The sequence below is a fragment of the Sus scrofa genome, chromosome 2, assembly GCF_000003025.6.
Source record: "Sus scrofa isolate TJ Tabasco breed Duroc chromosome 2, Sscrofa11.1, whole genome shotgun sequence".
Taxonomy (NCBI): Eukaryota; Metazoa; Chordata; class Mammalia; order Artiodactyla; family Suidae; genus Sus; species Sus scrofa.
This window is the reverse complement of record NC_010444.4, coordinates 150925512-151204306: the sequence shown is the minus strand read 5'-3', so window position 1 is coordinate 151204306 and position 278795 is coordinate 150925512. Positions and strand designations below refer to the sequence as shown.

The following is a 278795-nucleotide window of genomic DNA, read 5'->3' as shown; positions in this document are numbered from 1 at the left end:
GTGTGGGGACACGGGGTGAAGAGAGGGCGGAGGTGGGGGCAGTCCCAGGCTTGATCCCAGCCGGGGGAGGGGGAGGGCTGGACATCAAAAGGTGGGCAGGCCAGTGTCCCGCCCCGAAGGCCAGGTGGCCTTTGTCAGGACAGGCAGACGCAGTCAGGACAGTGGGGTATCCTGCTCCCTTTCCGGCCGACAGGAGTCACTAGCGAGCCAAGGCCCGGCCTGTTACATGACAAAGGCGGTCCGGCCGCCCCTCATCAAAGCTGAGCCTTTGTCCTGCCCCCTCTGCTGCCTTTGAAGGCGGTGGATGCAGAGGGGCCTGCCTGGGGGCCGGAGGTTCACAGGCTCAGGAGCCAAACAGTAGCCACCTTCCCACCGCAGCTCCCCTCCCCTCCCCCAGGGTCAAGAGTTCAGGGCGGGTCCCGGGTGAGGTAGGAACCGGCCACCATCGCCCGTCTGACCAGAGGGCTCTTCCACCCCGAGGATGTGACCCACCAACCTCTTCCCACACGGATGGGACTGAGACCGGGAAGGCCGGTGGCCCGGGGCGTCCACACCCATCAGTGCGTGACCCTTCCGGGGTGGGGGCGGCAGGTCTGCTCGGAGCCGGGACTGGGTGCACCAAACAGACGGCCCCCAGGGCCAGTGTTGCTAAAAGTTGGGCTGGGAACCTGCACGCAGGTCCCGGCCTGGCCCGGCCATCCCAGCATGTCTTCCCTCACTTCCGGGGCCTCGGTTTCCCTGTTTACACAGAAGGCCAGTTGTGCTCGCCAAAGCGGGTCGGCTTCAGGAGGGGGAAGCTGAAGGAACAGCTCCCAGGGAGACAGTGGGGGCAGGGGGCACACCCTGGAAGCCCAGCAGGGCCTGGGCAGAAGTCAGATGGGGTGGCCGAGGCCTCGCCCTAGCACCTGCCGGCTCCAGAGGGAGGCGCGGGGCGAGAGAAGGGTCCTTACCGCTGCCACCGCCGCTTCCAGCCGCCACACTGCGTCGCATCCACTCGTAGGGCGTCCGCCTCTGCGCTCCGGGCGACGGCGGTGCGCCGGGGCCGCCCAGGGGCTGCGCCAGGAGGCCTGGGCCGGGCCCCGGGGGCGCGGGCACCGCGCTCAAGTCCGGAGGGGGCCCGAATGCCAGCGGGGCCGGGCTGGCGGCGGGGGCTGCGGGGCCCGGGCCGTAGGCGGCGGCCCAGTCGTCCTTGGGCGCGGAGAAGGGCGTGCTCCAGGCCGCAGGGGGCCCGGGGCCCGGGTCCACGTGCAAGTAGCCGGTGAAGTCGGGGTACTGAGGGGGCCCCGGGGGCGGGGGGCCGTAGGCTGGCGGGCCCAGGCCGAGACCGGCGGGCCTGGTGGGGCCGGGGTACCCGGGGGCATCCTTGTCCAGCACATAGCCCACGTACATGGTGGCCGCGGGGGCCCCCGCGCATGCTGGGCCCTGGGGCCGCCCGGCCGCCCCGATGAGCAGCTGCTCACCTGAAGTCCCGGCCCTGCCGCCGCCCGCCCCACCCAGGCCTTTTATAGCTCCGGGCTGCCCAGGGCCCCGGCCGAGGCGGGTTTGCATTTCAAAGCGGGGGGAGCCTCTAGGCCGCGAATCAAAGGGGGAAGCCCGTCAGGGGCGGGGGTTCAAAAGGAGACAAATTGCCGCCCCAAGCGGGAGGTGGACCGGCGGGCGGGAAGCGGCGGGGCGCAGAGGGTGCCTCTCGGGCCAGCGTCAGGCCTCGCTGGCTGGAGGAGCCTGGTGCGAGGCCCGGCCCAGGGACCCAAAGCCCTCGGCCTTCCCTGCGGCCGCTCGGCCGGCCCTGCAACCCCCTTTACAGGTGAGAAAAGGTGTCACACAGCCGCAGGGACCAGGGGCCAGCTGGAGGTGAAGGGGAGGAAAGGCTGCTTCAAACAGGGTTCCATCTGTAGGTGGCGGGTCCTTAATCTTTGGGGGGAGGAGGGGTCACGACCCCTCGGGGTCTCCCAGGAAAGCTGTGGGTGTTCCCCCCCCCCCCCCGGGAAATGCACATATGCACATACAGGCGTCTGCAAACAGTTGGGGAGTCCACCTGAGCCAGCCTCTGGGGAGAGTCCTTCCAGCGGAGGGCTAGGGTCATTCTTTCAGAGAACGAACGTCTGGGAACTTTGCTCGGTTTTCCTGACACCGCCCCCCCCCCACCCCCACCCCCACCCCTCAACCCTCGCCTTTTTATTTTTTTTAATGATTTTAATATTTTCCATTATTAGCCTTTTTTTGTTTTAAATGAGAAGTTTCCAAGAGACGCAAAAGCAGAACTGCCGTGTTCACCACTGCATGCTCAGCCGCATCCATCCCTGTGCGGTTTGGCCATGCTCCTATAACTGCCTCCCTCCCTTCTCTTGCGAAAACGTTTTAAAGCAAATCTCAAACTTCGTGTCTTTTACGCACTTCAGCACGTGCCTCTCGAAAACCCATGCACGTTTTCTTACCTGATATGCCGTTGTCCTACACAATTAACACAAATTCCCAGGTGTGATCAAACGCCCAGTTCATATTCAAAGTGCTTCGGTTGATTCAAAATGTCTTTTTCATTGTGGCTTTATCCCAAAGCCCTGACCCATTTATTATAGCTAGGGCCCGCTTGGATTTTTTTAAAAGTTTTTTCATATGATGTGGAGCTTTTATTTTTAATTTTCTTTTTAAGGTCACCCCCCACGGCCTATGGAATTTCCCAGGCTAGGGGGCGAATCGGAGCTACAGCTGCCGGCCTGCACCTTGCAGCAAGGCTGGATTCTTATCTCATAGAGCGAGGCCAGGGATCGAACCTGCATCCTCACTGACACTATGTCAGGCTCTTAACGCGCTGAGCCACAGTGGGAACTCCCTTCTTGGGTTTTCATGTGTCCTGCTGCATCTCCCCCACTCCGCCCAGTTAAAGACTGCCAGGCAATCCACAGCTACCCAGGAAGGATTGGTTGGTAACCGGTTGAGGGGCTGTCAGTGAGCTGGCAGTGGGCGCACAGTTGAGGGGTTTGGGGAATGAGTCCCAAAGCACAGGGCTCTGGCTCAGGAGGCCTCGTGGAAATGGGTTCCCTTCCCATGGCAGGTCCAGCACCAAGGAGCTGCACAGAAGCCCCGTGTGGGGTCTGATCCTCCACCTTTCCTGGGGGCCTCTAAATGTGCAGGGCCGTGTGGCCCCCAGAAGGGGGACAGCCTCAGGGTAGGTAGCCAGGGTAGGTCAGCATCACCTGGGCTAGACAGCCGTGGCGGGGTCGGGACACAGCGTACGGGGCACCCCTTTTGCAACAACGATCACTTTCAAGATGGCCAAGCCGAGCATCCAACCCCACCCGAGGCCGTTCCCAGCGCCGGCAGTGCCCCACTCATGAGGCTGGTCTCGGTCAGAATCTCGTCCTTCTGGGGCCCAGATGGATGCTGCAACCGAGTAGGTCAGTGAGCCCGGGGGGCCCCGCCCTGCTTGCCGGAATTCTTTGCATGGTACAGGTGAGAGCACGGAGAGGAAGGGGTGTGGCCAGTGTATATGCAGCAAAGTGAATGCCCTTCGTGGGAGACAGGGCTGCCTGGGCTGAGACCCACACGGGGGAAAACGTCACTGCCTCAGCAGGGCGGGGCAGGGCCGGGCCGGGCAGGGCGGGGCAGGGCAAAGTGGATGTGCGGGCGTGCGGGGTGCGGGCTCCACTCAGGACCCGGTCTCTCGAGGGTCCGCAGAGAAGGAAGGAGAGACCCCGGCGGACTGGGCTTTCCTCTGTGTCACTAGCACTGCTCAGCCCGGAGGAGGCAAGCCCTGGAGCGGGGCGCGAAGGCCTGTGTGTGGGGAGGGGACAGGGGGACCCGAGGCCGGAGAGGGCCGGCCGCAGGCGTGGACGTGGATGGCAACCCACCGTAGCCAGGTGCTCTCTAAGGGGCCGTGTCATGAACGGGCTGTCGCGAAAGACGGAGCTCAGCGTCACAGGGGGCCTGCAAGTGACTGCGGGAGGTCCCCGCTCAGGGCTGCTGCCAAAAGGATCCCTGTCCCAGGGGCAGGGGGAGCGGGTGTCTTCTGACCCCGAGAAGGTGCCACGGCAGAGCGCAGTGGAAGGTTTGACGTTTGGGACGAGGTGGGGGGACTCGTGGGCCCCTGTGTCCTAACCCCCCCCCCCCTTTGCGCCGACCCTGCGTCAGCTGCGGGCTGCGGCGCTGCTCTCGGGCTGCTTGCAGAGCGGGACAGGGACAGAGGGAGTCATCACGAACGGGGTAAAATCACATCTCCCCACGGCCCGGCCGGAGTCCAGAGAGCTTTCCCCAAGGGAGGAGCCCGGAAGACTTGCAAGAGGAAATGACATTTGAGTCACAGCCCTGGGGAGCAGGGAAGGGCACTGGGGGCAGAGGGACAGGGTGAACGGAGGGGCCACGTGGTCTCCCAGGACCAAGAGACCAGTTTGGAGCTCGGTGACAGGGTGGGGACCCAAGCTGGGGCAGGAGGTGGGCGTGGAGGGAGAGCAAGGCCCGATGGGACAGACCTGGTGGGGGCTGGGAGGTTTTATCAAGGGTTTTGCTGGTGGGGAGACTGAGCCACAGGAGAGGCAGGGAGCCAAGGGCTTCAGGGAGCCCCAGGGCTGCAGGGAAGCTGGGCAGGGGTCCAGGAGGCCTGAAGCCTGGGTTCCGGACTTGGGTGGTAGCTGAGAGATGGGGGACCTTCTGGACAAGGCGAGGACAAGTGCCCTGCCCGGGGCAGAGCAGAGCACAGAGGCCTGAGGCCTGGGGAGTCCACTGCAGCTGCTCCGCGGTCCCCTCAGTGCCGTACTGTCCCAGGGTGGAGACAAAAGGTGACTGCCACCCCATAGCCGCCTCCTGGGGCAGCTCTACCCACCCCTGCCCTGGGCTTGCTCCGTCCTGAGCCCCGGGGACCGGGAAAGTTAGGACACTTGGCTCCATTGCTGGCTAAGGAGGTGCGGCGGGGTCTCGATGCCTGGCCAAGGGCACGTGAGTGCAGGGCTGGGCACAGAAGCTGGGTCCCCTGACCCCACTGGCCTTCCTTGCTGCCCAGCTGGGGTGCTCGAGGAGTCCTCGGCCAGCCCCGCTGAGCCGCCAAAGAGCCCACGGGCAGGAGAGCATCACAGCTTCTGGAGCACCTGACCATGAAAGCCCTTAGAGCCTATCCACCCGGTCATTTTACAGACGGGGAAACTGAGGCCCAGGAGCTTCAACAAAGTAGGGATGCTGGCTTGTCCGAGTCCCGTGGCAGGTCGGCGCGGTGCTAGAACCAGACGCAGGTCTCCAGGCGCCTGGCCTTGGGTCCTTCCACTGCACCTCGCAGCGGCTGCAGGCTTTGCTCTTTTGCCAGGGCTGGGATTGCGGTAACGATGACAGCACCACTGCTGCTGAGCAGTTACGAGGGGCCAGGCATCAGCCTGATGTAAAAACGGTAACAGGAGGTCCCGTCATGGTGCAGTGGTTAACGAATCCAACTAGGAAGCATGATGTTGCGGGTTCGATCCCTGTCCTTGCTCAGTGGGTGAAGGATCTGGTGTTGCCATGAGCTGTGGTGTAGGTTGCAGACGCAGCTCGGTTCCGGCGTTGCTGTGGTTCTGGCGTGGGCTGGCGGCTACAGTTCTGATTAGACCCCTAGCCTGGGAACCTCCATATGCCGTAGGAGTGGCGCTGGAAAAGGCAACAAGACAAAAAAAAAAAAGACCCAAAATAAAATAAAAACGTGTGTTAACCTCCTTGCATCCTCACACAGCTGGGCGAGGTGGGGTCACTGTGGCACTGCTACCCCGTTTTGCAGATGAAGCAGCTAGAGCTCAGACAAGTGAGGTCACCTGCCTGCGGCCACACAGCAGGTCTGCGGCCTGCCTGGAGGTTTTTCTTTCCCATCCGGCTGAGCCTCCTGGGAGGACAGTGCACGCCCCTCCCCCCAACCCCAGGGTTTTGCTTAAACAAACACCTGTTCCTCTTCCTCCTCTGGCTTCCTCCTGCAGGGGAGTGTCCCCTGTCCCCTCACCCCTAGGCGGACCCCTCTGTCAGAGGCCTGAGCTGCCCTTGCCGTGTTCCCTCCAGCTGTGCCCCCCAGGACACTGTAGCCGCGTCTGAAATTGCCGCCGTCCCCCCCCTTGGTCTCTGCGTCATGTGATCTTGAGCCCTGGCCTCCCTGGGCCTCAGGCACCCTGTGTGCCCACTGGCGACTGCTGCCTCTGACAGCTGTCCAGCTGTGGCGCCGGGACCACGTGTGGGTGACAGGCCCCGCCACTGAGCGGGTCGCAGCCCCTCCTGTCTGCGAGCAGCCGCGTCTTGGCGCCCTCCTTCCCGCTGGCTCGGGGCGGGGGTGGCCTCGTTCCCCGGCAAGTCCTCACTCTGGGCCGCTCTCCCACACCCGCCAGGGCCGTCCGGTCCGGGGCGGAGCGCAGGGAGGGCGGCCTCATAAAGATCTTGGTGATAACTTGGTTTTTAAGTCAAGTTTATGGCCCTGAAAGAGAAGAGGTTCTGGGCTGAGCTTTCTGTTGGAAATGATTTGCTTAAGAGACGGGCTGGGCCCCAGGGCCAGCCCCAGGCTTACCAGACTGCCCCCCAGGCCTTGGCAGCCCTGGACTCGCTGTGTGACCTTGGCCAGGACCTCGCCCTTGCTGAGCGGGCCTGAGCTGGAAGCAGAACGGTAACCCCTGCCCACCTGCAGGGGGCAGATGTGAGGTTCAGGGGTGTGTGTGCTCCTCCGGGCCCTTCCCCCTCGCCTCCTCCCCCTCCCCGCGCCCCCATCACCGCCGGGCCTCCTCCAGCCCCGCCAGCGGCTGGGGGCGCCACCTGCCGGCGTCCTGAGGTACTACTAGTGCGCTCTCGGCCTTGGCTCAGTCCTGTGCTGACTCTCCTCTCAGTGGAGAAGCGGAGGCGGGGAGGGGGGCGGCCAGCCGCTTAGGGAGCAGAGGGGACGCTAGAGCCAGAGGCCCGGGGGCAGGACGTCCTCCTCTGCCGGAGTGCTGTGTCTGGCCCATCGCTCAGAGGAGGTGCACAGAGCGCCAGGGAGGGGAAGGAAGGTCTTGCTGTGAGTCACTGGTCCAGCACGACTGGGGCCCAGAAGTTTCCACCCCAGGGCAGCGCGTCCCTGCGCCTTTCAGATGGGGGGAGTCAGGGCGAGGCTGCGTAGCCCACAGGCAACCACGAGAGCCTCCGCACTGGTCCTGCGCCCCGGGCTCTGCCCCTGCCCCCGCGAGCCCACCTCCCAGAGGGCACCCCCGTGACAGCGTCACTCCCCCAACCCTCAAGACAAAAGCCAGACTCCTGCTGGGCCTCCGAGGCCTCTCTAGCCTGTTCCTCAGCTGTTCTTTTCTTCCTGTTCAAACATGTCAAATTATTTCTGGCCTCCAAGCTTTTGCACATGCTGTTCCTTCTGCCCAGAACACTGTTCCTGTCCCTGCAGTGTATGTGGCCTCGTAACCTCAGATCTCAGCTGAAATGTTTCTTCCTCAGGGAAGCCTTAATCTCCCTAAATGAGAACCGCCTCCCACCCTCCTGTTATTCTCCGTCTCTTTCATGACCTTGGCCACAATTTTCGTATTATTCATTTGCGGTTTCCTTGGTGTTTGCTTATGGGCTCTATGAGGACAGGGCACATAGTAGGTGCTCAGGTAACTGCTGTCCCATAAATAAGCGGTGGGAGAAACAGAAGGGCCTGGATGCAGGCCCCCTTCCAGACCCGCTGTGTGTCCTCAAAAGGGTTCTGGCCATCTCTGGGACCCCGTTTATCCAGAGACGGGGAGATGCGTGGCTGCTGAGGGCCCTGCGGTTCTGAGGGGCCTTCAGCCACCTGCATCAGAAGGACACAGCTTTGTTCGCTGGGGCCCTGAGACCAAGGCCAGCCAGCTGCAGGCTGGGGTGAGGCTGAGGTGGGCAGGTCTTGAAGCCCTTGTCTTTGGGGCCCCTGTCAGGCCTTGGTGGTGACAGTCCGGCCCAGCAAGAGCAGTCTTAGGAATCCAGGGTGGGCCATGGCCTGAAGCCCCTCTGGTGCCTCTGCCCCCCTGGCAGTCCCTGCACGGGCTGCCGATCCGGGGGGAAGGCGTGCTTTCCAGCGGGCGCCCTTCCGCTCCCCTACTCACAGGAACCAGGACCTACCTGCTCAGGTGTGCCTGTGGAGAGACGCCGAGCTGGGGGCCAGGATTCCTGCTCCCAGGCCCTGTCTGCCTCTGCTGACCCCAGCCCCGTCCCCGCGGCCCTTGTGTCTGTCTCACTGCTAGGACGCACTGCTAGGACTCCCCAGGCCCACCATGCAAGAGGACCGTGCCGACGCCTGGGACATGTGTGCCGTGTCCCCACCCCAGCCCCAGGAGCGTGGGAGAGCCAGAGGTGGTGGCCGCGGGCCCGCCCTGGCGAGCACTGAGCCGGCCTGCTGGGAATTCTCCCACTCGGGGGCCTTTCCGGGCCCCCCCGCCCCTGCCCCGTGGAGGGAGAGCTTGGGCTTCCGGCTCTAAAGAGTGTGGGTGGGGGGCTGAGCAGGGGGGGGTCTGTTCAGCCCAGTCCTCCTTCGGAGGAGCACGTGGGCCCCGAGGGTCTAGGCCAGAGCTGGGGTGGCCCTCCCGGTCTCTCCATCTCTGTGCCTCGGGCATCCTGCTGGATGCTGAGCCGCTGCTCCCGCGTCCCTGCAGCCCTGGCAGGGGGACTCCAGGGACAGCAGCGCCCAGCCACACCTGACACGCAGGCGGCTTTGTGGAACTTTGCCCCTTGCACAAAGCGCCTTCTGAGCATCCCGACGGCCCCGCCACACCTGTGAGGCGAGCACGCACTCCCCACTTCCCACTCAGAGCACCGAGGCTCTCTGAGGTCACACATACAAGTGGCCAGGGTCACGCAGCTACGGCGTGGCGGGGCTCTGGGTAGGAACTGCCCGGATCAGAGCTCAGACATTTAATCCCGATTCTGCCACCATGCAGTGGGGAGGGGACGTGCTGGACCCCAGGACCCCCAGCTCCCCTCTCCCTCTGCCCCGGTCCCAGTCCAGCTCAGGCAGGACTCCCCGCACGCCACCCTCTCAGCCCGGCCTCCCCAAGACACCTGTGTGCAGCTGGACCAGGCATCTGGGCAGGTGCTGACCGCCCAGCCCGACGGCCCCACGCTGGCCACTGGCCACTCCTTCAGAGCTCCCAGGGCAAAGGGGGGCCCTGAGAAGGGAGAGCCAGCACAGGGGACACGGGGCTGGGCTGCAGCCGGAGGGAGGGAGACGCACCCGTCTGGGAACGCCTCAGACCCGCCCTAGGTAGCCCTTGCCGTTTCTTACAAGTGACGACAGTCTTCAGAGCCATTCCTTGAATCATGTCCATTTTCCAGAGGAGGAAACTAAGGCTCAGAAGCTTAAGCAATTTGCCCCAGATCATAGAGCTTGGAACTGGAGAAACGGGGATTCGAACCCAGCTCTCTCACTCCCTCTGGAGAGCCTGCCCTGTCCGTCATGACCCTTCTTCCGTGGCTGTCCAGCCCTCAGCGAGTGCCCTGAGGTGTTCCAGGTGGTTCCGAATCCCCCAGCCCCATCTCGGCTATGAGGAGGCATAGCAGCCCTGGTGCCTGCCAAGGGTTAACGGTGGTAGGGGCTAAGTGATTCCAGATGGGCCAGCCGGACGGCCGGGCTGGCCGGAAACCAGCGGCCGCCAGCTTCCCCGGGGAACCACCAGCAGCCGCCCCCTCCCCTCTGTGCTGCATCTCTGGCCCCCAGCTGTCCCCTTGCCCTGGGGCCCACTGGCCTCCTCCCCCAGCTAGAGTCCAACGCTAAGAAACTTGCGGGTGGAGCGCCCCCACCCCCGCCCCTGCCCGCTGAGACCACCCAGGGGACCTGGGCTCAGGGAAGGCGAGGTGCCCACGCAGAGCCGTGCAGGCTGCAGCCAGGCCTGAGACCCCAATACCCAAGCGCTCTCGGGTGGAAATGCCTCCCATTCTCGCTGGACCCTGTGGCCCTTGGCGTCCTCCACATCCCCCAGGACCACGTTGCCAGCGACCTAGGCCAGGCCCCTTCTCTGGGGAGGCCCTGTGGCCCCCACCCCGCGGCCTGGAGCCAGACTGAGCCCGTCTCCCCAGTGTGGCCCAGCCCAGATGCTTTGCTGGGCGACCCCCACGGGCCACAGCCAGGAATGGCCGCAGGAGAGGTTACGGTGAAACCCTACCTCAGGTACCCCTTCCCCCCAGAACAGGACCCTGGGAGCCCCGGGAGCGGGGGGGAGACAGAGGGCGGCAGGGAAGGAGCCCTGGGCAGAGTCAGGCTCTACCTGGGTGCCCGGACGCCTCTCTTCCCTCCCTGGGGCTCCGTTTCCCCGTGTGCACAGTAGTGGGGTGGGGGGGTGACTTCACTCGACTCTCTAAGCCTATTTATTTATTTATTTACTTTGTCTTAGGGCCCCACCTGCAGCATATGGAGGTTCCCGGGCTAGGGATCGAATCAGAGCTGTAGCTGCGGCCTACACCACAGCCACAGCAACGCGGGATCCGAGCCGTGTCTGCACCTACACCGCCGCTCACGGCAACGGTGGATCCTTAACCCACTGAGCAAGGCCAGGGATCGAACCCACATCCTCATGGGTACTAGTCGGATTCGTTTCCACTGAGGCCGCGACAGGAACTCCTCTCTAAGCTGTTCGCAAATGATGTCCTTAGGCCAGGAGTCTGTGCCTAGAGACGTGTTCTGACCTGAGACGCGAGAGTTCAAGGAGTGAGGGTGAGAGGCCCGGGGTTCCTGGAGGCACCCTGGCGGATCTCGGCGTGGAGGAGCAGAGGGGCCGGGAGCACGGAAAGGGCAGGTAGCCGGACGCGGAAATGCGCGAGAGGGACCCAGGAAGAAGGTGGGTGGGGGCGCCTGGTGACACTGCAGAGGGCCAGCTGTCGGCCTCAGATGGCCTGTTTCTGCTCCATCACGTCGCGCGTGAGACCCGGCTCGGCTCCGCCGTAGCTGTGACTTTGGGACACTCACTTGCGGGCTATAGTTCCTGGTCTAGACCATGAGGGATCAACCCTTTCTGGTACTCCAGGGTTTGGGGATGATGGAGGAAGGTGCCTGGAATCGGAAGCCTGCTGGGTGTCCTTAGGCGGGTCGCTCTCCCTCTCTGCTGTTCACGCCTGGGTCTCGACTTCTTCCTCTGAGGAGGGACCGGTGGCCTCAGAAGGGCTTTCTGCCTCGTCTATGTCCCCCTTTCCTGCGAAGCCCATTCCAATTCCCTCCGGCCTCGGCGAGCGCCCTCTCTCGTGCACTCTCCACTCTCAGCCCCCCGCCCTAACGAGGATGGCCGCCCACCCCTGCGCGGGGCTGAAGCACAGGAAGTGCACCCAGGTGAACCGATGGGGACTGAGTCAACCGGGTAGGTTATCGGGGCTCCCTTTGCAGACGGGAGAGCCCAGCACAGAGCAGGGACCCGCCCCCAGGCGCCACGGCGAAGGGAGGCTGCCACCGAGACAGGCAGCAGGCGAGTGGGGCCAGCCACTCTTTAATAAAAGTGACTCAGCCGCTGGCTGGCGTGGGCTGCGGAATTTCTAAACATCCCCTCACATCCTGAGCGAGCAGGCTACGGGAGGGAGCAGCAGAGGGAAAGAGGAAGAAAAACAAGAAACTTGGGGGAGAAGAGAGGGGGCTGAAAATTGAAAACAGACGCACGCGTCCACCCTCCCCGCTCCGGCCCCCTTCTCCCAGCTGAGCCAATCAGAGGCCGCCCTGCAGCCTTTCCCCCAAGGTGGGGGGGCAGCCAAGCCCACAGTGGTGTGAGCTCCCGGGGCAGCCAGCAGCCCGCAGTCCCTGCCCACCCCGTCTGGGACCCAGGACCGTTTTGTGAGCCACTTGGAGCCCGAGAGGAGGAGGGACTAGGAGGAGGGAGCCGGGCCCCCCTGACCAGCGCCACCAGGCAGCAGCCAGACCAGGGCGGCCCTTCCTGGCAGCCCGGCTGCTCCAGAAGGATGCTTTCGGAGTGAGGCCACTCCTCACCCCTGCAGCCCCCGACTCCCTCGGTTCTCCCGGGGCTCCGGGAGCCTGCAGCCGTCCTCACGGCCTCCCTGCCCGCTGCTGCCCCATTTCGGGTCCAGCAACGTCTTTCTGGTAACAGCAGAGAGTAGGCGGTGTGGAGGTCTTCCTGGAGGGGGCGGCAGCCAGAGCCCAGGACCCTGCCCACACCACAGGAGGCATCAGCAGCAAGGTAAGTGCCGGAAAGAGGAGAGAAGCCCAGCCCCTGGTCCTGTCCCCTTGTCCCAGACTGCGCCTTGTTGGGTAGGTCAAAAAATGGAAAATATTTTTAACAAAACCAGATGGGAGGTGGCCAGGAGGCTGTGAACGACCTCAGGGCCGGAGGAGCGAGCTCCCTCCTGCTCCGGCTGCTTCTGGGGTGGACGCCTCCTGCCCCAAGCAAACCCCAGAGGTTGCTGGGTGCTAAGTGGGGCAGGGGCGCCTCCAAAGCATAGAACCGCCTGCGGGAGGGGCAGGGAGAGCGGGAAGGACGTGAGAGAGGAATTGGGAGATGGCTGGCAGGGTGCGTGGACCAGGGACCTCAGACTCGCAGCCTCTGTCCCCAGGCCCAAGCCTTGTCCCTGAGAGTCTGTCTGGCTTTAGGCCAGTCAGCCGCCAGGCAACGTCTCAGGATTTAAATGGATTTGCAAATTTTCCAGATTCCTAAAGTGTCCTTCCAAACCCCCAGCGGCTGGGAAAGTGCGAAGGCGATGGGGCCACGGCAGGCCCGTCCTGGCGGTCACGTCCCGCAGCCCAGACTGGGCGTCTGGAATCCGACCGTCGGATCTGGGGGTTCCTCTCTGGAAAAGGGGGATCGGCTGTGGGGCGCTTTCCTCCAGTCCCAGGCAGCTGCTCAGGCCTCCTGGTGGTCTCCCTCCTTCTCCGCTCCCCCCAAGCCCGAATCTGATCTCTGGTTCCTTTTCTGTGCCTGTAGAAAGCCCCGGCTCCTGACAGCGGCTGCCACCACGGCCACTTGCTGTTCGCGTGGTGTGTACACGCGCGGTCCCGTGTAACGCGCACCAGCAACTCCAGAGGCAGGGTCCGGTTTTGTACCCAGTTTACGTGGGAGGAGACTGAGGCTCAGAGCAGCCACAAAGTGGTGCGGCGTGGCTGGTGGGCGGCGGAGCTGGGGAGTCAGGACGCGTCCTGCCCCACCCTCCAGGCTCGGGCTTGGTGTTCCTGCCAGTCGGATCCCAGGATCCCAGGAGGGATTTTCGCGACCCTGCCTGTGGACAGGCCCTTCGTCACCACGGCCCTTCTCCTCCAGGGACCTCCCCCCTCTGCCTCCTCCAGGCAGCCTTTCTGGGTTTACATTCTTCCAAGGCTTGCCATGCCCTTCTGTGCAGCCTTGCTGTCGCGTCTGTTGACATGGCAGGCGCCAGGCTTCCCCGTCTCGGGTTCTGGTCCCCGTGTCCCTAGGAGGGCAGTGGGGCTGGGAAAGGGTGGCCATGAGGGGAGGGACTCGCTGGAGACCGCGTGCCCCCACCCTCCTTCCGCTGCCTGCCCGGAACCTCGCGGGGATCCTTCGGATGCTTCTCTATGTCCAGGAGGGAGTCCCCTGCCTCTGCGACCGCCCTTCTAGTGACACCTCACGTCCAGCGGTCGTCCCCTGCCCTGAGCAGCAGGGCCCTGAGGCTGCGGCCCCTGGGGACCTGCTGGTTCCCGTTGTCACCTCCTCCCCTGTGCCGGGCACAGACCCTGGGCCCTCGCAGGCCTTTGGCGTCTGTGTTGTCGTGAGCCCTGCCTTGAGCACGAGGCCAGTGAGTCAGAGCAGCGCTGCGACTTTCCCAGGGTCGCACAGCCGGCAGAGGTGGCATTTAGGCCGAGGTCTGCCGGGGACCAAGGCCGTAACCCCCTGCTCCCACGGAACCCGGCCGGGCCGAGCCCTCATCCCCCCACAAGGCCTGTTCCTTCTTCCCCAGAAGGGGCAGCTTCAGGCCTGTCCTGCTTCCGGGTCCACCGGGGCCTGGTGTGTGGCGAGGGAGGAGGGCCCCGTTCAGGCCCCGTCCCGTCCCCTCCTCCGACCGCGAGCCCCTCCCTCGCCTGCCTGCGGGAAGAGGAGCTGGGGCTCTAATTGCCCACAGATGTGGGGCAGCGGGAAGCACGGAGGACTCAGAGTCAGGAGACCCGGCCCGGGCCTGGCTCCACTCCCACCCCCACCCCCAAGGGGCCAACCTCAGGCCCCCACGGCTCTTTCTTGCTGCGTCCGCATCTGGAAGGCAGCGGGCATGGTGGGGAGACCACACCAGGCTCAGGCCTCGGAGGACCGGGCACAGTCAGCAGCCCCTGTGCCCCAGCTGCTGTGCGACCCTGGGCCGGTGCTCTGCCGCTCTGGGCGCTGGGCCCTCCCCCGTGAGCCGCCGGATGGGAGCGCACGTAGATGAGGCCTTTCGCTCTGTCCCTGCACCTGACGGGGTCAGGCCTGATGCCCGGGGCTGGAGGAGGGCGGCTGCGCCCTCCCCGCCTCCTGCATGGACCACCTGGCTGGGAAACTGCTCTGTGGCTCGCGAAGGGCTCTGCTTGTGGAGGGGAAGGGCCGTGGCTGCCACAAGCGTGCTGAAGGCTCGCCTCCATCCTGCTGGCACAGGCTGGCCCTGAGACCAGCTGCCTTTCAGGCTGAAGGAGGGGAGTCGGGGCGCTCTGTGCGGGATGGGCTACCAAGCATTGTGGTGTGTAGGGGGGAGGATTGGGGGGCCTGGCATTCCTGCACGTAGCCCTCAGCCCACTCTGGCACACAGATCAGGGCCCTGCGGGTGGCAGACCTCGGAAAGGGGCACATCCTCCCCCCTGTCTTCCACAGCCTCCCCCACCCCCGCCACGCACGGGGATCCCCGGCGTCGGGGCTTCAGCCTCTCTGAGCAGGTCCCCCTGGGTTTGGGTCTGTCACCGCCAAGTCCGCGGCCGTGTCGCTCAGCGCTGACAACAGGCCGGGCCTTCACAAGCACTTGATCAATATTTGCCAAACTAATTTAATCACGGCGACAATCTCGAGGCTCAGACGGCAACTCTCCGTTTTACAGAAGCAGCAGCGCCCAGAGGTTACGATGTGGCGTCAGCTGCCCCGAGTCCCGCAGCGAGGAAGTACTGGGCCCCGGACTTAGCCCCGGGGTTTCTGATGCCAGAACCCACGATGGGGTGGGGGTGCCCCTCGGCGCTCCAGGGACGGTCGTCCGAGCCTCTGTGGCTGTGCGGGAGTCCGTCCCTCTCTGGGCCTCAGTTTCCCGTCAGTGAAACACGGAGTTTGAACCCGATGCTCCCTGAGCCCCGTCCAGCCCCAGAGCAGCTCCAGGCCTCCAGCCACGCGGCCGCTGCGCGAGCCCTGCGGTGTACGCAGGGATCACGCGTAGTTAACTCCACAATGAAAGGGTGTTTTCTTACCCTTTCTCTACATGTTGCAGAAAGTGGTCAGGATGCATGACCGCTAATGGGCACCAGCGACCCATAACGAGGAGGAGGAAGCTTCTGCCCGTCGGAGCGGCCACTGACGCGCTCCGTTTCCCGGGAGGCTGGAGGATGTATTTCCCCAGCGCCCAGAAGCCCATTTTCCTGGGATGCTGATGGAGAAGGAGCGGAGGGTTGCCTGTGAGCGGGGGGGGGGGAGGGGGGGGTGTGTGGATGCCCTGACCCTTTGCTGATTTTTTGAAACCTCAGACACTTCGAGGGATGTCTCTGGAGTGTGGAATTCACACACTTCCTGCTTCCAGTGCCGAAGCCCACCCCACCTCCAGCCCCTCCTCCCCGAGACGTTAGGCCCTGAACCTTCCAGAAAAAGACCTTCCCGTCCTCCGGCCGTGAACCCAGGCCCCGCCATTCTCGGATGCTCGCTGGGCGCCCTGCCCCCAGCCTCGTGCCAGAAGCTGGAAATCAAAGTGTGTTGTCTGCCCTGCCCGCACTTGGGCTCAGGGCTATTTCACGCCTCAGGTGCCCGAACCCCTTCGTTTGCCAGAGGCACCAGCTTCTCCGCCCTGGGATGGAAAGGGCGATGTCCCTTGGGAGGTGGGAGCAGCTGCCCAGGGGCTTAGACAGCTTCTGAAGGTCGGAGATGAAAAGGATTTGGGTGCCACTGGGTTCAGCTTCCTTCTTGACGGGCAGGAGGCCGAGGTGCCAAGCAGGGCTGTGCCCTGGGTCATCCAGATCCTTGCCAGCAGCACAGAGCCGGGGACCTGGGCCGAAGGCCCGGGCCTTCCTCTTGCAGACGCTGGACGCGCACCACCCACCTCTGTGGTCCAGCGCCCAGGCTCCCGCTCCCCTGGGGGGAGCCGCAGGGCAGTTAGGGCTGAAGAGGAGCAGGCCATGCAGAGCAGGGCTGGAAACCCCCTGGGTGGTCTCGCGGGGACTTTGGTCCCCTCGCTGCTCCATCCCGGCCGTAATTTCCTTACACGTAAAGTGAGGGGCAAGGGGACAGTTCAGCGACCCCAGAGGTTCCATCCAGCTCTGCCTTAGCCCCCGAGAGGCCTGCCAGGCTCTTTCACATCTCGTTGCTGCCCTGGTTACCTTCTGCCCCGGGAAGCGGAGCCATGAGGGACACGACACCCCGCTTCCAGCTTCTCCACGCCTGAGGCCGAGGCTGAGTGGGCATGGTGGTGGTGGTGGGGTGTTCCAGGGTCAGCCCCAGAGGGCAGGGTCAGATTGACAAACCTGTCCCTTAGGCCCTGGCCACCCCTCGCCCAGGGCATTGAGCATGATGGTGATCATGGAGGCTGGATGGGACTGGACAGACAGACGGATGGATGGATAGATGGAGAGATGGATGGACGGACAGACAGACGGATAGATGGATAGATGGAGAGATGGATGGATGGACAGACAGACGGATGAATGGATAGATGGGAGAGATGGATGGATCGGACAGACAGACGGATGGATGGATAGATGGAGAGATGGATGGACGGACAGACAGACGGATGGATGGATAGATGGAGAGATGGATGGATGGACAGACAGACGGATGAATGGATAGATGGAGAGATGGATGGACGGACAGACAGACGGATGGATGGATAGATGGAGAGATGGATGGACGGACAGACAGATGGATGGATGGATAGATGGAGAGATGGATGGATGGACAGACAGACGGATGGATGGATAGATGGAGAGATGGATGGTGGACAGACAGACGGATGGATGGATAGATGGAGAGATGGATGGACGGACAGACAGACGGATGGATGGATAGATGGAGAGATGGATGGGTGGACAGACAGACGGATGGATGGATAGATGGAGAGATGGATGGACGGACAGACAGACGGATGGATGGATAGATAGAGAGATGGATGGACGGACAGACAGACGGATGGATGGATAGATGGAGAGATGGATGGGTGGACAGACAGACAGATGCGTGGCCTCCCCGTTGGTCCAGGGAGCAGGGGGATCCTCATGGGCATCCTGCGCGTTCAGTCACAGGGCGCTCCATGCTCAGGACGTTGTCTTGAAACGCTTAATGGTTTTGTTGTGTTGTTTGTTTGTTTCGTTTTAGGGCTGCTCCTAGGCAAGTTCCTGGGCTAGGGCGCTTACTGGTTTTTTTACCAAGGGTTCCTACGTCTGTATTTTGCACTCGGCCCCACAAATTTCATAGCTGGTCCTGCCACCGGGTTTGAGATGGCTTCATCCCCAGCACTGGTCGCATTGCCTCCGGCGTCCCGATTCTAATCCACACCCTCCCACATGCTTAGGGTCCTTCTAAGTATGCAGCCCTCCGACTGTGCAGGCCAGCCTTCTCCTGTCACTCTCCTTTGTGGCGCCCCCCACCCCATAAGTGCTTGGAGTTGCAGCATTATCACTGCCCAGCCAGCAGCTGGCCCCGCACTGCTAACACCCTGACAAGCTGGCTTCCTACTTTTTCCCCACCTTTTCCCAAGGTGTCCTCTGCCCTCCTTCTCTGCCCATCACCTGCCTTTTGCGAGAGAGCCCCAACCTCTAGCCTCAGCCATCTCTCCCTGCCCTTTCACCCAGATGCCTCGAGGTCTCGCACCCCCTGAACGGCTCATTCAGAGCTTCTGTGAATAGCCTTCCCTGGCATGGTCCGCCAGAGAACTCAACTCAAGGCCACTCCTCCCCACTGAAATAGTCCCACAACCCTGAGAGTCACCATTTACGGGACGCCTCCTCTGTGCCAGCCGGGGCCCTTCGTCATCAGCTCTAACTCACAGCAATGGAGACGGATGTCTCTTTTCCAGGAACCGGGGACTCAGGAACGTTAACCCCAGAGAGGTCGCAGTGACGAGGCAGCAGATCTGGGACTTATACCTGGATTAAGTGGCTTCCGGTTGGGACTGCCACCCTGGCCTGGCTGGGTCCCCAGGGGCTTTGGCTGTGCCGTGAAGCTTCAGGCACAGCCTGCTGGCATCGGGCACCAGCCTGTCCCCAGGAGACGGGTCACCATCACCTACCTCTCTCAGTTCCCCAGCCCTGTGAGTCCTGGGTTATTGGGGGGCGACTGAGGATCAGAAGAGCTGGCCCTCCACGGCCACTTGATTGCTCGTGCTGTGTAAGCATCTGTGGGGCGCGGCCTGAAAGCCAAATCCCAGTTGAGGAGCCGGAAGACATTCCCAAACCGTTAGCTGGGTCTCCTCATCTGCGAAACGTCAAACCAAGGGCTAAGCGAAGGCGCAGGATGGAGCTGGGGGCAGATGGCGAGTTACTGGACTTGGGTCCCGGTCCTGGGTTGGCCTTTGAGTCCTCGAGGATATGCCAGGAGGCCCCCCCGCCTGGGCTGAGCCGCTGGCAGTTAGCGACAAGAGCGGCCACCCTCCCTGGCGTCCCCGTCACCTCGCTGCTCGCAGCCCTGTGCCGACAGCCCGGCCGAGCGGGGCCTTGAGGCCAAGGAGAATGAGTGACTTGCTCTCCCGCGGGTGAAGGAAGAAGGGTCCCGTGGCCCCTGACTTTGGGAGGCGCTGCGCCAGGCCTGTGTCTTACTTGCATTACCTTGTTCGAAGGCCTTGGCGAGGAGCCCCGACGGGAGGCTGAGGGACAGTAGGTGGCGAGTCGAGGGACAGTAGGTGGCGAGTCGGGGGTGAGGGCAGAGATGCCGAGGAAGCAAGGAGGGAACGAAACGCGGGCTTTCCTCCCCTCGGGCTCTGCCGCCCAGGCAGGCTCTGAGGGGAATCTCAATGCTGCCTAATTGGCACCAGTTAATGGCAGGTTCTCGTTAACTGGCTGCCCTGCCCCACGCGGCTCCGGGCGGCCGGGGGCGGCCGCGTGCTGGTGGGTCAGTCCGCGCGGCCGCGGCCTGCCTGCCCCCTGCCCACTTGGCTCTGAGAATCCCTCTCTGTGCGGCCCCCGCCCCGGCCCAGGGCTGATCCGGGCTGGCAGCGGCCAGGGGAACAGAAGGTTTGCTTGTTTGCGCCTGCCGCACCCCCTCCCCAGCCTGAGCCTGGGACCCCTCTCGGGGGCTCCTCTGGCTGCCAGGGCCTGGTGCTCTCCGTTGCCATGGCACCGGCCAGAGACGAGGCTCTGGGGGGCGGCCGGGGCGGGGGTTGCAGGGAGGGCGGCGAGGAATGGGGGAGACCCGGAGCTCTGCAGCTGCAGAGGCCCCCCAGGCCCTCTGTGAACGGTGGAGGGGCCGCTGGGGCCCCAGCGGGGCCAGGCTTGGGCCGAGAACGCAGCAGGCTGTGGTAGGGCTGGCCGCCGCTGTCTGCTTCCTTTGGGTCAGACCCCTGCTGGGCTAGAGACTTGCTTGGGTGCCACCCTGACAGACCCAGGCTGTCCCCAGCCTGGATGCTGACTGTCAGAGTCCCCAGTGACGCTGCAGGAAGGTTCTGATTCTACCCCTCGGTGGACACGCGCATTCCCGGCTGAGCTGGGATAGATCTCTTGCTGGCCCTGAGAGCCTGGATTTCATGTGGACCCGGTTCCGGTGAACAGACCCATCTCTGGGCAGAAGTGAGGCAGTCTAGAATAGCGGTCAAAAAAATACAGGTTTGCGGAGTTCCCGTTGTGGCTCAGTGGTTAACGAATCTGACTAGAAACCATGAGGTTGCAGGTTCGATCCCTGGCCTTGCTCAGTGGGTTAAGGATCCGGCCTTTCCGTGAGCTGTGGTGTAGGTCACAGACGCGGCTTGGATCCCGCTTTGCTGTGGCTCCGGCGTAGGCCGTTGCCTACAGTTCCGATTAGACCCCTAGCCTGGGAACCTCCATATGCTGTGGGAATGGCCCTGGAAAAGACACACACGCCAAAAAATACAGGTTTGGGAGTTTCCTGGTGGCTCTCTGGGTTCAGGATCCGGCGTTGTCACTGCTGTGTGCAGGTTGATCCCTGGCCCCCAAACTTGTGCATGCTGTGGGCCTGGCCCCAAAAGAGTAAAAATAAAAAATAAAAGAATTCAGGTTTGGGGTCAGAGGGGCCTGAGTTTGCATCTCAGCTTATCACTGGCTTACTACTTGTTGGCTGTGTGACCTTGGGCAAGCTGCCACACCTCTCTGAGACTTGGTTTCCTCCTCTGTGAAATGGGAAAAGCGATTGTCCCTGCCTCATGGGATTGTGAGGCTAAGCATCTCAGGCAGCGGAGTGCCCAGCTCTGGGTCAGTGAGGGGTGTGTTTCCAGGTTGTGAAGCATCAGAAAAATGAATGGGAAGAAAGATGCCCTGGGGTGAGAGGGGGCACGCTGGCCTTGGTGTGTGGAAGCAGGACCAACGGGTAGAGGGCACAGGGAGACAGACTGTGTGATGGGCCAACAGCCTGACCTCTGAGGATCCTGAACTGTCCTGGAATGGAGTGGGGAGTTCCCTGGTGGTTCAGTGGGTTAAGGATCCAGCACTGCCATTGCTGCCGTGGCTCGGTTCACTCACTACTATGGTGCGGGTTCGATCCCTGGCTCAGGAACTCGTACGCGCCGTGGGTACCCCCTCTCCACCCCATGAATGGAATGGGCCCCAGGTGACGTAGTGGATCCCTATCTTGGGAGCTGAGCTCCTGAAGGCTGGACAACTGCTTTGTTGGCGGGGGGGGGGCACCTACAGCCCCCCCCAGCCCCAAGGCTGTAGGGCTCCGTGAAAGGCGGCGTCCGTCTCCTGCCTTGTCCGGCCCATTCTCGCCTCGCCCAGCTGAGGAGAGTGTCGGAGGGGTCAGAAGACAGACGGTGGAGGAACGAGCCTGGTGACAGGTGCTAAGCTCGAACCGTGTGCCAGCCACGCGTTGTCATCCCTGCCCTGCCGCAGGGGGCTGTTGTGTGGCTGTTGAGCCCGTGCTCCGGGCCCGGTTGGCCCAGGATCAAGCCCCGCAGCTCCTCCATGGTGAGCTCCGTGACCTTGGGCAAGGGCTGTGACCCCTCTGCCTGGCTCTCATCTGGAAAAGGCAGAAGCAGTGCTGACGGCATGGCTTGTTCGGAGATCATTCACACGGAGGCGCTGGGAGAGCGACTCTCACTGCCACTTCCAAGGCTTCTCAGACCTGGTTCCCTTTCGAAGGGGCTGTTCGAGGCCCAGCGGGATCCAGAGCCTCCAGGCCAGGGACCCACTGGGCCAGGCCATAGGGCCTGGGGGTGGCCGTGGGGCGAGCAGGGAGGCCAGCGAGGCGCCTGCGGAGGCGGAAGCGCTTTTGCCGCAGGCGGGTGGGCAGGGATCTGCTCCCGGCCTCCCTCCCCCGTGACCTCCTTCTCCTCCTCGCGGTTCCCAGCCTGTGCGGGGACCGGGCCCCCTCCCCTGGGCCCCCAGTGGCCGTGAGGCACACACTGAGCTCTTTCCCACGGACTGTTCCAAGGCGCTGGGCCTGCTCCCCCAACCCCGAGCGCTCGCGGGCGGCGGGGGCGGGGTGGCGGCAGGACGCGGGGCTCCGGGGGGATGGGGCCGGTCTTTATCGGCCTGGCTCTGGTCCAGACAGATGTTTCGTTTTATTTTGAACTCCCAGAAAGTAGGTCGTTTCTTTCCATTGTGTCCCCGGGGAGGCCTCCTGGGGAGACGAGTGACAAGAGGGTGGGGGCCTCAGTCGGGCCCCGGGGAGCTGGGCGGGCAGCAACCCCCTCTGTCCATCCATCCGTCCTTCCTTGGAGCAGCCGCCTGGCGGCCAGGCCAGGGCGTGAAGGTTCTGGAAGGCTGGGCTAAGAAGCCGCCTGCTCCTCGGCAGCTGGAGGGCCATGAGGTGCCAGGGAAGGACCCAGCGGGCATTTCAGCAAGTTCTTCTGGTTATTCAGGGTGTGAGAACACAGGAGGGCACAGGCTGATGGTGGGATGGGAGGGGAGCCAGAGGCCCCCGGTGTGTGCTGGGGGGGCAGGGCGGGGACCAGAGCGGCAGCCCGGGGAGCTGGCCCTGTCCCCCCTCACTGGGACCCACTGGGCGCCATGCCGGGGCCCCCCATAGCTGATTCTGCCACTGTGTGTGCGGGGGGGACCATGGAGGTTCCTGGCAAACAGTGGGCCCTCTGGGGCTTGGAGCAGCAGAGGCCGGCCTGGGCGATGGAGCTGCGGCGCTGTGCGACTCGGCCCAGGTTCCTCACCCTCTCTGGTCTCCACATGATTCTGTGTGGAGATTCAGTGTGTCGGGCAAAGGGCTGGACCTTCAGCAGCAGAGGGCATGGGGTGGAGGGGGGCAGGCACCCTGAGCCTCAGCCCCTTCCCAGCTTTACACACACACACACACACACACACACACACACACACACACACACGCGCGCGCGCGCACACGCGCCTATGACTCTCTCCCAACCCACGGGATGCTGCCCCCCTGCCTGGCTCCCGCTGGGGCTCCCCGACTGGTGCTGCCAGGTGGCATATACATCTAAGCCCACGTGGGCCAAGGCCACAGCGGCCACCCCGGGCCAGGTCCAGCCCGTGCCATCCCCGTCACGCTCTCCCGGCGGCTGGCGGAAGGACTCAGTCCCCGGCTCCAGATCCTCGTCCCCATGCGCCCCCAAGCCTGGAGCTGGCTGCCTTCTTCCAGCTGAGTCACGACATCTCGCTCGGGCCCCTGCCCAGCACCCCACCCCCACCCCAGCATTCCAGCTCAGCACAGCTGCTTCCCGAGCAGCGTCCAAGAGCCACCCCATGCCGGCCCTGGAAGGGTTCCCAGGACGGCCCTGGCCCCTGCGGGTACAGAGGGGCACACTGAGGCTCGGAGAGGGGCAGGGCACGTGAGTGGGTGGTGGAGTTGAGCCTGAACTCACAGCCCTTCCTCTCAGTCAGGGATCCGCCCCCGAGGTTTGCCTGCAGGGCTGGGAAGCGGCCATGGTGTGGAGGAGACAGGACTAGGCCATCGGGCAGGAAACTGGAGTCCGTGACCCCCTTCCGCCAGCCACTTAACAAGTGAGCTCCTCCGAGGCCGTTTCCAGCCCCGGCCTGGCTGGACGGTGCAGGGAGGGCGACTTTGGCATCAAGATCTAGGTGTGGCAAGGCCAGGACTATCCTGGGGGAGGGAGGGGCAGCAGCTGCAGCGAACCCTGGGCCCTTGAGCCGCCAGCCTCGCATCCAAGCTGGGCCTGGAGGCAGGGGCTGCCCGGTCAGCTGTGCTTCGGAGCCCGGCCGGCGCCCGGAGCCTGGCTTGCTGAGGTCAGAACACTGGGCCCTGGCCTGGTCCTTCACTGAGCCTCGGTCTCCCCAGCCTCACAGCGCAGCACAGGAAGGCGGCTGGCTCAGATGGACGGTCCCCGAGGGCCTCAGAGCTCTGACATTCCAAGACTCTCACCCCGCGACCCCTCGGCCAGGCCTCCTCCTCCCTCTGGCATCTTGTTAATTCAGAGCATCCCTGGCCTGAGACCGCCTGCCGGCCCCAAGCCCTGCCCTCCAGAGCAGGGCTTCCTCCTGCCCCATCTCGGTGCTGTTTCTGCCCAGCCTACTCCCCGCCTCCTGTCTGAGTGTCCCTCCAGCCGCTCAGGTACCAACAGCCCCTGCCAGCCCTAAACCAGCTCAGTGCCTACTCTCAGTCTTTCTCTGCCACCTCCTTCTCATATCAGAAAATGGCACCTAGGGAGTTTCTGTCGTGGCGCAGCGGAAACGAATCTGACTGGCATCCATGAGGACACAGGTTTGATCCCTGGCCTCGCTCAGTGGGTTAAGGATCTGGCGTTGCCATGAGCTGTGGTGTAGGTCGCAGACATGGCTGGGATCCTGCGTTGCTATGGCTGTGGTATAGGCTGAGAACTGCAGCTCCGATTAGACCCCTAGCCTGGGAACCTTCACGTGCTGCAGGTGCGGCCCTAAAAAGACAAAAGACTGAAAAAAAAAAAAAAAAAAGAAAAAGAAAAAAAGGAAAAAGGTACTTTGCGCCCCCCCCACCCCCCACACACACCCCTGCCCCTCAGACCCCAGCCAGAATAGGAGCGGGGCTTCTGTAGGGTACCTGTCCCCCAGCCCCCACATCTAGTCACCAAGCCCTGTCCTGGCTGGATCAACTGGTCCCGTCTGTTTCCATCAGCGGCCACTGGCCTCTGCCCAAACCAGGTAAACAGAAGAGCAGCTGACCTCGGCTCGGTCTCTGCTCTGTGTCCGAGGCAAGGTCTTTAGGCACCGCTGCCTCAGTCCCCGTCTAAAATGGGGCCCAGCGTGTCTGAGCAACAACTGAATCAATCCATGCCAAGTGCTCAGAAGAGCCCCCGGTGCGATAGGCACGCGGCGCACACTGGCTTGAGGCTTGCGAGTGGGTGTGTGTTCCGGTGAGTTTGGGGTGCAGGGCGTGCTGCTCTGTGCATGTCGTATGTGCCCGGCTTTGTGCTGGGTACGCGCGCCCACACGGGAGGGCACAGAGGTGGCGGGCAGGCATGTGTCCTGTGGGCGTGCCCGTGCCTGGGGCCGGCGTGAGGGCCAGGCACACCGGGGCCATGGCACACGGGCGTGTGAGAGCAGCGTGTGAGCGAGTGCGGAGGCAGGAGCCTGTGCTGCGTGTGCACGTGCTCGCCGTGTGCAAGCCTCCCCCGCTGGCAGCCATGCAGGCCCCCTCCCCCCGCCTGTGTCGTGGGAGTCTCGGGACCCCGGGGGAGGGAAGCTGCTGTCAGCGGATGTGGCCGAGCTGGATGGGATTTATTTAGATTAAGGCTGGTGGGAAAGGAGCCGGGGTTTCTACGCGGGGAGCGGAGGCCGGGCTCCGAGAGTGACTCAAGCGCGCTTTCTGCCTGGACTCGGGGTCCCTGGCTCTGCTCCCTCAGGGTCGTCTCCTGCACCGGGGCGCCCTCTGACTCAGCGCGAGGAGCTGGGCCGTTTCCCCTTCTTTGGGCCTCTGTCCCCCAGACCTGACCGAAGCGGGAGGAGTCATGAGAACTGGCCCCCCTCCTCTCCCATGGGTCCCCTCACTCTCCTCTCCGAGGGCCCCCCAAGCAGGAGAGCGCGTCGGGAGGCAGGTGCCTCGGCCCTGACCGTGACGTCACCTGGTCCCGGGTGGCTCCTCCCGAGCGCAGCCCCGCCCCTGCAGAACAGGGGTGTCAGAGGCCAGCCCGCCACCCCACAGTAGCCACCTGGGCCCTGCTGGCCCTGGCTGGAAACAAAGCGGCCTCTGGGAAGCACAGGCGTCCACCAGGCATTGGGTGGACAATGGTGTGCCAGCGAGTCAGCCGGGGCAGCCCAGGAGGCCGTGGCCTTAGGCCCCACTCTGGGTCTTCCCAGTCCATGGGTCTGCTGTCCACGCCACGCTTCCTCCTGCCACCTCCTGAGTGTCCACATCGCTGGCTGATGTGTTGGGAAGTCGCCCGAAGGGCAAAGAACAGAGAGGGAGACAGTCTGTTTGAAGCACACACAGCAAATCCACGACCGTGGGCAAAGGATCAACCCACAGAGCAGGTTGTTAGAGCTTCTCACTCTGCTCCGGCCGTGGGAGCACAGCCCTCCTCTCGAGGCCCCAGACTCCCCCAGCGGGAACTGTGGTGACCAGAACCTTCCCGGCAGCTTTAGAATGGAGATGGCCCTTTGACACGAACCCCCGACCTCTCCCTGTATGGCCCAGAGAGGGCTGGACCCTCAGTCGGTCTCACGGTGCCTCTGAAGGCCCTTGCGATGGGAGGCGAAATGCTTCGATCATCCAGAGAGGAGCCGGTCCGAGATCCCTGGTGACAGCTCCTCTCCCTGAGCTGGCTCCCCTCTCCCCGACAGCCTCTCCTCGCCCCACAGCCTGAGTCTGCATTTTTGCTGTGTGACTGGGCCGTAACTCTGTCCGTCTCTGGGCCTCTGCTGCCTGTTCAAGAAGACCCCTCCCAGCTCTAAGCTTCAGGGACTCTAGGCCCCCTGAGCCCAGGACCTAGCAGGGGGAGTGCAGGGTGGGGGGCAGGAGGGGTTGCTTACCCCAGGGGCCCAGCCCACAGCCTGCCAGAGCCAAACCAGCCGACCAAATTCCTCCTTTAGAATAATAAACAGTGTGGCCGACCAGGAGGCTGAAATGGGTCCTCCCCCAGCCTCTGCTGCTAATGATTTTCTTTGGCTAAGATCTCTGGCAGGAAGGGGGATCCAGAGGGCACCCACCAAGGGGCAGACAGGTCTTTGCAGGGGCTGCCGGCTCTGCTGAGCGCTGCTCCGTCCTGCTGGAGGAGGCCTGACCCCCAGCAGAGGGCTGGGCAGCGGACACAGGCCAGGGGCTGCTGCAGAGGGGGCTGGAGAGGGGAGGGGACCCTCGGGCACGCTGGCCTGAAGGGGCGGGGTGGAGGCGGGGAGCAGATTTGCTCCGAGAGCCTGGGATGCAGCCCTGAAAGCGGTACCCTCACTGTCACCCCCATTCTGAGAGCTGGAGACAGAGGCACAGGAGGTGGCCCTGCTGGGACTCAAACCCAGAGGCCAGCCCTGGATTGGGAACTGACGGCTGAGATGGGAGTGGAGCAGGGCCAGGCTGGGCGTGACCTCAGGAGCCCGCCGGGCTGGGCAGCCCTCAGGGAAGGCAGCAGCCCCACCTCGCCGGGTCCCCTTGTCACCTTGCCACGTGGTCTCGCCCTCCCCACCTCTGACCTGCGTCCTACTGACACTGCCGTCGTGCAAGCCTGGCTGTTGGCAGCTGCTTGGGACCCTCGGAGGCGCCGATGGGATGGGAGGGAGGACCCACGTGGCTGGACCTGTTTCCCTCCGGGCCCTGCTCCCGTCTCTTTCTGCCTCCATCTCTGGGCTTTTCCTTTCTCTCGGAGTCCGAGTCTTTGCCCCTCTGGCTGCCCCATTCGAGTCTCTCTGTCTCCCTCCAGGACAAGCGCTGCTGTGTGGCCCTGGGCAAACCTCTTTCCCTCTCGGAGCCTCAGTCTCCCCATCCAACCACGGGAAGTGGAGGAGGGGCCCTTCTAGGGGCAAGGCCTCCCCTCTCCCCCGGCTCCCTGTGCCGCTGGAGGCTGAGTACAGGGGCCAGGTCTGCCCCCCCCACATTCCACAGCCCTGACGCCCCCGCTTCCCTTCCCACAGCCGCCTCCACTTCCTGCTGTGCCTGCGGAGCTGTGGGAGTTCTCTGGGTTCGGGCTCCCCTCCCCTCCCCTCCCCTCCCCCAGGCCTTTCATCACACTTTCCCAAATATTTGTCCTGGCGGATAAGAGCCTGGTATTGGAACTGTCCCTCGAAGGACAGGCTGTTAGAGCTGGCAGGCCCCTGGACACCATCCCACCCAAGACCCCATCCTCACGACACAGAGACTCAGGCCCACAGCGAAGCGGGGGCTCAGCCAAGTCATCAGACAGGTAGAAGCAGAGCCAGAGCAGGGCCCTGGCGCCCCGAGAGTGCGGCCCCCTGGGCTCATCGTGGGATGGGGGTGACCTTCGTCTTCAGCCCGGTGCATCCAGAGGCTGCGAGACTCAGGCCAGGGCTCACTCGCAGGACCCAGGTACAGGCCCGGCGCCACGTCTGGCCCTCTGGACCCTGACTCTGTTTCCCTCTGCAGGACACCATGCAGCTTCCGAGGGCCGTGCCAGCTTCTGTCCTCATAGGTAGGTAGACTGGGGGCAGATGGAGGGCCCCGGGGACCCGCTAAGTGGGACCCTGGAGCTGAAGGGGTGGCACATGCCAGCACCCGGACCTGGGCACGCAGGGTGCTACTCTGCCCTGAGCCTCCGTTTCCCACCTCTCCAGGGGGTCTTGGCAGAGGCCTCCTTCCCCTGCCCACCCTCAGCTCAGAAACCCCAGAGCCCTCCTGTTTACTGGGCACCCTTGGTGCCACCCTCGGCTCAGCCCTCTTCACCCCTGCCCCTCCCCAGTCCCTCGCAGTCAGCCTGGTCTCCCCTCCCCTGTCAGCACTTGCTGCTATCTGTCTGGTTCCCGTGTGGGACTTCCACCCCGGCCTGGACCCCTCACTGGCTGTGAGGTCCCGGTCCTGGTGGGCACCCCCGGGCCGTCACTGCTACCAGGCTCTCGGGGACCAGCTAGAGGCCCCCAAGGCTGCCTGACTGGCTGCTGAGCATCTCCCATCGAGGCTTGCTCCTTATTTTCACCTCCAGTGTCCCCTGCCTGCTGAGGCAGGGGGCGTGGCTTACAGAATCCTTGGCGGGGGGGCAGCACGGGGCAGGGAAACCACTCAATACCCCCAACCCCAGCCCCTTCAGCCTCCCGGGGCCCCAACACCCTCCCTGCCCAGGTCTGCCCCTCTGAACCTCCCTGGCCACCACCTCCCCAAGCAGGGCATCTCTGGTTTCTGGACACAGCCTGGGTAGCGGGGCAGCTGCAGGCAAGAGGCTCAGAAAGTGACCTGGGAAGTCGTGCAGGAACTGGAGGCCTGGCAATTGCTTCCCGAGGATTTCCTGATGCCTTTGCGAGAACGTGCTGCAGCCTGAACGCTGCACTGCACAAGGGCTCGCGGCTGAGGGCCGAAAGGCACTGGGACCAGGATGCCAGAGGGCGTCCCTGGGTCTCCGAGCCCTGGGCTCAGGCTGTGTCCCCTACTGATCAGGGTGAGCGGTGGCGGCGGTGCTGGCGCTCTCGTGCCCTGACGCTGGCCACTCCTCTCCCAAAGGCCAGGTGCTGCTGCTGCCTCCGCTGCTGCTGCTGGGACCGCAGGCCTCCTGGGGCCTGGTCATTACGCCCCCGGGGCCAGAGCTGGTCCTCAATCTCTCCAGCACCTTTGTGCTCACCTGCTCGGGGCCAGCGCCGGTGGTGTGGGAACGCATGTCCCAGAAGCCCCCGCAGGAAATGACCGGAACCCAGGACGGCACGTTCTCCAGCGTGCTGACACTGGCCAATGTCACTGGGCTGGACACCGGAGAATACTTTTGTACCTACAAAGGCTCCCCCGGGCTGGAGGCCAGCGAGCGGAAACGGCTGTACATCTTCGTGCCAGGTGAGGGCCCCGGCCTGTGCGCTCACACCGCGCGCCTCTTCTCAACGGCGGCGTCTGGGGGATGCGCGGGAAGCGCTTTACTGACGCCGTGAAACGGCCCCTCTATAAATGCAGGCGGGTCTTGGAATCCAGCCTGGCTCAGTGCAGCCGCGTGTTCACTCCCACCCCTGGTCTGGGTGCCCCCCGCCAGCCTACCCCATCCTGGAGCCCAAGAACCCTGTGCTCTCAGCTGGCTCCGTATGCGCCCTTTTGGCCTCCCCAGCCCCTCTCCCCATTCGCCAGTCTCCAGGTACCAGCTGCCCTTCAGCTCGCGACTTACCTTCTTTCCCACGCTGGTGCTGTCCCTAGCAAACGCTAAAGCCAGAGGGACATCTGAGAGCATCCTTATTCTGTAGTAGGAAGGCGAGGGCCAGAGAGGGAAAGAGCCCTGCTCCAGGTCACACAGCAAGTCAGGGCATAGCCAGAAACCCGGCTCCCCTGACCCACCCTCCTGGCCCCACCTTGGCAGATCCTGCCGTGGGCTTTCTCCCTGTTGACCCCGAGGAACTGTTCATCTTTCTCACGGAAATAACGGAGACCACAATTCCATGCCGAGTGACGGACCCGAGACTGGTGGTGACGCTGCACGAGAAGAAGGTGGACGTCCCGCTGCCCATCTCCTATGACCACCAGCGTGGCTTCTCTGGGACCTTTGAGGACAAGACCTACGTCTGCAAAACCACCATCGGGGACAGGGAAGTGGATTCCGACGCCTACTATGTCTACAGCCTCCAGGGTGAGCCCCTTCCTGGCCTGCTGCTCCGCACAGGCAAGTGTGACCCTCGCGGAGACACAGAGCTCTCCAGGGTGCAGTGTCATAGTCCATTTGCCGCTGGATTCTCGCTGCAGCCTTGGCGGGCAGGTATGGCTCCCATTTTACAGGCGAGAAAACGGAGGCTCGGAAAGAGGATGGCGTGTGTCCAAGGTCACGGGAAGCGTTCCCGGTGGAGCTGGGCCCTGTCCCGTGGTGGGCAAGGCACAGGCTTCAGAGCCCGTGGGATCTGAATTCCAGCTCTGCTCCTTCCCATCGGAGTGACTTTGCACAAGACACATAATCTCCCTGAGTCTGCTTCTTCCCTGTAAAATGGGTGTCGCTGCTGCCTGCTTACCTGGGGGGATGATCGTGAAGAGGAAATAAAGAGGCAGAGGGAGACCCTGGGCACGCTCGATAAACGTCTTCCATACTCAGATGCCCCGAGAATACTTGGCTTTCCAAACGGTTATCCCTCCCAGAGTGTCAGCCTCGAGAGGGCAGGGGCTGTGTCTCCGGTGCCTCCTGCTCAAGCCCCGTCTCCTCCCCAGTGTCGTCCATCAACGTCTCGGTGGGCGCCGTGCAGACCGTGGTCCGCCAGGGCGAGAACATCACTGTCATGTGCATCGTGACGGGCAACGAGGTGGTCAACTTCGAGTGGACGTACCCACGCCTGGAGGTACCGCCGGGCCGGGCTGGCGGCGGGCGGCGCAGGGGGGGACGTGGCAACGTGGAGCCTGGCTTCTCAGGCCTTTCCCGACTGGGGCTTTACCCCCCCACCTGTCCCTGCAGACTGGGCGGCTGGTGGAGCCAGTGACGGACTTCCTCTTTGAGATGCCCCACATCCGTTCTATCCTGCACATCCCCAGTGCCGAGCTGGGGGACTCGGGGACCTACATCTGCAACGTATCGGAGAGTGTGAGCGACCATCGAGACGAAAAGGCCATCAATGTCACAGTCGTCGGTGCGTGCCTTGGGCTCGGCCCAGCCCTCACTCTGACCTGGACGCAGACCCAGTCACAACCCTCCGGTTCTGCTAGCGGTGTTCCAGTCCCAGGCTAGCCTCCGTGCCAGCCAAATTCCCATTTCCAGGAGAAACCCAAGCCCAGGCGCAGTACCGGCCCTCGATCCAGTCCTAATCCCAGCCTGGACGTCCCGCATGGCCCGAACGCCAGCCCCAACCCCGTTTCTAATCTCAGCTGCGGTCCCAGGCCAGGCAGCCCTGCCCCACATCCAGCCAGGCCATAACCCACCTCAGGCACCATCCTGGGACAAACACACCTAATGAGCACTGCACCTCCAGCCCCGGTCTCGAACCCAGCCCCTCACGCCACTATCAGCCCCCAGTTTGTCTCCTGCTCCAGCCGGTCCCAGGCGCATCCCGAGCCCCAGCTCAGGTGAACCCACGCGGACTTCGAAGCCCGACGCCCCCACCCCAAGGCTGGGCTCCTTTGCAGCGAGTCCCCGCCTCCAGAAGCCCCGCCCCCCGGAGGTGCCTCCCGATTGGCGGTCGCGCGGCCCCGCCCCTGACGGCCGCCCCTTGCAGAGAGCGGCTACGTGCGGCTGATTGGAGAGCTGGACGCCGTGCAATTTGCGGAGCTGCACCGCAGCCGGACGCTGCAGGTGGTGTTCGAGGCCTACCCGCCACCCACTGTCATATGGTTCAAGGACAACCGGACCCTGGGTGACTCCGGCGCGGGCGAGATCGCGCTGTCCACGCGCAATGTGTCTGAGACCCGGTGAGCAGCCGCCCCACGTTCTAGTTGAAGGTTAGCGGCCGCCAGGCAGCCCACAGCCTACGGCTACTCGACAAACCTAGGCCTATCTTTCCTGAGAGCCTCCTATGTGCCGGGCGCCCTACTAGATGCCCACGCCGGGCGCTGGGGATGCTGCAGAGAGCACAGGCAGTTCCACCCTTCCTGGAGTTTCCTGTCGAGCGGGGAAAACGGGCTCTGGTCAAATGATCAGGCAGATGTTTGGTAGCCCTCGTGAGGGGTGGTGCCAACAGGAAGCAGCCATGGAGGAAAAGGCGGGATGACTGGGGAAGAGGGTGCCAGGCAGGTCACTGCCATCTGTGCCCGAATGGTCACCCTGAGGCTGGAGACCAGCTGGCACGAGGTGCTGTCCGCTAGGATAAAGCAGGGTCAGGCCTTCAGAAAGGGACGAGACGTGGAGGTCGATGGATATGGCGCCTCCTGTCCCCCCCATCCCCCCAAGCCTCTCTCCTGGCTCCCCGGAGCTGCCTCTGGGTGGGGGTTCACACTCCTACTGTCTGTGGCACTGCTCCTGACCCCCTCTGAGCCTGGCTGTCCCCTTCTCTCCCTGGGCCCTGGTTTTCCGGTCTCTGCAAGAAAGGCGGGGGCTGCCTGGGTTCTCCCAGCTCTGACGGCGGGGTCTCCTGGCCTGTCCTCCCCAGGTATGTGTCAGAACTGACACTGGTGCGGGTGAAGGTGGCCGAGGCTGGCCGCTACACCATGCGCGCCTTCCACGAGGACGCCGAGGCCCAGATCTCCTTCCAGCTGCAGGTCAATGGTGAGCAGCCCCCATGCAGCTCCCTTCCCTGCCCCTCCCACCGCCATTCTCTCTCCCTTCCTTCCCTGCCCACCCACCCAGAGGAGGCACAGAGAGGGTGTCCAGGATGCGGGAGGCGGGGTTTCGGCCAGGCTCTGACACCGACCTCTGCTCTGTGCCCATGCCCTCTCTTCCCCAGCTTTACGGGAGGCCATCGGGCTAGACGGGCGTTTCCAAAACCTTAGGCATTCACGTCCCAGTGCCGTGGTTTCTCCTTCTCATAAACCAGACTCTCCTACTCACTAGATAGTTATTGAGCAACTAAAAATGCCCGTCCATTCAACGTTCTTTTTCGTCTCTTTTTTAGGGCCGCACCTGTGGCATATGGCTGTTCCCAGGCAAGGGGTTGAATCAAAGCCGTAGCCGCTGGCCCACGCCACAGGCACAGCAACATGGGATCCGAGCCACGGCTGCAACCTACACCACTGCTCACAGCGACGCCGGATCCTTAACCCACAGAGCGAGGCCAGGGATTGAACCTGCATCCTCATGGATGCTAGTCAGGTTCATTAACCACTGAGCCACGATGGGAACTCCCATTCAAGGTTCTCGAGGCCACTGTGCATCTTGAATCCCTGTAGGGGGAAGATAAACATCCAGCAGGAGGGGGATAAAGCAGCAGACCCCCTACGAGGTTAGAAGGTCGCAAGTGCTGTGAACTGGGGAAAAAAAAGGCCGGGTAAAGCTGGGCATGAGGACCTGAAGTGGGCGAGGGCCTCAGCCAAGTGGCTGTTTGGGAAAAGGGTGCAAAGGCAGGAGGGCTGCAGAGAGGCCCGTGTGGCCAGACGGGGCGCGGGAGCCTGGTCAGAGGGGAGGTCAGAGCTGAGCCGGGGCAGGTGGCGGGGAGGGCAGATCGCACAGGCCCTCCTGGGCCCGGGCTGGACTTGGGCTTCCACTGCGACTGACATGGAGAGGCCTTATGGGGTCTTGAGCAGAGACGTGACACAAGAGATAATGACTCCATGTTTTGTGCATTGACTTTCTAAAAATAAATGCATTTTGAGTGAAAACTGAACCTCTCCATCCTAGATGGAAAATGGGCCTCACATGTCATAAATATGAAGCAGCCACTACGGTAAACTCTGAGAAAATAAAACAAGGGTAGGAAATTCCAGTTCCATGCTCGTGCCTGCCCAGGCCTCTGATCCTGAGGCTTGCTCTCTTTGTTGAAAGGGAAGATTAGCACATCTCAGAGAGGCGTTAGAGACGGACCGGCACCCCACCGAGGCCCTCCCTTTGAAGTACCCAGAAGGGGGATCTGCCAGTTTTGGGCGGGGATTCCTGGTATTTCCCGTCACCTGCACCCTGCGGCTGCTCCCCCCAGTGAGCCCCTCCGCGGGCCTGTCTTGCTGACTCTGTTCTGACCTCCCCATGCAGTGCCCGTCCGTGTGCTGGAGCTGAGCGAGAGCCACCCCGCCAGTGGCGAGCAGACAGTCCGCTGTCGTGGCCGAGGCATGCCCCAGCCACACCTCACCTGGTCCACCTGCAGCGACCTCAAAAGGTGAGCGGGCCCGGGCCTCCATCTTCCAGGGTACCCACGGCTGGCGGCACGGAGGCCGTGATGTCATGTGGTCCAGCGCCTTCCTCGGAGAACACAGTTCCGGGCTCCACGGAGACGCCCTGCATGGCCTGGAGTGCTGTTTTTCCTTACTTTGACCCTGGGGGATGAAATGAAGCCGGGGTTTTGCCATCCAAGTTTCTCAATTCTGGGGCGGGAGCGCCCCTGCTGGTCGGTGGCGGGATCACAGGAGGAACTGGCTTAGGACGAGGCCTTGCGAATAGAACTGGCCTGGCCCAGCCTCCTCCCACCACCACCCCGGGGCGCTCCCTGCTTTGGGCTTGGGTGTTCCTGTCTGCAGAGGGAAGGAAGGGCCTAGCAGCTGACCCCGCTGGCTCTCCGGCAGGTGTCCGCGCGAGCTGCCACCCACGCCGCTGGGGAACAGCTCTGAGGAGGAGAGCCAGCTGGAGACCAACGTGACCTACTGGCCGCAGGAGCAGGAGTTCGAGGTGGTGAGCACACTGCGCCTGCGCCGCGTGGATCAGCCACTCTCCGTGCGCTGCACGCTGCACAACCTGCTGGGCCACGACGCGCAGGAGGTCACCGTGGTGCCGCATTGTGAGTCTGCCTCCTCCATGGCCCTGGCGCCCCTCACCCTGCCTCTAGCTGGCCAGTGTGCCCACAGCGGCCGAGCCAGCACAACCGTAGCCCGCGGGAGCATCGCGGGACGGGGCGCCCCGCGCACTCACACAGCAGTGCAGGAGCGGCATGTGTGTACATCCACAAGCGTGTGCAAATGACCCGGGACTTTCTTCTTACCTGTCGTGTGCACACGCTGTCCGTGTGTGGTACGCTGTGTCCGTGAGCCGCCTGATCATTGGGCACGGGTGCAAACCCTCTGTCTATAGATTTGCAAAACAGGGGGGAAGAAGGCCCGGTCCCCACGTACCTGCGTGAAACTAGAGCGTGTCTGTAGGCGTGTACACGAGCATGTTTATGTGTGTAAACGCACCAAGTGTGTGTTTGTAAACCACCTCCAGGGCCACGCCCAGTCCCCGGGCAGGTGTATAAACCCATGGGTGTGTGTCTGTGGGCGTGCAGGTGTGCAAACAGTGCATCGTGCACACTGGCAGAGAGCATCCCGAAAGCCTGGGGAGACAGAACGCCGCTCCGAAACAGCACACACCCCAGTCCCCGCCCTCGGGTGCCTGCTGAGCCCACGCGCAGGCTCACGTCCATGCGTGATTCTTGTCCGTATCAACAGCCCTGCGTTGCGTGGGCTGCCTGGCGGTCCCACACATGCACGGGCTTCATGTAGTCACCTGTTGCCCCGTTCAGTAAATGGTCGCAGAGTCCCAGCTTCTCACTGGAGAAGCCCAGCCCTGCCCGTCCCCTAGTGCCCGCAGTCCGGGGAGGAGGCAGACAGGGAACTGGGCAACCTCCCTGTGGGGGTGGGCACCCGGGGGGAAGCCTAGAGGGAGGAGGGGTTCCAGCCCCGGCTGTGGGATCTGGGAACGCATCCTGGTGAGAGGAAGCTTTAGGTCAGCGTGAGATCACCAGGAGTTAGCCCGGTGGGGGCGGGGGCGGGGGCTCTGCTCGGAGGGAACAGCCGGTGCGCAAGCCCAGAGGCAGCGTGCGTTCAGAGACGTGCAAGCCATTCAGCCTGGCTGGAGAACAGAGTGTGGGTGTATTTCGGGGCTTGGGCAAGAGGCAGACGGGAGGGGCTGTAGGAGAGGCGGGAGCCAGGGCAAGGGGAGCCATGAGGGTTGCTCGAGGTGTTTTGGACATTTTTATGCCTGCACGCAGGTCCGTGGGCTTGTGCAGGCAGGCGTGCCTCTAAACAGACCTGCCTCCCCCGCTCTCCGGTGGGATGCCTGGGGGCTAAAATGCCTTATCTCACCCGTGCGCCCACATGTGTACCTGAAAGCGGGCACCTGCCGACCAGCTTCGAGCTGGAAGAAGTAAAGCTTTGGTGCACCACCTGAGGGGGAGCCATGCACCAGCGCCCGGGGAACTGCCGTGGCTGAAGGCTCCCCTTTTTACTCGGAGATGGCTCCCTAGGAGATGTGGGCTTCCTTCCCAGGACATGTGACCTGGTGGGAGAGGGAGGAGAGGAGCGAGGCTGGTCTGAGTCCCTGAGGAGGAGGGAGGGGCTCTCTAGGGAGCAGAGGAGGGCAGCTGGGGGACAGGGAGGAGGGATGAGTTTCCGGGGCACTACGTGGGTGGCTGGAGGGGCAGGGCAGGGGCCATGAGAGTCTGGCCGGGGTGGATGCGGCGGATTGGGAAGGAGGGGGTCGCTGGGCGGCAGAGAGGCTGAGGCCTTGGGGGGACAGGAGACTCAGGCTTGAGCGGGCCCTTTGTGGCTACCCGAGTTCCCGGGGTGGGGGGGGGTGCTTTACAACTGCCATCACCACCACACCCCCGATGGACATGCGGGGTGAAGTGGGGGAGGAAAGAGGCCGCCTTCTGCAGTTGGGAAGCATCAGCCCGAGCGCTCAGCTCTCGGGCCCGTGGGCCCCTCGGTCGGGCTCTGTCCTGGCTGCGACAGCGCTGATGAGGACATGGATTCAGGGGAGACGTGCGCCCAGCCCAGCTGTCAGGCGCTCACATCCAGCTCGCAGCCACGGCAGGGAGGCCGCACGGACCCTGGCAAAGGGCTGAAGGATGGGAGGCCGGGAGCGATGCGGGGTAGTCAGGGCACCGTCTGGGGTGTTTACGGGAGCGCCTGAGGGTCTGACCTCTCAGGCCGAGGCGGCTGGGGCTGCTTCCCTTCCGGCGGGCCGGGCGGGGAGGGCTCTGTGGTGCCAGAGATGGACTGGGGCGGGGGGAGCGGCAGGGGCCCGTTTGCCGCTCAGCAGCTCTCGCGCCCGCCCCAGCCCTGCCCTTCCAGGTGGTGGTGGTCTCCGCGGTCCTGGCGCTGGTGGTCCTCACCGTCATCTCCCTCATTATCCTCGTCATGCTCTGGCAGAAGGTAAGCGCCCTGCCTCCTGGGGGCGGCCTGCCACGCCGCCGTCTTCACGCGGACGCCCTCTGCCACCCTCGAGGGCGGTAGGTCTGGCCGTGAGTGCGGAGCTCAGGTGGAAGGATACAAAGTGAGGCCGGGGTCCGAGCTGCCTCCGGCCCCAGCACCCCGGGCCCCGCGAGCCGGGTCCCGGCCGTCCCGGGGCCTCCTGTCTCTGCCGTCATCCCAGCCCCCACCCCGGGCCCCGCCAGGCGTCGCCCCCACCCATCCCAGCCGCAGGGCCTGGGACCTTCCCGGTGGGCCGCCTGGCCTCTCCAGCTCGCAGCCCTAAAACCACCCAGGATTCCACGGACGGGAATTCTAATCCCGTTCGTCAGCAGTGCTGAGAGTCAGCTCTGAGAGTTTATCCTTCCATGACCCCAGTGTCCTGCAGTTCCTGGGTTCGGGCTGCAGCTCGGCCACAGTTCTGTGCGTCTAAGACTGCAGCCCTGTGATTCCAGCATCCCGTGGTTTCAACATTCCGAGGTTCCGTCTTTCCGAGACTCCCGCTTGGGGCCGGGCCGGCCGCCCCCGGCAGAGCGTCCCCTCCCTCGAGTCACCTTCCAGGGCTGCCTGCTCCTCTGCTCTCGTCTGAGGAGCGGTGGCGGTTCTGGGAGAAGCCAGTGAGGAGGCTCTGATGCGCCTGCCCTCCGCTGTCGGCTGCTCCTCAGCCGCCTCCCCCGGGCGCCCTCCCCCTGGAGCCCAGGGAAGCCCGGATGACTTGCTGTGTGACCCCGGCTACGCCCCAACCCTTCTGGGCTTCAGGGTCTCTCGCCCCATCTGTTTCCTAAGGCGCTGGGCCTCGTGGGCCTCAAGGCCCGGCCCCCCTCCGATGACCCACGCCTGGTCTCGTCCTGCAGAAGCCGCGCTACGAGATCCGGTGGAAAGTGATCGAATCCGTGAGCTCTGACGGCCACGAGTACATTTACGTGGACCCCATGCAGCTGCCGTACGACTCCACCTGGGAGCTGCCACGGGACCAGCTCGTGCTTGGTCAGTCCAGGACCTCGAGCGGCCGTCTGGGCACTTGGGGCGGGGGGCGGGCACTATCTGAGGTCCAGGCCCAGCCTGGGCACGACTGGCTTGGAGACCTCAGGCTGGTGGCTCTGGCATCTCTGGCCTCAGGGCCCCTCTGGCGGGGTCAAGAAGATCCCCAAGGGCCACCAGCCCCGAGGTCCTACGGCCTGTGAGGAGTGAGATGGGACCCCTTGGTGGGGGGGGGAGTATTGGTTGAGGGCGGGCTGAGTGCCAGGCTGGTGCGTCGTCCAGCCAGAGAGGCTGAGGGGGTTCAGAAGAGCCGTGTTCCCTTTGGGAGGGAGCACGGCTTCCAGAGGCTAAAGATGGGCAGGAAAGCAGGCAGGACCAAGGTGAGACCAGGCAGGACAGAGATGAGACCAGGCAGGGGCGAGGTGAGACCAGGCAGGGGCAAGGTGAGACCAGGCAGGGCCGAGGTGAGACCAGGCAGGGGCGAGGTGAGACCAGGCAGGGCCGAGGTGAGACCAGGCAGGGGCGAGGTGAGACCAGGCAGGGCCGAGGTGAGACCAGGCAGGACGGAGATGAGACCAGGCAGGACGGAGATGAGACCAGGCAGGACGGAGGTGAGACCAGGCGGGGCTGTGGCGCACTGTGATTTTAGCAGGGGCATGGGAGAAGCAGCTTGGGCACAGGGTGGGTGGCTGACCTCTGGGGGCGTGGGCATGCACCTCCTTGTGGGTCCGGCGCTGAGAAATGGTCTTTTCCCAGGACGCACCCTGGGCTCTGGGGCCTTTGGTCAGGTGGTGGAGGCCACAGCTCACGGCCTGAGCCATTCTCAGGCTACCATGAAAGTGGCCGTCAAGATGCTGAAATGTGAGTCCTGGGAGCCCTGCCCCCCTGCCCCCAGCAGGCCTCATTCTGATTCTCCGGGCGGGAGAAGGGCAGTCCCGCCTCAGCTGGCAGCACTGGGGATTCTGCTTTGGGAAATTTCTCCTCCTCTGGGGGCCTCCTCCCCTCCCCCCATCCCCCCCCCCTCTTCTGGGCGGGGATCTTGCCTCCGTGGCTGCCTGGGTCTGTATGTGGGTCAGCGCAGACCAGGGCAGAAGGGCCAGAGGCCTTGGTGGGGCCTCCACGGGCCTCGGCGACGGCCCCGGCCTGAGGCCCCCCCTCTGTCCCGCAGCCACAGCGCGCAGCAGTGAGAAGCAAGCCCTCATGTCGGAGCTGAAGATCATGAGTCATCTCGGGCCTCATCTGAACGTGGTCAACCTGCTGGGGGCCTGCACTAAAGGAGGTACCCGCCCCAGGGGATTCTGGGAGAGTGCCAGGGGCCAAAGGCCCCCCCCCCCGTCCCTGGACCCCAGGACACTCCAGCCAGAGGGCGTGCCCATCCTGTCCAGTGCCGTCGCCGCACGGAGCCTGACGGTCACAGAGTCGCGTCACCTTCCCGGCCAGAGCGCTCCTCCGGTCCCCGGCCCGAATGGTTTCTAAATCACGGAGGCCTCTGACGTGGAAACATTTCGTAATGATGTTAAAGCCTGAGATAAGGACCAGCTCATGCGACCCTGAAATGAGCGGCAGCCCCACCCCGGAGACCCCCCCAGCATGCTCCCTGGGGGCTGCTTTCATGCAGCTCGTGGAATGAGGTCTCTCCAGCGGCATGGGCAAGTTCCTGGGCCAGGGATTGAACCTGCGCCACAGAAGAGACCCGAGCCGCTGCAGCAGCAATGCTGGCTCCTTCACCCGCTGCACAGCCAGGGAACGCCCCCTGCCAGATGTTTTTATTTGAAGCTCTGATTACAAGTTAGGCCACACACACAAAAAAAAGTTATCACCATTTGCAGCTGCTTACTGCAAGATCTGGGATTTTCCTCAGTATTGCGAAACCAGAGCAGAATACAGAAGTACGCTGTGTACGTGGGCCAGTTTATGTCTGCAATAATCACACATTTCAAAATTTTTGATTCCACTAGTATCTTCAAGCTGCCACCGATGGCCTCTAAGTCCATGTGTGGTGCTTGAATTTAAACAGTGACCTGTCAATGAACAGTTGGCTTTGTTGCCTTTATGTCCTGGGCTCCTGAGTCCACGTTGTCGAAAACAGCTAACCCTGAGCTGAGCTGACAAGGCCTCATCTCCTGAAACTTCCGTGCCCCTCTTGGAGGGTGCACCTATTAAGTGGGGCGAGGAAGCCTCAGGGAGACTGGGCACCTTTGTTCCTGGTCAGGAAGAGAACCCAGCTTTGCCTGGAGCCTGCCGCACCTGCAGTCCCGCCTGCAGCCTGCCGCTGGCCTGATGGCTGTGATGGGAAACCGGAGGGCTCCGGGGCCTGTCCCTGGGCCTGTCCCTGAGCCCGTCCCTCCGCAGGTCCCATCTACATCATCACCGAGTACTGCCGCTACGGCGACCTGGTGGACTTCCTGCACCGCAACAAGCACACCTTCCTGCAGCGCTGCTCCGACAAGCGCCGGCCACCCAGCGCCGAGCTCTACAGCAACGCCCTGCCCGTCGGGCTCCCGCTGCCCAGGTACCGAGGGGGCGGCCCGGCCCGGGCGGGAGGCAGAGGCCGGGGTGGGCAGAGTCACTCCTGCAGCCGGGTTTCCCTGGGTCGCCAGCCGGCTGGGGACCTGGCCCTTGTGCACCCCGAGGAGGGGGATGGTGGCACCGGCTGCCACCTGCTGACTGTGCCAGGCCTGGTGCTGCTCCTCGACCCCTGACCCTGCCCGAGCACCCGGGGCCCCGTCCCAGGCTGACACCGGCTCCTGCACTGTCCTCCCTTGTGCAGCCTCCCCACCCGCTCCGCACACCAGCCTCTCCAGGGCCTCAGGGCACCTCACCCGATCTTCTTCTTTTCCAAAAATAACAGTTCTTCCTTCTCGTGCTCATGACAAAGGCCACACATGTTCATTCCAGAGCCGAGAGGAACTTGAGGCAGCCGCGAAGGACGCAGAGACACTGGCTTGTGTCCTCCCCCGTTTTGACTGCTTTCCTCCCAGTCCTTCCTCCCCGAAGGGACCCGTGTAGGGAGCCCTGCCACGCTCTGGGGAGCTGACCTGCGGGCAGAGGCGCGAAGGCGGTCCGTGCCCACGCGCAGGGCATCCTGGCTGGGTGGGGCTGGAGTGGCCCCGAAAAGCACCTGGGCACAGGTGGTCCTTGAGCCCTGTCCGGGGTGCCGTGCCTGCCCTGGGCACAAGTGCTCTGCGGACTCGCCCTGGGTCCTGTGTCATCTTGGCAGCCTCCATGCCCAGCTCAGGGTGGGTCTGAGGTTGTCTGGAAGGGCTTGTCACATGGGCATCCCCTTGCGACACACGGGTGTGGGGGCTCCGTACGTGAAGGAGGGAGAGGCCGAGCCGAGCAGCAGGAGCGGCAGGAGTGGGAGAGCCCGCGCCTCTCCTGCTGTGACGCCCCTCTGCCCCCAGCCACGTGGCCCTGCCCGGGGAGAGCGATGGCGGCTACATGGACATGAGCAAGGACGAGTCGGTGGACTACGTGCCCATGCTGGACATGCGGGGGGACGTCAAGTACGCCGACATCCAGCCCTCCGGCTACATGGCTCCTTATGATAACTGCGTCCCCTCGGGTGGGTGTCACGGGCTCCTCACGCCTGTGCAGGCTGCCCCCTTTCCGCAGCCTTTCCTCTGCCCAGCTGGGCAACAACAACCCGCCAGGGAGGCGGTCCGGTGCCCGTTTAATAGAGGCGGAAGCAGAGGCCATCCGCCTGCCCAAAGCCGCTGTGTGATGGAGCCCCCGTGTGAACCCCCGCTTCTGGGCCCGGCGTGGTGCGCCCGGGCTGCAGGGCGGGGAGATGGCACGGTGAGAAGCGCGCCTGGCCTTCCGGGGAGACGTGGTCTGCTCAGAGCTGGCCCCGGGCCGGTCCAGGGCCCCGAGAGCAGAGGTGGCCCGGAGCGAATTGCAGAGGCTCTTCTAGGCCGTGAGGGCTCTGAGGTGGTAGGAGGGCTGAAGTCAGACGTTGGGAAGTTGTTAGACAGTTGAAAATCCTGGACATTCAGCCTCCACGGGCCAGAGACCAGGGTCCCGCGGGCCACGGGGAGACACAGCCGATGGCCGGCGACCTGTCGGGTGACCTTCTGCTCTTGCCTGTAGCTCCTGAGAGGACCTGCCGGCCGACTCTGATCAACGAGTCCCCGGTGCTGAGCTACACGGATCTCGTGGGCTTCAGCTACCAGGTGGCCAATGGCATGGAGTTCCTGGCCTCCAAGAACGTACGTTCGGTCACCGCGAGCGGCGTGGGGTCCTGGGGGGTTCGCGCAGCCGGCCAGGGTCTCCCAAGTGCACAGCCCCGTGGGGCGGCCCTCGGGGGGTGAGGTCAACCCGTTGCCTCGCACCACGTGGCCGCTCCCACCTGAGCCACCTGTGTCCTGCCCGAAGCCCCGAAGCCCTGGACGCGTCTTTGCCCCCCACGGACCCCGAGGCTCAGCCCCGTCTCCCTCCTCCCCAGTGCGTCCACCGAGACCTGGCGGCCAGGAACGTGCTCATCTGCGAGGGCAAGCTGGTCAAGATCTGCGACTTCGGCCTGGCCCGTGACATCATGCGGGACTCCAACTACATCTCCAAAGGCAGCGTGAGTCCGCGCGGTCCGTGTGGCTGCGGCTCGTGGGCCCGCAGGGCAGGGCTCCTGGTGGCCCGACCGGGTAGGCAGGGACAGTCGGCCCGCCCAGCGCTGTGTGCAGGGACGGCGACGGGCGTCCCCAGCTGTGCTCGGAGTGGGGTGGGTGGGGCAGAGGTGCCAGGGCCGTGGTGGGGCGGCTGGGATTTGCCGGTTGCGGCCTCGGCCAAGGGCCCCGTCGTAAGGGGTCCTGGGAAGGTTGCAGGGAGCAGGCCAGACGCGCTGCCCCAGCAGCGGAGGTGAGCAGAGGGAGCGCAGGCAACAGGCCAGAACAGATGAGTAAGGCAGGCTGCGTGTGCTTCAAACGTGCCTTCTGTTCATGTCCCCACCTGCCACGAGCTGGGGTCACGCTGGGCCCCGGAGGCACGGGCCGAGAGCTGGGAGCCCCAGGCACCCCCGCCTCACTCAGCCCAGGGTCTCTACTGGGTGGGGAAGGGTCCCGTTCTGCGAGCAGCCTCAGGCCCTGGGCACTTCCCCGCAGACAGGGGCTGCTCTGGCCCCAACATGTGGGGAACAAGCTCCGCCCCCTGCGCCCCGGGCCAGCACTGGGTGGGCGTGGGACCCGGGTACCAGCTGGGAGGGCCCTCAGGGACTGGGAAGTGAGAGAGCGCTGAGGGTGGGGACTGCCAGGCCGCCCCCGCCCCCGGCCCCCCCTCCCCTCCCGGCCCCCAGCGCCCCCCCCTGCACTCAGTGTCCCCCCCCCACAGACCTTCCTGCCTCTGAAGTGGATGGCCCCCGAGAGCATCTTCAACAGCCTCTACACCACCCTGAGCGACGTGTGGTCCTTCGGGATCCTGCTCTGGGAGATCTTCACCCTGGGTGCGCGTCCTGCCGTCCCCCCCTGGCCGCGCACTCCTCCGTCCTGGTCGGGCTGGGGGCCGGGCTCGGGGACGGGCTGGGGGCCGGGCTGGGGGCCGGGCTCGGGGCCCTGGGTCAGGCCCCAGCTCTGCCTCTTTCTGTCGCTGTGTGACCCTCACAAGCGTCCTGCCTCCTCTGGGCTCTTTGCCACCCCGTCCGAGTCTCGGCGGGTTTGGACAGTGACGTCCTCTGGGTCCCTGATTCTGGGGAGGGAGGCAGGCTCTGTCCAGAGCCTGTGGGGGGGCCCACATCTCCCAATGCCAAGGCCACTGCACCTGCACCCACGCCGGGCTGGCGTACCCTTCCCTGTCTCGTAGAAGAGGGTTCCTGCCACTTTTCCGACCCCCGGGCCTGTGTCTCCTGTCTCTGCTCCCCGACAGGTGGCACCCCGTACCCAGAGCTGCCCATGAACGAGCAGTTCTACAACGCCATCAAGCGGGGCTACCGCATGGCACAGCCTGCCCACGCCTCGGATGAGATGTAAGTGGCGCCTCTGGGAAGCCGTTCTGATGCCAGCAGTAGACGGACAGCCGCCTCTGCCAGCTGAAGCTGGGCACTCACGTCTAGGTTCAGCGATCTAGAAAACCCTCGGTCTAGCCAGCCCCAGGTGTGCCCATGACGGCATCCACAATCTCTGTCCCCCCGGGACCCTGCCGTCCTCCGTGCTGGCCTCACTTTCAGGCTGGCACCCTCCACACGATCCCATCCCAGCCGCTTTCACCGTAGTTCCCACGAGAGGCCCCAAGCTGGCTGCCGGGGCTCAAGTGGAATCACACGGGCCCTCCTGGGTCACGGCTCACCAAGGCGTGGTCAGGCCCGGGGAGCCACTGACCGGGGCGGGGGTGGTGGGAGGCTGCCCGAGGGAGCCCCTCGCCCTCCTCCCGTCCTCACCTAGTCCCGGGAGCCCCGACGCTGACCGCTGTGCCCCCTCCCCAGCTATGAGATCATGCAGAAGTGCTGGGAAGAGAAGTTTGAGATTCGGCCCCCCTTCTCCCAGCTGGTGCTGCTTCTCGAGAGACTCCTGGGCGAGGGTTACAAAAAGGTGGGTCGAGGCGGGGTGCGGGTGGGGCATGGAGCCTTCCGGTCCAGAAGCAGACCCGGGCCAGGCCCTGCAAGACGTGCTCGTGTCTGGGGGACCGTCCTTTACCTCTCTGGGCCTCGGCCTCCCTGGCGGTGCTGATGATGGGTGGGCTGGAGCCGGAAGCTTACTTGAGCAGCACAGAGACTTTTGAAGTAAAAGCCTACGTGGAAGCTGATGGGAGGTGGAGGCAGAGCCTTCAGCCCCTTCAGCCGGCCTCCTCCTCTTGCCTTGGCACCCCGCCCAAATCCTGGCTCCTCCACCAGTTCGAGCAGCCCCAGGCTGCATGAGCACTAAGGCCTGGACTGCTTGGACCCCGCCGCAGGCTCATCCAACGCAGTCAGAGTCAGCGGGGCCTTAAAACCCTCCCTGCCCGACTGCGAAGCTAGTGTGAGGAGATGCAGGTGCCCTCAGGCCCAGACCCAGCCCTCACCCTCAGTCCCGGCTTAGCCCACTCCCAGCCGCGTCGGTTATGGCTCTGGGACCAGTGGGAGGGAGGGGGGGTGTCCCCGTTCCGCGGCCCCAGCAGGGGAGGACGCGGCAGGCCGAGGGCCCGCACCTGTCTGCTGTGACGGGGGGCGGGAGAGCGGGTGGGCGGCGCTAGGGTTTTGGGTGCTGGTCTGAGAGCTGCCCCTTCCCCGGTGGCCTGGAGCTCCCCGGCCTTGCAAGAGGCCAGGGACGAGGGCACCTCAGCCCCGTGGCTTAGGGCCGTCCTTCCTCTCGGAGCACCGGGCGCCTTATTACACGAGAGGGGCGGGTTGGGTCAGGGTCTGAGTGCGCGACGACCCCTAACGGCACTTCTGGTCTGATCCCCGGGAGCAGAAGTACCAGCAGGTGGATGAGGAGTTTCTGAGGAGCGACCACCCAGCTGTGCTCCGGTCCCAAGCCCGCCTGCCCGGCTTCCCTGGGCTGCGATCCCCCCTGGACAGCAGCCCCGTCCTCTATACGGCCGTGCAGCCCAACGAGGGTGACAACGACTACATCATCCCCCTGCCCGACCCCAAGCCCGAGGTGGCCGACGAGGGCCCGCTGGAGGGCGCCCCCAGCCTGGCCAGGTAGAGCTCCCACCTGCCGCCCGAGGCAGTGCTGTGTGTCTGTGTGCGGGTGTCCTCGCGCTGCGAGGCGGGTCTTGAAGTGAGTTGCCTGGAGTGAGAACCTGTTCCTGCCGGTGGATGGAGGAGGCAGCTGAGCTCCCTTGACCTTTGAGGACCTTAGGTGGGCTGGGCAGGCTGGTGAGAGCCTCAACAGGCTGGGACTTCCCGTAAAGGAGCCCCTGGGGGCCCTCTGCCCTGTCCCCTCCAGGCCCTGCCCAGCCCTGCTCTCCCCTTCGTCACAGCCCTGACGCTCCTCTGGGGGCATCGCCAGCCGGGCCTGTGGTCTGTCCTTCAGGACCACACCCTAAGGACCGAGGCAGCCTGGCACAGGGAGGCCGAGGGCCTGCAGGAGTTTAGGCCAGAATTCAGACTTGGTGGGGGTGGGGATTGGCGCTCTTTCGCCTTGGGACGTGGCGAAGTTACAGTGCGGGGGGCTTTGGAGGAAGGCCAGCTGTCACTTGGATCTGATGTTCCCCGTGTGGCCAGACCCACACCCCAAACCAGATCCTCCCTGTGGTGAAGCGACAGGGGTTCCAGGCTGGCTTCAGGCTCCAGCTCTGCCGCTCAGCGCCGTGGGACCCAGCCAGGCGCTCTGTCTCTGAGCACATCTCTCCACCTGCGCCGGGAGCGCACGCAAGACCTAGAAGGCCCCCGAACCCTCTAGGAGAAGCGAATATTCAGGGCTCCGAGTAGCCAGGGTCCTGCGCTCAGCCCAGAGTCCCAGCGGCCTTGGGGCTGTGAAAGCTGCCGCTGTCCTGCACCCCCAGCCACGCGGCTTCTCCTTTCTGAGCCTCAGTCTCATGTGTAGAGTGAAGAGGGTTAGGGATGCTTCTGGTCGGGGGTTGCTGTGGGGATTAAATGAGGCCACGGTACCTCCGGGCGCACAGGGCTGGAGACACCGACGGGCGAGCCATGAGCTCTGGGGCCCCTGGCTGTGCCCTGGGGTGCCCGCTCCTGTGCTCTCCCAGCAGTGCCCGGCTGGGACTGGCCTCAGGGTGCCTGCCTTGCAGAGCGTTCAGGAGGCCTCAGGGAGCACAGGTGTGCGAGGTGTGCGGCGCGAGGGGGGCACAGGCCGAAAGCTCGGCGTCGGTGCTCTTCTCACTCCACTGGGCCTCGCGCACGGGCAGCTGCTCACTTCCTCGCTGGCCTCCCCTCTAGCTCCACCCTGAATGAAGTCAACACCGCCTCCACCATCTCCTGTGACAGCCCCCTGGAGCCCCAAGAGGAGCCAGAGCCAGAGCCGCAGCTTGAACCCCGGGGGGAGCTGGAGCCAGAACCAGAGCGGCCGCTGGAGGCAGGCTGCCCCGGGCCCCGGGCCGAGGCGGAGGACAGCTTCCTCTAGGGGCCGGTCCCCCGCCCTGTCCAAAGCCCCCCTCTGCCACCCAGCACCCCATGCCTCCCGGCCTGGCCTGCCCCCCCACCAGCTGTCCCCTCCTGAAAGCTTTTGCTTGTCGCACCCCAACCCCGGGGCTGGCTTAGGAGGCAGCAGAGCAGGAGGGGCCGTGGCCAGTCCTCTGCCTCTGGGGAGCCCGTGTGACTCTGAGCCAGGACGCTCCCGGGGGACTCGGTGTTCTCATCTGTAAGATGGGAGAGGTGGCCGGGCAAGCACGGTGCAACCCTCGCTCCCCGGCTGCCAGGTGCGGAGGCTGGGCTCCCCGGGGAGACGCTCGGTTCATGAGGTGAGCTGCCAGCTGCCCCCAAGCCTCGCACTTTTATCTGCCAGGAGCCGGGCGGGGACCCCGGCCTCTCTGGGGCCTGGCCTTGGACAGCGTTGCCTTAGGCAGAAGCCACCTCCCTCAGTGCTTTCCGGGCCCGAGCTGGACTGGGGCCTTCCGTGCTTGCTTAACCCCCGGGCTCGAGCCGAGTACAGGACCCTGCCCCGGGCGCTCGAGGGGCGCCTCCCCTCAGACGGTGCCTGTGTCCGCGTCTGCCAGGCCCCTGAGCCCAGGGGTCTTGGTCCTCGTCACTGCCAGTCTTCCTCCCCCCTCCCGGAGTCTCCAGGGCCACACGGGCACGCGTCTGTGATGGGGTCTGCAAGAGACACCCACACGCGTGGGCTGGTACGTGGGCCAGTGTGGACCGGGCCCGCCTGCCGCCTTGGAGGAAGCCCTGCCCTCTCTGGGCCTGTTTTCTCCGTTGAAGAATGAACTGGTTGGACTTACTGACGTCTGGGGCCCTGCCAGCACGAACATTCGAGAACATTCCAGGGCTTGTACACTTGCCCAGGTGAAGCAAGACCAAACACCCCAAACCTGTCTCCCAGGGGTCAGCCGGGGTCTGGGGAGACTCCAGACCCCACATCACACTCCGAGCATTCAGGAACTGTGACCCTTCTCCAGGCCCCTGGCAAGTCCCAAAAGGCCAGCTGCTCGGGCCTTGACTCTGTGACAGCCGGCGTCCTGGAACGCCTCCGGCAGCTGCCCCAGGAACACGGGGAGACCACGGGGGCCCTCGCAGCGCCCACATGGCCTCTGGAGCTCTGCCGGGCAAGGAGGCAGAGTCAGCAAATCAGACCGTCGGGCACTGCCCACCAGCCCAGCACCTGCCGTCCAGGTCTGTGCCCTGGACCTAAAGGACCGAGAAAGGGCAAGAAGCCTTGGATGGGGGACCTGAGAAAGGGGCGCGAGAGGTGGGGTTGCCTTCCCACCCGCCAGCTGCCCCATCCTGAGGCCGGAAGCATGGGAGGGGCTTTGTCTGCCCAGGGGGAGTGGGCGCTGTGGCCAAGGCCGGGGGCAGGGGAGGGCCGGATGCGGGTGAGGGGAGGCCAGCGCCTCTGGACACCAGCCCCCTGTGCTGGTTGTCAGCCCTGAAGCCTGGTCCGGGAGAGGGTGTGGGCTCTCACTACGGTACCAAAGACGTAATCACCTAGGTTTACAAGTATTCTTAGGACTCACATAACTCACATTTATACAACAGAAGTGCTATTTTGTACGCCATCAAATTTGCCTCTCTGTGTACTTTTTTTTAAGAGAAAGATTTTAATATTAAACTGGTGCTTCTCACTCACAGACTTTGTGGTCTCTCTCGGGTTTGGCTCCCCGGGCCCGGGTTTGGGTCCTCCGCGCCCAGCGGGATCCCCGCTCTGGCCCCTTTGGCTCACATCTCTTTGCATCTGCAACGTGGAACTTTTCCCCCCGCCCCATGCTGCTCGCTGGGTGGCCGGGACCCCGGGCTCTAGGTTTCCAGGTCGTGGAAGCAGGAGGTCCTCCCGGCTCCGCGCTGCCTGGTGCTGGGCTGGGAGCCGGAACACCACCCGCTACCCCCACCCCCCATGTGCTTCGGCTTCGGCTATTAAGCCGGGCCCGCCCCCGCCCTCCCTCCGCTTGGCCCGTGGGCCCAGATTGCGGCCGGTGCGGCTCATGAGAGGCACCTGCTAGAGGCCCAATCACAGGCCTGGGTGAGTAGGGGTCTGGTGAGAGTCGGAGCAGGGCCGACGGACGGAGCGCCCAGGGGGCCAGAGAGCAGGAAGGACGAAGAGAGGCAGCGAAGGAGAGCGAGGAAGAGGCGGATGTGGGGTGAGTGTGGCCGGGGCAGGGCCGGGCAGCAGATAGCCAGGCTGGGAGAGGGGTGCCCACGGCCCCCACGCTGCAGCGGCTCAGGCGTGCAGGGCCGGTGCGAGCCAGGCCTCTCCGGGGTTGCGGGCCGGCTCGGTACAGGCCGCAGTTCCCACTGTCCAGCCCAGGCCTGGGAGACCAGGCGGCAGTGCAGGGCCGGGGCAAGAGAGCTGCCAGGGGCAGAGGGCAGAGGGCACGGGCCCTCGACCCAGCCCGGGGCTCCCCAGCCCTCCCGCCCGGGCCCTTGGCTTTCAGCCCAAGCTCTCGCAGACCTGACTGCGTGACCTTGGCCGTCCCTTGCTCTCTCTGAGCTGAGGAAGGGGCACCTCATCTGGGAGCCCCAGGCCTCCCTGGACGGCCTCCAGAGCTCTGAGGCCAGGGCCGCGTGCGGACAGGAAGGGAGCCGGAGGGGCTGTGACTCATGGGCCAGCCGCCAACGCAGGGGCTGCTGAGCCCCCTGGAGCCCCACCCGTGGCAGGGCCCGGCCTCACAAAGCCCACCGTCCTGGGGGTCCTGGCCTTGGGCCGTGACCCCTCCTGTCGCGGCTAGGGCAGGTGTGAGCAAGCCGTCCCGGAGCCGCCGGTGGGGAAATGAAGGAACCACATTCCGAGGGGAGCTGACCCTGCCCGGGGAGGTCAGCGGGCGGCCCCCTCCCTCATCTCAGCCTTGGGGGCGCCAGACGGCCTCAGGCCTCTGTCTCCCCGGGGGGAAACGGGGCCGCGATGCCACAGAGAGAAGAGGGGACTAAGGCGCTGGCGGCCCGTCTCAGCATTGACTCTGTGCCGGGCTCTCGGGTGGCCCGTCTCCCACTCAGCCCACCCTTCCTCTGGCCCAGGAACTGCTACTGCCCCGCAGGACAGAGGGGATGCCAGCTAAAGGGGTGGAAGCAACCTGCCCGGGGTCCTCTGGGCACAGGGTGGGATAGGCCCCTGGGTCGGGCCGAGGGGAGGGGAAGCTGGGCAGGGCCTGGTCTCTGCCGCCTCCTGCCCCCACCCCACCCCCACCCCCGACCTGGGGGGAGCTCCCGTCGTGGCTCAGCCGTCACCACCCGACTGGCATTCATGAGGACGTGGGTTTGAACTCTGGCTTTGCTCAGTGGGTTGAGGATCTGGCGTCGCCATGAGCTGTGGTGTAGATTGCAGATGCGGCGCGGACCCTGCCTTGCTACGGTGTAGACCAGCAGCTGCAGCTCTGATTCAACCCCTAGCCTCCACGTGCCGCAGGTGCGGCCCTAAAAAGACAAAGAGCACGAGGAGTGTTGGAGCCACAGCTGAGGCTGGGGAGTCCGCGGGTCACCTCCCACCCCACCCCCGGGCGGCCACGGGACGGGTGAGCTGGAATTTTCCTCCGAGACGATGAGCCACTCGACCACACAATTGTTCCGCCGCCCTCTTCACCGCCAGGGTCCTTGTTCCTGGAAAAAGAGGGAAAGACTGAAGCTTTGCTCTGGGGGCGGGGCCTGCCCCCTCAATGCTCTTTCTCCAACTGGGGCCCCGGTCTCCACAAAGCCTCCTTTATTTCAGCTGCTCATTCAGCTTCACAGCAGCTGAGATGACTTTATAGAGCGGCTGTATGAGGTACCCCTGCGTCCAAAAGCACCCATCACCAAACACCCGAGAGAGAGAGGCCGTTTCTCGGCGTCATTGGCAGTTTTGATGCTGATACCATTTTAAACGTCTTTACTCGGCAAGTGCGTGTGGAGGAATTTATCTTCTGGTAATTCTGCCTCTCGCAGTGGACAGCTTAGTTGTCGTCTAGGTTTTTCTCCCCAGACACATCCTCGCTAATGTTTGCATTTCGCATCTCTGCCTGTCTCTGTGGATGTACAGCTGTAATTCCAAAGAAAACTAGCAGCACCATATTGCAGGCTCCGTCCTGGACACACTCAGAGGTCCGTGTCACATACAGATAGTAATTAATTAATTAATTCTTTTTGAGAGCTGCACCTAATTTTTTTTTTTTTTTTTTGGTCTTTTTGCCATTTCTTGGGCCTCTCCCTTGGCATATGGAGGTTCCCAGGCTAGGGGTCGAATCAGAGCTGTAGCCGCCGGCCTACGCCACAGCCACAGCAACACGGGATCCGAGCCGCGTCTGAGACCTACACCACAACTCACGGCAACGCCGGATCATTAACCCACTGAGCAAGGGCAGGGTCAAACCCGCAACCTCATGGTTCCTAGTCGGATTCATTAACCACTGCGCCATGACGGGAACTCCAAGAGCTGCACTTAATTTAAAGCTTACCGTGTGCCTGCAATTACTTAACCACTTCCTTACTGACAGACATTTAGTGCGGCAGAGTTAGAAGTTACACTGGAATGAGCATGGTTCAAAGGGCATATTTGGTTTTTTTATTGTCATTTACAGAGTTGAGCCCGTTTCTGCTGCACAGCTTAGTGACCCAGCCAGACTTAAGTAGACATTCTTTTTCTCCCCTTGTCTTCCATCATATGCTCTGTCCCAAGAGATGGGATAGCGTTCCCCGTGCTGTACAGCAGGACCCGCTGCTTATCGAAGAGGGTATTTCTCTCGGCACGTGTGTGTCTATTTTCCGTGGTAAAGAGTAAAAAGAAATCGAACATTTAAAATGTTTCCGGAGTCCAAAGGTTCCCCTAAAAAGACCCCAAATCACAGTGCTTCTGGGAAGCTACCAAAAGCAAACGTCCAAATGATGAAGCCACAACGTAATTCTTGCCGGGCGCTCTCTCTGGCCGCCTGGAGGAAATCTGGAGCCCCTTCTGTTTGTTGAGAAAGGCCACAAACAGGCGACAGAGGCACCGGGCAGGGTCTTTCAGATGGGCCTAAAAGAAGGACTCAGAAGTCCCAGAGCTCCCGCTGCGGCTCAGTGATAATGAACCCAACTAGTGTCCATGAGGACGCGGGTTCGATCCCTGGCCTCGCTCAGGGGGTTGAGGACCCGGCGTTGCCATGAGCTGTGGTGCAGGTCACAGGCGTGGCTCGGACCCTGCGTTCTGTGAGGTGGAGGCCGGCAGCTGCGGTTCCGATTCAACCCTTAGCCTGGGAATTTCCAAATGCCGTGGGTGCGGCCCTAAGAAGACAAAAAAGAAGAAGAAGAAGAAGAAGAAGTCTGGCCGAGGCAGGAGCTTCCTCGAGGTGCAGCTCAGCGCCGGCGCAGGCTGGCCCCCGCCCCCCGCAGTCAGAGGAGGCAGCACACGTCTAGAAAAGCCAGTGTCCCCTTGAGACCCTGGTTCTGTCCAGGTCCCTCCCCATTGAGAGCGGGTCCCTGTCAAGGGCTGCGTGGCGTTCACATAAGCCTAGGAGACGAGCCGAGGAGGACCCTGGTGGCGGGTGGCTCTGGGGCCCCCAGCGTGGGCTCCTCCTGGAGCAGCTGCTGCTGCTGCTCTGGGCCGTGACAGGCTCCTGCGGGCAGGATGCCATCCACTGGGGGCGCCTCGGGGTCTGATGAAGGGGCCCCGACCTGGGGCAGGGGGTGGCCCTTCTCAGGACCCAGCAGGGGCTCGGGGACGTCACAGATGCCAGACTGTCTCTCTGCGGTCCCCTCCCCCTGCTCAGTCCCTGCCTCCGCGCTGGTCCCCCTTCGGGCTGCGCACCCGCCCTCCCAGGGGTGCCCTGGGCACCAGCACCCCTGCCCTTGGGCTCTCTCCTCCCAGCAGCCGTGGGCGGTTCCTGCCTCTCTCTGGTCGGGGTGCGTGGGTCTTCGCCACTGGGAACCAGAAAGTCAGAGACACAGGGAAGTAACAAAGCTTCTGGAAAATCACAGAGCTCTCAGCGTCCTTGTTCCCCTTCTGAAGCGACAAGACAGCAGCTTCCATGCCTGAAAGCGTCTCCTCTTGGTCACTGACCCTCCTGAAGCCAGCTGTGATCCTGGCTGGCCTGGCTCAGACGCCTTCCGTGGCTCCCGTGGCCTGGCCCCACCTGGCTCCGCGCTCCCTGCCTCCCCCTCGGCAGCCCCTGGGGCCGCGAGCCGTCCAAGCTCCGGCAGTGAACAGGGGTCCCCTGGCCCACATCCCGCCCGCGCTTGTCCTCGCCTGTCTCTTTGACAGGAGCTCTTTGAAGGGTGCGAGGTGGCACCGTGTGGTTTCGATGCGACCTCCTCTGTCACGGGCGACACCGGGCGACGCCGGGCACGTCTCCACAGGCCTGTTGGCCGTCGGCAGCTCTTTGCAGAAGCGTCGATTCCGGTCCCCGTCCCTGTTGTGATGGATGTTTGGTTGTTGCTGTTGAGCTTACATTCTGGATATTAACCCCTGAAAAGTGTATCATTTGCAAATATTTTCTCCCAGTTCCTAGGTTTGCCTTTTCACTTTGTTAGCTGTTTGCTCCGCCGCGTGAAAACCCTGCCACGTCCGCTGTTTGGCGCTGTCCTTACCACTGAGGACGCCTAACCCCCATGACCCAAAGGCAAAGTCTTGCCCTAACGTCCAGCCCAATGCAATGCCACTTCCTCCAAGAAGCCCTCCTGATACTCAGGTGACAGGGGTTTCTTTTCCCAGTCCTCTGCCTGGACCTCTGACGGGGGCCCCGAGGCTGTGCGCTTCAAAGGGGAGGGCCCGTGCCTGCCATGCTCCGCACTGTCCCCAGGGCCATGCCCAGAGAAAAGGCTCGATAAACATTAGCCGAACGCCCTTCGTCTGCATTGCTGTCGACCCGGGATTGGCCAGCATCCCTCCCCTGTTGTATAGATGAAAAAAACTGAGAGGCCAGGGACCTGGCTGTGCCCACACCTCTTGGAGAGGGGAGTGTGATTCCCAGCCTGGCTCTGGCTGGCTCCAAACACCAGCCAGTGTCCTCTGCCCTGGACTTTGCTGAGAGCTGCAGCCATCGCCGAAGGCAGGGGGTTAACCACACGGGCTCTGGGCCTGAGTGACTGAGTTCAGGTTCGAATCTAGCTCTGCCGCTTATTCCTGCGTGACCCTGGGCAGAGCACGTGGCGTCTGGGCCACCCTTCCTCACGCGAAACGTGGAATAATTCCCGCTCCCCGAGGCTGGTGAGGATCAAGTGGGGTGACGTGTACAGGGGTTTAGCCTAGAGACGGGCGGAAAGAAAGGGCCCAACGGACAGGGGGCCTCAGGAGAGCCCTTCTGATGCCACCGCTTCACTGCGCTGTTCCGGGCAGCCCTTGGGTCTCGGGGGTCCTCGGGTGATGAGACGTCATACGTCACATAGAGCGATGTCAGGTTTGCCACCCGCGTTATAGCGCCACCGCTTAGGACAGGGAGGGCCCCGCAGGCAGGGAACTGTCCTGCACCTTCTCCTTCCTGGGCCCGGAACAGGCTGGCACGTGGCGTGCGCACCAAGCGGATGCCTTCTGCGTGCCGAGGGCTCCCTCATGCTCTGATCATTGTTGATGCGTTTACTCATTTATAATCACTCACCCGGCACCACCTGAGCTCCCACGTCTGCCAAGCATGGACCAAGGGCAGAGCGTGTACAGACGTGACGGGGAGCGAGGCAGGCGGCTGGTGCTGGGGCGGGGGGATGTGATGTCCATACCCTCCCTGACTGAGGCCACCCCAGCCCTGAGAGGGGCTGTGACCTCGGGGACAAGGCGGACGGAGCCCGGGGTGGCCGCTGTCCACAGAGGCAGGAGCACATGCAGCAAGAGCGTGGTAGGTCCTGGAGCAGAGCGCTCTGGCTTCAGGACCGTGAAGGCAGGCAGAGAGCAAGGGGGAGCCAAGGTCACTTGTGGGCAGGTCGCCAGGGCTCCTTTAAGCCCCACTAGAGTGTGGGCTCTTTCTGCTCTGCGGAGCTGGAACAAATACCCCACAGTTACCTAAACGGGTCCCTAGAGGTTACCTAAGCCGCAACGCCAGAGGAAGATGCAGCCTGGGCTCCAATCAGAACGGGTACCCAGGGTCCTGACGCTGGGTCCCTGGCTCAGGCCCCTCCACACCCTGGTGGGGACACTGCCTGGACCCCAGGGCATGGGCTGGGGCTGGGGTTGCGTGGTCAGGAGAGCAGGGCTATGCTGTCCCCAGTATGGGGTCCAGAGATGCCGGGACCCAGAGCCAGGCAGGGAGACGAGCACAGGCGGGGGCGTGGGTACAGGAGCGTGATGGGCCAGACGGTGGCTTCAGGATTTCCTCATGTTTGGGCTGATGGCAAACCCTTCTCAGAGCCCCTCTCCCCGAGACGGAGTGATGACAGCCTAGGCTCCCTGGTCGGCCCCCTTCCGGCAGCCTCACGGCAGCCTCGTCAGACAGCGGTCAGCCCTGGGGTCTCAGCCGTGGGAGGCCAATGCCCTTGCTGCCAAGGAAGACCAGGTCGCCTAGTGCATCGTGGGGGTCCCTGGCAAGGGCTCCCCCACCAGCCTGTCACCTGCTGCCTCTGGGACCTGGGGCAAGGGCCTCAGCTCTCTGAGCTTTGGTTTCCTCATCTGCAAAATGGGGATCGGGGACAGAAGCCGCCTCCTGGGGAGAGGGTTAGATGGCATAAACATGCCCAGAGCCTGGCGTGGCGCCCGGTACGTGAGCATCACGTAGAAAACGTTAAGCCTCAAACGCCACATTCCGGGGGTGGGGGCAGGTCCTTTGCTGCCGGCGGAGCTTTGGGACCAGCTGTCTTTACTGACTCCTTCGTCTCGATCTGAAGTCGGTGGATCAGAACCGCCAGGTACGGCACAGGCTCAGGAGCAGAAGCAGCCTCGTCCGCTGCGTGATTTGGGGAAACTGACTTAAGGTCTCTGATCCTTGGGATCAGCCACACCTGCCTCCAGTGCTGAGGATCCAGTGAGAAAACTGCAAAGAGGGCTTGGCTGCTGCCTGACCCAGGGCGAGCGCCCCGCACACCTCCACAGCCTGAGGAGGGAGCAAAAGAGCTGCGAGGACGGTGAGTCCGGAAGCCTGGGACGCGGCGGGACCTCGGCTGGCCTGGCAGGGACCTGAAGACAGGGACGACTCCTCCAAGCCCAGCTCTAAAGCCACGGCCTTGGAAGCCCTCAAAGTCTCTCCATCCTGCCCCCTCATGGCATCTGAGGGTGCCCCCTCACACTGCTGATCCCGCACACTGTGGACAAGCCCAGCAGGCCAAGGGACCAGACGTGTTGGGAACCAGGTCCCAGGAGCCCCGCGAAGGGAGTGGGCATTGACCAGCAGCTGTGCTGCCTCTGGTGGCCACGGGGGCTGCTTCCAGCTGGCTGGAGGCTTGTTGGGACACAGGGAATGGGGCTGCCTGGGGATCTTGCAGGTGGCACCAGCCGGGCGTGACAGGTGGATGCCCTGGGGGCAGATCTGGTCCCTGGTGGGGGAGCAGGGGCGACAGACAGCTTTCCAGCAAGAGGCATGCAGGCCACCTGCCAGGAGTGCTGTGAGGGTGGGGGGTGGCAGTGGCTAATGGACGCAGGCAGCGGGGAGGGGTGCCCTGGCCCCAGCCCACGAGAATCCCAATTCCGGCTCCAAGCCCCCAGAGGAGCTGTGTGACCCGAGATAAGTCACTCACCCTCCCCGCCCTTCCTTTTTCTTATCTCTGCAGTGGAGATAATTTGCCTTTCACTAAGTCCCTGGGGCCCAGCGTGTCTGGGAAAACAGAAATGAAAATGCCTCGTAAACAATAAACGGCTCTGCCTTCCCAAACAAGACACGAAACAAGCCAGAAATGAAAAGACAACAAATTCCACGACATACAAGGTAAAAGTTCTGCGTAGATAAAGATGCCAAGAAAGAAAAGTCGAAAGAGAAGCGGTGGACAGGTGGGGGATTTTCAAGATACACGCTAACAGCGTTAATCCGACAAAATGCAGAACAGAAATAGCACCAACGGATCAATAAAAGGCAAGAAATACATGGAAAATGGGCCAAGGATCTCTGCAGAAGAAATCCAAATGGCCAGCAGACAACGGGAAAAAAGTGTTCATGTCACCGTCAACCTGGGAGATGCATATTAACATCTCAGTGAAATAACTTTTTTTTCTGCCAGATGGGGAAGATTTTAAAATATTTAACAGCCAATGTCAAAAAATAATAACAGCAGCATCAGCAAAAAGCGCACCGCTGGGTTTCCTCTGCCCTGGCGCTGGGAGCGCGCCTCTGCACAGCGCCTTTGGGAAGCAATTCAGCGCAGTTACGTGCAGTCCCTTCTGCCTGCCTCGGGCAGCGCTCCCTCCTCCAGGAACGCGTCCCGCGCAAACGATGGCCACATGCGCGAGGAGGCGAGGATTCCTGCGCGAGGAGGTTCAGAGCTGACACATCGTGTGACTAAGCATCCTTTCGGGTGGAAAAAAATTGTGATGCATTCATATCACGAATCCATTGTAGCAATTTTTTAAAACGAGGAGGTAGGTGTTCTTGGCCGTGGCCAGACTTGTGAGACGAGTGGTTAAGTGATAAAGCCCAAGCCCTCAGGGCGATAAATGGCACAGGATACCTCTTTAAAGCACGCATCACGGCCGGATGGCCGCAGTCGTGGGCGAGCTGCAGGGACAGCGGTCGGGAAGGGCGTCCCAGTACAGGATTCAGACCAGGGGCTGCGGCCGGGCGCAGGGTTTGGGGGGACTTCTATCTGGGGGAATGATCCCTCTTTTATGTACGTGTCTTACAGCCAGCACTGTGGGCGCCAACAGGACGTGGGGACGGTGCTGGAGAGAGAGCCCCGGCCCCACCACCCGCCTGGGTCCTGTGACCGCTGGTGGCCTTTGCCACGCATTGCTTTCCAGATGCCCTTTCATTTTTTCCTTGCCTCTGCCTGGCAAACCCAAGCCCCGTACTTGCCCCAGCTCAATATGTTATTTAGCCTTTGTTTTGTTTTGTTTTTACACGTAGCAAACAAAACTCCCGCAAAACCACAGCAATAATAAACAATTATTTCTCTCTCTTCTGCACCTAGGGTGGCTGGTCTGGACTCAGGGTTCATTCGCGTCCCCAGGGCCCCTGGGGACTCTGCTGCAGGCCGGGCTTAGCAGAGGAAGCTGTGCTGGTGCAGCTCTGCTTCCCCGTTTTCTCATCCTCCGCTCAGCACCGACAGGCCAGCTCAGTGATGCTGGAAGCATCCCCTGTGTCTTTCAGGGATTCGTACGTTTTACCTGACTCCTTTGAGTTAAGCGCCTGGAACTGTTCTTCCTTTATCTCCTTTGAGAGTCCGCAGGGTTCGTGGTGATACGCACGCTTTCGTTCCTGGTGTGTGTGATTTGTGTCTTTTCTTCCCCTTGGATATTTTATTGATTTTCTTGCCCGCTGAAACAGCATTTGACTTAATTGATTTTTTGCTCTAACATTTTCTGGATTTCATTCATTTTTGCTGTTATCTTTATTTTCCTTGGAGTCACTCTGGGTTTAATTTCATTTTTTTCTAGTTCCTTAAGGTCGAAATTCAGATCATTGATTACTTTTTTTTTTTTTTTTTTTGGTCTTTTTGCCATTTCTTGGGCCGCTCCCGCGGCATATGGAGGTTCCCTGGCTAGGGGCTGAATCGGAGCTGTAGCCACAGCAACGCGGGATCTGAGCCGCGTCTGCGACCTACACCACAGCTCACGGCAACGCCGGATCGTTAACCCACTGAGCAAGGGCAGGGACCGAACCTGCAACGTCATGGTTCCTCGTCGGATTTGTTAACCACTGCGCCACGACGGGAATTCCTGATTACTTTTTTAATTCAAGTAAAAATATTTTGCAATTTCCCTTGTGGGTTTTTTTTGTTTTGTTTTTTGTTTTTTTTTTTTTGACTCATGGGTTGTTTACAAGTTTGTGGCTCAATGTTCAAATATATGGATTTCCCAGTGACCTTTCTGATAATGATTTCAAGTTTAATTCTGTTCTGACATAAGAAATACTTTGGATAATTCAATTATTTAAACTTTTTGTGTGTCCCTGAGAAGCACGTGTATTCTGCTATTGTTTTTGGGGGTTTGTTTATTTGTTTTATCTTTTTAGGGCCACACCCACAGCCTATGGAAGTTCCCAGGCTAGGGGTGGAATCGGAGCTGCAGCTGCCGGCCTAGACCACAGCTCACGGCAATGCCAGCTCCTTAACCCGCTGAGCAAGGCAGGGTCTGAACCCCCATCCTCGCGGATGCTCGTCAGCTTCTTAACCCGCTGAGCCACAGCAGGCGCTCTGAATGCTGCTACTGTTAAGCGGAGTCTTTCCAAATACCAGTTGGGTCCAGCTGGATCACAGTCTTCTCAGGTCTTCGCTGGCCTTGCGGCCTCTCTCTCTGCTGGTACTGTCTCCTCCCGAGAGAGAGGTGTCCCTGGAGACTGACGGTGTCTCCTCTTTCTGCCCCGGCGGCTCTGGGTCGTGGGTGTGGAGGCTCTGTCCTGAGGGCGTACGCACTTCACACCCTGTCTCCTTGGATAAGTGACTTCTTTGTCCTCACACAGCATCTTCCGCATCCTGGAAACAGCCCTTGTCCGACGTCTACTTTGATGTCAATGTGGCAGCAGCCTTTTCTCTTGGATTTTGTTTACACAGAGTATCTTTTTCCTTCCTTTGACTTTTCGCCTGCCTATGTCTTTATATTAAAGTGGGTTTCTTTTGTGAATTATTAAAATATCGCTCATCTGTCACTGTTGTGTTAGTTTCAGGTGTACAGCAGAGTGATTCCGTTTTACATATGCTTTTTCTTTTTGCTTTTTTTTTCCTTTTGCTTTTCGGCATGCCCAGCAGCAGGCAGAAGTTCCCGGGCCAGGTTTCGAACCTGAGCCAGCACAGTGACACCTACAAATCCTTAACCGCTAGGTCGCTAGGGACGCCGCACACATGTTCTTTTATTACATCGTTCCCTGTGCTCTACCACAGAGCCTTGCCGGTTATACAATATGCATATTGCGTATCCGTTAACCCCAAGCTCTTGACCTAGCCTTCCCTGGCTTCCTTCTTTAGGAACCTTCAGTTTGTCTTCTATGTCTGTGAGTCTATTTCTCTTTTGTAAATAAGTTCGTCCGTATTGTTTTTTTAAGATTCTACATTAAGTGATCTCATGTGATACTTGTCCTTCTCTGATTTATTTCACTTAGTATGATAATCTCTCGGTCCATCCATGGTGCTGCAAATGGCAGCATTTCATTCTTTTTCACGGCTGAGTAATACTCCATTGTATGTGTGTACTACATCTTCTGTATCCTTTCATCTGTCAGTGGACACTGGGTCGTTTCCATGACTTGGCGATTGTGAACAGTGCGTGAAGGGGGCATGCATCTTTTCAAATTTAGAGTTTTCATCTTTTCCAGATATATGCCCGGAGTGGGACTGCTGGATTATATCGTAGGTCTATTTTTAGTTTTTAAAGGAACTGTCCATACTGTCCTCTACAGTGGCTGCACCAATTTACATCTAAGATTGGTTTTTATAGAAAGCAACCATTCAGTTTTTCTCTTATCCAGCATGACAATCTCTTTTCACTGGTACAGAGCTGACCCTTGCACGGCATGGGGGTTCCTCCACAGGTAACGTACACTCAGGCCTCTATATCCGAGGTTCCTCCTTATCCATGGATTTGACCAAGGCCAGGCCCTCAAGTCTGTCTGCTCGGCAACCTCATGATAAAGCTCTTTCTTTTCTCAAAAGCCACTGCTATAGTCCTGGCTTCTGTGCATGTTGGGCAGGGAGCCCTTGCTCGGTAACAAACTTGGGGAGCTGCTGCTGTGGCACAGTGGGTTAGGAATCTAACTGTAGCAGCTCAGATTGCTGCAGAAGTGCAAGTCTGATCCTCAGCCCGGTGCAGTGGGTTAAAGGATCTGGCGTTGCTGCAGCTGCAGCTCGGATTCAATCCCTGGCCGGGAAACTTCCATGTATTGTGTGTGAGGCCGTAAAAATAAATACATAAAATAAAAAGCAACCGTTTTGGTGACCACGGAGGGACTGAGGTCTTGGGACAGCCTGCTCGGGGCAGTGCAGCCCCTGGTGGCATGTGTGTCCCCACTGCAGACCCTAAGGGCCGCCTCAGCCTAATCCATCTCCAGGGTCAGCCGTGGGATTCCTGCCTCCCCTCTGTGTGCTCCAGGCTCCTTCCACTTCGGCGAGAAGCAGCAGCTCCTCCATCACATGGGTGGTCTTTGGGGCGAGGAAGCGTGTTCAAGTCCGCCTGTGCCTGCTCGCCGGCCTCTGCCCGGGACTGCGGGTCGCCGTCCCCCCGAGGGGAGACGCTGTGAAAGGTGGAAACCTAAGCATCAGATCAGCGGCCAGACCCCGCGTTGGCGTCCCGGGTCTTTGGATCTGTCGTTTGTCTGTGTCTGACTGCTTGTCGGTTGCGACTGGCTCAAGGGCTTGGTTCGCGGATGACTGCAGCAAAACTTTACGAAGGCTGCTATTAATGAGGATTCTCTGAGTCAGCAGATAGAAGACACGGCTCCCGGCCTGGAAAGCCTGCCTTACAGAGGCGTCGGGAGCTTCCACCTGCTCCCAATGAAATGGCCGGGCGGTCCTGATACAGGTGTGTGTTCTTAAAACCAGCCTGATGGCCTCGTGGGGGTGAGACGGTAAAGGAGAGATGAGGGAGCAGAAAGCAGGAAGGGTCTCGACTTGTACCCTCTCCTGTACGAGCCCAACTAGCAGGGGGCTAGCGTGGAACTGCTTTTAAGTCCGTGTGCGTGAAAAGGAAACTTCCCGCGGAGGAACAAGCCTCGGTGGCGGTGCCAACGCGTTAGGTCTCGGGCGGAGTGTCTTCTACGTGGAAGTTTCCCGGACGCCGAGATGAGCTGGTCTTTGGTGTCTGCTGGGGCGGCAGGAAGTTTTGGTCACCTACCGGGGCGATGAAACCCTAGCACGCTCGGGAAGGAAGTGAGGGCCTGGGCAGCTCAGCCTGCGTGCGCCTGAACCCCCAGCTCGGCCTCCTCCTCTGATCTCCTCAGGGTGATAGAGTCACCCCCTCCTTCTCTTCGGGGGAGTTTGACCCTCGCAGGCCGCTCTGCATAGACGAGCCTGCCCTCGACACCGGGAACCATCAGGAGCCTCTGGCCAAACTGGCTCGGGTCTCGGAAGCCCTGGCACGGATTCCCTGGTAGCCGGGCGGCACGCTTGCCTCGTAGGAGCCAGCTCTTGGCAACCGTCTCGGGTGGAGAGTTTGCAGGATTCCCGCAGGCACCGCCGCGTCCGCCCGTCTCCCAGGCCCCATCCATCCATCTCCTCCGCGGCTCCTGGGGATTCTTACGGCCAAGAAGCGGAGCGCCGCTGTTCGGCTTGCTTTTTCCTCCAGAAAGGGAACTGGGAGATGGCCTCGCTCGCGTCTCTTGCGTCTGAAGTGCCTCTCTTTGACGGCGGTGAGGGAAGGCCATTTTCTAGACGTTTGCAACCCATAGACCGTTCTCGGCTCTTGAATTGGAAACCTGGGTAGGATCAAGCCTTTGACTTGGGGTCATTGCTCCCCCGACCTTTCTCTCCGCACATCCCTTCCCGGGGGGCCGGCTAACCACTCCGACCCAGCTCTGAGAGGGAGAGGAGGTGAGGGGCTGGGGCGCCCAGGTGCTGCTTGCAAAGGGACGACGTGGGCTCGGAGCCGCACACCGGCAAGGCCTGTGATGTTCCTTCAGTCCCGTGAGCACGAGGGTTTTCCAGGTGCAGCCAGCACGGCGGCATCCGCAGTCTCATCTCGGATGAGACGGCCGGCTGACCTACAGCGCGGTTCCTAACGGCTCGGGAGCAGACGCAGGCACGCGGTAAAGGTAACTGTTCGAGGCTTTTCTGGGTTTGGGGGCCAAGAAGTCCACTCTCTTGAGCTCTGTGGCGCGGGAAGCCTGGCCAGCCAACAGCCAAGCCCAGGTTCAGGGTCAGCCTGCCTCACCTCCGAGGCCGGACGCCCACGTGGGGAACGCCCGGCTGACCTGCCGTCGGCTCTGCCCTGCCCTGTGGTCATCAACCCTTCGCAGATCCAGAGAGAGCAGGTGCCACGTTTGACCTTGACTGCCTTTTCTCAGGTTACGGCGCGAAATAAGAATTTGCAGCTGATATGTAAATGCAGCCTCAGAGGACAGCCCTCGGGGAAAGCCTGTCTTGCCTGAGTCACAGCCCCACGACCTTGACTTAGGGCTTTCGGCTCCTCCTTGGGGCCTGAGCGCTTCCCTGCCCTCAGTTTGGTCCAGGGCTGCTCTGCCCCCAGGCAGGCCGATGTCCACTGAGACAGGTTCCCGCAGGTCTGGATGTGACCAAGCGCAACCCGGGGCTCCGTGTGTGTGCCCGGCCCCCTTTCTGTCTCTGAGCTGTATACCTGGAAAAGCCGTGTTTAATAGACCTGTTTGTATCTCCGAAGACGCCCAAATGTCCAAGTCCCTTGGAGGACAAGCTTTACAGACCTCAACGACTTTCTCACCAGAAAAAAAATAGACGTTAAAGTCGTGCCGGTTCGAGCCCGCGCCCCAAGCTGTGCTCTTACAACGGGGATCTGAGCCCCGGCCGGATGTCCCGCAAGAAACGCCTTGAAAGGTAGGAGAGGATGTCAGGCCGACGGGAAGCGTCAAGAGGGCGGACCCAGCGGCAGTGAGATTCTGCCCCGGTGCCGAGACTCCCCGTGGAAAGGACCACCTTTCCTCTGGAGGCTCGGAGGCTCGTGAAGGAAGCAGGCGAGCCTCGTTAACCGCCTGTCCTGAGGCCAATTAATCCCACCCTGCGGGCGGGGCTCGGCGGGCGGGGCGTTTGGCTGCAGTTACTCCGACTTTGTCAGTCCCCACACACCCCTCCCGTTCTGCCGGCGCAAAAAGCCAGAGAGTATCCTTTTGTGCAGACTTTAAGAGCCACCAGCTAAACTGTAGAGGCGGAACTTCTGGTGGTGGCTTGCCACGTTACCTGCAGGATTTTTATTACAGTTGTGGACTTGAAAGATGCCTTTTCCAGCGTACCCCTGAGTTCTGAGTCCCAGGAACTGTATGCCTTTGCGTGGAACCCTCTAGAGACTAGAATAAAACAACCCCGCTGGAGCGTCTGCACGCAGGATTGACGAATGCGGCCCCATCTTCAGAGATGTCTCACCCGAGGGCTGATCTCCAGCTGAATGAAGGGGTCTCCCCGTGATAGACTATTTGCTGGTGAAACTAAGGAAGTTTCAGATGAAGTGAAATCCTCCCTTGAAACTCTCTGGCCGACTGAGGCTATACAGTCTCCAAGGGCGAGCGCAGATGTCTCACCCCACTGCAGCATACCTAGGGTTTGAGTTATCAAAAAAGCAAAGAAATTTCCTGCCGGACCTTTAGCTACGGCCACGGGACCCACCTCACACGGCAATGTGGGGGTTCTTAGGAGTCCCGAGGCTTTGTCACATCTGGATCCCCAACTCGGCCCTCGTGGCCAGCTCCTGTGCGAGGTTCCCGCAGGAAGTGGCAGTGAGCCACTAGGCTGGACGGCAGAAGGCCCTAGGGAGCCCCATACCCTGCAGATAATTGGAGTCTGTTATTCCAGCAGACTTGACCTGACCGAGGAGCCTTTAGAACATCCGAATACAGAAACGGTCATGGACCAGGGACCCCCCCGCCCCCAAGGCTGCGCATGCAACAGGAACCACCCCCTCCGAAGCCCTGGAAGCCGAAGGCCGCCTCCAGGTGTGTCTGCCCAGGAGGCAGAGCTCAGCCCTCATTCGAGCCCCGCGCTTGGGAGCGAAGAAAAAGCTCGCGGTTTCTAGTGCCTCTGTGTGCTTCCTCCGAGACACATGCTCCTGGGGCCGCGTGGAACCAGAGGTCTCCACCGACATCAGGAAGGAAAGACACGAAACACGCAGAACAGATACAGGCCTCATCAGACAGTTCTTCGGCCGGAAGTAGCCAAAGCACCTTGCCTGGGCCCCTGCAAGGCCGCTAGCTGTCTGGCTAAAGCAAATAGTTGGGCTGATCAGGCCACAGAGCAGGTGGCCCAAAGCAAAAGGCCCAAGCACTCATTCCGAGTGTAGACCTGTCCCCTTGGAAGCCTCACTCTTGAGAAAGGGGGTCTAGAGAGCAGACGGGTGGGGCGCTCATGCGGACTCTCGGGACTCAGAGGTCGGTCAGTGCCGACCAGCGCGGGCTGGCTTCCAGCTGAGCCTTCAGCGGAAGGCGTGTTGCTCATCTACGTCGAGGGACTCAAGCTACCAGTGACTCCAAGACTTCACGATCCACGGATGCCAAGGACCATCCAAAGCGTCAGATAAAATGGCCTGTCTGTGCCAGAAATAAGCCCTGAGCCTTGCCTTGTAATTAAACACCAGAAAACAGGCACAGTCTGCGTGTTCCTGCGTCTGCGACAAGTACAATGCCTCCAGCTGATGAGTCTTTCCCACCGGTGACCCCTGCTCTGCATACGCGCGAGGGACTGGCTTCAGGCAAGACTTGGAAACACCAGTACCCTGAGAATCAGCTGCAACCTACGTGGGACGGACCCTGCGCAGTTCTTCTGGTTACACATTCTTACTTCCTATATTTAAAAAGGCTTTCCCCGGAGTTCCTGTTGTGGTACAGTAGAAACAAATCCAACTAGGAACCATGAGGTTGCGGGTTCAATCCCTGGCCTTGCTCAGTGGGTTAAAGATCCCGCATTGCCTTGAGCTGTGGGGTAGGTCGCAGATGCAGCTCAGATCTGGCATGGCCGTGGCTGTGGCGGGGGCCGGCCCTGTAGCTCTGATTCGAGCCCTAGCCTGGGAAACTCCACATGCCACGGGTGCAGCCCTAAAAAGCAAAATAAGTAAACAAATAAAAAGGCTTTCCCCTACTCCTTGATGACTGCCCAAGACGAAGACGAGACTCCAACAATTTCAAATTTATTCTTCTCATGAAAAAATCCATCCCCAGTTTCCCACTGTGGCTCAGCAATAATGACCTGACTCATATCCATGAGGACCCAGGTTCGATCCCTGGCCTCACTCAGTGGTGGGTTAAGGATCCTGCGTTGATGTGGTGTGGCGTAGGTCAGCAGCTACAGCTCCGATTCCACCTGGGAACTTCCATATGCCGTGGGTTCAGCTCCCAAAAGACCAAAAAAAAAAAGAAAGAAAGAAAAAATCCACCCTCCTAATCAGAAAGCAGCTAGACTAGTTGTTCCCCTGTTTCTCTCAAGATTGAGGAATGTGCAAACTGGGGGAACTGAAGTAGCATCAGCTAATTTGGTTTTGTCTCCTTAAATATGCTGTTGATTTTAACCAAATCGAGTTATTTTATGGAAACAGCAATGCACATGGGCAAGACGGAACCCACACTTCCAGGGTAACCCTGGAACTGAAAATACTTTGTCTGCAGAACTCAAAGAATAGAGATGTGGCCATCAGAGCCGTTTACCAAGTGTGGCTCCTTCACCCGGGAAAACCTGGCTTCCAGCAGCCTGAGCAGCTTATACGGACTGAAGACTAGCCAGCCAGCTTCCAAGTTAGAAATTTCCCTCACACTTTAATTTCTGCTCCAAACCCTGGATCGAACAGAGAGATTTGAGGCTGGCCTCCTTCTCCCCGTCAGTGGACTTAGCAATAAAGCTTGCTTTTCTTGGAAGCCAGTGCCATGGCCAGGGCTGCTCTGCCTGTCTGGCCATGAGCGCGTCTTTGGGGTAACACCTGCGAGTGGAATTGCTGGGCCTCACGGGAGTGCTTTACCTCTTTGTGGAACTCGCCCGCTGAGAGCACAGCAGCCGCACTGCGTCTGCATCCTCCCCGGCGACGTACCAATCTTTCCGCATCCTCGTCAGCACTTGCTGTTGTCTGGGGTTGTAAAAATCACGGCCAGACTCGCTGGCGTGAAGCAGTGTCTTGCAGTTTTGACTGGCACTGGCCTCATGCCTAGAGACGTGGGGCATCTTTTCTTGCGCTCGTTGGTCATTCGTGCGTCGTCTTTGGAAAATAGCTACTCAACCTTTTGCTCATTTTATTGTTTCAAATTTTGTGGGGTAGAGTTGATTTTCAGCGTCGTACTAGCTTCAGGTTTACGGCAAAGTGAGTCCGTTCCCCATACATCCCTTCCTCCTCCCCTTCAGGTGATGAGCCAACTTGCGTCAAACTCCCTTGCTCTGCAGTAGGTCCTTGTTAGTGACCTATTTTATATGCGGGTCTCATCTGTGCAATTCCTCTCTCCCCCTACGGTTTCCCCTTTGGTAACCCCACGTTTGGTTTTGAAATCTCTAGTTTGCTTCTGTCTTATAAATAAGTTCTTTTGTGTCATTTTTCTTCGATTCCACCTATAAGGGACATTGTATGATATTCATCTTTCTCTGTCTGACGTCACTTAATGTGATAATCCCTAGGTCTAGCCATGTTGCTGCAAATGGACTTATTTCATTCTTTTTCGTGGCTGAGTAATAGTCCGTTGTGTATATGGACCACATCTTCTTGATCCACTCCTCTGCTGATGGACATTGAGGTTGCTGCCATGTCTTGGCTATTGTGAATAGTGCTGCAGTGAACCGGGGGGGGGGGGGGCGGGGCTGTGTCTTGTCAGATTATGGTTTTCTCTGGATAGATGCCCAAGAAGTGGGTTTGCTGGATCATATGGTAGCTCTATATCTAGTTTAAGGAAAATCCCTACTGTTTTCCATAGTGGTTGCACCAGTTTATATTTCCACCAACAGTGTAGGAGGGTTCCCTTTTCTCCACAGCCTCTCCAGCATTTACTGTTGACATTTTTTTTTTTTTAAGCGCCACACCCACAGCATTGGAGGTTCCCAGGCTAGGGTTCCAATTGGGGCTACAGCTGCCGGCCTACACCACAGCCACAGCAACGCAGGATCTGAGCCACATCTGCAAACCACACCACAGCTCACGGCAACACCGGATCCTTAACCCCCTGAGCGAGGCCGTGGATCAAACCCGAAACCTCGTGGTTCCTCGTCAGATTCGTTTCCGATGTGCCACGACGGGAACTCTCTGTTGCTGACTTTTTCTTGATGGCCACTCCGACAGGTGTGAGGTGATAGCTCACTGTAGTTGTGGTTTGCATTTCTCTAATGATGAGCAGTGTTGAGCATCTTTTCATGTACTTTTTGGCCACCTGCCTTCTTTGGAGAAAGGTCAGTTTAGATCTGCCCATATTTTGATTGGATGTTTTTCGACATAAAGCTTTGTGAGATGTTTGTACGTTTTAGAGATTAATCTCTTGTCAATTGCTTCACTTGCAAAGACTTGTTTCCCGCTCTTTTTTTTTTTTTTTCTTTTTTTTGAGTGGTTCCATTTGCTGTGCAGGAGATTTGACGTTTAATTGGGTCCCGCTTGTTTGGTTTTGCTTTTCTTTTCATCCCTCTGGGAGGTGAATCAAAGACCTTGCTACAGTCGACGTCGGAGGGCTCCACCTGTTTCCTCGAGGAGTTTTAGACTCTACCTGACCTTATGTTTAGGTCTTTAATCCACTTTGAGTTTACTTTCGTAGTTCATTTTCTCACGGCTGGCTGTCCTGTTTGCCCAGCACCGCTTATTGAAGGGACTGTCTCTTCTCCATGGTATAGTCGTGCCTCCTTTGTCGCCGTTGAGTTGACCGCGGGTGCGCGGTTTCCTCACTTTTCAGGTGAGCTGTTCTCTTGGCTGAATGGAAGGAGGTGTGTCTAGATTGTATTTAGCGCTGGTCTGTGTGGCTGGCAGATATTTTCTGCAATTCCGTCCGTGTGTTGCCTTTTTGGTCCCTTTTTCCATAGTATTTTTGCACCAAAATGTCTAATTTTGATGAAGTCCAGTTTCTCTTTTTTTTTAATTTTTTTTTTTTTAACTTTGGTTGTTTGTCATTTTGGTGACATAGCCGTGAAACCACTTGCAGGTTCAGGTCATGAGGGTTTTATCGTTTTAGCCTTTATATGTAGGTCTTTGATCCATTTTGAGTTAATTTTTATATGTGGTATGAAATCAGGCTCCAACTCCTTTCCTTTGTAAGAGGATACCAGTTCTTTTAATATTTTTAGTGAAAAAACTGTGTGTGTGTGTGTTTCCCATTGTTGAAAATCATTTGAAGTATTGATATGCAGGTAGGTAGATGTGAAGGTTTATTTCTGAACTCTCAAGTTTATTAATCTCTGTATCTATTCTTGTGCCAGTACCACACTGTTTAGATTCTGTAGCTTTGCTGTAAGTTGTGAAATTGGCGTGTGACTCCACTTTGTTTTTTTAAGATTCATGGGGCTAATTTAGCATCTCTTGAAGTTCCATATGAATTTGAGAATTAACTTTCCCATTTCTGCAATAAAAGCCATTGGGATTTTTTTTCTTTTGTTTCTTTCCATTTTTCTAATGGCTAAACCTGCAGCATTTGGAAGTTCCCAGGTCTGGAGTCCAATTGGAGCTGCAGCTGGGGCCAACACCACAGCCACAGCAGCGCTGGATCAAAGCCGTATAGACAAAAAATGCCACAGCTTGTGGCAACAGTGGGTCCTTAACCCACTGAGCGAGGTCAGGGATCGAACCCGAACCCCCATGGAGACGTGGGGTCCTTAACCCACTGAGTCATTACAGGAACTCCTGGGAGTTTTTCTTAATTAAAATACAGTTTATTTACATTGTTGCGTCATTATCCGCTGTATAGTCAAGAGACTCGGTTATAAATACACATTCTTTTTTTGTATTTTTCCCATCACGGTCTGTTCCAGGAGATGGGATATGGTTCCCTGTGCTGCACTGCAGGATCTTGGCATTTACCCGATTTGCATGTAAGAGTTTGCACCTGCTAACGCTAAACCCCCGGTCCCGCCCACTCCCTTTTCTGCCCCTTGGGCAACCACCAGTCTGTTCTCTGCATTTGTGAGTCTGTTTCTATTTCATAGATAAGCTTGCTTGTGCCCTATTTTAGATTCCACGTATAAGTGATATCATAGGATATTTTTCTTTCTCTTTCTGACTCAGTTCGCTTAGTATGGTCAACTTTAGCTGCATCCAAGTTTCTGCCAATGGCGTTATTTCATTCTCCTTTACGGCTGAATAGTATTCCATTGCATATGTGTACCGTGTCTTAATCCATTCATCTGTCAGTGGACATCGAGTTTGTTGCCACGTCCTGGCTCTTGTGAATCGTGCTGCAGTGAACATACTGGTGCATGTGTCTTTTTGAATTACAGTTTCGTCTGGATATACGCCCAGGGGTGGGATTGCTCGATCATGTGATGGTTCTGTTTTTGGTTTTCTAAGGAACCTCCACACCGTTTTCCGTTGCGGTTGTACCAGTTTACATTCTCACCAGCAGTGTAGGAGGGTCCCCTTTCTCCGCACCCCTGCCAGCATTTGTTATTTGTAGACTTTTTAGTGATGGCCATTCTGATTGCTACCTCATTGTAGTTTTGATAATTTGCGTTTCTCTCGTAATTAATGATGTTGAGCATCTTTTCATGTGCCTCTGGCCATCCGTATGTTTTCTTGGGAGAAATGTCTGTTTCAGTCTTCTGCCCATTGCTCGACTGGTTTATTTGGTTTTTGTTGTTGACTTGTATGACTTGTTTGTATATTTGGAGACTAAGCCCTTGTCGGTTGCCTCATTTACAAATATTTTCTCCCATTCTCTAGGTTGTCTTTTCAATTTTTTATGGTCTACTTTGCTGTGCAAAAGTTTGTAAGCTTGCTTAGGTCCCATTGGTTTATTTTTGTTTTTATTTCTATTGCCTTGAGAGACTGACCCGAGAAAACATTTGCACACTTGATGTCAGAGAATGTTCTGCCTGTGTTCTCTTCCAGGAGTTGGATGGTGTCTAGTCTTCTGTTTAAGTCTTTCAGCCGTTTTGGGGGTATTTTTGTGCCGGGTGTGAGGGCGTGTTCCACTGTCATTCATTTCCATGCAGCTGTCCAGGCTTCCCAGCAATGCTTGCTGAAGAGACTCTGTTTTTGCCCATTTTATATTCTTGCCTCCTGTGTTGAAGATTAATTGACAGTGTGTGTATGTGTTTATTGCTGGGCTCTCTATTCTGCTCCACTGATCGGCGTGTCTGTCTGTGTACCCATACCACACTGTTCTGATGACGGGGGCTCTGCAGTATTGTCAGAAGCCTCGGAGAGTTCTGCCTCCTGCTTTTTCCCGTCTCGGGGTTGCTTTGGCAATTCTGGGTCTTCTATGGTTCCACAGAAATTTTCGGATTATGTGTTCTGGTTCTGTGAAAAATGTCATGGGTAATTTGCTTTAATGCTGCAGTTTGCTTCGGGTAGTGTGGCCCTTTTAACAACATTCTTACAAACCAAGAGCATGAGATACCTTTCCGTTTCTTTGCATCGTCTTTAATTTCCCTTATTAATGTTTTCTAGTTCTCAACATAAGTGTCTTTCACCAGCTTGGGTTTATTCCCAGCTATTTTTTAAGTGATTTTGAAAGGCGTGTTTTCTTTACGTTCCCTTGGGATAGTTCGTTGGTAGTGTACAGAGATGCAGCTGACTCCTGAGTGTTAAGCTTGTACCTGCTACCTTGCTGAATTCATTCATCAGTTTGAGTAGTTTTATGTGGAGTTGTCGGGATTTTCTATATATATACGTCATGTCATCTGCATAAAGTGGCGGTTTTACCTCTTCTCTTCAAACTGGGATGCCTTTTATTTCTTTTGTTTGTCCGATTGCTGTGGCCAGGACTTCCAGCACTATGCTGAATAGCAGTGGTGAGAGTGGGCATCCTTGTCTTGTTCCAGATTTTGGTGGGAAGGCTCTCAGCTCTTCTCCATTGAGTACTATATTGGCTGCCAGATAGATTATGTTGAGATATGTTCCCTCTGTAGCCACTTTGGTAAGAATTTCTTTCATAAACGGAGGCTAAATTTTATCAAATGCTTTTTTCTGCATCGGTTGAGCCAGTTGTGTGGTTTTTGACTTTTCTTTGGTTCATCTGGTGTGTTGCTTTGATTTTTGCCTGTTGAACCATCCTTGTGAACTTGGGATAAATCCCACGTGGTTGTGGTGTGCGATGTTTTTTATGCGTGGCTGGATTCGGTTTGCTAAAATTGTGTGGAGAATTTTTGAATCTGTACGTGCACTGAAGACACTGAACACCACTAGAATTTTGAGGAACTGTATGGAATCTGTGGATGCTTCTGGGGACTCCTGCCGTCCTAGCAATTACGTCTTCCCATCTGTGGCACAAACGTCTTTTTATTTGGTCTTCTTGATTGCTTTCAGCAGTGTGTTGTGCTTTTCAGTGTTTATATTTTGCATCTCTTTGGTTAGATTTGTTCCCAAGTATTTTATTCATTTGGATGCTGTTGCAAAGAAAATTATTTTTTAACTTTCCCTTTGGGGCTGTTCACTGATAGGGCGTAGAAATAGACTTGAGTTTTGCGTGTTGTTTGTTTGTATGGGTTTTTTGTTTTTTGTCTTTTGAGGGCCACACCCATGGCATATGGGGGTTCCCAGGCTAGGGGTCCAATTGGAGCTACAGCCGCCAGCTTACACCCCAGCCACAGCGACTCGGGATCTGAGCCATGTCTGCGACCTACACCGCAGCTCACGGCAACTCTGGATCCTTCACCCACTGAGCGAGGCCGGGGGTCGAACCTTCGTCTTCATAGATACTCGTCAGATTCGTTGCCACTGAGCCATGATGGGAACTCCTTTTTGTTTGTTTGTTGGAGTTTCGTGTGTTGATTGTGTATCCTGCAACTTTGCTAAGTACAATAATCTGTTCATTAGCTCAAGTAGATCTGGGGAGGTTTCTGCAGATTCTTTAGGGTTTCTCCGTGTGTAGGATTATGTCATCCGAGAATAGACACCGTTTCCCAGCCTCCTCGCTTTGGATGCCTTTGCTCCTTGGGGTTTTGCTCTGACGAGAGCCTCCAGTGTAACGTTGACTAGAAGCAGTGGGAGGCGACCTCCTTGCCTCGTCCCTGATCTCAGGTGCCAGGGAGGTGGGCCTTCAGTCTTTCCTCACCGACCGAGCTGTACGTTTTTCACGGGGCCCTTACTCACGTGGAGGATGGTCTTTTGATTCCTAGTTTTGGGGTGTTTTATCCTGAAAGCGTGTTAATTTTGTCGAAGGCTTTTTTTCCTGCGTCAGTCGGGATATAACCATGAGAGGGTCTGATGTGTCGCTGTGCCGGAGTAGATCGATTTCAAGTGTTGCACCCGGTTGCCTTTCTGGGACAAATCCCGCTTGCTCGTGGTGTGCAATCCCTTTAAAATGCTCTCCGAGTTGGTTTGCTGGTACTGGGTTGCGTCCGTTTGCACCTGTATTGTACGGAATGTTGGCCTGTCGTGTTCTTTGCTTGGGATGCCCTTGTCTGTTTTTGGTACCAAGAAAATCCTGGCCTCGGAGAATGAGCTGAGAAGTTTTTGGGTTTGTTTGATTGTTTGTTCGTTTTTGAGTTTGAAAAGGATTGGGGCTAATTCTGTAACTGTCTGGTAGAGCTCAGCAGTGGCGCCATCTGGTCCTGTGCTTTTCTCTGTTGGGAGGTTTTTTCCATTATTGATTCAATCTCTTTGCTAGTTGTAGGTCTAATCGGAGGTTTCATTTCTTCTGGGGTCATTTTGGACTGGTGTTCATGATCAGTAAGTTTCAAAATACTTTTCTTTGTCTTTTTAGGGCAACACCCACAACACATGGAGGTTCCCCAGTGAGGGGTCCGATCGGAGCCGTAGCCCCCGGCCTGCAGCACAGCCACGGCCACGCGGGATCCGGGCCGCGTCTGCGACCCACACCCCAGCTCACGGCCACACCCGATTCCTCACCCACAGAGCGAGGCCGGGGATCAAGCCTGCGTCCTTGCGGGTGCTAGTCGGGTCTGTTAACCACTGAGTCACTACGGGAACTCCCAAAATACTTTTCTAAAAAACAAACGGACCTATAAAAGTTATATATCTAAGTAGATGGAAAGAATGATCATTTTTCTGTATTAATGTTATATTGGGATTTTTTGGTTTTTTAGTTTTAGGAAGTAACTTTTTCATCATAAATTATGAGAGATAAGAAAAATACTTAGAGAATCTACTAAAAGAGGTAAAAGCAATTGCTTTCAGGAAAGGAAGGGGCAAAGGAATATTTTCCTAGGAAACAGAGCAATACAATTCTACTCTTTGTAAAAATAAATAATAAATTTAATCCACACACAGGCAGTCCTCAAAGCAGGCTGCCTGGATCCAAATCCCACCTCTACTGTTTGTGGGCAGGTTTACACTGTTGGATCTCTCTGAACCTCAGTTTTCTCATCTGCAAAATGGGAATGACAACAGTACCGACCCTACGAAAGCTTCATGGGACCAAAGAGACTGAATGTAAAGGGTTTGGCTGGTGAGTGGTCTATTTCTTTCTTGCTTTTCTTTTCTTTTCTTTTCTTTTCTTTTTTTTTGCTTTTTAGGACCGCACCTGTGGCATATGGAAGTTCCCAGGCTAGGGGTCGAATCGGAGCGACAGCTGCCGGCCTGCACCACAGCCACAGCAACGCGGGATCCGAGCTGCATCTGTCATCCACACCACAGCTCACAGCAATGCCAGATTCCTCACCCACTGAGTGAGGCCAGGGATCGAACCTGAGACCTCACGGTTCCTGGTCAGATCCGTTTCTGCTGCGCCACAACGGGAGCTCCAGGTGAGAGTTCTGTAAATAGGAGATTTTTGACGCCATAACCAGGCTCGTCCAGACCAACCTAACTTCCCCTTCAGCTCAGTGAGAACCACCTGGACAGTCTGGAGACGACCCCCGGCCCCGCATTTGTGCACCTGGCTGCTGTCGGGTTTTGGGTGTGTCTCCCCTGCCAGCGCCCCGTGGAGGTGGCTTCAGAGGCCCCAGACTTAGCCAGCCCTGCCCCAGACACCAGCTCCTCCCCTTGGGGGGGCGGTCATGGCTTTGTTTTTTTTCCTAAGGCCAATATTTCCAAACTCTGTGGTTGCCTTGCCTCGCTGAAAGGGGAAGAGGGGGTCAGCCCGAGGAGGAGGAAGAAGAGCAGAGCAAGACAGACAGCCGGAGCCGGGAGAGGCGCGCGTCCACTCGTCCTGGGCCCTGCGGAGCTCGTGTCCCGGGCCCCGGGTCCCTGGCCACCCCAAGCCCTGCATCAGCCTGCCGCCTGCCCGCTGGGACCATGGGCCTGGGCACGCTGCTGCTCCTGCTGGCAGTCACAGCCTGGCCTGGTGAGAGTAGAACTGGGGACTTGGGCAACGGCGGGGGCGGGGGGTGTGACAGGGAGGGCCCCCGGGAGGACCCCGTCCACCCGTGCCCCTCACCGGGCCGCCCGCCTGTGCGTGTGTTCCCAGTCCTGGGCTGCAGGCTGCGGCGTCTGCTCTGGAGAAGGCCCGGGAGCGGGAGCTGCGATGGTGTGGAAGCAGCCCGGCCGGGGCTGCAGGTCCTTCCCGCCCCGCTGTTGGCCTCCCAGTGTCCTGAATCCATCCCTGATGTCTCAGGGCTCCAGGTCCACCGTTCGTAGGCGGCGGTGAGGGACGGGACAGATCGCTGCCCACACCTCACTGGGCGCGCGGACTCCCTGGGGTCTTGTCGCAGTGCAGATTCTGGCTCTGTGGGTCCGGGGTGCCCTGAGATTCTGCATTACTAACAAGCGCCTGGGCGGTGCCAGGGTGCTTGTCCTGACCCACCCTGCGCAGGGCGGCCCCAGAGGGCCCCTGCTGGCCTTGCCAGCCCGGGACCCATGAGGCGGGACCTGATGGTGAGAGGCCTGACAAGGCAGCGGTCATTCCTTGGCTCAGAAGCAGGGGCAAGAGGTTAGCCTCTGGCCGGGGCTCAGGAGAGGCAAACTGGGGAGGAGAGAGTTTGGGGTGAGGGCTTGTCAGGGGAGGACAGGGAGGGTCACCCGGGCCAGAGGCTCCCAAACACAGGCTGCTGGGCCTGGGGACGGGGAGCTGGGTGCAGACCCCACGGGAAGTCGGGCCCTCTGGCCGCAGCGAGGGAGCATCTGCCCCCAGGAGGGCGCCTGGCTGGCGGGGAGGCTCGTATCTACACGTGTTCCACTTTATTGCTTCCTGCAAGGACTTAAGGCTGGGGGTGGGGCCGGGTGGGGGGCCGCCTCAGCTCCGACCCCCCTCCCCCCTACAGTCCCGGGGCTGCAGGACTCTGGCGGGTAGGTGTCTGCGGTCCCCGATGAGCACCCGGCTCGCCCAAGGTGCTTCTCTGGCCCAAACCAACCCAACCCACTGGGCTTGTGCATCGGTTCTTTTTAATTGAGGCGTCATTTCGTGCAGTAGGAAGCAGATTCCCAAGTGTGCATTTCACCATGTTTGACACACGCACGTGCCTGTGTCGCCACCGTCTCAAGTGAGCTGGAGACTGTTGCCCCGACTCGACGAAGGTCCGTGGGTTGGCTTTGCTTTGTGGTCCTGTGCTCAGCCCCAACCTGCCTGTGGGCCCCTTCGGGAGGAGGGGCTCCTTGGCGTCTCCCCAGAGGAGGGTGTGGGCGGCAGGCTGGAAACCAACGCTTTCAGCCGGTAGACAGGGGCTGGGTGACTGGGGGCGCACTGTGGGGAGGTTGGGGCGCAGGGTCAGAGTCCCTAGAGACCAGGCCGGTCTCGCTAAGACCCTGTGCCAAGGAGGGGCCTGTGCCCCAGACTATGGCGTACGGTGTTGGGGGGCAGAGAAGGGGAGGTTGGGGTGTCCCTCACCCTGGCAGCTGCCAAGGGAGGGCCTCCCAGGCAGGTGGGCGGTTTGGGGAGGCGAGGTGGTGGGGGAAGGGCCTGGGGAGGGCAGGCCGAGCAGGCTTTTCCTTCCCGCCAGCCAAGCTGGCAGCGGGGCGCTGGGGCTGAGGTTAAGGGTGTCAGCCCTGCCCTGCGTGGATACTCGAGACAGAGCAGATGCCTCCCTCTGACCACACTTCCCGAGGCCGAGCCTGATCTCGAGGCCCGGGAGGGAGGGACGAGGCGCCCACGAGGCTGGGCAAAGGCAGAGGCGGAACAGGGAGTCTCAGGATGCTCCGGGCATGGACTGTGACCTTGAAGGGTTAGACCTTGAGCTCTGAGCGTGAGGACCAGAGTGGGGGGAGGATGGAAGGGGAGCCGGTGAAGCAGTAGCTCCGAGCCCAAGGCTGCGCGTCACTTCACTGAACCCCCCGTCCCGCCAGCCTCCCCGAGGGTAGTTCCATGAGCCTCAGAGGGTGGAAGCGTGGCCTGAGGCCAGAGGGGAAGCAGGCTTCCCAGTGCTCGGCGGAGGACCACGTCTCAGACCCAGGCTGGGGAGACGCCGCAGCCAAGCTCTTCCCTGCAACACCAGCCCTGATCGCAGGGGGCGGGCGGCTGCTGTGGGAACATTGGGGGACAGGGTCAGAGCCCCTAGGGACCAGGAGAGCCTCACTAAGATCCTGGGCCGAGGAGGGGACCTCTTCCCGGCACCATGCCCTGTGACCGGGCTGCCACGGTAATAGGGAGCAGCCTCTCCCTGGGACTTGCCACCTGCCCTCCGGAGGTGATGCTGGCCCTTGTCCGTGGTGGGCAGGCAGGTGCCGGCCTTGGCGGTCCTCACCCGCCCACAGCATCCTCGGGCTCAGGCAGACAGGCTGCCTCTCTGATGGATACGAAATCGGCACTTGAATTAAGCCACCCTGAAATCATGAGGCAGAGGAGGGTCTGTGATTCTGGGGTGCAGGGTGAGTTGTGAGGGGAGTAGGATGGAGAGACCCATTTAGGGAGCTTTCGTGCAGGGTGACGGAGAGGCCCTGCGGTCACCCCACGTCTCAGGGCTGCGTGTCTGCGACCCCGTCACTGGGACAGAGGGGTTAGACTCCCCAGGGGCTCTTCGTGGGTCGGGGCAGAGCCAGGTCCCCACCCCAGGACGTGCCATTGCCCAGCACATGGCACCCCCTCCCCGGGGGCAGGGGTCTCTGCTCTGGAGGGGACAGTGGCCAGGAAGCAGAAGTGGGAGCATGCCTGGGAGAAGGGCTGTGGGCTGAGCGGAAGCAGGGGCCAGGCTGGGTGCCAGCAACGTGTTTCCGCCTGTGCCAGCGGAGGGTGCCTGGCAGCCCCCCCAAGGCCTTGAATCAGCTCTCACTTCCCTCCCCGGCCCCTATTTTAGGCCCCGGAAAAATGCTGACACTGCAGAGGCAACGGGCCTTCTTCCCGGAGGGCTCGAGATGAGTTTCAAGTTCTCTTTTCTCCTTCAAGAAACTTTTCCTTAAAAGAGCTTGTCTCCCCAGTAAACACCGCGGGGCTGGGGGCCGGGGTGGCTGCGGGGGCCCGACGAGGTCAGAAACAGCACGGCTCAGATCTACGCCCTTGCTGACAGGTGTTCTAAAGGCTTTCCGTGCATCTAACCCTCCCGACCTCCCAATGAATAGGTGCAGTGAGGTCCCCGTTTTGGAAGGGGTACGACCGAGGCCCGGGCTCTGAACCCCCCTTCCGCCGCAGGCCTCACGTCCAGCGACGGGCGCGGGCACCGCGGGACCCTCCCCGCCTTTGCTCTAACGCTGGGCTAAGGCCTTAGCCGCGTTTCCCCACATGGTCCCCGGGGAACATGGCCGTGAACGCTCCATCCCTTTGTCTCTCCCTCTGCTTGTTCGAAGCCCCTGCTTTGAGCCCGGCCCTGGGCTTGGCAGCAGGAGGGCAGCGCGCCCTGAACACCGACCGTGCCCAGGAGTCGTCCTGGGGAGGCTGGTGGCAGGGGCAGCCCCTGCGGGACCGTGGCTGGGCGGGGGCCGAGCAAGCGCTCAGAGAAGGGCTGCTGGGGACACCAGAGACACGGGGCCGTCACGGCAGGCTTGGGTGGGGGCTGAGCAAGGGACCCGAGAGGGGCTGGGACTTGCTCAAGGTGATCCTGCCCGTCCTGGCAGACCCCCAGAACCAGCAGCACCCACCTCAGGGGCAGGGCGGGCCCGGGGGACCCCTCGGGCCTCACGTGTGTTTGCCGCCCCCTGCCACCAGGTCAGGGGGTCCCGGTGATTGAGCCCAGCGGCCCTGAGCTGGTGGTGGAGCCGGGCGCAGCTGTGACCTTGCGATGCGTGAGCAATGTCAGCGTGGAGTGGGACGGCCCCATCTCCCGCTCCTGGACCTTGGACCCCGACGCCCCCAGCAGCGCCCTGACCACAAACAACGCCACCTTCCAAAACACGGGCACGTACCGCTGCACCGAGCTCGGAGACCCGCTGGGGGGCAGCGCCACCATCCACCTGTACGTCAAAGGTGAGGAGCCGCCTGGGATGGGCAGGAGGCCTGGGCCTCGACCCCGCCGCTCTGATAAACCAGCTCTACACGTGCTGAGCGCCTGCTGCAAGCCAGGACCGGTGGCAGTGCTTCTCATTTAGTGTCATCCCCACTGAGACCCTGCGAAGTGGTTCTGGGATTCTGCCCATTTGCCAGAGGCTCAGGCGGGTGGAGCCATTTGCCCGAGGTCACACAGCGTGGGGGGGGGGGGCTGGGCCTGGCTCATCAGCGGAGCTTCCCTGGTGTCCTGTGACCTCAGGCAGGCCATCAGCCTCTCTGAGCCTCCCTGCGGCCAATGTCCAGGGACCCCTGGGCCTGGGGGAGGGGATGTGTGTGTATGCTGGGGGGGCTGAAACCCTGTGTGTCCCCTTGTTCCCCAGACCATCGTCGGCCCTGGAGGGTCCTGGCCCCGGAAGTGACGGTGCTGGAGGGCCAGGATGCGAGGCTGCCCTGCCTGCTCACCGACCCGGCCCTGGCAGGGGGCGTCTCGCTGGCACTGCTGCGCAGACTGTCTGTCTTGCCCGGCCGGGCTGTCTTGCGCCAAACCAACTACTCCTTCTCGCCCTGGCATGGCTTCACTATCCACAAGGCCAAGTTCATCGAGGGCCAGGACTACGCGTGCACCGTCCTGGTAGACGGCAGGGTGGTGTGGAACAGCGTCCGGCTCAACGTGCAGAAAGGTGTGTGGGCCGGGGGACGGGGAGGGCCAGGGTCCCCTCATCACCCGCTCCCTCCCTGCCCCACAGTCAGCAGGGGACCCTTGCTGGGGTGAGGTGGCGAGGTGCTGGGTGCAGGGACGGAGCCGCGTACCAGCCCACAGCGCAGGGCAGGGTGGTCTCGGTGGGAGAGGCCGAGAAAGTCCTTGAGCAGGGGGCGGAGTCGAGAGGGAGGAGCCCTGCGGGGAGGGTGACGCGTTTTGGGGCTGAAATGAGAAACAGGCAAAGAGGAAACTGCAGGTCGCCCGCGGTGGGAACAGGCTCCCCAGGTTCCAGGAACAGAGGGAGGCCCGAAGCGCTCCCGCACCCGCCTCGTGGGTTTCTGGCTTGGCACCAGCTGCGGTGCCGGGCGCTGGGGAGCAGAGAGCCCGGTGATGGGGCGTGGCGGCAGGCGCCTGGGACACCTCCCTGGGGACAGTGCTGGTGACGTCTCTCTTGTGTTCCCCCGTCCCTGCCCAAGGCGATTCTGGTTTCTGGAAGGGCCGAGTGAGCCCGCGGGAACCCAGGCGCAGGACCTGGGCCTGAGACTGGGGTCCAGGGTATGTGATGAGGCCACAGTCAGAGCAGCCCTGTGCTCTGAGGCCACGAAACCTGTCCCGGAGGCCCAAGGCCCCCACCCAAGTGCAGAGAGGCCCCGAATGCCTTTGGTGTGCACTGGCAGAGAGAGCCCGGGCCCCAGCGCTGCCAGGAGCCTCTCAGGGGCCATGCATGAGGCCACGAGGGCCCCGCCCCGGGGAGATCAGGTGATTTTTCAACAACAGCAGCCTCGGATGTTCATTCAGTGCCTACCACGTGTGGGGCACCGGGCTAGCTGCCAGGGGTGTTACCTTCCTGGATTTGCCCTTGATGAGGGTTCCAGATGGGACAAAAGGCAAGTCAGCAGCCGTAGTGCTGAACAAGAAGCCCAGCTGGAGGCACTGGGGTCGGACGAGGCCGGCTCAGCTAAATCGGTCGCAGGAGGCCTCTCTGAGGGGGATTGGAGCCGTAGGTCTGAGAGGCGGGGGCCAGCGCCCCTCACTGTGGGAGAAGCCTCCCCAGGGCACGGTCTGGGGTGGTGGCGGGGAAGGCTGTGCCCTGGCAGCACGGTGAGCGGACGGGGACAGGTGGGCAGGCACAGGGACAGACCTGGGAGGTGGGGCTGGAGCTTCTATTCTGAGAGTGATGGGAAAGCCGCTCCAGGTTGGCACGAGAGAGGCACTGTCCTGATTTCATCGTGAAGAGCTCGCCTGGGCCGGGGGCAGCAGGAGCCCGAGCCGAGACGGAGGGTGCGGCTGGGAGGGCGGCGGGTGGGCCCAGCTCTGTCTGGGAGGCAGGAGGTGTGGGGAGATGGAGGCGTCGGGGCTGCCACCCAGGATGTGGGGCGGGACCCCGGCCGGTGGTGGGCGCAGAATGATGGCTCCGGCCTGGGCGTTCACGGGTTCCCCCCGCCCCGCCCCCAGTCATCCCAGGCCCCCCGACCTTGACGCTGAAGCCCACAGAGCTGGTGCGCATTCGGGGAGAGGCCGCCCAGATCGTGTGCTCGGCCACCGACGTGGATGTCCACTTCGAGGTCTTCCTCCACCGCGGAGACACCAAGGTCGGTGCCCGCGGGCGGGCCCCGCAGCCGCAGCCCCCAGCCCCGCCTCCGACCCACCCACCGCTCTCAGGGCCCAGGGCGGGACCTCCCCCAGGCCGGAGGGCACTTGCCCAAGATCCGCTGCGGGTCAGGGGCTGACGCAGAAGCAGCAGGCAGGGTCGCGCTGCTGCGTCTTGGGGTGGGGGGTTCTCTACTCCCTGCGCCCCTGCCGGCGGACAAGAGCCACCTGTCCGCTCACTTCTGATGTAGCAAGAGGTTCCTAGGCCACCTTGGATGCCTGGGACTGAGGGCGGGTGGGGCCGGACTCTCAGCAGGAAATGGACTCAGGCCGCTCCCAAGGCCGTCCTCCCCCAGCCGCGGCATCGCCGTGCCGTCCGCACACGCAGCGCGTCTCACTTTGTCTACACCACAACCCTGGGAGCGCAGGGCCAGTGTCGGTCCCACTGTGCAGATAGAGAAACGGAGGCCCAGAGTTCCAGGAAAGAGTCGAGGAAAAGGCCAGTGGTGACTTTTAAAGGGTCCCCCAGCTTCCGGGGGCTCAACCCCTCAGAGTGCGGTGTCCCTTCCTTCTGGCTGCAGCTGGCCATCTCTCAACAATCCGACTTCCACGACAACCGTTACCAAAAAGTCCTGACCCTCGACCTCGATCCCGTGGGCTTCCAAGACGCCGGCAACTACACCTGCATGGCCACCAATGCCCGGGGCACGCACGCCACCTCCATGGTCTTCCGGGTGGTAGGTGAGCATCGGGTGGTGGGGGGATGGGCGGGGCCCGGGCGGGGGGAGGGGGCTGATGCAGAGAAGGAGACGCTGGTGACCAGCTCGCGGGAAAGCCTGGCTAGGGGCGTCTCTCCACGGCCCTCCCAGAACCCCCTCCCACCCAGGAGCAACCCCAGGGCGTGGCTGCCTCGGCTTCCAGCATCACTCCGTTCTGCTTGGGGGCCGGGGTCCAGTGGCTCCCCCCGGGCTTCACCGTCGACCCATTCAGTCGTCCCTCCAAGCCTGGGACGCTCGTGTCCCTGGGACACATGAACAGACGGCCGTCACCCGTTGTGGTCGGGGATGTGTGGGATGTCCTGGGAACACCAGGGGGACCCCAACCCAAGAGCCTTGGACAACGCGCCCTCTAAGCTGGGACCAGAATGGAGGCGGGTCGGCCCGGCAGACGGATGGGAAAGGAAGGGAACAGCTCTTTTGGCAGAGGGAACAGCATGAGCAAGGCTCGAAGGCAGAGAAAGCGAGAGCGTTTGGGACAGCAGCAGGGACCCGCCGGCGCGGGAGGGCCGCCGCACAAGGCGGAGCTGAAGGCGGCGTCCGCACGGCCAGGCCATGGGTAGTGGCCTCGTATCTGCTGAGAGGGTGTGGAAGGGCTTCAAGAGCGCGGTGCGATGAGCGTGTGCAGAGGGGCCACGCGCGCTGGTCGGGAGCCCGCACTCCCGGGCCGCACTCCCCCTGGCTCTGCCAGTGGCGTAGGAGACGGCGTCACCTCTGCCTCACCTGCAAAGTGGGGAGGTGGCCAGAGCTGTCTCATAGGCCTGTGGTGACAGCTGTGAAGCTCTCGGTGTGGACGTGGATTTAGACAGGGTTAAGGGTGTAGACATGGACCGGACATAGATGTAGGCGTGTAATTTGAAGTACTCAGCATGGGACCTGGCACGGAGTAAGTGCTCAGTGTGCCTGGGGAGATGTGATCTGAGGGGCTCAGCCCGACGTCGTGTGGACAGGATGGGAGACCAGGGGCTGGAGACCCATCAGGGCGGTGAGCGCAGGGGTCCAGGCCAGCGATGGCTAAGGGCGCCAGACTGCGGTGAGGCCCAGGAGCGTGTCAGACGAACGACCTGTGTGGGGTACTGGACAAGGCCTGGTGGCCGCTGGGAGGAAGCGACGAAGGGGAAGGAGCCAAGACCACGTCTGGGTCTTGGGCTGGAGTGACAGGGAGGGCGGCGGGAGCGTGGCTGAGCATCCGGAGCAGAGGGGCGTCTCTTGGTGGGGGGCGGGGGGACTGGCCCTGAGTCACTTGAGTCCAGCCGCACCTCGTGTGTTAGATGTTATTGGGGGGGGGGGGGACGACAGCGCGGGAGCTCTGCCTGGGGCCCCGTCCTGTGCCGAGAGCGTCCAGGGCTGTTGGAGGAGAGGATGTTGAAAAGCTCCCGGTTCTGGGTCTAAGCCTGGGTTTTCTGGTGCAGGCACACAGCAGCCACTCAGTAGAGGTTTGCCTTCCTCCACTCTTCCGGCCGGGTGCTTCTCAGTGTAAGGACACAGCTACAAAAGTCCTGCCCACATGGAGGTGATACTCTAGCTGGGAGAAAACAAAAAGCAAAACCAGTGGTGTAAAAAAATCAATTTTATAGGGTTTTCAGTTTAAAATGGGCTGATCCGCAAGGAAAATCTTGCCGGGAAGCTGGCATTTGGACAAAGACGGGAAGTGGACGGAGGAGGAGGTGCAAGCGCATCTCCGAGAAGAGCGTGCTGGGCAGAGGCAAGCAGCCTTCTCGAGGATGCTCGGCGGGGTCGGCCAGCGTGGCCTGGCCGGGGTGGAACCGGAGAGGAGGGTGGTAGCAGGGAGGCTGGAGGAGAAGGAGCGGGTCCCTGTAGCCAAGGCGAGGACTCGGGCAAAGGAGTGATGTGACCCGCCTCGGACGGAACAAAGCACGACCCAGCTCTCTGGTGCTCTGCGGAGGGAGACACAGGTAGAAGCGGAGAGGTGAGAGGCGACTGCTCGTCGGAGCTAGAGGTGACGGTGGCTTCATTAGGGTGGTCACGGTGGCGGGGATGCTGGGAGTTTGGATGGATGGTTGGCAAGAGAGGTGGCTGGCTAAGGGAGAAAGAGGCGAGAAGGAAAGAAGCTCGCCCTAAAAGCTCACAGACTCGGAAAACAGCTACCTAGAGGGAGAAGCAGGTGCACAAGGGGGAGCCTGAGCAGCGTGTCCCGTAAAAGGGCCGCAGAGGGCACGGAGCAAAGTGACATCCGTCAGAGAAGGACCCACGGCATCACTGAGACGTAGGATTGAAAAAAATAAAGCCAGTGACTAGAACAGAAAGAGACTCCCAGGGAGCAAGCCAGCGGTTACCAGTGGGGAGAGGAGAGCGGGGCGGGGGCGGGGGGGGCATTGGAGGTACAGAGACTATAGTGGGAAACCAGCCGCAAGCACGTATCATACACTGCGGGGAATAGAGACGAGCTTACAGTCGCGCCGACGGAGCAGAACGCTGGGCGGTGAGACACGGCGCAGCACGCCCGAGACGCAGATGACACTACACCAGCTCTATGTCAATTTTTTAAAAAAGAGCTAAAAAAAAAAAAAGGGAGGGCATTTCTGTTGTGACTCAGTGGGCTCAGAATCCAACTAGTACCCGTGAGGATGCGGCTTCCGGCCCCGGCCTCGCTCAGTGGGCTAAGGGCCCAGCGTTGCCGGGAGCAGCAGCGCAGGTCGCAGACGTGGCTCGGATCCCGCGTGGCTGTGGCTGGGGTGTAGATCCTGTTTGACCCCTGGCCTGGGAACTTCCACAGGCTGTGGGTGTGGGCTTAAAAAGACAAAAAAAAAAAAAAAAAAAAAAAAGAAAGAAAGAAAGGAAAGGAAGGTTGAGGAGGGAGAGCCCCCCGCAGCCTGGAGTGATGGGTGAGGTCTCCCCGACCGGGTCGAGGCTCGAAGCGGGACAAGAGGAAGGAGGCGGGCTTCCTGGTGGAGGAGGAGACCTGAGCGCAGCTGCCAAGTTTGGAGCCACTGTGCTGTGTTCAGGGGACATTAGGAGACAGATGGCGGGGAACGGGGTGAGTGTGTGTAGGCATGCGTGGGGTGTGTCTGGGGCGGGTTTGTGTGTGTCTGGTGGGGGGGTGTAGGAAGAGGGAGGTGGCTCCATGGGGGCACGGAGACCTGGCGGAGACGAGTGTTGCGTGCAAGCTGAGCCGCGGAGGGGAAGGGGCCTTTCTGAGCGGGCTCGTCGCAGGGTAGGAGAGTGAATTCTAGATCTCAGAGGGTTGAGCCCTGAGCATCTGGTCCAGGGAGTTGCGCAAACCCTTGTGCTTTCAAGGCCACTCCGTGCCCCCCCGGAAGCCCCTGCGTGCAGGGGGGTTGGGGGTTCTGCTCCTTTGCCTGTGATTCACCCAGAGCAGCTCCATCTGAATTCATGCAGCCTCCCGTCGGGAGACACCACCCAGGACTCCCTCAGGTGCAGGGAACAGAAAGCCACGCAGGCCGACCTGATTGGGAGAGGCTCTTATCGGCCTCAGGGCCGTGGGCGTGAGCTCGCGGCGTCACCGGCCTAGGCGCTCAGCCGTGGCCGAGAATCCACTGCTTCCGAGGCTCGAGGCTCAGCTCTGCGCTGGGCCCGTGCGAGGCGCGAGGCTTGGAAGCTGCGGCAGGAGGGCGTCTCCTTTCCCGGAGGCCCGGCGGGAATCCAGAAGCCAGTGCCCCTCGTTCGGCGGGGACAGGTTAGCCCGATGGCGGGCCAGAGCTAGTGCCTGCTGCAGAGCTGGCTGGGGAACCTGCAGCGACCAAACGACGACCAGGAAAAGGGGAAATGGTCGGGCCTGTGGGGGAGGAAAAAAAAAGAGACCCTTTTTTTAACAGCTAGAAACGTCTCCAAAGGTCGTTAACTGTATATATGCCCACTTTCCAATCTTTCTGTTACATAAAGAGGCAGCGGCTCCAAGGAGGAGAGCTTGGGGGAAGCGCTGGGAATAGAGACGTCAGGGGCCAGGTCTGGGGGGCGCGGCGGGCTCTGTGTACCTGGCACAGGTGGGTGGTGCTCAGGGAGGGTCCGGCCGAAAGGCTGGATCGATGGACCGGTCACCGGATGAACAGAGCAAGCGGGACGGCCGCCCCCTCACGCCGCCTGTGTGGGTTCTGCTTTCCAGAGGGGGCCTACCTGACCTTGACCTCCGAGCAGAGCCTCCGCCAGGAGGTAGCAGTGGGAGAGAAGCTCGACCTCAAAGTCAAGGTGGAGGCCTACCCGAGCCTGCAGAGTTTCAACTGGACCTACCAGGGACCCTTCTCGGACCAGCAGCCTGAGCTCAGTTTTGAAACCAGCAAGGACACGTACAGGTATCACCCGCGAGCGCCCCGTGCAGCCCCACAGCCAGAGGGAGGACGTTGCAGCCGGGAGTCAGGACACTCGGGTCCCCATTCAGCCTTGCCGCGTGACCCGGAGCGAGGCCTTCATCTTTTCTGGTCTCATTTTTCTTTTCTTTCTGTACCTTTTTAGGGCCGCATCCACAGCGTATGGAGGTTCCCAGGCCTGGGATCAAAACGGCGCTGTAGCCGCCGGCCTACACCACAGCCATGGGATCCTTAACCCACTGAGAGAGGCCAGGGCTCGAACCCGCGTCCTCATGGATGCTAGTCGGGTTCGTTACTGCTGAGCCACGACAGGCGCTCCTGGGTCTCCCTTTTCTTGACCACGTAGGACCTCGATTCATGCATCCGTGCGTGAGATGTGGCGCAGACGAGGGCACACACTGTCCCCCATCCTTGGAGAGCTGCCTCCTGGTCACCCCAGAACTGTCCGTCCTATTCCTTCCCTCTCGTGACTCATGCAAACGTGGAAGCCAGTGCCCGGTGAATTCCACGCCTAGTCCCAGCCCCGGCAGCGACTGCGGGTGTACCTGCCAGGTGCACGGGGCGGGGGGTTAAGGGGGGGTCTGGGGAATCAGTACCCCCTGGACCCACACATCACAAGTTCTTGGCAAGTCCATGGGCATCCGGCCCTGAGACTCTCCCGCCAGCCACTCTGCCCCAGGGCTCGAGTCTCTTCTACGAGGCCACGATGCCACAGGCTCTCCCCCCGTGTTCCCACACCCCGAATCCCGCTCATCCCACGTGCACGGCGTTTTAGGCGTCTTTTCCCGTCTCCTGTGGACTCTTTCCTCAGCTCTTCCTTTCCCTTTGTGAGATTAACCAAGACTTCCCTAGCAGGTTAAGGACCCGGCTTTGTCCCTGCAGTGGCGCTGGTTCATTGCCTAGTGTGGGAACTTCCTCCATGCTCGGGGCACGGCTGAAAAAAAAAAACAAAAAACACCCAAGTAGGAGTTCCTGCTGTGGCGCAGTGGGTTAATGACCCAGCTTGTCTTTGTGGAGGCGCCGGTTCGATCCCCAGCCCGGAGCTGTGGGTTAAGGATCTGGCATTGCAACAGCCATGGTGTAGGTTGCAGCTCTGGCTTGGACTCAAGCCCTAGCCCAGGAACGTCCACCTGCGGTGGGTGCAACCAAAAAAGAAAACCAAAGCAAGGACCTAAGCAGGGGGTGTTCTACACAAGAGCTTTATTTTCGGAGGAGGACCAGTGATAGATGTTAAAAGAACAGTGTCTTGGCCCCGTCCCATGTGAATGAGACGGAGCAGCAAACACGCGGTGTGCTCGGAGTCACACCCGCTGCCACCGTGCTGACCGGCAGCCCTGATGCGTCTCGGAAGCCTCTGCTGCAGCGTCTAGCTGCGGGCTCAGCACCCCCCTCAACAGCCCCTGGGCTGTGTGTCCGTTGTAATTGACTCATGCAAAGGAGACTCATTTGCCCTCCCAGAGCTGGATAATCCCAGACGTTGTCCAACTTCCAAACTCCCTGGAATTCTCGTTCTAGCTCCCAAACCTCTTTGATCCCTGGATTCCTTTTTTTTTTTTTTTTTTTTTTTTTGGCCACGCCCCACAGGCATGTGGGATTGAACCACAGCTGTGACAATGCCAGATCCTTGAACTGCTGAGCCACCAGGGAACTCCCCATTCCTGGCTTCTGTTTGTTGATCGTCAGAATCAGAATGTTCCCTTGTCCTTGTCTTCCTCTTCCTGCTTCCCTTCTCGTCCTTTCCGGCCAGGACGCCTACCTTCCCCTCGTCTGAGGCAGAAGCTCTGGGTCTGGAGTCTGCAGACGCCTGGAAGCAGGCTGGTCCATGGGCAGGTTCCAGGGGCCCATAAGCAACAGGACGCTGTGGAAAGGGACCAGGGAGACACCTCAAACAGAGCAACCCGGGCCATTGAGCACAGGGTACACGAGCCGGGCACCAAAGAGCCACCGACCTGAGCCTGTGCTTCCTAAGGGTGCCCTCGGCTCACGCCCAAAGAGCAGTTGTTTCAGTGGGAGACGCAGCTGTCAGGTATCTCCAGACGGGATGCGTGCAGGGGGTCCTGCTCGCCAAAGGTCTGGCCGAGTGAGGCCGTCCTGGAACCACCCAGGTTCGCCTCCAGCCTCTTCTGTGATAAAGGACAAGGCCTGCCGTGCGTCTCGCTCTCTGTCCCCGCTCCAAGGACCTGTCCCTTGAACCCCGAGGCCGGGTCTGTGAATGGGTTGCCGTGTCACCCTCACAGGAAAGGAGGCAGAGGACCAGAGAGGGGAAACACTTGCCTGAGGTCACACAGCTAGGACCAGGCAACATCAGGACGGGAGCCCCGTCTCCGGAGGCCCCGGCCCCATCCGGCCTCTCTTCCCTCTCAGCCGCCCTCGGCAGGGTTGGTGCGTTAGGGCAGCAGCTGGCCCGGGCGCTGGCGTTTCCAGAGGGGTTGTTCAGCCCGGGGACAGCAGTAGAATAGGTACATTGAGAGTGTGGCACTTTACAGACCCCGCCTCCACTAAACCTCAGGACGAAACCCCTTTTCAGATGAGAGGAACTGTGAAGGGAGTCGGGTTGGTGGCTTTTCACGTCTCAGTGGCACCTGCCCGGCCCAGGTACCTGGCTCAGCCAAAGGGTTTGTGCCGCAGACACTTTACCAAAAACAACCCCCCCTCACCTTTAAGGCGGCCATCTGAGCGCCGTGCTCCCTGACACCCAGCTCCCCTTGCAGATACGCCTCCACCCTCACCCTGCCTCGCCTGAAGCCCTCCGAAGCCGGCCGCTACTCCTTCCTGGCCAGAAACGCCAGAGGCGAGGGCGTCCTGACCTTTGAACTCACCCTTCTGTGTGAGTGAGAGGGGGGAGCTGGGGGCCTGGGGAGGTGGGGAGGCTGGGGGCCTGGGGGATGGGACTGGGGGCCTGGGGAGATGGGGGCTGGGGGCCTGGGGAGGTGGGCGGGGAGGGCTGGGGGCCTGGGGAGGTGGGGAGGCTGGGGGCCTGGGAGGATGGGACTGGGGCCTGGGGAGGTGGGCGGGGAGGGCTGGGCGCCTCGGGAGCTGAGGGCGCCCCGCTGCTGCTCTCTCCGCTCAGACCCACCGGAGGTCAGGATCACGTGGAGCCTCGTCAACGGCTCCAGAGCCCTGGTCTGCCAAGCCTCGGGCTACCCGCAGCCCAACGTGACCTGGGTGTGGTGTGGGGGCCACACGGACAGGTGAGCGTGTGCCCGCCGGCCGGGGCCCGGGCAGGGGCTGGGCCCCCGCAGCTCTGAGCCCCATGCTGCTCTTTCCAGGTGTGAGGGCGCCGGAGTGCTGGTCCAGGAGGCCCTCGGCCCTGAGGTCCTGAGCCAGGAGCCCTTCCACAAGGCGACTGTCCAGAGGCTGCTGGCCGTTGGGACCTTGGAGCGCAACAGGACGTACGAGTGCTGGGCCCGCAACAGCCTGGGCAACAGCTCCCACGCCTTCCAGCCCGTCTCCGTAGGTGAGCTCCAGTGCCAGCTCGAGGCCCGGCCAGGAGGGCACCCAGCAGCTGCTCCACCCCCGAGAACCAGGGCCAGGGCTCCGGCGCCCAGCAGATCCCAGTTCAACCCGTTTGGGTGGGACTCCAGGCCCCTCCCCACCAAAGCTCTCCTGAGGCGGTGAGATGGGGGTTCTAGAAGCCACAGAGCTGGAAGCAGGAGCCGAGGGGCACAGGGCCTCTGGGCCTCTGCTCAGACTCCCACCCTGGGGGCCGCAGCGCTCCCTCCTGGAGCTTAGAGTCCGCTGCTGCGGGCAGGAGACGAGGGACACGGTCCCCCCACCCAGGGATCGGCTGGACGGCCTCTGCCCTCTGGACCCCCTTCCTGCCGGAGCCACAGGGGGGCTGTTGAGGCCGGGGGGCGGCCCTGGGCCCTGGGGCAGCCGTGTCTCAGGCCATGTGTGCAGGGTCCTCTGATGCCCTCCTGGCCGCTACCAGGCAGGGGCACATCCTCTGTGTGCCAGGCCTGGTGAGGCTCGCTGGGCCCAGAGGGGTCCCCCAGGTGCCCCAGCTGCTGGCCTGGGAACAGCTGCGCTGAGGCCGGATCCCCGATGCCGCTGCCTGGGTGGCTCTGTCTCACAGCGGGGGGCCTGTGTCACAAGCAGTCGAGCCGCCATGAGCTTGAAGGCTAGCACGGGCCAGGCGCTGTTCCAGAGGCCTCGCCCTCCCGAGGTCAGCACTGTCGTCCTTCCCACTGGGCACCACGGGCCTGGGGCTGAGGGACACGCCACAGGTTTGGCGTCACACCTCCCGGGGGCAGAGGTGGGGTAGGGCCTCGGGCTCCCGCTGCTGAGCTGGGCCGCAGGAGGGAGCGCATGGCCTCCCAAACCCACCCAGGGGACCGGGGCCCTTAATGTGGGAAGAGGGGACTCTGGGCCATGAGCGTGGCTTTCAGGGCCTAAGAAGGGTTCCAAAGAGCACTCGGGAGCTCCCGCCGTGGCTTGGCAGTGATGAGGACGCGGGTTCAGTCCCTGCCCTTGCTCAGTGGGTTAAGGATCCGGCGTGGCCGTGAGCTGTGGTGTAGGTCGCAGATGCGGCTCGGATCCCGCGTGGCTGTGGCTGTGGCTGTGGCTGTGGTGTAGGCCGGCGGCTGCAGCTCCGATTCGACCCCTAGCCCGGGAGCCTCCATATGCCGTGGGTGTGGCTCCGAAAAGCAAAGAGAAGCAAGAACGAAGGGCTCTGGCAGGAGCTGCAAGAAATGCTCGGGAGGCGGGTCTCAGTCTCATCTCTAGAAGGCCTTTCGGCCCCAGCTGGCCAGAGGCCCCAGTGGTGAGAACCTCCACACTCGGGGTGGGGGGCCTGCAGGTCACGGCTGAGCCCGGGCCAGGCTGCTGCGGGGGCTCCTTGCACCCGCAGGGGTGGACTGTGTGACCTGAGGGGCTTGCCCGGCCCCAGGGGCCATGCGGCTGGGCAGGAGCAGAGCAGGGGACAGTTTCCCCCGGCCCCTGGCTGGGAAGGGTCTGCAGGCTTCCGGGTGAGAGGACATTGTCCAGTCAACAAGACTTTATTGGGCACCTACTGTATTCTAGGCAACTGGCCCGTTCCCAGTAGGGGCAGGCGGGTCCCAGGGCGCCCACTGCTGGCTCACTTCTCTGCCTCGCCCCTTCCAGCAGCCCAGGTGCACTCGCCGGATGAACCCCTCTTCACCCCGGTGCTGGTGGCCTGTGTGTCCATCATGGCCTTGCTGCTGCTGCTGCTCCTGCTGCTCCTTTACAAGTACAAGCAGGTGAGCCAGCGGGGCGGCAGGGGGTCAGGGCGGGGACGGCCAGGTACCCGAGGGAGCCAGACCCTGGGGCAGCACCACCAGGCTGCATGGATCCACCTGAGCCCTGGATCCATCAGCCCAGCACCGGGCCAGCAGCTCTGTGGTGGGCGCCTGCTGTATGCCAGTGGGAGTGGCCGAGGGAGCCCAGACCGGGAGCCTTGGAGGTTCTGCCCTGGGCGGGGGGGGTCCCTGCGTAGTGCAGGAGGCCCTTGCTAATCGAATGACCCTGAAAGGGAGGGCACAGGTCACGGGGGTGGGGGGCGCTGCCGTGGGGAGAGCAGGGGGTCTGGGAGCGTGCGAACGTGGGATCCTGTCCCAGCTGGGGGCTTCAGGGATGCCCAGAGGGGGTCCCGGGGCCAGGCCTGTGTCTCTCGGGAAGGCGGCAGGGGAGCTGGTGGAGGGAAGGCCCGCCCGCCATCGTCCTGTTCGTTATTCAATATCGTTATTAATCTAAGCTATTGCCCGCTGCTGCCTCGGGCCCTGCCTGCCATCCGCGTGCTCAGTTGTAGCGATTTGAGGGGCATTTTTTGGACGTTCTCTCCTTCACCAAGCCCCCTTTACAGAATTGGAAGCCGAGGTTCTGAGAGGTCAAGACAGTTGCCCTTGTCTCAGCTGGTCAGTGGCAGAGGCTGGCTTTGGAGGAATAGCGCAGCATCTTCTCTCAGGCCCCCAGCAATGTGGAGGCGGCGCCTAGAGCACCAGCATTTGACAGTGAGGAGCAGGCCTGGCAAGGTCAAAGGACCTGCCCACGGCTTCCAGGTGTCTTGTACCCCAGAGCCCGCAGCCCCACCACCCAGCCTGACGGCCTCCCTGCCCAGGAGAGCACGTCCGCTGCCATGGGGCTCTGAGAGCACCAGGCCGGAAGCAGAGGGGGTCTCTCTGGGTGGCACAGAGGAAGACTGCTTGGAGGGGGCACGCGTGAGCAGGACAGGCCTGGGAGGACGGAGCAGCAGCAAACGGGGAGACGTGCTTCAGGGCAAGGGTGTCTACGGGGGACAGCAGCGTGGGGAGCCGTGAACCCTGATGCGCAGAAGCGGATGCAGGTGGGGGCGGGTTGAGGGGCTGGGCCCCATTCTGGAGGCCCGGTGGGTGTGCACAAGGGAGCGATATGAGTCAGGAGGGAAGGACCCACCTGGTGGCCCCTTCCCCACACCTGCCCTGGGGTTTTCACGTGAGAAGTGGACTGAGAGCCCAGGAAACAGGGGTGCCCAGGTGCCCACGGGGTCGGCCGCCTGGGGTGTGGGGGTCCCCAGGTGCCCATGGGGTCAGCTTGCTGTGCTCATGCCAGTGTCCAGCAAGCAGAAGTAGCTCTGAGCCCTGGGCCCATGTCCAGGCCGTGGGGATCTGGGCACAGCTCTGTCCCTGCTTCGCCATGCCACCTCGCTGACCCCTGCCTTCTCTGGGCCCCACTTCCCCGACCTGTCCCACGGGACCGAGGACCTGACAGCCTCCTCGTCTGACACGCCGAGAGCCTCCTGATGGTCTAGCTTAGGACTCAGGCTGGGAGTTGGATGGATCTGGGTCTGAATCTTTGTTGCCAGGCTCTGGGACTCTAGGGGACGTGGTCTCTGTCAGCCTGTCCTTCTCCGTCTGTGAAGCGGGGTTGACAATGACAGCCGCCCCCCAGGCATCCTGAAGACTCAGTGTGGTAACTGCGGCGGGGACTTAGCAGGGGGCCGGGCACAGGGTGCTCGGGGCGGATGCTGCCCACCTGCTCCCAGGAGGCAGCTGGCCGGGGAAGCCGAGGTAGCGCGTGCATCTTGGGATGAGAGGGGTGTCTGAGGCTGGCAGACCCCAAAGTGTGGGTCATCAGGCCCCGTCGCCCCCCTCCAGGGAGCAATGTCACTCGCTCTCGTGGCCGCCAGGTCCTTCTCTGAGCAGCTCTGGGCAGAGTTCTTCCCTAAACGGACGGAAAGGTGCCTCCCAGGTACCTGCAGAACCACCTCCCAGGGCTGCCGAGATTCCTGAGAAGGGTCTGGTTCCCCCTCCGGCGCCCTGGGCCAGCCGTGGTCTGGGAACACCCTGCCCTCTCCCAGTGCAGCTGTTTCTGGAGCAGGTGCAGGTGCAGGAGCTCCCAGTCACCTCTTAGCCCACGTGGGACGTGTGGCCGGCCCCTGGGCCCACCCAAGGCCAAGAGCAGGAGCCCTGGGGCAAGACCTGGAGGGGTCCAGATGGGCCTGCCCTGCCTCAGGCTTGGCCCCTTGGGCCTCCGACACTGGTACTGGGGGGAGGGGTGGCCGGGGGGGGGTTGTTTCTGCCTCCGGGCTGAGTCATGGGCTTTCTGGGCCCCAGAGACCGCAGTGGGGGGCGGGGAAAAGAAAAAAGTAGGAGTCAGCAGCTACGAGGAGGAGACCAAGGGGACAGGGCGGGGGCCACTGCAGAGGCGTGGCTTCTGGGGTAGGACTGAGCTCCGGGATTGGGGTACCGGGATGCATCAGAGGGTCCCCCAGGTTCCCAGGGGAACTGGTCCGTTCTCCACCCTCGCGAGACAGAAAGCACCCACCCGCCCAGCGCCGCCAGCCTGGAGGGGAGTCAGGGCTGTGGTGATCCCGCGGCCACCCTGGTCAGGTCGCCGAGGGGAAGTGGCCTCGGAGGGAGATGACGCACGCCGAGCGTGTGGCCCCGCGCCTGCTCACGGGAAGTGCCCCCGAGGCACGCACCGATGGCGTTACCGATTCTGCCACCACGGTTGGGAAGCCCGGCCCGCCCGCCCCCGGGGCTCCTTCAGAGCAGAGGCTGTTCAGGCCAGAGCTGGCAGCCGCCTGCCAGGAAGGGGGGCCAGGATGCCCGAGGCAGGCGAGGGGGAGGTGCGTTCTCCTCCAGGTAGCGGTCTGAGGTTGAGAGCTGAGCTTCCCGCCAGCCCGGCAGGCTCTCCTTCCCGGTGCCCAGGATTCCCTGCAGCGCTGGGGGCCGGCTGAGGGGGCTGCTCCCCAGGCCCAGCTGCGGGGCGGAGGAAAGAGAAGTGGGGAGCAGGACAGGCGACAGCCTTCCCCGCGGTGGCGCCTGGGCGTGGAAGTGGCCAGGAGAGGTCCCGGGCTCCCTCCTGGCTCTGCCTCCCCCCGGGGCTGGGAAGGCCCCCACAGGCAGGGCTTGAATCTGCTGACGCTGGGGCGGTTCCTGGTCCTCTGCCATTTGCGACTCTGCACCGAAACTGCCTCTCGGGGTCCTCAGTTCACCCACGGTCCGCGCTCCCGATCAGAACCCGAAAGGTCTTCCTTAGGTCTGCCTGCAGTCTCTGCCCCAGACGCCCGTCTGGGAGTTCCTCCCTGCGGCTCTCAGGCGTCTCCTCTCTGAGCCCACGGAGCCTTGAGTCACGGGCCCCTTTCCTCCACGGGCTGGCACTGGCCCCCGCCTGAGCCGGCTGCCCCCGAAGGAGCCCAGCTGCTGAGCACAGCACAGCTGCTGCTCCTGCTCCAGCACTGACCGGAAGGAGAGTGGGACTCAGTTCCAAGGCCTCAGTGTCCCCACCGCCCAGGCCCGCTTCCACTTTCCACCTAAACTCTGTCTGCCATCAGCACTTCTCCAGGGCACCCCCCTGGCACAGTGCCCCCATGCAGCTGTCACCCTGGGCAGGAGGGAGGCAGCCGCTCCCCCACAGGTCAGGTTGAGCCCGGCCAGCTGGCGGGATCCCAAGCAGAGCCCGGGTGGAACCGGGGCCTCTGGAGGCTCACTGCCTTTTGCTCAGGGTCTCTGCGGCCTGTGACAGAGGGGTCACCCACCTGCATCGAGCCTCCAACCCCCACCCACCCACCCCCCGGCCCCTAGAGAATCCACTCGCTGATTTCAGCCTCAGGCCCCTCTCCCGGGTCCCATCAGGCCTCCCCGCCTCCGAGCTCCAAGCCCCGTCCCCTGTGCTGCCTTCCTGATGCTCACGTGGCCCTGGCCAGCTCCCTCTCACCTCCTCGGGGCCTCCCTGACTTCTCCTCCGTTGTCTCCAGGGCTTTCTGTTCCTTCGCCTGCTTTGTTGTCTCCGGCCCTACTTAAACGCTCCCTGCAAGGGGGTTTGCTGGAGCTGAATGCGTGTCTTAGCCACTAGAGTACAAACTCCAGGGACCAGAGACTGGTTCAACTCTGAATAGTGGTGCCTGAAACAAATTGAAGTACTCAGTGAAACGCTTGGACGGCACTATTATTCAGCCTTAAAAAGGAAGAGGAGTTCCCGTTGTGGCTCAGCAGTAATGAACCCGACTAGTATCCATGAGGACACAGGTTCAATCCCCGGCCTTGCTCAGTGGGTTCAGGATCCAGTGTGGCTGTGCTGTAGGCCGGCAGCTGCAGCTCTGTGTGGCCCCCTAGCCTGGGAACCTCCATATGCCATGGGTGCAGCCCTAAAAGAAAGATAAAAAGAAACTGCTGACACCCGGAACAGCATGGATGAACCTTGGGACGTCGTGCTAAGTGACTAAGTCCCCCAGGAAAGGTCCTGCGTGAGTCCAGTGACATAAGGTGCCAGACAGGCAGATGCCTGGCTCGGGGTGGGGGGCGGGGGCAGTCGTCGAGTGAGCACAGAGTTTGGTTTCCAGGATGGAGCGTGTCTGGCTGTTCAGCGGTGGGAATGTACTTAGCACTACCGGGCGCAGAGGGGGCTGGCGCGGTGGATTTCCTTGCGTCGAACCAGCTCTAACGGTAAACTCATAATGCTGGGCAGGGGGCTCAGGAGGACGCTGCAGCTCCACCCTCCTCCCAGCTGAGGCACCACCCGGTTGCAGGGCTGCCCAGGCCCCCAGAGCGGGTCCCCTGTGGCTCAAAAACAGGCAGGGAGACAGGCTTGGAGGAGGGGCGGTCCCAGATGGGCCAGCAGGCCTCGCCTCCCGCCTGCCCCCGGGGTCTGGGGTCAGGGGTCAGGCCCAGCATCTCCCCTGCCCTCTACAGAAGCCCAAGTACCAGGTGCGCTGGAAGATCATCGAGAGCTTCGCGGGCAACAGCTACACGTTCATCGACCCCACGCAGCTGCCCTACAGCGAGAAGTGGGAGTTCCCCCGGAACAAGCTGCAGTTCGGTGAGCGGGGGTCTCGGCCTCCACCCTGCCCTGGCCCCGGGTCGGCGTGGGCAGCAGGGAGCCTCTGGCCCCCAGGGACCTAAGGAGGCTGTGTGGCAGGTAAGACGCTGGGAGCCGGCGCCTTCGGGAAGGTGGTGGAGGCCACAGCCTTCGGTCTGGGCCAGGAAGACGCTGTCCTGAAGGTGGCTGTGAAGATGCTGAAGTGTGAGCATCCTTGGGGCTGGGGGGGGGGCAGCCGCCTGGGCGGGCCGGCTCCATGGCTCAGCGCATCTCCCACGTTTCCAGCCCGTCAGAGCCCGGGACTGGGGTGCGGGCTCTCAGCTTCGCCTCTGAGCTGCAGCCTGCCTCTAACTGCTGCTGGGCGCACAGAGGCCCTCCTGGGCTCGGGCCTGGCCGCAGCTCGGCCTCTCGCACCCAGGACCAGCTCAGTGACGGGCCCGCTCTCCTCTCTCGGTCCTCGTTCCTCCTGCCTCCCTCGGCCTGACTGCCTGGGGGCTCTGGCCCCGCCGCATCCCCGACGTGTGTGCGGCGCTCTGCATCCCGCCCGCTCTCTGTCCCGGCACCTGCGGCCCCCGCAGCCACGGCCCACGCTGACGAGAAGGAGGCCCTCATGTCGGAGCTGAAGATCATGAGTCACCTGGGCCCGCACGAGAACACGGTCAACCTGCTGGGCGCCTGTACCCACGGAGGTGAGGCCCGGCCGCAGTGGGGCCCGTGCGCTTGGGGCCCCACGGCCACCTCCCGTCCCCCGCCCCGCCAAGGCAAGGTAGGCTCCCTGCCTCAGTGTCCCTCAGGGTGCAGGCCGGATGCCCGGACTGGGCCGCAGCCGCTTCCGGGTGCCAGGCCGTTTGGAGCTCTGGTCCGTGGGCCTCAGAACCGCCTGGAAAAGGAGACCGGCGTGCAGGCCCCTGGGTCCTGCCCCAGGGAGTCGGGCCATGGGTTTGCAGGGAAGCCCCCAGAGGGTGGGCCATCCGCCGCAGGGTCCACAGGAGTGTCCGGGGCCCCCGGGGCTCCCAGGCCGCCCCCTCTCGTCCCCGGGAGCAGCCCGCGCCTCTGTGGAGCTGCCCTCGACTTTCTCTGCAGACAGACTCCTTCAGCTCCCGTGTCTGGGAGATGGCTCTGCTTTAGCCGGGTGGGGTCGCTGAGGCCCAGGGAGCAGAGAGGGCGGCCCAGGGGCAGGAGGAGGACCCAGAGCGCCCGCGTCCTCATCCGGGACGTCTCGCCCCCGCCCACGGCCCTGGTCCACGGGCCTCGGGGTGGCGGGCTGGCAGGGCCCTGACGCCGCGCTCTCGGCTGCCCTAGGCCCTGTCCTGGTCATCACCGAGTACTGCTGCTACGGGGACCTGCTCAACTTCCTGCGAAGGAAGGCAGAGGCCATGCTGGGACCCGGCCTGAACCCAGGCCAGAGCCCCGAGCCAGGCCCCGGCTACAAAAACATCCCCTTGGAAAAGAAATACACCCGCAGGTGAGGTCCCCGCAAAGGGGGGAAGGAGGCCAGGCCTGGGAGGGGGGCCCCGAGGTCCGTCCCCAGAGGCGGCGCGGGGCCGAGTGGCCCGGTGGCCCTCACTGTCCGTCCCACCTGCGTCGTGGGAGCGGCCACCACAGCATCCCAGCAGCTTAGTTCTTGTGCTTATTCCCATCATCCAACAAATACCTGGGTCCCTCCTGTCTGGAGAGTACTGAGCACAAGGACGGGCAGCTCGTGGCCTGGCGGAGAGGGGCGTTAATGGACGCGTCGCTGTAGCCGGGGCCCCTCCTAAGGCCCCGTCCTTCCCTGCGCCAGGCGGGGCACTGATGGCTCTTCCGTGCAGGGACAGCGGCTTCTCCAGCCAGGGTGTGGACGCCTACGTGGAGATGAGGCCCGTCTCCACGTCGTCTTCCAACGACTCGTTCTCTGAGCAAGGTGAGGAGGGGCTGGCCCGGGGAGTGAGGGGGCTGGGGGGGGACTGCCCTGACACACACCCCCTCCCCAGACCTGGACAAGGAGGACGGACGGCCGCTGGAGCTGTGCGACCTGCTCCGCTTCTCGAGCCAGGTGGCCCAGGGCATGGCCTTCCTCGCTTCCAAGAACGTGAGTCAGAAACGGGACCCTCCACTTAGGTCACCCGAGGGGCAGGGGCAGCGGAGCGCCCTCAGGCTGGACACGGGAGGAAGGGGCACGTGGGAAAAGCAGCTGTCCTCTCAGACACAGTGCCGGGCGTCCAGGGCTTGCACACGGGTTTGGCCACTTGCCGTGGGACTGAGCAGCAGCTCAACTTCTCCGAGCCTGGGTTTCTACCCCCATCGACCTGGCACCATCCCAGAGGCGCAAGCGTGAGACAGGGCTACCGCCTGTGCAGACTTAGCCAAAGGCCTGGCACAGCCGGGCCCTGCTCGGAGCATCAGGGCTGTTTCTGGGTCCAAGCACCTATTTTCTGGGGCCTGGTCCTGGGAGACGGTGGGGCCGGGGGCCCGGGGGCCCGGGCACAGGGGCAGAACAGACGCCCATGCCCTCACCAAGGACCCCAGGCTCCTGCGCCCCCTGCACCTCGGGCTTGGGGCTGGGGGAGGCCCGCGACTAACCCCACAGCACCCCCCAGTGCATCCACCGGGACGTGGCAGCCCGGAATGTGCTGCTGACCAGCGGCCACGTGGCCAAGATTGGGGACTTTGGTCTGGCAAGGGACATCATGAACGACTCCAACTACATTGTCAAGGGCAACGTGAGTGCCGGCACGGCCGGGCGGGGGCGGGGCGCGGGGCCGAGTCCGGGTCCGAGGTGACCGGGCCTCCTGTGCCAGGCCCGCCTGCCTGTGAAGTGGATGGCCCCCGAGAGCATCTTCGACTGCGTCTACACGGTGCAGAGTGACGTCTGGTCCTACGGCATCCTGCTCTGGGAGATCTTCTCGCTGGGTGAGCGGCTGCGCCGGGGCTGGGGTGGTGTGTGGCCCCCTGGTGTCGGGTACTGCGTGGAGGAGCCTAGTCCAGGGAGCTCGGGCCTTCCCGTGGAGGCCTGGGGGGTTAGAACCCGACTGAGGGAGTGGCTGTTGTGGCGCCGAGGGAAGGAATCTGACTAGGAACCGTGAGGCCGTGGGTTCGATCCCTGGCCTCGCTCAGGTGGGTTAGGAATCCAGCGTTGCCGTGACTGTGGTGGAGGCCGGCAGCTGCAGCTCTGATTTGACCCCTAGCCTGGGAACCTCCACATGCCGTGCGTGCGGCCCTAAAATGACACAAAAGAATCCAACTGAGGCAGACCCATCTCTGGAGGAGTGGGTCTGACCCCCAGCCTGGTGGGGTAGGTTAAAGAATTCGATGGTGCAGAGGTGGTGGCTCAGATTGAATCCCTGGCTTGGGAATCTGCCTACGCTGCAGGTGTGGCCGTTTCTTGTTTCTGTTTTTAAAAAGGATGCTTGGTGGTCAAGGCAGAGAAAGGGCTGGTGGGTGTGAAGAGACAGACGGGCTGGGCCCCCAGGGCGCTTCCTCCCACCCCCCCACCCCTCGGCCTGCTGGCGGCGCAGTTGCTGCCTCCTGGAAGCGCAGCTTCCCCTCGTCAGAAAGGCCGTGCCCTTGATGCAGCTCCCGTTCCTGGGGCACCAGGAGGCAGAGGCACCCGGGCGCCTGTCCTCCTCCCCGAGGCTCCTCTTGCAAAGCGTGGGCTGGCCTCTTGGGGGGCGATGTGTTCTGGGTGAAGGCCCTCATGGTCCGAGAAGCCCAAGCCCTGCGCGGAGCCGGGCAGACAGGAAGCACCATTAGGAGGAGCTGCTGCTGCCACCGCAGCCCAGCGGGCACCCTGCACCCCCAGGCCGGCCAGGGTGCGTGTGCGGGAGGTGACGGTGAGAGCACCGAGCAAGCTCTCCTCACGACCTTGGCCTCTGCAGGGCTGAACCCCTACCCTGGCATCCTGGTGAACAGCAAGTTCTACAAGCTGGTGAAGGACGGGTACCAGATGGCCCAGCCTGCGTTCGCCCCCAAGAACATGTACGTGACGCAGCGCGGGGAGCAGGGCACAGGCGCCCGGAGGGCTGGTCACAGGGGCTGCCCATCGCGGCGGGTGGACGTTTAACGCAGACTGACGCTCGGACCTCAAGGCAGGCCCCTCTCGTCTTCCGTCCTGGCTGTGCTGTTGGCCAGCCTCCCAGCCACCCGGCCCCCGGGGCCTCTTCGCCGCTTCACGCCGGCCGACACCACGAGCCACTCACTGGCTCGCAGCACAGCCCCTCCGTGGGCTCGCTGGCCCGTCTCCCCACGCCTGCCCCCTCTGCCACCTCCTCAGCCCCTTTAGCCCTCGTGCCCACCACCTCCACCTCCCAGCCTGCCTCTCACAGCTGCAGGCAGCAGGCCTGCCCCTTCTTTGCCTGGGAGCGCGCGCCCGGCAGCACCTCTGAGGCCCTTCCTTCTGCTCAGTTCTGAGGCCCTTCCTTCTGCCCGACGGCACGCCCTCCCCCCCGGGTGCCTGGGGACTGGGTGCTGGTCCTGGACGAAGCGCCCTCTGGACTCCGTCGCGGGGCCTCTGCCGGGCAGGACTGCACTCACACGTGCAGGCAGAGCGGCCCAGACGGGTAACCGGCTGCTGTCCCTTCTCAGATACAGCATCATGCAGGCCTGCTGGGCCCTGGAGCCGACGCGCAGACCCACCTTCCAGCAGATCTGCTCCCTCCTTCAGGAGCAGAGCCACGGCGACCAGAGAGCGCGGGTGAGTGCGGGCGGCGCAGGCTGGGCGGCTGGCTGCATGCAGCAGGCTGGGCTGGGGCGCGTCCATCTGGATGACCCCCGCCCCCGCGCCCCCAGGACTACAGCAACCTGCCGAGCAGCAGCAGCAGCAGCAGCGAGCCCGAGGAGGGGAGCTCCGGCGAGCACCTGGCCTGCTGCGAGCAGGGGGATGCGGCCCAGCCCCTGCTGCAACCCAACACCTACCAGTTCTGCTGAGGGGGTGGCCTACCCTCCTCCCTGGACGGGTTACCATGGGCAGAGCACAGACTCTGCCCTGGGCCTTTCACTCAACAGCCTGGCCCAGCTCCCGAAACTCAGGAATGTGGGGTCCAGGAGGTCGGGGGACCCCACTTCCAGGACCTGGGCCGTCACTGCCAGTCAGGGGCTGGGGCCGAGCCTCCCCACCCCTGCCCCCACCCCCCCACTTTTCAGTGCTGGGCCTCGCGTTTGCTATACTAACTGGGAGCGCACCCAGCTCCCGCTGAGCCTGTCCCCGCCTTCAGGAAGCACCCCCTCTCCCGTGTCCACGGCAAGGGACTGGGTCTGTGCCTCCGAGCTCCCAGGAGCTGCCCACACACACGGAGAGGAAAGCACGGCCCCTGGGGCCCTGGCAGAGGGGGACACCTGCCGCGTGGGAGCAGACTGGTGTGCAGGGCGGCTCGTCTGGAAGAATCGCATCGTCCTGGCGGCCTCTGACCTCCTGCCCGCAGCCCCTCCTCCATGCGTGGGCTGCTCCCGCTGCCATGAGCCAGGCGGCAGTGCCAATCCTGAGTGTCCCGCCCGGCCCCCTGTCCTGAGCCGGCCGGCGGGGCCCCGTGTGGCTGGCCACACCAAGCACACAGGCCCCCGGGTGCCGCTGCCTCACTAACAGTCACGCTGTAGGTTGTCCTGTCAGCATTAAACAGCAGTATTAACACACCGGCCTCTGGTTCTTGGCGCCGCTGGGGGCCCTCGGGGCCCGGGACCCCCCTCCATCCCTCCTCCACCAGGGCGACGAGGCGGGCGCTGACTCGCGCTCATCCAAACCATGTGATTGAATCACCTTTATTCCGGCGGGTGGGGGAGGGAGGGACACAACCCCCCACTCCTCTCAATAAGTTACACGGCTCGGCCCCGGCCCCCGGCCCCCGAGCCCAGCCTGCTGCTCCCTCGCGGCCCTGGCTGCTGCCCCTTCACGGAAGGGAAGTTTCCTTCTGCCGCCAGCTCAGGTCGCGCTCACCGACCACATCCCCGCGGCGGTGAGGGCCCGGGGCCAGAGAGGACGTGAGCCGTGGCGGCAGGGCCCGGAGGGGTCCTCTCCCCAAAGCTCGGGCACAGGGACAGACCTGGAGGGAGCAGCTGCGCAGCCCCCCCGCCCCCCGTGTGCATACAGGAGGGACCCCTGAGGAACCCCAAGTCCCGGGGGGGGGGGCAGCCGGGGCAGCTTCTCTGGGTCTCCCTGCCCCGTGGCAGGTCACCCGGGGCTCGCGAGGAGGATCCTGCGCCCCTCCCGCCCCCAGAAGGCGGGGACCCTCCCTGGGCTCAGCGCACGGCAGCTCTTTGGTCGGTCCCAGGAGTGCAGGCCGGTCCCTGGGACGGATCTGCCTCGGCAGGGGCCCTGCTATGGCTTGAGAGATGGTGTGGTCCCTGGGCGGGAGCCTGGCTTACTCTGCGGCTGCGGCTGCGGCCACGTCCGCGTCCTCCGCGTCCACGTCCGCGTCCGTCTCGGTCTTGATCTGCGCCACCCCCAGGCGGTAGAGGGTGTCGCGGATGACCACCTCGCCCGGCTGGCAGCCCTGCACCACGTCGTGGATCTGCCGGTTGACGATCTCGCGGCTGGTGAGGAAGTCCAGCAGGCGGTTGTAGAGGTAATAGTGGGTGGCGTTGTCGAAGGCGATGGGCCGCTGGCGGGCGCTGCTGGGCCTGCTGTCCGCGAGGGAGGCCACGAGCGCCGCGTAGGGCGCCAGCTCCGGACACAGGCCCAGGGAGTGGTGCCCTGCGCTGGGGTCGCCGGCGCTGGGCTGCGTGCCCGCGTGGACGATGCGCCGCGTGGCGCTCTTGGTGACCGGGTGCTGGACCGAGGGCTCGGCCTCTGTCACGTCCACCGAGTAATGCTGGTCCAAGAGCTCTGGGCAGGACACGCTCTGGAAGGAGATGACAAGCCACCGTGACTCCGGGCATGACTGAGGCAGAGGCTGCGTGGTGGGCGACACGGCACAGGCGCACTGCCCCTCAGGGCATGAGCGTCCCCGCTGGGCAAGAGGAGAGGGTCAGAAGGTCAGCACTTCCTAGGCCACTGTGCCTCCAGCTCCAGGAACACCCCAGGCCCCAGCCACCTCCATCCCAGACAGGGCTGGCCTGGGCTCTGAGCAGGTCCCTGAGCAGGGCCCCAAAGGGGCCATCTTCCAGGCTGCTCTGCAAGGCGACCCCTTTGAGCCCAAGCCACCCCGGGCAACGAAGCGACGTGCGGCGGCCTCCCGCCCAGGAGGGACGGTCAGGGAACACGCGGAGGAGCTGCTGGCTCCAGCACGCAGACAAGACACTGGCGCAGAGAAAGATGCCAGACGGGTCCCCGAGGCCTCACCGAGGGCCGGGGGAGGCGCGGTGGCCTTGCGGGATCCCAGGACCCGAGAAGGGAACTCACCACAGGCGGCTCCGTGGGGTTGGAGAAGCAGCCCTGGTTCCTCCCCCACATCTGGCTGGTCAGCTCGGGGTAGCAGAGGTCGGCACACAGGGCCACGGGTGTGGCCATGTCCACCACGTACACGGGAGGCCAGTGGCGGGAGGAGACGAGCAGGTCCACGTGGTCGAGGGCGCTCTCGCCCCGCACGAGGCACTTGGAGCCGCAGACCACCTGGTGGGGAGACGGCACAGTGCGGGCTGGGAGGCCACGTGCACACAGACGGAGCCGACCCCACCCGCTCTGCCAGCCGTGCCAGAACCCGGCACGTCAGGCACCGCCTGCTGCTGTCCCTCAGCCAAGTCACCAGCTCACTCCTGCCTGAGCCCCGAGGGGGGCTGAAAGACCCCCGCCACCCCCAAAGCAGCCGGCCATCTGCGGTCCAGCGGCCCCGTGGCGCATGGCACAGACAGTAAAGAGGAGCCGGTGAAAATTGGAGGATCCTGGGCCACCCCAAGCTGAAGGCAGAGCTGAGCAGCTCCCCACCCACCCTGCTGCGACCCACCCTGCTGTGCCCTCCAGATGGCACCCCGATGCAGGCTACACCTCTGCTGGCAGCGTCCCCCGTGCCGTGCGGCTGCCGGGCAGCTGTGCCCACTGGACAGCTCTGCCTCCCCTCCTCCTTACAGCCTGCCGCCCGGTGTTCGCCCCAGTCATCACCGCCGTCCCGTCACAGCCCTGAGACCTGGCTCCCGTCCCGCGTGCTCCCGGGCTGCTCAGGAGCCGGATCCGGAGCCGGCCGTGACCGCCGTGCCTGGGGCAGGCTCTGGGTCCAGGGGCGGCGTCAGCACCATCCTCAGACGCAGCTCTTGTGAACCCTGACGGCCAGTCCCTGCCCACTCCCTGAACTGGAGGCTCGGCGAGGCCACCGCCCCCACCGAGGAGCTGGCCAGGGGCTTCCACCCGGCGCTTCCAGGGTGGGCCTGGCTGTCACACAGGCACCAGCCTCCCAGGGCGCCCTCCTCACGAACCACCTTGAAACCCAAACCCGGCCACCTCCTGCCCCCGCCGGCTCAGGGCAGCGCGGTCGCAGCCCTTCCCCCGTCCCCACGGGGCTCCCGGCCTCCTCTGGCTCTGCCCCCACGGCCAGCAGGCCCCTCTCTGCGATTTCCGGCTCTGGTCCTTGTCTAGAGCGGCTGCCACGAGCCACGGGGACGTCCCTTCTCAAGGAGAGGAGCGACCTCGGCATTGCTCCCTCCGTGCCGACCGCGGAGGAGGCAGGGCGGGCGGACGGCCGAGGGTCACCGCGGACCGCTCAGGCCCCTCCCCGCCCACCGGGGGAGGGCACGGGCCCCTAAGGAGCTCGTCCCCAGCTGCCCGGCGGCCCAAGCGCCGGCTGCGGAACGAGCTGGACCCTCCAGCTCCTCTGTGCGGGTCACCCGACCAGAGCCAGGGACCGCCAAGCCCCTGGGCGTCGCCCGCTTACCTGATGGGGGCACACCTTGTAGATCTTACCCCCTGTGAGGTGAGGCGGGGGCTGTCGAGGTCTGGCTCCATTCTGAACAGATTCGTAGAGAGCCAACAGGGAAAGGCAGAGCTGGTCCTGGAGCGGGAGCACAAGCCTGAGCAACCCCAAGTGCCCACTCACGGCCAAGGGGCAAACCGTGAAGGCCAGGGTGGGCTGCGGTGGCCTTGAGGATGGCCAGGTCACAGACAGAAGCCAGTCAGACTGGACGAGCTACCAGGCTCTTCCTACTCTGCACGGGGCAGGGCAGGTGTCAGAGAGGAGCCAATAACCGGGCATAAACTTGGGGCACAGGCGTTTCAAGAGCACATTAGGATGCACGGACGTGCACAAGGCACGGGTGACGCACACGTGCGCACATGCATGTGTCTCTGCGCTCGTGCCACAGCACTTTTCTCTAAGAGCCTGGACGGGTGACAACCAGATACCGTAAACTTCCTAAGGTTGGGATTTTGGTATTTTCCACTTTGCAAGGAAGGAAAACCAGGCCGGAACTGTCAGGCAGCTTATCCAAGGCCACACACACTCGGCGGGCAAGCCTGGATTCCCGTGGCTGCGTCTGGACCCACTGCCTTCAGTGGAGGAAGGGGCTGAGGGGAGGCAGCCCTCACGTGCCCGTCGCCACCTGGCTGCTGCCACCTGCCCGGCTGCCCTGCCCCCAGCACCCTGGGTCCAACCCAGGCGGGGGTCACGGGGGTTCATATTCCTGCCCAGCAACACCGCCCACCAGCCTGGCCCCAGGCCCCTGCCCCCAGCACCGCCTGAGACCCACCTTGGAGTCCTCGGCGGCGAAGGGGATCCCACACTGCCTCAGCAGGCGCCGCAGCTCCTCCTCGCTGTAGGAGCTCAGCTCCTCGAGCTTGCAGGCGCCCTCCTGGAGCAGCCGCACCAAGGCGCTGCCATTGCCTGCAAGCGACGGTGGGTTAGAGGGCCGCCTTCGGCACGAGGACGGGGTCGAGGGCCGGGCTACAGCCGAGCACCGCCCTGGGGGCCGGGGCCGGTGGACTCGAGGCAGGGCGCAGGGATGTGGAGTCTCTTCCGCCCGTGAACGTCAACGGGCGCCACCAGCGGAGCGCCCTTGCCCAGACCCCCAGAGCTGGTGAGGTGTTCAGAAGCCAGAGCTTGCGGCCTAACGAGACCGCGCAACCAAGGAGAGCAGCAGCTCTCGTTGAAAAAATGCTCCTCGGGAGTTCCCGTCGTGGCGCGGTGGTCAACGAATCCGACGAGGAACCGTGAGGTGGCGGGTTGGGTCCCTGGCCTTGCTCAGCGGGTTAAGGATCTGGCGTGGCCGGGAGCTGGGGTGTAGGTCGCAGACGCGGCTTAATCCCGCATTGCTGTGGCTCTGGCGTAGGTCGGCGGCTACAGCTCCGATTCGACCCCTGGCCTGGGAACCTCCATGTGCCGCGGAAGCAGCCCCAGAAAAGGCAAAGAGACAAAAAAATAAATAAATAAAAGGCTCTTTCATGCGATGCCCCCGAACCTGCTTCTCAACACAACCACGCAGGGGCTTCAAAACAAGCACCAAACACCCTGGGCCTTGAGGCCGTGGACGTGAGGCGGGATCCCCCGTGTCTGACCTCAGCCACTGTTCGGGAACCAGTGGACCACACACATCAGAGATGCCAAAGTCAATTCAGCAGGTCGCGTCCAGGACTTTAAATGAGGTCAAATAGGAAATCGGGCTGCATTCGCCAAGAGAAGCACCCACTCGCTTCTGCAAGGTGCTGCTGCAGACACACACACGGGCCTGCTTCTGCGGGCAGCACGCGGGGCCCTGCGGTAGAACCTACTCGCTTCATCTTCACGGCCAGCCAGTGGGGGAGCCACGCAGGCCTGGGCAACAAGGGGACGCGGTCGAGGCCGGGGAGCTACGAAGCGGCAGAGCCCGGAATCCAATCCAAGGGTCAGACACCGGCGAGCCCAGGGCTTCTCGACACAAGAGCACAGGGAGCGTGTGCAAAAGCGCCTGCAGACGTGTGCAGGGGGCAGAGCTGTCCCGCCCCCCCGCCCCCCGGAGCGAGACACTCTGCGACCGGAGCCTGACATCAGCCTTTTCAGCGGCAGGCACCCCGGGGGGGCTGTCGGGGGCGGGGGGCTGGTCCCATACAGGGTGCTGGCAGCTCTCCAAAACCCTGCACACCACCTTCACCTCCGGGGGGGCTGGTCACAGCTCGTCATTATCTTTCCAGAAAGACCCTCCAACCGTCTGCGCCGGACGACATTCCAGACTTGAGGGAGCCCTGCCCGATGCCAGGCAGCGGCCGGCGGCCTTACCGGGTGCCGGGGGCACGTCCAGGTTCTTGTCTTTCTCGGTGTTGACGACCACAGCCCCTCTCATGAGCGGCGGGAAGAAGGGCGCGACGACGGAGGCATCGAACTTGGTGATGGGGATGCTGGCGGGGAAGGCCACCTGCTCGATCACTTCCGTCTCCATCGTGGCCCAGAAGTCCTCCACGTTCACCTCGCTGGAGGCCAGGAACTCGGGCCAGGTGAACTGAAAGGGCAGGACGCCAAAGGCCCAGCTGTAAGAGCTGCACAGCAAGAGCAGCACACGGAAGGGCCTCCGGCCGCGGGCTGCGCGTCCCAGCACCTAAGCCCGCAGCGCCTGCTCCTGGACCGCGGCCCTTCCTCCCTCGGCCGCAGCTTCCCCAGGACCCGCGTCCCTCCTGACCTACGCCTTCCGCCCGGGAAAGGGCAGCTACGGCCACGGCCTGCCCCACACGCGCCAGACGCCGGCTCATCAACCACCCGCCTACAGGCCCAAGGGTGCCTGAGCCGAGACCACCGGAGTGAGGCCAGAGCAAGAATGTCAGCCAAGCCCAGGTTCCAAAGCCCGAGCCCTGATCCCTCGGCCTGGCTGGGGCTCCCCGGGGTCCAGTCTGGTGGCACGCTCCCCGCCTGCCTGGCGCGGGTGACCCTCACCCCTCCAGAAGCGGCTCTCAGAGCCGGCGAGCACGCGGCCATCCCTGGCCCTGAGCGGCCGTCCTCCCCCACCGAGCAGTGCTGCTCACGGCTCCTCTGCAGGCCCTCCCACTGGGTCCTGGGAGCGAGCCCCTGACCCTGTCGCCTCAGCCAGTCGCCCGCCTTCCTCCGCGAGGCGGATCCTGGGGCACAAGGAGACCCGAGGACCCAGAGCCCTGAGGCCGCGCCAGGGCTTAGTGCGTCTCCAAGCGGGATCCCTCCTGCAGCAGCACGTGCGCCGCCTGGAACTTGCTGGAAATGCAGATCCCAGCCCACTCCAGAGCCACGGCCTCAGTAACCCTGGGGGTGGGGCCCGCACACCCCTGACTGTAAGGGCGCTGGACCGCTGCCCGAGGTAACGCGTGCGCCGCAAAGCCCAAGAACCACGTGCCACGGGCACGTCTCTCATCGGTCCAGCGGGTCTGCAAGACGGTCCCCGAGGGGAGGGGCCTGCCCACAGGCTGCCTGTGGACACCGTGCGTTTCAGGCTGGGTCGGTCCCTTCCGTTTCATGCCAGGGACTTCACGATGCCCTGACCTCCTCTCCGCACATCCTCCCCAACGCTGCGCTGCATGCAGCAGAGGGAAACCACCAAGAGACAGCCACAGGAGAGACGAGCACACGGCAGCCAACGCCGCTGCCCTGTCTGGGAGCCAAGAGCCTCGACCAGGCCAAGGCAGGTGCCAGGCAGAGTCAGCTCCGCGGGAGACGGGCCTCCGGTGACTCCGGAGATCAGAACTCCACCAGTCTACGGCCAGATGTGCTTCAAGAGCTCAAGGTCTCCGAAGCTACTAGTGAGCACAGCAGTGCTTATAAGCTCAGACTGGAGCTCAGCAGCCAGACTCCGTTCAGGTCAGGCCCCAGCTCTGCCTCCTCCCGCAGGGTGAGCTGGGACAGGCAGCCTGGGCTCCAGCCCCTACACCTACACAGGCCTGGAGGACCAGTCGGTCAGGAGCGCGCAGCACTGAGCACAGAGCAAGGACGTGGCCTGTGTCACAAAACGCGCCACGAATCGCCACTGCGTGAGCGGGATCAGCAGACAGGCAGATCTGAGCAGGTCAGCAACGGCCTCTCTGTGAGACAACACACAAAGCAACAATGTCTAGCAGTTCAACTCATCTACAGGGAACGTCAGAAGGCTCCAGAGGCATCACGCTTGTTCCATAGCTCGTCATGTACCCCATCCTTCCAACAAAGACACCTGATCAGTATCTACGTCTGTTTTTAACGGGGAAGAGAAAGGACCCCGCAGGCATCCTCGCCCTGCCCGGCCAGCCAGGCCCAACAGAGCAAAGCTTTCCTCCCGAGGGCCGGGACCGCTCCGGGGGCGAGCAGGCGAGCGGCAGGTCCAGGAGCTACCCAGAGGCACCGCGGGGAGACGAGAGGACGGACAGCTGCCCCACCATCACTGCGGGCGCGGCGCTTGCGTTAGGCCAGCTCGCTGCCCGCGGACCAGAGCTCAGCAGGGTCAGGGCAAGGAGTTCGCCCACGGACTCTTAACCGATGCCCATCAAAGTCCTCTTGCGGCGCCCTCAGAGGGTTAAGAACCCAGGGTGGTCCCTGCTGTGCAGCAGGTTCGGCCTCCGGCCCAGAGCTTTCACGCCTTGGGCAAGGCAAAAACTCAAACCCAAACCCAAACCCCAATCCCTGCACCAGGTGAAAGAAGACTGCTTGCTAAGAGTTTTTTGTTCTCTGGGTTTGTGGCCACGCATGTGGAAGTTCCCAGGCCAGGGATCTAACGTGAGACTCAGCAGTGACCTGAGCCACAGCAGGGACAACGCCAGGTCCTTAAGCTGCTGCACCGCCAGGGAACTCCGAGCTTTATCATAAGCGGATGCTATAAAAATGAAAGCTTTTGTACACATCCGAAGAAAGGAGCATGAAGGTGCTCCTTTGTGCGCTCAGCCCTGGGTCGCATCGGTCCACCGTCTGAGGCTGAGCCGGCCCTGCTTTCCCGGGACGGACCGCGTCGTGACCTTACTCTCCTCGCCGCTGGATGTGTACAAGGCCTCTATTCGCTGTGTCCTCCGACGTACTCGCCTCTCTTTCAGGACCTGGGCGTCTCGAGCCATGAGCTCCACCGGCCCCAATTTTCACCTCATGTTGCTAAACGCCTGGTTTTGGTTTCGGCTCCGTGGCCTGACACCACTTGGGAAGTGCCCCACTCCCGCGGCTCCTCTGTGACCGGAAGCTTCCTTCCTTCCCGGGTACTTGTGAGACTTCAGGCACAAAGCCATCTCGGGGTGGCGCTGCCCTGTGCGCCCGTCTTCTAGTGGGGCACCTGAGTCGTACCAGGCCCCCTTTCCTCAAAACCCTTCCCGGGCTCGCCATGGCCTCAGCAGACCCTACCCCGGCCTTTCGCACCCCCCACTCCCTGCCCTGCTCCCCGAGAGCCCAGCCACACCGGCCCCCCACTGCTCACCCCCTCTGCTGCCTGGAACGTTCCCCCGCGAGAGCAACGCGGGCATCGGAGCGCTAGTCCCAGGCCTGCGGCGGCAGGGCCTCCCGACCCCCTCCGGACGGGAAGAGCTCCTTTGAACCAGCAGAGCCCCGTCTTCCCCCCACCTGCCCCAGCGTTACTGCCCCTTTTAATCAACACACCACAGACACTGACAGGACCCCTGCAGTCTTCACTGCTGGTTTATCTGTCCCCGAATCAGAAAGTGAGCTCCTGAGCACACCAACTCGGGGCGGGGGGGTTAAAACTGTCATTTCCCCGGTGTCTCAAGAGTGCCCCTAGCTGTGTTTAATAAGGCTGCTGAGTCAGCAACGACTATGCCTCTGCTGCCACCTGGCCCTCCTTAGGTGCGGCAGGAAAAAGCACCTCGCCTCACCCAGGAAAGGAGCCGGGGACATCAAGCGGGACAGCGGCTGCCAAGGGGTGGGGCCCACGAGGCACCCACCTCCACACTCTCCAGGGCCAGCACGTTCTCTTCGCTCCTCTGGGCCACCTCCACCGTGGGGGCCACGCCGCAGATGCCACAGATCATGTCGTTGTAGTCCCGGACCGTGAGGCACTCGAAAGCCCAGTAGCCGTTGCACAGCAGCTCCTGCAGCTGCCTCAGCTCCTCCGAGGTGAGGGTCTTCTCTGCAAGGAGAGCAGAGCTGCCACGGCCACAGAGAAAGACCTGGAGGCCACGCGGCGCCAGCCGCAAGAGCGGCTCCGCAAGCCGCGTCTCGCCTAAGGCCGCCCCAGGCCCTGGCCAGCCAAGCGCCACGCCAGTTGAGCTCCAGCTGCCCGGCAGCTGGCACCTGCGAGGCGCCCACCCGGTGCTGAGAGCTGGGAGGACACCAGCTCACTGAAGGCTCATGTCCTGACGAACCAAGAGCTGCGACTGACCTCAGCGCCCAACTGCAGACACCGAGGCACAGGAGAACCTGCGCAAGACCCCCCGCGGCCACCAAGTGGCACAGGCCAGCCTCAAACGCAGGCCTTTCCGACCCTCGAACCTCGGCTCTCCTGCAGCTGAGCTGGTCCCAGGGAAGGGGCGGGGCTGGGGCCCGTGCGGGGCAGAGGGTCGGGGTGGGGAGCGGGGAACAGGAGCGGACAGAAGCGAGGAGAGCGAGGGGGTGGCCTCCCGGTCTCGGCATCCCCTGGAAATGGGGGTGGGCCGCCAGACGCCCCGCGTGCCGACTGCATCGGACTAGCATTCGGGAAGGCCATGTCTACCTATGGCCAAAGGCTGAGCTTCTAGAAAGTCAGTTTCACCCTGGGCTGAGGGTCTCGGGGGCCTGGAAAGACGGGTGCTTCGCCACGCCAGCGTGGCCTTTCTAAAACTCCAAAGGAGGCGTGTGAGGAGGTCAGGGTGGGCCCTCCTCCAAGTTTCAGCACCCCTCAAGGCCACTACTGCCATGAAGCCCAGGGGGTTCAGGCCTGGCCTCGGGCCGGGGAGGCCGCCAGCCTGTACCTGTCTGCTCCTGCACTGACTGGAGAAGAGCACTGATGGACACCCGGGGGTCCTCGCCCAGCTTGATCTGGTTTCGGATGGCGAAGAGCAAGTCCAGGCTCACCAGCAGCTTGTTCCCCACGTTAAAGAGGCCTGCGGGTTCAAGAGCGGCAGAGGAAAATGAGTGACATCCACCCGGGCAAACGCCGGAAACGGACAAAGTGCCCGCGAGGAGGGAGCAGTTCAAAACAAACTGTGGTACCTTCATGATACAGGAAACCGGACTTATCGAGAAAAAGAAGGTAAAAGCTTAAATGCTCTGTCACCAGGCTGTCTCAACACACTGCTAACAGGAAAACACAAGTAATGCAACGTTTTCTCTTTTTTTTTAAATAAAAAAAGAAACAGGTGTTCCCACCGTGGCGCGATGGGACTGGCAGCTTCTCTGGAGCACTGGGACACAGGTCCGATCCCTGGCCTGGCACAGTGGGTTTTTAAGAGCCGGCACGGGTTGCCTGGCATGCGTCACAACGGCAGCTCACGCCTGCTGCCTGGCCTGGGGACTCCACGTGCGGCGGAGCAGCCGAAAGAGAAAGAAAGAAGGAACATCCCCCAGCGCCTCATTCAGTCCTTGCGCCCAGCGGTCACTCTTCCTCCATCCCGACAGCTACACCACGAGGACAGAAAGGCCAGGCGCCCCCTTCAGCCCAGGGATGTGCGGCAGAGGTAACCAACACCGACAAAACCCGGGAGGTCCCGCCGTAGTTCAGCGGTAATGACCAGTATCCATGAGGTCGCAGGTTCACTCCCTGGCCTCGCTCCGTGGGTTAAGGATCCGGCGTTGCCGTGAGCTGTGGTGTGGGTCGCAGACGCGGCTCGGATCTGGCGTGGCTGCGGCTGTGGCGTAGGCTGGCGGCTACAGCTCCTATTAGACCCCTAGCCTGGAACTTCCACATGCCGCAGGTGCGGCCCTAAAAAGACCAAAAAAAAAAAAAATCTCCCCTACACCAAATCCCGGGATAAAAACCCCAGAGAAGTGTAAATGCAGTCATCTTCAGACAAATGAGAGGTGACATTACATCTGCACAAAAGGCACAGAAGCAGAGTCCCCGTCAGGAAGAGCAGAGAGGCGTGGGGAGGCCCTCGTCCCAGGCGACGCCCAAGGCTGGGGCCACGAGGAGAAGGCTGGGCTCTGGTAAGAGATTCAGCACAGGAAACACGGGAAAAACACTGGTGTCCAAAACAAAATTGCAAATTTAAAAGACAACCAACAAGGTGGGAGAAAACTCTGTCCACCAACAACCTGAAAGAACAGAAACGCTCACAAAGGGAAAAAACCACAGAAGGTGTATGTACCATCTCGCCGGGAAGAAATACAGCACAGGAGGAAACGACAGACCAGTTTTTAGCCATCAAACTGACAAGCTTTAAAAAATCACAACACTAACAGACAAAAGACAAAACCCGATCATATTCCCCCTCCCCCCGGCCGCACCTGCAACACGCAGAAGTTCCCGCACCAGGGGCGAGGCCCACGCCACAGCAGCAACCCCAGCCACGGCAGCGAAACACCAGATCCCTGACTGCTGGGCCACCAGAGAACTCCCCAAGAGTGCCTCCCCACCAGCACGCAACAGCTAAAAACGGAATCACGCCATTTACCCCCCCGAATGAAATTCAACACTTGCGACAAACCTAACAAAGAATGTGGAGGACCCACCTCTGTGCTGAAAACAACAAAGCACCGATGAAAACAAACAGAAGAGGGAGTTCCCGCTGTGGCTCCTCGGGCTACGACCGACCAGCATCCATGAGGGATCGAGTTCGATCCCTGGCCTCACTCAGTGAAGCAGCCGGCGGTGCCACAAGCCGAGGTGGGGGTCGAAGGTGCGGCTTGGATCTGGGCGGCCACCGCTGTGGTGCAGGCCGGCGGGTGCTGCCCCGGTGTGACCTCCAGCCCGGGGACTTCCACACGCTGCAGGGGCAGCCCTCAACAGGAGAAAAAAACAAGAAAGAAATCTGAATAAAATGGAGAGAGAGACATGCCCACGGCTGGGCGGACTCAGAATTTTCACGCAGGTCAAACCTCCACAAGCTCATCTACAGAGTCAACACGATCCCAATCAAAGCGCCAGCAGGCTCTACAGACACCACCGAGCTGACTGTAGAATCCGCACGGAAATTTGAAAGCCTGAAAACAGCTACTCCCACTTCAGGAAGGTCAGGCCGGAGGACTCGCACTACCCGACGGCAGGACGTGTCACAAAGCTGCCGTCACCGAGAGGCTCGGCCCTGGCAAAGGGACCCACAAGGTGAAGGAACAGAAGAGCACGGAGCAGGAGGCGGCCCACCCCCCACGCCCCGCGCGGCCCCCCAAAGGCGCTCGGGCAGCTCAGAGCAGCAGAGACTGCTGCTTGGCAAGTGGTGGAGCACACGCACGCCCTCGTGCAAAACCCTCACTCTGGGCCCCGCGCTGCACACGAAAATTAATTCAAAATGGACTAGAGACATAAACATAAGCCATAAATCAGAAAATCTTGAGCAGAAAGCAGGAAAATATTTACGATCTTCACTTAAAGAGAGCTTGGCAATAACATGCAAAACCACCCCTAAAGGAAAAAAATTGATGAAAGGGTCTTTACCGTAAGTGGGGCCTCTTGCGCTGCGAAACACCTGTTAGAAGATGGAAGGCCAAGCCCCATCCCATGAGAAAACCAATCACGTATCTGACAAAGCATGTGCTGGTTTTCGTTTGTTTTGCTTTTTAGGGCTGCATGTGTGGCGTACAGACGTTCCCAGGGCGGGGGTCAAACTGCACCCGCAGCTGCTGGCCTACACCACAGATCCTTAACCCACTGAGCGAGGCCAGGGAACAAACCCGCATCCTCGTGGATACTAGTCGGGTTCATAGCTCGCTGAGCCCGCTGGGAACTCCCGATCAGAAAGTGTAAGACCATCTGAAGCTCAAAAGCAAGGGGATCGAGGTGGCAGAGGAGACGGCGCTCACCGTCTCCCAGAACACGTCAAACCCATCTCCACGGAGAACGATCCGCAGGGAGCATCCACTCAACGCCGGCGCCAGTCCGGAACCTCCCCCAGGACCAGAAACCCTGCACGTAGCTGGGCTCAGCGACAGGGGGAAGAAGGGACCCACACCCTGGGAAGCCACCTATCGGGGAGGTCAGCTGAGACGGAGGAGGGCCGAGCAGAGAGCGAGCCGCACAGACCCTGGGGACCAGAGCCGGACACCGCACCCCGAGGCGCTCGGGCGGGGGCCGGGCGCTGAGACCCAGGCCCCGGAGGAGGTCAGTTCTGGGGAGAGGAGTAGGGTGGGCGTGGGGACAGCCTCAGGGGCTGAGGAGCGCTGTGCCAGGAACCCGAGAGAGGCGCGTCCGGCCCGGGGCGCCCAGGAGGAGGTCTGGCCCCGCAGGAGACGCCGGACGCCACTGGGGCGGGGGGTGGGGGAACCGCCACGGGAAGTTCGCTCTCTGCGCTCCCACGGGCACGAGGCGCCTCTGCCCTTGACCAGAGCACTGCACTGTCCACACCTTGAGCTCTGCCTGGTCTCTGCCCTGAGCCCTCCCCGGGCCTAACGAGAGCCCCACGCTCTCACCAGGCCCTCCTCTGCCCCTAACCAGACCCTCCTCTGTCTTAACCAGGCCCTCCCCTGTCCCTAACTAGAGCCTGAGGCTCTAACCAGGCCCTCCTCTGTCCCTAACCAGGGCCCTGCTCTATCACTAACCGGGCCAAGCACTGTATCTAATCAGACACCTGTTCGGTGCCTAACTAGGGCTCTTCTGTGTCCCTAACCAGGGCCCTGATCTCACCCCGACACGGCCCCGCACTGGTTCTGACTCAGGCCCTGTGTGGTCCCTACCTAGCAGCCTGCTCCGTCACTAACCACAGCCCTGCTCTTTGTCTAACTCAGGCCCCGCAGTGTCTCTAACCAGAGCCGAGTTCTGTCACCCACTGGGGCCTCGACCTTTCCCTTAGTCCATGGGATGTCCCCAGTCAGAACCACGTGAGGTCTCTGAAGACTGTCTCTGACTACGGCCCTGCAGTCCCCACCCAGAAGCCTGAGCCGTCCCTGCGTAGGGCCCCGTGCTGTCCCGAACTAAAACCCTGCTCCACCGCAAACTAAAGCCCTGCAGCGTCTCTAACTCAGGCCCTGCGTTCACCCTAACGAGAGCCCCAATTCTGCCCCAACGAGCGCCTGCGACGGTCCCCATGTAAGACCTGCGCTGCCCCAGCGAGAGCCCTGTGCCGTCTCAAATGGAGAGTCCCCCCGTCCCTAACTAGGTCACAGTCTTCCCCTAAGAGGCCCTGCGCTGTCCCTAACCCTAACCTCGCACTGCCCCGACTAGGGACTTGCACTTGGTCCCCAACGGAAGCCCCGTTCCATCCACAACTACAGACCTGCTCTGCCCCAACCGAAGCCCTGGGCTGTCCCACTCTAGAGGGCCGCTCAGTCCCTGACCAGAGCCCTACCCTGGAGCGAAGGCCCTGTGCCGTCCCTAACTGGGGCCCAGGGCCACCTCTAACCAAGATGCTGCGCTGTCCCCAACTAGAACCCTCATCTTTTCCTAAACAGGGCCCCGAGCGGTCGCTAACTCCAGCCCTGCTCCAGCGGGACGCAGGGCCCCACGCTACCCTAACCAGGGTCCCAGACCACCCCGGACTCAGGCCCTGCCCTGTCCTAACTACGGCCCTGCGCTCTCACTAACCAAAGCCCTGAGCTGACCCTAACTGAGGCCCTGCCCTGTCCCAACCAGACTTCCACTGTCTTTACCCGGAACCCTCTTCTGTCCCTCACAAGAACCCCAGTCTGTTCCGAAGAAGGCCCTGCCCTGCCCTGTCTCTAACCACCGGCCCGCACTGCCCCCGACTAGGACCCCACACCTCCCTCGCCAGGGCCCGGAACGCTTCCTACCTGGGGCACTGGGCCGGCCCTCGCTGGACTCCAGGGCTGTGCCTACCTAGAGTCCTGCTCTCTTTCTCGCCAGAGCCCTGCGCTGTCCCGAACGCTGGCTCTGTTCCTCCCTGAGGCCCTTCACCGTCCCTAACTAGAGCCCTGCTCTGTCCCCAACGGAAGTCCTCATCTGTCTCTCACACGAGGGCTGCCCTGTCCCTAGGCAGAGCCTACGGCGGCCCCACCTACAGCCCTGCACTGTCTACAGCTGGATTCCTGATCTGTCCCTAACCAGGGCCTGGCACGCTCTCCAGCTCTCGGCCCTGCTATGTCTCAAAGCAGGGCCCTGATCTGTCCCCACAGAGAACCCAGCACTCTGCCTTATTACAGGCTTCGCACTCTTTTCACCCAGAGCCCTGCTCCAGCCCTAACCAGAACACGCCTCTGTCGCTAACGAAGGCCCTGCCTCACCTCTAACTAGTCTTGCCCTGTCCCCAAGAAAAGCCCTGCACTGTCCCTATCGAGGGCCTGGACTGTCCCTATGAAGTGTCTTGCTCTGTCCCTAACTAGGGCCCTGTGCTGTCTCTAACTAGGCCGTGCTCTTTGCCTAATTTCAGCCCTGCTCTGTCCCCAGCTAGGGCCCTGTGCTGTCCCAACTAGCGCTGTGTACATCTTTTGCTAAAACTTCGTAGTCTCCCTATTGAGAGTCCAGCACCGTCCCTAAATAAACCCCGTGCTGTCCCTGACTGGAGCCCAGTGCTGTCTCTAAGACTCTACCCTGTCCCTAACTAGACCCCTGACTTGTCCCTACCTAACCCTGCACTAGCCTGAACTAGAGCCCTGCACCGTCGTTTTAAGCCACACGCGCACATGGACCCTAACTCGCACACTGACCCTACCCACTATTCTCTTAACCCTCAACCTAGCCCACAGCCGACCCGATCTGTAACCCTAACCCTTACGTGAACCCGAACTTGTACCTTAACCTAAACCTAACTGGATCCCTAAATCTGAAACCAGAACCCCAATGCTAACCCTAATCCTAACTCCTCACCTGTAACCCCAAACTCTAACTTGTAACCCCTGACCCGTAAACCGTCACGCTAGCCCAACCCCAACCCTAAGGCCACAGAGAACAGAGACTAGGGGATTTGAAACTCACAGGTCACCCAGGAAACGGCTTGTTCACCTCCAGCGACTCACCGTCACGCCCAATCCCCGTGTCCAACCAGACGGTCGCTTCTTTGTCTCACCCACTCCTAGAGGAGCCGCTCGATGCAGAAGAGCGACCCCGGCGCGGTCAGCTAGCTCGCGTGCTTACACGGCAGGGTGTGTGTGGGTGACGCCGAGGTCCTCAGAACACCAACCACTCCGTCGAGTCCTCTCAACAGAGGGCACCCCCTGCCAGACGGCCAGAATCCTCCCCTTGACCCGCCGGCCCTACAGGGAACCCTGACTTCATGGGCAGGGCGGGGTCGGTGCCCCTGCCAGCTGTCTCCTTGACACAGCCCCGATCTAGAGGGGCTGTAGACAGGCCGGGCTGGGGGAAGGCTCTTTACCTGGGCAGCACTTCGACAAACCCTTGGCTACTTTTGGATCTCAGGCTGGATTCAGCAGCCCCCACTGGCCCGGAGGTCAACGACTGGGGAAAACTGCCCAGTTATTTAGCCCGTTTGGTTGCTTCCAGGCCAGTGAGCAAGTCCTGGCTGAGTTACTGGATGGCATGGCAGAGCCAAGGGCAGCCTCCTAGCCGGCTCGCCCAATTCTGTTTTAGAGAGGAGTCATGAGGGCCTCCTAGGAGGGCCTGTGTAGCTGAATCTGACAACAGAAGCGGGATGTGTACTCGGTGCTGTTCCTCCAAAATCCAGAGGGCGCGTCTCGCAGAAACAGAACCCAAACTCCTACCATTTGTGTGCAGCACTAGAGAACCCTGAAGAGCCCAGGTAACCCTGAAAAACAAGAACACGGCTGGAGGCACCTCCCTCCCTGACCTTACACGACATTATGAGGTTACTGTCACCAAAACAGAGCGATACTGGCACAGGAACAGGTACATAGACAAGGGAACAGAAGAGAGAGCACAGAAATAAATCCACTGGTAAGTCATCAGCTACCTCAGAACAAAGGAGCCAAGAACACAAACAAGGGAAAGGACAGTCCTTTCAATAAATGGTGCCAGGACACCACACACCAAAGAACCCTGGACACCATAAGCACCACATAGGAAACCGACTACAATCTACGATTTTTCACATCAAGCCCTTCCTCTGCTGGATCCTCTGAAAATAGACGCCCCCTCCCAAAACACTAAGCCAGACAGAGAAATCTCCCAGCACCCCCTTTTCCTCCCACGGTGGGGCCACCTGATGTCTTGAAGACATGTGTTTCCTGCCTGCGTGGACTCGCCTGAGTGTGGTCCCAAAGCTGAAACCGTGGCAGACCCCGAAGAGACCGAGCTTCTATCGGCAGCATGAGGGACAGGCTCCTTCATGAGCCAGGTCCACCCGTGGACCACACAGGAACCTCGAGGGTAAGAGAGGCGAGCTTGGCGCCCCCTGCTGGCCAGCCGGGACATGCAGGCCACCACCTCCCAGTTCAGGGGAGGCCACGCTCTGAGCAGGCAAGACTGCAGGATCCACTACATTTGGAAATTCAAACAGAAAGAGAGCCACACACACCATGCCTTCTTCAAAAATACTTAGAGAATAATTAATTGGAAACCATATGCAATCAAGAGCACGCAGACACAAACGTTACAACTTACACCAAAATTTACTCAACACTGTCCGCAGGCAAGATTTAAAATGCAAAACTATAAAACTGTAGATGGGGACCCAGGACCCAATGGTGGGGTATGATGTGAAGCTCACCTCCTACCAAAGAAATCTACTCGTAAAATGATTCTCACAGAGCATCTGCTGAATGCCGGAAGACCTCAGACTTCCAAAATGGGCGAAAAACAAACCAAAAAAACCCCCTGCCACATGACTGGGTAGAATGAAAGGAAGAGAGAGAGAGAAGAGAAAAAGAAGAATTCAGGACGTGACCAGCGCTCCTGAGAAGCAGCTGTGCCAGGGGAAAGGAATCTGCACTGGGAGGCCCCTGAGCGGCGGGGAAACCGGCTGGGAAGCAGGAGGCGCCTCGAAGCCTCAGAGAAAAGCACAGCCGCCGGTCTGAGGAAGGACAAGCAGAGAGCCGCACGGACCATCTGTGCCGCCGCCCAGCACACCTCAGCCTGGGACACTCAGGCGGGGCCTGGGTGCTGAGGTTCAGGCTTTGCAAGTCAGCGCCAGGGAAAGAACTAGGGTTGGCTGTATGAAAACAGCATGGGGGGCACCCAGGGAGCGGTGCCCCATAACCGAGGCAGTGTGGGAGGAGGCCTGGGACCACCACAGAAGCAAGGCACCATTGCTGGGGAGGGTGAGAGGAGGGGGAGCAGGACCACCACAGGAACGTCCTTCTCTAGGCACAAAGACTCCCAGGCAGCAGGGTGCCTCTTTCACGGGCAACGGGGGCAGGTGCAAACCTCTGCAGCCAACTCTGACTCCAGAGGTGGGCACAAGCCCGCCAGCACTGAGGGTCCCAGGACCAGGCACTGCCCACTGCCCCAGTCACCCTAGAGGCTGCCACTGCACAGGGCCATGCGACTGAGCACAGGCACTGCACCCAGCTCCCCGGGAATACACACACCCCACTGCTGCCACTGCCAAGGGCTCCAGCGCCTCCCCCACCTCCTGGGGGTCCCTGCCAAAGGCCCTGCAGCCAGGCACAGCCTGCCACCCTCATCGTGCATCACCCAGGGGAAAGGATTAAGAAATTCTCGGACAAGCAAAAACTAAAAGAACACAGCAATGACCTGTCCTAAAAGAAAGGCCGAATGGTCTCTCCTCAACAGGAAAGAAGAAAGAAGACACAGGATGGAGAAAATCCCAACAGGAAAGCGATCACTTAAGAAGCCAGGAAACAGGTCTCAGAAAGCAACGGCGAACCAAGCAACAGCACAACGACAAACATGGAGATGCAAAGACGTACATCAAAACCCTGCACTGCGCGGAGGGCTCCAAGAACACGTCTCGCGTGAGACAATCTAGACCATTCTTGTTAAGAACCCAGCTTAACAAGGTGCTGAAGCCTAAAGGGCTATCGGTCTAAAGCACGTAAATGCAAGAAAAGGGTTAATATACTTGAAAAAGTAAGCGTATCCAATCAAAACAGAAATCGCAGATTCAAAAACACCACAAATCAGAGGACAACAAGCATAAAAGAAAATCATCAAAGAAACAGGAACAAAGGAGAAACACAAAATCCCCTGGAACACACGGCTGAGAACGGCAATAAATACACACCTATCGGTAATTACCTTAGACGCCACGGGACCGATGCTCCAGTGGAAAGACACAGAGCGGGGACTGGACCAAAACACAAGACCTACAACATGCTGCCGACACGAGACCCGTGAGGGCAAAGGACACACACAGACCGAAAGTGAGCAGACGGAAAAAAAAAGATGTTTCATGCAAATGGAAACAGCAAGAAAGCAGAAGTCACGCTACTCACAGCAGACAACATCAGCCTCAACACAAAGGCCGTAAACAGACAGAGGAGACGCTCTTTGATGACCCGAGACTCCGTTTAAGACGAGGACGGCTCACTCATCAGCACACACGCACGGCACAGAGGAGCACTCAGACACCTACCCAACAGGAGAAACCGGGGCTCCCGTCCAGGCGCAGCGGAACGAATCCGACCATGAATCATGAGGTCGCGGGTTTCATCTCTGGCCTCACTCAGCGGGTTGGGAGCCAGTGCTGCCGTGAGCTGTGGTGTAGGTCACAGACGCGGCCTGGATCTGGCGTGGCTGTGGCGCAGGCCGGCAGCTACAGCTCTGATTAGACCCCTAGTCTGGGAACTTCCATATGCCATGGGTGGGGCCCTAAAAAGACCAAAAAAAAAAGAGAGAAAAAAAAGAAAAGCAAAGGAGAAACCCACGGGACCACAACGACAGCAGGAGACCTTAACACCCACCCCCATCGACGGACAGGTCCTCCAGATGGACCATCAGGAAGGCAGCAGGGACAAAGAGAACAGAGGGACCTGACGGATATTTTCAGGAATCACATACAAAAATCAGAACATACATTCTTTCCAAGTGTACACAGAACACTCTCTGGGGCCCAAAACGAAACAAGAGAAACTTAAGAGGACAGAGTTTATTTCAAGCATCTTTTCTGACCACAATGGTGTGAAGCTGGAAATCAACCACAGGAAAAGAAATGAGAAAAAAACCAAGTATATGGAGATGAAACAACATGCTACAAAGGAGGAAAAAAAAAAGTTCAATGATGAAATCAAAAAGGAAATTTAAAAATAACTCGGAACAAACAACGATGACAGAAATATCTAAAATCTGTGGGATGCCGCAAAAGCGGTTCTTGGAGTTGAAAGTGATAAAGGCATTTTTCAAAAACAAGAAAAATCTCAAACAGCCTGACCTATCACCTAAAAAAATCAGCAAAAGAACAAATAAAACCTAAAGTCAGCAGATGGAAGGAAATCATAAAGACCAGAGAGGAAATCAATGAAATAGATTAAAAAACAATAGGAAAAAAGCAATAAACCCAAGAGACGGTTCTTCGGAAGGGCTAACAAAAAAAAGAAAGACAAACTCTGGCCAGGCTCACCAAGGAGAAAAGAGACAGAACCCAAATAAACAAAACAAGCGATGAAAAGGAGGAGTCCCTGTGGTGGCTCAGTGGTAACGAACCCAACTAGTATCCATGAGGGTGCAGGTTCCATCCCGGGCCTTGTTCAGTGGGTTAAGGATCCAGAGTTGCCGTAAGCTGTGGTGCAGGTCGCAGATGTGGCTTGGATCCCACGTTGCTATGGCTGTGGTGTAGGCCGGACACCTGCAGCTCTGATTCAACCCCTGGCCTGGGAACCTCCACATGTCACAGGTGCGGCCCTAGAAAAGCAAAAAAAAAAAAAAAGAGAGAGAGAGAGAGAAATCTCGACTGATACTGCAGATATACCAAAAAAAAAAAAAAAAAAAAAAAACCAAAAAAAAAAACCCAAAAAAAAAACCACCCTAAAAGAACCTACTATGTGGGATCAAGACAGTGGAGGAGTAAGAAAAATGCTGCTCATCTTCTTCCACGAATACATCAAAAACAAAAAATAAAAACCAAAAAACTTCATCTACATGTAGAACAATTCATGCTGGGAAAACGGGACGGCCACATGGAAAAGAATGAAATTAGAACACTCCCTAACACCATACACAAAAATAAACGCAAAATGGATTAAAGACCTAGATATAAGACCAGACACTATCAAACTCCTAGAAGAAAACACAGGCCGAATACCCTCTGCCATAAACGACAGCAACATCTTCTCAGATCCACCTCCTAGAGTCATGACAATAAAAACAAAAACAAACAAATGGGACCTAATCAAACTTACAAGTTTCTGCACAGCAAAGGGAAGTCTAAACAAAACCAAAAGACAACCGACAGAATGGGAGAAAATCTTTGCAAGTGAATCAACTGACAAGGGATTCATCTCCAAACTTTATAACCACCTCCTGCAGCTCCATACCAAGGAAACAAACAACCCCATCCAAAAGTGGGCAGAAGATCTAAACAGACAGTTCTCCGAAGAAGACATAGAGATGGCCAAGAAACACATGAGAAGATGTTCACCACCACGCAGTATTAGAGAAACGTACCTCAAAACCACGCTGAGGGACCACCTTACACCGGCCAGAACGGCCATCATCCGAAAGTCTACAAACAGCAAGTGCTGGAGCGGGTGTGGAGAAAAAGGAACCCTCTTACACTGTTGGGATTGTCAATTGGTGCAGCCACTGTGGAAAACAGTGTGGAGATGCCTCAGAAGACTAAGCATAGAACGACCATTTGACCCAGCAATCCCACTCCTGGGCGTCTACCCAGAGAAAACCACGACTCGCAAAGACACATTTCCATGTCTTGGCTATTGCAGCACTACTTACAATAGCCAAGACATGGAAACAACCTAAATGCCCATCGACAGAGGAGTGGATCAAGAAGATGTGGTACTTATACACAATGGAATATTACTCAGCCATAAAAAGGAAAGAAAGAAAGGGATTTGCAGCAACATGGATGGACCTAGAAACTATCATGCTAAGTGAAGGTAGTCAGACACCAGTGTCACATGCTCTCACTTACATGTGGAATCTGAAAAAAGGACAGACGGAACTTCTTTGCACAACAGACACTGACTCACAGACATTGAAAAACTCATGGTCTCCGAAGGAGACAGTTTAGGGGGGTGGGGGGGGTGCTTGGGCTGTGGGATGGGAATCCTGTGAAACTGGATTGTGATGATCGTTATACAACTACAGATGTGATCAATTCATTGGAGTAATATAAATAAATTAATTAAATTAAAAAAAACAATTCACACAGAATGATCTCCTGGCAGAAGTCCCCAGATCTTTAAAAAGTGCAGGAAACCCTCCACATAACTGAGCAGAACAAAAGGAGGGGAGAGCGAGAGAGAGACTGAATCAGGATGGGAGCAGCCCTCCTGAGAGGGAGGGAGCCGAGACGGGAAAGGCCTCTGCGCCCTGGGGGGCCCCTGACCGACGACGGGGAGCTCAGCCCATCGGCTGGGACGGAGCGGGGACCTCGGAGCCTCAGAGAAAAGCGCGGCTGCCACCGGGCGGAGGCGAAGCAGAGAGCGCCGCAGAGCCCTCGGCGCCCCCGTCTGGGGGAACGCGGCCTGAGACACGTGGGCAGGCGGGCTGGCCGCTGAGACTCGGGCTCTGGAGGCGGGTTCCGGGAAGGACCAGGGCTGGCTGTGTGAAAACAGCCTGCGGGGCCAGGGCGCAGGAGAAGTGAGGCCTCACTGCCGGGGAGGGCGACGAGGAGGGGCGGGGCTGCCCTGGGAACAGTTTTCTCTGGGCGCCCATGGGCTTTTGGGTACCAGGGTGCCTCTGGCACAGGCTACAGGTGGTGGTGCAAACTGCCAGCAGCCAACTCAGACTCCAGAGGTGGGTGCAGAGCACCACCAGGAGCCCCATGAACGGGCACCCCTGCAGCCCCGGTCACCCAGGGGCCCCTGCGACAGAGTGCCACCCGCTGCCCTCACGCCCCTGGGGACACATGCACCCCCCCCCCCATCCCCATGGGTCCTCGCTGCTGTCGAGGGCCAGGCAACCAAGCTCTGCTGCAGGCCCTGCCCTGCCTCCTCCTCCCCGGAAGCACCTGCAGGCCAGACACCAGCGCCCCCAGCAAGGTGATGACAGCCTGCGCGCCCTGAGAAGAGAGAGCAGGTGCACAAACCCAAAACAGTAAAGCCTCCCAAGCTACCCGGGAGCACTCCCGCACGCGAAGAGCCCTCCAAGACAACAGGAGATGATGGTTTTCCCTAAACTCACGGAGCAAGAAAAATACAAGCCAAATGAAGACCCCAGGAACCATTCCCACGGAAAAGAACACAAGAATTTCCCCGCAAGAGCCAACAACGCGACAGCGTAACAGACCCCGAGGGCAATGGAGAGGAAATGAAAATACTCAAGGAATTGGGCACGGAGGCGAACAGCAACGCAGACTACTTTACAAAGCAATGAGAATCTTTAAGGAAGAACCACGAAAAATTAGAAAATCCATTTGCAGTCATTCCCACTGTGGCTCAGTGGGTTAAGGATCAAGCATGGCCCCAAGCCATGGCATAGGCTGCAGATGTGGCTCCAATTTGACCCCTGGCCTGGGAATGTCCATATGCCGCAGGTGCGGCCTTAAAAAGAAAAAAAATTAAAAATTGAAAAAAGTTAAAAAGAAAAGTGTACACAGATGTTTGGTAAGCCCATGAAACAATGTTCAAGAGAGTCAGAGACGCAAGCTGATTTCTAGGCACCAAACATCAGAATGAGTAACTCGGGAGTTCCCGTCATGGCTCTGCCGTAAAGAACCCAACTAGCATCCGTGAAGACATGGGTTCGATCCCTAGCCTGACTCAGTGGGTTAAGAATCCAGCGTAGCTGCGAGCTGTGGTGTGGGTCCCAGACACGGCTCCGATCCTGTGTTGCTGTGTCTGTGGTGCAGGCCGGCAGCTGCAGCTCGGATTCAACCCCTAGCCTGGGAACTTCCATGTGCCTTGGGTGGGACCCTAGAAAGACACACACACACACACACACACACACACACGAGTGAACAACGCAGAGGGACGGGTAAGTGACTTGCAAGACAATAACAGAATTCACGCAAGAACAATAGACAGAAACCAAATGAAAACCGACAAAAGCAAGAGAAGAGATGGGTGGGATGATGCAAAGTGGGCCAGTCTACGCATGATAGAGGTTCCAGGAGAAGAAAAAGAAAAGGGAATTGTGGGCGTTCCCACCGTGGCTCAGGGGAAACGGTCTGACCAGCATCCATGAGGACGCAGGTTCCATCACTGGCCTTGCTCAGCCGGTTAAGGACGCAGCGCTGCCACGGGCTGTGGTGTGGGTCGCAGATGCAAGCGCCCGACTGGCGTTGCTGTGGCTGTGGTGTAGGCTGGCGGCTGCAGTTCTGAGTCAACTCCTAAACCGGGAAACCAACATATGCTGCGGGTGTGGCCCTAAAAAGACAAAAAAAAAAAAAAAAAAAGGGGGGGAGGAGAACTGAAAATCTATTTGAGGAAATTATGGCTGAAAACTTTCCAAATCTCAAGGAAACAGATGTAAGATACAGGAAGCACAGAGGGCCCCAAACAAGTTGAACTTAGCAGGCCCACACCAAGAGTATTATAACAAAAATGGCAAAAGTTGAAGAGCGGATTCTAAAGGCAGCAAGGGACAAACAAAGAGTTCTTCATAAGGGAACCTCCAGAAGGCTGAGCTGATTTCTCGACAGAAACACTGCAGGCCAGGAGAGAGGGGCAAGACAGAGTCTAAGAGGGGAATCTGCAGCCTAGAATACTCGACCCAGCAAGAACGTCATTTCAAACAGGAGAAATAAAGAATTTCTCGGACCAACAAAGACAGAAAGAGTGCAGCCATACTACACCCATTCTGGAAGAACTCCTGCAAGGGCTTCTCTAAAGAAAAAGAGGAGGGAAGGGGTGGCGGAAACGGCAACTGGAAAGCCACCACTCAAGCAAACCAGTGTTCAGACCCAAAAGGAAGAACACAAAACCTACTGCAAAGCCACGGTAAACACGAGACGGAGGACAAGCGCGAAGACGGCCAGTAAGGGCTCCAGACCCCGGACGGCGGGAAGGAGAGCGCCCGTTGCGACGCTTCTCACAATGACGCGGGCGAGACTCTGCGACTGTCATCAGGCTAAAGCAAGACGATACAGGAAGGGGCAACGTCCCCGAGGACAGGGCAGCTGCAGACCCAAACCGAGCCCTGCGTTCACAGACACCCAAAAGAAGACAGAGAGGAAACGGAGACCAGCCGACCCAGAAAAGAAAGGAGCGAAGGAGAGACCGCATCCGCTGGACGCGAGGTTTAAAGAGGCAACCACGGGGTTCATCAGCAGCCACCGACACGGTCAACGGACCGCAAGCTCCAATGCAAAGACACAGAGGGGCAGACGGGCGGAAAGAGCCAAGGCCCACAGCGTGCGGTGCACAGGAGACCAAGGGCAAAGGACTCGGACGGACTGAAAGCGAGGCACGGGCAAAGACACTTCACGCCAACGGACAAGACGCGAAAGCAGGCGCTGCCGTTCGCGTATCAGACAGACAGACTCTGCGCTGAAGGCCGCAAAGAGCGCAGAGCACGCAGCGCGGGCAGAAGGGCGGGCGGGCGAGGGGAGAGGACTGAACACCGGGCGCCGGGCAGGCCGGGCGGAGGGGCGGCGGCGAGAGGCTCGGTCCCGAGCCCGCTCCCTCTTCCATCCCCTGCCGTCCGCAGGCCACCCCGGACCCGGCCATCTGCACGCGCGGACCCGGGCTCAGGCCCACCTCCGGCCCTGAGGGAGCGCGGCCCTCACCGAGGGCCCCGCAGCGGCCACACCAGAGGCCGCCCGGGCAGGACCCCGGCGGGAGAGCCAAGCGCCCCCCGAGGAGTGCACGACCCCCGGAGCTGCCCTCCACGCGGACCGCACCCGCCGGTCCGGCCCTGCCCAACGGGCCCCTCCTTGGGGCAAATGGCGCCACCGATGGCAGCAAGACCAAGCTCACGGTCCACTACCCGCCCCAGACCAGGACCCAGGAGGAGCTCGAGAGCCTCTTCAGCAGCACTGGCGACGCCGAGTCCTGCGAGTTGGTTCGGGACAAGATCACGGGGCAGAGCCTCGGCTTCGGGTCTGTGAGCTGCTCAGAGCCCGACGATGCAGACGAAGCCGCCCACACCCTCAACGGCCTCGAACTGCAGGCGAAGACCGTCAAGATTCTGCCCGGGATAGCTCCAGCCACCTGTCGTGTGCCAGGTCCCCTCCAGGTGGGGGGGGGGGGGAGCCCAGGTGTGCGAGGACCTGGGTCAGAGAATGAGACAGGCCCCTGAAGATGAGCCCTGACCCCGAAGGCCCGCCCAGGAACGCAGCCTCCCTTCCCTCTCCCCCAGCGCCCGTCCATCAGCAAGTCCTCACCCCTCAGAACTCCCGGCCCCACGGGCCGAGGGAGAGTAGCCACTGTCCCAGACGTGACCGTGGGTTTTCACTAGTACCGAAATAATAGCAGAAATAAATAAATAAATAACTAAAATAAAACGAAGGCCACAAGAAAGACAAAGAAGGACACTACTAATGCTAAAAGGATCCATTCAAGAAGAGGATATTACAGCGGTCAATACACCTGCCCTTAACAGAGGAGCACCCAGATCCATACAACAGACACTAACAGACGTAAGTGGAGAAACTGATGCAAATACAATCATAGTAGGAGACTTCAACACCCCACTCACGGCAATGGACAGATCCTCTAGACAGAAAATCAGTAAGGCACAGAGATCCTAAAGGACACAATAGAAAAGTTAGACTTAATGACGTTTTCACGACACTACATCCAAAAAAAACCAGAATATACATTCTTCTCAAGTGCACAGGGAACATTCTCAAGCACTGATCACATACTGGGACGCAAAGCTAACCTCAACAAATTTAAGAGGATAGAAATTATTTCCATCATCTTCTCTGACCACAACGGCATGAAACTAGAAATCAACCACAGGAGAAGAAATGAGAAACAACTGCCTACATGGCTGCTAAAACACCAATGGGTCAATGAGGAAATCAAGAAGGAAATTTAAAAAAACCGAGATAAATTACAATGAAAAACAACCACGCAAAATCTATGGGGAGGAGTTCCTGTCATGGCTCAGTGGTTAACGAAGCCGACTAGCACCCATGAGGACGCAGGGTTGATCCCTGGCCTTGCTCAGTGGGTTAAGGATTCGGTGTTGCCATGAGCTGTGGTGTAGGTCGCAGACGCGGCTCGGATCCCGAGTTGCTGTGGCTGGGATGGAGGCCGGCGGCTACAGCTCCGATTCGACCCCTGGCCTGGGAACCTCCACATGCCGCGGGAGCGGCCCTAGAAAAGGCAAAAAGACAAAAAAAGAAAAAAAAAACAAACTACGGGATGCCATGAAAGCAATTCTTGGAGGGAAGTTCATGGCAATACAGGCCTTCCTCAAAAAAGAAGAATCTCAAATCAACAATTTAACCTACCACCTAAAACCATGAGAAAAAGAACAAAACCTAAAACAGCAGAATGAAGGAAATCAGAAAGATCAGAGAGGAGATCAATAAAGAGAGACTCAAAAAACAATTCAAAACAAGTCAGTAAAACCAAGAACTGGTTCTCCGAAAGGGTAAACAAAATGGACAGACCTCTGGCCAGACTCGCCGCGAAGAGGGAAAGACCTCAAACAGCCGAAGAACTGAAAAAGAACTCTCAGCAGATACTACAGAAACACAAAACCCTGAGAAAGTACTTTGAGCAGCTACATGCCAACAGGTTCGACAAGCCAGAAGAAATGGACAACCTTCTAGTGACCTACAGCCTGCCAAACTGCACAGGAAGAAACAGATCAGCTGAACAGACCACTCGCTAGAAAAGGAATTGAGTACGTAATAAAAACACCTGCTACAAGCAAAAGTCTAAACCAGATGGCTTCACAGGCGGATTCCACCAAACATACAAAGAACTGATACCCATCCTCCTTAAACTTTTCCAAAAGGTTGGAGAAGGAACACTCCCAAAGACATTCTACGAAGCCGCAATCATCCAAATGGTTTTGGTTTCATACCAAAACCAGACAAAGATACTACCAAAAATAAAATCATAGGCGTTCCCACCGTGACTCAGCAGAAACGAATCTGCCTAGCACCCATGAGGACGCAGGTTCGATCCCTGGCCTTGCTTAGCGGGTTAAGGATCCTGCATTGACATGAGCTGTGGTGTAGGTCTGCAGATGCAACTCGATCTGGCCTTGCTTGGCTGTGGTGTAGGCCAACGGCTACAGCTCCGATTTGACCCCTAGCCTGGGAACCTCCATGTACGACAGGCATGGCCCAGAAAAGACCAAAAAAAAAAAAATTATAGGCCAAAATCTTTGATGAATATAGAAGCAAAAATTCTCAACAAAATTTTAGCCAACTGAATCCAACACAAAAAAAGATGGAGCTGCTGTAGTGGCAGAGTGGAAACGAATCTGACTAGGAACCATGAGGTTGCAGGTTCGATTTCTGGCCTTGCTCAGAGGGTTAAGGATCCAGTGTTGCTTTGAGCTGTGGTGTAGGTCGCAGACGTGGCTCAGATCTGGTGTTGCTCTGGCTGTGGTGTAGGCCGGTGGCTACACCTCCGATTAGACCCCTAGCCCGGGAACCACCATATACGTCGAGTGCGGCCCTAAAAACACCAGAAAAAAAAAACAAAAAACCACACACATAAACAAGATCATACACCACAACCAAGTGGGATTCATCCCAAGTTCAAAAGGATTGTTCAACATACACAAGTCAACTGATAGCATCCACCACATTAACAAAAGAAAAGTCAAAAACCACACGATTATCTCAATAGATGCAGAAAGAGCTTTTGACAAAATCCAACATCCATTCATGATAAAGACTCTTACCAAAGTGGGTATAGAGGGAACATACCTCAACACAATCAAAGCCATTTATGACAAACCCACAGCCAATATAGTACTCAATGGAGAAGAGCTGAGAGCCTTCCCACCAAAATCTGGAACAAGACAAGGATGCCCACTCTCACCACTGCTATTCAACATAGTGCTGGAAGTCCTGGCCACAGCAATCGGACAAACAAAAGAAATAAAAGGCATCCCAGTTGGAAGAGAAGAGGTAAAATCGCCACTCTATGCAGACGGCATGATACAGAGAGAGAAAACCCTAAAGACTCCACATAAAAACTACTCCATCTGATCAATGAATTTGGCAAAGCAGCAGGATACAAGATGAACATTCAGAAATCAGGTGCATTTCTGTATACCAACAATGAAATATTAGAAAAGGAATATAAAATTACAGTACCTTTTTAAATTGCACCCCCAAAAATTAAATATCTAGGAATAAACCTGACCAAGGAGGTGAAAGAATTATATGCTGAGAGCTATAAAACATTAATCAAGGAAATTAAAGAGGATTCAAAGAAATGGAAAGATATTCCATGCTCCTGGACTGGAAGGATTAATATCGTAAAAATGGCCATACCACCCAAAGCAATCTACAGATTCAACGCAATCCCTATCGAACTACCCAGGACCTTTTTCACAGATCTAGAACAAACAATCCAAACATGTATAGGGAACCACACAAGACCCAGAACGGCCAACGCAATCGTGAGGAGCAAACACCAAGCAGGCGGCGTCACCCTCCCAGACCTCAGGCTCGATTACAAAGCCACAGTCATCGAGACAGCGTGGTCCCGGTACCAAAGCAGACAGACAGACAATGGAACAGAACAGAGAAGCCGGAAATAAACCCTGACACCTACGGTCAGTTAATCTTTGACGAAGGAGGCCAGAACGTAAAATGGGAAAAAGACAGTCTTTTCAGCAAGTTGCTGGGAAACCTGGACAGCTGCGTGCAAATCAGTGAAACTGGAACACGCCCTCACACCAGGCACAAAAATGCCCCCAAAACGGCTGAAAGACTTAAACATGAGACGAGACACCATCCAACTCCTGGAGGAGAACACAGGCAGAACACTCTCTGACATCCGCCGTACGAGTGTTTTCTCAGGTCAGTCTCCCAAAGCAGCAGAAATAAGAGCAAAAGTAAGCCAATGGGACCTAATCAAACGGACGAGCTTTTGCACAGCAAAGGAAACCTTAAAAAAAAAAAAAAAAAAAGACAATATGAAGCCAACTGGAACTCTCACTCAATTGGCAGCGGGAATGCACAGTGGTACCAACACCCAGTTAACACTCTGGCAATTTCCTATAAAATTAAGCATATACTATATGGCCCAGCTACCTGACGCCTAGGGCGTTTCCCAAAAAGAAATGAAAATTTATGCTCCCACAGAAGCCTGCACGTGAAAGTCTGAGCAGCTCTATTCCTAACTGCCAAAAGCGAGTAGAACCTGCCACGTCCTCACGGAAGGACCAGATGGAGTGAGTGCGGCGCTCCGCACACTGCCAAACCACTCAGCAATCTAAAGGAACAAACGTTTTTCTTTTTTTGCCATTTCTAGGGCCAGGGGTCTAATCGGAGCCGTAGCTGCCGGCCTCCACCACAGCCACAGCAACGCCAGATCTGAGCCGCATCTGCGGCCTACACCCCAGCTCACGGCAACTCCAGGTTCTTAACCCACGGAGCGAGGCCAGGGATCCAACCCGCAACCTCGTGGATACTAGTCGGATTCGTTTCCCTGCGCCACGACGGGAACTCCCAAACTTTTTTTATTTTTTTTTAAATGGCTGCACCCTCGGCACATGGGAGTCTCCCGGCCAGGGGCTGAACCCAAGCCATCTGTGACCTACACCACGGCCTTGGCCACGCCGAATCCTTTGACCCACCGCACCGGGCCAGGCGCTGAACCTGAGCCTCCACGGCAAGCTGACTGGCTTGCTGTAGTAGCAGCAGGTGTAGTCCTACCCCACTGCACACAGAGGGAACTCCAGAACAAACCAGTGATAGGCTGTATTTACTGAGAAGCCGGGCTCAAAACGCCACACACCGTGAACTCGCATGACACTCTGGAAAAACAGGACTACGAGGAATGGCCGCTACGCCAGAGGGTTGGTGGAGGCTGGGGCTGAAGGGCGTTTGATTACGAGGGCGGTGCAAGACCACCTTTGGGGTGGGGGGCTCTGCTGTGTGTTGTGGCAGTTACACAACTCGGTGCATTTGTCGGAACTCACAAAAGTGCGCAGCAACGCGCCTTTTCCTGTGTGAAGACGTAAAAATGAAGTCAACGTTCAAAAACATACGTAACCCTAGGAACCAGAGGTCTGGACAGACGTCGGGGGAAATGGCTCTCTCCCTAAGGGTTGACAAGGATGCAAAGCGACAACTCAGACAGGCGACGCAAGACACTGAAAGCACGGATTCGAAATAAGGCCCCCAAAGGGTCCGACGACACGGACTGATGGTGGCCCCTTTCGCCCTGGGCGCTCAGCTCTACTTGTAACTCGAGATTCCAAGTCTCAAAACGGCTGCCATGGGGTCAGGGTTCCATCACGACAGTGGCGAGCTGGGGGCAGGGGGCAGGCGCGGCGACTCCCCCTCCCGAGCACGCGCCGAGCCGCGATTGAGGCCACACCACGACTCAATCCTCAGGAGAACTCGAAAGCGGAGCACCGCACACTCCTCAAAATGGTCGCGCTGGGAGCTCCTGTGGTGGCGCAATGGTTAACGACTCCGACTAGCCCCCACGAGGATACGGGTTCCATCCCTGGCCCCGCTCACTGGGTTAAGGATCCGGTGGCATGTAGGCTGCAGACACGGCTCAGATCTGGCGTTGCTGTGGCTGTGGTGTAGGCGGGCAGCTGCAGCTCCCATTCGACCCCTGGCCTGGGAACTTTCATATGCTGTGGGTTCAGCCCTAAAAAGACAAAAAATAAAACACTCCAGGAGTTCCTACTGTGGTGCAGCAGATTAAGGATCTGATGTCTCTGCAGCAGCGTAGGTTCAATCCCTGACCCTGGAACTTCCGTATGCTGCTGGTACAGCCAAAAAGATAAAAATTACAAAGCAAAAGAGCACTCCAGCATGACCCCGCTTTTGCTCAAAGAAAAACCATCAACCTACAAATCCTCCACCTTCCTTTCTTCTGCACAGATGGCTAATACACCGCAAAGACCTCAGAGCACAACGTTACACACGTCTCTCGCGGCAACAGGACTACTTCTGACTTCCGCTCGTCAGCACTTTGTTTTTCCATGAGAAAGATCTGTCATTTTAAAATTATTTATTCAAAGATCCTTGACGAGAGATAAACGGAATCTCCTCGCGCTGAGGGACCGAGGAGGAGAACGGCCTCCTGCTCAGAAGCCCGGCGCGAGAGCAGCCGCGGGGGTCGAAGGCCCAGAGGTGTGGCCACGGGGACGTGCCTCAACTGCCCCGCGGGAAGAAGGGCCGGCACCCACCTGTGTAGATGTCCATGAAGCTGTGCAGGGCCAGACACCGGGGGTTCAGACACATCTTCACCTGGGCAGTCACCACCTGCAGCCAGCTGGCCGTCAGCAGCCAGCACTCCTGGGGCCCGGCCAGGGAGCTAGTACCGAACACCAACGGAGAACAGGAGGGACGTCAACTTCCTGAGGCAGGTCCTGGGCTCAGGGCTCAGTGGCAACATCCTCAAGGCGGTCAGGGCAGCGGCGGGGGCGGGGGGGGGGGGGGGCGCTGGAGCTTCCCCTGCCAGGAATTTCTGGCTGGCTGGTCCCACGGGGCTGGGATCTGGTCTAGGGAGTCGGCCCTGACGTTACGCTAACTCTGAGCTCATTGCCCAATGTAACGAAACCCAATGAGCTCCAAGCCCAGGCATTACGCCAGCAAGTGCAGAGCTAAATTAAACCTTAAGGTGGTGACGGTGACTCTTGGGCACTGCCAACAGAGAGAAGGGATGATGGGCAATGACCATCACGAATTTTACTTTTGGCCAAGGGAGAAGAAACGGGACCGAAGCAAAGCAGAGACGCACATCGGCCAAGGCCGCAGCCTTGACGGTTCTGGAAGAAAGGGCGACAGGCCGAGGAGGAGGGGGGGCAGGGAGGGGCGCTTACTCTGGTCCGCCCTTGAACAACGGGCTGCTACAGAGAAGGCACTGCGTGGACGGCGACTCGTAGTAGGTGGACCAAGAGGTCTGCTCGATGGTGACCGCCTCCTCGCTCACGCTGGACAGGACGAGTCGAGAGCTGTTGAGCTCGTGAATCAAGGCGAAGACCTCAGCCAGCTCGGCCTCGTTCTCAGGAATCTGCAGGACCCTGCGCAGCAGCTGCAGGGTGGACTGACGCTGGACCTCCCTCTGGGCTGCACTCAGGGGCTCTGTGGCCCTCAGCACGTCTGGGAGCGGGGAGCTCGCCTCCTGGAAGAAGTGGATAGATCACCAACCCCCCGGCAAGGAGGGCCAGCCTCGGGCTAACACCACGAGGCTGTGAGCGGCCGAAGGATGAGCCCCCGACCGAGAGGTGAGGGGCCTAGGCTCCCAAGCAGCTCAGCTGACACCGGCGCCGTCTCCCCCCGGGCGCTCAGCTTCTCCACCAGGAAGATGAGAGGGTTACACGCCTCCCGGAAGGGTTTCAAGGGTCAGCTCCCACCCACCCACCAGGAGTGGGGTTTGGAGGACGGAGACCAGGGATACGCCACGGAACACACGCACACGCGTGACCCAAGGCGATGGGCTCCATCTTTCTGAGCGCACTTCCTCGCCCTCGAAAGAAGGACCAAAATGCTAATGATCACCTCTCAGCGATGCTGTAACCAAGAGCACCAGCAAAGCACGCGGCGCAGACCGCGAATGGCACCGCGAGGCATCAAAAGGACCTGGCCGCTGCGACCGCCGGTCTCTACCACCGGGGACCTCATGCGTCAGCGGTCTCCAGGAGACAGGGTCTGAAGTGCCCACGGAAACGGGGCCTTCTCAGGAGGGTCCCTTCGCAGCGAGGTTGCTCTCGGACCCCTTATGCAAATGTAGCATGAACGGCCCCCTCCTCCGAACCCCCGAGGCCACAGCTTTATGGCGGATCTCACTGTTTTGGCTGCTAAGTCACACCAGCCCTTCCCCTGCTGATCTCCTGATTCCCAATCATCACTAAGAGGGCACACACAAAAATTCTTTTTTTTCCCCTTTTTTCTTTTCTTCTTAGGACGGCACCCGCGGCATGTGGAAGTTCCCAGGCTAGGGTGGAATCGGAGCCGCAGCTGCCGGCCTAGGCCAGATCCGGGCCATGACCCAGGGCTTGCAGCAGAAGCTCGCGGCAACGCCAGATCCTTCACCGCCTCGAGCAAGGCCAGGCATCAAGCCTGCATCCTTTTGAACCCTCGTTGGGTTCTTAACCTGCTGAGCCGCAACAGGAACTCCAAAAGATTCTAATTCGTCTTTGCTGGCCATGTTCTTTTTTTTTCGTCCTTTCTAGGGCCGCTCCCACGGCACATGCAGGTTCCCAGGCTAGGCGTCTAATCGGAGCTGTAGCCGCCGACCTACGCCACAGCCACAGCAACTCGGGATCCAAGCCACGTCTGCGACCTACACCACAGCTCATGGCAATGCCGGATCCTTAACCCACTGAGCAAGGCCAGGGATGGAACCTGCAACCTCATGGTTCCTGGCCAGATTCGTTAACCACTGCACCACGACAGACAGGAACTCCTTCTGGCCATGTTCTAATCGTTTAATACAACCTTATTAACCGAACACCGAAGGCACGCTGGTCTCACTGTAACGGCTCAGTTACTCATCTCCCCCCGAATGGACGGTGAGCTCCTAGCAAAAAGAGGCCACGTCCTATTCGTCTCTGTCCCCACAAGCCTGACCTCCGGCCGGCACTCAACAGAGCGCTCGCGGAACGAAAGGACGGTGGATGGCGACTGACCCCAGAAGGAGCTGCCCTCGGAGGCCGTGTGCCGCCAGTCGTGCTGCTGAACGCGGGCTGGAGCACGCGCTGGCAGGCCTGCTACCCTGGGCTCTGAGCCACAGGCAAGAGGACAGGCGCGAAGGCCCCTCCCGCCCAGCGGTGCCACGGCCTTGGTCGCCGGGGCCAGAGAGACGGCGCAGGCGGTCCCTGGGTCTCCAAGCCGCGTTTCACCTTCTGGAAAGCAGTGATTCTCTACGAGTCTCCGAAACAGAGGGAACCGGAAGGCAAGGGAGTATCTGAAGACGGGGTCACGGGGGGAGGCAGCGGACACTGAACCAACGTCAGGAGAGCACGAGGAAGAGTGGGATTCGAAATCGCTCGGCACAGGGGCCCTCGAGGGCTCCCGTGCGCCCTGCAGAGCCGACCCTCAGCAGCCCAGCTCTCCAGCCCGCCAGCCACTCTCCCACACAGGCCACGGCGACGGCGACCTCGACCGCGAAGCAGAGGAAGGCGGGGTCAGAGCACAGCCACCACACGGCCCTCAGGCAGCCCCGAGGCTCACGGCCCGTCGCATGCAAGCGCCAGCGTCCCCGTGGGCAAAGCAGACCCGCCTGCCTGGCACGTGATGCTGGGGGAGGCCGGGGGTGTGGCTGAATCCGTGGGAAGCACGGCACCTCCGCCGCAGGGAGACACCAAAAGGAGAGCTCGCTGCTGGCAGCCCACAGCACGGACCATGGCGCGGGCACTGCCAAGGCCCACCAGCGCCTCGGAGCCCAAGCCCGAGTCTCCGCTACGGCCTACGGCCCTGAGAATCCAAGGCCCAGATCTAAGCCGCGTGCCTGCCTTGTCTCAGGGGCGGGCCAGGCCGCTCGAACCCAGGCCAGGGATGATGGGCCGCACAGGCCCACGCGCAGCCCGCCTCCCAATTCCTGCCTCCGTGTTTCTGCGCAAGGCCCCCTCCTCTCCGCCCCGCCTGACGACCTCGGGGCTCCTCCCGGCCCCAGGACAGGCTTCGCACAGACACCTTCCCCGATGTGGCCCCCAAACCTCTGAGGGCTCCTACCACCCCCGCTGCCACGCGCCTGCACGGCTCCTCCACGCCAGCGGGATCCCGACCCCGCCAGCCCCCGCTTCTCAGAACGCGGCGTCCCCACATGGCGAGGATCCGGAGCAGCCGGGCTCCGGCGTGGACCCCGACCCATCCCGCGCACCGTCCGCCTCCCGAGCAGCCGGGCGCGCGCCCTCTTCCCGCCCCCACCCGGGTCCCTCTGCCTGTGCCCTCAGGGGCTCCACCCTGGCGTTCCCTTAGAAAGACTCGGTGGAGGGGAGTTCCCGTTGTGGCTCCGTGGCTAACGAATCCGACGAGGAACCATGAGGTTGCTGGTTCGATCCCTGGCCTTGCTCAGTGGGTTAAGGATCCGGCGTTGCCATGAGCTGTGGTGTGGGTCGCAGACGCGGCTCAGATCCCACATTGCTGTGGCTCTGGCGTAGGCCGGCGGCTGCAGCTCCGATTCGACCCCTAGCCTGGGAACCTCTATGCCGCGGGAGCGGCCCTAGAAAAGGCAAAAAGACAAAAAAAAAAAAAAAAAGACAGACAGACTCGGTGGAAATGCAGAGGACCTCTGCAAAGGCCCCTCGTTCCTGGTCCTAATAAACAAACAGCAGCAACAAGCCCGAAGGAGCTCAGTGGAATGTGTTTTACTACCCGAACAGGTTGGTCCCGCCTCGGGGAGCAGGTCTGCCAAGACTGCCAGGAGCACAGCTCTGTGCCCAGAGCTGAGCACCCTGAGAGGAACCTGGAGGCAGCGGGCTCACCCACAAAACCCTGGGGCTGGCGCCCTCCCTCCACCAGGACCGCCTATAGGTCCTCCGTCGGCCTCGGGGCTCCAAGGACTCAGCCCACCTGCCCGTGTCTCCTTCAGAAGCCTCTTTAAGGCCCCGGGTGGCTTTCTTCTTGGAGGGAGGAAATGAATTCTTGGTTCCCTGAGCTAGAAGGTTCTGCGAGATGGAGCCACCTGGTCAACCCCTCACCTTAGCAAAAAGGAGGCCGAAAAAGGGGCGGGACCTGCCCAGGTGCAGACCCTCTCACCCGGTTCCAGCTCCAGCACAAACGACTGCGGGGCACTGAGAAACCCTTTCCACTCTCCTAAAGCGGGTCGGCTCTCGGGGCCCAACCCCAGGCTTGGGGGTGTGTTTGGGGAAGGAACTCACGAGAACCTTGGTGGTTTTCTCACTCCGGTCTTTGGCAAGGTTAAAACCACAGCTGGGACAAATCCGAGGTTTATGTCGGTTGGTGTACACATAGCTGCACGAGGGGTTCTTGCACTTTCCCCGGCCTCTCGATGTCGCCAGGCCCAAATCCTAAAAGAGCAAGGCCCCAGTTCAATTCTGCAGGTCAGTTTACACCTGGGCAGGGCCAGGATCAGGACGACCCGCTGCTGGTAAGACAGGGAAGAGAGTGGCGACTGCAAGACAAAACTGAGATTAATTCTCAAGGAGCCCTGAACAAGGCATTTTTTCTGTAGTTACCCCCTTCCAGTCTTAACGCAGCCTCAAGAATTTTGACAAGCCCTTCCCTACCTGTGAAATGAGCCAACTGAATCTCAAGGGTCAGAAATTCTAAGGTCTTCAGAGCCCAGGCACTCGGCAGAGTGAGACAGCTCTATGCTAACAGACAGGGGCCAGAGCCCTGGGAAACTGACCGCGTCCAGCTCTACCTAAAGGGCCACCTAAAAGGACTGCGGAAGCACAAAGCTCTGGCACCCGGGCTCCCGTGACAAGCTGCCACCTCATCAGCCATGGGAAGGGTCCCGGGCAGTTCCCGCCAGATGCGATCCCTCGTGGCTCCGCCAGCCACAGGGAGAAGGTGGTGAAGGGACGGAGGGCACCAGGAGGCAGTGCCTGGGTCCCTGGAAAGGCAGCCCGAGCAGCCGACCAGGCGGTGAGATCGGGCCAGACAAGGCACAGACTCGCCACACAGGGCCGGCCTGCTCCCACCGAAGCCCCAGCTCGGGGCAGGGCGCAGAGCCGGCGCTCCACGGCCTCTGTATTCTCAAAACTCGAGATGCTTCCTCCAAATGTGTGTATGTCCGCAGCTCTGCCGGAGAGCTGCCCTGAGGGACCTGGCTGGGTGGCCCCTGAAGATCAAGAGAACGAGAGGGGCCGAGCGGGAAGAGCCCCCCGTGCCATCACAGCAGCACAGCTTTACGGATGGTGCAAACTGGAAACCAGAGGAGGCGAGGGCCCTGCCCAGGCCAGACGGCCGCCAGCAGAGCCAGCAGCGCTTCCGGACGAGGTCTCCGCTCACCTCGCGTTTGTTCCCCTGCTCCGGGCCCTCACCCAGCCGAGGGGCGCCCCCGCCTCACACGCTCGTTTCCAGGGATGTTAACGTGTGAGGGCAGGAGTCACAGCGGGAGGAGGGAGGCCGCTGCAGGAAACACCGGGCCAAACAAAGCAAACTGCTTCTCCGACCCCTGAAGACACGCGTGCTGCATGAGACGCTGCTTCCGCGAGCACACAAGCATTTGTCAAACCGAGCTGTGGAACACATTTCTGAGGCTCAAAGGTCCCGAGGCCTCGCACAGGTGAAGCTGGACCGGCTTCTCACCCCAACCACTTTCAAGGGACATACGCTGGTCTGACCCACACTCCACAGCCCTCGCCTGGGAGAGACGACACACCTGCGGCCAGTTCGCCAGGAGCTACCGTCTGCACCCCGACGGGCTCCTGGGCCTCGGCGACCCACCCCCGAGCCTCTGCTCAGCCCAAGGACCGCTCCCCACCCGCCTGAGACTGGCGCTCACCCTCCCGCGCGAGAGCCCAGCCCTCCGGGAGCGCCCGCCCCCGGGCGGCACTCACCAGCGTGACGGCGCAGCTGTACTTGTAGGGAGGAAAGGCGTCGGGCTTGACCTCGACGACCTCCACCCGAGGCGTCCTGCTGGCCAGGCCATTTGTGAGCTGCGGATCAAAACGAGTGCTTCAGCGCCTCAGAGCTGCAAACTCCTGAGGGCCCGCGTGCTACAGCAGCCTGAGCCAACGGCTGCCTAGGCGCCTGCAGAGCTGTGCCCCCAAGGAGCCCCCAGGATGCTGGTCAGCAGCGACCAGCCCACCAAAGGCGAGCGTCGCTCTCAAGTCCGGGGGTTGCCACGCGCTTCTGCACAGCTCTCACACTGCAGTGTCAGAAATACGAACAAGCAGGCGTTCCCGTCGTGGCTCAGGGGTGAACGAATCTGACTGGCATCCATGAGAACACAGGTTCCATTCCTGGCCTCGCTCAGTGGGTTCAGGATCCAGCGCTGCTGTGAGCTGTGGTGTAGGTGACACACACGGCTCAGATCCCGCGTGGCTGCGGCTGCGGCCGGCAGCTAAAGCTCTGATCGGACCCCTAGCCTGGGAACCTCCATGCGCCCCGCGTGCAGCCCTAAAAAAAAGAAATACTAAAAATCAGATTTACAACTACTATCAAGTGAAAAAAACACATAAAAGCTCTATGCCCAAACATGCAGCTGAATAATCCTGCAAAGAAGGCTGAAAGTTTAGTGACATTTTATTCACTAAAATATCACAGGGTGAAGTGGATTGCTTTTCATTTTTACCACTATCTATAAAATCATTCAATGTTCTCCACGGACTATAAAAGAAAGCATCCTAAATTCACAGGATTCTGGAACCGTGAGTTTGAACGGATTTTCAGGATGTAAGATTTCACGTGGAGTTTCCCTGTGGTGCAGCAGGTTCAGGATCTGGCATCGTCCCAGCAGCAGCTTGGGTTGCTGCTGTGGCATGGCTTCAATCCCTGGCCTGGGGAACTTCCGAAAGTCACAGGTGTGGCCAAAAAAAAAGGATTTCATGTAATTTACCTTGTTTAGGACTAGCAAAAGGGCTGATTTTTTTTTTAAAGAAATATCCAACGTTGAAGCAAACTCCAGAGAAGCCTGGGAATTGACCCACGTCAAGGGGCTCTAAGGGCGGGACATCTAGGAAGTAGGTGAGGCGAACTAGGTGAGGCGAACTAGATTCGCTACCCCGAGATCACACAGGCACCCAGAGCTGGCACCGCTGGGTGAAACTAGACGCTGGCTGAGACTCCCGCTGAGGCCGACGGACAGCTATCAAATGGAAGCAGTCACCCAGCCGAGAGCCCTGGGGTACAGCAGACTCCTGCCCCTGTTCCAAGAGGGTACATCTCAGGGTTTTCACTTTCCTACTGAGCAGCCCTAAAATTAATTTAATGAGCTGAAACACCAGCATTTTGGAAAAAGACATAGAAAAATGACTGCATATAGCTTAAGGGCACAGCTTCAGTAAACTTTTTTTTAAAAAAACTGTCTGGCTGTCCCCACAGCACACAGAAGTTCCAAGGCCAGGGACTGAGCCGGAGCCGTGGCGGGGACGCCGCCGTGTGGCTATGCAGCGGGCCACGACGGGAACTGCATATCAAGCTTTTACCGTGTAGACGTATGCACGTTTCCAGGGCTATGCTGCAGACACTTGTTTGTTCCTCATGGTCATGGTGAGAAAAACGCCAATTTGGGGAGCTTTGATCATAATAACTATTTCAGCCACATACGGCAAAAGAACTAAAAAAAAAAACTAGGAATAAACGGGGTTGAACATACGCAGTTCTGGCACGTGGGAAATCTTTAACAGCTCGAATATTAAAGGGAATGAATCGTCCTGCTTAAAACCAGCACTTGGAGAAAGCCATGCTTTTAGGTTTTAAAAATTACATTTAAAAAATAAACACATAAAGGTCACAGACTATCACAAAAACCCCTTCCGGATTACAATCTGAACGTCGCCAATATACCATTTTTCATGACAGAATTTAGGAACGGTGTCTTTCTGCGCGCGGTAGATCAGTAATAAATGTTTTCTGAATAAAAAATAAACACACACAAACGCAGGAAAAGTACCTGAAGGCGAAACGAGCACAGAGACGGCCAGTAAGAGCAATTTCTGGGCAGCAGCACCACAAGAGACGGCCTTTTTTGCTGCTTTTACCTGAACTGTCTACAACCGCCGTGCAGTCATTCCTTTTAAACGGAGGCTAGAGAGAGGGGACAACTAAATGCAGGACCCAACCCTAGACTGGTCTTGTGCTCAAGGAGAAAGCGTGTGAAGGACCTGACTGGCTAAACTGAAAACTCCAACACAGATGACGAAGTACGACGTTTCGGGAAGAGAGCGTCTCCGAGGAACTGCACACGGAGGCTTTCAAGAGTGAACGGTCCTATCACCCTTAAATCAGTACCTGTGTTTTTCTTTTCTCTGGTCTTTTTTTGTCCTTCTTTAGGGCCACACCCAAGGCACGTGGAGGTTCCCAGGCTAGGGGTCGAATCGGAGCTGGAGCCGCCGGCCTCCACCACAGCCACAGCACCGCCGGATCCTTCACCCCCGGAGCGAGGCCAGGGACCGAACCCGGATCCTTCACCCCCGGAGCGAGGCCAGGGACCGAACCCGGATCCTTCACCCCCGGAGCGAGGCCAGGGACCGAACCCGCAACCTCACGGTCCCTCGTCAGCTTCGTTTCCGCGGCGCCACGATGGGGACGCCCTTCCGTTACGTGTATTTTAACCCCCCCCCAGGAGGAAGCAAGGAGCTAAACGGTACGGTAGGCGACCAGGTCAAGAGAGCACAGGGCTCTTGATGCTGTTTTCATGCTTTCAACTTTGTTCTACATTATTTCTAAATAAAAAATTCTTAAACACGCACTCACTTTTACAACAAGAAAAGAAGTTAATTACGAAACGGGTGACTCATTCATGCCAATCCCCCTCCCAGAGCCCTGGCCTCTGCCAGGCCCCCCAGACGGCGCCCTCCGGGACCGGGTCTTACCTGCGCCTCACCAGCGCCCGATGGCTGTTGGACGGGCTGACCCAGCTGCTTCAGCGTGCTCGGCTTCAGGCCACAGGTCCTCACAGAGGGAGCCTTCTCTGAGACAACCCGGAGCCAAACGGGTGCCGTGAGGGCACATCCCGAGTCTCTCGACCCCACTCCCCGAACCCAGACAGCCCCCGGTCCCGGGCTGGGCCTGGACCTTACCACTCGGGGGAAAGGCCTGCCTGGCCCTGGGCAGGCCCGCGCCGCCGCCTCGGCCCACGTGCGCTGGGGCTGGAAGAATCGCTCTCGTGGGCCTCGCCGCAGCCAGTAACGAGGGCTTGCCCCGTGCTCTGCCCTTGAGCTCCGGGCCTCTGGGCACCGGGGTGAGCAGGTCAACCCTGGAAAAACAAGAAGCAAACACCCTCCTAGAAACTGCAGAGCAAGAGGCAGGAGAGCACCTGAGCAGAAGAGCAGGGCCGGGTGCACTGTCAGCCTTCAGACAGCAACTCAACCATCAAGCAGCCGGGTCACCCGGCAAGTTCCTCATCGTCAAATGAGACGGTCATTCCCCGTACTTCTTGGGTCATTATGAAGACAATCAAGTGCCCAAGTGGGGACAGCAAGAGCTCCCGGAGTTAGAACACCGGCTCTGCCCTGATCGGCTCGGGCTCGCGCAGTCCCGAGGGCGGCTGCGAGCCTGGACAGCGAGGCCCGCGCTTCTGAGGCGGGGGCTGCGACGACGCCCCGACGCCCCGCCTCGGGCCTGCAGCGCGGCCGGCGGCCTCGGCCCGCACGTGCTCACGTGCTTCCCTGCCCAAAACCACGTGCAGAGCCGCCGTCTCTAAGGACGCAGAAGCCTCTCGGAGAATACTGCTCAACTTGAAAAGGGGCGATGTCGAAGAACCTACGTCATGCTGCCACCTGTGGGAAGGAAGCTGGAGAGAACACCCATGCACACGCACCCACGCACACGCGCGCACACAGAGCTGAGCCTGAATAGCATCCGCCAGGGGCGCACACGGCTTCTCGGCCTGCCCTCCGCACCCGGCGGCCCGCTGCCCCGCTGCTGGGCGGTCTGGCTCCGCGGAGTGTGTTCACTGAAAACCAGCCACGTGCCGGCGGGCCCACACAGCTCCAGTCTGTGTTCGGGCAGGCGTCAACTCCCTATGTGCACACACACATTTGCTCGCATCCGCTCAAAATCAGCTCCCGATACCCAGGGATTTGGGAATACTGTCTGGGAAACGGGAGTGAAGTGATGAAGGATGCGACAGAAAGGAGGTATTTTCTGTCTTTTTATAGCCACACCCACAACATACGGAAGTTCCCAGGGGGCGAATCAGAGCTACAGCTGCAGGCCTACGTCACGGCCACAGCCACGCCGGATCCAAGCCGCACCTGGGACCTGCACCTGCGACCTACACGGCAGGTCCCGGCAACACTCGCTCCTTCGCCCACTGAGCGAGACCTGGGATCAGACCAGAACCTTCGTGGATGCTAGCTGGGTTCTTAACCTGCAGATCCACAAGGAGGACTCGCGAGAGATTTTTGCAGTATATATTCCTCTCACCTTTCGAATCTGAACTGAATGAATATACTTTCTATTCAACAAAAAAGATTTTTTGTTCTTTTTAGGGCCACACCTGCAGCATACAGAAGTTCCCAGGCTAGGGGTCGAAGTGGAACTGCAGCTGCCAGCCTACACCACAGCCGCAGCAATGCCAGATTCAAGCCGGGTTTGTTGCTACTTGGGTTCTTTACTGCTTAGCCACAACAGGAACTCCTCAACAATAAAAAAATTTTAAATCATATTAATACTATAAATCAGAATTTCCACGGTTGTCACTACTAACACTTTGGGCCAAATAATTCCGTTACAGGAGTGTTCGGTGGCATCCCCGGCCTCTACCCACCAGACGCCAGCAGCACCCCCCACCCCCGCAGCTTTATCAACCCCAACGCCTCCACGCATTGCCACCACGTCCCCTGGGGCAAAGCTGCTCGCTTTTGAGGTACCGCTAACACAAAGAAAGGCCTTCAATGATAAGACCCAAGAGCCCTATGGGAAGGGGTTACATGGAGGATTCTATTAAGGCTTTTTTGGGGTTTTTTGCTTTTGAGGGCCGCACCCACAGCACATGGAGGTTCCCAGGCTACGGGCTGAATCGGAGCCACAGCTGCCGGCCTCCACCACAGCCACAGCCACAGCCACGCCAGACCTGAGCCGCATCTGCCACCCACAGCACAGCTCGCGGCCACGCCGGATCCTTGACCCACTGAGCGAGGCCAGGGACCGAACTGGCATCCTCGTGGACACCAGTCGGGTTGTTTCCGCTGCGCCACGACGGGAACCCCCAGTTTGAGGAGGAGGAACAGCCCAGCCTGCCAGACCGCCACCTCCCGGCAAGGCACTGGGCTGGGCGCTTTGCACGCAACCTCTTCCAGGCTGCGCGGTCGGGCACCGAGGGCAAGACTTTGTACCCACAGCCACGTCAGGACGTCTCGAGTGGAGGAGGGTCCGGCAGGGACCGTGCTCAGGCCCCGCCAGGAGCCTGGAGGGAGGCAGCACCCGAGCCGCGTGCTCGGCCAGCAGGGAGGGCATCGGCCTCCGCGAGGCCTCAATGCGGCCTCTCCTCCAAGTCCAGGATGCAGGCCCGGACCCTGGGTTTGGAGCACGCCCGCAGCCCGCACCAGCGACGCGCGGACAACCACCTCTGGGAGGCCCGCGGGCAGAGGCGCCCGAGGACGAAAGGCGGTCCCGGCCTGGCGGCCTGGGCTTCCGTATCTCTGCACCGGACACCGCCGCGCGGACCCTGCTGCCGCGCCCACGGGGGAGTACGCGCTGAGGACAGGGACACGGCAGCCACAGGCCCCCGGGCTGCCGTTCCAACGCGACGCTGCAACACAAAGACACACGGGTTTACCCTGGAGGCCTTTTAGGAGCAGGCAGCGAAGTGGAGGTGCTGGTCCCCTCGGCTGGCGGCAGCACGTCTAGTCCAGGACTGTCCCTCTCCGCTGTCCCCATGGAGACCTCGGGCTGCGCGCCGCTCTTGACCACCGGCGTCTCAGAGACCGACGGCGCGTCCGTGACCAGGAGGCGGGCGTCCGCGGGGACGGGCGCCTCCCGCGCGCCCCGCTCGCCCCCTTCTCTCGGAGGAGCGGCGCTCAGGAGCTGGCTCCCGGCCTCGGCGCTCTCCAGGGCCGCCGGGGGACAGCGCTGCTTGGGCGAGGTGCGCTCCGTGACCACAGGCTGTTGGCTTCTTTTAACCACGGAGCCTTTAGAGGCGACGCCAGAAGCCAAGTCCACCTTGACCTTGGACGGCTTTTCCTAGAAAAAACAGGAACCCCTTAGGTGTGCGGCACGTCCCAGCTGACGCCGCCCCCAGAGAGGAAGCTGCGAGGCAGGGAGAGGCCGCTTCAGGAGCCCGGCGTCGGTCCCCAGGCCCCTTTCACCAGAGGACTCAGGGCCCACGTGGGGATAAAGCCACCTGCCTAGGAAGGGCCTTCTTGGCATTTTTTCTTTCCGTTTCGGCAAACAAATGCCCTTTACCTGGATTTTTGCTTGTCTAGAAAGAGGCTGACGCGCGGCCACGTGGGGCCCCCGAGTGCCACCCTGCTTATCTGGGGGGCGCCCTTCTCACGAGTGGCCGCAGTCTCACAGGGACCAACCCCACCGGGAACACGCTTTTGTCCCACGCTCCTTCCGGGGAGGCCCCCAGGTCAGAGCTCGGCTGACGGACGTTCCGCGGACGCCGCACCGGGTGCTCCGCGCTCAGCCTGGTGGACCCCCTGCCAGAAAGTGCGCGCACTCCCCAACCGCGCGGCTGCCCTCAGGCTCGCCCTCCGACCACGTTCTCCCCCAGGGCGCCTCCGGGACGGGCCCCACGCGGCCCTCCTTCCGCGTGACCATGGAAGGCACCAGAAACCCACTGGGGACGAGGCGCACCAGCGGGGCGCCGCTGAGGCTCTGCTTCAGCCCAGCCGCGTACGGCCCCCAAGGCGAGCTTCCTCTGAGGCCCCACGGCCCGTCACGCAGGAAGAGGGCTCTGCATCTGTCCACAGCAGCGAGACAGCCTTTCGGGCGGCCCGGCCCGTCGCGGAGAGCGAGACGTTTCGTGTTCCCCAGGCCCTCCTGGACCCTGACCGTCGGAAACCCTTCCCACGTCAAGAGCGGCTCCGGCCAAGAACCAACCTAGACAACCTGGAGACGCCTGCAATAGCGCACTCCGAGGCTCCAACAGACAACCCCGGACCACGAGGACGAAAGTTCAAGTGACCTGCAGCTTCCTGACCGCTGAAGAGGGAAGGAAGAGGGAGCAGAAAAACAGACAAATGACACGAAGCCCCAGGACGAGATCTTTGAGCAAAACCTTGCCCACGAAGAGGCTACAGACAAAAGTCCTTTTCAGGACGGTTAGACAATTGAAGCAAAACACTCTAGGGTCGTGGCGCAGTGGTTAACGAATCCGACGAGGACCCGTGAGGTTGCAGGTTCGATCCCTGGCCTTGCTCAGGGGGTTGAGGATCCCCCCTTGCCGTGGCTGTGGTCTAGGCCGGCAGCTGTAGCTCTGATTCGACCCCTAGCCTGGGAATCTCCATATGCCATGGGCACGGCCCTAAAAAAGACAAAAAGACAAAAAAAAAACCCAAAAAACAAAAACCAGCACTCTAGCTGGTACGCGCGCTTCCTCAACTCAGCCCTCCGTTTTCAGCTGTCACTTCCCTTTCAAACTGGAGGCCAATCCACCCAGTGGCTCACGCAGAGGCCTCAAGCTCTGCTGTCAGAGAGCCCGCAGGACCCAGGCCGTGCGCTAAACAGCCTCCTGTACCATCTTCTGCCCCCTCCACCCACCAGGCGCTGTGCCCCACGTTCCTGGGGCTCATTTTAGCCAGTCTGAGCTCCCGAACAACGTCAGCAAAGGTGAGTCACTTCCTGACTGGCAGGACGCATCTGGAGCTTTTAGAGACACTTATCCTCGTTCCTTCCAGCCTCAGATGCTGCAGCTGAACAGCGCGGGATGCCCAGGAGGTGCGGCTAGCGGAGGAGGGCCGCGCACCGGGTGCGGTACCTTGGCACGTCGCTGCCCTCGCCAGCCTCGTTTCCCTCAGCTGGAAACAGGGGAGTTGGCCTCGCCGCCGAGCAGCCCCGTCATCGCTGAAAGGCGCAGGCCCCGTGCGGCCGTGTTACCCCTCTCCCCACACTCGCTTGTTGTGCTTCCATGGGGTTTAGCGGCCACACTCGCCTGCTCTTTACATGGTAATTCTTGCAAAAACCTTTGGGAAGAAGGTCTGACTCAGCAAGTCAAGATTGGAGACAAGCAGAGAAGGAACAACTGTTCTCCTGTCACGAGGCTGACCTCAGAAAGAGCACGGCTGAAAGTTATTGCCCTCGAAGGGGGAAAAGACACACAACAAAAGAGGCGAGACGCCAAGTAGACAGAAATCTGCGGGAGCCCAGGCCCCGCTCGGCTCGCCTCTGTCCCGCAAACCAGGGAAGGAGGTCCCCGGACAGCGCCGCTGAGCGTCAGGAGCGAGAAGCAAGGCCCGACCACCACCCGGTCCCATCCCCCTCCTGCGGCCGGGGACGCCCACGCGGGGAGAGGTACTAGGCTGGAATAAGCCAGACGGCTTCACGGCGGCCCACAAGAAACTCCGCACGGGCGCTCGGCACCTCCTGCCCCTTGGGGTGCTCGCACTGCCCACAGGAGCAGAGACAGCAGTGCCCTGCTGCCCACACAGGGGCCGTGGACCCCACTGGGGACTGTAGGTACAACCCCGAGGACAGGCCGTCCAGCTCCGGTTCACTGCAGCCGCCCCCTAGCGACTCCAACGAGGGAGGCGGCACTACCTCCGACCACCATCTACACGCAAGAGCCACTCCAACGGCCCGGCCCGGCCCACGGCGACAACGCTCGACACCTGGGAAGCAGGGTCCGCACCAAGGGAACCGACTCCGGGCCGCCCGGGCCGCCCCTGCCGCCCACCGAGGTTCCCAGGCCAGGGCTCAAATCGGAGCGTCCTCATGGATCCTGCCGCCGGCCTACACCACGGCCACAGCAACGCGGGATCCCTAACCCACCGAAGAAGGCCTGGGATCGAACCCGCATCCTCATGGATCCTAGTCAGGTTCGGTAACTGCTGCGCCACGATGGGAACTCCTAGAGCTGAATTCTTAATTGTTAACTTACTCTGCCTCCAAAATTGGTGATATCCTCAGCGCCAGCACTCGGTCAGAGGGAGAAGTGCTGCCTGGGCTCATTCCTCAGAGACGTTCTGTGGAAACTGCCCCAGACCCGACAGGTACGCAGCTACTTAAGTCTCCGCGCAAATAAGTTCGGACCGCAAATTAAAACCATGACACAATCTTAGCCAAGGTTATTTTCACAAAAACAGCAGCTTCTCTGTCCCTTAGGACCGACCCAAATTCCACTGACCTCTCCGGACCATCTCCCCGTAAAACCCCCCCGACTACCCAGCCCCTCTGCCCTAAATAGCGTAGAGGCTCACAGCAAGCGCGCAGCAAGTGCGTGGGATGGAGTCAGCGCCCAGCGGACGAGCGGGGACTGAGCCCACGTGCCGACCGGGCCGAGGCACCAAGGCTCACTTGCTTACTGAGTATCAGCTGCTTGCAAAGGCGGAGATCAAGGGGCCCCAGTGTGGTTTTTGGGGGGCGGGGGGAGCCGCACCCAGAGCATCCAGAAATTCCCAGGCCTGTGAATGAACCCTCGCTGCAGCTGTGATCACAACGCTGCACCCTTAACCCGCTAAGCCACCGAGAGACCCCAAGGACGCTCCGCCTGTTACAGGAGCCACAGGCGACTCAGCAAGGGTTTGGGGCTTCGGAACGCGGTGAGCGCTGTGCGTGTGGGTGACCAAGCAGTCGGTGTGGAGGGAGGACGGCTGGCAGTTTAACCCCGACCGGAAATGGACACATCAACCCGGGGCAGTCGCTCTCAGGAAACCTAGGGAACGAGGAGCTCTGTAAAGGATGTCACTACTATTTTTTTGTCTTTTTGTCTTCTTAGGGCCTCACATGGAGGTTCTCAGGCTAGCGGTCTAATCGGAACTGTAGCTGCCAGCCTACCCCACAGTCACAGCAACGCAGGATCCTTAACCCACTGAGCGAGGCCAGGGATCGAACCCACAACCTCATGGTTCCCAGTCAGATTCGTTCCCACTGCGCCACGACGGGAACTCCTGCAAAGGATATTTAACGGCACGATACGTTCAATGAAAAAAGGGAAGATACAGAACTTAGACACTCAGAGAAAGACTGCAAGGAAACACTCTGAAAAGGCAACTCTGGACGGTAGGAGACTGTGGGTGACACTTCGCTTGCTCTTAAGTGACTGAGCAGCTGACTTACGTGGGCCACCAGAAAACTTGATGCGCTCTGACCTAGTCATCTGGCCTCGGGCGGGGCCCCCAAAGCCGCGACGGCCCAGGGCCTTACCTTCGGGGTCCACTTTCCTCCGAGGAAGTTACCGCAGGCGGGGCACGTGGGTGGCTTGTGCCTGGTGACATAGGTAAAGGAGCAGCCTGGGCTGGTGCACGTCCCGTGGCCCCGTCGGGTGTACGTAGTGGTCTGTTTAAAAAAAGCAGGTCCGAATCAAACGGCCGTCTGTCCTCGCCCAGACCCTGACCGTCATTCCAAGCACAACAATCCCAGAAGGTCGGCCGCCTCCGGGAGCCCTGGCAGGTCGGAGCTGGAAAGGCCCCAAGGCCCGACCAGGGCACCTTGCACAAGTGGAGAGCGGGGGTCGCAGGAGAGCCAGAGGCCCCAGGCTCCAGCGAGGACCGCGGCGGCAATGCATCAAGCAAAACCCACCAACACCTCGCGGGGCGCTCTCCACACCGCCAGGAAGGAGCTACCTCCGCCGCTGACGTGCACAGGGGCTGCCCTCTCTGAACCAGGAGGCAACCGACTCAAGCACCGAGACCCGAACACAGAGGTTCTTCTGGATCCCTGGTCCAAGAGCCCTTCCGTGCATCCTGCAGTGCTGGACACTGCGGACACCCTGCTTCGCTTCCATTCCTGTCAGTTACAAATCAGAAGCCGGGAGCGAGGGTGCAAAGACAGGAAGACAAGCCTCGGTCGCTAAAAAAACACGAGCAGCAACTCCACATGAAGCTGGGTCCTTGGCCACGCCGGAGAATTTGATTATCTGCGTGCGAATACCTTCAGCCACTGGCTCGCACCACCTCCAGTGACCTCCCTCCGAACAGAGCGCGTTACATTTCTGTCCCAAGGGGAAACGAGCCGTGCTGCGTGTCTCGATTAACGCTGGCAAGGAAACGCCTCGCTGCCAGATTTGTCCTGTCACTTGTGAACGGGCTCCCCAGCCGCTCATCCCAGCCTCGCGAGCCCGGCCAGACAGCAAACCCCTCCCTTGGGAGGCCACGCTGCCACGAGACTCCTGCTGGCCAGCTACGCCCAAGGCGAAGGCAACCATGCCCACCAGGGTGGCAGCCGGTCACTCTGGGCACACTCAAGGGCCCGGGGTCATGTCAGCTCCTGGGCCCCTGGTTTCTCCTTCTGTGAAACCGCCTGCCCTTTCTGGTTGAGGGAGACAGCCTAAGGAGCAAGGTCTGTGAGAGACTGACTGGGGGCCACACCACGGCAGGCGGAAGCTCCTGGGCCAGGGATCAAAACCGAGCCGCTGCAGGGACAACGTGAGATCCTTGGCCGGCCTCCCGCAGGGGACTCCTGTGAGAGACTTGTTGATGTGCTGCCAAGTATCGTATCTTGCCTCTTCTCGGACTGTGGCCCCACACGGAATACTCCTTCTGAACACACACTCCCAGAAAGCAGAGCAAAGGTACGTCCATAAGTAAATTCCCACAAACAGAATTATTCAAGAGCAGCTTAAGAAAGGACTGGGGAAAATAATGCTGGCATTCAAGGCGGGTGGCGCCTTCCCAAGTATTCCTACAAGAGCTTGGCTAACACCTACTTAACCATTTTCACAAGAATATTAATTTCCAGAAGAGGAAAGGCTCAGAACCAATAATGAGTTCCCCGTAACCTTCTCACCTAAGAGTGTACCGTTCACCCCCAGCAGAGGCTTGGGAAGGTACTGCGACAAGGCAAAGACGCGTACCACTGATCCCAAAAGAAAATGACACAACCTCCAGGACAAAGTCAACAGCTCACAGCGCCATCAAGAAGATAAAACGGACTCACACCAAACACTCACTTGTTTCAAAAGAAAGTAGGAGTAAAGAGACAGGACCAAAAACCACCACAAGGAGTTAAATGACAGACTTAAACCAAAGCACACTGACAACCACATTCAACACGCGGGCCCACAGGCCGTAAGCACACGGCAGAGGGCATCCGACGGGGCTGGCTCTTCGAGCCAGACGAACCTGCGGCCTCCCAAGAGACGACGACAAAGCGACCAACAGGTAAAGGACGGAAAAGACAGACCCTGCTAGCCCCAATACTCAAAAGAAAGCTTGAGAGCAGAGCTAAGCAGACTCGCAGGCACGAACGCTCCAGAGATAAAGGGCTTTCGTGCTGAAGACGTGCTCGAGCATCGGCAGCACAGAGTGGCCCTGAACAACCCTCAAGGTTTACGTGCTCACCAAGAGTCAAAATACGTGACACCAAAACACAACGGCACCAGGAGAGAGAGACATCGGCAACCCCAGGTGGATGCTTTCTTCAACAACTGACAGAAAAGGCAAAGAGAAAAGCAGCGAGGATAAAGTCAGGAAGGAACACCGTCGACTCAACCTCACGCTCCGCCCGACGGCAGAACACGCGTTCCTCTCAAGTGGACACAGAACATTTACCAAGACAATCCACGAGCTGGGCCAGAAAATAGGCCAATCAATTGAAAAGATTCGGGTCTTATAAACCAAGAGTCCTAACCACAGGGGAATCAAACCAGAAAGCAATTAACAGAGACATCCGGAAAATCCCAAATATTTAGGAAGTAACAGACTTCTAACACCACACAAGCAAAATCCATGGGTCAAGGAGGTAAATTAGAAAGTATTTCGGAGTTTCCGTCACGGCACAGCGGAAACGAATCCGCCTGGGAGCCATGAGGGTGCAGGTTCGACCCTGGCCTTGCTCCGTGGGTTAAGGATCCGGTGTTGCCGTGAGCTGTGCTGTAGGTCGCAGACGTGGCTTGGATTTGGAGATGCTGTGATGTAGGCCGGCAGCAACAGCTCAGAAGGGACCCCCTAGCCTGGGAACCTCCATATGCCAGGGGTGCAGCCCTAAAAAGATAAAAAGACAAAAAAAAAAAAAAAAAAAGTATCTGTGCACCCCAACGTTCATGGCAGCATTACTTACAACTGCCAAGACGTGGACACAACCTGTGCCCATCAACTGATTAATGGATAAAGATGAGGCACACACAAGCAGCTGAATACTACTCGGCCATAAAAGAGAAGGACACTGTGCCATTTGCCAAACATAGACTTGGAAGGTCGGAAACGTGAAAGTAAGTTAGACAGAAAGCGAGATGCTGTGTTGGCATCACTCACGTGGAATCTAAGAAATACCACAGAGGAGCTCCCGTGGCGGCTCAGCAGTAACAAACCCGACTAGCATCCGTGACGACGTGGGTTTGATCACTGGCCTCACCCCGTGGGTTAAGGGTCCAGCATCCCACAAGCTGTGGTGTAGGTCGCAGACGTGGCTTGGATCCTGAGGTGCTATGGCTGTGGTGTAGGCCGGCAGCTGCAGCTCCCCCGATTCAGCCCCCCAGCCTGGGAACCTCCATATGCTGTGGGTGCGGCCCTAAGAAGAGGAAACAAAGGAAGGCAGGCAGGCAGGCAGGAAACTAGAAAAGCACCAATTAACCCAGAGTATGCAGAGCAAAGACAAGGAAGAGCAGGGCAGGACTTTCCGTGCGACTCAGCAGGCTAAAGACCCAGGCGATGCCACAGGGTGGCTCGGGTTTGATCCCCGGCCTGGGAACTTCCATGTGCCACCGACGTGGCCAAAAAGAAAAAAAATCAGGACAGAAAGGAGAGAAACAGAAAACAACAGAGGTTCTCTGAGAAGATCAGTAAAGTCAACAACCTCTAGCCAAGCGCATCAGGAAACAAAGCAGACAGACCCCAACTGCCAGCACGAGGAACGAGGAAGTAAAATCACTGCGGACTCTACCGGCATTGAAAGGACTGAAGTCTCTCGAAGCTGAAGTACAGAAGGACCACACGGCCCAGCAGCTCCCCTCTTAGGTCTACACCCAGAGGCACTAAACGCAGGGACTCGAGCGGACACGTGCACACCTGCACACTCCTGGCAGCACTGCTCACAACGGCCAGAGCGAAACAAGCCAGAAGTCCGTCGCTGTTTACGGACAGAGTCACGAAACGCAGTCGTCCGCGCAATGGATCATCACTCAGCCACAAGTGGAAGAAAAGTCTCCTGATTGCTCTACGCTAGACCTCTCTTTTTTCTTTTTCTTCACTTTCTCAGGGCCACAATCGTGGCACACGGCAGTTTCCAGGCGAGGGGTGGAATCGAGCTGAGTCACGGCTCACAGCACGGCCAGATCCTTAACCACTGAGCAAGGCCAGGGATCAAACCCACGTCTTCATGGATACGTGTCCGGTTTGTCACCACTGAGCCACGATGGGAACTCGAAGACTGATGAAGTTTGAGAACATTACCCTACGTGAAAAAGTCAGACCAAAAAGAGGATTTGCATTGTACCTCTTATGAGGTACCTAGAAACCACAAATTCTACAAAAGTGGAAGGAATGACCAGGGCCTGGGGGTTACTATTTAATAGGTGTTGAGTTTCTGTTCGGAATGATGACAAGTTCTCAAAAGGGAGAAGGTGATGACCGCCCCACCCTGTGAACAGTGCAGGGAAATGGACACTTAACAATTCCTGCAACGGTGCGACGGCGAGCAGAGCCATCTCTGGAGTGCCAGGACGCAGGCTCAAGCCCTAGGCCAGCACTTAGGCCAAAACTGCGGCTCAGATCTGATCCCTGGCCCAGGAACTGCCATATGCCACAGGAGCAGCCAAAAAAAAAGGAATAAAGAAAGGTTTTGAACAATTTTATGTCAATAAATTTGACAATTTAGATGAAATGAATAAATGCCCTCAAAGATAAATTATCAAAGCTCACTCAAAACAGATGATCCGAAAAATCCATTATATATTTTAAAAATTGGACTTGCAGGGGTTTTTTGGTTTGTTTTTGTCTTTTTGCCATTTCTTGGGCCGCTCCCGCGGCATACAGAGGTTCCCAGGCTAGGGATCCAATCGGAGCTGTAGCCGCCAGCCTACGCCAGAGCCACAGCAACACTGAATCTGAGTCAGTATCCAGCCACGTCTGCGACCTACACCCCAGCTCACGGCAACGCCGGATCCTTAACCCACTGAGCGAGGCCAGGACCGAACCCGCAACCTCATGGTTCCTCGTCGGATTCGTTAACCACTGAGCCACGACAGGAACTCCCAGATACAGAAATTCTAATTAAAATTTTAACAAATCAACTCCATTACTATATTGGATACTACACTTCTGCCAAGTGGAGTTTATCCTGGGAATACGGAGTTAATGTAACACTTGAAAAACATTAACCTCATTAACAAAGTAAAAGAGAAAAGAAAAAAAGACCATCTTAGGGGTTCTGTTGGGGCTCAGCTCACGAACCCAGCTAGTATCCATGAAGACGCGGGTCTGATCCCTGACCTGCTGAGTGGGGTAAAGGAGCCGGCACTGCCATGAGCTGCGGTGTAGGCCACAGGCACGGCTGGCTTGGATCTGGCGTGGCTGGGCCTGTGGTGTAGGCCGGCAGCTGCAGCTCCAACTCAACCCCTCGCCTGGCAGCTTCCCTATGCCACAAGTGTGGCCCTTTAAAAAAGAGAGAGAAAGAGAAAGAAATTGCCCCAAAAGACACACATACACACAAAATTTTGACAAAATCCAACATCCGTTCCTGATATTAAAAAAAACAAAACCTCCCAACAGAAAGAACTTTCTAGACACACGAGTAAGTAGGAAAAACCTAAGCTAGTATCACACCTGAAGACAGAAGACGGAGTACTTTCTCCGTAAAAGGAGGAAGACGGCATCTGGCCTCACCACCGCTGTTCAACGCTGCGCCGGAGGCCCAGACAGACCTCCGAGACAAGAAAAAAGGAATCCAGATCGGGAGGAAACACAGCTGTCCCCACGCGCAAACGACACTGTCATCTACGCAGAAAACGCAACACAATCTATAAAAAGCTACCAGAAGACACAAGTTCGGCGATGGTGCAGCAGGCGGGATTTCCAAGCCAAAAATCAGGCGTCTTACTCTACACGAGCAGCGGACACCACAAAGGCAACACCACTTACGGCCTCGCCAAGAACCACGAGGTGTTCAGGAGTAAACCCCAGCCCACACGCTGCTGCCGGCTGTGACGGAAACGCCACCGAGCAGCACCAAGTCCAGGGCCCCGCTCGGGCTTGTTTTGCAGCCCAGGGGCCCTAAACCATGCACACGACAAGTCCTCTCTCTTCTCTGAAGCTTTCTCCTAACTGCACAAGAACCAGCCTGAATCAGATCCGTTTTTCCAAAATATGTATGCTCCCGAAAACTGGAGAAAAGCCACGGAGCCCCGCCCAGGAAAATACCCTCAGGGAGGAAAGTCCTCCTGGAGCTTGAGGGGTTCAGGGAGCCTGGGGAGCTCCGTTCACAGCCCCCTCCCCACGCCCTCGTCCAGCTGGGAACACCTGCCAGGAAAAGCTCGGCGGCCTCTGCCGGCTCCAGGGCTCTAAGTGCAGTGAGACTTTCAGAGAAGGCCTCCTGCGAGGCAGCTCCCAGGGGGCTGAAGCTCCACCGCTCCTCCCCACTGACCAGTTTGATGGAGGCCGGGTTCTCCACGACCGAGTAGGCGGGAAGAGGCAGCACGATGAACTGCGCGGCTGGCGCCGAGGAGCTGCTGTCGCCGGGGTCCTGCGGGGACACGGGGAGAAGAGCGGTGCTGAGAGCCAGCAGGCCGGCGGGTGGCGCCGAGCTCGCCGTCGTCCGCCGGGCACGTGGCAGCAGGGCACGGACCTACAGCCACCCCGACGTGGCGCTTGGATGAGGAAGAGAAAGCGCGTCTGTGAAGGAAAAGGCGCACCTCCTGCCGCCGCGCAGCATTAAACAGAGCCGGCTGGCACCCACGAGGACGCGGGTTCCACCCCGGCCCTGCTCAGTGGGTTAGGATCCGGCGCGGCAGTGGCTGGGGTGGAGGCCGGCAGCTGCAGCTCCGATTCGACCCCTAGCCTGGGAACTTCCACGTGCGGCCCTAAAAAGACCAAAAAAAAAAAAAGAAGAGAAAGAGGAGAAAAACCATCACCACGGGACTGTGCTACCCTCATCTTACAGATGAGAAAGCAGGTGAAGCGACCCTGGGCGCCAACAGCCCAGGCGAGCACGCAGCAGAAGAACCCGACGCCTCGGACCCCGCCAAAGGCCCTGGCCCAGGCCGCGGCTCCAGCACCACAACACGCTCCCGGGCGGCCAGGAAAGCCCTGGGGGCGCCGCCCTCCTCCGTCGAGGTCACGGCGCTGCCGCTCGATGGCCGAGGGCCGGGGGGCCGGGGCGGGAAGCGACGCCTGGCGGAGGATGCCCTCCTGCTCCGGGCGATGGCGGGCGTGGCGGCAGCGCCTCCACGGGCAGGGAGGAGGCTGTGGCATCACTGGAATCAGGGCGCGCCCCGGGGGCCCGGGACACGAGAGCCCCGCGGAGACCCCGCCCTTCTCTCTCGGCCACCGTCCCGTCTCCCCGACTTCGAAGACCTCCTCCCTCCTCTGCGCCCAAGAGGACAGCGTGAAAATTCTCCCCCACGGTTCGAGGTGCCACCGTGTTTGCCAGAACAATCTCGAGGAAACAGAAAACCCCCAGCCGGAGAGGACCACAGGCTGGCGTGCCAGCTCTGCCTCGGGGACAGAGGCCAGCATCATGCCGGCCCCGCGCTCGGGCCCCGCCTCTCGCCGCTGCGGAGCGTCCCGGAGAAACGGCCGAGGACGTGGCCCGGCCAGGCGCCTAGAGCTCCGGGAGACCTGGGTTCGAGCACGCGAGCTCCCCGGGGCCCCGACCCCCGCCGCCCCGGCAGAGCCGAGGCCACTTACCCTCATGACTGTCACGAGCGACACGCTGTCCCCCGCCTGCGCGTGGGGCCCCGCCGGGCCTGCAGCCGGGTGCTCCGGGGAGCCGCGGGCGAAGGCCTCCTCCAGGACCAGGCGCGGCCGCTGGGGCTGACGGCCCTCGTCCGCCTCCAGGGGAGCCGCGTTCAGGAGCACGTCGCGGCCCAGGACCTCCGAGGCGGCCAGCTCCTCGACGGCGGCGGGCTGGCCGAGGCCGCCCGCCTCCTCCGCGAAGGCCTCCACGGCCAGGCGCTGTTCAGCCACGCCCGCGTGGCCGGGCACCGTCTCCAGGGCCGCGCTGGACACAAGCGAGGGCCCTTTCGGGGACGCCTGGGGCGGGGCCACGCACAGCTCCACCGGAGGGCAGCTCTGCTCGTCCTGCAGGCTGCTCTTGGGGATGATGATGTAGTCGGAGCGGGGCAGGATCTTGCGGAACCCGGGGACGTCCGGCACGGCGGCCGTCAGGGCAGAGAGCTTCGCGTCCTGAGGATGCAGGAGCCGGGGCGGGGGAGGCAAGCAGAGAGAGCCGGAGTGAGACCACAGGCCGTACGGTCGGGGGCATTTTTCCTGCCCCTGCAAAGGGACCAGAGGGAGTCCGTTCTCTTGACCTGAGACTTAGGTTCGGCCTCTGTCAACAGCAAGGGCAGCTCCACGGAGTCCCACTTGAGCCCGGGCAGCGTCCTCCCCCAGTTACACAGGACACAGCTGACAGGGAGGAGACGCTGCCATGGGCACCGAGCTCGGCCCCTGAAACGGCGAGCTGGAATGCCAGGTCTGGCGCCGTCCTGCGAAAACCCTTTCCCCCTTTTAGGCCGTGCTGCCCCGACGGGACGGCGAAGGCCTTAAACCTGGCTCTGAGTTCCTTGCCAGCTCTGACGCGTCAGGATTCTGAAGCAGCTGAAGATTTAGGTACTGGAACGTATAACACCCCATCAAAGACTTAAAAGCGCAAAACCTAAACCCGCAGGCCAAGCTGGCCCTCAGGGCACCACAAGGATTCGCCCAGCCGTACAAAGAGGCTGAAGAGATCACAGAGCTAAGAAGGCTGCAGGAGAGCAGGCGCACAGGGAGGCAGCCATCTGATGAGGCCTGAGGACATCGGGGGTGAAGCGGGGTGAGAGTGTAAACATTAACCTGGGACCTTAAAGTGCAGCACATACTTTGCAGGAGTTCCCGTCGTGGCGCAGCGGAAATGAATCTGACTAGGAACCATGAGGTTGCGGGTTTGACCCCTGGCCTCGCTCAGTGGGTTAAGGATCCGGCCTTGCGGTGAGCTGTGGTTTAGGTCGCAGACCCGGCTCGGATCTGGCGTGGCTGTGGGCTGTGGTGTAGGCCGGCAGCTGTAGCTCCGATTCGACCCCTAGCCTGGGAACCTCCATATGCCTCGGGTGCAGCCCTGAAAAGCCAAAAAAAAATAAAACACTTTCCTGACCTTAAAAGCAGTGCTGTTCAGTCAGGTGCCCTTATTACTCCCACTTCTCCACTGAGGCAACTGCAGCTTGAGGAGGGTGGACCTTCCCGAAGACACAGGGTGAGCAGTAAAGCTCTGAGTCCAGGCCAGGCCTTCTACGGAGCAAGGACACCGGGTACCAGCAGCGCAGCCCTGCAGGGCTAACTGGCACCAACAAAAAGGTGCTTCTGTTTTATTTTTTCAATTTAAACTGAACATTGTCCAAAAAGGTAGACAGACAAGTTCAAAGTGAACAGGCAAGTGAGGACGGAGGGCCAATGGAACAAAGAGTCACTTAAAAGGAACCGAGTCAGTTCCCAAAGGGTCCTCAAAGACATCCAAAGCGAGCCGTCGATGAGACACTCGGGGCCCCGAGGAAGCTCTCGGAGAGAAAAGAAACAGCAGCCCTCAGATGAGACATGAAAGCAGACGGTCTGCATCCCTGAAGGACCCTTCCCGGCAGGCGGACGGAGGACCGCCCTTCTCGAGCCGCCCTCTGAAGCAGACAGGTCAGGAGCACAAGACCAGCTGGCGGCAAAGCCGAACCCGGGGGCCGGGCCGGGCCAGGCCTCATCAACAGATCCGAGCACGGCGAGCCCAGGGCGGCGTCAGGGACTCTCATCTCACAACCGTAAGGAGCCACACCGGAACCCCGGGCCCGCTGCCCAGCAGGAGACCTGACGGGCTCCCAGGGAGACCGCCTGCCGCCCCGAAGCACCCAGGCAGGAGGGCCTCGCCTGCGTGCCAGCACGTACGACCTGCCAGTCCTGGGACAGTGCAGATGCTCACTCAACACCACCTCTTCTTGGTCTACTCAAGAACAACACTTATGGATCAAGTCAGCGTGTGCCAAGAAGTCAGCAAGGGGCTTCACAGGGTCCGTTTTCAACGCTGTGCACACGAAGCCACCAGGACTCAAAGGGTAGGTAGGTCTCAGCTAGTTAGCACTACGGCTGGTCTAGGGAAGTCCCTTGCGGTGCAGGAGGTTAAGGCTCTGGCACTGTCACGGCAACAGATTGGGCTCGAGCCCCGGCCTGGGAACTTCTGGGTGCCACAGGTACGGCCAAAAAGAAGCAAAAACGGTGGTCTGGGCCCAGAGCTCCCTGGGGGCCTAGCAGTTAAGGATGTGGTGCTGTCACTGCGGGGCCTCGGGCTTGCACCCTGGCCCAGGACTTGCACAGGCCTGGGGTCCAGCCAAAAGGGCTCTGCGGCCTCCTCGTGAGCTGCGTGCAGGGTGGCGATGGCGGCAGGCGGGGACTCACGCGGACAAGGAAAAATCCCTCGCGATGGCCTCCTCACGTTTCCGGAAAAGCCTCGGAAAGGACTCACGTCAGCGTCTAGTTTTAAAAACCATCCCCCCGGACAAGGGCCCCAAAGACACCACCTGATAATGGAGACGCCAGGGAGCTCCGTGTGCTCTCCCTAGACGCCCGCCCGCCCCGCAGGGACTGCCTCCTACGCGGTCGCCAGCAGGCCGTCTCGTCTGGAGGAGGAGGGCAGAGGGGCCTGCCCAGGCCGGCAGGGACGCAGAGCGCTCCCAACAGGACAGGCACCCAGACACGAGGACAGACACCCCAAGGCACACACAAGCTCCTCCGCTAAAACACAGCGGCCGCGGCCTGCAGAGCCCTTGCTCTGCCTCACCCAAGAGACGAGAGAGACGAGTGCTTCAACTGAGCAAAGGAGCTACGGTCGAAAGGTTTCAGCCCGCAAGATTGCTCTTCCTGCAGGAATTTCAGTTTAAATGAAAAAGCAGAGTGAAGAGCTGTGAGCGCCCCTGTCACTGTTAACCCGAAGTAAGAAGCCGGCCGAACACACACACCGGAGGGCCCGCTTGCTTTGCGCTCCCACCTCAGCCCCCAAAAGCTCTGTCGCCTCCGTCGGCTCCCGCTTCAGCCTGCACCCCCTCCGAGCAGAGCTCGGCACCACCAGCGGCCGCGGCGGAGGCGGCATCACACGAAGCAGCTGTGTCCACCTCTCAACACGCGAGCCCAACTGCCCGTCTGCTTACAGCTGATGGCGCTCGGCGCAAATCACACTCATCAAGCCGCTTACCCCAGCTGAAGAGACGAAAGCTCTCGGTGTAGGAGACATGCCTCCGGAAGCTACCCCATGAAAGGAAACACTAACCACCCACAAGGACAAGGGGCTCCAAGTTTTGCTACAACGCGGAAGAGGAACCCAAGGCCCAGGGGCGGTAACTCGGAGACCGTCAGCTCCGTGCACCCTGCAGAGAGCGCGGGGCATCAGACTCGAGAGCAGTCAAACCGACTCGCCTCAAGGTTCCCCCACGGAACGAAGGAGACCGGGGATAAAGGGTGGGACTTCCTAGCGCCTGGCCACGAAAACAACGGAGAGGCCAGCCAGCAAAAAGCTACTTACCGGATCCACACCTTCTTTCTCCAGTCTGGCTTTCTCCAGGTAGTAACTCCTCTCGGCCACACTGAGAAGCCTCCAGCTCTCACTGATCTTCTTATTGATCTCGGACTGCGGCAGGTGGGGGAGCTCCTGCTGCACTTTCAGGTAGATGTCGTAATAGTACAGAAGGTAAGCAGACCTGAGGAAGCAACGACTTCTTACGGTCTCCCCACCCAACCGGGCGAGGCCCCCACGGCCGGGTTGGGCAGCGAAGCACTGACTACGAATCCCAGCTTTTCCTTTCGAAGCATCTACCTAGGAGTTCCCGTGGTGGCAGAGCAGAAACGAATCCGACGAGGAACCATGAGGTTGCGGGTTGGATCCCTGGCCTCGCTCCGTGGGTTAAGGATTCGGCGTGGCTGTGGTGCAGGCTGGCAGCTACAGCTCTGATTCGACCCCTAGCCTGGGAACCTCCATGTGCCGCGGGGGGGGCCCTAAAAAGCAAAAAAAAAAAAAAAAAAACCCACTTAAAAAAAGAGCATTTTCAGTGTATCCAAATAGAGACTGAAGCAAAGATGCATTTAAACACCCACCCCACCCCCCACCCCCGGTGAACGAGCGGCTTCTCCCCCCAGAATCCGGAGACACAAGCTTGTCTGGTTTTCTTTCCACAACCAGGTCTTCTGCAGAGACAACTGGCTTTAAATCCCATGCAAGTGTCCTGCCGCTGCTCTTTCAGGCAAGGATTAGCGGACTGACTGCCAAGCGGGCCCTGCTCGTCAGCTCAGCCTCTGGGCGTCCACGGTCACCGCCACCAGGCCAAGGCCGAGAGGGAGGCGGGCACAACGCCCAACGACCCAACCCGGGAGCCCCAGCCGGAGTCTGGCGTGGTCCCCGTCAAGGGGAGATGAAAGCCGCGGGTGGGTGTTCTGTACAGAATTGATCAGGCCGCGTTTTGAGGGGCGCCCTGTTTAAATGACCAGGGTATCAACCATAACGCTGCCCTGCACCGTTTCCACCATTCGTGTGTCCATGTCCTGCTGCAGCCGGGAAACACGACCAACATCTGGGCTGGAATGGCAACCGCTGGCATCAAGTGGCCACCCCCTCCCCAAGCCCGACTGCCCACCGGAGACCCTAACGGTGACGCGGCACCCTCTGGGGACCTGGACACAGCCTCGAGTCTTCCTCGACACACCTCTCTAGGCAGCTTCTGCGTCTGAGGGCCGGCTACCAAAATGAGGTGGCTCACCTGGGTTTCTTGGCCTTTTCGCCATGAATTTTATACTTTTTCTTCCGCTTGGGCGGCCCAGGGCAGGTGTAACAATCGGCTTCCTCAATTTCCTCCATCACGACAGTTACCTCCGTCCCATCATATGATGCATCCATGGCTGGAGAAAAACAAGACACAGACAAGTGTCAAGACCTACCCCAGAGGGGAAGCGGCCTCCGAATCCAACCCAGGGCCCCGGGACGCCGCCGCCTCCCAAACGCAGCAGATGCAGGCTAAGAAGCACCTGGGGGACGTACGCAATGTCCGAGTTCCAGGGTTCGACCAGAGCTCCCCTGAATCAGAACCGCTCTAGGGCAGGCCAACCCGCGTGCCCAACCAGGGCCCCGGCGCCTCCTCCGACGCGGCCCATGTGGGATCACGAGCTCAGACGGCCCTTTGGCTTATATTCCACTCCTGGGACACCCGGTAATCCTTCAACTCGGAGATTTATGAGCGCCGCCCCCCCGCCCCAGTTCCCACTGTGGTGCAGCGGGTTAAGGATCTGGCACTGCTGCCGCTGTGGCACAGGTCTCAGCTCCAGCTCAGGTTTGACCCCTGGTCTGGGTACTTCCATATCTGACAGAGGTGGCCCAAAAAAACAGATGTGGCGTTTCCATCGCAGCGCAGCGGGAACACATCTGACTAGCATTCATGAGAACACAGGTTCAATCCCTGGCCTCGCTCAGTGGGTTAAGGAGCCAGCATTGCCGCGAGCTGTGGTGGAGACCGGCAGCTGCAGCTCTGATTCGATTCCTAGCCTGGGAACCTCCATGTGCCTTGGGTGTGGCCCTAAAAAGACAAAAAGAAAGGGTGTATGAGCTGCACTACCCCCACCACCAAGACTGACGTAACGTTACAGGCAAACGTGGCCAGGAGTCGGTTCCGGACCCTCTCCTCCACATGCTGCGTCCCGTTCAGCACAGGCCTTCACCGACTCACGGGTCATTCGTTCAGGAAGCACCTGTATACGTAGGAAGCCTCTCCACACTGTCAGTTCGTGTGAGTTTGGGCGGGTCCTTCCCCTGCTTTAGATGCAACTCTCGCGCCCACAGAAAGAGACATGTCTGGGAGTTCCCACGATGGCTCAGCAGGTTACAAACCAGACTAGTACCCACGAGGACGCAGGTTTGATCCCTGGCCTCACTCAGTGGGTTGGGGATCGGTGCTGCCGGTCGCTGACGCGGCTCAGATCCTGATGGCTGTGGTGCAGGCCGGCAGCTGCAGCTCCGATTAGACCCCTAGCCTGGGAACCTCCACATGCTGCAGGTGCGCCCTAAAAAGCAGGAAGAAAAAGAGGGGGAAGGGTCTCAACCACTTCACCACGGATCTGCAGTGACTGTGTCGCAAGGGAGACAGCGCCCCCTGAGGAGAGTCAAACGCTACACAGGAAGGGTCATCGCCGAAGGGGAGTCATCGTGGTGAGAAGGCGGACAACGTCCCGGCCGCCACATCCAGGGCCTGAAGGGCACATTCTTTAATTCAGAACCCAACTGTGAGCCTTTTCTCAGCCCCTACCCTGCTCCCACCTGCTCCAGCACCCGTCCACACGAGCACATTCGACACGCTTCTAGGAGGCGGAAATGCTCCCCACCTGTGCTCCTCAAAACGGGAGCGGCTCGGGGCTACTGAGCACCCGAGCTTCGGCGCGTGCGATCGAGGAACTACCCTGATTTCACTTTGCCTAATTGTAATTAACTTAAATAACCACATATGGTGAGCGACTAGGGTGTTGAAGAGCTCAAGTCTAAACAGTAATCTGGGGAGTTCCTGCCCTGACACAGCAGAAACGAAGCTGACTCGGAACCAGGAAGTTACAGGTTCGATCCCGGGCCCCGCTCAGTGGGCTAAGGATCCGGCGTTGCCATGAGCTGCGGCGTAGGTTGCAGACACAGCTTGGATCCCAAGGTGCTGTGGCTGTGGCGTAAGCTGGCAGCTACAGCTCCAATGCGACCCCTAGCCTGGGAACCTCCGTATGCCACGGGTGTGGCCCTAAAAGGACAAAAGACAAAAATAAATTAATTAATTAAAAATAAACAGTAATCTGACAGGCTGACATTAGCAATGGCCCAAGAAACAGAAAATCTAGTAGCTTTTCCTAGGAAAAGGAAGGCATGACAAAAAACCCTCAATGATTAACTCAAGAAGGATTATTTTATTTGTGGCCACATCCTAAGGTGGAGTTGTCCAGCTCACAGACCACCTTTGGAGGAAGAAAGGTCCCAGAAACCACCTGAACGCTAGGAGGCAAACAAGACAGCTGCTCTGGAGAATCTGTCAGAAGCGAATTTAGGATCCTGGGCAGCAGGAGCTGTGGAAGCAAACACAGAATCGCCAGGCGCGTGACGAGGCCCACCCACAGCTCACTTAGACCTCGGGCCCCAAGCGCGGGAGCCAACGGGGAAACAGACGTGCCCTGTATGCTGCGTCAGGAGACCTGGCTTCCAGGCTGCATCCCAACCAGGGACCTCAGACAAGTCCGTTCCCCACCCCACATTTCAGGTGATTTTTCCTCAGGTGAGACTCAAGAGGCTGACAACAGTGGTGCCTCGCTTTTTGAAAGGCAAGAACCCCTTTGAGAGTGTCCTGAAAGTGGCAAAAGCCTCACCCAGAAAACGCAGGCAATTACCTGCCCTGTAACATATGAAGACACAACCGGGGCCACCACCACGCCTTCCTAGTTCTGGCCCATCTCTAAATGACTTCACCTCCCAGCAGAAAACAAAACACAACCCTCCAAAACCCCTTGCATGTCGTTACAGCACAGCTCTCAGAAGTAACCCACGACTTGGCTCAGCAAGAAACAGGCCAGTGCCTTCAAGGGGTGAGGGCGCTAGGGTTCAAGGCTATGCCGGGACTGGGCCTTTTTGCTTTTCATAATGGGCCTCTCAACCCTTGAGAGGCCTGCAGACAGAGGCTGCACCTGCAGGAGAGCGTCTGTGAAGAAAGGCAAACAGGGTTTTAGCACCCGAACACAAGTTAGAAAACAAAGCCATTACAACCACACTGCGTGGGGGCAGGGAGAGACTACCCTGGGTTTTGGCGTGTTGCACTAGGCGGTTTTAAGCCTGGACCTGGTACTGTTTTCAAATTCTAGGCCTCAGTAGGCAATGCAAAAAAAAAAAAAAAAGGCAAAATATTATAAAACCACGCCTCTGGAGGGCAAACCCGGGTGGAAACCTAAGCGAGGCATTTTAAACGCCCGCGCGCTCCGAGCTCCACGACCTCCAGCAATGGACTTACTCGACGCCGGAGCTTTCTCATCTGCAAGAGAGTGAGTGAGGGCAGCGCTTGAAATCCGGGACACCTCCACCGTCCCGCCAGGTCCTCCTCCTTAAACGGCCTCTGGCGGCCCAGCCGTGGGCCTGGCTGGACCGCGGGCCTTACATGACCCCAAGGAGCCCGAGGCGAGAGGTCGAGGCTCACGGCCCCTGCTCTGCCGAAGGGGCGCGCGGGCTCGGCGAGCCGCAGCACCTGGCTCGAGGACGCGCGGCCGGTCCGCGGGGCGGCGCTGGGCCCGAGGCCGGGACTTACCCGGAGGAGCGTGCCAGCCGCGCGGCTCACATCCCGGAGGCGCCCGGCCAGGGGGCTCGACGAGGGGGCCGGCCGGCGCACTCGCGCTCCCCGCTGTCGGCGAGAGGCGGCTCCAGTCGTGACAGGGGCAACAAGGAAGTGGAGACGAGAGCTCGCGCGCGCATCCCGGGGGCTGGAGGAGCCCCGGCCCCGCGGCCCCGCCCGGCGACACACGGCGCGGAGTCGCGACGGCCCCTCTCGCTCCCCTTCCTCGGAGTCGCGATACGGGGTCGTGGAGGGCGCGTGTGGGAGCACACGTTCGCTCGGCAGGCTCTTCACCGACGCCTGCCGAGGGCCCCGGGGGCCAAGGCCCGGGAGCCCGAGGAAGACGGCGGGGACACGGGCGTCGCCGCGGCACCGGTTCACCGCGCCGGCGGCAGCGGCGGCAGCAGCACACCTCGGATCGCCAGGGAGACCCGTCCCGGCGGCCCTCGCGGCGCACCGGAAGCGGCCGGGCGCGTGACGGCGTGCGGCCCCTGCGCAGGCGCAGGCGTGCAGCCCGGGCCGAGGGCCGGAACCTTAGGAAGGCCCTGGCGGCGCAGCGCCGGGCCGCTAAGGCAGCGGACTGCTTCCGGCCAGAGGTTCCGGGAGCTGCGGCCGCCCGCGGGGGCGCCCTCGGCCCCCGGCGCAGCCGCGGGGCGTCCAGGTACCTGGGCGGGGCCTGCCGGGCGTGAGCGTCGAGGCCCCGCCTCCCCTGTCAAAGCCACGTCGGGCCTGGGGAGCCCCGCACGGCGTCCGCCCCGCTGGCGCAGGGCCGCGTCTTCCTTCGGGCGGCAGCGAGCCCACCTCCCCACCCCGGGCGTCGGCCAGCCCTCGCTCTCACCGCCGCGCACGCGGTAACGGCAGGGAGTGGCTCCGGCGCCAGGCAGGGGTGGCGCTGCCCCCCGCCCGAGTCACAGCGTGTCCCGCACCTGCCCCGGCCCTTGGCGCACGCGTTTCCAGCCTGCCTCCTTTTCTCCGTCTCTCGGTCGGCAGCTTCCTGCCCGGACCATCGCCTCCTGCCTGGAGAGGCAGTTTCTTCCCACGGCCCCTCTCCCCTGCGGTCGGCTCTCGGCCCGAGGCAGGGCGATCCTTTCCTAAGGCTGCGAAGGTCACTCTCCGCTTAAGACCCTCCGGGGTCTGCTTGTTCGCCTAGAATAAAGGTCAAACCTAGCTTGACCCACAAGCCTTTGGTTCGGCTCTGGATTCATTCCGCCTCCGCATCTCTCGTCGGTGCGGGTCGTTCCCTAGCCCTCCGGTGCTCGGAGCGCTGGCCGTGTGCCGCGCCCCTGGGGTTGAACCCCAGTCCTGCCGCAAGGAAGCGGGATGACGCACGTAAAGGAGCAAGTTGTGTTTACCAAGTAGAACCTCAGCAGGTGGTTCTCATTTCAGTAAACGGCACCACCACCCGCTCCATCGTTCAGTGCTCAGGCCAGAAACCCGGGCGCACCTCCCGCACCTCACCTCCGGTCCGCTGAGCGAGGTCTGCAGAAACATCCCAAACTGACTACCTCTTACCGTCTCCAGTGTTACTCTAATCCAAGCCACCATAGTCTCAGGAGCCTCCCAGCTGGTTTCCTGCTTTTTCTTTTTTTTTTCTTTTTCTTTTTTTTTTTTTTTTTTTTTGTCTTTTTAGGGCCACACACGTGCCATACAGAGGTTCCCAGGCTGGGAGTCGAATCAGAGCTATAGCTGCCAGCCTACACCACAGCCGCAGACTCAGCCACGTCGGATCCTTAACCCTCTGAGTGAGGCCAGGGATTGAACTCACAGCCTCAAGGTTCCTAGTCGGACTCGTTACCACTGCGCCACGACGGGAACTCCTCGGACACCTTTCAATTCCGTTTTTCACACAGCCATCCTCTTTCTCCTTGCTTACGAAGTTTTAGGAGCGTCTTATGACACTCACGTTAATGAACCCCGACTCTATGTGGCCTCTCCTAGGCCAGCCTGCACTTATGTTCAGATTGTGCACCGCCTCTCAGGGGAATGGAAATTACCCAGTGTGTTCTCCCCTGGCGACCAAAGGACTCCTCTCCAAAGTGCGAGTCTGATCATGTCATCCCCAAACCGAAAGGCAAAACCAAACGCTCAAGGCCTCTGATTGTCCCGGGGTCGAGCTAAACTGCTTCCTAGGCCTTTCTGGGATGTGGACCTGGCTCTCCTTCCCGGCCACAGCACCTCGTTCTTGGGAATTCCTATCTGTTTATACTTGAAGGGCCGACGCCACGTCCTCTGTGAAGGGCACCGCCCCCCACTACCACCCAGTCGATCCTCGCACCTCGGTTCCCGTCCACAGAGCTCCGCCACCGCTCCTGTAAAACGCCCCGTGCTCCGGCCTTGGTCTTCCTCGCTTCCCTGGCAGGCTTCACGGGGGCGGGCCCGCCTCCACACGCCCCGGTGCGGCCGGCAGCAAGCCCGTGCTTAGCGCAGAGGATGCCATGAGCTGATGGACAGATGTGTGGAGGCCGCGGCAGAGGTCGGCCCTCGACGAGGGCAGTCGCAGGATAAAGTCACAAAAGCTTCTCTTGTCCTTTGAGGACTCTGGCGATGAAAGGTTGAAGCAAGTACCCAAACCGCCACTGCTGAGCCATGTTTATTCTCCCCGTGGCACGCGTCGCACCTAGCGAGTAGCTTATTTGTCTGGTCGCTCGTGGTGAACTCCTCCCACATCCCGCTGCGGATTTCCCAAGGGCAGGCGCCTGACCGTCCCGTTCAACGGGTGCCCGTACCACCAGCACCTGTGAAGCATCTTCCTTCAGTGAAAATCCTTCCAACCAAATGGTGACAGAGTCCTGAAGAGCTTACTGTGGTAAATTTCAGGCAGGACTATGGAGTGGCAGACACAACATTAACCTGGGTTGGAATTCCCACAGTGGCGCAGTGGAAACGAATCCAGGAGGTTGCAGGTTTGACCCCTGGCCTCGCTCAGCGGGCTAAGGATCTGGCATTGCCATGAGCTGTGGTGTAGGTTGCAGATGCGGCTTGGATCTGGCATTGCTGTGACTGTGGTGTAGGCCGGCAGCTACAGCTCCGATTGGACCCCCAGCCTGGGAACCTCCATATGCCACGGGTGCGGCCCTACCAAAAAACAAAAAACCCCACTAATCTGGGTCAAGAAAGCTGAGCTCTCTGAATGTGGGAAGGCCCTTGCCCTGCGCCTCAGTTTCCGTTTCTATAAAATGAGCCAGATGATAATTCCTGGATGTCCCCTGGTGGCGCAGCAGGTTAAGGATCCAGGGTTGCCACAATCTGTGGTGTAGGTCGGAGATGCGGCTTGGATCTGGCATTGCTGTGGCTGTGGCATAGGGCAGTGGAGAAGGCCTGCAGTTGCAGCTTCAATTTGACCCCTGGGAACTTCCATGTGCCTTGAGTGTGGCTCTGAAAAAAAAAAAAAGAAAGAAAGAAAAGGAAAAAAAAGGAATGTAGGGAGTTCCCACTGTGACAAAATGGGTTAATGATCCAGTTTGTCTCTGTGGTTGTTGCCAGTTCAATCCCCAGTCCAGCACAGTGGGTTAAGGATCCAGCATTGCTACAGACAAAGACAGAGGCCGGGTTCTGCGCACCGGCCCCCGCCCTCCTGTGGAGAGCCCAGCCTGGACCACGTAAGGACGATGAGGCCACATGCTGCCTGCACTAAAACCACTCCACAAATCACCCTTAGTCCTTTGTTCATTCTTCAGAGACGTCGGCTAGAGCAGAGTTGATTTTAAGTATCTACAAATTTAGGAGTTCTCGTCTGGCGCAGCGGGTTAAGGATCCGGTGTTGTCACCACGTGGCACAGGTTCAGTCCCCGGTCCGGGAACTTCCACATGCCATGGGTGCGGCCAAAAAAAAAAAAAAAATCAAATTTATATTAAAGTTTTTCTCTTATAAAAAGGCATCGTTAATAGCCTTTTGCACTCTAGCATCTATTGCTAACGAGTCACACAAGCGTCACTGTGCTTTGGTCCAGGTACCCATGGTATGTGCTGGTGCTGGAGCAGAGTTCTCCGCCACAGCTCAGGTGGTGGCTCTTTCAGAAACCCACAGCAATTCTTTCATTCTTTCCATGGTTACGTCACTGAAACAGACGTATAAAGCAGATTAATCAAAGAAAGTACTGCTGCCACGTAGAACAGAACGAGAAAAGTCACACTAAAAAGCAGAGCTAGTATAACTTGGGGGTTTTTTAGTTTATTTTTGTTTGTTTTTGCTTTTTAGGGCCTCACCTGAGGCATATGGAGGTTCCCAGGCTAGGGGTTGAATCGGAGCTGCAGCTGCTGGCCTACACCACAGCCACAGCCACGCAGGATTCGAGCCACATCCGTGACGTGCATGCACCACAGGTCATGGCAACACCGGATCCTTAACCCACTGAGCAAAGCCAGGGATCGAACCTGTGTCATCCTGGATCCAGTCAGATTCCTTTCTGCTGCGCACGCCGGGAGCTCCCTAGTATCATTTGAATTAAAAGGACTCTGTGTAGGTTAATTTCTTAGCCCGTGGGAGAGGTGTGGCTCATTGTCAGCAGCTTCGTTGTCTCAGCCTCTGGCGTCTGGATTCCCAACTCTGTTTCTCACTTGTTCTCTCAGCTTCCCTTTGCCCAAGTGGCTGTGGCGGTTCCCAAATGCCCGAGCAAAGACAAGCCTAGATCATTCAGCTACATCGTTGACTACAAGCTACATCTCCAACTTGGCTGCATGGTGGACTTCAGCGCGAGTGTGGGTGTGTGTGTGGGTGTGTGTGGGTGTGTGTGTGGGTGGGTGGGTGTGGGTGTGTGTGTGGGTGTGTGTGTGTGCGCACTTCCCCCACCCCGCCCCAGCATGGTCCTCACGGCCCACACCCAGGCTGCTCGTGCGCCTCTGCCCAAGGCCTCACCCTGTCCTCTGCGCAGCCGGCCTTGCCCTTCCAGACCTACCTGGAGTCCTCCTCCTTCCGGGCTTTCTTGAGGACGCCGGCGCCTGTCGGCCCTTCTCCCCTTCGCTCCGCGGCACTTTGGTCTCCCCCACTCAGCGAAGCACGTCGCTGTTTCGTCAGGGTTCTGGGCCCTTTGGTGAGACCGTAAGCTCCACGGAAGCAGGGACCCGTCCACCTTGGCAAGCGCCGTGGTGCCCAGCGCCGTGCCCAGCGTCACGAAACATCCGCCAGACGTCAAAGCCACCTGATGCTTCAAGCTGTGTGAAGCACTGATTTACGGGCACATGACGGGAGGTGGGGTGGGCCGTCCTCTGTCCAAGGGGAGTTGCAGAATTCTTCCATCAGCTCTTCCTCAGATGTCGCCCGGGCCCAGGTTACGATCTGCTCTTCGACGGTGGAAGCTAATAGCTGCTTACACCGGTTTCTTGCCACACAAAGCCAGTGCGGGGGGCTCTCCATCTCCACACCCAACATCTTGACATGAAAGGCTTTGTCCAAGGGCTCTGCCTATTGAATAGGCAGTAAGTGCCTACACTTGCTCAAGAAAATAAGCGCGCCCACATTCCTGACTCATTTAACGTGTCACGCGAATTACAGCCCAAGCCGATGGACGTCGCGTCCAAAAGCGGGCTTCTGCAGGCGGGGTTACCTCCGGCGAAACGCTGCGCCTGTCGGATGATGGGGGTCTTGACACTTTTTTAAACTAAAAGAGGTAGAAACCCTCCCTCTGTGGTCTGCTGTCCTCACCAGGCCCTCGGTGGCCCCCCGCTTCCCTCCTGTCCTACGTGAGGGTTCAGTTTTGTCCCTTTTGACCAATCCACTCTGGAAAGTAACCTTCTGGGACCAAGGACCTTCTCGACTGCGCTGCCGTGAGGATGCCACTCCAGACAGAGTGTGCCAGAAAGGCGCTCTGTGTCATGACCGCCCGTCCTGTTCGGAACTTTACCTCGAGGCAGGGACCTGCCTTACCACTAAAATATCTTGGGGTTCGGTGTTCCAGAACGCCCAGCCCCATCACGGATAAAACTCAAGGAGTCTTCTTTGCTCTGTTCCTAAGAAGGGCTCTTTCATTTAAAAGGAAGGAAGGAGCTCCCCCTGTGGCTCAGCAGGTTAAGAACCCAACTAGGATCCATGAGGACGCGGGATCGATCCCTGGCCTCGCTCAGTGGGTTAAGGATACGGCGTTGCCATGAGCTGTGGCGTAGGTCGCAGACACAGCTCTGATCCGATTCAACTTGACCCTCAGCTCAGGAACTTCCATATGCTGCAGGTGTGGCCCTAAACAGAAAAACAAAATTTAAGGGAAGGAAGCTAAGACTTATTGACTGCCTATTCATGCCCAGCACTGCTTCTTTTCTTATTATTTCATCCTTCCAGCCAATCATAACATCGAACGATGGTGGTCTCCCAACTTGCAGGCGCAGCGCTACTGGACGGTGGTCATCTTCGAGGTGGGGTGCGGTAGCAGATTCCGGCCACCGGAGGGCAGGCGTGGGCTACACAAGGGGGCCCGTCCAGCCCAGGGCCGAACCTTCAGGAGACCTGCTCCTTACTTCTTACGGTGGAGCCTGAGAAAGATGACGCTGAGCAAAGGGGGCGAGAGACCTGAGACAAGGGATCCTGCGACGCGGGACTTGCTTCAACTACAGGCTTGGAAATGCCTGTGCCTTGGGAGCTCCCTGCTGGTCCAGGGGTTAGGGCTTGGTGCCTTCACGGCTGCAGCCTGGCTTCGATCCCCGGTCTGGAGCTGATCCCACATCGAGCCGCTGCAGCCGCAGCAACAAAACAGAACAAAAACACTGCGCCTCAAACTACCCGCCCCACGCCATAGCACACCTATCCGCTCGCCCTTTGATAACCCTGAGCCATGTGATTGCCCCGGGGCACATAACCGCCTCACTGCGCAAGCGCCAGTGTTAGCGAGCAGCCGCCCCCCCTCCCCCCAGACATACCCATGCGCTGGGTAACCACTGAGATACTGGGGATCTAGTATTACCAGTAGTAATTATTACCTTTTTGGCCAACCCCATGGCATATGGAAATTCCTGGTCCAAGGATCAAATCTGAGCTGAAGCGGTGACCCACACCACAGCTGCAGCAAGAGATCCTTAACCCGCCACCCTGGCTGGGGACTGAACTGACGCCTCCACAGAGACAAGCTGGATCTTTAACCCACTGCAGCACAGCCACAGCGGGAACTCCTGCGAAAAATTTAAACAACCCCGTTTTGCAAGTTTATTGTGCAAAACACTCCTAAGTAATCATGATACAAAGTATATTCAGGAAGTTCCTGGTGTGGCTCAGTGGAAACAAGCCCGACCAGCGTCCGTGAGGCTGCGGGTTCGAGCCCTGACCTCGCTCGGTGGGTTAAGGATCCGGCGTTGCCGTGAGCTGCGGTGTAGGTCGCAGATGTGGCTCGGATCCCGTGTTGCTGTGGCTGGGGTGTAGGCTGGTGGCTGTAGCTCTGATTTGACCCCTAGCCTGGGAACTTCCGTTTCCCAAGGGTGTGGCCCTAAAAAGCAAATTTTAAAAAAAAGTGTATATTCAGAGTTACGTGATACAAAGTATGGGGGAGAAGAGGCATGTCCTCTTTAAAGCTCAGATACTCTATCACCTCTCTAAAAAAATCCCTGAAATACCGGACCCTGTAAAATACCCACTTCTGGCCACAGAGGCTCTAGGGATAAGGTTCATGGCCCAGCCCTCAAGCAGCCCAGTTAGGACAGGAGATACATGAGAGGAAGAAAGTAATACGGAGCGGTAAGTGCCGCTTCAGAGAACAGCCAGAGCACTCGCGGGAGCAGACACAGCCCCAAGGAGCATCTCCACGAGAGAGGCACAGGCAACGTGGCCGCGGGCAAGGGACACTTACCATGAAGTTTCTGGAAGGAGGACCCGGGAGCTCGGCTGGTGGGGCTGGGAGGCAACTCCGGGCAGAGGGAACAACATGTACAAGAGCCTGGGGTACCGATAAAGGGCCACAGCGAAGGTCACCAGAGGCGTGTCCAGCAGAGGACGTGTGGCGGGACAGGAGCTGGACGTGAAGCCAAGAGCCGAGCTGTCACGGTCTTGGTGGCCAAAGCGTTCGTTTCGGCCTTTCCCTCGAAGCGTTCGAGAAGCACCTACAAGAGGCAAAGGCCCCATTATTTCTTTAGGAATCGCTAACTAGTGCAGAGGCTGCCCTGCAGAGACACAGAAAACCAGTCAGGCTGCGGCATCATCTAGAAAAGAAACGACAGACAGTGAGGGCAGGAAACCTAGAATGTCCCAGGTTTCTGGCTTTCGTAGCCAGGTCTCATCGTGGTCAAAACAAGCTAAAGAGGAGGCGTCCGGGGCGTGCTGCGTGAGAGGGGCCCCGGGAAGGCGGGCAGAGCCCCGCGGTACCGTCGCACAGCTGCTGGTCGGTGTTCGAGAGAGACCGGGCTGGCACCAGGCTTGGCGGCCACTGGCGTGCAGACGGTAAGGCAGAGGAAGCCACGACCGTGGCTGCAGTCATCTGAGGAGAGCCTGCAGTGCGAGGTGTTCGGGATACAGGGCTCCGCGACCCAGGCTTTTTAGAAATCACGGGTGGGTATTTCTCCAAGAGCCACACTTTGACCTGTGGCCGCTGGACCTGAAAGGCACAGTGAAGGCAGCCGTGCCGTGCGAGGGGCGAAGGCCACGCACGGGAGCTCAGGCAGGGGCAGAGCCTCCAGGTGGAGGGGGGGAGCCTGGGGAGCAGGTGCACGGGGCCCAGAGGCTGCGGGCAGATGGCCTGAGGGCACCGTTCAGTCCAGCTCCCCGCCCCGTGGCCGTGCCCACCGCCCCGAGCCCCTGCACTCGCTCCCGCTTCCATCTGGGGAGGGGGCGGGGGGGCGCAGAGCGGTCCTTCCAACGGGTGCCCCTGCGTGGCCACGTCTCGGTCCACGTGAGGCGGCAGCCCCACCTCACGGGTAGGGCCGATGTGGCTCAGAGTTCAGTGTGGGGACAGCCGCAAAGCGGACCTGGGTTGTGTGATTTCAGCACAGGGGGCAACAGCAGTCCCGCAGCCTAAGGACTGGAATCTGTCCTCCCCGCCTTGCCCCTGGTGGAGAAGTTGAGTCCCCAAAGCGCTGACTCACTCAGGACCCCGAGGCAAAAAGGAGAGAATGAGGCTTCTTTGTGCTTCCTGACTTTCCAAGGACAGACACGGGTCTGATGGGAAAGAGATGGCATTTTTACCCCCGGGGCAACCCGAGTGTGTTCCTTAGTTAGAATCCACCCCTCCCTTGCCCTTAAATCACTTAGACACAGCAAAATTTTACGAACGCAACAATTTATTAGCAGACAAATGAAATGACATCTCTGAATCTCAATACATACAGGATCTTATGAGATAAACATCACCAACAGAGATCAGAAGAACAGGGCCTGCCTCTGACTGACTGCCCTCTCCTGCAACGGAGGCTGCAAAATCCGTCCGGAACCCACCCTCACTCCACAGGGGGCCAGACGCGATTTCAGCGGAATTGCATCAAGGCACTTTCTTTAATTAAAAAAGACATACGTGGTATAAGACAAATTCCACAAAGTCATCAGCCTTGAATAACTACGAAGAAAGGCAGTGTCCTTAGGCTGGGATTTTAGGTTCCTTCACCTGTCACGCTGGTATCGCCTGGGCTTATATGAGAAACGGCAAAGGAGACCCAAAAAGGAAGTTTTATACACACTGATTCGTGCACACTAATTTTTGACAAATCATGGCAGTGTCAGAACTCAACCAGGAACTTCCAACGGATGTGAGCTGACAAGGCAAGAGGGTTTCATTCCAAGCGACTCATTACTTTACGGACCGGAGAGGTGGCGTCGGAGAACCTCCCTAAAAGGAGCTTCTTAAAATTGCTGCTAAAAATCCTCTCTGGCTGAAGCCAGCTGTTCGTTTGCCAAGTAAAAAGCCCTCCGTTAGAAATTCTCCTATTGGTATTTTTAATACGATCGTAATTCTTCAGCCAATTTCAGAGCCATAATTCAAGTCCAAGAAAGTTATACAGATTCCAGAGCAGATGTACAGCAGGGCATCTCCAGGAAGGCATCAGTGCCCTTCCTTGGCCAGCTCTCTCCATCCACACGCCTCCCTGTCTCACACGCCAAGAAAAGACTAAAACACACACCGAAAAAAAACCACCATTTGATATGTGCTTCTCTAATTCTCCTAACGATTTATTTTCAGGTGCCAAACACTTTAAAAAATTGTCCTTGTCAGGATAAAAATGATCTTATAAAAATAATTTGCCTACTCCTATGTCTAAATTCTCCATTTCTAAAGTAACTAACATTAAAAAAAAAAAAAAAAACACTAAAATTGTATACTTATAGTATTTCAGCACTATTTCACTTTTGCTGCAGGAAGTTCCCGGGCCAGCGTTCGAATCAGAGCTGCAGCTGCCGGCCTACAACCACAACAACGCCAGATCCGAGCCAGGTCTCCGACCTACACTACGGCTCACGGCAACGCCGGATCCTTAACCCAGGGATCGAACCCACGTCCTCATGGATACTAGTCGGGTTCGTTACCACTGAGCCACGACGGGAACTCCGTCTTTTACCTTAGTAATAGCGATGCTAACCAAATCAGCTGGCCTATTATTTTGGCCTACTGCATTATAATTTTCCTTTTCGTTCTTAGCACTCAAAGGAATGATTCATGATTATCTAAAATTCTTATACAAAAAAAAAAGGCAAGTGCATTCAGAGCTTTAAAGCTTTCTAGATCCAGTTTGCTCCCTTTTTGCAGTTCTTAAAGCCCAGTTTCAAATAAGGCATCATGAGAACGGATCAAACAGGAGAAGAAAAAAAAATGAAGCACTAAAGAACAGAAAAATTAAGCCAAGTCCGAGTCCCACGGCTCGGGCTCTCATCCCGCCGCCTGCGAGCCCTCCCTGAGCAGACCCGGACCAGGGCACCCGTGCCTGCCGCTGGGCCTCAGCGGCCTGCCTCCCTCTCAGACCTCCACCCAGGCTCAGCTCAGCCCCTCCCGAAAGGAGCTCCACGTGCCCGCGGGCGTTACGAGCAGGGCGACCCTCGGCCCACCTGCTGGCTTTAGCGCTGCAGGCCCGGCACCCGGCCAGGCCCTAGACGGCCGCGCCGGTCCCCAGCAGGTGTCGGCACATTGAAGGCACGGCTCGTGCACAGCAAGACGGAGAGGAAAGCAAGTGACGGAGGACGCCGACGAGGACCACGGAGCCCGCTGCATTCATCCTGCCGACGTCCAGGCTCCCGTGACGCCCCCGGGATGCACGACGGCCTTCTCTCCCTTTCCTACCCAGACCGGGGCTCTCGCCCAGGCACTGTGCTTCTGAGACACGCTACTCGGCTGATACCCCGCATGGATACGAGTCAGACTCGCCTCCGCTGCGCCAGGACGGCCACGCCAGCTGAGAGCATCACCATTCCTGTTCAAACGTGGCCACCCCGTGAGAAAAGCCCCAGGACCTCACCGCAGACCCTGCCAGGTTCAAGCTCAGGCTGTAAATCTGCCAACAAAGCCTGGCTTCGGTGTCTCCTAATGCTTAAGAGCCAAGACAGACGGTGCCAAATCTCCTTTTCCTTCACTCCTTAGGGAAGAAAAGAAAAGAAAAAAAAGCCAGCTAGACACCTGCCAGCCCTACCACCGTCAGGGGCTAGAGTCACTGTCTAGGGCTCTGGAGAAGGTGGGGGGTCTTCGGCTTCGGCACCAGCCTTGGGTACCAGTGCGCCCCGCCTCTTCCAGCTCTGGTCAACCTGCACCCCCTCTTCTAGAATCAGAATCCAGTTGGGACCTTGCTCTCAAACTGAGGTGTGGGGCCGACCAGCGGCTGGACCCCATTCAGCTGGGTCCCTCTCTGCTCCCCCTCCGTGGCTCGGAGAGGGTCTTCGCACGGCCTCGGAACCTCAGCCTTCGCCGCCTCAGCCCCAGGCGCATCCCGCGCCACTGCTTCTCCGAGCTTTACCCGTCACGAGTGCACTTCCATTCCAATCACACCAGCAGCGTGGCCACTGTTTTGCATTATCGCAAGTGCTGAGAACGTGCTGCACTTAGACGCCAGTTCAGCGCGGGCAAGAGGTCTCTGTACCCATCACGCGTGTACACCATCCCGTGTTGAACCCAGTCTACATCCTTGAGCAAGAAAACGGGCGGAGACATGGGTGTCGCGGGTGCCTTAGGCTCTGGCCTCCTGTTTGATTCCTTTAAACACCAGCAGTTAAAACATCTTAACAGGTAAGTACAGGCAGACGTCAAACCAAGCAGAGGTGAGGTTTAAATTGGGAAATCTTCGAAAGTCTTACAAACAGCTTTCCAAAGCAGAATCCCGTATGCACTTGTCTGGGTAGAAGAACAAGCCAGGAACCTGCCGACTGCGTACGGCTCCAGAACAGTTTACACCAGGGACGGACAGAAATGTCAGGGAAAGGTCAAACCAAGTCACTCTCCTTCTAAGAGCCTTTCCAAAGTCTTTGGCCTTTTCTTTCTGTCTTGGCTGCAACAGTATTTGCTACATCATGGGATCATCCTAACACCTGCTCGTCACTCTGCCAGACGGCCTCAGATGTGGGCACCCGCCTGCTCGGGGGGGGCGGGGGGGACGGGACAAGAGGGATGGCACATGAATGACAACCAGGACGCTCTGATGTGACTGTGACACTCCCGGGACTGCAGAGAAGGCGGAAACGCTGACCACGAACAACAAGCAAAACACAAACCCACGGAGAGCAGCTAACCTTTCTGAAATCCCGCCTTAAGTCCTAAAAGGGCACCATGACATCTAGCCAAGGGCTCCATCACCGCCAAGACGGCCCTTTAGCGCCCGGGAAACCGCCGTCCTCCCAACAGCAAGGCCTTCCCGTGTCAACGGGGGGCCGAGCTCCACCCGCAGAAAAGCGACGCTGCAGTGCATGGAGCCACAAGGCAGGTGGGATGCTGAAAGGTCCCGGTGCGTCCGACAGACGCCTTACGCCCAGGGTTTGTTTCTCAGGAACATTTAACCTGTTTAGGATGTCGGAGCGGATTCGAAATGACTCTGCACGGTCACAGTTTTCACTTTGCCTGGGTAAGGCGGAGGGGCTCAATGCCTCAACCTCACTTAAGCTGAACTCCGGAAAACCCGTCTTTCTCCCTCGCCCGTCCAGCTCCAGAGACAGAACTGGAAGCTTTCGCAGTCAGGCCTCCTTGCTCTTCAAAAGGAACGGTCCCTGGGCCACAACCCGGCACCAGCTCTCGTAAATAACACGCCCTGGGAACGTGGCTTGTAGGGAGGGAGGTTTCTAAATGCTCTCACGTGCTGGCTGGGAGGCCCGAGAAGGAAGAGCTACCGCGGTCATCGGAATTCACTGTATGTGAGAAGGGCTCGTGGCAGGAAGCACCAGCCTCGCCTCCACCGAAACAGCCCCAACTCAGGGCTGCCGTGACCCGGAGGGCGCTCCGGCTCCGGCGCGTGCTGCTCCACTGGACGGGACGGACCCGCCCTTCTTACGGAGCAAGGACGGGCGGCAGGGTCGCAGACGTGGGGAGACCCTCGAGGGCCAGCTGACCCTCTTGGCGGCAGGGCCGTGGGAAGGACACGCGCGTTACCGCTGAACAAACCAACGCTTAGGGGAAGCCGTCCATCGCGGCTTTTCGCAACCTGCCTGAACGCTTCGCCTCAAGCTCGGTGAAAAGGCTGCCTGAGACGGCTGCGTCAGCACTGCGCCGTTTCTCCGGCAAACCTGTCACTCGCGGGCCATCAGACGCAGCAGGTTAGCACAGACTGCAGGGGACACGCGCTCAAACGACCGCCAGCGAACCCCGCTTCTCGGCAGAGAAACGCGCAGCAAGTGACAGACGGGGCCGGATGGCGCGAGGACAGGCGAGATCTCAGGGTCTGGCTGCTTAGGAAGCGCTTCCTCCCTGCGTCCCCGATGCACAAAGGCACGACAACAGCGTGGAACGCGCTGCTGAGAGGTGCCGTCTGGAGCGGGGCCGACCGCGGGGACCCCGCAGCCTGCTCGCCCCTCAGACGCCTGCCAAGGCTGCCTGACGGCAGCCGTGTTTCCCTGTGAAAAGCCAGAGATGCCGCAGCCACCTGGGCGGCCAAGGCAGGCAACGGAGGGGGACAGCAGGCTCGGCTCATCGCTTCTTTGCGCTGCAGAAGCCCGTGGACCTGCTGTGTCGAGAGCAGACAGGACGCTCTTCTACTTCCCTTCTGCCCCCCCCCCCGCCCCCGCCCCCGCCCCAAGGAGCCGTGGGAAAGAGACCCCAGCACGCTCCCCTCAACGCCAGCTTTGACGCCTGACCCCCTGAGGAAGGAAGCGTCCAGAGACACAGCCCCCAAGACGGGGTGGGCGTTGTTAGGTCTGGGGGCTGCTGTGCAGTTCAAGTCAATGGTTACGGGCTTAGTTGCAAGGATACCTTATATGCACAAGAAAGCTAGAAACCAGTCTTTTCCTCTTTCTGATTCCGCCTGACTAATAAAAGCTCTGCTGCTGTGTGGGACGAGAAGGCCACCAGCCTCAAAGGGAGAACACCGTCCAGCCCAGAGGCTGCCACTTCACCACGTCCCCGTGGCACGGCAGACGATGCGGCACGCCTGCCCCTGTCCCCACGGCCGGGCGGCGTCCTCGGGCGACGGACGTGCTCAGTCAGCCGCTGGAAAAACTCAGCCCATTGGGAACACTCACTCCTTTCTGATTTTCCACGGCTTCTGCAAAACTCACGGCTTCAAAGACACTGTGAAAAAGAAGGTTTTCCTCTTCCTCCCGGCAGTACTCTCCCTGGGCCAGGGACGCCCTCACAGACGGGTTGCACTGAGCCAGCAGCACCCGGACGCCGACGGCTTCGTAGTCCCTGCGCACCTCTCTCAGCGTCTGGATCCCCGCCGTGTCCACAAACTGCACCGCGCTGCAGTCAACCACCAGCGTGTGCAGCTCCGGGGGGTCGGGGGAGAGCTGCACGGCCACGTCGTCCTGGGCCCCGCCCCGGGCTGCCACCCCCTTTCTCCTCTTTCTCTTGGCGGCCTTCTTCTGAGCCGCCTTCGCGAAGACCGGGTTGAGGGTGGACTTGTACAAGGCGGATTTGAAGTACTCTTTGTTTATGTAGTAGAGCGGGGCCGCGAAGCGGAACACCTTGACGCCGGGCTTGGCCTGGAGGCCCCTGTAGGCAGCCGTGGATTCAAAGGTTTCGGACCCCTCCACCCAGCCGAGCAGCGAGGCCTGGGGCTTCTGAGTGCGAAGGATGACACAAAACATGGAGAAACAACGCCGATGAGCAGGCCCAGCTCGGTGCTGATGAGCGCCGAGGACAGCATGGTGACCCACCAGATCACCGTGTCCATCCGGCTGACCCGCCACATGGCGGGCAGGTCCTTGAACTTGAGCAGGGCCCCTCGGAGGTTCACAATCGTGATCACCCCGAGCACGCTCTTCTGCAGGGAGTAGAACAAGGGCGCCACCACCAAGAGGACCAGCGACAGGACCAGCGCCGTCACCACCCCCGAGACCTGCGTCTGGCAGCCCGTGGATTCCTTGACCAGCGTCTTCGCCAGCGCGGCGCTGGTGGTGAAGCAGTGGAAGAAGGAGGGGATGATGTTGCAGAAGCCGATGGCGTACATCTCCTGGTTGGCGCGGACCGCGTAGCCGTGCTTCTTGGCGAACATCTCGGAGAGGGACACGGTGATGGCGAAGCCGATGACGGAGATGGCCACGGCGTCCGCCGCCACCCTGGGGACGAGGCTCCAGTCCGGCGCGCGGGGCGGCAGGAAGCCGGTGGGAATGGGCCCGGCGATGCTGGTGCCGTACCTGTCGTGCAGCCTCCCGAAATGCGACGCCAAGGTGGCCGCCACGACCACGAAGAGTTCCGTGGGAATGGGTGCCTTAAGCTTGGACTTGAAGCGCTCGTTAAGCTCCTTGGTGGGCAGAAGAACCAAAAGGCACAAGAGGCTGGTGAGGAGGTCACAGAGGTTGGTCTGATGGATGTTCCTGAAGATGTGGCTCCAGGTGGTGACGAGGGAGCCGGGGCCGTGACTCCGAGGAAGCCGGAGGCCGAGGAGGTACTTGGCCTGCGACGTGAGGATAGTGAACGAGGCGCCGGTGACAAAGCCGCTCAGCAAGGCGTCCGAGAGGTAGACGGACACGAAGCCCACCTGGAAGAAGCCCATGGCCACCTGCAAGGAAGGACACACAGGGTCAAGGGCCGCGGAGAAGGGCTCCCGGGTCCTGGATGCCCCGGCATCCCGCTGCGGAGAGACCCGGGCGGCCGGAACGCAGGGCGAGAGCACCCACGGGCATCTACGGCCCCTCCCCTCACAGAGGGAGCGCGACCTCCTGCCAGGCGCAGGGCCAGGCAGCTTCGCCGAGGTCCCCTGTGGCTGAGCAGCCCGGACCACGCAGGATCTGGGGAGTCCCACCTGCTTAAGCAAAAGGCTCCTCAAACCTGAGGAGGCTCAGACGGCCTCGAAAAAGACGAACGTCTCAAGGATCCAAGAGACATGATAAAAACACCAACCGGAAAAATTCTAATAAAAACAATGTGCTTTCTTTAAATTACCAATCGTTACTGCAAAAGGGATGTTTCAGCTGATAAAACAAAAAACGAGATTCACAGCAACACAGAATCACACTTTTTCTGTTTGTTTTTCTTAGGGCTGCACGTGAGGTACATGGAGGTTCCCACCTAGGGGTCGAGTCAGAACTAGAGCTGCCGGCCTATACCACAGCCGCAGCAGCTCACGGCAATGCCGGATCCTTAACCCACTGAGCAAGGCCAGGGATCGAACCCGCAACCTCATAGATCCTAGTTGGGTTCGTTAACCACTGAGCCACGAAGGGAACTCTCTAGAATCATACTTTTAAATTACAGAACTCTCTCTCTCTCATTTTATTTTATTTTATTGATTTGCTTTTTAGTATCGCACACGCAGCACATGGAAGTTCGCAGGCTAGGGGTCTGGGGTCGAATCAGAGCTACAGCTGCCAGCCTACACCACAGCCACAGCAACGCGCGACCCCAGCCACGTCTTTGACCTCCACTGCAATACAATGCCGGATCCTTAACCCACTGAGCAAGGCCAGGGACTGAATCCGCATCCTCACAGAGACCTCAGGTCCTTAACCCACGGAGCCGCAGTGGGAACTCCTGCACTATTTGCATCCGTATATCCACATGTGCTCACGCCATACCACTTCCCACCTTGGCTCTGCATCCTCAAACATGTAACATTTAGTATCTTTTTTTTTCTCCTCCCAGTGATTCCTCTGAACTCCACCGCCTCCCTCCTCATTCCTGGCAAGGATCCTAACGAAAGAGCCAAAATGGGCTTGAGGGGCACAGCCCCTCTGCACACCGTGCCTCCCTGTCCCCCGTCCACGCGCACCTGCAAGGGAGCCACCCTCCCCTCCCCAGTCAGGCTCCGGGCGCCTGCAACAGAGAAGAGGCTTGACGCTGGCAGTGACTCCAGACGCCCAAAGGCAGAGGCATGACGGTGGCTGCGACTAGGAGGTTGCAGGACAGACCCAAGAATTTCATTCTAGTCCTTCTCGCAGCGGCTAGTATGAAACAGTGGTCCCCGGCATGTCCCTCCCCAAAGGCCAAGAAAACTGTCCTCAGTGAGAGCCACTCACAGAGCAGCAGTCCTGGAAGCAGCGGCGGAGGTGGCGGTTTGAAAGCCCCTGCACGCCCCTCTGCCGAGCCCCCGTCACCCTGCGCCTGCAAAGGCTCTTCCACTAGCCAGCCACACGGAACTCCAGCCAATCTGCGAGTTCTCCATGGATAAAATCAACCAGTTGTACAGCGGGTCGGAGGTCCCTCTCCGATTTGAACTTTTAGAGCCAAATCATCAGATTCTGGCTGACTGAAATTCCCTGCTAAAGAGGAAGCCAGGGGTTCAGAAAACAGAAGCCGCTCTCTTACTGCGGAGGCAAACTCGACCTCTCACGCACCCGGGCAGCCCGGCAACGGCCGTTCACGTGCCGGTCCTGAGGCCCTCGGATCTGAGCCTTCGTGCACAGCGATTTCTCCGCCAGAGACAAGCACCTGTCCCGCCGCCTCCTACCTGATAGACTCCGGCCATGAAGGTCACAGTGCTGCCAACGGCGATGGCGTAGCAATTTTTGTCGCAGGTCTTGTCTGCCGTCTGATTGAACGCCGAGCTCCCGTTGGAAAGCACGCCTAGGGCGGCAGGGGCGTGGGCCGCGTCATAGCCGGCTCTGGCTAGTTCCCGGTCGACCACTTCACCGATCATGAGGCACAGCACTCCGAAGATGCCCACAGAGATGTGCCGGGACGTCCCCAGGAGAAAGTAGATGATGCTGGCAAAGAAGGAGGTGTACAGGCCGTAGACGGGCTCCTGGGCGGCCAGGAGGGAGTAGGCGATGGACTGCGGCACCAGCAAGATGCCCACGATCAGGCCGGACATGGCGTCTCCCAAGAGGTTCTTCTTCAGGTTGTACTTTGGGAGCCATCGCAACACAGGAAAGAAACCCAGGATCTTGTTTTTGGCTTTGGCCTGACTGCACTGGCAGCTCTTCCGCAGCCTCCTGAGGACAGCCTGCCCGAGGCTGGCACTGCGTCTCTCCCGAGGCTCCAAGCAGATCCTGGGACGAGGGCTGCGCGGCTCGTCCGTCTCCAGCGGCTTGAGGTCAGCGCCCGCCTCCTCTTCGTGCTCCAGGTGGATGCTGGACGGACGAGACTGGACGCCGCCTTCGACCGAGTCCTTGGCGGAAAGGCCGTCCTGCTCTTCGCTTTTCAAAGGCATTTCTGGAGAGAGGTTTCGCCTCCTGCCCCGGAGAAAATACCCGGATAAGTGGCCACGCACCCTCCCCGCGCGCACACGGACCGGGCCCGCCTGCCACTCGGGAGGGCTAGAGGCCCGTGGGGACGGGGGGTACCCTGCCGTCACCTCCAGTGGTTGAGCCCCACTGGCCCTCATCAGGGCAAAGAGAAGCAAGCACAACCCACCAGGCCAAAGCCGAGCCTCCCTGCGCCCAGGCCTCCCCACGGCGCCAGCGCTCCTGGACCCTCCGCCGCCTCTGGCCGGCTCCCCGGGCGGCGTCTCTCTCCAGAAACGCTCTCGGGGCAGCTGTCTCCTCCTTTCTCCATGCGATTCACTGCCTTCTTTTCGGGGTGTCCACCCCCAGGGGCGCTGCCGGGAGGAAGAGCTCACCCTGAACCCCGACACCATCTTATCTCCAAGTCCCTGAAACAAGGAGTAGGCTCTCTTCGTTTTCCGAAGGACGAGTCCCTTTTACATGACGCACCAGAGAGACCGTGTGAGTAACAGAATAAAGACGAAGTGGCGTTCCCATCGTGGCGCAGTGGTGAACGACCCCGACTAGCATCCAGGAGGACGCGGTTCAACCCCTGGCCTGGCTCAGGGGCTAAGGATCCGGCGTTGCCATGAGCTGTGGTGTAGGTCGCAGGCTCGGCTCGGATCTAGTGTTGCTGTGGCTGTGGTGTAGGCCAGTGGCTACAGCTCCGATTCGACCCCTAGCCTGGGAACCTCCATATGCCCCGAGTATGGCCCTAAAAAAGAAAAGAAAAGACACATGCACCTGTATGTTCACTGCAGCAGTATTCACAGCAGTCAGGACATGGGAACACCCCAAATGTCCACCGACAGATGACTGGATTAGGAAGATGTGGTACATATATACAATGGAATACTACTCAGCCATAAAAAAGAACGCAAGAATGCCATTTGCAGCAACGTGGATGCAACTAAAGACTCTCATACCGAGTGAAGTCAGTCAGAAAGAGAAAGACAAATACCTCATGATATCACCTGTGACTGGAATCTAATACACAGGCACAAATGAACCTTCCCACAGAAAAGAAACTCATGGACTTGGAGAACAGACGTGTGGTTGCCAAGGGGGAGGGCGAGGGAGGACTGGGAGGGACTGGGAGGGACTGGGAGTCAGGGGCTAAGAGATGCAAGTTGCGGCACTGGGAGTGGATAAGCAAGGGGATCCTGGTGTCCAGCGCAGGGGACTCTCTCTGTTCACGTGTGATGGAGCGGATGGGGGGTAATGTGAGAAGCAGACTGTATACATGTGCGACGGGCTCGCTGTGCTGGACGCGGAGCTGAGAGGATACTATACATCAACCATAAGAGAAAAACAAGAACCTTAGAAAGAAAGAAAGACAAAAGGACTACAGAGAAACAGAAAGAGGTAAAAATAAGCAGAACGAGAGGAGGGACAGCAACGCCAAGGACGGGAAGTCTGGTCAGGGGAGAAGGACAGACGGGCGAAGCAGCGGCCCAGCACCCTCGAGCCAGTGCCCTCGTGCCCCCGCTTAGGGTGGCTTTCCGCCCTACTGCCCACCACGAGCCAAGCACTTCTGTTTTCTATTGTTGCTTTTTAGGGCTGCACCCGCGGCACATGGACGTTCCCAGGTTAGCGTTCAGCTTGGAGCTACAGGTACCGGCCTGGACCACAGCCGAGCCATGTGGGAGCCTTAGCCCACTGAGCGAGGCCAGGGATCGAACCCACGTCCTCGTGGGTACTGGTCGGCCCCGTACTGCTGAGCCACGACAGGAACCCTCCCCCGTCACTTTTAAAACCTAGCTGAGTGCTCTGCTTCCCGGCCGCGAGGACGGCGTCTGGCCACACGGACACCCCGGCGGCGGCACCAGCCGCACACTGGTAGAGACCCGTCCCCGCTCCGGGAGGAGAGGACGGCCTGTTCCCCTCTCTCGTCACCAACAAGGAGCAGGAACCCCGAGAGAGCAGCTTCCAAAACGTCTGAATGAGGGGAAGAAGGAACGAATAAACTCAATCACGTCTGCGGCCAGGAAGAGAGAAAATGCATCAGGTAAAGGCCTCGGGAAGGTTCCTGTTTCAGAACTGACATAAAGACAGCCCTTGCGATGGAGCCCCCGTTGTAGTTCGGAGGTAAGGAACCCAACTAGGAACCATGAGGATGCAGGTGTGACCCCTGGCCTCGCCCTGTGGGTTAAAGATCCGGCAATGCCATGAGCTGCAGTGATGCAGCTTGGATCCCGCGTTGCTGGTTGCTGCGACTGGGGTGTAGGCGGGCAGCTACAGCGCCGATTCGACCCCTGGCCTGGGAACTTCCCTACGCCATGGGTGTGGCCCAATAAAAGCTTTATGTGTGTGTGTGCATATGTGTGTATGTATACACGTGTCTCTATGTATAGGTGTGTGTGTGCATATGTGTGTATGTATACACGTGTCTCTATGTATAGGTGTGTGTGTGCATATGTGTGTATGTATACACGTGTCTCTATGTATAGGTGTATATAGGTGTGTGTGTGCATATGTATGTATACACGTGTCTCTATGTATAGGTATCTATAGGTGTGTGTGCACGTGTGTGTGTGTGCACGTGTGTGTGTGTATACACGTGTCTTTATGTATAGGTGTATATATAGGTGTGTGTGTGCACGTGTGTGTGTATACACGTGTCTCTATATATAGGTGTATATATAGGTGTAGGTGTGCACGTGTGTGTATACACGTGTCTATGTATAGGTGTATATATAGGTGTGTGTGTGCACGTGTGTGTATATACATGTGTCTCTATGTATAGGTGTATATATAGATGTGTGTGCACGTGTGTGTGTATACACGTGTCTCTATGTATAGGTGTATATATAGGTGTGTGTGTACACGTGTGTATGTATACACGTGTCTCTATGTATAGGTGTATATATAGGTGTGTGTGTGCATGTGTGTGTGTGTATACACATGTCTCTGTATAGGTGTATATATAGGTGTGTGTGTGCACGTGTGTGTGTGCACGTGTGTGTATGTATACACGTGTCTCTATAGGTGTATATATAGGTGTGTGTGTGCATATGTGTGTATGTATACACGTGTCTCTATGTATAGGTGTATATATAGGTGTGTGTGTGCACGTGTGTGTATGTATACACATGTCTCTATAGGTGTATATATAGGTGTGTGTGTGCATATGTATGTATACACGTGTCTATGTATAGGTGTATCTATAGGTGTGTGTGCACGCACGTGTGTGTGTATACACGTGTCTCTGTATAGGTGTATATATAGGTGTGGGTGTGTACGTGTGTGTGTGCACGTGTCTCTATAGGTGTATATATAGGAGTGTGTGTGCACGTGTGTGTGTGTATACACATGTCTCTGTATAGGTGTATATATAGGTGTGTGTGTGCATATGTGTATATGTATACACGTGTCTCTATGTATAGGTGTATATATAGGTGTGTGTGTGCACGTGTGTGTGTGCACGTGTGTGTATGTATACACGTGTCTCTAGGTGTATATATAGGTGTGTGTGTGCACGTGTGTGTGTGTATACACGTGTCTATGTATAGGTGTATATATAGGTGTGTGTGTGCACGTGTGTGTGTGCACGTGTCTCTATAGGTGTATATATAGGTGTGTGTGTGCACGTGTGTATGTATACACGTGTCTCTATGTATAGGTGTATATATAGGTGTGTGTGTGCATATGTATGTATACACGTGTCTATGTATAGGTGTATCTATAGGTGTGTGTGCACGTGTGTGTGTGTGCACGTGTGTGTGTGTATACACGTGTCTCTATGTATAGGTGTATCTATAGGTGTGTGTGTGCATGTGTGTGTGTGTATACACGTGTCTCTATGTATAGGTGTATCTATAGGTGTGTGTGTGCACGTGTGTGTGTGTATACACGTGTCTCTATGTATAGGTGTATATATAGGTGTGGGTGTGCACGTGTGCATCTATGACTCTGTCGGCAGACATGTTTCTGCCATCTCTTCTCAGCCTCTTTGCTGAAAACTCCATCTTGTCCTGTTCCCTGTACCCCATCTTCCCGCTTGGAGGACGGTCGCAGGGCTGGTGAAGGACTCCGGCTGAAGCACAGAGACCTAAAGGCAGAAGCGACGCCTGGGCTCCGCTGAAGGAGGACCTCAGGCGTTGGTGTGGGCACGCCAGCTGCACAAGCAGCTATGTCCCGTTGAAAGAAGAGGAAGAGGAACTCGTGGCCCCAGGGGTTTATGAGCCGTCGTTAGCGGACTGCGCATCAGCAGAGAGAAGCGAGGTGCAGACGCGGCTCGCAGACAGGCACGGCCACCGCGGAGGCACCGCGATGGTTCTCTAGACGCTCTGCACGGAGAGCCAAGGCCAAGCCTCCTCAGATGCGAATGACTGTTGAACGCCTAAAGGTCGGAGTCAAAGCTTTACCAGCTACCGGCTATGTGACTCTTAAAATACAGAACTCCTAAGATAATAAAAACCCCCTCTATCCTGCACCTACAACCCTCCTCCCTTGACAGTCATCCTCGAGAGCACAACAGAGCAGTGTGGCTTCCTGAGGCGGGGCTCTTGGTCCCCGAGACCCTGAGTCCCCGGTTCCCACCTTTACTTAAGAGAAATGTCTCTGTGTCTTGTTTTATGTTAACTTTTTTCTTAAGTTTCACAGCCCCCGATCTTCAGCCCTGTCCTCTGAGCTGGTCTCGGCGTATGTACATGTGTGTGTGTGTATGTGTATGTGTGGGTATATGCATATGTGTGTATACACATGTACGTGTGTATGTGTATATATGTATGTGTGTAAATGTATGTGCATGCGTGTGTGTATATGTATGTATACATGTATATATAGGTGTGTGTGCACGTGTGTGTATATGTATACATTGTGTATATGTATATATGTGTGTATGTGTATTGTACATGTGTGTATATATGTGCGCATGTGTATATGCATATGTGTGTACATGTGTATGTGTATATAATTGTATACATGTGTACGTCAATGTATGTATATGTGCACATGCATGTGTGCGTTTATATGTGTGTGCATGTATGTATACATGTGTGAATGTACGTGTGTATGGGTATATGTGTATACATATGTACGTCAATGTATGTATATGTGCACGTGCATGTGTGTGTTTATATGTGTATGTGTGTATATGTGTGCATGTATGTATACATGTGTGAATGTATGTGTGTATGGGTATATAAGTGTATACATGTGTACATCAATGTATGTATATGTGCAGTGCACATGTTTATATGTGTATGTGCGTGCGCGTGTATGTATACATGTGTGAGTGTACATGTGTGTATGTGTGTGTATATAAGTGTATACATATGTGTCAATGTGCATATGCGCATATGCATGTGTATGTGTGCATATGTATTTGTGTGTGTGTTTATATGTATGTGTGTGCATGTATGTATACATGTGTGAATGTGTGTGTATGTATATATAGGTGTATATATATGCGCGTGTGTGTGTGTGTGTGTGTGTATACATGCTTATGTATAGATATAAGGTAGGCCCTTGTGAGGCTGCGTATGCCTGATATTGCCAAGATGCCATGAGCCATTCAAGAGCACAGCATTTGTAAACGTAACTCACATTAATTTTGTTTAGGACGGAGGGGCTAAGCCGGTCATGCCACTGAACAAGAGTGAACGAACAGGTACTTTGATGGTCTTGATAAACACACAAGGAAGAAAGGAACGTACTGAGACGACCACTCACCCTGAGCAGGTCAATCAGACTGGAGGACACACACAGCGGCTCTTCATTCCTCAAGGCAACTGGTCTAGGATTCTCCTCTCACGTCCTGCTTCCAGGCCAAGCCAGGTGGAGTGCATTCCTCACGTCCTTCTATTTTAAAGTAGCTCTTAGGGATTTCTAGGTCAAAAGATTCCACACCTAAGATATGCAAAAGAGGCATAAGAAAAATCTAACAAAATGCAAATCTTGCCCTATATGGAAGCTAGCTGGAAAAAGGAAAAAGATAAAAATTAATGCCAGAAAGTGCAATGGAGTAATGGAAGCTGTAAGAAAGAACAGAACTGAGGGAGTTCCCTTCGTAACTCAGCAGTTAACAAAGCCAACTAGGATCCATGAGGATGTGGGTTCAATCCCTGGCCTCGCTCAGTGGGTGAAGGATCCGGCATTGCTGTGAGCCGTGGTGTAGGTTGCAGACCTGGCTCGGATCCCGCATTGCTGTGGCTCTGGTGTAGGTCAGCAGCTGCAGCTCCGATTTGATCCCTAGCCTGGGAACCTCCATATACTACAGTGCAACCCTAGAATAGCAAAAACAAAAAGCCAAAAGAGAGAGAGAACAGAATTGAAATTCTAAAAGTGAAAAACTCAGTAAACAGATAGAAGGAATGCCTCTGACAGGATCGCCAGACCTCACAGAGTCAAAGAAAGAATCAGAGAAACTGAAGATAGATCAAGAGAAATTACCCAAACTGAAACAGAAAAACAGGATTTTTAAAAAATCAGTAATAACGTAAGAGAACATTCAAGAGCTGTGAGACGTATTAAGCAATCTAACTTACACATAATTAAAACCCCAAAAGGAGAAGACAGAGAATGGGTCGAAGAACCACTTGGAGACGTAACCATCAAGAATTTTCCACACTTAGTGACACCAAACTGCCAGTCTGAGTCTCAGAGAACAGAAGGACAAACACAAAACTCAACAAAAGCGCAGCACCACCTCACCTGCACGTGTCACACTCAGACCGCTGAAAAACAAAAGACAAAGATAAAATTCTAAGGACAGCCCAAGGGGAAAAAAGCACACAGTACACACACAGGAACAAAGATCGGAGTTACAGCAGACTCCTCACCGGAAACCACATGAGCCAGAAGACGGAGTGAGGCCTTCACCGCAGGAATCATAACTCAGAATTCTGTAATCAGGGAAAATATACTTGGAAGGATGAAGACAAAATGAAAACTTTCTCAGGCAAAAAAATCAAGTGTACGGAATGTACAACACAGAAATAAAGTCTAAGAAATGGAACAAATGAAAGTGAAATAATATCCATTTTAAAATAAAAAATCTTTAACTGCTCTAAAAGACAACTGTTTAAAGCAAAAAGAGAAATGCATTTGTTTATAGCACATGTAAAATAAAACACCTAATAACAAGAGCACAACGAATGGAAGAGGGGATTAAGAATAATAACGTTTTAACAAGAAATAAAAGGTATCCGAATTGGAAGGGAAGAGGCAAGACTGTCATTATATGTAGATGACACACTGCATATAGAGGAAAATATATATTTATATACCATACATAGAAATATGTGGGCCTATATACAGAAAACCCTCAGGACTACACAAAACTACTAGAACTGATAAATTCAACAAGGTAGCAGGACACAAGGTTAACATTCAGAAGCTGGTTGCATTTCTTCACACCAACAATGAAATAACAAAAAGGGAATGTAAAAACAATACCTTTTAAAATCACACACACACAAAAAAAAACAAAACCACCTAGGAATGAACCCGACCAAGAAGATGAAAGACATATACCGAGAACACCGAACGTTAACACAGGAAATTACAGAGGACTCGAAGAAATGGAAAGGTGTCCCACGCCGCCGGATTGGAAGAATTAATATTGTTAAAATGGCCACACGACCCACAGCCATCCACAGATTCAATGCGATCCCTCTCAAACAGCCACGGCATTTTCCACAGAACTAGAACAAATAATTCTAACCTTTACATGGCACCAAAAAAGACACAGAATCGCCAAAGCAATGCTGAGGAGAAAGAACGAGATGGGATGCACAGCCCTCCTAGGCCTCAGGAGATGCTGCAAAGCTACAGTCATCAGAACAGCACGGCACTGGCACAGGAAAAGGCAAGCGGCTCGATGCATGAGAAGAGAGCCCGAAATAAGCCTGCATACACATGGTCGGTGCGTTTCTGACAGAGGAGGTAAGAAGACACAGCAGTAGAAACACCGTCTCTCCCGCAAGCGGTGCTGGGAAAGGGGACAAGGGCATGGGAGTCGATGAGGCTGGAACACACCTCACACCGGGCACCAAAACAAACTCAAAATGGCTTAAGGACTTAAACATAAGCCAGGACACCAGAAAATTCCTACAAGGGAACACAAGCAAAACATGCTTTTCTTAGCTCAGTCTCCCAAAGCAAGAGAAATAAAACCAAAAATAAACAAATGGGACCTAATCCAGCTTACGAGGTCTTGCACAGCAAAGGACACTCGCCATAAGGAAAACACAAAGACAGTCGATAGAATGGGGCAAAGGATTAGCAGATGATGCGGTCAACACGGGCTTCACTTCCAAACTAAACGAACAGCTTATACAACCCGAAAACAAACCAAAAAGCCAACTGGAAAGTGGGCAGAAGACCCAAATAGACATTTCTCCAAAGAAGACACACAAATGGCCAAGAGGCCCATGAAAAAGTGCTCAACACCACTGACTAGAGAAATGAAATCAAAGCGCAAATGAGGGGCCACCTCTCGCCAGTCCGAGTGGCCGCCACCAAGATGTCTACAAAGGCCAAACGCGGGACAGGCTGTGGGGGAAGGGCCCCTCCTCCTCCGTCCACGGGATGCGATGGGACACAACCCGCAGGTACCTCAGGAAGCTCCACACAGAGCCCCGGATGAGCCAGCGAGCCCACGCCTGGGCATCTATCTGGGTGAGCCTTTCGCCGAAAAGGACACATGCACCCCGATGCTCCCTGCAGCACTTCTCGCGGTCGCCAAGCCATGGAAGCAGCCCAGCTGTCCACGGACAGAAGGCTGGATCAACACGATGCAGCCTGTGTACACACCGAATACCACTCGGCCATGACAAAGAAGTAGCGCCATTCACAGGCACACGGATGGAGCTAGAGACTCTTACTAGGCGACCCAAGTCAGACAGAGACAAACACCCATGATGCCGCTTACATGTGGCATCTAAAATGTAACACAAATGAACCTGTCTGTGAAACAGAAACACAGTCACGGACGAGAACAGAGCTGGGGTTGCCAAAGGGGCCGGGGTGGGGGTGGGGGAAGGACTGGGGGGCTGGGGTAGCAGACGGAGGTGAGCCAGGCCCTACTGCAGAGCACGGAGCGCTGCACTGGGGGCCCCAGGACAACCTACAACGGACGGGAGCTCCAAGCGTGTGTCTACGTGCATGCACACACACGTGGGTACGGAGCTGTGTGTGTGTGCATGCACACCCACATATGCGTCTGTATGTACACACGACTGAATCAATTTGCTGTACTTGAGAAAGCAAGGCAACACTGTATTCAATCAGCTATATTTCAATTTAAAAAAGAGTTATAAAGTCATAGGCTAGATACGAGGTAGTACAGTATGATGAGAAGCGAGGCTCTGACTAAAGGCGTATAATGTAAACTCATGGGTAACCACTAAAATTTTAAAGATGTAAATAGTGAGTTAATTGTAGAGATAAAACAGAATCATAAAAAAATCCCAACTACCCTAAAAGAAAAGACTCAAAACAGACGGGGACGCACTGGGAACAGACCGAGCCAGAGGGCAAATTTAATCCAAACATAAAATAATCAGGTCGAATGTGAAGAGTCTGCGGACGCCAGTCACAGAGGCAGATCTTAAGAAGTCAGACTCAACCGTGTGCTGCCCGTGAGAACCCACTTTAACGTAAAGCTGCAGACGGAAGGACGGACTTGCCCGACGGAGTCCTGGACGGAGCCGGTCAGTGCCTGAGCCGGGTAATACAACGCAATTTCACGACTCCGAGAATTGACCTGTTCTGGCCCATCGGCGCTCTAACTGGCCTGCTCGACCTTCGCGACCTCTAAGTGGAAATGCAGCCACCCCCACGCCCCAGCTTCACCCACCTGCCACCTCCGCGTGACCCGGCGCTGAGAGCTACCAGCGTGCGCCCAAGTCTCTGGGTCTCTGGGTCTCTGGCCCCCCGGCTCGCGACGCGCGAGGGGCTCCCCAGCCCCCAGCCCGAGTCCAGACACTGTCCGCCGTCTGCGACCATCCCAGCCAGGCCCCGAACGCGCCTCAAAACCTACCTTAGCACCCCAAACCATATAAAACGACACTAAAAACGCCCTGAGACTGAACTGTAGGTGTGACCCGACCTCTGAAAAGCTTCAGCTCCTCGAGCGCGAATGCTTTTTCCAAAAGAGGAATGAAGATACTACTAAGCACACAACTGGAATACCGAAAAACAGGATGCAAGGCACTATTTAATTTCAGGTGGAAAGAGCTACTTTGGAGCACGTTTTTCAAATATCCGGTTATGCACCAAAATCCTCGCACTTCCCCAAGCCTGCGACTGCTTTCAAGTCTGCTGATCACCCTGTTCACGACCATTAAGAAGTTAGTGTTTATCCCTGAAACAGAGCCGACCGCCAAACCTGCATTTTAAGAAAACTGGAATACAGGTGACACATCCCGTGAAATTCCGTAAAACAGGATTCTCCGGTGTATCATCCAGGGCTGTTTCTCCGATACCCACACTGATCACTGCGCGTGGGGAAGAGAAGCATTCAAGGGGCGGTTCCCGTCGTGGTGCAGTGGCAAGGGGCCCGACTAGGATCCACGAGGCTGCGGGTTCGAGCCCTGCCCTCGCTCAGTGGGTTTTGGATCTGGCCTTGCTGCGGCTGTGGTGGAGGCCGGTGGCTACAGCTGCGACTGGACCCCTGGCCTGGGAACCTCTGTATGCCGCAGGTGCAACCCTAGAGAAGACCAAAAAAAAAAAAAAAGAAAGCAAGCAGCCTGATCAGGTGACCAAAAAGCAGCACTGGCGCCAGAGCTGGCGAATTCCTGAGCGTCTAAGAGCCCAGGACTAGCAGAGCAGCAGCGCTGCTGTGCAAGTCTGACAGCAGCGGGCCAACGTCTTTGAAATTTAGCAGACAAGAGAGAAACAATCCCTACTTCTGCTAAGTAATTACAGCATATAAGCCTAACCAACATGCCTATCAAAGGGTTGTGTAGCTTGTGAGACTGAAATGCTTTTGCAGAAGGCGACCGTCTCAGAGCCTGGCAGCGTCGCCTCTGAAACACAACGGTTCCCCACTCATGCCTGTGACGACGCCCCACGCGTGCTACGTAAAACACAAGCTCAAACGCGGCTCCACCAACGCTCCCTCCCTGCGCATCTATGTTGGTCTTGCAACCTGAGCAGAAGTGACACTGCCACATCCAGTCCTCGACCCTAGGCTCTTGGCGACGGCTCTTTCCCCCTGAAGCCAGGTGCAGGGGGGCCTCGAACCACCATGTCGTAAGGAGGCCGAGCTCGTCGCGTGACAAGGACGTGGAGAAGCAGCAAAGCGTTAGATGTTCCAGTGAAGTTTCCTTGGAAGTTCCAGCACAGCCAAAATGCCAACTGGGGAGTTCTCGTTGTGGCTCAGTGAGTTAAGGACCTGATGTTGTCTCTGTGAGGATGCGGGTTCGAACCCTGGCCTCGCTCAGTGGATGAAGGATCTGGCGTTACTGCAAGCTGCAGTGTAGGTCAAAGATGCAGCTCGGGGAGTTCCCGTCATGGCGCAGTGGTTAACGAATCTGACTAGTAACCATGAAGTTGCAGGTTTGATCCCTGGCCTCGCTCAGTGGGTTAAGGACCCGGCATTGCCGTGAGCTGGGGTGTAGGCTGCAGACGCAGCTCAGATCCGAGTTGCTGTGGCTCTGGTGTAGGCCGGCGGCTACAGCTCCGATTACACCCCCAGCCTGGGAACCTCCATATGCCATGGGAGCAGCCCTAGAAATGGCAAAAAGACAAAAAAAAAAAAAGACGTGGCCCGGATCTGGTGCTGCCATGGCTGTAGCACAGCCCACAACTGCAGCTCTGATTCAACCCCTAGCTCAGGAACTTCCATCTGCCGCAAATGTGGCCATTAAAAAAAAAGTCAACTGAATGCAAAGAACTGAGTGATCCTAGCTGACATCATCAGAGGAAGAAAAACCACTCAACTAAAGGCCACTCACGCCACCCACAGAACCAGAAGAAAAAATGTTCTTAACTTTAGGGCAATAGGTAACTCACAGACTCCAAACCTGCCAATCATCAACTGCGTGTAATCGCATCCTGAGACGCCACAAGAGGCTTGTTGGAATGTCTTTCTTCTGACAGATTTTCACCGGTGTGTTCACGAGGAGTCTCAGACCACGCTCGAAACGAGCATCACCGCCGAAAGGCAAAGGGAGCAGCGCCAGTCCTGAAAGTCTCCTTCCAGGACAACCCCAGACTCACTGGGCAGATGCTGCAGTAATGACCCGCGCCTCTGGCTGAGGGCGATGCTTCCTTCCTACAATAATGGAGTGATTCGTTAAAAAAAAAAAATAAAACAGGAGTTCCCGTCATGGCGCAGGGCGTAACGAATCCGACTAGGAACCATGAGGTTGCGGGTTCGATCCCTGGCCTCGCTCAGTCGGTTAAGGATCCAGTGTTGCCGTGACCTGTGGTGTAGGTTGAAGACAGCATAGGCCAGTGGCTGCAGCTCCGATTCAACCCCTGGCCTGGGAACCTCCACATGCCGCAGGAGCGGCCCTAGAAAAGGCAAAAAGACCAAAATAAGTAAATAGATAAATAAAACATACAGACAGAAAACAACCTTTTTCTGACAGAGCCCATGAAAAGCCATCTTGCAACTGTATCTCCCTTTCAGGCAACCTGAATTTGTTACCCAAACCCACGTGGCTACTATTTTTCCCCTTCACAGAACTGATAGCCAAGGACACAACCCCAAGCCGCCTTTTCAAGCGCCTGACCTTACTGGGGTTGGACTTACGGTTTAGGAACCTGCTGGAGCCAGGAAGTTCCCTCCCTTTCGAGAATAAGACGCTGATTCATCGTAAAATCAATCAATTACAAAAACGAAAGCTGCCAAGTCGCGTGACCAGCGCGGCTCCGCAGGGACACTTCGTGAGGCCCTGGGCTCTGCCACCCGCACCGGAGACCCAAGGACGAGGGAGGACGTGGGAAAGGGCGGCGAGACGGAGCGAGAAGGAGCGAGAAGGAGCGAGAGGGGAGCCCAGCGGGAGCCGCGCTGGGGCTGGGGAAGGAGGAGAAGCGAGCCTGAGGGGTCGACAGCTCTGGAGGCTGAGGGAGGGCGGGGCGGCAAGGCACGTGGGCAGAGTCTGGAGCGCCCCGACTGCCAGCCTAAGAAAGGCAGACGTTCCGGAAACGAACCAACCAAAACACGAGCAGAAGACCTGAGCAGACTTCTCGCCAAAGACGACATACGGATGCCAACGGGCACGTGAAAAATGCTCAGCACCCCTGATTATTAGAGAAACGCAAACCCAGCCACAATGGGGGACCCCCACACCCGTCCGAATGGCCGCCACTCATAAATCCGCAATAACAAATGCTGGGGGAGGAGAAAAGGGACCCCTCCTGCACTGTTGGCGGGTGGGTAAGCTGGCAGAGCCACGAAGGAGAACAGCAGGTTCCTCAGAAAACTAGGCATGGAACCACCCTATGAGCCAGCCATCCCACGCCTGGGCACGTATCCGGACAAAACTGTAACTCAGAAAGACACGTGTGCCCCTCTGTCCACTGCAGCACTATTCACAACAGCAGGACACGGAAACAACCTAAGTGTCCTCTGACAGACAAATGGACTAAGAAGACTTGGTACATACACACAATGGACTCCTACTCAGCCATCAGTAAGAATGAAACCATGCCATCTGCAGCAACACAGACGCAACCAGAGACTCGCACACTGAGTGAAATCAGAAAAACAAATACCAGGAGTTCCTGTTGTGGCTCAGCAGAAATGAATCTGACTAGTATCCATGAGGATGCGGGTTCAATCCCTGGCCTCGCTCACTAGGTTAAGGATCTGGCGTTGCTGTGAGCTGAAGTGTACTTTGCAGATATGGCTCAGATCCCGCATTGCTGTGGCTGTGGTGTAGGCCGGCAGCTGTAGCTCCGATTCAACCCCTAGCCTAGGAACTTCCATATGCTGTGGGTACAGCCCTAAAAAAAAGGGAAGAAAAACAAATACCACGAGATCACTTACATATGGAATCTAAAATATGACACAAATGAACCTGTTTACAGAACAGAAACAGACTCTCAGACATGGAGAACCGACCTGTGACTGCCCAGGGGGAGGGGGAGGGAGTGGGACGGACGGGGAGTCTGGGGTTCGCAGATGCAAACTGTTCCATTCAGAATGGACAGACAGGAGTTCCCTTCGTGGCACAGTGGTTAACGAATCTGACTGGGGACCATGAGGTTGCAGGTCTGATCCCTGGCCTCACTCAAGGGTTAAGGATCTGGTGTCGCCACGAGCTGTGCTGCAGCTCCAAGAGGTGGCTCAGATCCGGTGTTGCTGTGGCTGTAACATAGGCCGGTAGCTGCAGCTTCGATTCGACCCCTAGCCTGGGAGCCCCCATATACTGAGGGTGTAGCCCTAAAAAGCAAAAACAAAACAAAACAAAAGTCTGTTGAATATAGGCTTGACCTGGTTTTAATTAATTATTTATTTTGCTTTTCTGCTTTTTAGGGCCACACCCACGGCATATGGAAGGTCCCAGGCTAGGGGCTGAATCGGAGCTACAGCTGCCAGCCTATACCACAGCCACAGAAACACGGGATCTGAGCCGCATCTGCGACCTACACCACAGCTCACAGCAACGCTGGATCCTTAACCCACTGAGCAAGGCCAGGGATCGAACCTGCAACCTCATGGTTCCTAGTTGGGTTCATTGCCACTGAGCCACAATGGGAACTCCCAGGTTATTTTTTAAAGTTACTTTAACAAAAAGATTTTTTCAAGAAAAATTAACTCAGACTTTTAAAATCTGATTTTTGTTTCTTTGAAAGATCACTGACACGTTGCACTGAGAACATGAGACAGCACAAACCCCGTGGAAGACAGGCTGGCAGTGCCTCCGCAGTTGCAGAGAACTGCTAGGTGACCCAGCAACTCCGCCCCAAGGAGCACATGGCAACGGCATGGCTGTACACCAGCTTCCTAACGGCATTACTCCCAGCAGTCAATGGTGCCGACAACCCCAGTATCCATCCACAGACACATGAGGAGTTCCCGCTGGGGCTCAGGAGGTTAAGAACCTGACAAGCATCCATGAGGATGCAGGTCTGATCCCTGGCCTCACTCAGTGGGTTAAGGATTCAGCGTTGCTGTGAGTTAGGGTGTAGGTTACAGACTCGGCTCAGATGTGGCATTGCCATGACTGTGGCGCAGGCTGGCAGCTGCAGCTCCCTTTCGACCCCAGCCTGGGAACTTCCATGTGCCGCAGGTACAGCCCTAAAAAGGACAAAAAAAAAAAAAAAAAAAAAGGTAAATGGGGCAAGAGTATGGTCTAAGCCACACAATGAAGTATAACTTACTAGTCACTTAAAAGAAGCGAAGTTGTGATACTCTTCCTCTGTGACACAGATGAGCCAAAGGCCAGATTCAGAAGGACACATAGTACATGATTCCACTGAGATTAAACACCCGGAACAAGCAAACGTCTAACAGATTAGAGGTTGCCGGGGACAGGGGATGGAGGGCTACTGCTTAATGGTGACGGAGTTTGTTTCAACTTTTGGAAACAGATTGCAGTTGTGGTGGTGGTTACACAAAGTGAGAATGTACTTAATGCTACTGAATTATACATTTAAAATGGTTAAAACGGCCAGTGCTGGAGTTCCCGCTGTGGCTCAGTGGTAATGAACCCAACGAGTACCCATGAGGATGCGAGTTTGACCCTTGGCCCCACCACGTGGGTTAAGGATCCACATTGCCATGAGCTGTGGTGTAGGTCGCAGACGTGGCTCAGATCCCCCGTTGCTGTGGCTGTGGTGTAGGCCGGCAACTACAGCTCTGATTCAACCCCTAGCCTGGGAGCCGCAGGTGTGGCCGTAAAAGGACTAAAACAAAAACCAAAAAAAAAAGGCCAACGTTAGGTTAGATATGTCTGAACAAACGCAAACCAGAAGGGAGCAAAGCACCGCACTGCGGGTCCCACACGACACCTGGAAAGGGATGACATCTCTGGAAGCACAGTCAGAGGTAAGGATGCGTGGTACGAGCCAGAATGCCGACCCGTTAATAACAGAAACCTACAGCAAACAAAGGAAATACAGCATCATCCCAGGAAGTACGAAATAACCCAAATGAAGACAGAGAGCAGAAGTAAACACTCGTATGTAAAATAACCGAGCAGCTCCCTCGAGGCTCAGCAAGTTAAGGGGCCGGTGTTGTCACTCCAGTGGCCTAGGTTGCTGCTGTGGCGCAGGTTCAATTCCCGGCCTGGGAACTTCCACATGCTTTTATTTTTTGAGTGGCCAAAAAATTCAAAAAATTAAGGTAAAATAACCTAGAGCTAAAGTTTGCGGAAAACTTGAAACATTCTAACATGAACCCAACATTACTGCAAAAAAAGTCTCCACCAAAAAGTCTCTTCAGTGGAAAAACCTCAGCTACACTAGGCTGAAGAGGCGTGGACTGTGCAGTCCCCAAGTAATTTTCCAGCACTTACACGGCTTAGACGCAGACCCGTGGCCAGAATCAAAACCCGTGCGATTCACACCTACTCCCTGTCTGGGGACTGCTTGTTCCGAAACCCGCTGCAAGACGGCTGCGCCGAAGGGCGGCCCCGCTTCACAAGCCACCGACTGTTCCCGCTTGGCCGCATCTGCATCCTCATCCCCCTCCCCCCCGCCCCCCCGGCTGGTTCGTGGGGGATTTTTCTTCCCGAACTACGTGAAAGCCGCACCAGCCCTCGCCTTCCGCATGGAACTGGACCCAGGTTTCTGCCCACCAGCCCATGCTGCTGCCTCGTCTTCAAGGGGGGCACCGTGAACAACGGGGCGCTGCGCCGTCCGAGGCCGCCCTCGGGACACCCGCGGTGGCTCCGCACGGCCTGCCAGGCACGCTCCGAGGCTGGGCAGACGCGGCTCTCGGCCAACCAGCCTCCCACGGCCTCGCCCCCGCCCGTGTCCCCGCCGCCGGTGCAGGAAAAGACGAGGGCTCCTGGCCCCCTCGGGGCCTCTGGTCACCCCGTTCCTTCCGTCTGGACGCCGGTCCCTTCTGTGGCCACCTGGCCTGGTCCTTTTCTAACCCTGTAAGGCCCACCTCCAAGGCCACGGGAAAACGGGGCTGCAGCATCTCAGGCTCTCCCGACACAGGACATGCACCTACCGAGCACCTGAGCCGACACGTCCCTCAAACCCGAGTGTCCTTTCAGGGCAGACAGCAGGTCACTCTCATCTGTACAGGACCCAGACCTGAACCCACCTCTCCCACCAGCTACGTATGGTTATTCATCTATGTTGCTGAAACGAATCAACGGGTCGAGTTTCAATCTTCCTGGAGTTCCCACTGTGGTGCAGTGGGTTAAGGACCTGGCATTGCCACCGCTGTGGCGCAGCTCACAGATGCGGCTTGGACTCAGTCCCTGGCCCAGAAACTTCCATATACTGTGGGTGCAGCCAAAATAGAGGGAAAAAAATTCCTCATTTTCCAGGTATCACACATGATTAACGACATCCACTGAAGTCTGTGATACAAAAGGAACCCGCACCACAAGGCCGGCAAAGGGGCCGCAAGCACGATGACACACTGGTTCTTGTATCCAACCTAATACGAGATAACCAAGCCCGGAGAGGAAAGCAGCTCAGTGTGAAACCCAAGAAAAGAGCTGCTCCTTGCACAGTAAGCCACTGCTTTCAAGGTCCCGTCCCCATCTTCTCCTTGCTCCTTCAATCAACCTGAGAGCAGACTCTGAATTCCTCTTCCCCAACATGGGAAAAATCCAAGTTTAGCCACTTCCTCAACTAGCAGGACCAGATTCTCAAATCCTCATCTTTCAACGTCCACGCTTGGCTCTTTCTAAAAGACCACAGTGCCCCTAAATCTGTTTCCTTGCTGAGAGTCTTAGGAGCTAATTCAAAGCATTACTGTTGTGGCCAGGTGCTCAACTCATTTCTGAGTCTATCATTCATTTTAACAATCGGTACCGTTCGCGGCTGTATCCCCGGTGCCTTGAACCATGTACAGCACTGACAGGTGCCTAACAAACTTGTGTTGAGCAAATGGACGAAGAATCGTTTAAGACCTATGCGGCAAAGCAGGACATACTCCCGCCGCCCACTCCCACACACCGTAACCAAGCTTGTGTCAAGAAGTTAGAGGCTGGCAGAGTTGCCGTCATGGCACAGTGGTAACAAATCCAACTAGAAACCATGAGGCTGCAGGTTCGATCCCTGGCCTCGCTCAGTGGGTTAAGGATCCGGCACCGCCGTGAGCTGTGGTGTAGGTTGCACATTCGGCTCAGATCCCACATTGCTGTGGTTGTGGCGTAGGCTGGCAGTTGTAGCTCCGATTTGACTCCTAGCCTGGGAACTTCCGAATGCCGTGGGTGCAGCCCTAAGAAACAAACCAAGAAAAAGAAAAAGAAATTAAAGTCTGGCCAGCCTCTCTTGGGGATTTACACTTATTAAAAGGACTGTTGGAGTTCCCATCATGGCGCAGCGGAAACGAATCCGACTAGGAACCAGAACTTTGCAGGTTCAATCCCTGGCCTCCCTCAGTGGGTTAAGGATCCAGCGTTGCCATGAGCTGTGGTGTAGGTAACAGACATGGACTGGATCCTGCATTGCTGTGCCTGTGGTGTAGGCCGGCAGCTGCAGCTCCAATTAGACCCCTAGCCTGGGAACCTACCTATGCCACGGGCGCGGCCCTAAAAAGCAAAAAAAAAAAAAGATCAAAAGGAATGTCAATGCTCAAAACACACTCAGTGAATCAAATCTAGGTCTCGCCAAAGCCCTGACACGGGATCTCTAGCTCCTCCCGCAGGAGGCAGCCAGCTGCAGCCCAATGACATCCAACACGGGGATGTGCTGAAACGCAAACCCAGGGAGGAGACCCAAGATGCGCCCGGGTGACTCTGAGCCACTGGGCCAAGGACCTTATCTGGAGAATCACGAGGTATGTTCTGGAGTCAGACCGATCTCCACTGAGATCCCAGCTACACTGGTCAACAGCTGTACAGCACTGGGTAAAAAACGTCATTTTATTCAGCTTAGCTGCTCACCTGTAAACTGAGAAGAGCATTACCCAACTTGCAGTGCTGTCTTAAAACTAACCCAAGCACAAGTTCCCGGGTAGCCTAGCGGGTTCAGGATCTAGTATGGTCCCCACCGTGGCTCAGGTCACTGCTGTGACATGGGCTGAAGCCCTGGCCCAGGAACTTTTACGTGTCATCAGCACAGCCAAAAAACTAACCTGGTTGCTCCCGTCGTGGCGCAGCAGAATCGAATGAGACTTAGGAACCATGAGGATGTGGGTTCGAGCCCCGGCCTCACTCACTGGGTTAAGGATCTGGCATTGCCGTGTGCTGTGGTGTGAGCTGCAGACCCGGCTGGGATCCTGCGTTGCTGTGGCTGTGGCGGAGGCCAGCAGCTGCAGCTCTGATTCACCCCCTGGGAACTTTCATGTACCCTGGGTGCAGCCCTAAAAAGATGAAAAAATAAAGTTTTTTTAAAAACCTAACCCAAGTTAAGTACATGGCACAGGACTGGCACACAGCATTTGCTTGATGACAGCTATTCGTCTCCATCCCTCCTCCTTCTGAGGGGAAAAAAAAAATAGGCTTACTTCTTGCCAACAGGTGTGGCTCCCCGTTTTTACTGACTGAAATTTTTTTTTTTTTTTTTTGCTTTTTAGGGCCGCACCCACCGCATATGGAAATTCCCAGGCTAGGGCTGAATCGGAGCTACAGCTGCTGGTGTACACCCCAGCCACAGCAACGCGGGTTCCCCGACCCACTGGAGGGAGGCCAGGGATCAAAAGCACATCCTCACGGGCACTAGTCAGCTTCACTTCTGCTGCTCCCCAACAGGAACTCGCCGAAGGGAGGATTTGAGCTCATTCTTACACTTGAGCAAGATTACACGACACCAGGTCCTTAATAAAACATAAAGGGTGGATGATGAAGAGTTGGCAAGAGACTAAGTTTGTGAAACGGTGTCTTGAGGATGCAGATGGTATGAAATGGGGTTTATCAGTGCCCAGGCTCAAGCGCTTGGACTTTTCAGTTGTTCAGTGAGGACTCTGACAAAATAATCTAAAGATGGAAGTATTGTGCTTTTTACCGCCACACCTGTGCCATATGGAAGTTTCCAGGCTGAGTCAAATGGGAGTTGCAGCTGCCTGCCTACACCACACCACGGCAACGCCGGATCCTTAACCCACTGAGAGAGGCCAGGGATTGAAACGCATCCTCGTGGATACTAGTCGGGCTTGATACCGCTGAGCCACAACAGGAACTTCCACTGACTGACCTTTTAGGACAAGACTTCTGCTGAATCCAATGCTGGATGTCACATCAGTTCCAGATTTCACACCAAGAGCCCCAGCGACAAGGAGGACAAAAGGGCACTAGAAGGGGTGTCCGGGAGGAGTTTACCTCCCTAATGTTTCCAACACACTGCGGTCCCTGGTCTTTGCGAGGAAGGGGCCCCGCCTGATAATTTATGAGTTTGGTAGAGGGGGGTCCAAGTCTTAGCCCTGCGAGTGACTCCGGTTCTGACTTCAGGCCAGGCTCTGGTCCTCTCCGTGTCCTCTCGGGGTCTCCACCCATCCAGCGAAATAATTTCAACTTAGGCTATGAGTCTCAAAGAAGCGCAGGTCCTGATTTGCACTTAGCCAGGAGTGCCGCTTTTTAAAACCAAGATAATCAAGTCCTCTCTCCGCTGCAGCCTCGGTTCCCCCATGTGTCTAAGGCGCTGGGGGCGTCTCTTAGCTCCCCGGTCCTGCTCCCAGGTATCCAGGTCCGCGATGAGCACTAGGGAAGGTGCGGGGACCCGGAATGATGGGCGGCTGGGGGTGGGCAGCCCTCAGCCGCAGGAGGGTGGTCGGGATCACCCCAAGAGGTGGGGACCGGGTTCCGACGCTAGACCCGCCTCCACCCTGCGGACCAAGGACGCAGCCCCACGCACGCCCCCTCCCAAGCCCGGCCACCGCGCCCGCGGCGACCCTTGGTGCGGGCGACCCCTGGTGCGGGCTTCCTCCCACCGCGCCCGGGACACAGCTAACCGCGCGGAGGTTGGCACCGCTCTCTCCCCGCGTCTCGAGGCCGCTCCCCGCTGCTCACCTCTGGGGTCCGGGCACCTCGCGCGCCCTCGCTCCCAGGCGCGTCCTCCGCCTGGCGGGACCGAGCTGACTCGGTGACGCGGGCAGAGGCAGCCCACGCCCGGCCGTGCCTCGCTTTTAAGCGGCCGGTCCCCTCGTCCGCCCATCGCCCGGCCCCTGCAGAAGGCGGGGCCGGCCGGTCCCGGCGAGGGAGGGGAGCGCGGCGGCGAAGCCCGCAGGTGCCCGCCGAGAGCGGCGGAAGGCGCCGGGCGGAATCCCCGCATGCGCAGTCACCGGATCCCGCAGAAGAGCGATGCGGCCGCCGGCCAATGACGCGGCCGGACTGGCGGGGGTGCCGCCCCCTGGCCGCTCTCCTCCTCACGATTGGCTGCCCTGTGCAGAGGGAGCCACGCGTCCGGGTTTTTAGGGGCTTTGTCCTCCGCTCTGCGTATCTGTGAGTCATCTTCGAAGCAGGCAGGTCACGGGTGCTCCGCCTGTTCTCCGCCTGTTCTCCGCCTGTTCTCCGCCTGAAGCGGAGGGGATGGCAAAGAAGCAGTACGCCGAGGGGGGGCGTTGGGGAAATGCTCAACTGAGGGCAGTAAGCGGGCGTTTGCCAGGGTCATCGTCCTTATCTCTAACTCCTTCGGACTCCGTTCCCTCCCACCCATCGCGCTTTGTAGAGACAGCGAGGCTCGGAATGGGAAAAAGTCAGCTAGAAAGTTACCGGCTTTTGTTGCTCCTGCGTAGTTTACGCGCCACCGAAAGTCCTGTTTGGCCAGAGGCTCTTTTAAAGTTGTAAAGGAAAATATAAAAATGAGTTATTCCCCTCCGCTCAGTGGGTGAAGGACCCAGCTGTTGCCCTGTGAGTTTGCAGGTTTGGCACCCTGGCCTTGCTCAGTGGGTTGCAGCTCTTACGTTGTCCACTAGCTCTGGCGTACGTCTCAGAGGCCCCTGGGATCCGGCGTTGCCGTGGCTGTGGCAGAGGCTGCAGCTGCAGCTCTGGTTAGAACCCCAACTCGGGGAACTTTCCTATGGCACAGGTGCGGCAGTGAAAGGAAAACCATATGCATGAAATGTAATTACAGTCCTCATTTAAAACCCTCCGTGACCTTCCTTGACGTTCATAGATAATAGCAAACTTCTCCCTATGCCCTCAAAACCCTGACTGCTGGGGCCCCAGCCCTACTTCTCACCTCGGATCTCGCCCTCCCTTGTTCCTCTCCATCCTCCTGGCCTCCTTTTCTTGCCAAGCTTGTTCTCTTTCTGGACTGAACACTGTCAGTACATGGTTTCTACTCGGCTTTCCTGTCTCAGCCTAAACGCCCGCCCACCCTTGGCTTGGCTGGGCCCAGCCCCTCACTTCCTGGCATATCCTCTTGACTTAACTCTGCCCACACTGGGCACCCTGATACTGGGTATGTGTAAATTTGTATGTTTTGCGTCGTGTTTTGCCACGGAGGTCCCACGGATGAGAGGATGGATGGGGGCGAGAGCGGATCTTTGAAGGAAGCAGAATGGTTAACTCCTCTCCCTCCCTTTCCGTGGGCTCGCTACTGTCTTTAAGGACCACCTTTTCTTACCCCGAGAGGAGCCTCAAGTTTCTGCCACCCGCCTGCTTCAGAGCTTTCAAAAGTCTCAGGTCGAAACACCTGGGTTCTCCTCCCAGTGCTGCCCTCACCGCCGGGACGAGTCCATCTCACGCAATGGTCACGCCTCTCCAAGGGTCGTAAAAGGCTCCACACCCAGCGTTCTGGCAGGGTCAATAAAACAATCCGTGTGTGAAAGCACTTGGTCCACTCCCTGTGAGCTGCAAAACAAGCAGAGTGACAACAGTGGACAATTTCTGGATATTTATTTCCGGATGCAGAAAGCTATACATTTGTTGTCTTATTTAAGCCCCACAGCAGCTTTTGAAGTGATGCTATATTTATGACTCTCTTTCTTTCTTTTTTTTTTTTTTTTTTGTCTTTTTGCCATTTCTTGGGCCCTACCCACGGCATATGGAGGTTCCCAGGCTAGGGGTCGAATTGGAACTGTAGCTGCCAACCTACACCACAGCCACAGCAACGTGGGATCCTTAACCCACTGAGCAAGGCCAGGGATTGAACCCACAACCTCATGGTTCCTAGTTGGATTCGTTAACCACTGCGCCACAGCGGGAACTCCATTTATGATTCTCCCTTCCTTAGTGAGGACATGAGACTCAGAGATGCTAGGTGACTTATCCAAGGTCCCACAGTTAGGAAATGACAATAGTGGAGTTCCCATCGTGGCGCAGCGGAAGTGAATCCGACTAGTACCCGTGAGGACGCAGGTTCCATCCCTGGCCTCGCTCAGCGGGTTAAGGATCAGCGTTGCCGTGACCTGTGGTGTACCAGCACGTATCTGGCATTGCTGTGGCTGTGGTGTAGGCCAGCAGATGCAGCTCCGATTCAATGCCTAGCCTGAACACCTCCGTATACCTCGGGTGCGGCCCTAAAAAGAAAAAAAAAAAAAAGAGAGAGACTAGTTTAATTCAATAATGGCTACCATTTTCTCTCTCTTATTCCGTAGTTCCAATCTACGCCACAGGGGAGGGAACTGAGGCTTGGACTATCGTTACTTAGCAAGGCCGCTCCTGTGACACGTCGTGGATGCCAAGGGGACAGAGATGGATTTTCCTCCTGGTGGCTGTCGGATGCCAACGGCCTTCAGGTTCGCCGTTGGCGTCTCGGTCCCTCCCAGTTCAGCGCCCGGGCTGCTATTTAACGTGTGGTCCCCGTCTTCTCACATACGCATCCTCGGGGCGCCCAGGGAGCTGGGCTCTGTGGGCCACTCCTACCTTATCTTCGTCATGCCCAGTTCTCTGCAGCAGGCAGCTAAGGTGGGAAGCAGGTAACCGGATCCCTGCTGATGGGACGCTGGCTAAATGAGAAGCTGCCTTCCCTCAGCAGCAGCATGGCAGCAGCCCAGCCAGCCAGACCCCGGAGCCCCCCAGCCCTCCCAGCTAAGCCTGGGCGTTTTCCCTCCTGTCGGGTGCAGGGTTCACAGCGGTGACTGGCGGACGGAGGGTCCCATACTGTAGCCATTGCTCTGCCCCAACCTGCTCGCCAAAGAGTAGCTGACGGTTGCTAACGGGGGATGTCTTGGGCCAGCAGAGGAGTCATCCCAGCTTAGAAACCACTTCAGGATCGCACTTCCTCAGCCGCTCCTGAGCACACGCTCTTCCCATGAAGGACAGGGCGCTTCCTATGAGACGCCGCTACTGAACTGACGGGTTCTGATTTGCTGGGTGGGGGTTAGGATCCGCGCAGCAGGTTTAGCATCCCGTGTTGTCACTGCTAGAACTGCTTTACTTTTTTTTCCCACTGTGCCTGCAGCAGGTGGAAGTTCCTGGGCCAAGGACTGAGCCTGTGCCACCGCAGCGACCCAAGCCACCGCAGTGACAACATGGGATCCTGAACCCGCTGCACTGCAAGGGAACTCCACTTTTTTTATTTTTTTTGCTTTTTATTTATGTATGTATTTTTAGGGCTGCACCTGCAGCATATGGAAGTTCCCAGGCTAGGGGTCCAATTGGAGCTACAGCCGCCAGCAGAGAAAGAACACCCAGCAAATCCGGACCACTGTAGGCGTTCTTTCTCTGCCCGTGCCGCCCCCCGTCCCTGGAAAGGGTGGCCCTTCTGGATCACGCGTCCCAGGCTGCCGTGTGGCAGAACAGGAAGTAGCCATTCTCAGACTCACGAAGAAACCCCATCTTCCTTTGGCCTCTGCGGGAACGTACTGACTTGTCCCAGAGGGGAAAGAATGGAGGGCCAGTATTCAGGGGAGAGCGACCTCTGAGAGCCTCGGCTAAGGGCTGGGCTTCCAAGGTCTTTGAGTGGCAAGGACCGGGGCCTCTCCCCACCCTGGACAGGGTGGGGGGTTCCCACACGGGCGACCCTGGAGCTACAGCGAGAACCCCAGAACGGGGCCAAGACCAGAACGGTGTCAGAGGCCACGCCAGCTTGGCTGAGGGGCACAGTGTGGTGGCAGGAGGGACTAAATAAAGGTCAGAGGGCGTTTCTCCAGCTGGGCTGGGTCAGACCAACAGGGCTTCTCCTGACCCTGGGCTGGGCCGCTGGTCACAGTAGTTACTGGGCTGGATGTCCTGGCCGCACTGTGGGCTGGGGGCTTGGAGCGTGTAAACTTTGATTTGGCAAAAGGAGAGAAATGTGATTCCTACACCTGGGGTGAAGCCGCACCAGTCACCCTTGCTCCAGTATTTAGACACAGAAGGTGGTCTGTTACTCAACTCTTCCTGGTGGTCAGAAGCCCCAGGCTCCAGGCTGGTTTTTCAGGACTGAGAGCTAGTGCTGTGGGAAATGGCCATTCAGAGTGGAACACGACCCCTGCGCTAAAATATTGACTTTCCTGTTATTTCTTTACTTAAACGCTTCTACTTTTCAAGAGCCAGGACAACGTCTTAAAAGATTAGATGTTGAAGTTGGTTTTTTTTTTTTGTTTTTTGTCTTTTGGCCTTGCCTGCGGCATGTGGAAGTTCCTGGGCCAGGACTGAACCCAAGCCAAAACAACAACCCAAGACACAGCAGTGACAACGCCAGGTCCCTAACCCACTGTGTCATCGGGGAACTCTCTGGTCAAGTTTTTTCATTAAGAGGGAGTTCCCCTTGTGGCTCAGTGGGTTAAGAATGCGAAGTAGTATCCATGAAGATGAGGGTTCGATCCCTGGCCTCGACGAAACAACATGCTACTAAACAACCAATGGATCACCGATCCCTGGCCTCACTCAGTAGGTTAAGGATCCAGCGTTGCTGCCAGCTGCTGACAGATGTGGCTGCAGCTCCGATTTGACCTCTAGCCAGGGAACTTCCATATGACACATGTGTGGCCCTAAAAAAAATAGAAGAAGAAGATAAGAGGCGTGCCCTCTGTGGCAAAGTGGGTCAAGAATCCAGCTGAGGAGTTCCCGTCATGGCTCAGTAAAAACGAACCCGACTGGTGTCCACGAGGACATGGGCTCAATCCCTGGCCTCGTTTGGCAGATTAAGGGTTAAGGATCCAGCACCGCTGTGAGCTGTGGTGTAAGTCACAGACGTGGCTGGGATCCCTTATTGCTGTGACTGGGGTGTAGACCGACAGCTGCAGCTCTGATTGAACCCCTAGCCTGGGAACCTCCATACGCCGCAGGTGTGGCCCTAAAATAAAAAATATATAATAAAATAAGAAAGTATCCAGCAGTTTGCGTTGCTGCGGAGGCCAGGGTTCAATCCCCAGCCGGGCACAGTGGGACTGAACCCTAAGTTCTGTGACATTTGCTGCAACTGTGGCACAGATGACAGCTGCTGCTCTGTCTCAGTTCCTGGCCTGGGAACTTGCATACACTGCGAGAGCAGCAGAAGGAGAAGGAAATAAGCCAGGGTGCCAAGACTTAACCACACCAGTGTCCATCAAGCACAGCGAAAGAAATCAGAAACAGCCTCAATAACCAACAGTTAGAAATACGTTAAATAAATTACGGTACAGCCACCCCGGGGACGCCTATGGGGCCGTCCCAACTGTGGTCACGGCAGACTGAACATCCCAGAAAGAGGTTTACAGATGTTGTTAACAACGAAAATACGTATTGTACAACCATAGTTTTGTTTTTAAAACGTTATTTATGTGGTTGGGAAAAGAGGATACATATCGAAACGTTTCTCTGGTTGGTGACTGTTCTGTTCCTTTTGTTTATACCTATATTTCCTCAATTTTTTACAGCACAAAGATAGATTACTCTATAAAAAGAAAGATAATAACAGTAGGAGAAGAGTTGTATTTGCATTCCTTCTGCTTTCTACAAACTATCATTGCCTCACTCACAGCTTATCTTATCACTATTAACGACTGTGTTTTTGAGAATGGGCCACCAACCAAGTGTACATACCGCCTCTAAGCCGCACAAGATCTCTGTTAAATAAGTGTCATTATTATCCACTATTCGCAAATGAGGAGATCGGAGACCAGAGATGTAAAAATTAGCCCAGCGTAAAAGTTGGGGTGACAGGAAGAGGAGTCACACTCGGCTTACTTGGGTCGTAAGGCCCAAGTGCCTCCTCCTGCCGGTGTCCTGCCGCTCGCTGCTGTGGTTACGTGGTGTGTCTTTAGACCTCATTTTACCCGACTTCTCAGCGTTCCCCAAGCTAATCAGATGCCCTTCGGAACCCAAGCTTTAGAAAAATGACACAAAGTTGAAATATGCCTAAAGACAAACGTTTACATGTGGCGCCTCTGCCACCCCAGTTAGAATCCGCAGAGTGAAACAGAGAAATTCCACAGACGAGCCACCTTCTAGAGACAGACGCCGCAGGAAACCCAAGGAGCTGAATTAAGTCACTGAGTCAACAGGTGGCTGGACAGTTAGGAACGGACATCCACTATAGGTCAAGGGCGAGAACACAGGACAGAGGGAGAGAGCCGAGGGCAGCTACGAAATGAAGGTGGGACCTGACAAAACGCGGGCAGAGGCCGGCCCAGCAGCTCTGAGGGCGGCCGGTGGGGCCATTGAAAGGCTCCCCTTCTGTGGCTTCACCCAAGACTTGGGGTTTGCGAAGCCGGGGGGGAAAGTCCTTTGAGGGGGATGTGGAGGCTAAATCAACAGCATGACATGTCCCGAGGGGGGACACTCCGAGCCGATGACGTGCAGATTTCTCAGGCTGGCAGCCTGTTTCTCACCCAGCAGGAGCCTGCCCTGCCCCTCGCTTCTGTGCCCGCTGCCTCCCCCGATCCCTCGATCCCCCACCCTGACCAGTTCCTCAGGCCTCTGGGAAAACGGCAACTGCTGCCTTCCCGGCTGATGAGCCCCGGAGCCGCCTCCTAGGTCTTCTTTCTGTATCCACTTGGCCTCGCTCACAGCCTGTGGAAGTTCCCGGGCCAGGGATCGAACCTGTGCCACGGCAGTGACTACGCCCGATCCTTCACCTGCTGCACCACAGGGGAACTCCTGTCTTCCTGTTTAAGTGCCGATGTTTGAATCCTCTTTGCCTTGTCCTGGGCTTACCTACTTTCAGTGACAGCAACGGCACCCATCTTTAAGGTAATCCGGTAACTACTGATGATTGAATGAGGACGAGGAAACTGAACAGCGTGACACTGCTGTCCCTGCAAGACAAAAACAGTCACCTGGGGGCAATGTGCTGTGGTTCAGCTGAACACACGGGGTGCATATACATTACTGTTTACTCTCCACAGCAGCCGAGTCAAATAATTCAAGTTTTACAGAGAAGCAAGTGAGGCCAGGGATATGGAGTAATTTATACAGAGAGCAGATGACGGGCCAGGTCGAGTTCCTTCCCTCCACCTCGTGAGCACTACGGGGCTTCCTGCTCGTGAGGTCGTCCGTCTCTGACCCGCTGGCTTGTCGGGCTCTCGGGACAAGCCGGCCCCCTCCAGCCCCGCCAGCCTTCCAGAGCCCCCTCCTAATCCGACAGCACTGGATCCCTCGCCCTCGTGTTGAACAGGACCGATGCGTGTCTGGGGCCTGTGGCCGCCTCTCCCCCCCACAGTGGGATCTGCGGGAGCCACTGAGAGGCTAGCCAGCCCTTCCCACTCAGCTGAGTCCTGAATTTCAGGTGCTGTTCTTTCCAAGAAGGTACCTGGGAAGACACCTTTCCGCAAAGATCTTTCCTTCGCACGGTAGGTTCCTCGCTGTCCTATTTCTTCTCTTTACGCTCCCTCTTGACCTGCAAACCCAGTCTGAAACTCACCTGTGGACCCAGCAGTGCCACGCCTGGTATAAACCCAAGAGAAGTGAAAACACATGTCCACACACAGACTTGTGGCCGCAACAGCCAAAGAAGGAACACAACCCAAGTGGCCATCAGTTAAGAAAAGGGTGAATAAAATGCGACCTGTCTCTGCAGGAGACCATTATTCAAGCGTGGAAAGGAATGACGGAATGTCACCTGCAGCAACACGGATGAACTTTGAACGCATTATGCAAAGTGAAGGTAGCCAGAGACAAAGGCCACAGGTGTATAATTCCTTCCATGTGAAGGCTCCGCAAGGGCAAATTCGCAGGGAGAGGAAGTAGATCCGTGGTCACCAGGGGTGAGAAAACAGACGAGCAGCAGCTCCACGTAACCCAAAGACTAAACACCACTCAAGCCTACACTTTCAAAAGGTGACTTTTATGTGGTGTGAATTATGTCACATTGAAAACATATTGTAAAGTCACCTGCGATTTGAGTCACTGGGCTTTTCATAGCTCTTCGGTTTTCCCCTCTGTGAAGCATGGATCTGGGACTAGAGATCCTTCTAAAGAAGCAGATCCAGCCCTTCCTCTGCGGGATCCTTTGGCAACGCGGGAAGTCGGGATGGGAGAGGCTGGCCCTTTCTGCTCCTTCCTGCCTCGCTCTGAGCCCACCTGCAGTCGTGGAACCCGGAGCGCAAGAGGGGTGTTTATTCCATTCTCTTGTTTTGTTCTTGAGAAAATCAACAAAGCCTTGGGAGAGGACAGTACATTGTCAAGGTCATAGGATAAGTCCGGGCACTGAATCCTGTTTCCTTCCCTCAACGGGGCTGTGGAAGGCACCCTGTCCCACCCACCCGGGAAGCCTCTGCTGCCCAGGAAACAAGATGCAAAGCCTTCCACTGACACCTGAAGTCAGGCCCTTTGGGCAGGAAGGTTAGGGGTGACCTGTTGCAAATACTGGCTTATCTGTATCTACCCAACAGTTAGGACTGAAGTTTTGTCTGTTTGTTTTGAAACAGGTTTGACTTGCTCATTCTTGCGCATTGAAAAAGGAGGTGAAAGTAGGTCTCCTGAAAATGGTTGCTTATATTCCCAAACAGAGCTGAGCCTGCTGGGCAGACAATGGTGAAGGAGCTGGGCAGGGCTCTCTTTTGCAGATTCTTTTTTCTTTTTTTTGCCTTTTAGGGCCACACCCACAGCTTATGGAGGTTCCCCGGCTAGGGGTCCAATCAGAGCTACAGCCGCCTACACCACAGCCACAACAATGCAGGATCTGAGCCACGACCTACACCACAGCTCACGGCAACGGCGGATCCTTAACCCACTGAGTGAGGCCGGGAATCGAACACGCGTCCTCATGGTTACTAGTCGGATTTGTTTCCACTGAGCCACAGCAGGAACTCCTCTTTTGGGAGATATTTAAAGGGGCAAGTTTTACTCCTGGACAAGAGTCCAGCGTGGCATCAAAGAATCCATGGAGGAAAAGGCATTTGGCCCAGGGGTGAGGGACAGGCGGCAGGCCCAGCAAGAAGGAAGAGGCAGAAAGAGCCACAAAGAATGAAAAGCAGTAGGCTAGGGCTTCGAGTATGTGTAGAGAAATTTTGCAAAACAAAACCTGACTTGACCCCAGAGGACATTTGGGAATGTCTGAAGGCATTTTGGTCGTCGCAGCTTGAGGGGAGGTGTGACTGTGTCCGGAGGAGAGGCCAGGATGCTGTGGCATCATTCAGTCTGCGTCTAAGGGGCGAGGGTGTGAGCCCTGGTCCGAGCCCGGGAACCAGGGCAGCCAATGTCCCAGGGCACGAGGAGGTGGGGTCCAGCTCCAGCAGGAGGCCAGTCGCCCTTCCTCCACCTCTGGCTTCCCTTCAGTCCCCCAGTGGGTTGCGGGGGACGCCCGCAGCGTTGGCGATGGCAGACTTCATCACTCAGCCGACTCTCTTCTGTAAACACCATGGACAAAGCCAGAAGGGATGTTTTATCAGCCTTCTGGGCATCCCTTAGGCCCAGCCAAGGGGGCACATACAGTGAACCATCACAGACATAGTTTTAAAAAAAGCCCTGAGAACCAGGGTCTGGGAGGCAGCTCTGCAAAGCCTGGCACGTCAGCCCAACAGGTGCCCGCCCTCACGTGGGGGGAAGACACGTCACAGACGAGGAAACAAAAGCAGGCAAAATATATTTTCACAGCAGTCGAGGAAATAAACAGGTGATATGACAGGCAGCAATCGGGGAGGGGGCTCTTGGGGCTCCTGCGATGAGACAACCAGGGGTGACGAGCCTGGGCTCAAACCCTGGGGCTCCGGAGCTGGGGAAGCGTGTTTCTGACCAAGGGATCGCATGGGTTACATGGGCGTGTTTGGGAAAGCTGCCGCGAGGTTGGCTAGACCAGGGGGTCCCGGGCGTACGCGGTGCTGAAAAGGCACAATCCCTCAGGAATTTATGACACGCTCTACAGCAGAGGAGAGGATGTGCTCTCCAGTAACCTTCATGGACAAGTTCAAAGTGCCCGCCCCCGTCTCCGCGCCTGCGTTCCACGGTGGCTATTACAACACAGACACGCCAGGCTGTGGCAGACAGAGCCACAGTCACTACGCGCATTTCATCCGGAAGGACAGCGTTCGCCTCCCCCTGCCCTCGTCGGTTGGAGGGCGACTCGAAGGAAGACCCTGGTACGGGAGCAGGTGGCATCGGCATGGCTGTGTGCACGGCTGGCTGACAACGCAAGAAGCTGCAGGCTGCAGCCAGAAAAACCCCTGAAAGTGCCGCAACAAAGACCAGGGGATTGAAGGGAACCAGATGAGAGAGTTAAGCCTCTACCGAAAGGGTGGAAACGAAAATGTTAACTAAAGGTTGCCTCTGAGTGGCAGCATGATGGGTGACTTCAACGGTTTTGGAGTATTTTCGACAGTAAACACGGATGTTGTAATAAAAGAAAAACCAAGCCAGCTGTTGTTTTTATGAAGTTCTTTGACTTCTGAAATCAGAGCCCCCCTGAAATCTGAAACTGAGAGAGGAGTTCCCGTTGTAGCTTAGCGGGTTAAGAACCTGACTGGTATCCATAAGGATGCGGGCTCGATCCTTGGCCTCGCAGCGTGAGTTAAGGATCCGGGGCTGCTGCGAGCTGCAGCGTGGGTCACAGATGCGGCTTGGCTCCCATGTTGCTGTGGCTGTGGTGTATGTGGGCTGGCACGGCAGCTCTGATTCAACCCCTAGCCTGGGAATGTCCACAGCCTGGGTGCAGCCTTTAAAAAAATGAAAATAAAATAAAACTGAGAGAGACTGTGCTGTCGAGATTGTGAAATCGGGGCCCTTAAGTGCCAGCCGCACGGTGCCCACGACGGAAGCAGACTGAGCGACGCGCTTGCGGAGTGAAGCCCCGCATTAGGGAGGCCCTGCGGAAGGGGCTTCGGAAGCCTGGGATGAGGGCCCAGGGAGGGGAGGGTGCGGGCCGTCCCTCTCTGCTCTGGGACCCAGAGGTGTTAGAGCGTCTGATGCTCCAAGAGAAGCCAAACGCATCCCTACACAGTAAGCGCAGGCGCCCACGTCGAAGGTCGAAGGTAAACTCGGTGCAGAGCGGAGCGCACCTGTCTGGAGGCCAGGTTGGTCCCTCGCAGCCTCCCTCCCAGACTTCCTTTTAGCTGAGCCACCTCCTGCTCCGTGCAGAAACCTCTTCTGTTGGTGCACCAAGGCGAAAAGAGAACTCTCCCCTCCCCCATCTGGGGCCCAGAAGCATCTGGAACGTGCTGATCCTCCTAATCCTTGTTCTGGAGAAATATTAATGAGTTAATCTCCCGAGCGCACCCCGTCTCCTCTGCGGCCATACTGCAGACTCACAGATAGGACCCAGAAGCCTAGGTTGGACCAGGACTCGGTTCTGCCACTGTCCCCCCAAAAGAGGCCAGCATCCGCCCCCCACGCAAGCAGGTGGCGGAATTGCCAGCCATGGGTGAAGTGACGGCGGAGGAAGTGGAGAAGTTCCTGGACTCGAATGTCGGCTTTGCCAAACGGTACTTCAACCTCCGCTACCGGCCCAAGGTCATCTCAGAGCTCCTGGGGGCCAGGGAGGCCGCCGTGGACTTAAGCCACTACCACCCGCTGAACAGCGTGGAGGAGAGCGAGGTCGTCTTCGACCTCCTGCGGGACTTTCAGGAGAACCTGCAGGCGGAGAAGTGCATCTTCAACGTCATGAAGAAGCTGAGCTTCCTCCTGCAGGCGGACCGCATGAGCCTGTTCATGCACAGGGCCCGGAACGGCACCGCCGAGCTGGCCACCCGGCTCTTCAACGTGCACAAGGACGCGGTCCTGGAGGACTGCCTGGTGGCGCCCGACTCGGAGATCGTGTTCCCGCTGGACATGGGAGTGGTGGGCCACGTCGCGCTTTCTAAAAAGATGGTCAACGTCCCCAATGCACAGGAGGTAGCCTCTGCGCCGAGACGGGGGTGGGGGGGGAGGCGCCCCTCAGTGGGGCTCTGGGAGTACGCAGGGGTACGCGGGGGATGGGGAGCTGTTGGGTACCAAGCTGCGCTGGTGACGGCTTGGCGCGTTTCTTTCCTTGTTCATGGATAACTTTATTTTGAAAGAAAAGCACTAAAACTGGTACAGGAGTTCCTGCCACGGTGCTACGGGATTGGTGGCATCTCGGTAGCACCAGGTTGCAGGTTCGATCCCCGGCCAGGCACAGTGGATCCAGCACTGCCGCAGCAGTGGCATCGTTCACAACTTGGCTCCCATCTGATCCCTGGCCCAGGAACTCCCTATGCCGCAGGGCGGCCAAAAAGGAAAAATAATAATAGTAATAAATAGTTCAGAGAAACGTACACCTTTCATCCAAATTTGCCACTTGTTCACGTCTCCGTTTTTTCCGACCCCGCTGGGAGACAAATGCAGACGCCATGTCCTTTAACCCTGGGGAGCTGCTGTGCATTTCCAGAACGAGGGCGCTTCTTCCGCACCCCAAGCATGGTGGTCCCATCGGGACGTGGGACACGGACACAACGCTGTCACGGCCCGCGCGGTCCGCACTCGGGTCCCGCCAGTTGTCTCAGTGACGCCCCTCTAGCGCTGTCTCTTTAGTCTCCTCGGATCTGAAACCGCTTCTCAATCTCTGTTTTCCGTGACGCTGGTGTTTTCGAAGGACGCAGGCCAGCTGTTGCGCCGACATGTCCTCCACGAGGGCTTGTCTGATGTGTCTTCGAGGTCAGGCGATGCATTTCTGGCGGGAAGGTCGCAGAGGGGTTGCTCTGCTTTCCTTCGTGCCCTACACCAGGGGACACGCGACGGCCGTCTGTCTTGTCAGGGAAAGGACTAATGCACCCCTTGGGCCAGCTCTTGGCTCTGTCTCTACGAGTCCAGGCTCCCGTGGCGTCTGCCTGGCAGCGCTGGCAAGACTCTGATCACCTACAGTAAATCTCTTAGCGCACGTCTCCCCATAGAGACCCTGACCTCTGCCAGGGTCAGCGCCCACCCACCCTGCAGGTCGGCTCACATCTCCTTGTCCCAAGGAGACCCTCCTAGGTGGCTCTGTTACCGTGTCCTTCCTAAACCTCTTGGCACAGCAAGGCCAGGCCGCCCGCCGTGACCCCAGGGCCCAGCAGATGTGGGGCAGGAGGCCGATGCTTGTTAATCCCTTGGCCAAACAACCTGCCACCAGGTGATAACACGATAATCCCTTTAACACCTGCCTGTGACAGCAGGGCCCACGCGGTCTCATGCACAGCTGAGCCAGCCACACAGGAGCCTGTGTTCCATCGTCCCAAGACCCAGCTGGGAGCTTCGGCGACTGTGCTCTCACCCACCTCTGCCCTCATTGCAGACTCAGGGTCTTCAGAGGAGGAGGGGAAAGGAAGCACCTCCAGGGGCCGTGTGACCCGGGCTTATCTCGAGGCTGAGACACCAGGAGTTGGGAGGCCCTGAGAAGGGCTTTTGCCCCAAGTCACCAAGGAGTCAGTCGTCCTGGACTCATCCCAGTCGCAGACGTGGGACTTCGCCTGGGGCCCTGCGTCGACCCGGGCTCCTTGGCGAGATGCGAAGCCCAGGCCTGGGCCTTGGCGGGACGTGGTTTTCTTGGAAGCACACTGGGCTGCATCTCCTGGGGGCTCGCCTCCTCCTGGCTCCGGGGGTCAGACTCGGCTCTGCCCTCGGGGCCCTCCCCGAGGACCCATCCACATGGGGTGGGGTCTGTTCTCGCTCCAGCCTCTCTGGACCTTAACTGCAGCCAACACGGGGTCTCCCGCTTAGGACACAACCCCACCCCCCCACCTCCCAGCGAATGAAGCTGAAACGCAGTCGGTTGCGCGGCTTGCTCAGCATCACACAGAGAGAAAGCGGCAGCGCTGCTCTGCTCTTCATCGCTCTCCTGGTCTGGAAAACCTAAGCCCCTGCCGTTTAGGGGGCCTTTTCAAATCCGGTGGCAGAAGGTGCCGTGTGAGGCTGTGAGGTCGGATCTGGGTGTGAATCGAAATTCAGGCCTTTGCCAGGAACGAAGCCTTGCCAGGGGTTCAGCCTGTCGGGGGGCTCACTTCCTAATTCATAAGCCAGAGGAGAGCTCCTTCTCTCGAGCGGCTCTGGGATGAAGTGAGAGCTCGCTCTCTCTCGCTCTCTCTCTCTCTCTCTCTCTCTCTCTCTCTCTCTCTCTCTCTCTCTCTCGTCTAGCCGTGTTCTTGGCACTTTGTAGTGGCGCCTACGGGCCGCCCCTCCTGTTTTCATTCTCACTCTCTTGCTGTTAGGGATGTATTTATTCTAACGGCCGTTGCTGCCCGGGCGGCCCAGTGTGGGATTTGCAGAGGAATCTGGCCTTGCCCTCTGGAGCTTTCTGTTTAGGTTCTATTTGGGGGGAACAGAGCTCAGAGGTGCTGAAAGCTTCTCTGGAGCCTGGTGTTGAGGGAGTGAGGGTTTAGAAGGATTCTAAAACCTCCCTGAGAGTTTGCTGGGCTCCTGTGCTAAGGGACAGCTTCCTGTTTCCTGTTCGACCCCAGTGTTCCCTCTGGCGGTGTTGGCTGTGCTTCCTGGGAAGCCCTGGGGCCAGGTACCCCCCTCGCGGGTGCCTCAGGCCTGGAACGAAGCCCGTCCGGCTCAGCCTGTGCCGCTCCTGGAGATGCCATGTTTCACTCGGGCCTCTGGCTGGAGGGTGGGCGGAGAAGAAGCAGGAACTCGGTGTGCACGGGGCCCTGAGTTATCCTGAACCGCGGAGAAGGGATCCTCTCGGGCTTCGGCACCTCGGAAACCTTGGAAATCGTTACCATCGCATTTTAAAAATGTGGAGCCAGGGAGTTCCTGTCACAGCTCAGAGGTAACGAAGCCAACTAGCATCCGTGAGGACGCAGGCTCGATCCCTGGCCTCGCTCAGTGGGTTAAGGACCCGGCGTTGCCCTGAGCTTCGGGGTAGGTCGCAGACGCAGTCTGGATCCCCCGTGGCTGTGGCTGTGGTGGAGGCCGGCAGCTGTAGCTCCAATTCGATGCCTAGCCTGGGAATCTCCATGTGCCGTGGGCGCGGCCCTAAAAAAAATTACGATGACAATAAATAAAAGAAATAAAAATGTGAAACCACGCATGGCATTTCCCAGGATTGTCACGTGGCTCCACACACCCTAGGAATTCCTATCGACCCTTGGGGAGCCTTGGGGAGCCCTGTCATTAGGGCTGCTGGACAAAGTAAGGGATGCTCGGGGGGGAAGGTGTGCATTTTGGAGAAACAAAGGAGAAGGTTTCAGCGCCTGTTCTGCCCGTTCATCAGCTTGGGCTCTGCTGGATCCGCCCTTGCGCCTCTTATTGTGGACATAAGACATCCCCCAGCACTAACCGGCAGGAAACGCTGGAAAAATAAAGCTTTATTACTGTTCAGACCTGGAAGCCACAGAGCGCCCCTGGGGCCCCAGACTGAGGTCTCGGGAGCAGACGACTTGGCTCAGGGCTTTTCCTGGGGTCAAGGGTGGGGGCCTCGGAGTCACAGGCTCACTTTGCCTTGCTGAATTTACAACATAAGAGCAGGAATTTAAATCATGGAAAGGTCAAACAAAACAGAATACAGGAAAAAAAAAAAACAAAACAAAAACCCATTAAGTGGCCCAAGTAATCACTCATCAAAATCAACCAACATCTTCGGACAGGGAGGAGTGTCTGAGGCTGAGACAGAGACACTTCTTTGAAGTGGACGCCGGAGCCATCAAAGCTTAAGTCGTGCATTTACATTACAAAAATGAAAAGAAAAACAAACAAAACTACAAAAGCCTGTCTGGCTCAGGCGACCCTAGGCCACCTGCAATGCTTAGGACTGACTTATACCAAAAAAATTATTTCTTTACCTGAAATTCACATTCAACCAGTTGTGCTGTGTTTATCTGCCAACACTGCCAGCCTCCTGGCCTCTCTGCATTTGACCCTGTCTCCTGGGGAAGCCCTCCGACAGGGGGCCGGTGGGTGGTCTCCAGCCCCAGAGCAGATCCTGGGACGGGTACTCGTTACAGATCAGTGACTGACTATGAGGAAAGGACGGCTCTTCCCCGGGGCTCCATTCTTGTGAGTCATAGAAGGAAATGCATCTTTGGTCTGCGTCCTGGCCTGTGAGCTCCTGAGCGGCAGAACCACCTGACACAGAGCTTTTAAATCCCTTGGCACCTCCTGGGTGGTCGGGGGTCTTTTGTTCTAATGAGGGGCTCTTGCTGGAATCCTGGTCAGCAAAGAGACAGAGCCTTTGATTGCACACTCAGAACTTGCGGCCCCATCGACTCCCCGCCCCCTGAGGAGGGGAGAGGGGCTGGAAATGGAGTTGATAATCCATCACACCTTGGTGATGAAACCTCCCTAAAAATCCCTAAAAGTCCAGGCTTCAGAGAGCTTCCGGGTGGGGAGCGGGTGCAGCTGCTGGGAAGGCGTGCGTCCCGCTCCAGGCGGACAGAGGCTCCTGTGCCGGGGACACGTCTGGGTCTCGCCGTGCGTGTCTCTTCACCTGACGCTTCATCTGTGTCCTTTCCCGTGTTCTTTATGATCAAATAAACCTGGAACAGAAACCTTTCTCTGCGATCTGAGACCCATGAGCTGTTCTAGCAAATCCTCAAACCCGAAGAGGAGGTCGAGGGCACTTGGATCCAGAGTCCATCAGCCAGCGCGGTACCGACGGCAGCTTGGGACCTGGGATTGGCGCCTGACGGGGGGCGCGGTCGCCTGGGCCTGAGCCCTCAACCTGTAGGCGCTGATTCCCCAGCTGCGCGGTGTCCAAACTGAGCTGAATTGGTGTGCAGCCGGCGGGTGTCAGAGACCTGGTCGGTGTGGGAGAAACACCGACACGTCTGCTTTGAGACGCGTTGGGCCTGTGGGGCTGAGTCTCGGGGCCTGTGGGGCTGAGTCTCGGGGCCTGTGGGGCTGAGTCTCGGGGAAGGGGGCGTTCCTTCTAGACCCTCCTAATCCCATTTCTGAAGACCGAACCTGAACGCACTGCCAGGCCCAGGGACGCCTTCGCCTGTCGTCCTGCTGTCCTTCCTCCCTGTGGGACTTGAGGCCAGCACACAACCAGGAGGACACCTCCAGGCGGACCTGCTCCCGCCCTCTGATCTGCCAAAGGGAAACGGGCCCAGCGGGCTCTCAGCTACTGCCACTGCCCTGACGGACTGCGGAAGCCACGCGGGGAGCAGGTCCCCCCACCGGGCCGGCACATCGGGGTTGTTCAACGAAGCTGGGAGCTCCTCGCGGGACACAGTGGAACTTGGCAGCGAGAATGTTTGAGGAGAGGAACTGGAGATTCTGGGAATGAGACGCAGTCTTGCGTCTCATTGCAGGGAGGTCTGAGTGCTTTCCTGGCCTCGCAGGCCCACCCCGGTGGGGCCTCTGCCCTCCGCCTGGCCTCCCTGCCCTCCGCTCTCCCTCAGGGCACTGGTCCTTTCTGGCCTGCGGATCAGCCGGCACCTTGCCCCTCCCGGCCCTGTAATCCCTGTGCCCCCTGCTTGGAATCCGCTTCACCTGTGCCTGCCCCGCGGCCCCCCTCAGAGAAGCCCCCCTCCAGCCCCCCTGCCCGCCACCCCTCCCGGCACTTTCTAGGGCACCATCCAGCTCAGCTCCTTCAAAGCAGCGCTGGACTTGCTTCCTGTCTGCCTGCCCCGTCCCAACAGAAGCTGCGCAGGGAAAGACGTTCCCGGCCGAAACCAAAGCGCCCAGGGCCCGGCACACCTAAGGAGGTGCCCTGGTAGTGCTGACGAGTGAATGAAAAAGAGCACTTTCCCTAGGGGACGGCTGATGCCTGGGCTTTGCCTACGGAGCTCCGGGGCCAGGGATCGGATCCCAGCCACAGTGGCGACCCAAGTCCTGGGCTGGGGCTTGAACCTGCACGACGCTGCCCATCCTGTCAGGCCGCAGTGGGAACTCCGCCTGGGCTTTAAACTAAACAGTTTAGGCTGAATGGCTTCTAAAGCCCTTCTGCCTCAGACAGTCGAAGGGGCTAGGACACGGGTGTTTGGGAGACTTTATACGCTGAAAATATGTGGGTGACAATGATTCTGCAACCTGGCCGCTGTATGTGAGAAAGTTCCAGGGCTGAGAATTCAGTGGGAGAGAGAGTTCTAGCAGATTTAGTAATATCTGCCTCAGATGCAGGTAAGGGCGCAACACCGCTGTCCCCGACAGAAGTGAATACTCAAGACTGAACAGCCCTCGTGAGACGCATCCCAGCAGCGCCCCAGACTATATTTAGGGTGCATCTGTGTCCTCAGAGAGGGACGTGGAAAACCCTTGCAGCTAATGCCTCTTTAGAGCCTTTGCGTTAATACCCCAATGTGAATTCGAGTGGAGCTCGGCGGCTTTTCTTCATCCCTTTCCCCTTCCCCCGCTTTGAGACAGCTGTGCTGACCACAGCGCCGCGGCCCGTCTGGGCAGCCCCACTCCCCACAGCGGGCAGAAGCCCACAGGGCAGAGCCCCACGCCCTGAACTTCTAAACTCGGGGCGGGGGTGGGGGAGGAGGCCGCACACCCAGTTCCAGCCAAGCTCTGTGACTCGGCCGCATGAAACGCGTCTCTCTTCTCAGAACAGCACGGACGGTGCCTGTCGGGGCTGGCTTGTGGCCTAAGCAGTGCTGACCGTTGGGAGACTCTCAGGGCCACCAAGAAATGGAGAGGCGGATTCTTTTCGTTTTAAGACAACAGTTCAGGCTCTGTCTCCCCTTTCTGACCCCACCCAGACAGCACCGCCCTTGACTGGCTTCCAAGCTGGCCCTGGAGGTGGGGTGTGGCGTGTGCTCCTCGGCTCCCACTGCTTCAAGCCAACCCCCAAGCCCTCTCTTACTGACTCATCTGCACCGGCGGAATCTTACTTAGCCTTCCCTGTATCCCAGCGCTCAGCCTAAGGCCTGACACGCAGTGGGGCTTCCATCAAGATCTGTGGAATGGGGGTGGCCATTGCACTGGCTCTGTGATGCTAGAACCAGATTGCAAAAAAGCTGAAAGTTACAAAATCTCCCCCCAACCAGCCCCAGGGCTGTACCTGTGGCATATGGAGGTTCTCAGGCTAGGGATCGAATCAGAGCTACAGGTGCCAGCCTACAGCACAGCCACAGCAACGCCAGATCCAAGCCACCTCTGCGACCTGCACCACAGCTCACAGCAATGCCAGGTCCTTAACCCACTGAGCGAGGCCGGGGATCAAACCCGCGTCCTCACAGACCTACCTGGCTTCATAACCCACTGAGCCACAATGGAAACTCCTGAAAGCAGCAGATTCTTTGGTTCAGTGACCCAGACTCGGGACCAGCCTCTCCAGCCTCTCCTGAAGGCGGCAGAGCCAAGGACGGCTTCTGGAATCACGTACACACGCAAGTAACAAGTACTGTGGGCCTTCGTGAGTTTCATCTTCCCGCCGTGCAGGGACCACGATGGGTCCCATCGCACAGGTTATTGGAAGGTTCAAGCGAGCTGACGCAGGCACAGCGCTCAAACCTGCCAGCAGCTCACACTAAGGTCTTTCCTCGCTCAGGTTCCTATTTGGGGCTTCACCGAGGATCACCTCGGAAGGGCCTCTTCCAAACGCTCCTCTGCGGGCAGGGTCAGCCCCCGGGCCCCTCCCTGGGCCCCTCCAGGGCTGAGCTCCCACTTCCTCCGCAGCCCTTTGGAGGGTGTGCTTCAGACTTCCTCCTACTGCATTTTGGAGGCTTCCAGGGCGGGAGCCCCCTGTGGCTGCCTTGTCCCCATGGCAGGGGGGCAGCGGGCCTTGTCTCTGTTGTCTTGACAACCAGAGGCGAGCAAGCCCCTCCCCCGACGCCGCCGTGGGCTCCGGGTGGCTTTCTGGTCTTTCCTCTTCACCTGCCCGCTCAGGTGTGTCTCTGCCGTCCTGCAGGATGAGCATTTCTGTGACTTTGTGGACAAGCTCACCGAGTACCAGACTAAGCACCTCTTGGCTTCTCCCATCATGAATGGAAAGGACGTGGTGGCCGTGCTCATGGCCGTGAATAAAGTGGACGGGCCCCACTTCACCCAGAGAGATGAAGAGGTGAGAAGGCTTTAGAAAGGGCTGGCGTGGCTGTACGAGCGGTTCTCGGCTCGCCAAGCCCTCTGAGCCTCCCTGGGCGGCCGGGCCTTGGTTTTCCCATCTCTTAGGCAAAGGGTTGGTGATCTGATGCTCTGTGAGGGAGGCAGGGCAGGGCACACGTTGAGACGCTGGGCTCTGGGCAGCTCCCTGCGGGTCTAGGGGTTAGGACTCCGTGCTTTCACGGCTGCAGCCCTGGTTCAATCCCCGGTCTGGGGCCGGAGATCCCACATCAAGCACGCTGCACGCTGCAGCCGGAGAAGAAAAAAAAGGCAGCAGCAGCAGAAGAAAGATGTTGCGCTTTCGAGCCGAGGGGGCAGGGATAGCCGTCCTGGCTCTGCTATTAGCTGGCTGTTTGCCCCGGGCACCCCGTGTAGTCTCTCCGGACCTGTTTCCTTCTCTCTAACGGATCTCCTGTGTCACCTCCGTAGCAGCTCTGGAAGCAGGTGTGATAGAGTCAGATACACAGAGATGACAGCTTGGGGACTCAAACCCAGTAAAGAGCAGCCCGTTTCCTTGCCTGCCTCCCCGTCAACACAGACATTCTATATTCCGCAAACTCTGCGCTCTCGTAACGCAGCGCTTCAGGAGTCAGGATTCCATGACCCGTAGCCTCGCACACCGTCTCGGAAGCAGCTTTGCACGTTTTCCGCCTTATCTGCCAGGGGTACAAGTGGCCAGAGGAGAAATGCGCCCTCCTCATCCGTTTCCCCTCATGCTGTTTGATTGTTTTCCAGATTCTCGTCAAGTACCTCAATTTTGCAAATATAATCATGAAAGTCTTCCACCTGAGCTACCTGCACAACTGTGAGACCCGGCGCGGCCAGGTAGGGGGCTTGGCTCAAGGGCGGGAACTGGACTGTCCTCTTATCAGAGCCTTGGTGGGGTCACCTGGCCAGGCAGTGGCAATACAGGCACCTGAGAGCCGTCCCACAGGCTCGTGTTAACGAGGCCGCGGCCGTTTGGAAAGCTGTGTCGCAGCGTGACTGTCTGGCCAAGCTTTCACGTCGGGAGGTTGGCATTTGAATCCCTGCTAAGCCACTGACTCGCTTTAAGACCCCGAGCAAATGACTTGAGCTCCCCGAGCTTCAGTCTCCCCATTTGAGCCAAGCGGGGTACCTGTGGGCTGAGGTACACACCCCGGGTGCTACCCGAATGTCTCTTACTATCATTCTGATCAACGACCTACGAGATGAAAGACTTGGAGCGAGTCGGGCCCGTCGAAGCTGCCCAGGGACTCGCTCTCGGAACCTCAGTTTCTCCATCAGGAACCGAGGACCACTGCCCTGCGTTCGTGTTTCCCCAGATACTGCTGTGGTCTGGGAGCAAAGTCTTCGAGGAGCTCACGGACATCGAGAGGCAGTTCCACAAGGCCCTGTACACGGTCCGCGCCTTCCTCAACTGTGACAGGTACTCCGTGGGGCTCCTGGACATGACCAAGCAGAAGGTGAGACGCGCCCGGGAACAGGCTACACACGCAGCAGGCGGGGCCCTGGAGCCCCGCCTCGGGACGCAAATTCGGGTGCACAGCAAGGAGGCTGGGGGGACGTGGGTGACCGTGAAAAGTTGTTCCCACCGAGGAGAGGTGCCAGCCTTGAAGGGGGAAGTCAGTCTAGGGCATCAAAACGCCCTGTACCTTCCCCGGTCCACTGGGGCAAACGAGCGTGAGAGGAGCAGGTGTGCGGAGCAGGTGACATGTCCACGTGGGGTGAAAGGTGCCAGCTGCAGGAAGTGTCAGAACGTGCCCTCCAAGGTGGGTGGAACCCCTGCCGAGGGTGCGCCAAGCCCAGGGCCCAGCCAGGCCGCTGAGGCAGCAGCAAAGGCTGAGATCCGCCCTCAGCCGGCTCGGGGCCACACTGGCGAAGGGGACAGACACTCACACAGCTCCTGGCTGCCTTCTTCAGCCGGCTTTTCCCAAACCAAGCCCGCCGTCGCTCTTTCTCGACCTGCCTCTGCCCCCTGGAGCTCCTCGTGCTCCCCCTTGGAACCGAGTTCCAGACTTATCAAGATATGCGATTTCTTGTCCCAAAGCCCCAGGTATAGGATTCCTGTCGGTTTCATCTTGCACGCTTTTTCGTGCTGCGGGTAGGGCGCCCAGCGCCCGGGAGCCTCTTCAAGTATTTGGTAGAATGAAGAAATCGAGCACAGAATCCGGGTTGGACAGGACCTTGGGTCTAGTCCAGAGGCTCCCGAATGTGAGGTTAAATAAGAATTTGCTGAAGAACCGGTTTCAAAATTGCTGGGCTACCTGAGGGTCTTTCTTCCTCAATGTTCTGTGAACACGGTTCCGCAGGAGCACATGTGGGTCATGTTTGAAAAGAGCACGGAACACACGCATCGCCTAGACACAGCAAAGAGCACGGATCACACGCGATTCGTTTGATCAACCACTGCAGTATTCGAATCAACTCTTTCGCCAGATATTGCTAAATCCAGCAGTAAGCACGCTGATACTCCTTCAGGAAGTGGCAAATGAATTCATACAGATGAACTGGGTTTTTCTCATGCAATGAGTTTCTGAGTAGTTGAATGCAAAAAACTCCGTTTTAAGGTTCCCGGTTTGCCCCTTAAAAGATCCGAGCCCAGCCCTGGGTGGCAGGGTTCTGCTCTCTGCTCATTTGAACTCTGCTTCCAAAGGGAAAGTCACATTTAAGCGAGACTATTCTGACTTAGTCATCCCCAACCACGGGACAATCCAGCAATCAGAAGTGGGCTGGGCTCCCTCGAATCCCTGTGGAAGGCCCCTCCTCACTCCCACCCGCGCCCCACCCCAGGTAGCTAGGCTCTTACCTGAACTATTGACACTGAGAGAGGCGTCAATAAAAGCCACTGAATGGAGCACTTGAATGGCTGAATCATACGGTGCAAATTATATCTCCAAAGGCTATTTAGACATGGGGGGGGGGGGACAGAGGAAGGCGGGCGTCCATAGCCCGACTCTCTGCGGGCAGCACCTGCCTCTCCTCGGGACACTCTGCAGAGCCCCCAGAGAGTGACCCTGCGCCTGTCCTGACATTTGCGCCCCTCTCCCATCACTGTTGCGGTTCCCGCCCTCCGCCTTTATCTCAAGTCACTCCAGGGCTTCATTCTCTCCTGCGGAGACAGCAACCCCCCCAGGCAAGGACGGGAACCCCGAATTTCTCGTGAACTCCCTTCTGCTTGCCCTCCGGGTGACATCAGACCCGCAAACCACCGCCACAAACCTGTCCCAACAAGAGAGAATAGCCCAGAGCAAATGGACCACTGTCTAAACGCCAAGACATGAGTGAACAGAGAGGGCCCAGGTTCGGCCCAACCCAAGCGGTGCGGGTGCCTGGGAGGCAGGAAGACCAGGGAGAAGCAGCAAGGACTTGCCTGCGTGGGGTCCCAGTTGGTTTCTGCTCCTGGCGCCTCGGGACCCCGCAGAGGCTTTGCTGGCCTCCTGCTCTCCGCTCCCAGCGCCCGTCTTTGCCGTTGGTCTTACACGTGTCGCTCTTTCTCAGTGGAGCCCAGACGTGAACCTGTGTGTCCACATTTGGCACCATCATTTTTTTTTCTTTCTTATTTGGAAAATATTTTTTTCCTGATTACAAAGGCAGCAAATTTTATTATGGAAGAATTGCTAAATAAGGTATAATCTCATCCAACACACTAGAGAAAACCGGTTGTTAACGCTTTGTTCTGAATTCTCTCTTTTTTTGGGGGGGGCATGCCCGCAGCACACAGAAGTTCCCAGGCCAGGAAGAAAACCCACACCACCCCAGTGACCCAAGTCGCAGCTGTGACAATGCTGGATCTTTAACTGCTGGGCCACCAGGGAACTCCCTGTAGTGGATTCTGGAGAGCATTTTCTAAGTATAGTTAAATATTGGGGTAACATGATCTATATATTTTTGTCACCTCACACCTTTTACTCACCAATGTATCATGGACATCTTTTTTTTTTCTTTTTTTTTGTCTTTTTAGGGCCACACTCACGGCACAATGAGGTTCCCAGGCTGGGGGTTGAATTGGAGCTCCAGCTGCCGGCCTGCACCAGAGCCACAGCAACGTCAGATCCGAGCCGCATCTGTGACCTACACCGCAGCTCATGGCAACGCCAGATCCCTAACCCACGGAGCAAGGCCAGGGACCCGACCGGCACCCTCAAGGATACTGGCGGGGTTCTCGACCCACTGAGCCACAGCGGGAACTCCATCACGGACATCTCTTCAATCCCACGTGCGCATCTGTGACGTCATTGTTACTATGCGCAATAATTGATGGAATAAGTCCTCTCCTAGCGGTTTTTCCTAATTGCTCACTGCAGCAAATGATGCTGCAAGAAGCACCATTTGAGCTCCAACTTCAACCACAGGCTTAGCATGCACTTGAGGTAAATTTCGGGGCCGTGGAGACCCCCTTGTCCCTCTCACGTCCCAGGGCACAGGGAGCGCGAGGGTGCGCCCACGGAGCTCCCGCCTCTTGCTCGTGATGGGACAGACCCAGTTCTGAGGACCCTGACGCATCCCCAGCGCAGGCATGACCCACCCCCCAACGCTGGCGAACCCGGGAGCCCTTGTAGGCTCTTCCCTCTTCTATATCTCGGTGACCGATGACTCAGAGAGGTGGGTCTTGTTTTCTTCATCTATTTGTGAGTTCCTCCCAGGACACATAATTACTGTTTTTCTCATTCCTAGGAGTTTTTTGACGTGTGGCCCGTCCTGATGGGGGAGGCTCCGCCCTACTCTGGTCCCAGGACTCCCGATGGAAGGGTAGGTCTCCCTGCGGCCCATCCGGTAGGGTCAGGTGCTTGAGGACGGGCAACTATAGGACACTGTGCACCTGCTGACGTTCCCTTATCACTTGGCTCTGTCTTCTCTGGGTTGCGTGTGTCCCTGGAAATGAGCATCATTCCTCACGACTGCCCAAGCCCTGTACTTTACAAAGTATTTTAAACCCACACTGCAGTTTCACAATAACGTGGGGCGACGGACAAAGGAGGAATAAACATCCTCATTCCACCGCTGAGGAAAGAACTGCAGAAAGATCAGCGCCTGCTCAGGCATTTGCGTGGCAGGACCGCCGACAGCGAGCGCTGTGCATCGTCTGAAACTCGAAGCTGGGGAGTCTGCAGACTGGTGGCCAGAAGGTCAGCTCCCGTCAACAGATTAGTCTGTGTGGCTATGGGAGTTTTCAAATTCTTCCTTTTTGTTTTGACTTTTAAAAGTATTTGAACGGGTGCATGCTTAGCTGTCCCTACGGAGCATTTCACCGAAGTCACATAAGAGCTGGACTTGTTTCTTCTGGGGATATAGACGCCGAGGAACGAGACTCGAGCAAGCTCACCGCGGCTCGCAGGCACCGCGCATCTCAGTTCACTCCGGGTTCCTTGGCTGCGATCACAGTCAGCTCTGCGATCTGAGCCCAAGACGTAAGCCTCGGGCTCTCACCTCGCTCATTCTTCACCCTTAAGACACCCCCCCCCCAAGACTGAACTGAACACGGCGCGTTCTCGCTGGGCGCCAGCACCCCATCGGATCAGTTTAAGCAGCTTTGGTTTCAGGGAGGGACCAGCACGCCCAAGGTCAAGACTTTGCCTTCCCAGGCCCTCTTCCACCTCAGGCAGCAAAGGCTTGTCACGGCAAGAATCTGCGAGGCTGGGCTGTGAGGCAGGAGGCCCACGACAAAGAACTCTGGTGCCAGCGGGGTGCTAGCCCGCAGGTCACATAAACCCCTGGGGCCTCCACTGTCCCATCTACGGGGCGCGGTCACCAAAGCCATCTACCAAGGCGGCTCCGCATTCAGGACATAGCTACGCGAGGAAAACACACAGGCTGGGCCCAGACACAGCATGACAGGACCGGCCCAAAGTGGATCTTCTGGAAAGAGCGTGTGCTTGAAGGGAGAGAGCCTGAGTTAAGGTCCCTGCCCCGCCAGCTTGCTGCATGGCCTCGGGAGCCTCGCTGACGACGCCTGTCTCAGCAGGGCCGCCGTCCAGCTGGCCAAGCAGGGCTGCGGCCACTAAAGCGAGTCCCAGCGACACACCGTAGGCCCTCCCACAACCCTGGTGACCTGGGCCCAGGCTCACCATCTGCCAAGCCCCCCACCTGGAAGGTGTCATTTACGCTTCTCATCAGTTTACGAATGAGGTGGCCTCGCTCTCCCACTGGGCAGTCGAGGAGATTGAGGCTCAAAGGGGACAAACCATTTGCAGACAGTCCAAGGTCAGGGCGCTTTTCTGTCTGGTCAAGGTCACTGCGACCGTGCCTCTTAACCCTCCGTTCAAACATCGCCCTCACACCTGACCCGCAGCCTTCGCAGCAGAAATACAGCTTTTGTCTGGATTTGGACCCATTAACCTCCTCAAATCTTGAGTCCGAAGCCGTCTCATGGCACCTGGAACGCACGCCATCTCCCTTTAAAAATCACCCGACGTCCGTGTCCGTGTTGGAGTCATGAAAATGTTATAATGCGAAGTAAGCTTCTCGGAAAAAAGCAAAACATAGCACTTCTTTTAAAATGGGTGTATTTCCATGCGTGCTGATACGGCCCTGGCTCTCTGAGGCTCTTTCAGAGCCCCTGTGTTACAGCGTCAGCTGCTCAGGTACCAAAGGCGACAGAGGTTCTCGTTGATGGTGAGGTTTTGACTTGCCAAAGCCTGTGAGCTGCGACATGAATGCGGCCTTGAAAGCAACTTGGCTGAGCTGCCATGTGCAGAAAAAGTTCCATTTACCTAAAACACAGTGGTCTTTCTGTTGCTTTCTGTGAGAGCAATGCTTCTCCTGTGGGTTCAAAAAAAAAAACGTCCATTTCTCATCTTTCTAAAAGCAGCCTCGTGGAGCGCCCTGGGCAGGGCAGTCTGCCAGGCCCCGGGAGCCAGCAGCTTGCCGGCACCGTTCACACGTGGGAGAGCAGTGAACAGCCCAGGATGTATTCGTGCACGGAGAATTACTGGGTCAAAAAACACGGGCTTGTGTGTGTAGCACGACGCTGCCGCTTGTGCCGTCTGCGCTGACCAGCTATGCCAACCACCCACCCGCGGTCTTAGGATCAGCGCTGCAAGGGCCTTTAGGGATTTCCTGGTTCCGTTTTTCCACTTCCCAGATAATCTTTGGAACCCTCGGCCTCCACATCGGCCGCCTTGGCCAGGGGCGCCAGGACGGGGGTGGGGGACAAGCAGGAGAGACGCAGGGTCTCCGCGTATCCGACTCGGCTTCCGTGAGGGTGACATCTCTGCCACCTGCTCTGCGGGATTCAGGCCCCGGCTTCGTTTGGGGAAAGGGCTCTGCTACGTGACCCCAAGAGCAGATAAACGCTGCCGATTTTACGGCTGGGGAAACTGAGGCCCGAAGAGGACACAGGGTAGAGCCAAGACCCGGGCATGAGTCTGCACCCCAGCTCTCTTCCCGCTCCGCGCATCAGGCTGCACGGTGCTCCTGGTCTCCCCCGGTGCCTCCTCCTGCAGGGAGCCGTCCAGGCCCCTGGGGCAGCCAACGCCACGGGAGCGGCTCCCGAGGTTCAGTCATGTAGCTGCTGCCAAGGCTGGGCTTTGAGGAGCACAGCCTCTTTGTCCCCCGTGAGCCTGAAGGTCCTGACGGCCTGTCAACCAGAAACCCTGACTACACCAGGACTTTCTCCTTGGGGAAATTCTGAGTCAAGAGGCCGGGGTGGGCCGGGGTGTCAGTGTTTAAATCTCTAGGGCAGGCCTTCTCAAAACACCTGCGGTAAAGGAAGCATTTTTAAAAAAACACCCAATTGAGGAGTTCCTGTCGTGGCTCAGTGGTTAACGAATCTGACTAGGAACGATGCAGTTGCGGGTTCGATCCTTGGCCTCGCTCAGTGGGTTAAGGATCCGGCGCTGCCGTGAGCTGTGGTGTAGCTCACAGACACAGCTTGGATCCCATGTTGCCGTGGCTGTGGTGTAGACTGGCAGATGCGGCTCCGATTCAACCCCTAGCCTGGGAACCTCCATATGCCATGAGTGCAGCCCTAAAAAGACAAAAAAAAAAAAAAAAAAAGTTACGAGTTTCAGCGCACACACCTAACCTGACCCAGTCAAAGTGCAACATGTTTCTACACACTGACTGAGTTTCTGCTTTTACCTCATCGTGGGAGAGTCACAAGTAGTTTGCAGCCTGCTCCCAGTCCAGGGACCACACCATGAGGAGCCCCGTCCTAGGTGAGCGCGAAACAGAGGAAAGCGCTGTTTTAAGCTAATTAACGTTAAGTGACGCAGCGGAAGCAGCGCCAAGCTCAGGAGTCCAGGGCCGAGGTTCTGGTCTTGCTGGAAAGGAGACTTTCCTCTCCTGGGTCTCAGTTTCCTACCAGCCTGTGCGCATCACACCTGGGTGTCCAGACGTTCCGGTAAGTACTGCTCTTTTGCCCGGAGAGCTGACGAAAAGGGGCCACCTGCCAGGCTCCATGGCCACACGAGGGAGTCACGTAAGCAACATTTAAGGGAATGGGAAGTTTTTTTTCTTTGCTATTTAGGGCCACAGCCACAGCATATGGAGTTTCCCAGGCTAGGGTCGAATTGTAGCTGCCAGCCACAGCCACAGCCACAGTCACAGCCACAGCCACATGGGATCCGGGCCACACCTGCGACCGACACCACAGCTCATGGCAAAGCCAGATCCTTAACCCACTGAGCAGGGCCAGGGCTTGAACCCGTGTCCTCATGGATCCCAGTCAGGTTCTTTACTGCTGAGCCCCATCAGGAACTCCAGGAGAACGGGGCTTTTAATGGTGCGAGGAGGAGAGGGGATGGAGGAGGCGGGACGTGAGTGGGGAAGGCAAGTCCGGAAGAGCCGGCCCAGCAAAGAGGGCGGCTGAGTGAGGGAGTGAAGGAGAAGCAGCTGGGACCACGCAGCTTCCCGGTCGGAGGACGGCTGGGCTGACGATGCTTCTGAACCGCCGGGGCCTCCACGCGCCTCCCTCTCTCCCTCACCGCCAGCAGGGGTCCTTCTCTTTTTCCTTGGACTCAACGCCCAGATCCCCTGGGAATGCTCCCCGTCCCTCTCTCCGCCCCAGTTCCCAGCCCCCGCCTGGCCACCGCGAGCTGGCTCCCAGGAGGGGCATCCTGGATGCTGAAGGTCAGCTGAGGCCAGTGAGCTGCAGAGGTGGTTGGACGGCGCCCTGAGAGGGTCGGGCTGGTTTCTTCTGGAGACCCGTGGGGCGCGTGGGAAAGAACAAAGCCTGCCTTTCTCACGGCCACGCCTGAGATGCTCTGGCTCAGACTCTGAAAGTGTCTGTCTTTGCCTCTAGGAAATCAGCTTCTACAAGGTCATTGACTACATCCTGCACGGCAAAGAGGACATCAAAGTCATTCCGTAAGTCTCCGCAACACGCGCAGCACGGCAGGTGCTCCATCGATGTCCGTGAGATACGCGTTCCGCCATCAACACTAACGGGACCCAAGCGGGCCACCTCCCGGGTTAGAGGCGGGAGCGCAGCGAGGACGCGGGGTGGTCAGGGGCGCAAAGCCGGCGCCCCGGGGACACGAGGCGGATGCTCGGTCGGCCGCCGTGAGCTGAAAGTCAGGGCCAGGGTTGATAAGCGGCCTCTCTGCGGCATGAGACCCTGCGGTCTGATCAGGGCTCTTCGACGGCTCTCTGGGGAGGCGCATCTGGGCGCCCGAACGCAGAGCACGAGGCAGAGGCGGGAAGTTGGCCAAGAAAGTGGCTCGAGTCCCAGGGCAAGGTTGTGCTCTAAGGGCTTCTTAGGGGACTGAGGAGGAAAAAGGAAAGGCAGGAACTCACAGAGGGTGTGGCTCCCAGCCTACCTGCAGGCAGAGCGGGCTCAAAGGCCATTTTAAGATTTGATTTGATGTTTATTTTTTGTCTTTTTAAGACCAAGCCCATGGCACATGAAGGTTCCCAGGCCAGGGGTCCAAACGGAACTGCAGGTACCCGCCTACGCCACAGTCACAGCAACGTGGGATCTGAGCCCCATCTGCGACATACACCACAGATCACCACAACATCGGATCCTTAACCCACTGAGCGAGGCCAGGGATCGAACCCGCGCCCTTATGGATGCCAGTCAGATTCACCTCCACTGCGCCACGACGCCAACTCCCATTTTAAGAATTTAATCGTGGAGGATGTTCAGAGCATAAGCTTGCACTTTTTTGGTCAGCAGAGCACTCCCCACCCAAACTGACTTAGTTGCCTTGTCACTATCTGAATCCTCTCTGGTGCCAAGAGCCACCCCCACGGTTTTGCTCTTTCCCAACCGAACTGCGGACTCCTCGAGGCCACGACCAGGCCGAGGGAGAGCCACACATTCAGGCTCTTTTCCAGAACTCCCTGGTCCAAAGAAGGGATTCAGCGCGAGTCACCCGAATCCTTCGACAGCGGGCGAGAGGAGACAGGTCACACCTGGATGCCAAACGACAGTGACCTTCCTTTCACGCAGATAACTGGTCCTCTTCTTAATCTTTTACGGTTTGGGGATGAGAAAGGGCTTCAGGTTCCTGAGCGTCTGGGTTCTCTCTGCTCCGTCCTGGTTGCAAGAAGACTGTTTTGCTCCTAAGCTCATCCCTTTCTCTTTCTTTCTGTCCTTGTCAGCTGCTCGCTCGCTCGGCAGCCACACACTCTTCTGACCACTCCTCCAGAAGAGCCCGCTTATCAAACCCACTGTCCTCGTTCTGAGTTATCACAGGTCACAGGGTCCCCAGTGTCTCACCGCCTCTGGCTCCTGGTATCACATCCTCCTAGCTCCTGATAACACTCTTCCTGCTGCCCTCCACAGTGTGGCTGCAGCCAGCTTGAATCTGATATAAATTCATGGAAGTAACTTTAAGAGATTAATTATACCAGGATGCAGTGGGAAAGAAAGAGTTGCTTCGAATGCCACCAAAAGACAGGAAAGAGATGTGGAATGTGGTAAAAATCTATATCCACAGGCTAAAAAAGGCTCGGTTGACATTCATAAGGGAAAAATCATAGTTCCAAGGGTGTTCTATTACAGAGTAACTGGCAGCATATTATCTTTCTCGGCAAATGAGAAATAGTTCTTCTAAGAACTGATGATTTCGGAGATATGTGTCCAGAAATTTATACCCTGTTTACAAAAGCCCTATCACCAGCATCACATGCTTTCACTGACACGTGGAATCTGAAAAAAGGACAGACTGAACTTCTTTGCAGAACAGATGCTGACGCACAGACATTGAAAAACTTATGGTCTCCAGAGGAGACAGTTTGGGGGGTGGGGGGATGTGCCTGGGCTGTGGGATGGAAATCCTGTGAAACTGGATTGTGATGATCATTACAGATGTGATAAATTCATTTGAGTAATAAAAAAAGAAGAAGAAGAAGAAGAAAAAAAAGCCCTATCTAAAAGATAAGACTGCAGAGAGGTTGAAAGTGAAAGAATGAAAAAAGACATGCGGGGCGAATGCTAGTCCAGAAAACCCTCACGTAACCGTGTCACCATCGGGGAAGATGGGTATCAACATACATTAGCAGAGGGATGGTCCTTTTTTAATGGCAAGGGGCCCGTCGACTTGACAGACCAAGAATTTACAAAAGTACATCCACTCCATAACATGGACTCAAAAAAAAAGCAAAAGCTGATGGAAATATAGAACATATAGACAAGTGCTAATTGATTGACCAGGCGAAGACAAGCAGAATAGAGAACAGTGGAATCAGATAATGAACAAACTTAAATGAATATATGTATTCATCTATATATGCAGATGTATGCTATATATGTAATGTACACATGACATGGCACCTCACCCCCAAACTACAGAACACTCCGTCTCTGCAAGCTGACATATGCATTTACAATCATGGGTGATATGATGGACCCTAAAGCAAACCTCAGCGTGTTTCAAATGACTGAAATCACATAGAGATGCCCTCTGCCACAGGGAAAATACGCTAGAAACTAACAGCAGGAAAGCGAATTAGAAAAAAATCTCCATGTGCTTGGAAACTACGAAATACCCTTCTGAAAAAAAGGAATACACTCCGAATAAGCCATGGGTAAGAGAAGAAATCAATGGAAATGATGACGTATTCTGAACTGAAAATAATGAAAATATCACATATCAGAACCAATGCTATGCAGTGAAATCAGGCTCAAGGTAAAATTTACAGTCTTAAGTGTTCATATTAGAAAAAAAAAAAAACAGATAAAAAAGTAAGGATTTATGAAGCCACCTGAATCAGTCAGGGGCCCAATAGATGTGAGGTGTCACATTCAAATTAGAATACTTCCCTTATTTAAAAGGGATGAATTATAGCCTGGAGCTACCTTGCGGGGGGAACCGGGGAACGAAATCACCTGACCGCAGGGTTCTACCTTCCTCTGGTTTTGGCCAGGTCTCCCCAGTGGGTTAAACCCAACCAGAAGCTAGAAGGCCAGGCATCCCGGGATGGAGTCCACCCAGGCCGGTGTCCAGGGGCAGGGAGCAGCAGGCTGGACAGTAGACTGCCAGGGGCAGAGAGAAGCTAGCCATCGCATCATCTCAAGAAACAATCAACAAACAAGCAGAATAACAGCCCCTCCAAAAGAACAAAGATGAGCCCAGAAATTAACGAAATATTGACAAAATAAGGAATACCCAAAATGGTTTCCTTGAACAGATGAAACTGAGGAATTCCTGGCGAGACCGAGCAAGAAAACTAGAAAAGCAAATGAGCTCCATGAGGAAGGAAAAGAGGGCCCCGGGCTCACTACAACGACAGAGACCTTTCCAAGACCCTAAGAGGCCATGATGCCAAAACTGTTTAAGATCCAGATGAAAGAGGCAAATTCCTGCAAAAATAAAACCTACTAAATATAAATCGAGACGAAGTAGGCATTCCCGCTGTGGCTCAGTGGGTTAAGAACCAGACACAGTGTCCGTGAGGACAGGGGTTTGACCCCTGGCCTTGCTCAGTGGGTTAAGGATCCAGCAGTGCCACAAGCTGCAGCATAGGTCGCGGATGTGGCTCGGATCCCGCATCGCTGTGGCTGTGGGTAGGCAGGCAGCTGCAGCTCCAACTGGACCTCTAGTCTGGGAACCTCCATATGCCCCGGGTTCGGTCATAAAAAGACAAGCAAAAGAAAGGAGGGGAGGGAGGAAGGGAGAAACGGAAGAGCAGGACAGTCTTAAAACAATAAAATGCCCTCGAACCTCCCATAAAGACACTCCAGGCCCAGACACTTTCAGGAGGGGTTCCACCAAATATTCGAAGAAGAAATGATGCAATACGCATACAAATTATCCAAGAGAGCAGGAAAAGAAGTGGCTAACCTTGATACCAAAACTCAACAAGGGCTGTACGAAAAAGGAAAATTCTGACCGAGCTCCCTTGTGAACACAGATGCAAATAATCTAATTTAAATTTTTTTGTGGCCACACTTATGCTGTGAGGAAATTCCTGGGCCAGGGATTACTGAGCCAGGAATCAAACCTGACCCATAGCAGTGACAATGCTGGATCTTTAAACCTCTTGGCCGTGGGGAACTCTTAGATGCAAATATTCTTTTTTTTTTTTTTTTTTAGGGCTGCCCCTGTGGCACAGGGAAGTTCCTGGGCTAGAGGTCAAATTGGCCTGCACTACAGCCACATCAACGCCAGATCTGAGCCATGTTTGCCACCTACACGCAGCTCACAGCAATGCTGGATCCTTCACCCACTGAGTGAGGCCAGGGATTTCACCCCCATCCTCATGGATACTAGTTGGGTTCTTAACCCACTAAGACACAACGGGAACTCCTGATGCAAATATTCTAAATAAAATTTTACCAAATAAAAGTTAAAAGCATTACACATCATGGTACAACTGGGATTTATTCCAGGAATGCAGAGTTAGCATTCGAAAAATCAGTCAAGGAGTTTCTGTCGTGGCGCACTGGAAATGAATCCAACCAGTATCCATCAGGTTGGGGGTTTGATCCCTGGCCTCACTCAGTGGGTTAAGGATCCAGAGTTGCCGTGAGCTGTGATGTAGGTCACAGATGGGGCTCGGATCCCGAGTGGCTGTGGCTGTGGTGTAGGCTGGTGACTGCAGCTCTGATTTGATCCCTAGCCTGGGAACCTCCACATGCCAGGGGTGCGGCCCTGAAAAAACAAAAAGAACAATCAGTCAACACAGTCGGCCACACTAAAAGAAACATGGCATATACCTTATCTCCCTCGGAGGACTTGCTTCTTTTTTAAACAGCTATCGCATACATTCGTTCATTTGCATGTTTGGTTTTGGTGGCTGCATCTGTGGCACATGGACGTTCCCCCGGCGGGGGACTGAATCTGAGCTCCAACCCACTGCACCAGGCTGGGGATCGAGCCTGTGCTTCAGCAGGGACCCTAGCCATTGCGGTCAGGTTCTTAACCCTCTGTGCCACAGTGGGAACTCTGAGAAGCCCTTTCTTAATCTTCTAAAAGTAATTTTTTAGAAATGTCTGTAAATACTAAGTAGTGACAGAAACATGGAGCAAAAGAAACTTTAAATACCACTGATGGGAGTGTAACGGCAGGGCCACCCGAGCAAACACTTTGGCCTCATCTAGTGAAGGTGAAGATACACGCATCTCACGAATGCCCTTCGGAGCTGAGAGCGCGTGTACACCGCGGCGAGCAGAGCGGCTCTGCTTACGTTAACCCCGAGCTGAGGGGACGCCCATCCGCAACTGAATGCACGCAGCCCATGCCGTTTCAGGCGGAGAACTTTAAGAACATAAGACGGATGAATTACAGCCGCATGACAAACAATGCACGTACACTGCATGAGTCTACACCTCCGTGAGGCTGAAAAACAGGCGAAACAGTACAGGGGACCAGGCGATGAAACTCCACAGAAAAGCAAGAACCGTCATGTCAGAACGGGGGTTACCTGTGGGGTTCGGGGGAAGGTGGCAGGTGGAAGGGACGAGGCAGGGATGTCCAGCTACCCTGCAAGGTCGCTGTTGACGCGGGTGTGGCTTCACAGGTGTTCACCTTCAAACACCTGATGAGATTTGTAGTGCATTCCTCCGTGTACTTTTTTCACAATAAGCAAGTAAAAATACTACTGCCAGAGATCACGATGTTGCTTTGAGGGATAAATAGGCATGTGAAGAGCTCAGCTTAGTGCCCGGGATGGATGCGGGAGGAACTCGCCCTGGGTGGGTTTTCCTCGCTCCACGTATTGCGCGCGCTCTCCCTAAGTACCAGCGCAGGGAAGGATGGTACCTGTCTTTGCTCAGCAGCCGCTAACAATCTGTTGGAGGAATTTTGTCTCTTAGGTAGTCAAACAGTGCGGAATCCATAAAATTGATGTATCACTTTTTTTGATAAATCAGTGTCTAAACTTAGATATTAAGATGTTTAGCCAAGATTCTGGGCTTAGCCAGGTACAGGAAGTGGGTGCTCGGAACCACCAGGGAGGAGAGGGAGGGTAGGACCCAGTTTCAAGTTTTCAGTCCAACTAGCGCTGCCTCAAAAGTTACTGCTGGTCTTTGGCTGTTACAGGAACCCACCTCCTGACCACTGGGCTTTGGTGAGCGGTCTGCCCACGTACGTTGCCCAAAATGGCCTGGTAAGTAATACGACTTGGAAGGGGGTGGGGGGCTTTGGCATCAGGCGGAAGAGTGAAGGGATCTCAGACCGAGAGTGTGTGGAAATCGCTGGAAAGTGTGTCTAAAAGCCGACTCACTCATTTCTCAGTTCCCTGAATGGTCGGTCCAAGGGGATGTGCTTAGGAATTGACATCTGAGGAAGCAGGAAATGCAGAGAGAGGGCGAGGTGCACCGTCTGACAGCGGGAGACCCCCCCCCCCCCAATCAGGGACAACGTCAGGGCTGGCGGGTCTACCCGGCTAGCCTCTCATCCCAGAGACTGAGTGGTCACCCCCAACCTCCCATCCCTGGCACATGCCCAGCCACACGGCAGAGCTTAAACGGGGTCCTGGGCACAGGGACAGCATCCCCCGCCCCAGAGAGAAGGGTCATGTCTGTGACCTGCACGTCTCCCCCTCACGTGAGCCCGGTCACCTCCGTATCCTCCGCCAGGCACATTCCACAGCGCTGCTCGTGCTGCAGGGTGTTCATTTACTGGGCATTTGCTACGTGCCCAGGGTTGTGCTTGGCTCTGGGGCTGCAGAGACAGACGCATCATCAAGTGGGAGTGATCTCTGGGAAGACATGGTTGTGCTACAATGCGATGAGGCCACAGCAGAGATGCACGTGCTACATTCTGGCAACACGAAGCAGGGTCACCTAAAGCAGCCTGTATCTCCAGAGCGTGCTGGTCTGGGTTTTAGAGCGAATCGTGGTTGGGCAGGGATGGCAGGAAAGGAGGAGTCCAGGTGGAGGGAACAACGTGGGCAAAGAACACGGGGTGGAGGCTGAAGCCACGTGGCGTGGCCCGTTCAGGGCTGCCGGAGGGTTAGGTTTGAGGCAGAAGACGGCAGGAGACGAGGTTTGCGCGGGAGGTGGAGCCGGATCACAGCAGCCTTGGACGCCAGGTCAAGGGCGTGAGACTTTCGTCTATGGGTGATGGGCTTTTAAGCAAGAGAGACCTCACAGCGAATTTTCATTTTAGAAGGATAACTCTGGGAGTTCCCTGGTGGTGCTCTGGGTTAAGGATCTGGTGTTGTCACTGCTACGGTGCAGGTCCTGCCTTGGGGCAGGTTCTATCCCTGGCCTGGGAACTTCCGCATGCTGCATGTGTGGCCAAAACAAACAAACCAAAAAAAACCCGACAACACAAAAAGAAAGATAACTGTGAGAGCGCTCCAGAAAATAGATCCGGAATGATGAGGACGGGAAGCAGAGCAAAAAGCGTTACCAATGAGATGATGCGCACGTGCGCGAAGGCAGAGCCAGTCAAGAACACGTCCGATGGCTAACAGCCAGGGAGCGCTTGCAGTGAGGCAGGCAAGAGACACACCTGCTCGGGCCACACCTGGACCCTGGCAGAGGTGAGCTGGAGGGGAAGACCAGGTCGAGACCCCGTGCTGAGCGGGCTCTGTGCCTGACTGCGGCAGAGGGGGAGGAAGCAAAGGGCCAAAGCCGCTGTCAGGCTTCTAGACCGAGGGGAGAGCGCTGCCGTGAGCCTTGGGTGTGAGACGCTGAGATCAGCTGCAGGCAAGATGGGACGGACCGGGTTCAGGAGCAAGTGTCCAGCGAGGAGCGGAAGCGATGGCGCTGCCGCCGTGGAGGGAGAGGCGGGACGGGCGGCGAGGATGCGTGTCAAGGAAAAGGGAGAGTCGTACCGACTGCAGTAGAGACACCGTTACAGATGTCTTGTCCTCTGCTCCGGGTCACAGTCGGGACTTGAAGCCATGAGGTGGCGGAGGTCACCGGGGAGTGTGAGAGGGACTGGGGGGGGACACTGGAGGAGGCCACCCTTCAACAACGGGGCGGGAGAAGACGAGTGTGTGCAGGACAATCAGAAGGTGCGGGGTCCAGGAGAGGCGGGACTGTGGAGACAAAGGAGGTGGGTGGTTAACAGGGCGCGAGAAGGCCAAGTGCACGGAAAGGGGTCCTTGGAGATGAGAACCGAAAATCCCCGCCGGGTGTGGCAATTAGGTCACCTGCTGAGTAGTCCTGGGGACGGACAGCAGCGTGTGGCCCCCTGAAGTGGGCGTGGGTGATGAGAGCCCGGAGGAGGCAAGGGCAGGAGGAGAAGGCCTGGATGGTTCCACAGAGACCCCGCTGGGTCCAAGGAGGATTTAGTTCCCAAGGATGGGAGGGAATCAGGCATGGGCTGAGGGGAGAGCCTTCAGAGGAGGCAGAGAGCAGGAGAGAACACTCGCCAACGACGGAGTCGGCCCAGGAGAGGCCGGGGGTGGGACAGTGGGTGCACAGCTCACCCACCGAGACCGGAAGACGGTCAGGTCCCCTGGGTGGGCGGGGCCACCGCAAGCTCACGGGGTACCGCTGAGTGCCAGAAAAAGACACCCCCTCTAGAAGATGAAAAGAGAAAGGCTAGGGCCACGGAGCTGCAAGTCAAGAACAGGCTAGATTTCAAGCCCCAGTCATCCCCTCACCCAGAGGCCTTTGTGCAGTACACGTACTACCGAACTGTACACAGCAGCCCCAGGGGCAGGGCTCTGAAGGGATCAGATAAGTGCCATCTGCATGGAAGGGCTGCTTCTCAGGAGAGGAATCTTGCATATACGACAAAAGCTACAGTTGCTTTTCTTTCTCAAGAAGTCTGTACGTCCAGGAAGAACTCCTTCCTGACCACACAAACAAGTGTAACCGATTCAAAGACGTTTAGAGCAGCATTTTTATATTAATTTTTTAAAACGGCACACAACTAAATACTCAAACAAAGGGGACGAGAAAACAAGATACTATGTAAACATTAATGACAGATTACAGCCTGAAGTTTTCCAAGCTTGGAAGGACTCGCAAGGGAAGCAAATGGTAAAAGTCAGGTTTCGAAGGTAGCTCTCCTGTTCCGCAGCCTCAGTTAATCATTTGAAATCATCCTGAGAATGTTTAGGCGGTGAGAGGAACGTGCATGCCTGGGGGCAAGGCCGTGGCATTTCTGAAAAGAGCACAGGCCCAGGGCCCTCAGGGGGACTCGCTCACGTCTAACCGGAGTCCGTTATTCGTCTGGTTTTCAGATTTGCAACATCATGAACGCGCCCGCAGAGGACTTTTTTGCGTTCCAGGTGAGTCGTCTTTACTTCACCCTCAGCCATATCTTCCTTTCTCCCCCAAAGAGGATTAGAATCCTCTGAGTTCATCTACGTTATGGGGCAGCAGTCTCACAAAGTGAAAGTGTGAGAAGAAAAAAGGCACCTGCCCATGGAAGTGGGAGGAGCCAATGCGGTCAGTTCCAAGGTTCCCGCTGGTTTCAAGGCTCGCGTGTGCGGCCACAGGACCTTGGCTTATGCTGCTCGCTCTCCAGCCGCCCTCTCTTACCCAATTCCCGCTGCCCTTCCATGATAACCTCAAATGTGATGAAACTTCTCCGAGGTTTTATTCTGCTTCTCCTGGCCCAGTATCCTTTCCGTCTCCTTGGGATTATCATGGAATGTTCTTTAGCATTTCATTTGCTTTTGTTTATTTGCCTTTTGAAAAAAAGGTCTGTGCAGGGCACCTGTGAGCCAAGCACTGGCTCAGCGCTGCACAGGCTGCAGAGGTGGGTCAGACAGGCAGGGGCTTTGTCTTCCGGGAGCTCGTGATCTTCCGGGGCGGGGCGGGGGGGGGGGCGAGCAGGTGGCACGAGGGGCAGAGAGGGCAGAACGGCAGAGGAAGGGCCCTCTCAGGGGAGACTGACCGAATCCGGAGGGGGTCAAGGAATGCGTTCTGAGAAACTGGGTTTGGGCAGCAGAGCAAGGACTGCGGAGAGGGAGGCTGCCGGGCGGGAAGCAGAGGAGACGGGCAGCCTGGGACGGGCAGCGGAGGAGGAAGGCAGAGGCCGTCTGTCTGTCTTCCTGCATTTCCCTTTTACCTCTGCTTTTATGATCCTTGTCTCTCCAACTACTTCCTCTTGGCAAAATATCAGTTTCCTTTGGTCAAGGGTTGGGGCTTATCTTTCTTGGCATCTTCGGCTCTGGTGCCCTGTCAATATTTGCTGAGTTTCGTGCACGAGGTGTACGAAAAACCAAATCATGAGCAACCAGGAAATAATTAAGAAGGAAGAAAAATGACTCAGCAAAATCAGTGGATTTTTTTTAACTCCTTAAAGACGGTTACGAAACACCTCAGAGGAAATAAACTTGCGAGGTTAAACGTGTGCATCTGGCGGTGTGACCCCGACCGTGTCAGCCCCGACGGCTGCCGAGCGCTGCGGACCCGACAAGAACCCCCGTGGAACTGTCTCGGTCCAGGTCATCCAATTAACCGCAATTTACCCACTCGAAAAAATCAAATCCGATCTTGCTTTTAGATGCCTGTCTGGCGGTGTTCCCCTCAGGGTTCAGTGGAAACGAATCCTACTGTATCCTTGAGGATGTGGGTTCCATCCCTGGCCTGGCTCAGTAGGTTAACCATCTGGCGTGGCTGGGGCTGTGGTGCAGGCCGGCCGCTGCCGCTCCGATGCCACCCCTAGCCGGGAACCTCCACATGCCGCAGGTGTGGCCCTTAAAAGAGAAAATTCCTGTCTTGTACCTCCAACAAATTCTCCACAAAGCAGCCTAAGCTTTTTTTTTTTTTTTTTTGCTGTTTAGGGCTGTACCCGCGGCATATAAAAGTTCACAGCCTAGGAGGTGAATCAGAGCTGCAGCCGCCAGCCTACACCACAGCCACAGCCACAGCAGATCTGAGCCCGTCTGCGACCTACAGCACAGCTCATGGCAACGCCGGGTCCTTCACCCACCGAGTGAGGCCAGGGATCAAACCCGCCTCCTCATGGATACTCGTCAGATTCATAACCACTGAGTCACAGCGGGAACTCCCTTTTTTTAAAACATAGGTTGTATCAAGTAACTTCTCTGCTTAACACCCTTTCACTTGCAATAAACTCTGTGTCCTTGTCCGGCCTCCAGAGGGAAGGGCTTCCTGGAAGGTGAGGCAGAGGGTGGGGAGGAAGGCAGGGCTTGAACTTGTTTCCTGACGACAGCCCTGGGCTCCCTGGACTACACTCTGTATCCCTCGGGACTCACCCCCACCAGTGCTGAGTTCAGCACAACTTAAACCGTTATTATCGTCTCGCCACCTTCACAACCTCAGAACCTGCAAAAAGCTGGAAGACCCTCCGGCTCCAAGAAGCCTCCCTTGACCCCCTCTGTCCTCCACCCCCCAGAGAAGTCCCACCTGCTGTGTGGCCCTGGCTACCTTCCAGGTACCAGAGGACACCCCCCACCCCCCATGCCTTTCACTTGCTTGGCCGCCTAGCCTCCCGCTCAGACTCTTACCCGTTATAAAATATTCAATAAATATTTAGCAGATCAATGGGGAAAGAGCCGAGACATACCTAGTCTCGTCTAGTCATATCCCCATTTTATTTATTAAGTTTTTCAATTTAGTTAGTCTATTTTATAAATGATCTAAATGAAGCTCAGACAGGTGGAAAAAGGCTCAGAAAGGGCACCTTACGGTTGACCAAGACATTTCACCTCTATTTGTTCATTCATTCCACGAGGCACATATTCTAACGACTGTCTCCATCTATAGACGAGAACGTTGAGGCCTACAGAGATCCAGGGACAAGTTCAAAGGGACACGGAGGGCAGGCCAGGAGCCAGAGCTACAGCTTATACTTATTGACGGGTCCACTAGCATATGGTATCCCGTATACGAAATCTCAACTACGCGCAAATGAGCTTATCCACAAACACAAACAGATCCCATGGGGACATGGAGAACAGACGTGTGTTTGCCAGCAGGGAGGGAGGGAGGGGGACGGACGGGGAGTTTGGGGTTGGTAGATGCAAACACTTACATTTGAATGGATAAGCCATGAGGTGCTACTGCACAGCACAGGGAACCGTGTCCAGTCTCGGGAAAGGCCGTGGTGGAAGATACTACGGAAAACCCCAAAAGGACATGGGTTCGTCCTGCGGTGGCTCAGCAGTGATGAACCCAACTCGTATCCATGAGGGTGCGGGTTCGATCCCTGGCCTCACCCGGTGGGTTAAGGATCCTGCGTGGCCGTGAGCTGTGGTGTAGACTGCAGATGTGGCTTGGATCCCATGTGGCTGTGGCTGTGGTGGAGGCCGGCAGCTGCAGCTCTGATCTGACCCCTAGCCTGGGAACGTCCATGTGCCGAGGGTGCAGCCCTAAAAAGACAAAAAAAAAAAAAAAAAAGAAAAGAAAAGAAAAAAGAAAGAAAGACTATGTATATACACGCACACATATATATACACACATATGTGACTGGGTCACTTTGCTGTACAGCAGAAGTTGAAGGAACACTGTAAATCAACTATACTTTAATAAAAATTTTTTAAATTTATAAGCATCACCAACACGGCCCCTTTTAGGCGGGCCCCTCCCGTGAGCGCCTCTATCTGAAAGGGAACCTTCCTCCCTGGCCGGTGCGTGTGTAAACGGCCAATGCACGCGCGCCTGGCCCACAGCGGCCCTGCCATCACGGGGGTGAAACAGCATAGCTGTCCCCTCCCAGAGCCGGGTAACCTGCGTCCAGTGACCAAAACCATGCAGCGCCCCACAAGGCCTGACCCCTGCGCCCCGATCGGATGACGACACAGCGTTCGATCCGTCAGCGCTGCCTCTGCAGCCTGGTCCCCGGAGAAGCTCAGTCCGGCTCTTCTCTTGCAGAAAGAGCCCCTGGACGAGTCTGGGTGGATGATTAAAAATGTCCTTTCGATGCCGATTGTGAACAAGAAGGAAGAAATTGTTGGGGTGGCTACGTTTTACAATCGAAAAGATGGGAAACCGTTTGACGACATGGACGAGACGCTCATGGAGGTAGGTTTCCAAGGAGGTCTTGGGCCTCGGGACCCAGGGTTGGCTCAGGGCCCGACGGGCTTCCAGAGCCACGGGGTGGGGCCCGCAGCCGCTGCCCTGGGCCGGGAGGGATGGGGGCGGCTCGCGTGCCCTGGGGTCTCCCTTCCACACGGCCTCGGCTCTGAGACATCCATGTGCCCTTTTTAAAAATGAAGAAACATTTCCTTTCAGAGCAGCTTTGGGTTCACAGCAAAACTGAGCAGCACGTAGGGAGTTCACGGGCATCCCAGGTCCCCACGGACGCACAACGCACCCCCTTCCGTGAAATCACTGTGCGCGGGAAGGACGCTGGGTGTGGGCTGCAGCCCCCCCACTGGCACTGCATCTCTCACAGCATCTCCCTCGGGAGGGGCCGCACGCAGCCCATCAAACCCGTTTTATAAGAGGTCCCGTCGTGGCGCAGTGGTTAACAAATCCGACGAGGAACCATGAGGTTGCGGGTTCGATCCCTGGCCTTGCTCAGTGGGTTAAGGATCCGGCGTTGCCGTGAGCTGTGGTGTAGGTCGCACACGCGGCTCGGATCCCGCGTTGCTGTGGCTCTGGTGTAGGCCGGTGGCTGCAGCTCCGATTGGACCCCTAGCCTGGGAACCTCCATATGCTACAGGAGCAGCCCAAGAAATAGCAAAAAGACAAACAAACAAACAAAAAACCGTTTTATAGCTGAGAAAACAGCTGTGGAGGGGCTGCCCTGGGTTACAGGCTCAACCTGGGTGTCGTGCGGCTGAGTCTCCCCTCCTCTCCTTTCAGTCTCTGGCTCAGTTCCTCGGCTGGTCTGTCCTAAATCCCGACACTTACGAGTCAATGAACAAACTGGAAAACAGGAAGGATATTTTCCAAGACATGGTGAAATACCACGTGAAGTGCGACAATGAAGAAATCCAGAAAATCCTGGTGGGTGGTGGCTTTTCCCGTCTCTGCCTTAGAATTGGCTGCTCTGTGTGAGGAGGGGACAGCCAGGGCGGGATCACTAGCATCCTGGGACCAGCCTCGGCGTGACAGCTCTGGGAGCGTCCTCTTTCCCTGTGCTTGGGGCCACCCTGGCACCAGAGACCCAGTCGCCGCACACCGTCCCTGCTCTGAGACGAAGCTCTAGCTGGCAGACCAAGGGACAGGGGCCAGTTTCTCAGACCCTCCCCTCGAGGTCCGCTCACGAGCCCCCGCTTTGTGAGCAGCGACGTTCTGAGGGCTCAGATGTGAGCAGGATGCCCCGTCTCGTTTATCACTTTCTAGGACACAAGGTGGCTTCACTCTGGGTGTTTACAGTGGCCCAGTGCGGGGGGGCAGGGCAAGGACTGCACCCCCACGGCAGAGATGAGAAACCGAGGTGCAGAAGGGGAAGTCCCTTGTCCCCACATGACCCAGCTCATTAAGTAGGTCTCACTAAACCGTTCTCAGGATCAGAAGCCAATTCTCTGTCATCGTGTGAGAGGGCTGCCTCGGGAGGTAGGCTGCCTGTCACTAGAGACACCCAACATGGGCTAGACGGTCGCACGCCAGGCCCGTCACAGGGGAGGGGATATTACCTGGGGGGTGGGGGGAATTGGACGGCGTGCTTTCGAAGATATGTGAACATCAGCGATCCACCTTTCCTGGGATTCTGGTCTCAAAGCGACCAAGGCTTTAGGAGTAAACCAAATCAGCCGAAGGGCACGGGGTACGATGCCCAGCTGAGCCCCCAGACGTTGGCTGACAGACTCTGCGGGGGGAGACCCCAAGTCAGCATTTTCAGAGGGCTCTTCCTAAGCCAGGACAGTACCACGGCAAATGTGACCGTTTTGGTCCCAAGAGCAGGTAATTTAAGGAGAAAGTGTGTGGTTGGGATGCCGGAGCCCTAGTTTGCTGGTCTCTGTCCATCATTTTAGCCAAATAATGGATACGTGACCCTATGGAGGCATAACCTCGGCGAACCGGATAAAAGTTGATAGACTGGACTCTGGGTCAAGAAAAGGAGACAGGAGTTCCCATCGTGGCTCAGCAGAAACCAATCTGAGGTACCCGTGAGGACACGGGTTCGATCCCTGGCCTCACTCAGTGGGTTCAGGACCCGGTGCTGCCATGAGCTGTGGTCTAGGTCACAGACATGGCCCTGATCCTGCATTGCTGTGGCTGTGGTGCAGGCTGGCAGCTGCAGCTTTGATTCGACCCCTAACCTGGAAACCTCCATATGCCACAGGTGCGGCCCTAAAAAGACAAAAAAGAAAAATGAAAAGAAAGAAATCGGAAACAAGTTTTGGGCCCAGGTTCACTTCTCCTGTGGTGCAGGGGGAAATAGGCCCAGAGAGGGAAGGAACGTGCCTCAAGCCACACAGCGACAGGAAGATCCGGGGCCATGAGCAGGGCCTTGGGACCCCCTAGTCAGTAATAATAAAGTTAAGAATATCAACAGGGAGTTCCCGTCCTGGCGCAGTGGTTAACAAATCTTACTAGGAACCATGAGGTTGCAGGTTCAGTCCCTGCCCTTGCTCAGTGGGTTAACGATCTGGCGTTGCCGTGAGCTGTGGTGTAGGTTGGAGACGTGGCTCAGATCCTGCGTTGCTGTGGCTCTGGCGTAGGCTGGTGGCTACGGCTCCGATTAGACCCCTAGCCTGGGAACCTCCATATGCTGCGGGAGCAGCCCAAGAAATAGCAAAAAAGACAAAAAAAAAAAAAAAAAAAAAAAGAATATCAACAGTATTTAATTCTAGTGTTTACTATGTGCTAAGCCTGGCTCTAAGTGATGTACATGCATTATTTAATTTAGCTGAATATATATGTTTTTTCCCTTTTTTCTTTTTTTTTGGCTGTACCTGCAGCATTGAGCGTTTCTGGGATAGAGATCAAACCCACACCACAGCAGTGACAATGCCAAATCCTTAATAAAAAATCCACTGCACCACAAGGGAACTCCAATACCTGGCGGGGGGGGGTTCGTTTGTTGTGCTTTTTAGGGCCACACCTGAGGCAAACGGAAGTTTCCAGGCTAGGGGAACCACAGAATCACAGCTACAGCCTCCGGCCTATGCCGCAGCCACAGCAACACTGGATCCGAGCTGCGTCTGCGACCTACACCACAGCTCACGGCAATGCCAGATCCCTGGCCCACTGAGTGAGGCCAGGAATTGAACCTGCATCCTCACGGATACCAGCCGCATTCATTTCTGCTGTGCCGCAAGGGGAATCCTGCATCATCTAATTTTAATTCGCCAATTAAATGCTTTTATAATCCCCACCTTACAGGTGAGGAGATGGGGCGTCCGAGGCATTACATAACACGGCAGGGTGTGGCAGGGCTGGAATTTGCAGACAGACCTCCGTGGCTCCAAAGCCCATGGCCTGGACTTTGCTTGTCAGTAAATATGGAGCGGCGACCTCTCTGAGTTGGCGGCTCTGTTGTCGGGCCTTTGAAGGACGAAGGAGAAAGGGAGCGGAAAAGCAGAGATCGATTTAGGCCTCAGATGTAGTAAACGCATTTTCTTCCTCTGCTATTTTGGGCCCCGGCAGAAAACCAGAGAGACGTACGGGAAGGAGCCGTGGGAGTGCGAGGAAGATGAACTGGCTGAGATCCTGGTGAGCCGGGCGGCAGCCCTGGCCCCCCTGCCACCAGCGTGGGCCCCAAGCTCGCGCACGGAGCATCTCTGCCAAGCGCCGCCCCTGCCACCCGGCTCTGATGCTCTGGGCAGACCCGGGTCGGGCGTGGGGCCAGGGCCGGGGGAGGGGGAGGGGGAGGGGGAGAGAGACCCCCCCCCGTCGCTCCATGTGCCCCGGTCACCTGGCTCCATGTCTCACGCAGCGAGAAGAGCTGCCGGACGCAGAGAAATACGAAATCAGCAAATTCCACTTCAGCGACCTGCCGCTGACGGAGCTGGAGCTGGTGAAGTGCGGGATTCGCATGTACTACGAGCTCAGGGTGGTGGACAAATTCCACATCCCCCAGGAGGTGAGGGCCCGACAGGCCACGTCCGTCCCTCTGCGTCCCCTTGGCTCTCACTGTTGAACTCGGCCCACAAACCCCCTTTAAAAAGAGCGTGCCGGCGGCTCCAAGGCCTTCAGCATCCGTCGGGCACACGCAGGGGAGTCACTCATCACGAGACACTTGGTTCCGCTGAACGGCGGCGCTGCTCGCGGCGGGGTCCAAGGCCCCAAGTTCGACGGCTGGATACCCGGATGCCAAAAACCAACCCCCCCCTCCCCCGCACAAAACGGTTCTACAGGCCAACGGGGCAGGAACTGTGGCTTAAATCAATGAAAACAGGATTCCGCCGGTGTGCTGGGCGTGCACCCAGGGGGCTGGGGGCTGGGGGAGCGGGGATTACCATGCAGCATTTCCCAGACTTGGGTTCCAGCAGGGGTTCTCAGTGTGTTGCCCCAAACCGCATCAGCACCCTTGAGAATGGATCCACACACACGGAATCCGAACTTGTTTAAATAAGTGCCCCCCGCCCCTGCGCCCCAGGCAGCCGCACATGCGCGTCTGAGAAGCAGTGGTTAGAGACCCTTTGGTTCTTCTGCATTTCAGCCCGCCAGCGCCTCCCCGGGCCTCCTTTCGTAAGCACCACCACCCTCGTCGTCTACGCAGGTGTCCGCCCAGCGCTCCTTGGCATCTGGTGCCAGGTCCCCAGGCGGCCCGCAGGGTGGGGGCCGGGCGGGGCGCCTCCCTGACCCGCGCGCGCGCGTGTGTTGCAGGCCCTGGTGCGGTTCATGTACTCGCTGAGCAAGGGCTACCGCAGGATCACCTACCACAACTGGCGGCACGGCTTCAACGTGGGCCAAACCATGTTCTCCTTGCTGGTGGTACGGCCGGGCCGGCGGGCGGCGGGCGGGAGCGGGCGGCCCCAGGCACCCCGGGCACAAGCCACAGCCGTCTTTTCCGAAACCATGCAAAGGGAGTGCCTGCTTCCCATGAATGCTTTCCAAGGAGAGAGAAGCATAGTACAGTTTTGGAAAGAGCTGCATCCCCCCCATCCAGTATCTGGAGAAAAACCATGGCACGTTTTGCATTCGTTCACCCACGAAAACACAGCGTTTATTTTGTTTATAACCAATTAAGTGATTTCTTTTCTTGACTTTTTTTTTGGTCTTTTTGCCTTTTCTAGGACTGCTTCTGCGGCATATGGAGGTTCCCAGGCTAGGAGTCCAATCGGAGCTGTAGCCACCGGCCTACGCCAGAGCCACAGCAACGCGGGATCCCAGCCACATCTGCAACCTACACCACAGCTCACGGCAATGCCGGATCCTTAACCCACTGAGCAAGGGCAGGGACCGAACCTGCCACCTCACGGTTCCTAGTCGGATTCGTTAACCACTGCGCCACGACGGGAACTCCCGGGAAAGTGATTTCTGTCATATCCTTTTTTCATTTGAAAATACATCATCACATCAGTCACATTCTTTGTGAGTATATATATTTTTATGGCAAAATACGCAGAGCCTACAGTACATCATTTTACCCGTGCTGGGGTGTACAGTTCGGGGGCATGAGGTCGCAGCACTGGGCAGCCGTCGCTGCCCCCGCCTTCAGAGCGATCCGCGCGCGCACGCACCCCGCCCCCATCCCCCGCCAACATTCACACGACCCCCACTTCCCGCCCTCCCCGGTCTCTGGCGACCACATTCCACTGTCGTGGTCTCTATGCATTTGGTCATGTATCGGCACGCCACCCAAGGAGAATTGGACAGCATTTGTCCCTTTGTGTCAGGCTTGTTTCACTTAGCACCATGTTTTGTTTTGTTTTGTTTTGTCTTTCTAGGGCTGCACCCGCGGCTTATGGAGGTTCCCAGGCGAGGGGATGAATCAGAGCTGTAGCCGCCGGCCTGCGCCACAGCCACCGAAATGCCAGGTCTGAGCCACGCCTGCCGCCTACACCACAGCTCAGGGCAACGCCGGATCCTTAACCCACGGAGCGAGGCCAGGGATCCAACCCGCGTCCTCGAGGATACTAGTCAGATTCGTTTCTTCTGAGCCACGATGGGAACTCTGCAGAATGTTTTCAGGGCTTATCCTTTAGCGAATGTTCTGGTGTCACAGGCTTCCGCGTTGTGGAACCAGGTCACCGTTTCTCGCCCAGCCTCCTCCCGTTGGGCCCGGGCGCTGAGTTGGGCCCCTCACTATTGCAGACAGCGCTCCCTGTCCTTGGACGGACAGACCTACGTGTATGGGCCGAGGCGGTCTTTTTGTCTTCGACGGTCTGGAGCTTTTATATTCCTTTAAACTTTTTTTTTTTTTTTTGTCTTTTCTTTTTGTTGTTGTTATTGTTGCTATCTCTTGGTTCTTGGGCCGCTCCCGCGGCATATGGAGGTTCCCAGGCTAGGGGTTGAATCGGAGCTGTAGCCACCGGCCTACGCCAGAGCCACAGCAACGCGGGATCCGAGCCATGTCTGCAACCTACACCACAGCTCACGGCAACGCTGGATCGTTAACCCACGGAGCAAGGGCAGGGACCGAACCCGCTGGATCGTTAACCCACGGAGCAAGGGCAGGGACCGAACCCGCAACCTCACGGTTCCTCGTCGGATCCGTTCACCACTGCGCCACGACGGGAACTCCTTATATCCCTTTAAAGTGATGTCCCACCCAGGCCACGATGCACATCTCTGCCCTGGTCCAGCCTCCTCGTCCGCACTCCCGCCCCCGCGGCCGGACCGCCCAGGACAGAGAAAGCTCTGTGACCCGGAGGCGGCGCCCTGGCCAGGTGGCCAGCAAAGGGCAAATGCGCCGCTTGGGCTTCATGGCTTCCCTGGAGCCGCAGCGTCAGGCCTCCCCACGGTCCTTCCACCTTCTCTCCAGCGCAAACAAGGAGTCCAGTGTTGGAGGAAGGCTCAGGGACACTCTCCTGGGCGGGGCCTAAACGGTTTAGAAGCTCTGCTTTCCCAGTCTGGCCAGGTTCGCAAACCCTCTACATCCTGAAACCCAAGGGCGAGGGCTGCTCACCCATCGCCTAGCCTGAGGCCCTCCGCCTTGGATGTGCAGAAGGAGAAACGGAGGCCCCGAGGGCCGTGGGACCGGCTAAGGTCACGCAGGAGAAGGCGGCCCACAGCCCCGTTCTCCCCGACTGTCCCAGTTCTGGCCCAGAAAGCCCCACACCCCAGGAACCCCCCAGTCACGGCAGACATCTGGTTGCCCTGTGGCGCTCTGGGTAGAGCCACGGTCAGGCCCGTCTCTGAGTCCGGGCCCTCGCCCCACACCCGTCCTCTCGGCCCTGGACTGAGCGGCCCCCCAACTGCCTTTCCAGACGGGAAAGCTGAAGCGATACTTCACGGACCTGGAGGCCTTGGCCATGGTCACGGCTGCCTTCTGCCACGACATTGACCACAGAGGCACCAACAATCTCTACCAGATGAAGTAAGTTCGCCCTCAGTGGCCCTCCTGACTGCTGCCTGCCTCCAGGGTCGATCATTTCACTCTGAACAGCTCTCAGACTCGCTTGCCAAGGGGCAGTCCTGCCGTCCACAGGCTCCCGCTTCCTCCTTCCCTTGGGTCTGGGTAAAGCCCTGTGGCGGACCCAGGAATGGCCCTCAAGGGTCAAGAATCCGACTGCGGCAGCTCAGGTCGCAGCTGCAGCTCAGATTCAATCCCTGGCCCAGGAACGTCCATACACCATGGGTGTGGTGAAAGAAAGAAAGGAAGAAGGAAGGAAGGAAGGAAGGGAGAGAGAGGGGAGGAAGAAAGCAAGGAAGAGGGAGGGAGGAAGGAACGAGAGAGGAAAGGAGGAAGAGAAAGGCCCCAAATACATCCGGACTCAAACGCCTCGACTTGGGAATATGTTGCCTTACATTCAAAAGAAACTTGCAGATATGAAGATATGATTAGGGATTCCCCCCCCCCCCAGGAAAAGTTAATTTATTTAAAAATTTTTTTATTACAGTTGATCTACAACAGTTAAGGATTGTGACACATAGGATTATCCAACCGGGGGGGCGGGGGCATGTCATCAGAAGGGTCCTTTTAAGAAGGAGGTAGGACATCAGAGGGCTCAGAAGATGCTACACTGTTGGCTTTGAAGATGGAGGAAGGGCCACAAGCCAGGGAGAACAGGGGCCTCTAGAGGTCGGAAAAGGCAAGGGGACAGTCTCCCCAGGGCTCCAGAGAAGGAGCACCTGTGCAGACCCGCCTCTGCCCTCTGAACTCCAGAGCTGTATGTAGGGTAATAAATAGCTATTGCTTTAAGCCATTAAGTTTGGGTAATTTGCTAGAGCAGCAGCAGGAGACTCATAAATCACTCCCTCCGCCTCCTCCTTCCCGTGGTACCCGCTGAACTCGCTGAAGCCCAGATGGTGGTAACTGATAATGGCTCTCACTTAATCCCCTGGGCTTTGTAACGCCCCTGAAACCAGTGCAGCGGGCTGGGATTCCCACGGCGAGCAAACCAGACACCGCCACCGCCCACACAGAGCTCATGTCCAGATGGCCCTGAAGCAGGGTCCTTGGCCTCGGGCCTCGGTGGACCCTCACGACTGCTTTGTGGGCTGGACAGAGCGGGGACAAGGTGATACCACATGATACACATGGAAACTTAGGGTCTTCTCAGGGCCCATGGCCTGTAAGTCATTAACAAGCTCCAGAACATGCTTCTCTGAGTTTTCTCAATTCCTGCCTCTGCTGCGAGGCTAGAGTTGTGTTTACATCTCACCTCATGGGAAGCTAAGCTTGGCACATGCTAAGTGCTCAACAAATCTTCACTGGATAAAGGCACGAACCAATATACTGCTTATGGGCGTTCAGCGGCTTCCCCCAGGACCCAGCTATGGAGGGTCTGGGGCTTGGTGACCTTCAAACTATGTGGCCTGCTGCCAGGGTCCACGGGTGGCTATGGAGATGCGTAAATCTCTAAAATTTCATGTGGCCGTGTGTGTGTTTGCGTCTTTTGCTGGAGGTAAGTGTCCGCACTCCGCAATAGACTTTCTAGGGAGTCCACAACCAGATGTGCAGTCTCGGAACAGATGTGGAGAAGGCTAAAGCCTGAGGGTCAGGACACCTGCTCTCCCGTACTCGCGCTCACTGCCTCACTGCGCGGCCAGGTCCTTCTGGTCCCTGCTCTTCAGCCGCTCTGCCGGCAGAAGCGGGAGGTGAGGGACGGGATGTCTCTCAGCTTCATCTCAGCCACTCCGCGCTGATCCTGTGTGTGTGTGTGTGTGTCTTTCTCTCCCATTCAGATCCCAGAACCCACTGGCCAAGCTCCACGGGTCTTCCATCTTGGAAAGACACCACCTGGAGTTCGGCAAAACGTTGCTGAGGGATGAGGTAGGACGAGGGCCCCGGCAGGGCCCCACCCCAGAGGAAGCCCAGCGGGGCCTGGGCGGCCGCCCCACGGCCTGGGGTGGCGTCGGGGGTTGGGCGCCTCGCCTGCCCGCGTCACGTCTCACGCGTCTCCTGCGGTTTTCTCTCCAGAGCCTGAACATCTTCCAAAACCTCAACCGCAGGCAGCACGAGCACGCGATCCACATGATGGACATCGCCATCATCGCCACCGACCTCGCCCTCTACTTCAAGTTGGTCCCCACACCCCCGTGCGCCCGGCGCCGGCCGCGGACAGGGCGGTCCCCGCAACTCCCCCTAGACAGGGGGCGGCACGGAGGCCCAGGGGAAGATTTGCCGAGATCAGATACCAGACCCTCGGAAGAGTCCGAGTTAGAACCAGGTCTTGGCTTCCAGGCCTTAGCTCTTTTAACCGTCTTTTTGCTTTTAATGATATATCAAAATTATATTATATAATAATAATTATTATATTATAGCCCTAACGCTAGACATAGGGCTGCTTTTTTATATCAGCATATACATACTGTCTTTTTAGGGCCGCACCCGCAGCATATGGAGGTTCCCAGGCCAGGGGACGAATCGGAGCTGTAGCCGCCGGCCTCCACCACAGCCACAGCCACGCCGGATCCGAGCCGCACCTGCGACTTACACCACAGCTCACAGCCACGCCAGATGCTTCACCCACGGAGCGAGGCCAGGGACCAGCCCCACGTCCTCATGGATGCTAGCGGGGTCTGTTACCGCTACGCCACCACGGGCACTTCTTAATTATCTTGTCTTAGGGCGCCTCTCTCTGAAAGGGCCAGCGTTCACAGCCCAGGTGTTGCCCCGTTCCGGGAGGTGCTCCTTTCATAACTGGAATGTTCCTTCTGCAGGAAGAGGACCATGTTCCAAAAGATCGTGGATCAGTCGAAGACGTACGAGACGCAGCAGGAGTGGACGCAGTACATGATGCTGGAGCAGACTCGCAAGGAGATCGTCATGTGAGTTGAGACGAGGCTGAAACCCCGATGCCCTCGGGCCCAGGCTCACGAGGCAGGATGCTGCCGGACAGGCCTGGCTGGCGGCGAGGGAGCCCTGCGACGCGGTGCAACCTGGGGCCCCTGACACGGGGAACGGTGAGGTTTCGCCGAACAGCCCTGCGCAGACGCGATGCTGCATCGGTATCTTAGGACAAAAATGCAAGACAGGATACTACGGTTGTATTTTTTTGTACACAAAAAGTACACGCTTTGCAGTATTTTTATCCTCAAATTCAGAATTGGGGTGGTGAAGTGATATAACGTTAAAGCTTTGGATACGACTTAGAGCACTGGACCAACTGTAGTTTGAGGGATGCGTAGTATCCCCCAAATACACGGGGTTACCTTTGGCAGTGTCCTTCAGACAGGCAAGGGCCTGCGGAGCAGCTGCGTGACTCACAATTACTGACGTGGCTTATGTGACATTTGTGTCTCGCTGGCACACGCTCTGCTAACGGGACTCCACTTGGAGGTGTCTGGAGTCTCTCCTTTCAGCTTGCTCAGCGCGCTTCCGTGACTCACCTTCACCGGTGAGGGTGACACGTGCCTATTTGAGGCCTTTGGTGAGTGTGTGGCCTGTGCCAGTTGGGCCTGGCTCCCCGGTGATGGCGGGCACTGGGCATTGATGTCACAGGAGCCAAGGCCTGAGCGCTTCCCGGAGAAGCGTTGTTGGTTTGCCCCACGTGCTGCTGTGGAGATGAGGTTTCACGGGGGCACAGATGCTGCACGTCCTTGCAGCAGAGGAGGGGGCGACTGCTGGGACAGGCCCAGGGCAGACGGGCAGGTGGCCAGCGGCCCTCCCTCGGCTTTGAGGTTGTCCAGCCAGGCCTCCGCAGAGGTCCTCCGATGCTACAGCCACTGAAGCAGGGGGCACACCCTGGCTGCAGCCGCCGCCGGGCAGACTGGCCGCTGCCCTGCTGTCCCTTTCAACATGGTGCTGCAGAAGCGCCAAGGGAGTGGACGAACGCTGACCTCTTGAACGGGGACCCAGTACCGAGAGCTGTCCCTTCTCCCGCGTGTTCGTGTAAGGAGCCAGGGGAAAGAGCTACTCTGCTGGGGATGCAGAAGCCAGTTCCACAGCTCTCAGGAGACATCAGTAGGCAGCAACAGCCAGAAAATTCTGACAAAGAAGAGAAAGACAAGGGCCAGCAGGACTGAAGGCAGTTCCGTCTGGGCACAAAGGGGACAGGTCAGTGGACAGGCCCAAAGCCCCTGCCTGCGCCCGAAGTGGAGAGAGGGGTCATCTCACAAATGGCGTTGGGACCACGAAGGGGTCTGATGGGTTTTTCCCAACACCGCTAAGCGATGCTGCAGTTCTCAGCAAACACTGACTGGGGGTCCTACAAACTGAATTCTCACACCATCTACCAGGAAGCGGCGTCAGATCCCACGGACTCAGGGCTCGGCCCCCAGGACTGGCGTCCATTCGGACCCAGTGATTGCCTGGGCTCTGACTGAGCAGCAACTGACTTAGCAGTTTCTTCTAAGGGTTATTGTAAAGAATACAGAACAGCCAGATGACAAGGTCCAGAGGGCAAGGCCAGGAGGGTCCATGCAGCAGGCACTTCCAGCCCATGGAAGGGGGCAGAGTCCCCAGCCCTGGAGCTCATTAACTCTCACTGCTCAAGAGTTTTGTAAGCTTAGCGGCAGCTCCCACTCCCCTTACCTGGGGTCAGCGCGGGGCGAGGGGGGGGCCTGAAAGGTTCCATCCCTCTCCTTGCTTGGTTTTTCTGAACCCATCTAGGGACCCACCCGATGTCACTTAATTAGCATAAGTCCCGAGGGGCTTCTCGAAGGACAGGACACTTATCACGCACGAAATCCAAGAGTTTTGGGGCTTTGTGTGAGGACCAGGGACAAAGACCAAATACAGTTCACATGCCACCGTAGCAGTGGAGCCCTGTGTCCTCCTACAGCAAAATCAATTCCAGATGCATCAAGGATTTTTCAAGGATTGAGAAAACACAAAAAGGCAGAGAGGAAGACAGCATGGACATTTAAAAGAATAACTTCAGGAGTTCCCGTTGTCGCTCAGTGGTTAACGAATCCGATGAGGAACCATGAAGTTGTGGGTTCGATCCCTGGCCTTGCTCAGCGGGTTAAGCATCATGAGCGTTGCCATGAGCTGTGGTGTGGGTTGCAGACGCGGCTCGGATCCCGCGTTGCTGTGGCTCTGGCGTAGGCCGGCGCTACAGCTCTGATTCGACCCCTGCCTGGGAACCTCCATATGCCGCGGGTGCGGCCCTAAAAGACAAAAAAAAAAAAAAAAAGAGAGAGAGAATAACTTCAGAGCGAGCTTTCCCAAGTGTGACGTAAAATTCAAAAATCATAACTAGATTGATAAATTTGACTACGTAAAAATTAGAGATGTTTGCACACACATACAAGAACACACAGCCGAGTCAGACTGCGTGTGCCCAACTGGGGGAAAGAGGTGCAACGCTTCTGGCAGAAAAAGAGCTCATTTCCTCAGCAGTCATCGAAGAAAAAGGTGATAGAAAAGAAAATCGCATAGAAAAGCCCAGCGAACGGCAGGAGCAGCTATTCTCAGAAAAGGAATCCCAGCGGGAGAGAAACAGATGAAAAGCCGATGCCTGGGCCCCCAGCGTGAGCGAAACGCAAGGTGAAACCACCTCGAGACAGAACCGTTCACCCTCCTCCTGGCAAAGACGAGACCGTTGCTGACACACAGCGCCGGGCAGAGTGAAGGACAGCAGGCAACCCACCCACTGTGGTGGGAGCATCGGCAGGTGCAGCCGCACGGTGGGCCGTGCCCAGCCAAAGGGTAAATGCCCCCGCTCTGACCAGCGACCCCACATCTGGGACACCCCCAGACTTGCTCCCAAACGTGCTCCAAGGAGTACGTACAAAACTACTCAGTGCAGCCTTATGTGTAACCACAGATCGAAAAAACGTCACCAACCATGACGGGGCCTGAGTTAAAAACATGACGCGACGCAGTGTCATACGGCCTTAAAAAGAGAGAGAGCGCCCGAAGCAGGACTTGCTCCATCCTTGCAAAAGCCAAGGCAGCCCCGACTGGAGCACACAGCCCCCCAACCCCGAAAGCCGTGCAGGACGCGGGTGGCCTCAAAGGAGTCACAGCTCCCGCTCTGCGCGTTATCTTCCTGAGAAAGTCCCAACTCCCCTCTCAAGCGACACCATCAAGGCGAGCTCGCCCTTTCCTGAAGCCGAGGTGCCAAGACATCTGGGGCATCACACGCAGGGACAGCAAATACAGGGTCCTCCCAGCTGCTTTCACTCGTGGCGCTGCCTGTCCGGGGGAGGGCTTCCCGGTTCCTCTCATATATTTAATTTTGTTAAAAGCCAAACGAGGCTGTAGAAGTGGAGAGTTTCGTTCTAGATTGTATGCAGAGGCAGCAGGAGCTAAGGCACTTGTCATTTAACCCCGTCCTTCCTCAGAGGCGGTCCCACAGCTCAGGGATGGGCCCGCTCTCAGGGGCGAGGTGCCCCAGGAAGGAATGGAGGCGGCAGCACCTGCTGTCGCCCCTGCTGCCTCGCTGTCTGTCTCTCTGGCCCACCACACACGCATCCGTCCACCTCTCCCTTTCCTAGAGTTAAGAATAAATAATAAGGTAGGCGTCGCTGCGGTGCATTCGAACACGCTTATAAGAACTGAGAAACAGAATCAGATTCTTTCACACAGAAACCAGTGTGATTCGCCTGCTTTCGTTGACAGTACAAGACTGGCACTTCCAGTGATGTTATAGGGCAAACATTTCCATAAATTAAATGAGTCAAAGCTGCAGTTTCAACATTTTGATGAAAACACAGTTAAAACTTGTTGTAAGATAAGAGCAGTTTATAAAAAAATACAACCCTGGAAGACAGATGAAAATGAATAGTGTTTTAATCGACCCGACTCATTGCAAGTGTCTGGGGTTAACCCGAGCGCCGCAGAGAGAGAGTCAGGGTGTGATTAACAGCCACGTGAGGAGTTTTGGTCAAATCTCACGGGACGTTTCCCAGGAACGGAGGGGATGAATGCCTTTAACGTCTGCTTTAGCAAAACTGACGGAAAATCTGATCGACCCCTCTGCTGAGAGATTATTCAGAATAAGGAACAGTATAGTCTGGGGATGCGTCACTTGGAAGAACTGAAAGAACGGAGTGACACTGACACTAACCCGTCCATCCCGGGGTTTCTAAACGCCGCGTCGATAAAAACAAAACACTGGCATGAAACTGACGCTAAATCCTATCTTAGTCTGGCAGTAAGAAATATTCACTAACCGATTTTTTAAACAGGTCCATCTCTCTCACAAAGAGATGAATTTCCAAAAATATTTACTTTTGAGTGTTTGCTATTATTTCCAATATATAAGATATTTTGTCACATTGGTTACTTTTTTTTTTTTTTTTGGGCTGTCCCACAGTATATGGAGTTCCTGGGCCAGGGATCAGATCCGAGCTACAGTGGCGACCTACACCCCAGCTCACGGCAACACCGGATCCTTAAGCCACTGAGTGAGGCCAGGGATCGAACCCGAATCCTCATGGTTCCTAGTCACACTCATTTCTGATGAGCCACAGCGGGAACTCCCAGACTCTTTTTTTAAATCAAAGAATAGCACATTATTATCGAAGTTCCAGGTACGATGTGGTGACCTACGTTTGTCCAGGGTTTTACTCCATTTGCAGTTACAAAACCATCGGCTAGGCCCCTTGCGTTTACAACACAAGCTCACAGCTAATTTTACGCATCATAGTCTGTCCCTCTTAATTCCTGACCCTGTAGCGCCCGCCCCGCTGGTAACCACTGTATCTCTAGTTTTTTCTTTACATTTCTGATCTGCTCCCCCCCCCCGCTTTTTTTTAAATCATATTCACTAGTTTGTTGTATTTAGACTTCACATCTATCATACAGTATTTGCCTTTCTCTGACGTATGCAGTTAGCATAATACCGTCTAACTGCATCCACGTTGCTGCAAAATCCCATTATTTTTTACAGCTGGGTAGTATTCCATTGTATACACATACATACACACACCCGTCTTCTTTCTCCATTCATCTGCTGATGGACCCTGAGGCGGCTTCCGTATCTTGGCCACCGTAGATAATGCTGCTACGAACAGTGGGTGTGCGTATCTTTTTGAATTAGTCTTCTTGCTTTTGCAGATAGATACCCAGGAGTGGAATTGCTGGGTCCTATGGCAGTTGTATTCCTAGTTCTCTCTGGAAAACTGTCTGGTCGGTTCCTCGGCCCATTTTTAAATCAGGCTGTTTGGTTTCGTTTGATGTTGAGTTGTAAGAGCTGCTTACATTTTTGAATATTAACCCCTTATCAGTCATAGACTTACAAATATTTTCTCCCATTCTCTAGGCTGCCTTTTTGGTGGGGCAATGGTTTCCTTTGCTGTGCAAAAGCTTTTAAGTTTAACTAGGTCCTGTTTGTTTATTTGCTTATATTTCCTTTGCTGTAGGAGACAGATCCAAAAGAAGTATCACTACCATTTCTGTCAAAGAGGGTTCTGCCTATTTTCCTCTAGGAGTTTTATGGTTTCTGGTCTTATAGTTAGGTCTTTAAAATTCCAGACTTTTAAAGAAAAGCTTGTTCGTGTGTTTTAAAATGGGTGATGAGCTGATAGCTGATATGAAAATGCTAGGCTTTGTTTGTTGGTTTGTTTTGCTTTTTAGGGCCCCACCTGCAGCATGTAGAAGATTCCAGGGTAGGGGTCAAATTGGAGCTGCAGCTGCCAGCCTACGCAGCCTAAGAGATAAGCCACCCTGGCTGTTCTTTCTTTTCCTTTTTTTTGGCTCTTAAAATGTTTTTTAGGAGTTCCCATCGTGGCTCAGTGGTTAACGAATCCAACTAGGAACCATGAGGTTGTGGGTTCGATCCCTGGCCTTGCTCAATGGGTGAAGGATCCCGCGTTGCCGTGAGATGCGGTGTAGGTCACAGATGGGGCTCTGATCCCATGTTGCTGTGGCTGTGGTGTAGACCAGTGGCTACAGTTCCAATTCGACCCCTAGCCTAGGAACTTCCATATGCCGGGGGTACGGCCCTAGAAAAGGCAAAAAGAGAAGAAAAAAAAGTGTTCTAAATCAAAGTACAGTCGATTTACAATATTGCATTCGTTTTTGGTGTATGGCAAAGTATATTCTTTTTCATACTCTTTTCCGTTATAGGCTGTTATAAGATATTGAATATAGTTCCCTGTGCTATGCAGTAGGTAGGACCTTACTGTTTATCTATTTTATTTTAATTTTTGTGATTTTATTTTTTTATTGACTTACAGTTGATTTACAATATTGTGTTAATTTCTCCTATACAGAAATTTATTTACTTTTTCTGTATTTTATATATATATATATATATATATTTTGGGGGGGTCGTTTGTGGGTCACACCTGCAACATATGGAGGTTCCCAGGCTAGGGTCTCATTGGAGCTGTAGCCACCAGCCGACACCAGAGCCACAGCAACGCGGGATCCGAGCCGCATCTGCAACCTACACCACAGCTCATGGCAACACCGGATCCTTAACCACTGAGCGAGGCCAGGAATGAAACCCCTGTCCTCAGGGATGCTCGTGGCGTCCGTTACCAGCAAGCCTCCACAGGAACGCCTGTATTCTTTTCCAGTACCATGCCTCTCAGGACATTGGATACACTCCCTGTGCGAGACAGTATTTTTTTTAATTGAGCGGCTCATCCCCCCTCCCCCGTCCCTCCAGCCGCATCCATCTAGGAATGAACATCAAGAACTTAGAAACACCGTTTGCACTTGGATCGCCAAGGCAGCCACTGCCCGGAAGACCTTCTTCTAACACACGGCCACAGACAACGACACGGGGCCAAGACCAAATCGTCCATCCTTCTCCCCACGCAGCAGCCGTAGTCAAAACTCAAACAGCAATTAAGTGCCTCTTTAAATGAAACCCAAGGAGCTCAGGTCGGCTCCAGCCTCAATGGCTACCCGCTGCTGGGCACCCACCGAGGTTGGGAGAATGGGGCTTTGGGAAGGGCTGGAGCCACGACGCAAACCATGAAAACACCGACAACCCTGCAAACCAGAGCTCAGGAGCCCCCGCACTGTCTGGCTAACGGATGTCGGGCTGTTGGGACAGGGAGATGCCTCGCGGGCGGCACTGGGCCAGCACCCAGCAAAAGCACCTGCCGGCCCCAGCTCAGACCTCAGCCACCTTTCTGGCGCCCGGGGAGCCTGCGTCCACTCACCCACGCGGCTGCTCCCACTCTGCAGGGACGGACTCGAGCGGCTGCGGTCGGGTCGACGTGCCCCTCGCAACGCCCAGTCATTCAAGCCCTTTGCAGAGGGCGTTCGCCCGCTCCTGGTCTAAGGTTTTGCAAAGGAGGAAGGCGAAGCCCAGGGAGACCGAGGGGCTGCCCCGTGCCCCGGGCTCGCGTGGAGCCGCAGGTCCTGGAGTCCAAGTCCCCGCCCCTCCTGCACACCCACGGCTCCCTCCGGCTCCTTCCAACTCTCCCCGCCGGCCACACCCCAGGCCCGGTGTGGATCCAGGGAGGCTGGGATGCTCGCGGGGGTCAGCCTGGGTCGGGGAGAAGCGCACCCCCGCTGAGCTGAAGCGACGTCTGCTCTGGGCCCGGTGGGCCGGCCGTCCTGGGGTGAGCACCTTGAGGGAAGAGAATGACCATGAGGACGGCGGGGGCTCGGGCGGGACCATCTCACGGGGCGTCCCGGGAACCCAGCACGGATGGGAGACTCCTGCAGAAGTTCCCAGGATCAAACCGCTGCAGTGACCACGCCGGTTCCTTAACCTGCTGCCCACAGAACCCGCGACCATTTTCGACCCACGTCCGAATGTCCCATGACCCGACCTCCTGTGATGAGCGCATTTCACAGAGAGAACGGAGGCTCAAAGGCGTGAAGTCACGCGCCCTTAAGCGCGGGAGGACAAGAATGAGGACCTAAGTGCTGACCCAACGCCTCATAGAGAACTGAAGGCGGTCTCCCTTCAGCTCCACCTCCTCATTTTTTTTTTTTTTTTTTTTGGTCTTTTTGCCTTTTCCAGGGCCGCTCCCGCGGCATACGGAGCTTCCCAGGCTAGGGGTCGAATGGGAGCTGTAGCCGCCAGCCTACGCCAGAGCCACAGCAACGCGGGATCCAAGCCACGTCTGCAACCTACACCACAGCTCACGGCAACGCCGGATCCTTAACCCACGGAGCGACACCAGGGATCGAACCCGCAACCTCATGGTTCCTCGTCGGATTCGTCAACCACTGCGCCACGACGGGAACTCACATACCTCAGGGAGAAAGGTCAGAACTTCTTGGCACACAGTCCCGCCACCTCCTCGCCCTCCTTCTGCGTGATAACCGCGCCGTCCCTTCCCCTTTCGTCCTGATGCCTCCCTCTTATTCGCGTCTCCTCCGTCGCCCGGCCCCGCCGTGTGTGCTTCTTAAATGCTTTGTCACTCGGACACCTTTTTGCTGCCACCTCCCTCTCTTCTCTGGATCCTGCGATGGCTTCGTGACTGGGCTCCTGGCTGGCGTTCCTGTCCCCTCCACACCGTGGCCACTGTGATCTCCAGAAAATGCAAACGGGACCCTTCACCCTTTGGGTCAAACCCGTCGTGGCTTTGCCATTGCTCTCAGCATAAAGCCGTCCCGTCACCTAGCCTGGGCTCTGCGGGTCTGCCCTGGTTGTCTCTTGGGCCCGCCCCCTCCTGCCACCTGCTCCCGGAGCTCTTCTCCCTTCCAGCTCTTAGAAGGTGCCAGGCTTCCTGCCACCAGGGCCTTTGCACTAGACGTACTCTCTTCTTCACTCTGTCGCCAAGTTCACTGCTCCACTTCCTACAGGCACAGGTTCCAGGGCCACCTCCTCAGGGAAGTCCTCCCGACCTCCCGGATCCAGTTTCTCCTGTCACGTGACCTCCTAGATTAGAACTTCTTTCCTTCAGAGAAGTTGTTACACGTTTACACTCGTGTGTGATAAATATGTGTCTGCCCAGCACAGGAGCACGCTCTCTGCAGTCAAGGAGGCTGGGAATCAGCCCTGCCTGGCCTCTGACACGTGTGCAGGGATGGAGAGATGAATGCCCCCTATGGTCACCTGCTGGATGGCCCTCTGCCCGGTGGCCAGCCTGCATTCCCCCCACTGCACCTCTGCCCTATGGCCTGCCCTTCCCACCTCCTGGAAAACTCCTATACACTCCTCAGGCCCTGCGCCACTGTCACCCCTTAGAAACTCCCTGACCTGAGCTAGTTCCTCTGACGTTTGGATTTTTATTTCCTTGCACCTGGCACTCCCTCTGCTGCCCACTTTGCACACTGCAACGAGTTTGACTGGTTCCTTCAGTGACCGGGTGCTCCCTGCAGCCTGTCCAGACCCTTGCTGCCCAGCAAGGCACCTGGCCTCGGAGCAGTTATGGGCGTGGCACTGAAGCAAATGCCTTGTCCTGAGGGCACGAGGCTGTGGACTGGCTTTTCCCTACAACCCACATCTCTGTCCATAAAACGTTTGGCTGTTCCCTGACTGCTGGGATCGATTTTCACAAGACCCCTCCAGCCACGGAAAGCAAACATCAGGGCTGTCCTGAAGCCACCCCTGGGGACCGAAACTGTGACAGTGACAGCTGGCAGGGACCCAGTGACCCGGCTGTGCACCGCCCGCCCTCATTTGCTCCATGTGCCTCGATGGCACATGAAGCCTGAAGTCAGGACAACGTATAAAGGGGTTTCTGAGACGCGGATGCAGCCCGGAAGGGTTAGTTATGTAGAGAATCCCGGGTTTGGCGGGTTTACCTCATCAGAGATAGTTAAGCCTGTTAATATTTCTTTTCCTTTTTATTTTCCTTTGTGGATGCACCCATGGCACGCGGAAATTCCCGGGCCAGGGGTTGATTTGGCGCCACAGCAGTGACAACGCCGGATCCCCAGTCACTAAACCACCAGGGAACTCCTGGCCAGTTACCACTGCTCTCAAGGCCGCCCAGACCAGCTGGGTAACCTGTGCCGGCACAGCTGGTTCACTGTAAAATCAGGCAAGCAGCTAGTGAGGGTCAGAGCCCCGGCTTCCCCCAGCGCCCTCCCCACGCCCTGCCCGGTGGCAACTTACCCAGATAGGCTGACTCCTCTACCACGTGGGGCTGACCCGCTCCGGTCCGGTCCGCTCTGGCTGTGCCCTCGGGCCGGGCCTGCTCCTGCAGGGCAGCCGAATGGCGCCAGCGTCTCCCCCGCTTCCTGCTCCACCTACAGGTGCCGCTAAGCAGCGCAGCTCAGGTGAGGTCGGGTCGGGAACCCAGGACCTCGGGCTCATCTCTGCGGCTCATTGGGTCCTGCTGGCTCCAGGCCCCGCGGGATTCCCGCCCACAGCACCTGGCCGAGGGTTCCCATCCCCAACGGAGGTTCCCACGGCCAAGGGCTAACTGCTGGGAACTGCCCTCTCGGGGCCCCTCTCCAGCTCTTTGTCCTCGTCGCCTCCCTCTGGGCCTCGCGTTGCACCTTCCTTTGTAATGAGATCTGTCTTGCCTCCTTCCGGCACCGTGGGACTCCTTTGAGAGTTTGTCTTTCAATCCCTTCTTTCTTTCCCTCCGTCGTCCTCTAGTCGTTAACATAAGCCTCCCGCAGGACAAAGGGCCTCACCTTCTCCTCCACCACCCACTGCGCGTGCGGCAGAAAGGGGTTCTTGGGAGAGAAGTAAAAAATCATAGCTGTTGCAATGGTCTGTGACCTCCAAACACACGGACAGGGTGCCTGTGTTATGAAAATTCCATGGTGGGGAGTTTCCATTGTGGCTCAGCGGGTTACGAACCCAACCAGGACCCATGAGGACCCAGGTTCAATCCCTGGCCTCCCTCAGTGGGTTAAAGGAGCTGGCATTGCTGTGGGCTGTGGTGCAGGTGGCAGACGTGGCGCGGATCCCGCTTTGCGGTGCCTGTGGTGCAGGCCGGCAGCTGTAGCTCCAATTAGACCCCTAGCCTGGGACCCTCGCTAGGCTGCAGGTGTAGCCCTAAAAAGACAAAAAAAATTAAAATAAAAAAATATTTCAGGGAGTTCCCGTCGTGGCTCAGTGGTTAACGAATCCGACTTGGAACCATGAGGTTGTGGGTTCGATCCCTGGCCTTGCTCAGGGGGTTAAGGACCCGGCGTTGCTGTGAGCTGTGGTGTAGGTTGCAGACGCGGCTCAGATCCCGCGTTGCTGCGGCTCTGGCGTAGGCCGGTGTCTACAGCTCCGATTAGACCCCTAGCCTGGGAACCTCCGTATGCCGCGGGAGTGGCCCTAGAAATGGCAAAAAGACAAAAAAAAAAAAAAAAAAAAAAAAGAAAAAAAAGTTCCATGGTGGAGCGATTACAGAGAAAAGGTTTGAAAAGGCTCTTTGACTGTGGAACAGGGAGGAAGATGAAAAAAAGCTTGAAAACCCGGTTCATATTAGACTGGAGGAAGGGCTGCTGAGGATGTGATGAGATTTACATGAAATTGATGCTTATAAGGTGCCCCGGACAGTAGGTGGCACGTGGTAAAAGCCCCGCCTACGCCCCTCTGCCCGGGACGCGTGTGCAGCGTTTACCGTGCACGCACCGCGCTCTGCGAGACTTCCACCCGCGTTACTCACGTTAGTCTTGCACCCACTGCATGAAGACAGCGCCCCTGTTGTCACAGACAAGGACGCTGAGGCACGAAGCAGTCGGCTTCGTTGCTCAAGGTCAACTCCGGTCATTGACAAGAGGCCGGATTTAAACCTGTCTGACCTCAAAGCCTGACCCCCGGAGGCATCGGGAAGTGACCCTCTGTCCCAGCGGGAGGAGGCACCCACTCCCGGGGACAGAGGAGGCGGCATGGAGGGGCTTGGCCAGGTGGCCGCCGGTGGCTGCGGCCTGACGGGGCGTCCTTGTGTCCAGGGCCATGATGATGACGGCCTGTGACCTCTCCGCCATCACCAAGCCCTGGGAGGTGCAGAGCAAGGTAGGGACCCTCCCGGCCCGGGGCGGGCCTCAGCGCTGGTGGCAGCAGCTGACGTGGCTTGGACGCTCCAGCTCCTGGGGCGGCCCCCCTTTGCCCCCTCCTCCTCTGCCACGTGGAAACCCCTTAGGACGCCTCCCACGAGGACGTCACGCGGGACGGGCGCCGGGTGGGAGGATGGGGGCGGGGCTCGACTCCGAGGAGGGTGTCGTCCTGTCGCAGGTGGCTCTGCTGGTGGCTGCTGAATTCTGGGAACAAGGTGACCTGGAGCGCTCGGTGCTGCAGCAGAATCCCATCGTGAGTGGGGACGGCGTCGGCCTGCAGGGGGTGGTCTCAGCCCGGCGGAGAGCGGTGACCTGGCCGTGGCGGAGAGACGGGCCCTTTCCTCACCCCGTGTCCTCAGAGTGTGGTCCCCGGAGGCCACCATCAACCCTGGCACTTAGGGACGTATTAGAGCTATGACTCCACAGACCCACCTGGACCTACCTGAACAGGAACGCCGGGGTGGGCCCAGCAAGGTGCTCCCTCCTAAATTTGGGGACCCTGCTCTAAGGCACCTGTCCTTAGCCCACCCAGCTTAGCAGAGACGGACAAGCAGAGGCAGAAACTTAGATTCCCTTTCAATTCCCACAGTGTGGGAGCCTGCCTCCCGGTCCTGTGCAGCACAGGCCACTGGGGGGGACCTGATCCAGCTGAGAACCTGCCGGCTCCTGCCACTGAAGGCAGCTCAGTTCGGGGGTTGTCGGAGGCCCTCTAGAGCTAGGGCAGGGCTCGGAATTGGCCGAGGGCTAAGAGGGCAAGACATGTTGGGGATAGAACCACCGCGATGGGGACGGACCAGGCCTGTGAGCGTGCTAAGGATGCCGGGGACACGTGGGGTCCGGCAGGTCCCCGAGAGCAGAGGGCGGTGAGGTGCAGGCAAACCTCCCGAACAAGAACAACGAGGACCTGGAGATCTGTGTCTTTCTGCTTTTTTCTTTTTAACGGCTTAAAATGTAGAGAGAATATAAACTCTATGTATCCATCAGCCAGACTCAACCATCAGCCACAGTCTGCCACTCTGGCCTCAGCATGCTTTTTTTTTTTGGTCTTTTTAGGGCCACACCTGCAGCACATGGAGGTTCCCAGGCTAGCGGTCGAATCGGAGCTGAAGCCGCGCCTACACCACAGCCACAGCCACACGGGATCCAAGCCCCATCGGCAACCTACACCACAGCTCACAGCAACGCCAGATCCTTAACCCACTGAGCGAGGCCAGGGATCCAACCCGCGTCCTCATGGATGCTAATCTAGTCGGGCTCGTTAACCACTGCGCCACGGTTGGGAACTCCTAGCATGCATTTTTTTATCTCTCGGCTGAAGTGTCTTAGTGTAAAATCCCAGACGCGGTCACTTCCTCCACACATACCCTAGGATGCGTCCTTAAGAGCTTAGAACACAAACACACACCCACAACCACAAGACCCCTTTCACATTCGAAAAATGAGTAGTAACTCCTGGAGTTCCCGATGTGGTGCAACGGAATTGGCGGCATCTCTGCAGCGCCGGGACGCAGGTTCAGCCCCCAGCCGCGCACAGCGGGTTAAAGGATCCGGCGTTGCTGCAGCTGTGGTGCAGGTCGCAGACGCGGCTCGGATCTGGCGTTGCCGTGGCTGTGGTGCAGGCCGGCAGCAACAGCTCCGATTCGACCCCTGGCCTGGGAACCTCCATGTGCCGTGGGTGTGGCCCTAAAAAGACCAAAAAAAAAAAAAAAAAAACTTAATATCATCTAACCCCCAAACTCTGTTTTCCCTGACTGAGAAAATTAATTATGCTGATTTGTTCCGATTAGGACCCTGCCAAGGGCCACTGCTCCCTCTGGGTGTTGTTCCTCACAGGTTTTTTACATCCCAGTGGTCCCCTCTGTCTGGGGTGCCCTGTGCTGGAGACAGCGGGTCTCTGCTGCGCAGAGCTCCCCGAGCTCCGGCTCCGGTCACCGCACCCAGGGCGTCGCGGGTCCCTGTGTTTCCTGTCGACCGCTGCTCAGATCCGTGCAGTTACAATGCTGAGTTGTCCCACGAGCAGGTCGCACAGGCAGGGTGGGAGCCCTCAGCATCGGACTGGGGGGAGCCCGCTCACTCTCTCTCCCCGACAGCCCATGATGGACAGAAACAAGGCGGACGAGCTCCCCAAGCTCCAGGTCGGCTTCATCGACTTCGTGTGCACCTTTGTCTACAAGGTGAGTCTGTGGCTCTGCTCAGGCCCAACTAGGGGTCTCGGGGGGCCCGGGGGGCCCAAACACCACCAGGGACATGGCACACCCTGCCAGGGCCAGCGTGGGCCAGCTGACACAGCCCTTCTCGCCTCCAGGGGCCCGTGGTGCCCAGGGCAGCCCGGTGGGGCCGGTGGGGCGGCCCGGCCGGGCCAGGGCCTGGAGCCTCGGACATCCCAGCTGCTCAGTGAATACCTGTGGGACAAGCGGTGTGCCGTGTTTTCCGGCAGGGAAGTGGGGGCGGAGCAGACCCACGCCCTCCTAACCTGTCCACCTGCCGGGAGGGTGACAGGCCACAGCTCCCCATGCGTCGAAAGACCACCGTGTTGCTGTGGCTGTGGTGGAGGCCGGCAGCTGCAGCTCCACTTAGACCCCTAGCGTGGGAACCTCCATAGGCTGCGGGTGCGGCCCTAGAAAAGGCAAAGAAAGATAACCTGGAATTTCTCTTTGACCTCTGGCTCGAGCTTAAAGTCTCTCTCAAGAAACCTGCGGCTCGCCAGTCCCTGTTCTCTGTGCCACCATCCGCCTGCTGTTCGTTGTTTCACCTTTGCCCGTGTTTCCCGGGAGCCGTGGTCGGAGAGGGTAAAGGCAGGGCCAGGTCCCTGAGTCAGCCACCAGACAGCCTCACAGCCGGGTGGCCTGACCCCGGATCTAGGGTCTTTCTGCTGCAGGAGCTGCAGCGCTTCTGCTCCCAGAGTGGGCACAAGCGCATCCTCTGACTTAACGCCGACTCACTGGGCTCCTCCGAGCAACCGGGCAGCATAGCTGATGCCCTTTCCAGCACCATGAGACCCCCTCCACGGCCATCAGTGGCACGTGGCACCATGAGACCTATCATCCCCACAACCCTGCCAGGTCCTGCCCTGAGGTCGTGGTGACCCGCCCAAGATCACATGGCTGGTGGCAGAGGCTGGATCCGAACCCAGGCAGCTCTGAACCCAGCCAGCTCTGTCGCAGCCCACAGTGGGTCCTGGATTTGCCATCCTTACCTGTGCAAAGCTCCATCAAGCCACACCTCCGTCTCGTCACCTAAAATCCAGGAGAGGCGATCTCGCTGCCCCGCCTCTCGGGGTTCGGTGCTGAGGCTCCGAGGGATCAGGCTTCCTGAGCTGGCCCCGGCTGGCCTCCAAGGCCCGATGCTTAGTCTCAGAGCTGAGGCCTCTGCTCGCAGCCCCGTCCCACTCACGGAAGCTGACCGTCCTCGAGCCCTGGACCCCGAGCGAGGCCAAGGCCACCCGGGGAAGAGCAGGCATGGCCTGCCCTCTCCAGCTCCGGCGCAGGGGCAGGGTCGTTGGCGCAAGTGAGACGCGGGGAGAGGAGGCTTCCGTGGGGAAGGCTGGTCTGTCGGAGGCCCCGAGGGAAAAGGCGGGACGTGAGCGTGTGCCGGCAAAGGGCCTGTGAAGCCCACAGAGGGCGGTACCCCCGGGAACCCACAGAGACCCGGGTGCCGGGGGCCGGGTTCGGGATGGTGAGCAGGGAACGGCCCGGGGCTGGAGGGCTTGGGAGCTTCGCGGAGGCGTTTTCATCCTGAAAACCAGGGGTGCCCCGGAGGGGTCTGAGCGGGAGCACCTCGGGATCCTGCGACCGCGGGCCCTGCGGTGCCGGCACCGGGCAGCTCGTTCCAGCGCCCCCCACGCCCCACCGCCTCCCCTCCAGTGCCAGGCGCCGTGTCTTCCAGGAATTCTCTCGTTTCCACGAGGAGATCACGCCCATGCTGGACGGGATCACCAACAACCGCAGGGAGTGGAAAGCCCTGGCCGACGCGTACGACGCCAAGACGAAGGCGCAGGAGGAGGAGAAGCAGAAACAGCCGGCGGCCAGCCAAGGTCCGCGGAGGGCGGAAGACGGGGAGCTCCGACCCGGCGCCGGGAGCCCCAGCCGCGTGGTCCCCCCACCCGGGCTGCCCCAGGCCCCCGCTGTCCCCGTTCCGTGATGGGAGCAGAGATAAGGCTGGCAGAGCAAAGCTGTGGCAGGTCACACAGTTAGCGGTGACAGAGCCTGGGGCCCACGGTGGGGGCTCCCAGCAAGGGCTCCCCCCCCCGTGGCTGCCCGGGGTCGGGCGGGGGCGGATAACGCAGTGACAGGGCTTCGGAGAGCCCTTGGGTTTGCAAGTCTTCCAAGTCCAAGGCAGGTCACAGGGAAAGCCCCAGTTGCCTCTGCTCACCTGCTCTGCTCACCTGCGTGCTCTCTCCTGTCTGATCGCAGCCACAGGAAACCAGCCGGGCTCAGCGGGGGACGCGCCTGCCTCCAAGTCCTGCAGCATCCAGTAGCCTGAGCGGGGACCTGCCGCCAGAAGGCCCCACCCTTCGAGGGCGGAGAGCACCCAGCCAGTAGGAAACCACACACCTGCTTGAGACGTCAAGAGGCAGAGGGTTCGAAAACTGAGAGAATTTAGTTTACATCTGCCCTAGTCGCTTTCAAACCTCTTTTCAGCTATGAGCATTTTATTTTATTTTATTTTGGCTACGCCTGCAGCACGTGGAAGTTCCCAAGCCAGGGATCGAACCTGCGACGGCAGCAGCCCAGGCCACCCCCATGACAGCGCTGGACCCTTAACCCACTGCATCGCGTGAACTCCAGGGAGAACCTTTCAGTCGAGCTAAAATCGACATTTGACTTTTCACAGACCAGATTCCCGTGCTTACCTACAGTCCTTTCTGTTCTCACACCGTCATCGCACAGGACGCAGGCGCACAGCCCTGTCCCACGCGGAGAACCACGTGACGAATCCCGCCTGCCCGTCGCCCAGAGTCTCACATCGAGATGTGGCCTCGTGTGACTGTCCTTCGGTTCGCCTTCCTTGTTTTCTTAGCCGAGACTTTGAAAAGCAAATTCCAGACACGTCGCTTCGCTCTGCTGTTACACATCTTTCAGGACACAGGGGCGGCTTCTAACGTCACACTGTCGTCACGCAGCAAAGGAACCCCGCATACTTGGTTGCGGCGGATGCTGTGACAAGCCGCATGGCCCTGCTACCCGGGACCGCCGTCCCCGCAGTGATGACCGCTGTGTGCAAAGCCCCTTGGGGGTCACCCACAGGGAGACGGTTTGCCCCAGGGTGGCCCGCACCTAGTGAGGGAGCCACCCCGGGTGTCACGGCCGGGCCGCCTTGGCCAGCGCAGGGCAACCCCGGGGCCTTTCCAGCTCCAGGACTCATGGGGGGTCCACCAAGCCCGCCACTCGCGCTGCAGCTCGGCCTCCCCCTCTGCCCACCTCGGCTCCCTCCTTCCCCCAGGTGCCGTCTGGTTCCCAGGGCGTCCCTGGCAAGCGCCCTGCAGAGGCTGCTCTCTCGAGACCCGGCTTGGGACGCGCCCCTGATGTCGCAAAAATGTCTGTAATGATTTGTTTGAACCTGATCCAAACAGGTTTCAGGATTCTAGTTGTCTCCTAGATTCTAGCTGTGCTCCCTTCTCTTCGCCTTGGCCCGCTGCTATGATGCAACGCTGTGCATCAGCTTCCACCTGCCCGCGGCTGCTGAGAGGGGGGAACGTGTGGTTTCTCCAAACCACTGATCTACTCTGACCTCCTTTTTACATAAAGGAGGACACTGAAGACCAGCAAGGGGACGAGCAGGTTCTCGGCTCGGCCCCTGCCTTCTCTCCAGGAGCAGAGGCCCAGCGCCACGGAGAACGCAGCGTCCAGGGCCCAGGCCCCTGACTGCAGAGCAGGTCCCTCTGGGCTCCTGTCACATGAGCCCTGCCCATCTCTGCAGGTCATGATGTCAGCAGTGGGCTGGGTCTGGACCCCTTGTCTGGGTTTCCGGCTCCCCCTGGAGCTTTGTACAGTCACCGACCAGGCCACGGGCAGGAGCACCTCCCTGGCCCATCAGGAATTCCTGCTTCACGGGGCTGGGCATCCTGCAACGAGGGGGGAAGCAGTGCTGCTTTCCTGGAGTTTACCGTCTAGTCAGGGAATGATGGAGACGGAGCAAGCATCTGTCACACAGCTAACCTCTCTCCGGACTCCAACTCCGTCCACGGGGACAGAGTCTGCAGGAGAACGGGTGTGCGTGCGTGTAAAACACGCTGTCGCTCGCCAGAAACGACCCCGGCCCTGGAAACACACTGCCCCCCCACCCCCAACAGGCCTCCAGTTCAGGCCGGAGAAGCTTCTCGCTGAGTGGAAACCCCGCCCCACTTTACAGAGAAAAATCATCCTGCGGCCCCTCCCAAATGAAGAAATCCAAGCAGTTTCCAGACTGAGAAAATAAGCCCCTGGAGCAACGGGAGCGAGTCTGTGCAGACGGTAAACCACAGTGTGAAGAGCGGGCCGTCGTGTGCACGGAGCGGCTGATGCTACCTGCTCTAGTCCGGGTCTCATCTTCACCACCGACCAGCCCTCTTGGGGCACCCGGGGACGGTATGCGCTCAAACGGCCCTTGAACGCTACCCGAACGCAGCCTTAGGGCAAAGTAAAGGCTACAGCCAAGAGCGCTCCGAAGCGGGAGCAAAGCACACGCACGCTCTGTGCAAAGCGCACGCGTGGCGTGTAGCAGCCGGCACAGAGACGCCGCTGTGGCTCAGGGGTT

At 58.3% G+C, this 278795-nt stretch overlaps 7 protein-coding genes across 13 annotated transcripts in view; 4 read left to right on the top strand and 3 right to left on the bottom strand.

The window, feature by feature from the left end:
* CDX1 (caudal type homeobox 1) overlaps nt 1-1465 on the bottom strand; it is a 14291-nt gene extending 12826 nt beyond the window's left edge. Inside the window, 1 exon segment of the mRNA XM_003354358.3 lies at nt 951-1465. Within this exon segment, the coding sequence (XP_003354406.2) occupies nt 951-1389 (439 nt within the window). The 5' untranslated portion in view covers nt 1390-1465.
* Nucleotides 11489-48554, top strand: PDGFRB (platelet derived growth factor receptor beta). Of its 2 annotated transcripts, none has more exons than XM_021085013.1 (23): nt 11489-12095; nt 27669-27714; nt 28734-29057; nt 29566-29832; nt 30399-30526; nt 30640-30811; nt 31394-31586; nt 32264-32379; nt 33796-33919; nt 34323-34534; nt 36793-36887; nt 37778-37910; nt 38661-38765; nt 39073-39183; nt 40257-40416; nt 41309-41469; nt 41994-42112; nt 42349-42471; nt 43224-43335; nt 43755-43854; nt 44311-44416; nt 45275-45507; nt 46705-48554. In XM_021085013.1, exons 2-23 carry the CDS (start codon nt 27675-27677, stop codon nt 46886-46888), a joined length of 3318 nt encoding a protein of 1105 aa, XP_020940672.1. In that variant the 5' UTR covers nt 11489-12095; nt 27669-27674; the 3' UTR covers nt 46889-48554. The 2 variants fall into 2 exon arrangements, with proteins under 2 accessions (XP_020940672.1, XP_020940673.1); XM_021085014.1 differs by lacking the exon at nt 11489-12095 and adding an exon at nt 27021-27468.
* On the top strand, nt 73996-102169 carry CSF1R (colony stimulating factor 1 receptor). Of its 3 annotated transcripts, XM_003124100.6 has the most exons (22): nt 73996-74111; nt 74685-74948; nt 78675-78932; nt 79334-79633; nt 81109-81245; nt 81825-81984; nt 86104-86290; nt 89017-89132; nt 89376-89496; nt 89575-89762; nt 91409-91524; nt 96436-96562; nt 96662-96766; nt 97141-97251; nt 97865-98027; nt 98374-98465; nt 98536-98633; nt 99142-99264; nt 99343-99454; nt 100420-100519; nt 101126-101234; nt 101330-102169. In XM_003124100.6, exons 1-22 carry the CDS (start codon nt 74075-74077, stop codon nt 101465-101467), a joined length of 3162 nt encoding a protein of 1053 aa, XP_003124148.5. In that variant the 5' UTR covers nt 73996-74074; the 3' UTR covers nt 101468-102169. The 3 variants fall into 3 exon arrangements, with proteins under 3 accessions (XP_003124148.5, XP_020940674.1, XP_013850786.2); XM_021085015.1 differs by lacking the exon at nt 73996-74111 and having other exon boundaries at nt 74694-74948; nt 91412-91524; XM_013995332.2 differs by lacking the exons at nt 73996-74111; nt 74685-74948 and adding an exon at nt 75446-75533.
* HMGXB3 (HMG-box containing 3) lies at nt 102280-175531 on the bottom strand. 4 transcript variants are annotated; one of them, XM_021085011.1, is made up of 20 exons: nt 175419-175531; nt 164077-164215; nt 162849-163023; nt 159002-159499; nt 157740-157838; nt 151368-151499; nt 146839-147242; nt 144137-144312; nt 143930-144027; nt 140951-141049; nt 139304-139453; nt 135302-135603; nt 134666-134793; nt 112245-112376; nt 111240-111424; nt 107650-107869; nt 106148-106281; nt 105337-105453; nt 103875-104084; nt 102280-103374 (listed from the first exon to the last, which is right to left on the bottom strand). In XM_021085011.1, the coding sequence occupies exons 2-20, from the start codon at nt 164211-164213 to the stop codon at nt 102895-102897; spliced, it is 3876 nt and encodes a 1291-aa protein (XP_020940670.1). In that variant the 5' UTR covers nt 164214-164215; nt 175419-175531; the 3' UTR covers nt 102280-102894. The 4 variants fall into 4 exon arrangements, with proteins under 4 accessions (XP_020940670.1, XP_020940671.1, XP_020940668.1 ...); XM_021085012.1 differs by lacking the exon at nt 175419-175531 and adding an exon at nt 168579-169256; XM_021085009.1 differs by lacking the exon at nt 175419-175531 and adding an exon at nt 167629-168111.
* LOC110259155 (30 kDa ribonucleoprotein, chloroplastic-like) lies at nt 127931-129098 on the top strand (the record flags this gene model as incomplete). The annotated part of the gene is made up of 1 exon (XM_021082465.1): nt 127931-129098. A coding segment is annotated over one exon (681 nt), but the record flags the coding sequence as incomplete, so codon positions are not given.
* On the bottom strand, nt 176824-207439 carry SLC26A2 (solute carrier family 26 member 2). The gene is given in 4 exon segments (XM_021085016.1): nt 176824-182775; nt 182778-183678; nt 185566-186289; nt 207358-207439. Coding segments are annotated over 3 exon segments (2220 nt in total). The 5' UTR covers nt 186268-186289; nt 207358-207439; the 3' UTR covers nt 176824-182158.
* PDE6A (phosphodiesterase 6A) lies at nt 218257-277655 on the top strand. The gene is made up of 22 exons (XM_005661807.3): nt 218257-219462; nt 227360-227512; nt 228286-228375; nt 228855-228995; nt 232207-232281; nt 236774-236838; nt 242961-243027; nt 246067-246114; nt 249671-249820; nt 250607-250750; nt 253340-253405; nt 253629-253775; nt 254522-254629; nt 257068-257177; nt 258989-259076; nt 259224-259324; nt 259967-260074; nt 271956-272019; nt 272239-272313; nt 274151-274234; nt 275946-276093; nt 276473-277655. Exons 1-22 carry the CDS (start codon nt 218989-218991, stop codon nt 276535-276537), a joined length of 2571 nt encoding a protein of 856 aa, XP_005661864.1. The 5' UTR covers nt 218257-218988; the 3' UTR covers nt 276538-277655.

Coding starts and splice junctions, on each gene's coding strand:
- HMGXB3 (XM_021085011.1), bottom strand. CDS start 164,213: ATGGATGCATCATATGATGGGACGGAGGTAACTGTCGTGATGGAGGAA. Junction 112,377..134,665: donor CTTCATGGACATCTACACAG/GTGGGTGCCGGC, acceptor TTGAACCCGCAG/GCCTCTTTAACGTGGGGAAC. Junction 106,282..107,649: donor GGACGTGCCCCCGGCACCCG/GTAAGGCCGCCG, acceptor CGTCGCTTGCAG/GCAATGGCAGCGCCTTGGTG.
- CSF1R (XM_003124100.6), top strand. CDS start 74,075: ATGGGACCAAAGAGACTGAATGTAAAGGGTTTGGCTG. Junction 74,949..78,674: donor GGCAGTCACAGCCTGGCCTG/GTGAGAGTAGAA, acceptor CCCTGCCACCAG/GTCAGGGGGTCCCGGTGATT. Junction 99,455..100,419: donor CTGGGAGATCTTCTCGCTGG/GTGAGCGGCTGC, acceptor TGGCCTCTGCAG/GGCTGAACCCCTACCCTGGC.
- PDE6A (XM_005661807.3), top strand. CDS start 218,989: ATGGGTGAAGTGACGGCGGAGGAAGTGGAGAAGTTCCTGGACTCGAAT. Junction 232,282..236,773: donor CCAGGACTCCCGATGGAAGG/GTAGGTCTCCCT, acceptor CTTTGCCTCTAG/GAAATCAGCTTCTACAAGGT. Junction 253,406..253,628: donor ATGAACTGGCTGAGATCCTG/GTGAGCCGGGCG, acceptor TGTCTCACGCAG/CGAGAAGAGCTGCCGGACGC.
- PDGFRB (XM_021085013.1), top strand. CDS start 27,675: ATGCAGCTTCCGAGGGCCGTGCCAGCTTCTGTCCTCATAG. Junction 39,184..40,256: donor GGGGGCCTGCACTAAAGGAG/GTACCCGCCCCA, acceptor GTCCCTCCGCAG/GTCCCATCTACATCATCACC. Junction 42,472..43,223: donor ACTACATCTCCAAAGGCAGC/GTGAGTCCGCGC, acceptor CCCCCCCCACAG/ACCTTCCTGCCTCTGAAGTG.